At 36.4% G+C, this 288358-nt stretch overlaps 3 protein-coding genes and 4 pseudogenes across 6 annotated transcripts; 6 read left to right on the top strand and 1 right to left on the bottom strand.

Annotated features, from left to right (window-relative positions):
* The first annotated feature begins 32678 nt into the window (after positions 1-32678).
* LOC137242858 (myrosinase 1-like) lies at positions 32679-36517 on the top strand (annotated as a pseudogene).
* A 24986-nt stretch (positions 36518-61503) lies between these two features.
* Positions 61504-67688, top strand: LOC137242857 (myrosinase 1-like). Its single transcript, XM_067770110.1, has 7 exons — positions 61504-61610; positions 61705-61981; positions 63327-63860; positions 63933-64267; positions 64586-64688; positions 67320-67423; positions 67485-67688. The coding sequence occupies exons 1-7, from the start codon at positions 61582-61584 to the stop codon at positions 67612-67614; spliced, it is 1512 nt and encodes a 503-aa protein (XP_067626211.1). The 5' UTR covers positions 61504-61581; the 3' UTR covers positions 67615-67688.
* Positions 67689-70350: 2662 nt separating this feature from the next.
* On the top strand, positions 70351-79355 carry LOC137241895 (myrosinase 1-like; annotated as a pseudogene).
* Positions 79356-83573: 4218 nt separating this feature from the next.
* Positions 83574-89592, top strand: LOC137241894 (myrosinase 1-like; annotated as a pseudogene).
* Positions 89593-95877: 6285 nt separating this feature from the next.
* Positions 95878-247399, top strand: LOC137241207 (myrosinase 1-like). 4 transcript variants are annotated; one of them, XM_067768546.1, is made up of 7 exons: positions 95878-95971; positions 96061-96334; positions 96529-97062; positions 97126-97460; positions 97515-97617; positions 99342-99445; positions 100517-100722. In XM_067768546.1, exons 1-7 carry the CDS (start codon positions 95943-95945, stop codon positions 100707-100709), a joined length of 1572 nt encoding a protein of 523 aa, XP_067624647.1. In that variant the 5' UTR covers positions 95878-95942; the 3' UTR covers positions 100710-100722. The 4 variants fall into 4 exon arrangements, with proteins under 4 accessions (XP_067624647.1, XP_067624648.1, XP_067624646.1 ...); XM_067768545.1 differs by having other exon boundaries at positions 95928-95948; positions 96020-96334; XM_067768547.1 differs by lacking the exons at positions 99342-99445; positions 100517-100722 and adding an exon at positions 133415-133738 and having other exon boundaries at positions 95924-95948; positions 96020-96334.
* LOC137240179 (uncharacterized) lies at positions 176324-177422 on the bottom strand. The gene is made up of 4 exons (XM_067766118.1): positions 177368-177422; positions 177236-177295; positions 176587-176759; positions 176324-176518 (listed from the first exon to the last, which is right to left on the bottom strand). Exons 1-4 carry the CDS (start codon positions 177420-177422, stop codon positions 176324-176326), a joined length of 483 nt encoding a protein of 160 aa, XP_067622219.1.
* LOC137242960 (U6 spliceosomal RNA) lies at positions 227925-228015 on the top strand (annotated as a pseudogene).
* Positions 247400-288358: the final 40959 nt, after the last annotated feature.

The raw sequence follows: 288358 nt of genomic DNA, 5'->3' as shown, positions 1-288358 counted from the left end.
TATGCAAATTTTCTATTGCACGTGTAATGATAATTAGCATATTTAACTCATAATAAATAGATAAACCAATAAGCAGTTGGAAATTCTGGCACACAAACAGTAATACACCATAACAGCAACAAAGAGTAGAGTATGCTTTTAGCGTGCGTACCTTCCTCAAACATTAACCTCACGGTGTCAAAACACAACGGATCTAACGGATCCAAACGCCCCATGTTTCCAATCCAAACACTTTATACTCGTAGCCGCATCAATGGCACCAAATTAGCTTATATTCGGGTGTACAATGACAAAGTTTTACCTTGGCAAGATACGGTGTCGATCACAGCTCCTTACCATTTTAAGGATCCGGTTGCAAGGCAGTTCCATAATCATTATATTCCAAGCACAAATAATTCGCTGTATCTTGTTCTAATCATCAGATACCTGAAACAATTCCGCAATTTGAATACAAGTATTCAGGGACGTGTAAACCACAATATACACTTGTATATATATCAACTTTTAAATAACTATGTTTGTAATTCATGTGAAATATCCTTTTATACTTTTCTTCGATATTCATTTTTGATATATAACAAGTAAGGAAGGCTAATTTCGGGTTTATCCGAACATTACATACTCAGCTTTGCTGCGTTGGTTTCGTATGGTTTCGTAGGGTTTCGTAGATGGTTTATAAGTAGTTTTTAATTCCATATCACATACGTTTGGGAAATATCGACCAACTGTAGACCCACGGTGACGTTTTTTGGAACGATTTTCCTTTCATCCTTTGTCAAAAAAGGGAAAATCACCATGTAGGAAAATGAACCTATGGTAACCCTGGAATGTGTTTGTACGATATGGGTATCAAATGAAAGATGTTAATGAGTATTTTAAAAGGGAGTCGGCCTTAGTTCGTAGTTATCGTGTTAACTGCCGACAGGCTCTGTATAAAAACTGGGCGTGGCTTTAACCGATTTCGCCCATTTTCACAGAAAACAGTTATCGTCATAGAAGCTATGCCCTTACCAATTTCACAAGGATGTGTAAATTTTTGTTCGACTTATGGCATTAAAATTATTTTAGACAAATTAAATGAAAAAGAGCGGAGCCACGCCCATTTTGAAATTTTCTTTTATTTTTGTAGTTTGTTGTACCATATCATTACTGGAGTTGAATGTTGACATAATTTACTTATATACTGTAAAGATATACAATTTTTTGTTAAAATTTTACTTTAAAAATTTTTTTTTAAAAGTAGGCGTGTTCGTCATACGATTTTGCTAATTTTTATTTAGCACACATATAGTAATAGGGGTAAAGTTCCTGCCAAATTCCATCATGATATCTTCAACGACTGCCAAATTACAGCTTGCTAAACTTTTGAATTCCCTTCTTTTAAAAGTGGGCGGTCCACGCCCATTGCCAAAATTTTACTAAATTTCTATTCTGCGTCATAATGTCAACCCACCTACCAAGGTGCATTGCTTTATCCATCTTTGGTAATGCATTATCGCACTTTTTCGGTTTTTCGAAATTTTCGATATCGAAAAAGTGGGCGTGGTTATAATCCGATTTCGTTCATTTTAAATAGCAGTCTGAGACGATTACCCAGGAACTTAAGATACCTCAAAATTTACTCAAGTTATAGTGTTAGCGGACAGACAGACGGACGGGCATGGCTAAATGAATTTCTTTTTTCGCCCAGATCATTTTGATATATAGAAGTCTATATCTATCTCGATTAGTTTATGCCGTTACGGGGTACCGTTATGCGAATAAAATTTATATACTCTGTGAGTTCTGCTCAGCTGAGTATAAAAAAAAAACAAGTAAGGACGGGACCTTTCATGAATGGGGCTGAACAATAATGTTATCCCTTTCGTAATCACCAAATAATCGGATGTACATATAAGATGAGAAATATATAGTTTTTTTTTTTTTTTTTTTTTTTTAAAATAAAAAATGGCAAAAAACCCCCTTATCTGAACGATCGGTTGTATGGGATATATATTATATATAGCTCCGATCGAAACAATTTTTACAAGAAATCTTCTATTGTTTTTGTTTTTATCGGCCTATTGATAAATGATTCAAGGTTCGATTCGAGCTCAACAAAAATCCAGCATTATCAGTGATTTGCAGCAAATGGCGCAACACTGAATAAATATAGTTGGTAAAAGGAATAGAAGTAGCAAATTTGCCAGTCAAACAAACCACCGCTGTATAGCTAAATGGTTAGCGCAGCGTGCCTAAAGCGTATTGATGATGAAGGCTTAGCACCCTTCGAAATGGATCTATCTGCGCAGCTATGGCAGTTTGTCCGAAAAATTTTCTACTTACTATTCCAAAAACAATATACAATTTTTCAAATTTAGAGAAATCTTCTATGATATATTAGAATAAATATCACCAAGTTTAACGTTTTTATATTGGAAATTAAGGGAGAAATTGTCAAAAATCTTTCTATCTGAACGATCGGTTGTATGGAATATATACTATATATAGCTCCGATCAAAGTGATTTTTTCAGAAAATCTATGATATATTAAAATATATATCACCAAGTTTCACGTTTATACTTTCTAAATTGAGTGAGAAATGGCCAAAAATCTTTCTATCTGAAAGATCGGTTGTATGGGATATAACTATATATAACTCCGATCAAAGTGATTTTTTCAGGATATCTTCTACGATATATTAGAATATATATCACCGAGATTCACCTTTATACTTTCTAAATTGCGGCAGGAATGACCAAATCGTCTTATCTGAAGGAGCGGTTGTATGGGAGATATATGTTATAGTGGTCCGATCCTACCGGATCCGACAAATGTCTAATTTATTTATTTCTAAGACTCGTTGGTTGAGCGTAAGACTTATGTCTTTTAAGCCCATCATCATTAATTAATTTACAATATTTTCATATATAATTAATAATAATAATATCTAATAACAGTAATAATTACTGTATATGCATATCATCAAATTGCATTAATTGTAATACAAAAATACATCCTTGTGCCAAATTTCATTGATATATCTCAAAATTTGAAGGTCTAGTTTGCGTTCAAACAGACAGACGGACGGACAGACGAACATGGCTATATCAACTCAGTTCATCGCCCTGATCAAGTCGGTCTACTTAATGGTGAGTCTATCTTCTATATTTCTAAACGTTACAAACATCGGACCAAAGTTAATATACTATTTCATGTTCATGAAAGGTATAAATATATCATTCATTGAAAATAATTATATCAATTGTAATCAACTTTTAATTTTAAAAATAAAATATTGAATAACCAAGCAAGAAACAATTAAGAGTTGTGGTTACAACCTGATATGTCCGTTCGCTATAGCATCTATTTGTTAGTACAGCTACTAATCACATTTACTCTAGATCCGATAACAACCATACATACACACATAGTTTTACGCAGTTTCAAAACATTTCAAAAAGAATAGTGAGCACAAACTCACTCTTGTAAAAAGTTATCCACAAACTTAAGGCATCTGCTTGTAATGATTTACATGCAGGATACACCGAAAAATTTACAGATATTTCCATACTTTTCTTCGACCCTCTTTAATCTTTAAAATATTAATGCTTAGTTAAGAAAAAGTTAAGAGGCAGTTCTACCCTTGCGGGCAGACCAAGAGAAACTTTATTGCCAACTTCGGCGGAGAAGAGACTGCTTAGCTTCGTTAAGTATGTTTTATTGTCAGTTTCTCTTAAACGCAACTCACCTGCATTAAGGAAAATGCCAACGTGCGAGACGAAACCAAGGATGATGAGGAGGCATCATCGAGTCACTTCATGCTTAACTGCCCGAATTTTGGCCGAGCTAGGCGAAAGTATTTCGGTCACTACTTACTTGTATCTCCGGAGGATTTATCCAAAGTTGAGATCGATCTCATTCGCTACTATATCATTGGTATTCAACGACTCTCTAAGTAGCTTTAGTTTACGTCCCTGTTCTTTTATGTGGCGTCGCAACGGATCTTCATGCTGTCCAAGTGAGCTTCCCCTAGCAGGGCTTCTATCACCTAATCAGCCATGCTTATATCTACCGAAGCAACGAAAATTGTAATTTGAAAGAATCTTTTGGAGGCTTGGTACTGGCTTTCCTTGGCTTTTGTGAATAATGATGGTGGTAAGACAAGTGGTTAGATACCTTGGCACTCTGGAGGTATTATAGTTTATCAGTTAAGTTTCGTCTTCGCTTAAACTATCTATTTTAGGGCGTAAATTAGGATTAAACATACTCCCTGGTATAATAAATACCCATATAAACCAACTCAGAAAGTGGTGCTTGTTATTGCTGGTGTGATTGTAACAACAAAAATAGACTAATATACTTCCGTAAGGAACTTGGGTTCGCCAAAGCTTCGTTGCTTAAAATTTGTACATAAATTCATAATTATACCGGAACCCGTAACGTGAAAGTAAGGATGACAACTGGATAATATAAGCTTTTTAGCTATTTGTTTAAACCATGAATAATGATTCATGGCAAAGTAGACAACATTATTTCAATTGCAATCCCCAACAGCCCGTTGCATTTGAAAGTGTTAACAGAAAGCCGTTGACTTGTTTCAGTGTTAAATAATCCGCTTAAAAAGATTTAAGATCAATAGCATAAACAGCCATTCCAGTTTCAAAACTTTCTCCCTTAACAGTTGCATATTTGTTGTAATCCACAGCTGAAGTGATTATTGGCACCCTGCACCTCACAGCTTAGATTAACAAATTGTGGAGTTCTTCACAGTTCAATTTCACAAGTTTACAAATTCAGGTCAACTTTTCGATCGGAGCAGATAAGAACGATTCTTAACTATATTTGATATGCTGAATTCGAATCTGCATTCAGTTTTTTAACATTGATTCTAGTTTCCGAGTTCTCGCATGATAGCACCATTGTACTGTTATATCAGCTTTTAAATAGTGGCACTGCTTGATAAGTCATTTCAACTGTAACTGTAAAATAATATAAGTGATTAGAGCAAATAACAATGCAGAGACAGTGTTGCAAAGTTGATTCAAAGTGTTTTCGTTGTTTTTTATGCTTGTGGGATAGCCGCGCAACTGAACCTCGTTATGTGAGAAAAGTATGGCAAAGTCGTACTCAATATGAGCCTGGACAGCAAAACGTCTCCGCTGAACCACTTGTAAATCCACAAGACATTTTCCTGCCACCTCTTCACATTAAACTAGGCCTTATAAAGAACTTCGTCAAAGCATTAAACCGTGAAGGACCGGCTTTTCAGTACTTAGTCAATTTGTTTCCTAAATTGTCATATGCAAAAAACAAATAAGGATTATTTGTCGGACCTGATATTAGAAAATTAATGGCTGATAAAAAATTTACAAAATGTTTAACGCCCGATGAAGCAGCCGCATGGGCACCTTTTCAAAATATCGTTCACCACTTTCTTGGTAATCAAAAAATCCCCTAATTTGAAGGAAATTATTGGCGAAATGTTGCAAAACTATCGAAAGATTGGAGCTAGAATGTCTCTAAAGATGCCTTTTCTGCATTCACATCTTTATTTTTTCCCCAAAAATTTGGGTGATACGAGCGACGAATAAGGAGAGCGGCTACACCAAGATCTAGCCAACATTGAAAGACGATACCAAGGATTTTGGGATGAAGGCATGATGAGCTACTACTACTACTACTGTTGGACTCTAATACGCGAAACAAATACTAAACAATACAAAAGGCAAAGTTCCACCAATCTTCATTTCTGATTTGTTACTTATAAGTTAATAAAATGAATATTATTTGAAAAAATCTTTAAAAATGAATTTATTGACTGTATTAAAAACTAGAATCAATCTTAAAAAACGGAATGAAGAATCGGATTCAGCGTCATAAATTGTCTTAAAAACCCACTTTTAGTTGCCTAGATCCAAACCGTGTATACTTGTGTTTTTCTCGGACCAATACCTATGTAGTATTCGATATGTGCGCAATGCAACAAAATCTCCGCACTTCGGTTTCAACTTAGAGTTCAAAAAGAAGATATTCTTTGTGTATCGGAGGCACACTAACGTAAGTGCCTATGACTCGTCACATTCAATGATTTAGCTTTAGTTTCGCTTGTAGCCAACTTAGTGCGCTTCAACTGCCATTAAAGCCATTTACGTACGTTAGATACTTCTTTACCCACGTTGGCACCGCGGTTGTACGCCCACATATGCCTTGCTTGTGAGCTGATGCAGCGCAGCTTTGTCAGCCAAACGACGTTCGTGCCGTCCACAATATTTGCAAATCACTTTGCATGACGATGTCAATTGGAAACGTCCAAACGTTACTGCAATTTGCCAAAAGCCACTTCCACCCGTACACCCGTCAGAGCTTGGCTCAAACGCTAAAGTCAATTAACCATTCACAAGCTATAGTCCATGTAATTTGGTTAGATGAGTGTGTGTGTCGGTGTGATTATTTGAACATTTTATTGTATTTGCTTTTGCTTTAAACTTATTTACATTCAACGTGCTTTTTATGTTTTTTCTTTGTCAGCATTTATTTGGTTGGTGTTGTTGTTGTTGTTTTATTGCTGCGGTTGAGTGCGGTAAAAAGTTATTGCATTTTGTATTGACCTTGAACTTGATATTAGATACTGAAAAACTGGTTTTTCGTTTACTCGCTCGTTCGTACAAGCCACATTTACTTAAAACCTACCTGTAATATTTCAGTGGCAACAACAACACCAGCAACAATAATTGCTTTCCAATGCATATCTGGTTCTTGTTGTTGTGCATCTTTTGAGCGCTCAAACAAATGGTGGGTAAGAAAATACCTTCACAAATTAAAGCAAATAAATTTTTTTGAAGAAGTCGCATGCGAATTGGAAAAAAGAAGATGATTAGTCTTTAGGAATAATTAACACAAAAAAGCTCAAAACATCTAGAGGGGAAAGTAGCGTGAAGAGGCAAGAGGTCTTCTAAATGAACGAATCTATTGAGTTCCTTCACTTTAAGCTACTTTTTCCGGAATTCCACCTTTAACAAAGAGATCAGTCGAGTTATTGCGTCACCTTCTTTAACTAAAAAGTTAAACCCGCGAGGCATACTTGAGATCAGATGCAAGTTCTAAAGCCCGCCCAGCTTAAAAAGATCTCACACAACCGCAATATTTAATAAGATCAATAAATTTTAATGTTTTGTGTAGTCCGGGACGTAAAGATGACTGCATTTGAGAGGTATTAGTACCATTAAGTTGAGTACATACAACCAAGCCATGACTTTGCGAGAAAACCTGGAAGGAATAGTAAAAGTAAATGATAGTAAAAGCGATCTTAGTTGCCCGTCTTGGTGTCTTAGTAAGAGAAGTGGTCGTCCTAGAAAAAATTGTGTAGATGTTAACTTACAAACCTCTCGCAGATGACAAAATCACCAAGTTCATAGTAAGAAAATAAGCTGGAGGTTCTGCTGAAGCTGATGGACGGTAGCAAAGCTTCCGTTTCAGTTGAAGTCGATCGGTAACGATAGGGAGCCCGTTTGTGAAAGGCGACGCTATGATAGACGATGTCTAAGAGACATAATAGCCGGCGGTAGTAAGAGAACTGGAGGTATAGGAGCATTGGTTAATGCGTTTACCAGGTAGAAGTCGTCGTCGGCGGTATGCGCTTCTTTCGGCGGTGCAAGAATGGAAGGCGGTGTTGCACAACCAAGACTTTTTGAACTTATCAGTGGGCCAACAATAAGTGGAAAAGGTTGTGTGGACAACCCTCACAGGTGCTTTGTAGTTTCATTCATTGATTCTTTAACCCAATTGTCAACCTCAGCTACCGGTGGCGAATCCTGTCTGTTCAGTAGCTGTGGCTAAGTTTCTCATGGAAGAAGGGGATTAGGTAACCTAGAAATTTATATATTGTCATATCAAACCGGTTATCAGATTATCAGGGTAGTACTTTAGTGGTGTTGTTTTCTGGAACGTAAAAGACCATAAAATGGATATCACTCCAAAAAACCTGCGGGGACTCTCCTTGTCTTTGCCAAAAGAATTAGAAGAGTAAGGGCCCTGAATGCACAACCGTAGCCTCTGCCTATAAGAATGGGACTCGCAGTTGTAAGGACTCTCTCTGAAAACCCTTCGAATAAGCGTAGAGGCTGCTACAAGAATACCAACAAGGTCCTGTCTGTAGAGAAACACACGTATTTGTACGCAAAAAAAGTGGATAAAGCGAGATTATAATGTCAATCCCTCTTTTTATTCGTAAATAAACAAATTGATCTCAGTAAGCATTTTACACCTCAACCAGCTAGATTTCTCTAAGCTAATGTCTGTAATAACTTGAATTAATGCTTACTTACTGCGTCGGGTCGATTTGCATAGACGAAGGTTAACCGATATAGCGCCATCAATTTTTCGATAGGATTTGGGCTCGGGAATAAAAGTTCACTACGCATGGTAGGTAGGTAGGTTGAACTTGCCGGTCCATGAAGACCTCACATAGACTGATTGAGTCCGTAGTGTTACCAGAAGTTTGTTTTAACGACAAAACTGAAAAACCCTATCAAAAACCAGGACCTATGTTATGAAATAACTCCGCCCTCTTGGCAAATACTAGAAGCTTCCTAGGACTTAAGCCACTTTCTGCTTCTAGATCTGACAGCTGTATCACTCCTAATAGCTGGAGTTTTAGCCTGGCAAGTGCAGGGCAAGAGCACAGAACGTGCTCGATCGTTTCCTCTTCCAACCCGCACTTCCTACATCTGCTATCACTGACCAAGCCTAGTTTAAAGGCATGTGACGCCAGAAGGCAGTGTCCAGTCAGAATACCCGTCATGAGTCTACAGTCCTCTCTTTTTAATGATAGAAGCAACTTTGTTAGTCTAAGGTTGTAAGACCTACACATAATCTTCGACGCTTTACATCCCCCCGGGCTTGAACCCACGCCTTTCCCGCTTGGTCGATCATGTGCACCTCTCGACTTCGCTTAATCTCGCCCAATCTAATTGTGACATCAACGGAGCAATCTTCAAGGGATGCGCCCTTTTTAGCTAGTTCGTCCGCTTTTTCATTCCCATCTATTCCCATATGCGCTGGGACCCAATATAGATGTATGCTTCTCCCTGTCCTGATTCTCTCCAGAGACTGCCTACACTCTAACACGCATTTAGATGCTGTGCTATGCGAGATTATTGCCTTAATTGCTGCTTGACTGTCAATATAAAAGTTAACACGGTTGCAGCTTAAGCTATTCTCTTGCAGGGTTTCCACTGCTTTGGTTGCGGCTAATATTTCCGCTTGGAAAACGCTACAGTAATCCGGCAGCCTGTAGGATCTGCTTATCTCCGGATCAGCGCAGTATACCGCAGACCATACTCCTTCCACTACTTTGGAACCATCGGTGTACACATGTATCGCCTCGTCCGCCATTTGCGCACCCTTGCACCAACCGTCCTCCTCTATTGTGGCCTTAAGATCTCCCTCGAAGCGCAGATAGGGAATCATGTAGTCTGTTCGTCTTGTGATTGATGACGCTATACTACTATGGCCATATGGTCGGCGCTCAAGCTGCCCCGAAGCACCGAGCCTGGTTGCGGTCGTTAACGCTTTGTTCTTTGCTACCAGGTCTGCAGGTGGGATGTGCAAAATGGCAAACAGTGCAGCCGTCGGGGTTGTTTTCAGGGCTCCCGTAATGCTAAGCATCGATAATATGCATACACCCTCCAATTTTTTGAGGTATGCTGTTTTTTGTGTGGCTTTCCACCAAACATGAACTCCATAGTACAGAATAGGGCTTACAATCGCTGTAAAAACCCAATGAGAAAGAGAGGGCGATAGGCCCCACGTACACCCCAGCATTCTTTTACATGCATAGAGGCCGTTGATGCCTTCTTGACCCTCTCCTCCACATTGAGCTTCCATGACAGCTTACTGTCTAGGATGATTCCTAAATATTTTGTGCAAGGTTTCTCCTGTAAGGTCACCCCTCCTAACCTAGGCCTGGTCCAATTTGGGACCTCTTTGTAAACAAAACCATATCCGTCCGCATTGATTTCAACCCGACATTAGATGCCCAAGTATGAATTTCGCGAAACGCCCGATCCATCAAAGAACTAATCGTTGGAAGGCACTTTCCACTTATGACAATTGCAACGTCATCTGCGTAAGCCGTAAGTTTTACGGGTCCCTCATCGAATTGCCTGAGCAGTTGGTTGATGACCAGCGTCCACAGCAGAGGTGATAGCAGCCCTCCCTGCGGCGTGCCCCTGTCCACTGATTTCGTGGCCTCGTACAATCCCCATTGTGATGTAATCTTTCTGCAATTTAACATGTAGCCGATCCATCTGATTAAGGCAGGATGTACTTTAATGTAATTAAGACCATCCATAATCGCCCATTTTGCAACATTATTGAAAGCCCCGGCAATGTCCAAGAAGACTCCTAGAGCATACTCCTTATATTCCAGGGATTTCTCTATGCTTATTACCACCCTATGCAATGCGGTGTCTACCGACTTGCCTTTGGTGTACGCATGCTGTGTTGTGGAGAGCAGCTTTTCATCCACGTTGGACTTTATGTACACATCTATCAGCCTCTCAAAGGTTTTGAGCAGAAATGATGTTAAGCTAATGGGTCTATAGTCTTTGGGATACACGTGACCGATCTTCCCCGCCTTTGGTAGAAAAGCTACACGAGCAGTTCTCCATGATTCAGTCGTATGCACCCATCGAATATTATTTTAAGCCATTCCACGACCGTCCTACTTGAGACTTGTAGCATGGCCGGGAATATACCATCTGGGCCCGGCGATTTAAACTTAGAAAACGTCTTCACTGCCCACTCGATCTTGGTATCGGTCACCAAGCCCGGCACTACTAGTTCCGTGATCGAAGTGTGAGTGATGTCTGCTGGCTCCTCTAAACCGTCTCCCGATGGGAAATGTGTATCGAGAAGCACCTCAAGGGATTCCTCACTATTACGTGACCATTCCCCGTTCTCTTTCTTTATTAGTCCCTGGACTATGTTTCCCTTTGCTAGGACTTTTTTCAACCGTGCTGTTTCGCTGCAGCACTCTATGTCCGTACAGAAACTTTTCCATGAGTTTCTCTTCGCCCTGGTAATTTCACGCTTGTAGATCCTCAGTAGATCCCTGTACTCGTCCCGACACGCTTCGCTTTCCGTGGTCTTTGCGAGCTTAAACATTTCTTTTACCTGTCTTCTTAGAAGACTCAGCTCATTGCTCCACCATGGCGGCTTTGCTTTTCCTCTGAATCTTCTTATAGGGCAAGCTTTGTTATACGCAGTCATAAGCGTCCTTGTTAGGAATTCATTCGACTCCTCCAGTTCCTCTACATTAGCAACCTCTTTGGGTTGTCCCAGTTTTATTTCTACATCTTCCTGGAATTTAGTCCAGTTCGTTGACCTAGGGTTTCTAAAGGTTCCTCCCTTCTCTGCCCTCTTTAGGGGGATGTTGAAGCTGATATACGCATGGTCGGAGAACCATCCAATCACACCTAGATATATCACGCTCGGAGCTCAATGTAATATCAAGAACATTGCTGGATGTTGGACCAATGTATGTAGGGACATTTCCCCTGTTGGCTATCTGCAAATTGGTTTGCAGGATGTAACAAAACAGATATTCGCCTCTCTCGTTCGTATCTGCTCTTCCCCACGCATTGTGGTGCGCATTTGCATCTGCGCCTATGACCAACCGCCCTTTGCGCCCTTCCTCCTGTACTAGCCTTTTGCACTCCATCGGTGGAACCTCCGCAGCATGGGCCATGTAGCAGGACGCCAGGATAAATGCCTGCTTATTCTTTTGCTCAGCGGCCACCGCTACGAGATCCTCAGTGGTGTAATTAGGCAGCATATATGAATGCAGCTGTTTCCTTACCATTACTACAGCTCGCACACGTCCTTCCGTTTGCGCGTAGTAAACGCCAAACCCTCGCGCGCTAAGTCCAGAAACCTTTCCTCCCGATGAGAGCCACGGCTCCTGGATCAGCGCCACGTCAAACGAACCCTCCTCAATGGTTAGGAGGAGTTCGCTCGACGCCACTTTACTGCGTTGGAGGTTTATCTGTAGGACTCGCAGCACCATTGAGCTGTTTGTCCCCCTCCAGCACGTTCGTCTTGACGTCGACGTCCTCCCCTTGCCCTTTTGGTTTAGAGTATTCGAGGTCCCCTTCAGCCTGTCGTGACTGTTGTGCAGGGTGTTCCTCTGTGCGAGTCACATCACTATTTAGCGGTTGGTCCTCTTCTAGCACGTTCGTGGTGACGTCGGGGACCTCCACCTGTCTTTTTCCCTTAGGCTTTTGAGGTCCTTTTCGACTTCGCCCACCTCTAGCGTGTTAGGGTTTTTATCCTCGGGACTTCTTTTCCTGAGTCGCATGTAAATTTTGCCAGTGCCAAAGGACATTTTACCAAGCTGCGTGTACAAAATATCCTCCGCCTGCTTGTTTATTTGGAAGATGTAGAACTGACCATCCTCGGTAGGCCGAGATACAGTAAGTACCTTCCAATCCTGTGTCGGTATGTTCGGATTCTGATTCTGCAGAAGTCGCAGTGTATCCTCCGACTTCATCACGCATGGTATCCATACCTTAACTTTTGGTACCGTGGGGATTTGCGCTTTATCCACAACCTCAAACCGCGCGTTCGTGCCTTGCCTTTGGAGGTTTGGAACCACTTCTTCCAGCCACCGCAAGCTCGCGATGTTGTCGCACGCTATCATCTTCACACCATTATACCATCCCCCCGAATCAAAGGTTGGAAGGGGCTTACTTGGTTTTTCCCGCATCATCTTAAGCATTAAGCTAATAAGCTCCCTTTCCACAGATCTCCACCTTTCAGTAGTCATTTGTCCGAAAGGACTGCTACGATCAACCAGCGCCACAGTCAGTGACTGCTTTGCCACATCACTCATCTTCTCGGGAAAAGCAGGAGTCTTAGTGGTATCTCCCTTTGGCACCTCCGAGAAAGCCGGAGTCTTAGCGTTAACTCCCTTTAGCGCCTCCGAGAAAGCCGGAGTCTTAGCGTTATCTCCCTTTGGCTTATCTCCTACTTCCTTAATTGGAACTTCCCTCTGACTCGCAGCTTTCGAACTAGTTGCTACCTCGCTATTGGAGCCCATCTGTCTTACAGCTTTGGGCCTACTTGTCTTGTCTATGCGACTGCCCTGCCTCGCGGCTCTAGGACTGGGTCCTTTCTGCCTCTTGAAAGCAGGCTTGTCGCCTTCCGCCGAACGTTGCCTCTTCATTCTGCCATTGGACGCTTATTCCTCCTCGTACCGATTGCAGAACCGAGGGTTTCTCGCAGCAAACCTTTTGAACTGCCTTCGACCTACTTCTACCGCTTCATGGGCCCATTCCAAGCGCTCGATCTCCACTTCTGTTGGGTCGACCACTGCTCCCAAGCGTTGTACAATTCTTAGTGCTGCACGGTACTGCGAGAGAGCTCTTTTACTTCCTCTGCTCCGTACCCTTCTCCACTCTTCTACTCCGCTTTCATTTGTGTGCTTCTCCAACACGGAGTTCATTGAATCAGCACTACTCTCACTCCCCGAGTCCGACGCATCGCTTAATTCGTATTTGTCGTCCTTGGATTGCGACTCAGTCCTCCTCTTTACATCGTCCTTATTACAGTCAGGTAATGAGTCGTTCATCTTGGTCGTACGACCACCTGCCCGACAAGGCGGGCTCAGCGGTCCAGTATTATATACGGAGAAAGAACTGTACGCCACAGCAGCGCCTCTTACTGTGGTAAGGCCATTAATACTTCCCGAGGTGGCCCGGTATCGGGAAGGCTCCGTTCGAATACAGCCGAATTTATCCCCTGGCTGCAAATCGTCCAATAGGCACGGTCCGCATAACACCCTGGATTAGGGAGTTGGCAGTTCTTGGTCACCGACATCCCGCCGCCCTCGTATGAGGCGAAACGGCGTAGATGTCAGTCCTAAACAGCTCCGCCTCATAGTCGGGCGCTATGGAGTTCGGCTATGCCCTCACACCAACGACAAGGTGCCTACCCTAGTGAGGGTTCACTACGCATACCGAAAAAAATAATTTTCGAGCCTGCGAAAAAAATGGCGAAATGTTATAAAAACGTTGGCGATAACAGTTTTTTGAAAAAAAAAAATATTTTTTTGGTTTTGGGGAATGTTTTGGTCGAAAAATTTACCCTTTCGACATTTTTTTTTCCGCAGGCTCGAAAAAAAATTTTTTTTTTGGGTATGCGTAGTGGAACTTTTTTTCCTGAGCCCAAATCCTATCGAAAACCCGATGGCGCGATATCGGTTAATAAATCGACCCAGTCTAGTACTTACGTTATTGGCGTTTAACCGTTTAAACAGATGTGGCCGCCCAACTAGGCGCACCAATCACTTCTTCGTTCGGCTAACTCGCGCCAGTTGGTCTCGTCTCACCAAGGGAATTTATTCATTTTACCTGGCCCTTTCAGCAATGTTTGGATCGCCTTCTACCTCTGCTTCGGTAAGCGGGTTCCGATAAGCATACGGTGGATCGGGCAATGCTAGTGGATGAAGTATTATTTAATGGGGTATATGGAGAACGCATTGTACTCTCCACATATGACTTTTGCCACAGCTACAGGGATAAAAAAAGAGTCGAGCACCTTCTTGAGCGCTCATGGTCTCGACGATACCGAATCTTCGATAGTCTAACGTACCTTGGCTACACTGTGATTACACTATGCTTTCGATGAAATGTTCTAATCAAACCTAATTATTTTGTTAAATTAAAAATGTTTCCTACCCTCGCGGTTAATTGTCATACACATCGCACCATCTGCAACACCTACACACATACAAATATTTGTTAGAGTGAAACCAAACTCGTGTCAACATGAAATACCAACTTTGTCGCCAACGCATTCACCATTCTTTGCACGTCAAGTGTAATATATTTATAACGTAAACATACAAACAACGAAATAAAAAATTTTCAAATAGTTTATGGTGTCATTCTCGCAAATTTTTGCGCTCAAATTGCATTCCTGGAATATTAAATTGAATCATTCGTTTAATTGTCAGCTTAAAGGTAAGAAATCAATAAACAAATAATAAATAAAATGATTTATGTATACGACAATAACAACAATAAACGGAATTCTTAAACACCGACAAAGCCAATAACAAAAGCCAAGTTGAAAGCCATATTTGTATTAGCCACAGTCCGCCCGCACACCAGAATGCTAAGAATTCGCTAAATAGCACAACAACCCCTTACCCTCTCTCGTCTTACATTTGACAGTGTTACAAAGTGTGCTTTTGTTTTACACTAATGGTTGTTGTTCTTGTTGTTTTTGTTGGGTAGTGCGCGTCTCTGACTCTAGAACTCTAGAATTTCTAAGTCACATAATTCGAACCAATTCTTCAACAATTTTCATTTAATTTGTGAGTAATTCGTTTGTTTGCTATTGTAGTTGTTGAGGGGTCTTCTTATATACATATTAAGCCGGGTCGATTTGTGGGGAGGCAAAAAAATCGCCCATTGCTCTGTGAAAATCATATTCTATAGATCAAAATAAGAAACTTTGCCGAAGGAACCACACCTCTAAAACGAATTCTGATGCCCCCCCCCCCCCTTTGGGTCGTTAGGGCAAATTTTGAAAAATCCCACTTTGAAATGCCTATGTTTTTTCTTTTTGGAGTTTATTTTTCTCTTTAGAAATTTATTTAGTCAGAACATATGTAAAAGAAAAAATGAATTTAACTTAGTAATAGAAAAGAAATTAAAAAAAACTATTAGAAATTAGCGTTTTTACAACCCCCTTTTAAAACCAAGGCATCACTGTGAAGCATTTGCATGTCGTAAACATAGTTGTGTGGATTTTTTATTCAACCTTTTTAAAAAATGAAGGTATCACTGTGACTCAATTGCAGATCGTAAAATTGCTTGTGTTGTTTTTTTTAAGCCACCACAAGACACAGCAGGTAGAATTGAAATTGCCCCTACCCAAAAGTTCGATCCAAAGGGGGGACATCAGAATTCGTTTTAGAGGTATGGTTCCTTCGGCAAAGTTTCTCATTTTGATCCCTTGAATACGATTTTCACAGAGCAATGTATACAGGTATTTTAGGGTAAAACATTACATAGTCAGCTGCCAAATTAGAGCTGGCAAAATTTTTAAATTACCTTCTTTTAAAAGTGGGCGGTGCCACGCCCACTGTCCAAAATTTTACTAGTTTTCCATTCTGCGTCATAAGATCAACCCACCTACCAGGTTTTTCGAAATTTTCGATATCGAAAAAATGGGCGTGGTTATAGTCCGATTTCGTTCATTTTAAATATATTTATATATTTATTTATTTTTTTATTACGACTCTAAGAGCCTAGTTCATAACTTAAAATTATGATTGCATTAATTAACAATGTGTACTTAATCTAAATTTTTAAATTAAATAGCGATCTGAGATGAGTGCCGAAGAACTTACATCCCAAATTTTATTAAAATACCTCAAATTTTATTCAAGTTATCGTGTTTACGGACAGACGGAGGGACGAACGGACATGGCTAAATGAGTTTCTTGTTTCGCCCAGATCAGTTTGATATATAGAAGTCTATATCTATCTCCATTAGTTTATGCCGTTACGGGGTACCGTTATGCGAACTAAATTAATATACTCTGTGAGCTCTACTCAGCTGAGTATAAAAATCCAGAGCGAAATACGGCTCTACGACCAATTTTGAAACAGTGCAATTTTTAAACAGCAGTATTACACAGACAGTCTACCGGCTCGTAACTGAGGCGAAATGTTGGTAAAAATCCTGCCCCATTTCATATGTAAAATATGATCGGACGAGTACATGTCTGCAGGTTGGAACTTAAGTGTGCCCGTATCTACAGTAAAGGCGATCCCAAAAACCTCTCCAATTACCGCGGTATTATATAGCCTACTTCATCCTCTATTTTGTGAATTGTGTGAAAGACTGAAACTCAATGTCGAGGAGCTGGTGGCAACTTATATATACGGATTCCGACCTGGTAAATTTACTCCGAACCAGATTTCCACAATATCCTAAAACCTGAAGGAATAAAAAAACAAAGTGAGAAATGCTTTTTATTTGATATAACTCCAAGTCTATTACGTTTCGATGAAAGGTTTTTGAATATTGTAACGAATTCTGGGAAATTCCTGATAGTTATACACTTTCTGTTAGCGTTCGAATTGCTGAACTGTCGAATAAATAACTCCCATATTCAGTATTGCAAAATGGTCTTTATTTGGACTACTTTGGGAGTAGCACTGATTAGATATTCCTCAGCTTGCACTGTTTTTATACTCTCTGTTACCTCGTTCGCAGGGCTAGACGTTTCACCTTCTAGAACAGCTGTATCTTCTGCTTGGTTTTTTAGTTATATACGTGTGTATGTGTGAGTAACGACTTCTGCTCTTAGCTGATGACTACATGTGCATGTGAGATAATTTCTTTGCTCTAAGCTGCTGGGTATCTGTGTGAAATATTCTTCGCCGGCTTCTATGTATGTCTGTAAATGGCTTACTTTGATGTGTTCATGTACATAAGTGTGGCTGCTTGCTTTATTGGTGTTGTGCATTTATTTAGTAGCAGCATAGTTATGTATAGAACTGCTAATGTTCGCCACAATATACATATTTGTCTCATAGAAGAAGTGGTATTAAATGATGGGCAATGCCACGCCCATTTCTAGAATATTTGGTGTACTGAAACTATATATATATATATATATATATATATATCCACCAATATGATGGGAGCGGAAACGAAGCACAAGCGGACAAAAATATGTAGGTGATAAATGGTTCGAAGAGGAAAGGAAAGAGTAGGAGGGAAAAGAAAAAGGACAGAAAGGTAAGTTATTATGGAATGGATAGTAAAGTTTTCGGAGTAAAAGGCAGGTGAATTGATATAGGAAAAATGGAGGAAGCGGGACATGAAACCTGCGAGCGAAATGGAAGGGGTGCGACAGACAAAGAATAAGACGAACAGAAAGGGAACAAGTAAGGACGGACTGTCTTCGGCTATACCGAAGACTTCATACCTTTCATGAATGGGGCTGAACAATAATCTTATCCCGTTCGTAATCTCCGAATAATCGGATGTATAAGATAAGAAATATCTAGTGAACAGATCTACATACCTAAACGATTTTTAAGATAAATATAAAATAAAAAATAGGTAGGTACTTTGTGTGAGGATGCAAAGTTTCAGGTTTTTGTGGTCTGCGTGTAAAAACTATGACTACGAATCACGTATTTCAACAATATATGACGTAAACGTAACTATTTGATGAAATGTTTTGAATTTTGCAGCTTCTAGCCGTAAAAAAGGCGCAAAAAAATACAGTTTATATGGGGTATATAATATATGTACCACCGATCTCTATGATTTTTTTCAGACAACAATATATACTATACACGTAAGCATTTGGTGAAATTTGAAGCTTCTAGCTGTTAAAATGTGGAAGAAATTGCGCAAAGTTTCTTATCTGAACAATCGGTTGTATGAGATATATACTATATATACCACCGATCTCAATGATTTTTTCAGACAACAATATGTACTATACACGTAAGCATTTGGTGAAATTTGAAGCTTCTAGCTGTTAAAATGGGGAAGAAATTGCGCAAAGTTTCTTATCTGAACAATCGGTTGTATGAGATATATACTATATATACCACCGATCTCAATGATTTTTTCAGACAACAATATATACTATACACGTAAGCATTTGGTGAAATTTGAAGCTTCTAGCTGTTAAAATGGGGAAGAAATTGCGCAAAGTTTCTTATCTGAACAATCGGTTGTATGAGATATATACTATATATACCACCGATCTCAATGATTTTTTCAGACAACAATATATACTATACACGTAAGCATTTGGTGAAATTTGAAGCTTCTAGCTGTTAAAATGGGGAAGAAATTGCGCAAAGTTTCTTATCTGAACAATCGGTTGTATGAGATATATACTATATATACCACCGATCTCAATGATTTTTTCAGACAACAATATATACTATACACGTAAGCATTTGGTGAAATTTGAAGCTTCTAGCTGTTAAAATGGGGAAGAAATTGCGCAAAGTTTCTTATCTGAACAATCGGTTGTATGAGATATATACTATATATACCACCGATCTCAATGATTTTTTCAGACAACAATATATACTATACACGTAAGCATTTGGTGAAATTTGAAGCTTCTAGCTGTTAAAATGGGGAAGAAATTGCGCAAAGTTTCTTATCTGAACAATCGGTTGTATGAGATATATACTATATATACCACCGATCTCAATGATTTTTTCAGACAACAATATATACTATACACGTAAGCATTTGGTGAAATTTGAAGCTTCTAGTTGTTAAAATGGGGAAGAAATTGCGCAAAGTTTCTTATCTGAACAATCGGTTGTATGAGCTATATACTATATATACCACCGATCTCAATGATTTTTTCAGACAACAATATATAGTATACACGTAAGCATTTGGTGAAATTTGAAACTTCTAGCTGTTAAAATGGGAAAGAAATTGCGCAAAGTTTCTTATCTGAACAATCGGTTATATGAGATATATACTATATATACCACCGATCTCAATGATTTTTTCAGACAACAATATATACTATACACGTAAGCATTTGGTGAAATTTGAAGCTTCTAGCTGTTAAAATGGGGAAGAAATTGCGCAAAGTTTCTTATCTGAACAATCGGTTGTATGAGATATATACTATATATACCACCGATCTCAATGATTTTTTCAGACAACAATATATACTATACACGTAAGCATTTGGTGAAATTTGAAGCTTCTAGCTGTTAAAATGGGGAAGAAATTGCGCAAAGTTTCTTATCTGAACAATCGGTTGTATGAGATATATACTATATATACCACCGATCTCAATGATTTTTTCAGACAACAATATATACTATACACGTAAGCATTTGGTGAAATTTGAAGCTTCTAGCTGTTAAAATGGGGAAGAAATTGCGCAAAGTTTCTTATCTGAACAATCGGTTGTATGAGATATATACTATATATACCACCGATCTCAATGATTTTTTCAGACAACAATATATACTATACACGTAAGCATTTGGTGAAATTTGAAGCTTCTAGCTGTTAAAATGGGGAAGAAATTGCGCAAAGTTTCTTATCTGAACAATCGGTTGTATGAGATATATACTATATATACCACCGATCTCAATGATTTTTTCAGACAACAATATATACTATACACGTAAGCATTTGGTGAAATTTGAAGCTTCTAGCTGTTAAAATGGGGAAGAAATTGCGCAAAGTTTCTTATCTGAACAATCGTTTGTATGAGATATATACTATATATACCACCGATCTCAATGATTTTTTCAGACAACAATATATAATATACACGTAAGCATTTGGTGAAATTTGAAGCTTCTAGCTGTTAAAATGGGGAAGAAATTGCGCAAAGTTTCTTATCTGAACAATCGGTTGTATGAGCTATATACTATATATACCACCGATCTCAATGATTTTTTCAGACAACAATATATAGTATACACGTAAGCATTTGGTGAAATTTGAAACTTCTAGCTGTTAAAATGGGGAAGAAATTGCGCAAAGTTTCTTATCTGAACAATCGGTTATATGAGATATATACTATATATACCACCGATCTCAATGATTTTTTCAGACAACAATATATACTATACACGTAAGCATTTGGTGAAATTTGAAGCTTCTAGCTGTTAAAATGGGGAAGAAATTGCGCAAAGTTTCTTATCTGAACAATCGGTTGTATGAGATATATACTACATATACCACCGATCTCAATGATTTTTTCAGACAACAATATATACTATACACGTAAGCATTTGGTGAAATTTGAAGCTTCTAGCTGTTAAAATGGGGAAGAAATTGCGCAAAGTTTCTTATCTGAACAATCGGTTGTATGAGATATATACTATATATACCACCGATCTCAATGATTTTTTCAGACAACAATATGTACTATACACGTAAGCATTTAGTGAAATTTGAAGCTTCTAGCTGTTAAAATGGGGAAGAAATTGCGCAAAGTTTCTTATCTGAACAATCGGTTGTATGAGATATATACTATATATACCACCGATCTCAATGATTTTTTCAGACAACAATATGTACTATACACGTAAGCATTTGCTGAAATTTGAAGCTTCTAGCTGTTAAAATGGGGAAGAAATTGCGCAAATTTTTTATCTGAACAATCGGTTGTATGAGATATATACTATATATACCACCGATCTCAATGATTTTTTCAGACAACAATATATACTATACATGTAAGCATTTGGTGAAATTTGAAGTTTCTAGCTGTTAAAATGGGGAAGAAATTGCGCAAAGTTTCTTATCTGAACAATCGGTTGTATGAGATATATACTATATATACCACCGATCTCAATGATTTTATCAGACAACAATGTATACTATACACGTAAGCATTTGGTGAAATTTGAAGCTTCTAGCTGTTAAAATGGGGAAGAAATTGCGCAAAGTTTCTTATCTGAACAATCGGTTGTATGAGATATATACTATATATTCCACCGATCTCAATGATTTTTTCGAACAACAATATATACTATACACGTAAGCATTTGGTGAAATTTGAAGCTTCTAGCTGTTAAAATGGGGAAGAAATTGCGCAAAGCTTCTTATCTGAACAATCGGTTGTATGAGATATATACTATATATTCCACCGATCTCAATGATTTTTTCGAACAACAATATATACTATACACGTAAGCATTTGGTGAAATTTGAAGCTTCTAGCTGTTAAAATGGGGAAGAAATTGCGCAAAGTTTCTTATCTGAACAATCGGTTGTATGAGATATATACTATATATACCACCGGTCTCTATGATTTTCTCAGACAACAATATATGCTATACACGTAAATATTTGGTGAAATTTGAACATATCTAAACAATTTTTAAGATAAATATAAAATAAAAATAGGTAGGTACTTTGTGTGAGGATGCAAAGCTTCACGTTTTTTGTGGTCTGCATGTAAAAACTACGACTACGAATCACGTATTTCAAAAATATATGAAGTAAACGTAACTATTTGATGAAACTTGATGAATTTTGAAGCTTCTATCCGTAAAAAAGGGGCAAAAATGACAGTTTGTATGAAGTATATAATATATATACCACCGATCTCTATGATTTTTTCAGACAACAATATATGCTATACACGTAAGCATTTGGTGAAATTTGAAGCTTCTAGCTGTTAAAATGGGGCCGAAATCGGAAAAAAATATATATATACTATATATATACTATATATACCATCATATATATTATATATATCATCGATCTCTATGATTTTTTGACACAACAATATATACTATATACGTAAGCAATCGGTGAAATTTGAAGCTTATAGCTGTTAAAATGGGGTAGAAATTGCGAAAAGTTTCTCATCTGAAAAATCGGTTGTATGAGATATATACTATATATACAACCGATCTCTATGATTTTTTCAGACGACAATATATGCCATATACGTAAGCGTTTGGTGAAATTTGAAGCTTCTAGCTGTTAAAATGGGGCTAAAATTGCGAAAATATATATATATACTATATATATATATACTATATATACCACCATATATATACTATATATACCACCGATCTGTATGATTTTTTCAGACAACAATATATGCTATATACGTAAGCGTTTGGTGAAATGTGAAGCCTCTAGCTCTTAAAATAGGGCAGTAATTACGAAAAGTTTCTTATCTGAACACAATCGGTTGTGGGGGATATATACTATATATATGACCGATCTCATCAATTTTTTCAGGCAATAATATGTGCAATATACGAAAGTATATAGTGAAGTTTGAAGCTTCAATCTGTTAAATTGAGTAAGATATTACAAAAATCCTCTTTTTCTGAAAAATCGGTTGTATGCAGGATATATGCTATAGTGGTCCGATCCGGCCGGTTCCGACAAATGTCTAATCGGACACCCAAATACACCTGCTCACCAAATTTTATCAAGATATCTCAAAAATTGAGGGACTAGTTTGCATACAAACAGACAGACGGACAGGCAGACAGACGGACATGGCTAAATCAACTCAGCTCTTCAACCTGATTATTTCAGTATACTTAATGGTGGGTCTATCTATTTTCCTTTAAGGACTTACAATTTTGGGTTTCGTGACGAAATTAATATACCATTTCATTTTCATGAAAGGTATAAAAAGGGTAAAATTAAGGGAGAAGTAGTGGGATGGGTCAGCAAATTAGAAGAAGGAGGTAATACATGGAAAAAAAGTACATGTCTTTTAATTTGCGTCGTATCCCTTTTTAATTTTTCCTACAAATTGGCGGGATAGAACCTGCATATTTTTACCGACTCCGACCGATATCTGCAAGCAAACGAATTTTCGCTGAGAAGCTTTTCATGGCAGAAATACATCCGAAGTGTTTTTTGATTGTAAACACCCTTTTCTAAATATTTTCTATCATGCTACTCTCAAGGACCGGGACCTTGAACACAGGACATTCGGTGTGGTTAGATTAAGATGAGAGAACAATACCACTGCTGCGCTATCTCGGAAGCCAATTTGAAAAAGCCCTGTACAATTTGTTTTGAAAAAAACTTTTTCTCAGAATATTTTACAAAAACTACCTATATCTGCCGTAGGGCCTACCTATTGACGTACGGCGCTTTTTGGAAATATTTATATTGGAGTGCTTGTAATACTTGTATGTGATTTTACCATTAGCGGTCGATGTTGTGCTCTGTGATATAATTCCCATTACGGATTTGGTGCTTAGTTTAACACGAAACTCTGAACCCGGATCTTGCAGACCTTCTGGCTAAAATTTCTGTTCGCAACTCAAAAAACTTTCGATTTTCATAACATTGAGTCATAATGAAAACATTTCATAAGTAGATCCATCCTGATATACCTACACATACTTTTTACATAGGAGATATATTTACATAGTTACATAACCAATTACTTAATTATCATCATCATTATCATTTCAAGCATTATCATTACCACTCAGCTCGTCCACTATTCACCTAAAAGATTCATAGATATTTCGTTGTTGTTCATAGTTATTTTGTTGTTGTTACTATGTATGCAAATAGTTGTTATTGTTTAAACCTTTTTGCGCGCTAAGACGTAATTTGCATTAATTACATTTCCATTCAGCGTCAATCAATAGTTGGAAGTTTTGGTGGCGATGGCGGCCACAAGTGCATTTTTGATGTATCTCATTTTTTTCTTCTCTCTTTAAGGGTGTGGCTTTACTATTTTAGTATTTATTGGAATGCATCACATATCGTTAATTATATCAATGTTTTTCTGTATTCTAATTGTTAGCTTAGTAACTAACTAGTTTTCCCACACCCACTAAACAGGTTTGATGGCGTAAGCGTACAAGTTAAGATTTAGCAACGGAAAACACAACCACTGATCCAGAGCTTACTTGAGCTATGAGCGGAACACATCCTAAGCATTCATATAGCGAGGTTTTTGTGTTGATAAAGTAGAATATTGAGGCATAACAAGCCAAGGGTTTTGTGAAGGGCAAACATTAAACATCATAGGGTTGCCACATTTTGAAACTGAATAAATTAATTGGCAAGTAAAATAAACTGTTACAATAGAACTATTTCAAAGAGGGGTTTCCGCTTAGCGCCCATGGCAGCTATATTTTTAATGCATAAACACCTTGGTGTGATGGTAGCTTGCTCCGCCTACTACACCGTATGCCCTGGGTTCGCACCCCGGGCAAAGCAATATTAAAATTTTAGAAATAAGGTTTTTAAATTAGAAGAAAATTTTTCTAAGCGGGGTCGCCCCTCGGCAGTGTTTGGCAAGCGCTCCAGGTGTATTTCTGCCATGAAAAGCTCTCAGTGAAAACTTATTTGCCTTGCAGATGCCGTTCGGAGTCGGCATAAAACATGTAGGTCCCGTCCGGCCAATTTGTAAGGAAAATCAAGAGGAGCACGACGCAAATTGGAAGAGAAGCTCGGCCTTAGATCTCTTCGGAGGTTATCGCGCCTTACATTTATTTTTTTTTAAAGACCTTTGCTTACTATATCCGGGAATGTAGAATGTAAGCGTAAGTGTAGTCGCTGTAATGTAAGCAGTAGACTTGATATCAGCAAAATAAGACAGCAAATCAATTAATGAAAATTAACAAAGAAACAAAAAAGAAATCGATGATATACACATTACAGAGAAGAAGGTGAAACAACAAGGTGCAAGAAATAAATGTACAGAAGACGAAACAAAAGAGGAGGAAGAAAAACAAAAAGTTCAAGTAAAGTCCAAGGCAAGACAAGGCATGGAAAGGAAAGGTTAGAAGTCAAAACAGAATCCGCAACCGAAACAAGACAGCGTGTTATCGATTCGTTATCAAAGTATCGACAGTTTGTTATCGATGAGTTATCGATTTGTTATATGTGTACTCTCGACGAGGTATACACGCATTATCGATTTGCTATCGATAGCGCAGGTTGAGCTACTGAGTTTTTAGCGACGGGTTGTAATTTCGTTATGGAAAAGCTATCGACTTATTATTAAAAAGTAATCAATTATTTATCGAAAATTATCGCCATGTGACCAAAAAATTATAGAGAGGTTATCGATATATCACCAAAAAGTTATCGACTTGTTATCAAGAAGTTATCGAAAGTTTATCGACTTATTATAGTTCATTTATCGACAAGTTAAAGAAAAATATCGATTTGTTATTGAAAAATTACTAATTTTCTTTCAGCGTGTTGTCGATTTGTTATCGGAAAAGTATCTACTTGTTATCGAAAAGTTAACGATTTGATGTCTATCGAAGTGTTACCAATTTGTTATAACTATGTTACCGATTTGGTATAAACAGCTTATTATCGTGTAAAATAGATGACACATTTGTAACCCGTCAGCCGATAAGAAACCAATAAGAGGGCGATCACACAGCGATAACAAGCCGATAACTTGACTGTGATAATTCGCTATCGACAATATGTTAATAATAGCGCAATAACTTGTCGGCGTCGGTTGTTACTGATAAGAAGCCGGCGAATCTCTTCTTAAAATGCCCGATATTATTTATTGCGGCTGAAGTTACCTCCATTGTGGCCCAAGGGGTAGAGGGCGAGCTACAGTTAAAAACATTATTTTTACATATACAGCTGTATGTTTACATATGGAACTTCCCGAGTGCTTGGTACTCATGCTTTTTTTTTTTTTTGTTTTTTTTTTTCTTTTCTTATTTAAAGAATAGTGAACTGAATCACCACTTACAATGAATGAAATCCACGTGACGTTGATGTTATAAGTAATACATAAATAATAAGTAGATATTTCCTGAAAACGTTTGCATATGTATTTGGGTTTTGTCATGCACGATTACCCCATTTAAAACATTCAATTTCAAGTACTAATTAACAAAAAATAAAAATAGCTGAAATAAAACTCACCCTCGTGGACATCTCATTATCTTAGTCAATTATCGCCCACACTGATTGGTGCAATTGTGACCACAAACACCTTCACTTCAAACAAATCAATTCTGTGAACTCACACATTACCATATCGTGCATTTTGTTGTAATTTATTATAAAAAAAAAAAAAAAAATTTAGTTTTTATCTTTAGTGTGTGGGAATTTCGTTTGAAAAAATTGTCAGCTTAATTAAAATTCTCGCCTTGTCGCATAAATATTTTCAATTTATCATACATATTTCGCTGCTAAGGTTATTCTAATGATTTCATGCAAATTTTAAATTATGAATTGTTTCGTGGACATAGAGTGATTTAAGAATGTTGTTAAGAATATTGTTCATTGCAGCGCAGGTTGGTAATTTATATTAATATTAAAAAAAAATGTTATTAAAATTAGTTTAGTAACATGTGTTATATGGACCTTCATTTCGAAAACGCCCTATCCGAGAGCTTAAATTACTTGTGTAGGAATTTTTTTTTTTTACAAAAACGGCATATCTGAGCTGAAAGTGTTCTGAATTATTCTAGATCGTTTTTGAAACATATTCTGAGATTTTACGTTCTGCAGCTTTAATAGAACGTTAAATTTGGGAGATATATTTCGAAGCTTTAGCCGAGATACTCACAAGTCGATATACATATACTGTTTTTCATGTCAAATATTCCAACTCGAAAAACTTGATATCTCCAATATCCACGAATGTTGGTGGAAATTTCGTTATTTTAAGGTACGTTAACTGTGAAAAAGGAGGATACAAAATATGAACGTGTTACGATGATTCAAGGTGTCGAAATGTCTTTATTTCTTTCTTGAGACTACTATCGCAGGAATCGATTTCTTTTGCTGTAATCAAATATATAATAGTGAACAACGGAAGCAATGTTAATAAAAAAAAGCAATACTATAAAAATCCAATGTTATTAAGCTCTTAAGCGCACCTAAAAATTTTCCACTCAATTGGGATTAAAAAGCATATAGAATTAGTATGTATCTAAATGGTGAATAAGAGGAATAGCAACAAAACGGCAATACTTAGAGACCAATTGCAAAGCGAGAAGCGGGGCATTCATATGACTGAGTATTTAAAGGCATCTGCCTTTACTCAAGTATACAGTATGAATGTTGGATATTTCGAGTTAAATACTCAGCTCCCGAAAAGCTAGCTGATGATGAAGTGAAATTCAAAAACATATTCCAGTATCCATCGCCGTTTGAAAACCTTGTAATTTTTCTCTGGTATCAACAACAGAAATAAAATCTGGTGGTGAAGAAATAGGAATTTTGCCATTACTGATTTTGAAAAGTTGTTAAAGGAAAGCTTCTGCTGAAGTGTCTCCGCCCAAATGCGCTCTCATACTTGTAGAGAGAGTTCATTTTTGTACGTTATGCCATAGATATACATTATTTCTGTATATTCCACTAATATGTTGATATTATTATACGAATATTAAAACATAATTAAATTCATTTAATAAATGATTTTCAAACCAACAAGATATAGTTTTTATATTCCAATAATAAAGCTCGTATTCACTTCATCTGCGCGTGTTTTTTCGGAATAACTGACAGATGTCGGAAATCTCCAGCAAGTAAGAGAGTCCTTAAGGATTCTATCTAAGGCTTCCATCGACTCTTTATGAACTATGGTAGATTTTCCTTTTGCTTACATTGCACATTGGTGTATCAGATGTTTGCAGAGACAGTGGTAATTTCTTTGCTCTTACATCAGCCTTTATCAAATTTAAAAGAAATATTTTTTCGGTTGCTCCAGTTGCATCCAAAATACCCACCTTGAAAATTACTAAACGTCCAATAGGATATATAGCCAAAACCTATTCTGCAGCCAAACTTTAAGTATTAAAATAACCTGAGTTTGCGTGGCCGCCATAGTTCTATCTCCTATCTGTACAGAAGGTGCCACGGCACCTTTCCCCCATTTTCACATTTTACTGGTGCTGTTTTCAATTATTCTACAATTACTACATCCAGAGATGTGCAGTATGAAAAATTCCATTTGTATGGGAGGAGAATATTCACCCTCACGTCGCATTTTCTTGGTGGTGTTAAAGAGATTCACTTCATATTCTTTACACAATTTCAGTGTTCTAGCCTGAATACTACCAGATCTATACAGTATCAAAGATTCCATTAATATATATCGAAATTAGTTTTAGCCGATGACTATACTTGGAAGGTTTCTAGTTGGTGTTTCAAATTTGGTTGTGATCTGTCGATCCGCTTAGTTCACAACCTGATGTATACATAATTATTTTATACATACATAATTTGAATTTTATATATTAAGACTAGAAGACCCGGCAGACGTTGTCCTGCCCTAAATTTGGCCAATCTGCATACATTTTAATAAGCTTTTTCCGTCTGACTCTGCCCTCCCCCTCTTCACTTTTTCCTAATACTTTTATTCACTCCTCCCTCCGTCTTTTTCGCTTCTTCTATCTCCATCTTCATCTCATTCTATCTATTTCGCAATCTCCTTCTCTCTTTTCTCTTCTCTTAATTTATTCTCATTCTTCTGCATCCCTTATTGTCCAGAAGGTGGTATGTATTTTATTCCAGTCCCAGTCCCATTCCGAGTCTCAGTCCCAGTCCTAGTCCTAATCCCAATCCCAGTCCGTCTATGGATAATATATTACTCTGTACTAAAGCACTCATCAACAGCTTTCATTTGATATCCATATTGTATAAACACTGGCTAGGCATTCACTGGCCCACGTTTTGGCCTATATCTCGAGACCCTAGTCACCCAGGGGTATGAAAATTACCCTCTACTAAAGCACCCATCAACAGCTTTCATTTGGTATCCACATTGTATAAACACATTCTAGGGATGCCCGGGTCCACGTTTTGGCCTATAGCTCGAGACCCTAGTCACCCAGGGGTATGAAAATTACCCTCTACTAAAGCACTCATCAAAAGCTTTCATTTGCTATCCATATTCTATACACACATTCTAGGGGTACCCAGGTCTACGTTTTGGCCTATATCTCCAGACCCTATTCACCCAGGGGTATGAAAATTACCCTCTACTAAAGCACTCATCAACAGCTTTCATTTGGTATCCACATTGTATAAACACATTCTAGGGATGCCCGGGTCCACGTTTTGGCCTATAGCTCGAGACCCTAGTCACCCAGGGGTATGAAAATTACCCTCTACTAAATCACTCATCAACAGCTTTCATTTGCTGTCCATATTCTATACACACATTCTAGGGGTACCCAGGTCCACGTTTTGGCCTATATCTCGAGACCCTATTCACCCAGGGGTATGAAAATTACCCTCTACTAAAGCACCCATCAACAGCTTTCATTTGGTATCCATATTGTATAAACACATTCTAGGGATGCCCGGGTCCACGTTTTGGCCTATAGCTCGAGACCCTAGTCACCCAGGGGTATGAAAATAACCCTCTACTAAAGCACTCATCAACAGCTTTCATTTGCTGTCCATATTCTATACACACATTCTAGGGGTACCCAGGTCCACGTTTAGGCCTATATCTCGAGACCCTATTCACCCAGGGGTATGAAAATTACCCTCTACTAAAGCACTCATCAACAGCTTTCATTTGATATCCATATTCTATAAACACACTCTAGGGGTACCCGGGTCCACGTTTTGGCCTATACCTCGAGACCCTAGTCGTCAGTAGGTATGAAAACTACCCTGTACTAAAGCACTCATCAACAGCTTTCATTTGATATCCATATTCTATACACACACTCTAGGGGTACCCGGGTCCACGTTTTGGCCTACATCTCGAGGCCCTAGAGACCCTAGAGACCTATCCTATATTTCAAGTTAGATCAAACTACACACGGGGTGCAAAACAAATTCAAAATCGGTTCAGTAGTTTAGGAGTTCATCGGCCTCAATTGTGTGACTCGTGTTTTTTATATATTAAGATTTACTGCCATGTTGATGATAAGATCGCTGATTATTTTCTTAAGTGTATTAGTATCGAGATTAACTAATCAAGGTACTGATACTGCATTTTAAAGTATATGAGCCGCCGATCTAAAAATACTGGTTTTCTCTTTCTTTTATTTTTCTTTTTAGATAAAAAATAATAGTACACGCTATACACTAACAGATTAGGGCAACCCACAAGCAGATTCTTGAGTGTTATGAAAAGGTGTGCTTGCTTATCTATGATATAATTTCGAATTAATAAATAAAATAATAAATAAATAAAAAATAAGCAATAAACCACCATTTCACTTTGCTGCGTGGTTCCCTTACAGTTTGGAATACCTTCCATATCATGTCGGGATAATTTCGAAACCAAACAAAAATTCAAAAACTTTGGTGAAATATCATATTAATATTCCTCAAATGAACCTACCGCAAAACTACTACTCAGTAAATCAAAATGAACTTGATATGTTCCTTTAATATCTCAAAAAGGGTTGGGAATTTTAAAATTTTCTGATACGGACCGCAACGTGGCCGTGAAACGGTTGCAAAATTTTGCTTGAACAAAAATCTTGAAACGAAATTGTCTTAGCACTTATTCACAAGCCTTCCCGAAAATAATTCCAAAAATACCTCAGAATTAAAGATTCCTTTACATTAATTTCAGTCATCTCAACCCATCCTGAATTGAACTTGTCAGGGGTTGCTAATTTTTTACAAAAAATCTAAATTTACTCTTTATTGGAAATCATAAGTCTTAAACGCATATGCTGACTCGCAGTAATGAACAAATGGTGGTCTAAGGAACTCAATGATTAATATATTACTGTAACGCTCTTCACATCTTTGGTGAGAACAATAATGAAATATATTTCTATAGTCTGTAATCCACGTTAACACACCCACTGCGACAAATAGGCATCGACTCAAAAGCAGTTTCTTGTTTTTGGTGCTGCGGAACTAACCACGGGATCCCTAAGGGTTCTTACTACCTACTGCAGCCGATGGAAACTTATTCAGCTTCCTACGTTACAGACTCATATAGAGATGGTAAGTGTGTTGACTTTAGTAAAATTTATTAGAGAAGAGAAAACTTTGTTCAGTTGGCCAACACGCCGCCTACTGGACACCTACCGCGAGCTTCTTTTCGCGCACTTTACATTGACTCAGTACTGGGCACCTATCCCCAGCTCCAATTATTTGATGGTTAGTTGCCAGTATTTATGCTCTTTTAATGATTAAAAACGAATTATTTTTACAAGAATTAACTAATTAATTATTTTTAATTGCTGATTAACATAAATATTTGATTGTTTTAATTTAATAATTAAAACTATATATGTGACCCAGTCTATGAAAAGGTGGCTTATGACTCCAAAAAAATGTTGCCACTTTTTTTTCTGGTTTCGATAGTTTTTGAGACGCTCTTTCTCGTGGTGGAAACTAGAAAGTCCTTACTTGCTTAGAAGTGTGCCAAAAATGTAGAGAAAGAAGAGCACAAATGAAAGACGATGAAGCCTTTAGTTCCTTCGATGCCACTTTGGTGGCTGGTGAAGCATCCTCAGATTTTTTTGATAGCATTTTTTTCAACGGCAATGGAGCCAAAATATCGATCGGTTTGTGCTTTGTCTTTTGGGCATGACTGTTCATAATGCAAAAGAAAAACTACTAATAAACTGACGAAATGGATTGTTTGTCTTTAACAGCTGTTTCTCGCAATTTCTTTTTTGAGTCAAAAGCCACCTTTTCATAGACCGGGTCGCATATATATAATACAATAAATGATTCTTTTTGATTAATGTTAATTGTTTCTCAGTATTTCCATGCCAAATTTATAAATTAATTTAATGCAATTAATTTAATGCAATAATATATATTTATATTTAATTACTTAATTGTTTTTAATCAAAAACAACGACCTATTTTTCCAATTATTTTTGATTTGATTTCTAGCGGCTAATAATAATGATTACTTTTTTTAATACATAAAAAATTAATAAAGGATTAAAACTTAAAAAAATCAAAGAAATGGATGATTTCTAATGTTAGCAGATGTTTGACAAGTCTGTGATAATTAAATTTTAAGATTTTTAATACGATCTAATATGCACTGCAGAGTAACGTTGATTTGGTTTGTCTTAGCAGCCAATCTTCATTATTGATTAGATTACAAAACATTAACACATTTCACTCATAAAAACGATTTGCCAAAATTATGTACATAAACAGTCAGGCGTTACTTTCTGGTAATAAACTATGTCAAGATGCAAAACTATAAATAAGAAATGAAACGAATCGTTAAGTTTCAAACGATCGCCACTGTTGGATAAAGTTAGTACTTTTTTCTTTAGTTAGCTTAAAATGAAGTTTGACTTCGTGTTTTTACTCAGGTAAATTACATATTTTAAACTTGAATTAGAAAAAAAAACTTTCATTTTGAATTGTACAAAAATTGCAGTATATTACTGATTGGCGCAACATTGGCCGTAAACAAATGTCAGCTGGCGCATAAGGGCGGCAGTACTGAATTTCCAGCTGATTTTTCTTTTGGCGTTTCAACGGCTGCTTATCAAATCGAAGGGGCTTGGAATGTCGATGGTAAAGCACAATCTATTTGGGATAATTACACACATACATATCCTGAAAATATTCTTGATTGGTCGAATGGAAATAACTCAACTGAATCTTACTATCGTTTCGAACAGGATTTAGATGCATTGAAGAAGCTTAAGGTGCATGCAAAGACCCTAACTAAAAATAATAACATATTATTATTACGTTTTGTTAAAAAGTTTTCAAAGAATCTGTGCAACCATGGGCGTCCGTGAATTGGCAAGAGAACAGACTTACTACAAAAAAATGCATGAATATTGTACAAGATTTCTTTTATACTTCAATATTTTTTAGGTAAACTTTTATCGTTTTTCCATCTCATGGGCAAGAGTTCTTCCCCGCGTAACTACGGTATACAAAAACGAGAAAGGCATTGCTTACTACAACAAATTAATAAATTTGTTACTACAAAATAATATCACACCAATGGTGACAATGCTCCATTATGATGTTTTATGATCAAGAGCTTGAGCAATACAATGGAGTTCTGAATAGCAGTTTTATTGATTATTTCACATCTTATGCCGATTTTCTTTTTGAAACTTTTGGTGATCGTGTAAAACTGTGGGTCACACATAACGAACCATTCATATTTTGTAATAGAGGCTATGGTACTGCCTATTTTCCGCCATTAGTACATAGCCCTGGTGTTGGCGAATATAAATGTATGGATCACCTATTAAAATCACATGCCCAAGCTTATCGCTTATACCAACAAAAATATTTCCGCAGTCAATATGGCAAAGTTGGTATAAGTCTAAGTGGTCGATTTTTCTTAAAAAAATATAGTAATACGCCGGATGAAGCCATTGAGCGCGCTATGCAATATGAAGTAAGTAATGGTTAAACAAATTTAAAATGAAAACTAGTTGAGTAGTTATTTTCATTTTGAAGTTAGGTGTGTTGGCCGAACCCATATATGGTAAAACCGGAAATTATCCAGCTGTCATGTTATCTGATATTGGCAACAATAGTTTGAAGGAAGGATTGTCTGAATCACGCTTACCAGCTTTAAGTGAAAAATGGTCGAAAGTGATAAAAGGTTCTGCAGACTTTTTGGGTCTTAATTACTATGAATCAGCTTATGCAGATATGGCTACTAGGCCCCAAGGTAATGTTCCGTCCAAAGACTATGACTGCAATGTAATTTTCTCAAGAGATGAGTATTGGAAGCATTCCAAATCAATCTGGCTTTATTGTGTGCCAGAGGGATTTGAAGGACTATTGAAGTACGTATGAATTTATTGAACCATCTTTTAAGATTGTGTTGTTATTTCAAGCAATATTTTCTTCTTAGATGGATTCGTGATAGATATAACAACGTTGAAGTATTCATAACAGAAAATGGCTGGTCCAACGATGGCCAATTGGATGACTCAGAACGTATTGAGTACCTTAAAGTAAGTAAAATGAATATGGTAAATACCAATGCAGTTACGAAGTTGGTCGCACTTTTATTTAGATATACTGTGCTTGACCTTTCAGCCTCTTACTGTATGCGGAGGCTGTACATGTATCTAAGCACCTATGCAGGCTCTTTACTCCATCCAATGAGGAATTTAAGAGTTACGCCTAGGTGGAAATGTTTCGACTTTGCCAGAACGAGGCATTCTGCGTTTCATCCTCCAGCTCAAAATAGGCGACATTTTTTTTTTATTAAATAGATGTAACTTACATAGGTTATATCGGATCCCATATAGTGCCCACTGTGAGTTCGAAGATCTTAATTAATGTTTAGATTAATGAGTTTGGCTATTACTTTGGTTGCTGTGAGTATACAAAATTTGGGCAGTGCAGCTAGTGTAGTCGGAACTGCTTTGTTCCACAGTTGCATATGGTTTCCCTAGTGTTTGCTTTCGTGAGTCCACAGAAGGGGTCTGGACCATTGAATGCTGCTTGGCTAGGTAATATTACCATTCATTATCTTCATGTCCCTGATGCTCGGGAACTCATCTTTACAAAGCCTTGCTTTTAGCTCCCAGATCTTTTAGGACTTCAATACATTCCTCCATAAGCCTAGAAGTATTTATGTAAGACTGCAAGGTACGCTCGACTGTCTGACATAATGAGGATACTCCGAGGATTACCCTCTCAGTAGAAATTCTCTTCCGTAAACTCCTATTGGTTCAGAGTTTTGACCACAGTGGATACCTCATAGTTCCGTGAGATGCTTAACAAGGTTCTCTCCAGATAGCTCTCTTAGATCTGCTAAGTTCTAAGTATCATGTTAGAGCTATTCTTGCTCCATTAAACTTCCTAACTTTTCATGCCAGCTGTCAAAGCTTTTTGCTCTATCAAGGCACATCAAGTTGCATACGTATCTTTCCTCTGCGGCAACTCCCATTGAAAGTATTTAATATGTGAATGGAACTACTCAGCATCCATTTTAAGCTCCTTTGCCGTGGATATGGGTCGATGTGAGCTAATTTCGGCTTTTTCAATGTTGAAAGAGTTCCCCAAGTGGTGCCAATCCTCTACAGATCCACCATATTCGATCTAAGAAAGCATGGGGCACCTTATACGTGGTATGTTTCTTTGTCACGTATGGTAGATCTTGGGATAAATAATAGAATCTGCTCTATGAGAAATAGATAGAAGCCGAACGAAGAAGGGAAATCATGTTATAGGGGGGAGGGAAAGTGTTGCCTCCCGAATTTCCCGCCAAGCGTTACCGTTGCATGGAGAAACTTAAGCCGCGATGAGGCACCCATAAATTTTAAAACAAAAGGCTAAAATTTTTACAGACTATCGCTCTGGATGTCCTGCACAATATTTTCACAAATGAAAAATAAATAAATACTTCGGAATATTTACCTCCGAAGAGATTTATGCCGAGATTCTCTCTCACAAAACCAAAAGAAAAAAGTCCTTGTGCGTTGACTTTGGTCTATTAAGAGCCAGAATATTCAATGTGCATGACTTTAAATCCTAGTCTCTGCTAATTTCCCTCGTCTGTAGTGAAATCGAAATAGTTCTGGTCTTGTCTGGTTTGCCATGTTGACATTTCCACAAATATTTGATTAAAAAAAAATATTTAGCATATTTAAGTTGGACTAATTTGCACTATTTAATAACGAACACGCATTTTGATTTGTTGGTGTAAAAATAATTAAACATTTTTTTTTGATATTTGCAGGCCCACTTACAAGCAATATTGAATGCAATCAACGATGGCTGTAATGTAACACACTACACATTTTGGAGTTTGACCGATAATTTTGAATGGAATTTGGGATATACGTAAGTGTATTAGAGAAAGGGATACTAAATTTATAATTTAAGATAGTTAAATTTTTTACAGAGAAAAGTTTGGACTCTTTTATGTGAACCTGTCAAGTGTGGACAAAAAACGCGTCATTAAAGATTCTGCTAAGTATTTCACAAAAGTGATTGAAAGTCGGAGGATAATGGTATCGAGTGGAGGACTTTCATGTCTTAAATTAGACGACAGTTACCTCGTTTTAGTCTTAATGAGCCTCTGTATTTTTAAAAAATTTTTATGGCATTAAAAAAATTTCCAGTTTCATATGAATAACAAACGTTTTCTTTTTGTCCTAAGTTACCGCTGGTATACATATTTATACCTTTCATGAAAATGAAATGGTATATTAATTTCGTCACCAAACCGAAAATTGTAAGTCCTTAAAGGAAAATAGATAGACCCACCATTAAGTATACCGAAATAATCAGGTTGAAGAGCTGAGTTGATTTAGCCATGTCCGTCTGTCCGTCTGTCCGTCTGTCTGTTTGTATGCAAACTAGTCCCTCAATTTTTGAGATATCTTGATAAAATTTGGTGAGCGGGTGTATTTGGGTGTCCGATTAGACATCGGAACCGGCCGGATCGGACCTCTATAGCATATATCCTCCATACAACCGATTTTTCAGAAAAAGAGGATTTTTGTAATATCTTACCCAATTTAACAGATTGAAGCTTCAAACTTCACCATATACTTTCGTATATTGCACATATTGTTGCCTGAAAAAATTGATGAGATCTGTCGTATATATAGTATATATCCCCCACAACCGATTGTTCAGATAAGGAAGTTTTCGTAATTACTGCCCCATTTTAAGAGCTATAGGCTTCAAATTTCAACGAATGCTTAGGTATATAGCATATATTGTTGTCTGAAAAAATCATAAAGATCGGTGGTATATATAGTATATATATGGTGGTATATATAGTATATATATATAGTATATATATATATATATTTTCGCAAATTTTAGCCCCATTTTAACAGCTAGAAGCTTCAAATTTCACCGAATATTTACGTATATAGCATATATTGTCGTCTGAAAAAATCATAGAGATCGGTTGTATATATAGTATATATCTCATACAACCGATTGTTCAGATAAGAAACTTTTCGCAATTTCTACCCCATTTTAACAGCTATAAGCTTCAAATTTCACCGATTGCTTACGTATATAGCATATATTGTTGTCTGAAAAAATCATAGAGATCGGTTGTATATATAGTATATATCTCATACAACCGATTGTTCAGATAAGAAACTTTTCGCAATTTCTACCCCATTTTAACAGCTATAAGCTTCAAATTTCACCGATTGCTTACGTATATAGCATATATTGTTGTCTGAAAAAATCATAGAGATCAGTTGTATATATAGTATATATCTCATACAACCGATTGTTCAGATAAGAAACTTTTCGCAATTTCTACCCCATTTTAACAGCTATAAGCTTCAAATTTCACCGATTGCTTACGTATATAGCATATATTGTTGTCTGAAAAAATCATAGAGATCAGTTGTATATATAGTATATATCTCATACAACCGATTGTTCAGATAAGAAACTTTTCGCAATTTCTACCCCATTTTAGCAGCTAGAAGCTTCAAATTTTACAAAATGCTTACGTATATAGCATATATTGTTGTCTGAAAAAATGAAAGAGATCGGTGGTATATATATTATATACTTCATATAAAATTTCATTTTTGCCCCTTTTTTACGGCTAGAAGCTTCAAAATTCATCAAATTTCATCAAATAGTTACGTTTACGTCATATATTTTTGAAATACGTGATTCGTAGTCATAGTTTTTACATGCAGACCACAAAAAACGTGAAGCTTTGCATCCTCACACAGATTACCTACCTATTTTTTATTTTATATTTATCTTAAAAATCGTTTAGATATGTTCAAATTTCACTAAATGCTTACGTGTATAGCATATATTGTTGTCTGAGAAAATCATAGATACCGGTGGTATATATAGTATATATCCGGGATTCAAGGGGTTGTGTAGCGCAATATATAGCTTCTCCAACCCAATTGTCAACCTCACCTTCGAGCGGCGAATCCCGTTTCACTAACAGACGAGGCTCTGGCGACCCCAAGCTCCTCATGGAACTTGGGGGTGGGGAGGGGGGGATGGCCTGAAGGTTCAATGTGGCCATATAAATCGTTCCCGAGATGGTCGCGCCAGCACCTTAATGGTGCTGTGTTACCGGAGCGTATCGGATCTGTATCCGACAAAGGACCATCACATCGATAACACTCCCCAAAGCCTTCGGGGAGTAACCTAATCGCTACAACAACAACAACAACAACAACAACATAGTATATATCCCATACAACCGATTCTTCAGATAAGAAACTTTACGCAATTTCTTCCCCATTTTAACAGCTAGAAGCTTCAACTTTCACCAAATGCTTACGTGTACGTAGCATATATTGTTGTCTGAAAAAATCATTGAGATCGCTGGTATATATAGTATATATCTCATACAACCGATTGTTCAGTTAAGAAACTTTGCGCAATTTCTGTCCCTTTTTAACAGCTAGACGCTTCAAATTTCACCAAATGCTTACGTATATAGCATATATTGTTGTCTGAAAAAATCATAGAGATCGGTGGTATATATATTATATACCCCATATAAACTCAATTTTTGCCCCCTTTTTACGGCTAGAAGCTTCAAAATTCATCAAATTTCATCAAATAGTTACGTATACGTCATATATTGTTGAAATACGTGATTCGTAGTCATAGTTTTAACACCCAGACCACAAAAAACCAGAAACTTTGCATCCTCACACAAAGTACCTACCTGTTTTTTATTTTATATTTATCTTAAAAATCGTTAAGGTATGCAGATCTGTTCACTATATATTTCTTATCTTATACATCCGATTATTCGGAGATTACGAACGGGATAAGATTATTGTTCAGCCCCATTCATGAAAGGTATGAAGTCTTGGGCACAGCCGAAGACAGTCCCGTTCTTACTTGTTTTCCAATAATTTTCGTGATTTAAAAAGTTTGTCGCAGTCCAATGTTTGAACCAAGGCCTCTCTGGGCTACAATCTGTAAATATCCCGAGTGTGTCGGTCCGCTAATTATGGTAATTGTGGTATGAAATCGCTCTCCATGACCGGTAGATATGTAAAATGGCTGCAACCCAGTTTGCCCGAGTAACTGTTGAAAAGCCGTTTTGATGCCCAAAACCAAGTCTCGCTAACTAAATACAGTGGATTAAAAAATAATAAAAAAACAAGTAAGGAAGGCTAAGTTCGGGTGTAACCGAACATTACATACTCAGTTGAGAGCTGTGGAGACAAAGTAAGGGAAAATCACCATGTTGTAAAAAGAACCTAGGGTAACCCTGGAATGTGTTTGTATGACATGTGTATCAAATGGAAGGTATTAATGAGTATTTTAAAAGGGCGTGTGCCTAAGTTTTGTAGATGGACGCCTTTTCGAGATATCGCCATAAAGATGAACAGGGGTGACTCTAGAATTTGTTTGTACGATATGAGTATCAAATGAAAGGTGTTAATGAGTATTTTAAGAGGGCGTGGACTTAGTTCTATAGGTGGACGCCTTTTCGGAATATCGTTATAAAAGTGGACCAGGGTTGACTCTAGAATGCGTTTGTACAATATGGGTATCAAACGAAAGGTTTTAATAAGTGTTTTAAAAGGGAGTGGGCCTTAGTTCTATAGGTGGACGCCTTTTCAAGATATCGCCATAAAGGTGTACCAGGGGTGACTCTAGAATTTTTTGTACTATATGGGTATCAAATGAAAGGTGTTAATGAGTATTTTAAAGGGGAGTGTGCCTTAGTTCTATATGTGGACGCCTTTTCGAGATACCGCCATAAAGGTGGACCAGGGGTGACTCTAGAATTTGTTTGTACTATATGGGTATCAAATGAAAGGTGTTAATGAGTATTTTAAAAGGGAGTGGGACTTACTTCTATAGGTGGACGCTTTTTCGGAATATCGTTATAAAAGTGGACCAGGGTTAACTCTAGTATGCGTTTGTACAATATGGGTATCAAACGAAAGGTGTTAATAAGTGTTTTAAAAGGGAGTGGGCCTTAGTTCTATAGGTGGACGCCTTTCAAGATATCGCCATAAAGGTGGACCAGGGGTGACTCTAGAATGCGTTTGTACAATATGGGTATCAAATGAAAGGTGTTAATGAGTATTTTAAACGGGCGTGGGCCTTAGTTCTATAGGTGGACGCCTTTTCAAGATATCGCCATAAAGGTGGGCCAGGGGTGACTCTCGAATGCGTTTGTACAATATGGGTATCAAATGAAAGGTGTTAATGGGTATTTTAAAAGGATGTGGGCCTTAGTTCTATAGGTGGACGCCTTTTCGAGATATCGCCATAAAGGTGGACCAGGGGTGACTCTAGAATGCGTTTGTACAATATGGGTATCAAATGAAAGGTGTTAATGAGTATTTTAAACGGGTGTGGGCCTTAGTTCTATAGATGGACGCCTTTTCAAGATATCGCCATAAAGGTGGACCAAGGGTGACTCTAGAATGCGTTTGTACAATATGGGTATCAAATGAAAGGTGTTAATGGGTATTTTAAAAGGATGTGGGCCTTAGTTCTATAGGTGGACGCCCTTTCGAGATATCGCCATAAAGGTGGACCAGGGGTGACTCTAGAATGCGTTTGTACAATATGGGTATCAAATGAAAGGTATTAATGAGTATTTTAAACGGGTGTGGGCCTTAGTTCTATAGATGGACGCCTTTTCAAGATATCGCCATAAAGGTGGGTCAGGGGTGACTCTAGAATTTGTTTGTACGATATGGGTATCAAATGAAAGGTGTTAATGAGTATTTTAAACGGGAGTGGGCCTTAGTTCTATAGGTGGACGCCTTTTCAAGATATCGCCATAAAGGTGGACCAGGGGTGACTCTAGAATGCGTTTGTACAATATGGGTATCAAATGAAAGGTATTAATGAGTATTTTAAACGGGTGTGGGCCTTAGTTCTATAGATGGACGCCTTTTCAAGATATCGCCATAAAGGTGGACCAGGGGTGACTCTAGAATGCGTTTGTACAATATGGGTATCAAATGAAAGGTGTTAATGGGTATTTTAAAAGGATGTGGGCCTTAGTTCTATAGGTGGACGCCTTTTCGAGATATCGCCATAAAGGTGGACCAGGGGTGACCCTATAATTTGTTTGTACGATATGGGTATCAAATTAAAGGTATTAATGAGGGTTTTAAAAGGGAGTGGCCCTTAGTTGTATATGTGAAGGCGTTTTCGAGATATCGACCAAAATGTGGACCAGGGTGATCCAGAACATCATATGTCGGGTGCCGCTAATTTATGTATTCCTTCCAAGATTCCAAGGGCTTTTGATTTCGCCCTGCTAAACTTTTTCATTTTCTTCTACTTAATATGGTAGGTGTCACACCCATTTTACCAAGTTTTTTTCTAAAGTTATATTTTGCGTCAATAGCCCAATACAATTACCATGTTTCATCCCTTTTTTCGTATTTGGTATATAATTATGGCATTTTTTTTTCATTTTTCGTAATTTTCGATATCTAAAAAGTGGGCGTGGTCATAGTCGGATTTCGGCCATTTTTTACACCAATACAAAGTGAGTCCAGATAAGTACGTGAACTGCGTTTAGTAGAGATATATCGATTTTTGCTCAAGTTATCGTGTTAACGGCCGAGCGGAAGGACAGACGGTCGACTGTGTATAAAAACTGGGCGTGGCTTCAACCGATTTCGCCCTTTTTCACAGAAAACAATTACCAGCATAGAGGCTATGCCCTTACAATCCTTTCACAAGTATTGGCAAATTTTTGTAGGTATTACATATATAAATAAATTAGCGGTATCCAACAGATGATGTTCTGGGTCACCCTGGTCCACATTTTGGTCGATATCTGGAAAACGCCTTCACATATACAACTACCACCACTCCCTTTTAAAACTCCCATTAATACCTTTAATTTGATACCAATATCGTACAAACACATTCTAGAGTCACCCCTGGTCCGCCTTTATGGCGATATCTTGAAAAGGCGTCCATCTATAGAACTAAGGCCCACTCCCGTTTAAAATACTCATTAACACCTTTCATTTGATACCCATATCGTACAAACAAATTCTAGAGTCACCCCTGACCCACCTTTATGGCGATATCTTGAAAAGGCGTCCATCTATAGAACTAAGGCACACTCCCCTTTAAAATACTCATTAACACCTTTCGTTTGATACCCATATAGTACAAAAAATTCTAGAGTCACCCCTGGTACACCTTTATGGCGATATCTTGAAAAGGCGTCCACCTATAGAACTAAGGCCCACTCCCTTTTAAAACACTTATTAACACCTTTCGTTTGATACCCATATTGTACAAACGCATTCTAGAGTCAACCCTGGTCCACGTTTATGGCGATATCCCGAAAAGGCGTCCACCCATAGAACTAAGGCCCACTCCCTTTTAAAACACTTATTAACACCTTTCGTTTGATACCCATATTGTACAAACGCATTCTAGAGTCAACCCTGGTCCACTTTTATAACGATATTCCGAAAAGGCATCCACCTATAGAACTAAGGCCCACTCCCTTTTAAAATACTCATTAACACCTTTCATTTGATACCCATATCGTACAAACAAATTTTAGAGTCAACCCTGATCCACCTTTATGGCGATTTCCCTAAATGGCATCCATCTATAGAACTATGGCCCACTTCCTCTTAAAATACTCTTTAATACCTTCCATTTGATACACATGTCATACAAACACATTCCAGGGTTACCCTAGGTTCTTTTTACAACATGGTGATTTTCCCTTACTTTGTCTCCACAGCTCTCAACTGAGTATGTAATGTTCGGTTACACCTGAACTTAGCCCTCCTTACTTGTTTTTTTTATTAGAAATTGCTTTATTCGGAAAAAAAATGAAATAATCATTGATAATTAAAATAGGCTTCTAACGATTTGATTACTAATGCTTATTTAAATTTTAAAGGTCTGTTATAAACTATTATATGTAGTAAAAATATATGACCAAATAAAATTTGGTTCAAAAATTTAACTTTTCAGATGTTATGAAACTGATAATGCGAAATTAGGTTTGTCTTATAAAATTCTAGGTTTCAACTTCAAAAATCGAACATGTTTTAAATATAAGCCTGCGTGTATTAATTTTATATATGTATAAGTTTTCAATTAAACAATTTTTTGTTTAAATTTCAATTGAAAAATGTGTATATTTAAATTTGAAATCAAATTTTATTTCAAAATAAAAGCATTTGAAATTCCGTAAAATCGTCTTTTGTTTTACTTATGTACTTGAAAAATTTACAAACGGAATATTCAAATAATATATTTCAATTAGTTTTTCTGGTAAAAAAAAAATATTAAATTTTGTATGAAAAACTATCTAACTAACTCATTATGACTTCGTGTCATTTGGGGCATACTCAAAGTAAACTTAAAGTGTGTCACTAAATACTTAAGTTAGCGCCTGCTTCAATGAAAGGTGTACTTCATACTATTCGCAGTCGAGTTAGTGCCAGAGACCAAATTAAGTTTTAATTTATGTGTACATTCGCAATTTCACATTTTACCTTTGATGTAAAAACAGTGCATTTTGAAAAGAATTTTAATAATAGGGTAAATTCCAAAGAATTTTCTCAAAATCTCATTTGTCAAACAAAAATGTTCGATATGCTAGTTATTCGCCGATATGACAAAGATCAGATGTTTGCAAAAATTTCCAAACTAAGAATCGCAAAACATTATTGAAAGATATTATGTTACGTTTTTTGTCGCTTTTTAGTTAATTAAAAAAAATTAACCGCTCTTTCTTACTTGAAAATCAAATCAGCTTTAGATTTTGAGTTACTGAACTCGAATACTAAAAAGAAGTTGTGATTATAAAAGAAATTCGTTATAGATATCGCCGAAGCTTATTACATAAACTTTCATTACTTCAAAAATGCTTGCAATACACGCAAAACCTGTATGCAATCAGTGGATTTTATGTTATGCTTAAACCTTATTGAATAATAAAGGCAGTTTTCTACATTAAGACGCTTATTGAGCTCAATCTTCCCTACAAAATTCGAATCTATAATTATTTCATTAGTAGCTAATCCAATGCCTAATGAAGTCAAAATCACAATGCAACTCTGTTGGTCGCGTTCCGCTTCTTAGTTTTTGGTGTGTTCAGTGCTTAAAAATGTCATTTGTCAAAGTAAATGTCATTGTCTGCATGGCGGAACGATACAACCTTTTTAATTTGATTTCATACATCAACTACCGGCGCAGTACGATTTTGACATTTGTCCATCGAATTTACAAGTACATGGAATTTTTTTTGTTTGTAGGTATGTCACCATGCTGCCACCTTGTATCGCTCCGCCATGACTGTCTGTCATATAGCATTGTCATTTTATTCGCTTGACATTTCATCCTTCATACTAATCGAGCAGTTACTTCTGTGTGAAAGCAAAAAATTTACGATTTCATTAGAAGGTGAAATGAGATCATTAAGTTTCTGTGTGAAAACAGTATAAATTTCGTGCAATCAATTGAAGAAAATGCAACCCTGCTTCAACTGTATTCCTCCCAATTCTCACCAGTTTTCCACTCAATACACTCACGATAAAATTGAGCAATTACCTGATAACATTCACACATGTTCTTTAAAGGCCATTATTTTCGGCGCGGCTGATCAGCATCTTTGCACCAAATTTCAATCAAATTTGTTTAAAGAAATTATACAAGAACTGTTCATTTAAATTTATAAGCCAACAAAATATTTCATGCACGAGTACAACTGGTTAAAAAAATGTTTATAAATAAACAATGTGCCAAAATCATCGGAGATAATAAAGCACAAACAGTCTCTAAAACAAAAATATTTGCATTTGAAAATAACACTTTTTTGAACAAAAAGTTATACTCAAAAAAAGCTATTATTTCTCGAGCGTAATAAAGAACTCAGAACAAATAAGGGGTATTCGCTTTGTCTTGTAAGGTGCACGGATTGTTTATAGGCAGGTAGGTGAAATGGCTGCGACCCTGGTCGCCCAAGTAGCTATTTAAAGCCGTTTTGATGCCATGTAACTCGTCTAAAACCTACGGAATGTTACGGTGAATGTACTACAACCAGCCAGAGTTGTTGATAAAATTAAGAATATTCGGGATTGTTATCACAGATAAACCTCTGAGGTCTTCTAGAAACGTGTTCCAAGGAAACTTAGTTGGCCTCTAGCTAGAGCCGGGCATTTACACATAAAGTGTTCTACTGTCTCCCTGGCATTTGGACCTTTGCAGCTTCTGCAGTAGTCGTTATACGGAATGCCCATCTTTTCCTCTTGCGTACCTACTGCCCAATGACCGGTGCAGACTGCTATCAGTTTGCGTGTACTGGCCCTGGATTTGTTTAGAAGACTTCTCGTCCTCTTTCCATCATAGTTTGGCCAAATGGATTTTGATATTCCACTTTGTTTGTGCTTTCTTCAAGTAGAATCTGTGGATATTCCCCTTGGCTACTGCTAAGGTTATGCCTACTTCGACACTGGTTGTTTCCTCGCTCATCTCCGATGAGCCCCTGCGTGCCAGCTCGTCGGCCTTCTCGTTACCCTCTATCCCCCTATGACCCGGGACCCAGATAACGCATAGTTCTATATTGGTGGATAACTGGGATATGAGTCGCTTACAAGCCCACACTAATTTTGAGTTAATGTGTAGCGAGGGAAGCGCTTTTATCACTGCTTGGCTATCCGAAAGGATGCAAACTTTACCAGCTACATTCAAGCCCTCCAGTGATTTGCAGGCTTGCCAAATCGCGATGATTTCTGCTTGAAACACGCTGCAGTGCGATGGGAGTCTGAATGATGCAGACACATCTAGGGACTCAGAGTAGACTCCGGTCCCCACTCCAATTCCATCTTATAGCCGTCAGTGTATATTTGGATGTCGTCAACCCCTGGTTAAATTCTACGACAAAATATGTAAGACTACGAGAACATCCCATTGCGGAGTTACAGCATGCATCAGTAAGTAGCGTAAACATATTAGCTGTGTTTGTTTTACATTACAAAATTTTTTCACACAAAAACTAGTGCTCCATACGTAAGCATTCGTTGAAATTTTAAGCTTCTAGCTGTTAAATTGGGGCAGAAATTGCGAAAAGCTTCTAATCTGAACAATCGATTGTGGGGGATATATGCTATATATGCGACCGATCTCATCCATTTTTTCAGACAATAATATGTGCAAGATACGAAAGCATTTGGTGCAGTTTAAAGCTTCAATCTGATAAATTGAGAAAGATATGACAAAAATCCTCTTTTCTGAAAAATCCGTTATATGGGGGATATATGGCTATAGTGGTCCGATCCGGCCGGTTCCAACAAATGTCTAATCGGACACCTAAATATACCCGCTCTACAAATTTTATCAAGATATCTCAAAAAGGGGATGGACTAATTTGCATACAAACAGACAGACGGACATCGCTAAATCAACTCAGCTCTTCATCCTGAAAATTTCGGTGTACTTAATGGTGGGTCTATCTATTTCACGACAAAGTTAATATGCCATTCCATTTTCATGAAATGTATAAAAAGATTGTGTAAATTCTTTTTCTACTTTTTCAATTTTTTGTAATGCGGGCCGGACTGAATTTTTTTTTAGCGCAGCTAAACATTGTGGATAAGATAAGTGCGGTATCTTCAGCATAGACGTTAAGTAGAAAATAGATTGGATTGCGCTATTTTTATACTCAGTTGAGCAGAGCTCACAGAGTATATTAAGTTTGATTGGATAACGGTTGGTTGTACATATATAAAGGAATCGAGATAGATATAGACTTCCATATATCAAAATAATCAGGGTCGAAAAAAAATTTGATTGAGCCATGTCCGTCCGTCCGTCCGTCCGTCCGTCCGTCCGTTAACACGATAACTTGAGTAAATTTTGAGGTATCTTGATGAAATTTGGTATGTAGGTTCCTGAGCACTCATCTCAGATCGCTATTTAAAATGAACGATATCGGACTATAACCACGCCCACTTTTACGATATCGAAAACTTCGAAAAACCGTAAAAGTGCGATAATTCGTTGCAAAAGACCGATAAAGCGACGAAACTTGGTAGATGAGTTGAACTTATGACGCAGAATAGAAAATTAGTAAAATTTTGGACAATGGGTGTGGCACCGCCCACTTTTAAAAGAAGGTAATTTAAAACTTTTGTAAGGTGTAATTTGGCAGTCGTTGAAGATTTCATGATGAAATTTGTCAGGAACGTTACTACTATTACTATATGTACGCTTAATAAAAATTAGCAAAATCGGGGAAGGACCACGCCCACTTTTAAAAAAAATTTTTTTTTTAAGTAAAATTTTTACAAAAAATTTAATATCTTTACAGTATATAAGTAAATTCTGTCAACATTCAACTCCAGTAATGATATGGTGCAACAAAATACAAAAATAAAAGAAAATTTCAAAATGGGCGTGGCTCCGCCCTTTTTCATTTAATTTGTCTAGGATACTTTTAACGCCATAAGTCGAACAAAAATTAACCAATCCTTTTGAAATTTGGTAGGGGAGTAGATTTTACGACGTTAACTGTTTTTTGTGAAAATGGGCGAAATCGGTTGATGCCACGCCCAGTTTTTATACACAGTCGTCCGTCCGTCCGTCCGTCTGTCCGTTAACACGATAACTTGAGTAAATTTTGAGGTATCTTCATGAAATTTGGTATATATATTTCTGGGCACTCATCTCAGATCGCTATTTAAAATGAACGATATCGGACAATAACCACGCCCAATTTTTCGATATCGAAAATTTCGAAAAATCAAAAAAGTGCGATAATTCATTACCAAATACGCATTAAGCGATGAAACTTGGTAGGCGAGTTGAGCTTATGACGCAGAATAGAAAACTAGTAAAATTTTGGCCATTGGGAGTGGCACCGCCCACTTTTAAATGAAGGTAATTTAGAAGTTTTGCAAGCTGTAATTTGGCAGTCGTTAAAGGTATCATGATGAAATTTGGCAGGAACATTACCCTTATTACTTTATGTCTGCTTAATAAAAATTAGCAAAGTCGGAGAACGACCACGCCCACTTTTTAAAAAAATTTTTTTTTTAATTCAAATTTTAAAAGAAGAGTTAATATCTTTACAGCATATAAGTAAATTATGCCAACATTCAACTCCAGTAATGATGTGGTGCAACAAATTACAAAAATAAAAGAAAATTTCAAAATGGGCGTGGCTCCGCCCTTTTTCATTTAATTTGTCTAGGATGCTTTTAATGCCATAAGTCGAACAAAAATTAACCAATCCTTGTGAAATTTGGTAGAGGATTGGCTCCTAGGACGATAACTGTTTTCTGTGAAAAAGGGCGAAATCGGTTGAAGCCACGCCCAGTTTTTATACACAGTCCACCGTCTGTCCTTCCGCTCGGCCGTAACACAACAACTTGAGCAAAAATCGATATATCTTTACTAAACTTAGCACACGTACTCACTTTATCTCGATATAAAAAATGGCCGAAATCCGACCATAACCACGCCCACTTTATCGATATAGAAAATTACGAAAAATAAAAAAATGCCATAATTCTATACCAAATACGAAAAAAGGGATGAAACATTGTAACTGGATTGGTTTATTGACGCAAAATATAACTTTGGAAAAAACTTTGTAAAATGGGTGTGACACCTACCATATTAAGTAGAAGAAAATGAAAAAGTTCTACAAGGCGAAATCAACAGCCCTTGGAATCTTGGCAGGAATACTGTTAGTGGTATTCCATATATAAATAAATTAGCAGTACCCGACAGATGATTTTCTGGATCACCTGGTCCACATTTTGGTCGATATCCCGAGAACGCCTTCACATATACATCTAAGGGCCACTCGCTTTTAAAACCCTCATTAATACCTTTAATTTGATATCCATATCGTACAAACACATTCTAGAGTCACCCCTGGCCCACCCTAATGGTGATATCTCGAAAAGGCGTCCACCTATAGACCTAATGCCCACTCCCTATTAAAATGCTCAGTAACACCTTTCGTTTGATACCCATATCGTACAAACATTCTAGAGTCACCCCTGGCCCACCCTAATAGCGATATCTCGAAAAGGCGTCCACCTATAGACCTAATGCCCACTCCCTATTAAAATGCTCAGTAACACCTTTCGTTTGATACCCATATCGTACAAACATTCTAGAGTCACCCCTGGCCCACCCTAATGGCGGTATCTCGAAAAGGCGTCCACCTATAGACCTAATGTCCACTCCCTCTTAAAATGCTCAGTAACACCTTTCGTTTGATACCCATATCGTACAAACATTCTAGAGTCACCCTTGGCCCACCCTAATGGCGATATCTCGAAAAGGCGTCCACCTATAGACCTAATGTCCACTCCCTCTTAAAATGCTCAGTAACACCTTTCGTTTCTTACCCATATCGTACAAACGTTCTAGAGTCACCCTTGGTCCACTTTTATGGCGATATCTCGAAAAGGCGTCCACCTATTGAACTAAGGATTACTCCCTTTTAAAATACTCATTACCACCTTTCATTTGATACCCATATCGTACAAACACATTCTAGAGTCACCTCTGGCCCACCCTAATGGCGATATCTCGAAAAGGCGTCCACCTATAGACCTAATGCCCACTCCCTCTTAAAATGCTCAGTAACACCTTTCGTTTGATACCCATATCGTACAAACATTCTAGAGTCACCCCTGGCCCACCCTAATGGCGATTTCTCGAAAAGGCGTCCACCTATAGACCTAATGCCCACTCCCTCTTAAAATGCTCAGTAACACCTTTCGTTTGATACCCATATCGTACAAACACATTCTAGAGTCACCCCTGCCCACCCTAATGACGATATCTCGAAAAGGCGTCCACCTATAGACCTCATGCCCACTCCCTCTTAAAATGATCAGTAACACCTTTCGTTTGATATGGCGATATCTCGAAACGGCGTCGACCTATGGAACTAAGGATCACTCCTTTTCAAAATACTCATTAACAGCTTTCATTCGATACCCATATCGTACAAACATATTCTAGAGTCACCCCTGGTCCACCTTTATGGCGATTTCTCGAAAAGGCGTTCACCTATAGAACTAAAGCCCATTCCCTTTTAAAATACTCATTACCACCTTTCATTTGATACCCATATCGTACAAACACATTCTAGAGTCACCCCTAGTCCACCTTAATGGCGATATCTCGAAAAGGCGTCCACCGATAGACCTAAGGCCCACTCCCTCTTAAAATGCTCAGTAACACCTTTCATTTGATACCCATATCGTACAAACAAATTTTAGAGTCAGCCCTGGTCCACCTTTATGGCGATATCCCTAAATGGCGTCCATCAATAGAACTATGGCCTACTCTCTCTTAAAATACTCTTTAATACCTTCCATTTGATACACATATCATACAACCAGGGTTACCCTAGGTCCATTTTCCTACATGGTGATTTCCCTTATTTTGTCTCCATAGCTCTCAACTGAGTATGTAATGTTCGGTTACTCCCGAACTTAGCCTTCCTTACTTGTTAAAGTTACTATCGTGGTCTCATGTTGCATCTCTTTCTAAAACCCGCTAAAAGTAGCCGACGATGCGCACCGCCATATTGAACATCTTGTCAAAACGCAAAAAGGTTGTAGTCTTGAGTATTCATCCTGTCTGGCAATTGACGGATAAGTTTTTTGTAGATACATTTTTTTGTTTTTATCTGATATATGAAAATCAATCCCCGCAAATATTTAGTATAGTTATATAGCATGTGGTAATTGAGTTGGGAGCAGAGGGAATAAGAGTATTTGAGGGAATATGAGAAGGAGTTGGAATGTAAGTGGGAAAAGGACTGGGACTGTGGGGCTTGGACTCGGATTTTGGGTTGAACTTGGACTTGGGCTTAGACTGGAACTTAGACTTGGACTTGTACTTGAGCTGGGACAGAATCTGAGATTGGGAATAAGGGATGGAGAATAAAAAGAACCAGAGGTAACAATAAAAAGGGGAGGAAAAAAGTGTCTGAGAAAGAGATGGAGTTAGACAAATATAGAGAGATAGGGATGTATAGAGTGGGGAGTTAGAGAAGGAGAGGGAGCTAGGGAGAAAAGAAATGAGTGAAAAGACGAAGAGGGAAGAAGAGATGCAGAAAAAGAGAAAGGCGGAGGTAGGAGTGGATAAAAGGAGGAAAAGGTGAAAAGAGGACGAGGGAGATTAAAAGATAAAAACTTTTTAAAAGTAATGCATATAGACCAAACTTAGTGCAGAACGATTTCTGCCGGGTATGCTGCTATCTCTATATTATATGTACTTATTCTCCTATATGATGAATTTCATATCAAATCCAATATGCGTTGAACCCGACCCCCTCAGAATTTGATGAAATTTTGCATGGGGTTACATCTTACCCACCCAAACACAACCTCATTTTTAGAAATTGCATTTTCGAAAAATTGTGGGCGTGGCAAGGTATCGAAATATCCGAAAATATTACAAAAATAACGATAATAGGTACTTTTAAAGGGTGATTACTACGGAATGGCTTTACCGATTTCAAAGATCTTCATACCATTAGAAAGGTATTGAAATAAGCTTTCAAAAAAATACACTGTAAAAATTTTTTAGTACACTGAAAAAAAATATTTTTTTTAAATAAAATTTAAAATTGAAAAAACACTTCAAAGGTCAAGCGATTTTGAAAAATAAAGTTTTATTTTAGAAAGGTCTATTTAATATATATAACATATCTGAAAACTAAAATGGGGTTTTTTTTTTTTTAATTTATTTAAGTAAATGCATCTCTTGGTTACTTTCTCATATTTGGATATCACGCGTAAATTAATCAACCAATTTGAAAAATGTTTATAACGTTAGAAAGGTATTAAAATCACCTTTGAAAACATATACTGTAAAGATTCTATACTACACTGAAAGAAAAAAAATTTTTTAATTTTTTTCTACATTTTTTTTTTTTTCAAACTGGGAAAACACTTCAAAGACCAAGCGATTTAAAAAAAAAATTTTTTAGAAAAGTCGATTTAATATAAAAGCTAGAATGGTGTTTTTTTTTTTCTTTTAAACAAATTTATAAGTAAAACCATCTCTTGTTAACTTTTTTTTATTTTGCTATTATTGTGTTACAAAAAAGGTACCTAGCTATACTTTGGAAGTTATACAGATACAGATACTATGACTAAGTATTCTAATAGATTCGAACAAGAATCGTATTATCAAATTTTTCAGACACGCACAATAAATAGACATACACTTAATAAAGTTAATTTTTTATTTTTATTTATTTAGATTTAATATACAAATTTGCGCAGCTCATACTGCTGACTTTCGGACGTAAGCAACTTCTATGGAGGTGTTATACGTTTGTGAAGCCCAATGATAAAGGTCCTTCGCCGTTTGAATTTGATTTTTATTTGCCATGCTATAATTCCGAGCGCCTCTTTTTAATGTCCCACCTATACCATCACATGCAGATTTTCCATGGCTAGTTGCGTAAAAGTGCCACTCAGCGAATATTTCGAAATCAATTTTATGATGACATAAATTAATTAAGTTGTATTTGTTTTTGTACTGTTCTCCTGCACCATCTGACACGTAGATAATTTTCGTAATTGAATTGTTTATATTAGTCTTAACAAGATTAATCATTTTTGAAATATATAGATGAACAGCTATGCTATCATGGATATTACAATCGGATATTATGGCAAAGGTTCTATGAATTAAATTATCGTTATCTTTGTAATAAATAACGAACGGATGTATGGTGGCTTGATTATTATTCCAATGATATCCTTGAATGGCATCTGGTATAACAAACGCATAGTTTTCAGCGAAATCCGTTTGAATTAGCAGTTCTCCTGGCAGCAGTGTCATTTTTCGTTCACTTACGAAGCGGGACTGGCGCTTAACTGTGAAATGATGTGACACCAGCTTATTGATGTGTTGTACAAAATCGTCAACAAATGTGTTTGTAGTAGAGGAAATGGTTTCGAGATTACACCTGAGTGTTGTGTTCCATTTTTTGTAAATGACTTCTTGAATCGAATTTTTTTCGTAATATTCCAACATCATCGTTCTAAGGTTCGTTAAATTATCGTAGCACCGACCACACATTGATACGCAACACTTGCTGTTTTCTATATATTACCATTACAGACAACGAATTTAATAACATCTTTATAGCTTCTGAAATTATGTTGACCTTCCATCGATTTCAAACCGGATTTTTCGAACATCAGTTTTACATTCTGATGCAATGTGCACACACAAACATTTTGCTGGTTTCCAACCCCAAGTTTGATACAATTCTCTGGTCGCAACATGGTAAATTTTGTAAATCCTAATTGAAGTGAAGGATGTATTTTTCTAAATTCATAGTTAGTTTCACGAAGCGATGACAGCATTAGTCTATTTTGAACTTTCTCGCGTATGTTTCCTTGTCTTACTACAATTGAGTCCTGTGACCCAGGCATGATTCGGCTTATTTCATCATCTTCATAAAACAATTTTACTGTGTTTAAAGTTTGTTCAGGTAAACTACGCCTGTCCATGCTAGAGCGTTTGACGTCCGAAAACTTTATTTTATTTTTTTGTATATCTTTGCTAATTTTTATCAATTCGTAAGATAAACCATGCCCAAAAATGTCTTTAATTTCCTTAGATGTCATGGTGTTTGGTAATAGAGATAATATTTTTTGCTTATCCAAATTATTTGAGCAGTTTTCGATTTGATATTTCATGTTCTCCAAAATTTGTTCGTAGTAAGCTTTGATCTTCTTTAGGTCTTCTGATAAAGTTGACAGTGAATCACCTCCAAGTGAATCCGAAATACTTTGCGCAATTTGCTATGTTTTTTTTTTTTTGCAGTATGAATCCCTTTCTAAATATTTTCGCTTCATTGGCGATGGATGGCTTCCAAGATGAGGAATAACATGCTTATTTATATTGTCCACGAGTTCGTTGCGTTCGAGTGATTTAGTATAGCTGCTGCATGTTGGAACTTCCTTATATTCATGATACAATTCACCGCTAGTCAAGATTTCTTGTGCCTCTTCACTTTCCGTTTCAGTAGAACGCTGATTATCAGCAATCTTGATAGCATCCTTAAGTTTAAAGCGACAACTTTCGCAAATACGGCAACGATGAATGTCGGAGACTGCTGGAAAATGCTCAGATATCAGCGCTGCTTCGAAGTTGAGAGGAACATTTTCTTCATAGCTGCAGACATCTGTATTTATTAGTTGATTCCATATCAATGCCTAGTTTCGTTCTGGTCTGTGTCTATCCGTTGTGTTGTTTTTTATAGTCCATGGGTGCTGTGGCAGGTAATGTCAATCTATGTGTCCGTGGTAGGTAATGTTAATATGCGTGTGTGTGTGCGCGGTATTGATACGTCCGAATTGTTACCTTTTCCAAGGGTTGTTTTTGTAGGTATCTAAGCGGTAGGTTGAGGTAGGTAGAAATCGGTAATTTTTGCCGTTTGGTAAATTTTTCGTGTTTGCTTGTTCATTGTTACGTGTTTGGTTGCTGTACCTTCTGGCTTGTGCTGTTTTTTGTAAACTAGTTTTAAGGGTTCAAATATTTCGTCAGAGATAGTGTTGGTTTGTTCGTTTATTATCCTGCCGTCAAATGTTTTTAACTTGTATATCTCCATGTTCTCAAGTACATTGAGCCGCCGACCTTTTCCTTGTACGTGAAGTATTCGAGCCGTTGTTTTGATGTTAGCTGGGGTGCACCCCACTGGAATAAAAATTTTTTACAGTGTATTTTTTCAAAAGGTGATTTTAATACCTTTCTAACGGTGTAAAAATTTTTGAAATCGGTTGACTAGTTTACGCGTGATATCAAAATATCAGAAAGTAACCAAGAGATGCATTTACTTAAATAAATTAAAAAAAAAAAACCCCCATTTTAGTTTTCAGATATGTTATATATATTAAATAGACCTTTCTAAAATAAAATTTTATTTTTCAAAATCGCTTGATCTTTGAAGTGTTTTTTCAGTTTTAAATTTTATTTAAAAAAATATTTTTTTTGAGTGTACTAAAAAATTTTTACAGTATCATTTTTTGAAAGCTTATTTCAATACCTTTCTAATGGTATGAAGATCTTTGAAATCGGTAAAGCCATTCCATAGTAATCACACTTTAAAAGTACCTATTATCGTCATTTTTCTAATATTTTCGGATATTTCGATACCTTCCCACGCCCACAATTTTTCGAAAATGCAATTTCTAAAAATGAGGTTGTGTTTGGGTGGGTAAGATGTAACCCCATGCAAAATTTCATCATATTCTGAGGGTGTCGGGTTCAAAATGTACGTTTTTTTCAGCCTTTGATATGAAATTCATCATATGTACATAAAGATATAAGAACCCTACAAGAAACGCTGATAGTTTTACTAATACACTCACACTTGTAATTGACAATGCTGATCCTGCGATGACGTAAACATTGATACTCAAATGTATGTATGTTCCTTTGTTCGCACACGCATGTCCGCATGTACCCAACGACAGCCTATAATCATGAAAAAGGACTCAAACTGGGAAAGCTTCGGACACCTGGTACAGAACAAAAGAACATACAGCAGATACCAGTATGCATGTGAGACAGACACATAATTCTCAACGGAATTTTATGTATGCGAGAACAGTTTATCCGATTTAATCATGTTGTCACTACTGACTGTCATATGACAATCAAATGATTATCACGGTTGTTTTGTTATTTTTTAAATTCCGCCATTTTCAACCGACGAAAACCATATAAAAAATAAGTTTAAAAATTGAAAAAGAGAGCATTTCAAAGCTCCATACTAAAAGAAAAAAAAATCGAAAATAATATTAAAAAATACCAAAAGCTGTCGTAATGTGTGGGGCGCACTCAAATTGATACGCGAAAAATAATAGTGTTTAGTGGTGATTCATTTTTAAATGTGTTTCCGCATGAGGAAAGCGCTCTTCTGTTGTTTTGTTATTTTCTGAATTTAAATTGAACATTCTGAACTCGAATTCTTATAAAACTATTTATTTTAAACAAATAAGAAGCACGTATGCTTTTATCACGTACAAAATTAAAAACGTAATGAAATTAAGTAAATAAAAAGCAAAAAGCATTGTTTCATTTTTGGCGGAATATAACAATGGTCATTTGTGATAGCATAACAGTCAAACCTGATATCTACACTAAACTATCATTTGTGACACTTTTTGATAGTTAGAGTGTCAACACTGATCCAGGAAAAGGAATGAGAGTGAGCAGTACGGATAGGAGAACAAAAACTCACACGTACACAGTTGTTTACATCACATTTGCGCAAGTCCCCTTAAGTTTGTGATAGAAAGTTTGTATGAGGCGCTGATCGTTAGGTTGACATTGCTGACAATCAGATGATAGTCATATGATAGTCAGTATTCTTGTAGGGAAGTGTTTATAAAGCTTTTTATAATGACATTACCATACAAATTTTCAATAAAAGCCTTCCTGAAGGGAAATCCCTCGTTCAAAACTGGTGCCGTTTTAGTGCATTCGGAATCACTACTAATTTGCCCTTTATCTCTTTTACATGATTTCAACTGACGATTTTGACATGACGATGTCCTGCAATACCTTTTTTGTTGTTCCGAAGTAGATATGTACAAATTCCCACTTTAGAAGTAGTTCTTTTATTCGCATTACTTCAATAGTTCCGAGCAAGTGTAAAAATGAACAGCTTAGATCTAGCTCTCTTCTTGGTAATTTTTCGTTGGTTCCGACCCAGATCGAAATTCTACATGTTGCTTCTAATACAAGTGTAACCTTTTTCGATATATATAAACCCAAAGTGTACATTTTTGAACTATACAAAATCTAATTATTATGAAACTAGTTGTTTTTGGTACGTTAGGTCTAGATGTGAACCAGAAATTGGTATCAAAAGTTACTGACTTCTCTACAGGGTTACACATTTATTTTATTCTTTATGAATAAGAAACAAAATATTTCTCTTCAAACACGGAAGGATAATGTCTTTCGTTTGTTGTTATATAAAAGAATTCGTAGTGTCAATGCCTAGGTAAAATTCATAGAACAAGATGGTATCAAAGTTCAATCAAATTGGTTGAAAGAAATTTTACAAGAATTGTTCATTTAAATTTATAAGCCCACAAAATATTTCATGCACGAGTACAACTGGGTAAACAAATTTTTATAAATAAAGAATGTAACAAACGAATAATCATCATGATAAAAAGCACAAACCGTCTCTTAAAAAATCATATTTGCATATGAAAATAAAACTTTTTTGAAGAAAAACTTAAACTCAAAAAATAGCTATTATTTCTAGAGCGTAATAAAGAACTCAGAATATATAAGGGGGATTCGCTTTATGTTGTAAGGTGCACGGATTGTTTTTATTCTACGACAAAATATGCAAGACTACGAGAACATCCCATTGCGGAGTAGTCAATACCAAGCGTCAATATATTAACTGTGTTTTTTTATACTCAGCGTGCTTTGCACACAGAGTATATTAACTTTGATTGGATAACGGTTGGTTGTACAGGTATAAAGGAATCGGGATAGATATGGACTTTCATATATTGAAATCATCAGTGTCGAAAAAAAAAAATTGATTGAGACATGTCCGTCCGCCCGTCCGTCTGTCCGTTAACACGATAACTTGAGTAAATATTCTTCGCCAAATTTGGTACACGAGCTTATCTGGACCCAGAATAGATTGGTATTGAAAACAATAGAAATCGGATGATAACCACGCCCACTTTTTGTATATATAACATTTTGAACAACGCAAAAAACCTGATTATTTAGTAAATAATAACCTAGAATGTTGAAATTTGACGTGTGGACTGATATTGAGACTCTTGATACAAATTTGAAAAATGTTTTAAAATGGGCGTGGCACCGCCCGCTTGTGATAAAATCAGTTTTACAAATATTATTAATCATAAACCAAAAATCGTTAAAGCTATCGTAACAAAATGCGGCAAAGAGGTTGCCTATACTATAGGGAATGATTTGAAGAAAATTTTACGAAATCGGTTAAGGACCACGCCCACTTTTAAATGAAAGATTTTTAAAAGGGTCGCGGACGAATAAAATAAGCTATATCTTTGCAAAAAGCAGCTTTATATCAATGGTATTTCATTTCCCAAGTGGATTTATAACACTAAATAGGAAAAACTTCAAATTTTAAAAATGGGCGTGGCACCGCCCCTTTTATGACTAAGCAATTTTATATGTTTCGGGAGCCATAACTCGAAGAAAAATGAACGGATCGTAATGAAATTGGGTACACAGATTTTCCCTATAGCAGGAAATATTACTAGAAAAAATGGACGAGACTGGTTAAAGACCACGCCCACTTTTATATAAAAGATTTTTAAAAGGGTCGCAGAAGAATAAAATAAAATATATCTTAGTGAAAAGAGGTTTGTATCAATAGCATTTTACTTTCTAAATTGAATCATCATTTATATTATTTCTAATTGCTGTTTTTATGTACGTGTCTCTTTTGCGCCCTTATTTGGAATCCAAATCTGTAAATAAAGTTTTGGTTGTAAAGATGGAGAAGATTCGGGCTATTAGCGAGCTTTGGGCAATTTTGGTCGTAGTGCTTTTGTTTGGCTATATTTTATTAAAATACATTGTTAAAAATAAACGATTGTATTAAATTGGAAAACACTAAAAATTTTTAAAATGGGTGCGGCACCCCTCCCCCCTTTTATGCCTAATTTTCTATGTTTCGTGAGCCATAACTCGAAGAAAATTAACATATCTTATTGGAATTGTGTATACATATTTTCCTTATAACAGAAAATATTTGTAGTAAAAATGGATGGGATCGGTTAAAGACCACGGTAACTTAGATATATATACAACAAGTTTAAAAGGGTCGTAGACTAGAATAATAAGCTATAACTTAGCAAGAAATAGTTTTGAATCAATGATATTTCACTTATCAAGTTTTATTGTAAGAGGAAATGGGGAGACATTTTTTTAAACGGGCTGTGTGTGTGTTATGTAGAAAAGTAATTTATCTGAAATGAAATGTACAATTGAAGCTCACGCTGAGTATATTATGTTCGGTTGCACCCGAACTTAGATATCTTTACTTGTTTTTACATGTATATGCATATGCACTAAAACTTTATATGAACTGCCAAGTGCATATCTTAATCTACACTTATGATATGAAAGTATGATAAAATCTTCAATATAAAATAAGCGGGCTTAACCTTCAGCAGCACTATAAAAAAATGCTACATCTTAAAAAGCTGGATAAATTAAATACGAAAATTTATACAATTTAAAACAAAAAACGTATTAATATATACACAATTTGTTTAAACGTATAAATATTATGCTTTCCGGCCCGTTTATATTCCGGTCTATCGTTCTCCAGAATTAATGTACCCTATAATAGCAATATATTCCAGTCTTTCTGTATTTTGAATACACCAAACTTTTTTTAAACTGGGAACACTTGAAATCGAATTTGGTGTCGTATATTTTTTTGTAAATATTTACTAATCCCACAAGACAAATATGTATACTCAATCATCAAATATTTTAGCAAAACTATAATCAATATTCTTTACACCGATAATTTTGAAATTTTTATAATATGGTCGTCCCAACATTTTGTTTACTGTATGCTTTACTGTATGCATATAGAAAAATATAAAATTGTTCACATTTTTTATGGAGGAAAATATAAAACAACCTTTGGATAAAAAAAAAGTTGGAAAAAATATATGCATATTTCCCAAGGCCTAAACTTGACTTTGTAGGACTTAAATTTATCGGGCAACAAAACTGCATAATCAAAAAAAAAAAAAATCAAACTCCAAATAAAAAGTTAAGTTTTTGTCAAATTTTTAGATTTTTCGAATATTTTCGAAACCATTTTTGAGATTGGTCTGCCTAGTTTTAGTTATAATATTCTTGGAAGAGTTTTCTTAAATTGTCGAAAATAAAAAATTTTAAAAAAAATTTTTTTAAATTTAATTAATGAAATTTGATCAAGATTGCCACTGCTATTTTTCTGTTCGTTGCTGTATAACTTTGGTACATATGCTTCATTGAAATTAATGAAAAATGGATGTTCTAAAGGCCGTAGATCCTTCCACGCTATTATCAATCTCTGTGCCAAATTTCTTGTAAATCTGAATTGCAGGTCGATTAAAACGTTATCCAAAAGCAACTGTTTCGAGCGGAGGGGTCCCGGGGCGGTATATTAACTTTCACTAACACTAAAAACTGCATACTGTATACGAACATACTATAAACTGTTTAAAAAAAACAGTATATATGACTTTCCGTTGATTAGATTGCTAAGTCTTTTATGAGCATTATAGGTAATTACGGTTTAAGAACGGCAAATGTTTTGACACCCAGCAGCTTATAATAAACTTTATCTTGAAAGAATATATATTTAGGCTTAAAATAAATTTTAGGAACAACACTAAAGAGCACTAGCTGCGATGGCTATCAGCTCATAAAAAATAAATAAAGATATGCTATACACAAAATTTATTTCAACCACTTTCTAATTTATTTGTCATTCGCAATAAACTAAGTAGATGTATTTCATGTAGACTTGTAATGTAGTTTACTATTAGTCCCGGGTTTTTCAATGCGAGTTTAAACTGCAGTTAAAGTGGCCAAAAATTTAACCCTGCCACTTCGACCGCTTAAACTGAGATTGGCAGCAAAATTTTATGTAATCGACAAAGTGGCAAAGTTAAACTCTAGGGAAGTTTAACTAGAGTTTAAACTCGCACTGAAAACCAGGCATAAATGTTTTATTATATATGACTTACTTTAAAGGTAATTTATAAGATAAAGTCAGAAAGTGTTCTGGCACATAAAAATATGCTTTAAACCAATTTCATTCAACCTGTTTCTTGTTTGATAGTTTAATTTTATTTTATTTAGACAGATTTTAATATTAAATGTTTCGTTTCCAACCGAAATTACTTAGTTTAAAGGTAATTTGTACGTAAACTATGATCAAGCTTAAAATTATGAAAGTCTAAACCCTGCCTAAGAAACAACTAGAAATGCGGTCTAAACAAATATTAATTTATACAATATTTATTCATAAATTTTTTTTCGTGGATTTTCTCATTCACAAACGGAATGTGTATAAATACGATACCCAAAGTAAAATTTCAGCAATCAACAATTACTTGCTGAAGTGTGAATTTCTCTATAGCCTTCTTTACTAGATATCTAAGATGAAGGTTCTCTTCATCACTTTCTACAGGTATATCAAATTTATGGTACAAGTTTGATTTAAATATAAAAAAAAAATAATATAAAAAATTGAAAGCCCAAAAAATTTAAATAAAAACTTTTAGCTTGGCATTATTTTGCACAGCATTGGCCCAAGACAAAGAATGTTATCAAGGACATAAAGGTGGAAGTACAAGCTTTCCAAAAAGTTTTAATTATGGTGTAGCAACTTCCGCTTATCAAATCGAAGGAGGCTGGAATGCAGATGGTAAAGCACAATCCATTTGGGATAATTACACACACACGTATCCCGAAAGAATTGCTGACCGTTCCAATGGAGATGATGCTGCAGAGTCTTATTCCCGCGTTGAACAGGACATTGAAGCATTAAAGAAGTTGAAGGTATGAGCGTAACTAATGAAAATTAGAGGTGTCGAACTAAGGTTGTTTAAAATTTTTCAAGACTAATTGATATTGTTTTTCTTGGACTTCAGAAACTATATGAAGTTTAAGAAAACGTCCAGGCCGATATAGTTCACCGACTATTAGGTGAAACCGATGGGTCAATAAAGACCTCACATGGAGCGAATGTGTTAATACCTTACGAACTATTAAGTTATAGCGAAAAGTATCTTGAAGTGCACAATTTACCGTTAGGATCACGATTTAGTTGAGTTTGATAGTTAGGATTTTTTTTTAATAATTTCAAGACGGCGTTCAAGAGTATGTGGGCTGTTTTAGAACTATTTTCATCAATAATTTCAGCACAATTTCAATATAGTTTTTTAATTGTTTCAAGAAATTATTTGAATTATTTCACGTCTGTTTGTGGTTAATACCAGAACCATTTTCGGAAATATTTTCAGAATCATTTTCGGATTATATTTTACATATTTCAGGATCGTCTTGGAATAATTTTAAAACTGTTTTCAGAAAAGAGCGAGATTATTTCGATATATTTTCGAAACTATTTTCGTAATAATTTTAGGGGATAGTTCTGCACTGTTTTGCGACATTTTGAATATTATTTCGAGAATTATCAAGATCATCTGGGGACTATTTTAGGACTTCGTTAAATATAGCGGTAATTTAGCCTTACATTTTATTTTTGCTATGTTCTTGTTTTTTTTACAACAAACGTATGGATTAATGTCCTGCACTGCTCTTTGAGAAATTGTATCGATGCGTATCTAAATGTTTGTACATAGAATTATTGTTTGTTCGTAAAGGGGGCACGAAAATTTGAAGTTACCTATTTATATAATAGATAATGACTTGCGTATGATATCTGAATGTATTCTTACTTTATTTAAATTTTTTTATTGTTGAGATATAGCTCAGATAAAGGGTTTTCGCACAACGTCTATAAAAAGTGAACGTGGCCAGATGAATTAATGATTTCTTCGAACGACATGTGCTCTGTGTTTATAATTACCTACAACCACGCATAATTAATTGAAATCAATGATCAAGAATATAAGTTATAAATAAAGAACTCAAGTCACTGCTTAATAATGATTTCATAAGTAAAAATTGATTTTTTTATAGATCGAGTTGTAGTTTAAGCGATTTCGAAGGTCAAAGCCCTATTTTTTTTAGTTCAGAGCACAGACAAATGGACTTTTTTTTTCGAAAACTCTCGAAACTTTTGATAATTAGGTCATCAGCAATTTGACAACTCTACAGTAAACATATATATCACATTTAAACAAAATGTTTCATCAACTTATCTTTTTAATTTTTATAGGTGAACTTCTATCGTTTTTCAATTTCATGGTCCAGGGTACTGCCCGAAGTAACAACGAAAAAAAAAAACAGAAAGGGCATTACTTACTATAACAAATTAATCGATTTGCTAATAGCAAATAATATCAAACCAATGGTGACAATGTTCCATTACGACATGCCACAGGAACTTAATCAATACAATGGTTTTATGAATAGCACTATCATAGATTATTTCGTATCATATGCCGATTTTCTATTTAAAACTTTCGGTGATCGTGTCAAACTGTGGATAACACATAATGAGCCTTACGTATTTTGCAGCAAAGGATATGGTGAAGCCGCCTATCCGCCATTGGTGCATAGCCCTGGCGTAGGTCATTATATATGTATGGATCACGTTTTGAAATCGCATGCAATGGCTTATCGCAAATATCAAAAGAAATATTTGAAAGAGCAAAGAGGACGAGTTGGTATTGCCATAGACACTGGATTTTACTACCTAGAAAATCTAACCATCCCATACGAGGCCGTTGAGCGTGGTATTCAATATAATGTATGTTATTATATGCTTTTAGGAACACAAATAATTATATTAAAAAAAAAAATTGAAATCTATTGCTTACAGTTAGGTTGGTTGGCTGAACCAATTTTTGGTAAAACAGGAAACTATCCCGCACTCATGCGTGCAGATATTGAAAGAAATAGTTTGAAAGAAGGATCGTCTGAATCTCGTTTACCTGTTTTAAGTAAAAAATGGCAAAATATTATAAAGGGATCTGCTGACTTTATGGGCATTAATTATTTTGGTGCAACTTATGTTGATATTCCTGCTAGTCCCGTGTTTGAAATTCCATCTTATGGTTATGACTCTAATATCATACAATATCCCGATGCAAGCTGGAGGCGCGCATTATCTAATTGGTTGTACTGTGTGCCGGAGGGATTAGAGGATTTATTGAAGTATATATCGCTCATTTGCTGCAACGTCGTCAGAACTCAAAAAACATGACTTTTGAGTTAATAACATATGAACATACCCAATATCATGATCTATATTTTATAAAAAAATCTTCGTTATCAGTTAAAAATTTTCCACGTGTTATAAAAATGAAAATATGCCTTTATATGCGCAACATATGGCAGTTAAAATCTTTGAATGGCTCTCCTGGAAAATTGTGTTTTTTGAGTTATGACGACGTTGCAGCAAATGAGCGATATATATATTATATTGGGCTATTTAGAATAATGTAGTTCTATACGATAATATTTTCATTGTAGGTGGATTCGTGATAATTATAACAACGTTGAAGTAATGATAACAGAAAATGGTTGGTCAACTGACAATCGATTGAATGACTCGGAACGTATTGACTATATTAAGGTACGTACTAGCATTAGTCTTAATTTTAAATTACATAATGATACCTCCTTTTTGTTAATAAATCGGCTTTGAAAAAAATCAATTAATGTGCTATGTTCGAACATGATATGCGTGTGCCCAAATTAACCCATTTGCTTCGTCACATATTTCGCTGCCGATTTTTCACACCAACTAACATAACCGAACTATGAAGACACTTGATACTTAAATTTACAAATCTTAGCAAACGTGTTAATTTTGATATTGAAAACTTATATAAACTGAAAAAGTACAAGAGACAACGGACACAATTAACGCAGCAACACTTTATAAACCAAAACAGAACAAACCAATAACACACTAAAAGCTGTTACACATCAAAACGATTCCTAATCCATTAATAAAATCCTAATCTAAGTAATAAACTTTTAACAAAAAGCCAAAGAATGTATACCAAAAAGTCTTCGTGGATAAACTTGAAAGCAATCATGAAGAACATAAAATAATAAACAGCAAAGATTTGGACAGGAAAAATTACATAAATTGAAGCATGTAGATCATCGAACGATTTACTACATAAACTAATAATACTACATAAATATAAATATAAACTATACTTTATTTAGGGGGCTTATTTAACACACACAGCTTTCACTCAAACAAATCGTAAGAAATCCTTAAAATTAAAAAGAAATTTGATAAATTTGTGCCGTGGAAACGCTTTCCTTAATCTAGACAAATAAGGTTCTCAAAAACTGGTTTAAGCCATAATTTTCTTAAAATTAAGAAAATTATATTTAAAAAATTGAAGAAATTAATTGTGTAACTGGATGGCAGTGGATTTCTAGTCAAGATTCACAACTTTACAGTCGAATACTCTCATTCACCGAGCTATCTCGCAAATGTAAATACTGGAAAAAATATTCAATCAAGTATTCTGGATGGAAACATAATTGTTTCCTTAAACCAATGAAAATATTTCAAAGAGAAAAATAAACTGAGCCAATTTCAATTTAAAATAAGTGGTGTTCATAAAACTCAATTTAGCTTACACAATATTAATTTGATTGCTGGTTGGCTCATTTCTAAAGCAACAACATACCTTTCTTCAGACTGTCAAAATGTGCGTGTTGATTTAGGCGAATGGAATGGAATGAAAACATAAAATTTTGAAATTTTTGTGTGTTGTAAGAAAATGTGTTCAATATTTTGATTTCATTTTGAGTTTACCATCTTCTTTGCACAATTCCTACTCCAGTGAAATGAAAAAAATAAAATCAGCTGATGGGATGAGCCAACCATATAGTTGACCCATGCGTAACTGACGTTTAAATCTACTCAATAAACACACTTTACAAGGTTGCATTTGCAGTTTGAAACAACTTATTACGCAATTTTTTTTTTAATTGGCAATTTATTATTACAATTTATTATATGATAAATTGCGTAATAAATTACCCAAATGGTATAGGAAAGGAAAGGCGTACTTGTATACATGAAAATATAAAAACCATACGACTTAACAGTAAAATTATAAATGAAAAAGCAAAGACTAACCCTGACAAAATATTTGAACGTTTAAAACTGGTTCACAGAAAGCGAACAAAACGGGAATGTACAACAAACAAACACGTAGCAATAGAGGAGCAAAGTCAACAATTTTCATACACACAAATGGTCATATGTCAAGAAAAAAGGAAGGAGTAAGAAAAAGATAGCTGAATCCAACTTTTCGAATCACATGGTCGAAATTATATATTCCAATAAAACGGGAAGAGTACTTTAAGTGCAAAAATTTAAAAACAGAAACCACTCGATGATAAAATAATAAAAAAAGGAAATATAAAACAAACAAACTTGTATCTGCAAACAAACACGTAACAAAAACGGACAGAAATAAAAAGCACATACAAAAAATGTTCTATAGTGTCTACAAGGCCCTACATTATATTTTTTTACTTCCGAAAAAACAGCATATTTGCTTAACTCCTTGTGAACAAGCAAAGCAGAAAAAGGAAAGGCTAAAACCCACTTACAAATTTTAAGACCTTGCTATTTCGATTTATTGAAAGAGTTAGCTTAAAGCCCATAAGAAATGTCTGATAGTGAGACATTGCCGTTTGTTCTTGCTTAAGGACTGTTCTGTAACTGCTTAAGAAGGGCTGGGCTTGACTATTTTTTTCTAGCTTTTCCTAGCGTATTCTTACAGTCGCATAAATGCAACAAATTTGACAATATACATGTCATTAGCTACAAACTATAGAACTAGAAGACAAGAACGAAAAATTACTGAAGATGGCACAGTTTCGAAACTGTTGCATGCAAACATTATTTTATGGGGGTTGAATATGCATCCAAGCATGTCGAAAATGAACAACACAAAACGTACATTTAATATTTTTCTTGTTGCTGTTGTAATTCTAAACTAACTAAAGTACATGGGAGTATTACCGATTTGGGCCGCCGTTTGCCAAATATGAATCCGATACGCTCCGGTCCTTTCTTTTACTAGCCCGACTGCCACGGAAATGATACAAGTACTCTGTAAAAACACTTTTCATTAAAACCTTAAGATATTCAGTTACTTATCTCATCGGAAAATCCTCCAGACTTTCAACAAGTTACATCATATAATTTTATAAATCCTTTCAGGCTCACTTACAAGCAGTCTTGAATGTAATCAACGAAGGTTGCAACGTCACACATTATACATATTGGACTTTATTTGATAATTTTGAATGGAATATGGGATATACGTAAGATCATATGCATATATATATAACAGTTAAAAAGAAAGTTTATTTAAATTTGTTACAGTGAGAAGTTTGGACTGTTTTCCGTAGACATGGCGGACAAAGACAAAAAGCGTGTCATGAGAGATTCGGCAAAATATTACGCAAAGGCTATTGAAAGTCGCAAGGTACCAGAATTGGAAGTAGATTCGTAAAAATGTATTTTTTGGTGAACAACGTATATAATGCCATTAATAAAGCAGTGAATAATAAATAGTTGCTTAATGTATTTTGATCGAATGAATTTATTAAATATTAAAATCAGGGCCTTAAATAAAAAAACGGTCGTAATGCGTTTAATTTTAGTGCCAACCCGAATCCCATTTCCACTTCCATTGCCATTCATACATAATTAAAAAAAAACACTTACCTAAAGCGCATCCATAATAAAAGCCATCTGTTGTTGGATTTTAGTGGGATTGGAATGCATCGATGATAAGGGATAATATACTGTAACAGTTAAATAAAAAAGTAGTAGGTCAAATTATATTTCGACTAAAATTAGTTGACTACTAGTTGGCTAGAAAGTAGTGCAAAAATAACCTTACTTACTTAATTGGCACTTAACGGTTTAAACGGTTATGGCCGTCCAACAAGGCGCTCCAGGCGCTCCTACTCTCTGCCAACCGGCGCCAATTGGTCACTTCAAGGAAGCTTAAATCGTTTTCCACCTGGTCCTTCCAACGGAGTGGGGCCGCCCTCTACCTCTGCTTTCATAGGCGGGTTCCGATAGAAACACTTTCTTGCCGGATCGTCATCTTTCATTCGCATAACATGGCCTAGCCAGCGCAGCCGCTGCGTTTTAATTCGCTGGACTATGTTGATGTCTGCGTAGAGCTCGTACAGCTCATCGTTAAATCTTCTTCGGTACTCACCATCGCCAACGCGTAGAGGTCCATAAATCTTTCGAAGAACTTTTCTCTCGAACACTCCCAGAGCCGCTTCATCTGCTGTTCTTATGGTCCATGCTTCTGCACCATATAGCAGGACGGGTACGATAAGTGACTTGTAGAGAATGATTTTCGTTAATAAAATAACCACGTCTGACATTTTTTCGGTCATTGCCGTACAAAAGTAATTAGCTTTTTTCAAAGAAAATAAACAGATGCTAGTACTCGTTAGTTTATTGAGAAGTAATTAATAGCTGGCTTCTCGTTAGCCCCATTTCCTGCTGGGTAATGTTTTTGACTGGATGCCCCGCGTACTACTATATTTGGAGCCTTTTGAGCTATTTATCTACCTTCTAATTTTTTACAACATGTATAATGTTTTTTTTTTTTAACTGCAAGATATTAGGAAAGTACCTACCTTTCTTGAGAAGATCGTTCACAGCCTGCCCAGCAGTCATGTTCGTAAGGAAAACAGGTTTTCTTATCGGCCAGATTTTGCTTACTTAGATTAATGCGTATATCCGGCAGTTTGGTGTGCGATTTTTACGTTCGAAAGTGATCACCAGACAAATATGCTGCGTTCTTTTGACTATTTGTGTTGTCATGCAAATTAAAAGAGGCCATAGGTATACTTACCAGACCATAAACGACTGATACTGAAGATAGGAGGCATCATATTGCAAAATCTGCTATATTCAAAGATCAACTTTGTGTTATCGATACATGTGTCACCACCTTAACTAACCCTTAGGGATCACTGACCCCGAAACCCTAATCCCGCAACTAAATAAAGTGACAACACTAATGGGTGACAATAGAAACACACAAAAGTAGCCGGCTAACACAGTGAAGACGGTGGGGTTATCAACTGCCCCTAAAGAAACGAGTTTGGGGAGGGTATACTTTCTACCAAAACCAAAAGGTTACGAACCCACTCGCACAATCCCTGAGCTGTCAGGGACAACTTTAACCCGCCAAGTGACTGGGCTCTGGGTGCGGGACGCTAAAAGGATGGGATGACACGTCGCGATTATATATTCGAGCGAGGGAGGGCTGATTGAGAAAATAAAACGTTGCTCATTTTTAGACGCATGCACCATATGATGAATTAATCACAGGAAATAACTTTATATTCCCACAAGTTCCGAAATTATGTCGAAATTATCCTTCAACTTTTCGGAATCTAGTTTCAATTTATCCTAAAATAATCCGCAAATAGTTTCAATCATAGTTAAAACAGTCTTTAATTGTTGCAAAAAAAATACTAAAAATATTCCTTAAATGATTTCGAAGTGATCCCACACAACTATGAAACTTTCCGAAAAGTTCCAAAAGTAATAACGCAATAGTGCCGCAATGATCCCAAAACGGTTACAACATGTTTTCGAAATTATAACGAGCCTCCAAATTTGCACTGACATGATCCCGAAAAGAATAATGAAATGATCCAAGCATAGTCCGATATGATCCCGAAATGATCCCAAAGTTTTCCTTGATTATCTGGAGATAGCCCCGGTATAGTCTCCAATTGGCTCGTACATAGCTGCGAAACGATAACGAAAATGACACCAAAACGGTCCGAAATAGTCCGAACTGATCCCTAATGACTCTGAAATATCCCCAAAAACGGTTTTCAAATTATGAGGAAATGTTATTTGGCACTGCTCAGTTTATTGAAATTGCTGTACCTCAATTTATGTATGGGTCACATACTGAATACCTCACACATAGATCCAAACAGCGGTCAACTTAAAAATCAAAATGTTTACGAAAGGCAAGAAACTGATCGAATGCCCCATATTCACCAACCCCTCTAAAGGCGAGTTGTAGATCTTATATTTAATCGAAATTTCAGATCGGAAGGTATTTAATTGGGGAATTCAATAGTATGCGTCACTTCAGAAATTAAATATTTGACTTAGCTCCCTATTAATCTAGGTGAGCGTTTTTAAGTATTTATGTTTAGTTTTACTATATCGAAAATACCGAAAGCCACAGAATATGAGGTAACTTATTAAAGGAACTTAAAATTGCTAAATCAAGTTATGAGCCCGTGAATGTTGCAGATTTTTGCCACATGCGCGCGACACAGCCCAAATTCAGTTAAAAAATATCAAAATTTCTAATATTGTTTACGACAGAAGTTTTTTACAAGTAGTCAAAATTCAAGCTACCCTTAAAATCTCCAATGGAGACCAAAATTGAATTGTATCTATTATTCTCCATTTTAGCATTAGGATAAAATGAAATATTTTAATTTCTTAAGTTTTCATATTTACATATATTTGTCAGTTGTTTTAGCTTGGTTGTTATTGTGCCCTTAAAAGTTAAAAAAACAGTTGTATTTGATTTGCTGTTCCTCTTTTGGGGCCATTTTCACCATCTTTGGTTAAGTTAAAACGTATTTTCAACAAGTAAGGAAGGCTAAGTTTGGGTGTAACCGAAAATTACATACTCAGTTGAGAGCAGGGATGCACCTTAACGTTAAGCTAATCGTTTATCAAAAAATTTCCACCGTTTCCGTTGAAACACTTCGAAATATTATCGATAAAGAAATTATCAAGATAAATTGTATCACGTTTTTAACCGAAACGAAAAGCTTTCGTTAACGTTAAAAACGTTAACAAAAACGTGATACTTTATATTTGAATTGTGCTGGCAATGCTATAGCCATGGTGAAGCCGTAAGGTGGCAACAACGAGCGCACATACACACACAAACTCTATGTAATTTGTTTGTGTAATTCGTTGGCGGTAATGTCAAAAATACTCTGAGAAATGTTTGTACTGTCAAAATTCATGAGAAAAGTTGCAATCAGCTTGGCTAATGCTTTCACCTTTAATGACTCCGCCATCAATCAGCTTTGCCAGCATAGTTTGAAATTAATAATCAACATAAACGATTTGATTTCGTTTGGATATGGCAGAAAACGAAACGAAATCATTTCGTTAATTTGACGATCTTAACGTTAATAAACGAAACGAAATGACTTCGTTTCGTTTATTAACGTTGATTATCGTAACGAAATGATATCGTTTCGTTGGTTAAGCATGCCTGGTTGAGAGCTGTGGAGACAAAGTAAGGGAAAATCACCATGTTGTAAAAGAACCTAGGGTAACCCTGGAATGTGTTTGTATGACATGTGTATCAAATGGAAGGTATTAAAAAGTATTTTAAGAGGAAGTGGGCCATAGTTCTATAGATGGACGCCATTTAGGGGTATCGCCATAAAGGTGGACCAGGCCTGACTCTAGAATTTGTTTGTACGATATAAGTATCAAATAAAAGGTGTTAATGAGTATTTTAAGCGGGCGTGGGCCTTAGTTCTATATGTGGACGCCTTTTCGAGATATCGCCATAAAGGTGGACCAGGGGTGACTCTAGAATTTGTTTGTACGATATGAATATCAAATGAAATGTGTTAATGATAATTTTAAAAAGGAGTGGGCCTAAGTTCTATAGGTGGACGCCTTTTCGAGATATCGCCATAAACGTGGACCAGGGATGACTCTAGAATTTATTTTGTACGATATGGGTATCAAATGAAAGGTATTAATGAGTATTTTAAAAGAGCGTGGGCCTAAGTTCTATAGATGGACGCCTTTTCGAGATATCGCCATAAAGATGGACCAGGGGTGACTCTAGAATTTGTTGGTACGATATGAGTATCAAATGAAAGGTGTTAATGAGTATTTTAAGAGGGTGTGGGCCTTAGTTCTATATGTGGACGCCTTTTCGAGATATCGCCATAAAGGTGGACCAGGGGTGACTCTAGAATTTGTTTGTACTATATGGGTATCAAATGAAAGGTGTTAATGAGTATTTAAAAAGGGAGTGGGCCTTAGTTCTATAGGTGGCGCCTTTTCGGAATATCGTTATAAAAGTGGACCAGGGTTGACTCTAGAATGCGTTTGTACAATATGGGTATCAAATGAAAGGTGCTAATGAGTATTTTAAAAGGGCGGGGGCCTTAGTTCTATAGGTGTACGCCTTTTCGAGATATCGCCATAAAGGTGGACCAGGGGTGACTCTAGAATTTGTTTGTACGATATTGGTATCAAATGAAAGGTATTAATGAGTATTTTAAAAGGGCGTGGGCCTTAGTTCTTTAGGTGGACGCTTTTTCAAGATATCGCCATAAAGGTGGACCAGGGGTGACTCTAGAATTTTTTTGTATGATATGGGTATCAAATGAATGGTGTTAATGGGTATTTTAAAAGGGAGTGGGCCTTAGTTCTATAGGTGGATGCCTTTTCGAGATATCGCCATAAAGGTGGGCCAGAGGTGACTCTAGAATTTTTTTGTACGATATGGGTATCAAATGAAAGGTGTTAATGGGTATTTTAAAAAGGAGTGGGCCTTAGTTCTATATGTGGACGCCTTTTCGAGATATCGCCATAAACGTGGACCAAGGGTGACTCTAGAATTTGTTTGCACAATATGGGCATCAAACGAAAGGTGTTAATGAGTATTTTAAAAGGGAGTGGACCTTAGTTCTATAGGTGGACGCCGTTTCGAAATATCGCCATAAAGGTGGACCAGGGGTGACTCTAGAATGTGTTTGTACGATATGGGTATCAAATTAAAGGTATTAGTGAGGGTTTAAAAGGGAGTGGGTATTATTTATATACATATGTAATACCACGAACAGTATTCCTTCCAAGATTCCAAGGGCTTTTGATTTCGCCCTGCAAAACTTTTTCATTTTCTTCTACTTAATATGGTAGGTGTCACACCCATTTTACCAATTTTTTTTTAAAGTTATATTTTGCGTCAATAGACCAATACAATTACCATGTTTCATCCCTTTTTTCGTATTAGGTATAGAATTATGGCATTTTTTTCTTTTTTCGTAATTTTCGATATCGAAAAAGTGGGCGTAGTCATAGTCGGATTTCGGCCATTTTTTACACCAATACAAAGTGAGCTCAGATAAGTACGTGAACTGAGTTTAGTAAAGATACATCGATTTTTGCTCAAGTTATCGTGTTAACGGCCGAGCGGAAGGACAGACGGTCGACTGTGTATAAAAACTGGGCGTGGCTTCAACCGATTTCGCCCTTTTTCACAGAAAACAGTTATCGTCCTAGAATCTAAGCATCTACCAAATTTCACAAGGATTGGTAAATTTTTGTTCGACTTATGGCATTAAAAGTTTCCTAGACAAATTAAATGAAAAAGGGCGGAGCCACGCCCATTTTGAAATTTTATTTTATTTTTGTATTTTGTTGCAACATATCATTACTGGAGTTGAATGTTGACATAATTTACTTATATACTGTAAAGATATTAACTTTTATTTTAAAATTTGAATTTAAAAAAAATTTTTTTAAAAAGTGGGCGTGGTCGTTCTCCGATTTTGCTAATTTTTATTAAGCAGACATATAGTAATAAGAGTAACGTTCCTGCCAAATTTTATCAAGATATCTTCAACGACTGCCAAATTGCAGCTTGCAAAAGTTCTAAATTACCTTCTTTTAAAAGTGGGAGGTGCCATGCACATTGTCCAAAATTTTACTAGTTTTCTATTCTGCGTCATAAGTTCAACTCACCTACCAAGTTTCATCTCTTAATCCGTATTTGGTAATGAATTATCGCACTTTTTCGATTTTTCGAAATTTTCGATATCGAAAAAGTGGGCGTGGTTATTGTCCGATATCGTTCATTTTAAATAGCGATCTGAGATAAGTGCCCAGGAACCTACATACCAAATTTCATCAAGATACTCAAAATTTACTCAAGTTATCGTGTTAACGGACAGACGGACAGACGGACGGACGGACATGGCTCAATCGATTTTTTTTTTCGAAACTGATGATTTTGATATATAGAAGTCTATATCTATCTCGATTCCTTTATACCTGTACCACCAACCGTTATCCAATCAAAGTTAATATACTCTGTGAGCTCTGCTCAACTGAGTATAAAAATTTATTGAGAATACACGATGCTTCAGTTAGCATGCAGAAAACGAGATTCCCTTTAATTTATATATATAAAAATAAGTGACTAACTGAAGACGGTGAAACGGTAATTAGTTGGGTTTGTTTCTTGAAATGATTCGCTCTCCGCCAAAGAATAATATTGAACCTTAAATAAACCTTACAATTATATTATTATAAATGAGTTGAGAATAAATGGATTACTAAAAATTAAAGTTGATAAAAGGATAATAATCCAATTTAGGAGACTTGGAATTTAGCTTAGAAAAAAAAAACCTGGTAAGTATCTTTTGCATTAAAGTTAATACTAGCTATAAATACTGTTCATAAATATAGTACGCAATTAAATTATATGATAAACTAGTGGAAACGTTTATATAAAAAGCCATACCATCTAAAACTGTGTATTTAAAAGTTTAAGTAAATTGAATTGGATTAAATGGAATATTGAAACTACCTTTACGCATGCCTGAACACCCTACAACAAAAAATATATCCCCTTACTGGTGTGGTTAATTCAGACCTGTTAAATAATGATTTAAAATTCTAATGGTTATTAATTATATTGGATGATCTTCAGGTAATCGTTTAGTGATTTATTGCCAGTTATTTTGCCTTTTTATACTCAGCTGAGCAGAGCTCACAGAGCTCACAGAGAATATTAACTTTGTTCGCATAACGGTAATCCGTAACGCCATAAACTGATCGAGATAGATATAGACGTCTATATATCAAAATGATCTGGGCGAAAAAAGAAATTAATTTAGACATGTCCGTCCGTCCGCCCGTAAACACGATAACTTGAGTAAATTTTGAGGTATCTTGATGAAATTTGGCATGTAGGTTCCTGGGTGCTCATCTCAGATCACTGTTTAAAATGAACGAAATCGGACTACAACCACGCCCACTTTTTCGATATCGAAAATTTCGAAAAACGGAAAAAGTGCGATAATTCATTACCAAAAACGGATAAAGCGATGAAACTTGGTAGGTGGGGTGACCTTATGACGCAGAATAGAAAATTTGTAAAATTTTGGACAGTGGGCGTGGCACCGCCCACTTTTAAAAGAAGGCAATTTAAAAGTTTTGGAAGCTGCAATTTGGCAGTCGTTGAAGATATCATGATGAAATTTGGCAGGAACGTTACTACTATTACTTTATATGTGCTAGATAAAAATTAGCAAAATCGGATGAAGAACACGCCCACTTTTTAAAAAAAAATGTTTAAAAGTCCAATTTTAACAAAAAATTAAATATTTTTACAGTATATAAGTAAATTATATCAGCATTCAACTCCAGTAATGATATGGTGCAACAAAATACAAAAATAAAATAAAATTTCAAAAAGGGCGTGGCTCCGCCCTTTTTCATCTAGTTTGTCTAGAATACTTTTAATGCCATAAGTTGAACAAAAATTTACCAATCCTTGTGAAATTTGGTAGAGGCATAGATTTTATGACGGTAACTGTTTTCTGTGAAAATGGTCGAAATCGGTTGAAGCCACGCGCCGTTTTTATACACAGTCGACCGTCTGTCCTTCCGCTCGGCCGTTAACACGAAAACTTCAGCAAAAATCGATATATCTTTACTAAACAATTTGGTCGATATCTCGAAAACGCCTTCACATATACAACTAAGGGCCACTCCCTTTTAAAACCCTCATTAACACCTTTCATTTGATACCCATAACGTACAAACACATGCTAGAGTCTCCCCTGGTCTACCTTTATGGCAATATCCCACAATGGCGTCCACCTATAGAGCTATGGCCCACTCCCTTTTAAAATACTCTTTAATACCATCCATTTAAAAACCATGTCATACAAACACATTCCAGGGTTACCCTAGGTTAATTTTTATACATGGTGATTTTCCCTTATTTTGTCTCCAAAGCTCTCAGCTGAGTATGTAAGGTTCGGTTTCACCCGAACTTAGCCTTCCTTACTTGTTAATGATTAAAAACGAATTATTTTCACAAGAATTAATTTTAATTATTTATTTTAAATTGCTGAGGCATAAAAATATTTTACTGTTTTAATTTAATAATTAAAACGTTATAAATTAATTTAATGCAGTAATTGTTTGATTATGATTAATAATTTGATTAATTTGCATTGTTTGATTGAATTTAAATATTTAATTAGTTTTAATTATTTAATTGTTTTTAATCAAAAACAAGGACCTATGTTTCGAATTATTTTTATTTTATTTCTAACGGCGAATAATAATGACTATTATAATTTTTTTTTTTTTTAATTTATAAAACTTAAGCAAAAATCAAAGAAATGAATGATTAAAATGTTAGCAGATGTTTAACAAGTCTGTGCTAATTAAATTTGAAGATTTTTAATACGATCTAATATGCACTGCAGAGTAACGTTGATTTGGTTTGTCTTAGCAGCCAATCTTCATTATTGATTAGATTACAACCCATTAAAAATACTGCACTCATCAAACTTATTTTCTTAGATTAGATACGATAAAAAGTCAGGTGTTACTTTTTGGTATGAAATGTTTTTCAATAACAAGGGATGAAACGAATCGTTATGTTTTAAATGACCGCCACTGTTGGATAAAGTTAGTGCTTTTTTCTTTAGTTAGCTTAAAATGAAGTTTTACTTCGTTTTTTTTACTCAGGTAAATTACATGTTTTAAACTTGAAATCAAAAAAAAAATTCATTTTGAATTGTACAAAAATTGCAGTATATTACTGATTGGCGCAACATGGGCCGTAAACAAATGTGAGCTGGAACATAAGGGCGGCATTACTGAATTTCCAGCTGATTTTTCTTTTGGTGTTTCAACTGCTGCTTATTAAATCGAAGGCGCTTGGAATGCAGATGGTAAAGCACAATCTATTTGGGATAATTTCACACACACATATCCTGAAAAGATTCTTGATTGGTCGAATGGAGATAACTCAGCCGAATCTTACTATCGTTTCGAACAGGATTTGGAAGCATTGAAGAAGCTTAAGGTGCATGCAAATACCTTAATTTAAAATAATAAAATATTATTGTTACGTTTTGCTAACAAGTTTTAAAAAATGTTGGGCAACAACAGGCGCCCGTGAATTGGCAAGAGAACAGACTTACTACACAAAAATGCATGAATATTGTACAAGATTTCTTTTATACTTCAATATTTTTTAGGTAAACTTTTATCGTTTTTCCATCTCTTGGGCAAGAGTACTTCCCCATGTAACTACGGTATACAAAAGCATTGCTTACTACAACAAAGTAATCAATTTGATACTACAAAATAATATCACACCAATGGTGACATTGCTGCATTATGATGTACCTCAAGAGCTTGAACAGTACAATGGAGTTCTGAATAGCAATTTTATTGATTATTTCACATCTTACACCGATTTTCTTTTTGAAACTTTTGGTGATCGTGTAAAACTGTGGGTCACACATAACGAACCTTTCATATTTCGTCTTAAAGGCTATGGTGTTGCCACCTTTCCGCCATTAGTGCGTAGCCCTGGTGTTGGCGAATATAAATGTATGGATCATCTATTAAAATCACATGCCCAAGCTTATCGCTTATACCAACAAAAATATTTCCGCAGCCAATATGGCAAAATTGGTATAAGCCTTAGTAGTAGATTTTTCTTAAAAAAATATAGTAATACGCCAGATGAAGCCATTGAGCGCGCTATGCAATATGAAGTAATGGTTAAACAAATTTAAAATGAAAACTAGTTTTGAACTCAAGTTAATTTCATTTTCAATTTAAGTTGGTTGGCCGAACCCATATATGGTAAAACCGGAAATTATCCAGCTGTCATGTTATCTGATATTGGCAACAATAGTTTGAAGGAAGGATTGTCTGAATCACGCTTGCCCGCTTTAAGTGAAGATTGGTCGATAGTGATAAAAGGTACTGCAGACTTTTTGGGTCTTAATTACTATGAATCAGCCCATGCGGATATGGCTGCCGCAAGGTGAAGTGCCGTCCAAAGACTATGACCGCAATGTAATTTTATCAAGAGATGAATATTGGAAGCACTCCAAATCACAATGGCTTTATTGTGTGCCAGAGGGATTTGAAGGAATATTGAAGTACGTATGAACTTATTGAACCATCTTTTAAGATTGTGATGTTACTTCAAGCAATATTTTCATCATAGATGGATTCGTAATAGATATAACAACATTGAGGTATTCATAACAGAAAATGGCTGGTCCGACAATAGCCAATTGGATGACTCAGGACGTATTGAGTACCTCAAGGTTAAGGAAAAATAGTATCGTAAATACCAATTTACGAAGTTGGTTTCACGTTTGTTTAGATCTATTGTGCTTGACCTTTCACCCTATTACTGTATGCGGGGCTGTTCATGTATCTTAGACCTCTGCAGGCTTTTTACTCCATCTAACGAGGGAATTAAGAGTCACGCCACCTAGGTGGAAATGTTTCTACTTTGCCCGAACGACGCATTCGGCGTTTCATCCCCCAGCTTACAAAAGCGACATTTTTGTTTGTTGGATAGATGTAACTTATTTAGGTTATATCGGATCGGAGAGTCCGAAGGTCTTAATTAATGCTTAGATTAATGAAAAAATTTTTTAACATATTTAAGCTGGACTAATTTGCACTATTTAACAACGAACACGCATTTTGATTTTTTGGTGTAAAAATTAAATTAAAACCAATTATTTTCTATTTGCAGGCCCACTTACAAGCAATATTGAATGCATTCAACGATGGCTGTAATGTTACGCACTACACATTTTGGAGTTTAATAGATAATTTTTAATGGAATTGGGGATATACGTAAGTGTATTAGAAAGGGACACTAAATTGAATTTTTAATTTGAGACAGTTAAATTTTTTACAGAGAAAAGTTTGGACTCTTTTATGTGAACATGTCAAGTGTGGACAAAAAGCGCGTCATTAAAGATTCCGCTAAGTATTACACAAAAGTAATTGAAAGTCGGAGGATAATGGTGTCGAGTGGAGGACTTCCAAGTCTTAAACTAATCGGCAGTTACTTCGTTTTATTCTTAATGAGCCTCTGTATTTTCACAAATGTATGGCATTAAAAAAATGTAAAGCTTGATATGTATAACAAACGTTTTCTTTTTGGTCCTAAGTTACCACAGGTATATCTTCCAAATTTGTCCAATAATTTTTGTGTGAACCAGGGCTTCTCTGGGCTACAATCTTTACATATCCCGATTTCAAAAGATATTTGTGTCTGTCTGCTAATTATGGTAGGTGTGGTATGAAATCGCTCTCCATGGGCTGTAGATATGTAAAATGGCTGCAACACAGGTTGCCCGAGTAGCTATTGAAAAAACAGTTTTGATGCCAAAAATCTCGTGGAACTTTATGAATGCTAGTCAGATATATATTACGACCAACACGAGTTGTCGATGGCCTTTATTATATTGTTAACAAAAATTAAAATAATTATTATCAATGATTGCGAATAACTGTTATCAGTCAAAGAGCGGGAGCATATGGCTAAAAGTATTTTTTTTTTTGCCACCAGTGTAAGTACATGCGCGCCTATGCTTAAATTTTGTGTGCCACGGTTTCGAGAGAAGTAGATTGTAAAAGAGTGAGTAATTGATTAGATTAGCTAATAAATATCGAAATAACTCGATCATTCCATGGAAAATCGTAAATTTTGGCGGATTTTCACATTGTTCTTATTATTAATTTTCAATTCCGATATACATATGTATTTGAAATAAATTTTTCAAATATATTTGTACAGTACGGATATCAGATTAAAGCTGCTGATGAGAAATTTAACAAATTTTTCAAATTTGTGCGATATCTCAAGCCGTTAACGAGATACAAGCCAAAATGTGTGTTCACTACTACAAATGAGGTCATGACTACCTCAGAAGCATTTACATGGCTTTCGTATTTATCGGTTACGTTTGAGGAATGACTAGGAGTGTATTTTAATAATACAGTTAAAATATCTTTGCCGTAACACATTTTGGATTATTAAAATCTAGATCATGAGGCTAACTCGAACTTTTCTTTACAAAGACCGTCATACACTCAGAGAAAAAAAAACGTTCAAAACGAACGAAACAAGTTCAAAATTAAGAATATTCGTTGACAAAAGTATATTAAGCGCCAAATACACGACACGAACATTTCCGCGAACATTCCCGTTATGTCATGTTTCTGCGACCTTTTCTGTCGTGTATGGTGGTGTTTGCCAGTTCGCGCAAATGTTCGCCAAAATTCAAAATATTTTAATTTTTGGCGAACATTTGCGCGAACTGTTCGCGCGTGTATGGCGAAATAGCTCATAATCGTAGTAATTTCTGAACGGAACAGACGTGCGCGGAAAAGTAAAATGGACAATAAAAAATTTTAAGCCTTCAAAGCTATTGCCACTAGCTAGAAAGCGCAAAGTTAAAGCAAGGCGGTGATGAGGGGGAATCGCTTCTCTCATTATTGTATCCCGTTTCGTTATGGGTGGCAACATTTTTTGTAAAAGTTGGTCAAATGTTGCCTTGCTCATACGAACGTAATTTTAAAATCATTTTGTGACGTGAATTCCAGTTCTTTAATAAGCTCACTTTGTCCAAGAACTGCTCGTTTTTTAAACCATTCTTTGCACCAAATTCTTTTTTTGCGATCTTCTCTCTTTTTTTTACGCTTAATTGCCACAGCGAGCAATATTGCTGCAGCACAATTGTTATCCGTATTCATCGCTATCTGAAAGAGAAGTAATGTTCGGCTAAAAGTTCGTATGGTGTATGGCCAAAGCTGCGAACAAGATTGCGAAATGTTCACGGAAATGTTCGTGTCGTGTATTTGGAGCTTTAAGTACGTTTTTTCTTAACTCGTGACCGATGGGCTTGTTTGAAGAAGAGTTTTTCCAAACACACCGTTCGCATTTTATGACCAGTTTGGTATTGATGTGTGAAACTTTTGTTCTGATTTCAAGCACTACTTGGGCTTGATTTAAGATTTTTCGTTTTTACGCTTCGAGAACGATTTGGGGTCGATTTCACATTTTTCGATCTCCATTCAAGAACGGTGCGTGATTGATCTTTGGTGGGAGGGGAAATTATTTTTTTCCATAGGTACCCATTTATTTTTTATTAATAATAATTTGTTTGTCATAAATAAAAAACATATATAACAAAAAAAATTTTGATTAAAATTCAGAAGTTTAAGAAAAAACGCATAATATGCATTTTTTCATACATTTCTCTTATTGAGAAATTATTCTTATTTGAAGACGTAATCTGCATATATACTTAAACATTTCATAACTAGTTTGAGAAAGAAAATAAGAGTTAAAAAAAATAGAACATGAAAATATTGTTTTAAAAAAATTCAGAGTTTGACGGTGATCGAACTCGCGCCACACGGTCGCAACCGCAACATCATAGCCGTTGGGCCATTACAACTGCTTGATAACTCGTGCCAAATGTTGTACTTAACATTGTAGTGCACACGAATTGTACCGTTTCTTTTTCCTTGAACTTAATTTAAGAACATTGCACTTAATTTAAGAACATTCGTTCTCATTAATAGAACATTTGTTCATAATATAAGACCAGCCGTTCTCTTTTCAAGAAAATGGTGTCAGTTCAAGAACAAGGTTGTTGTTTTAAGAACAGGTCATTCGGTTTTGAAGAACAAAAAAGTAAGAACATGAAGAGCATGAACTTAGTCCGGTGATGCTGGATTTTAGAACGGCGTTTTTCTCTTAGTGTATATACTCCATAAGCAGCGCACAATTTCTAGATGTAGATTGTGTGTGAGAAGGAAGGAAGTTCTGCCTAGCGTCCCTCAGGGTTTTAGATCCCAATTGTAACATGTTAGTAAATTACCATATAGTCAATATTGAACTATTCACTCAGTGCAACAATTCGTTTCTTCCTTTTATACAACAAATCTTGGTTGTGTCAGTAGTGCTTTAGAAAAACTTAATAGAAGGGCGGTAGTTTATGTTATGGAACACAACTTAAATGGTTATAGCTTCGAAGTACTGTCATAGAAGCATACGTTTTTATAAGTCGTGGAGTCTTGATACCAAGCAGAACCATACTCCCAAGCAAAGATCCTATTTATAGTACATGTAAAAAGTTTTCCGTGATTGTATGCACGAACAACAACTGTATGTTACTTGCCAAATGGTAACTAGATTCGAGAATTTCCTTTTTGCAGTTTTGAATGTATAAGGTCCACTTGCAGAATGGCAAGTTTAATTTTTAACTCAGCATTGATAAATTTTGAAAATTAACTTTGGGCCAAATGGTCTTAGGCAACCCAATATATAAAAGTAAAGTTCCACGCAAACAAAGTAACGGGCGATAGCTAATGAATAATAATAATAGAAATCCTTAATGTCCGATACTAATTTTCGTATGTGCTTTCGATTTTTTTATTGATGGGCAATCAGAACTACCACCGGATGTCTCCTTATGACCCACGAACACCACCTACATAGTGAGGCCAAACTGCTCAACATTAAAGAGGACAGCGAAATGCTGAACAGGCAGTTTTTGCTAAATTGACACAAACCAGGACATCCTAGCAAGCAACTGCTTGATCTAGAACCGCCTCCACGGAGATTAAGGGAACATCTCTATAAGCACTTCGATGATATCCAACTCCTGCCAACACAGCCGTTACACAGAATCGGTAAACGCCTTTGCCAGGAGGCGCCCGGCGAACGCCGTTCTTAATGTACAATATCCCGCCCTTGCAGAAGAAGAAAGCGCACTACCAAGGGAGACACGAGTCACGCTGACACAGGGTAAACTCTTACTTGTCCAGAATCAACCCCGACATATGTACGTAATGTATGTCCTGCAATTCGATGTGCCTCCACATGACACCAACCATCTTTTCAATTCTAATATAGATCCTACGCCTCTAATTCTAATGTAGATCCTACGCCTCTAACACGTTTCTCCTTATGATCCGCCCCTGTTGAAACAGCCAGTTTCCTTGGACTCCCGTTAGAGGACTTTGATGACAATTTGTGAGTTGTCGTGCCCTCTGAATGGGGCGAATCATTTTTAATACAACAACAACGCTTTTTTATTGATACAACTTTTTGAGGCAAAAATTTAAATGGGTAACGCAGATCCCCTACTATAGAAAAGCCAAAAAGTTGCTCAAAAACCTGTAAATATGCGCGCAAAGTTTTTTGGAACTTTCCTATTATTATTATTTTTTTTTTTATCAAAGAAACAAAAGTTTCGTGGACTCCCCCATATATGCGATGCAAATCTCTATAAATACGATAACAATCGTTCCTTTCCGAACAAACGTCAATTGCTTTCCCAAGTCTTCACAACTTCAAATATTTATTATAGCCATATTGTTTATATAGTTAGATGCATTTATGCCACAATATGAAAGTCCATTGCATTATTTTATGCAGGTATGTAATTTACTTTCTTAATAGCATAGCCACTCAATAACCAACTCAGTTAGAAATATTTCAGTTTATCATTTATAGCTACAATATTGGCTGATAAAAAATGTGTGCAACAACATAAAGGTGGAAGTACTGAATTTCCGGAAAATTTTTATTTTGGTGCAACAACCGCTGCTTATCAAATCGAAGGAGGTTGGAATGCAGATGGCAAAACACAACCCGTTTGGGATACTCGATCGTACGAATGGTGATGACGCTGCAGAGTCATACTATCATTTTGAAGAAGATTTAGCAGCACTGTTAGTTAGTTGTTAAAACATACATTTGTCATGTTCTTTTGCAAAGATACTCGAGCGCTGACAAAACCGTAGCTGTGTTTTTTTACATATATATACATATACACTTAAACTTTATATGGACTGCTAAGCGTTAAACTCTCTCTACACTTCTGAAATTGCTGCGCAGAAAATTAGTACTCCTAAATTTCAATAAGCTTTATACTCCGATGCAACTGAAATATGTGTTTATGTTTTACCTTTACACCATCTCTATGTATGTATTACCTCTACAAATGGTGTGTGTCTACTATTCACAGCAACCAATTCAACTATAGATTACACATTCTGGCCAACCGAGGTGTGTGTCTCCGCTTTTCGGTACAACCCGCTCTGTAGCTAGTTATTTAACCACTCCTGCTAGATGGGTCTGCCAAACATTATCTACGTGAGGATAAGCGTTTTTTTTTACCCGCAAATGTAGATGTATATACGTGTAACACGGCTAGTGTTGCGTTTGTGTTCCTTTGCACACAAACAAAAATGTTGGGCAGCCATGGGTAAACGTGGGTTGGCAAAAGAACATACCCTTTGTACAAAAAAATATGCATTGAACATCAAATTGATCATTAATATACTCACGTCTATTATAGGTCAACTTTTATCGTTTTTCAATTTCAGGTTCTACCCAGAGTAACCCCGAATTCAAAAATGACAAAGGTATTGCTTACTATAACAAAGTAATCGATCAGCTGCTAGCAAATAATATCAAAACGATGTTGACAATGTTTCATTATGATATGCCACAAGAACTTCATGAGTACAATGGTTTTATGAATAGCAGTATCATCGAACATTTCGTATCATATGCTGATTTTCTTTTTAAAACTTTCTGTGATCGTGTTAAACTCTGGTTAACACATAACGAGCCGTACGTATGTTGTGGCAAGGGATATGGTGAAGCCGCCTATCCGCCATTGGTGCATAGCCCTGGCGTAGGCCATTATATTTGTATGGATTACGCATTAAAATCACATGCGTTGGCTTATTGCTCATACAAAGAGAAATATTTCAGCACACAACAGGGTCGAGTTGGTATAGGCCCTAAATACTGAATTTTTTTACAAAGCAAATAATCAAATTCCTGATGAAACCGTTGAGCGTGTATTGCAGTATAATGTAAGTGAATATAACCCATTTTTCATAATTTACTTTTGTGTTGATTTATAAATGTGTCCATTGAAGTTAGGTTGGTTGGCTGAACCCACTTTTGGCAATAGCGGAAACTATCCAGCTCTCATGATAACAGATATTTCCAATAATAGTTTAAAGGAAGGATTGTCAGCAACCCGTTTACTTACTTACGTACTTACTTAATTGGCGCTTAACCGTCTAAACGGTTATGGTCGCCCAACAAGGCGCGCCAGTCGCTCCTTCGCTCCGCCAACCGGCGTCAATTGGTCACACTAAGGGAGTTTAAATCGTTTTCCACTTGGTCCTTCCAACGGAGTGGGGGCCGCCCTCTACCTCTGCTTCCAGAGGCGGGTTCCGATAGAAACACTTTCTTGGCCGGAGCATCATCTTTCATTCGCATAACATGGCCTAGCCAGCGCAGCCGTTGCGTTTTAATTCGCTGGACTATGTTGATGTCTGCGTATAGCTCGTACAGCTCATCATTAAATCTTCTTCGGTACTCGCCATCGCCAATGCGTAGAGGTCCATAAATCTTTCGAAGAACTTTTCTCTCGAACACTCCCAAAGCCGCTTCATCTGCTGTTGTCATGGTCCATGCTTCTGCCCCATATAGCAAGACGGGTACGATAAGTGACTTGTAGAGTATGATTTTCGTTCGCCGAGAGAGGACTTTACTTTTCAATTGCCTACCTAGTCCAAAGTAGCATTTATTGGCAAGATTGATTCTTCGCTGGATTTCAGTGCTGATGTTGTTGCTAGTGTTGATGCTGGTTCCCAAATAAACGAAGTCTTTTACTATTTCGAAATTATGGCTGCCAACAGTAGCGTGGTTGCCAAGGCGCATATGCGCTGACTCTTTGCTCGATGACAGCAGGTACTTCGTTTTGTCCTCATTCACCATCAAACCCATCTTTACCGCTTCTTTTTCCAGTTTGGAGTAAGCAGCAACCCGTTTACCTATTTTAAATGCAGAATGGTCAAAAATTATTAAGGGATCTGCTGATTTTATGGGCCTTAATACCTACGGCTCAACTTATGTGGGTATTCCTGCTAGTCGTGTGGATGAAATGCCGTCACTGGAATATGACGCTAATATAATACAATATCCCGATGAAAACTGGAGGCGAGCAAAATCGACTTGGCTCTTTTGTGTACCAGAAGGAATAGAAGATTTATTAAAGTATATATAAATTTATTTAATAGGATTTTAAGATTCCAAAACTCCATAAAATTATATTTCCATTTTAGATGGATTCGTGACAGATATAATAATGTTGAAGTGATTATAATACAAAATGTTTGGTTAGATGATGGACAATTGGACGACACGGAACGAGGTGTGTAGGAAAGTATTTTTATTTATTTATTTTTATTTTATTTATTTTGACTACATTTCTTATCTTTCCTCTCAGATAGTTGCCAACAGAATGATTGTAACATTCAATATCAAGCACCCCACGCTTTTTACTGTGAATTAAATTATTCTGTTAATAACTTAAATTTTATTATAATTTTATTTTGAGGTGATTAACTATAAACGATTGTTTGACCTTCTACTACTCTTATATAAACCCTTTTTAATTGAAATTATTTTCTATTTTGTTTTCTATTTTTTAGTTCGGTTTGCTATAAAAGCGTTTTTTTATTTAGTTTTTTTAAACTATTATTTATTTTTAATTTTTTAGTTCAAGTAATTTTAAAAGTTTTAGTCGAGAGTGGTGAAACCTCGAAACGCCAGCAGTCCATGGATGAATCCAACCCCACGGCACCGAAAAGGGCCAAGACGCAGGGAGGCTGGACGCGGTCTTTCACCGAAATTGCCAAGAGTCGGCAGATCATTGGCATTATAGACAAGAGCAGCGAAGATGGCAGGATCCCGAAACAACAGTGGAAGTGGATCGAGGCCGCGCTCGCTACGGTGCATTCAAAGTGCTAATAAGGCCAATTGACTTTATGGTCGTTGACCTTATGTCACCACACCATCACATTAATGCATTGTCAACGAGCCTTGATACGTGTGCAAAGTTTCAATCAAACTTATGGCCATTCAAAGTGGTAATAAGGCCAATTGACTTTATGGCCGTTAACCTTATGTCCCCACACCATCACAATAATGCATTGTCATCGAGCCGTGATATGTGTGCAAAGTTCCAATCAAACTTGTGACCATTCAAAGTGGTAATAAAGCCAATTAACCTTATCGCCGTTGACCTTATGTCACCACACCATCACATTATGGCATTGTCATCGGTCCTTGATATGTATGCAAAGTTTCAAATTAATCAAACTTCTAGAAGATTCCGTTACATACAGGCCAAGCTAATAAAAGCGTGTTAAAAACTGACAGACCAGGCAGACGTTGTTCTGCCCTAACTTGGGCCTGTTTGCATAAGTGTTTACCTCTTACACTCCCTCCCCCTTTTTCTTGTCATTTTATTCTCTCCCTCCTCTGCCTGCCTCTTTCTACCTATCCGCTTTTGCTGGCTTTTTTCACTTCTCCACATAATTCAACATGTATGTACATATATAATGTATAATGTGATCTGAATATCCCACTCAAAGCAAGTCTACTCGTACAGATCACAGCGAACAAACACACACACTTTTTAGAAAATTTACACTGTACCACCCTACGCTGTAAAATATTCTTTGTATGTATTTTTATAGAGCAATTCACACCTAACGGTAGCAGCGCTGCGTGAAGCGGCAATGTTTATCAAATAGGCAAAATATATGAACCGCCGCTGCCGCTAAAATTTATAATGTTATCCATAAATATAAAATATTCCTGCTCAAATACGACGAAAGTAATTTCCTTTGATATCCGTACTTGCGTTTAAAAAAAAAATAAATAAAAAAATGCCAGTATAAATATCAATATCTCAGTAATAGAGCTTAGAGCCGTTTTCTCATGAAAACTTTGAGGTTTAGCTGTCGAATAAAAACTAATTTTCTGAGTAAAACTTCTGTTTATAGGTAAATAATTTAAAAGGTCGCATAAGAAAAAGGGCCCTTAAAATATAAATTGTTATCTTCTTGAAAGTATTTTTCTTTTAATGGAAAATGTCTTTGGTTTGATTTCATTTTGCGTTTTAAAAAAAATTTCAATGTCATCAATATCCTCCATCAATAGTCTCATCAACTGTTTTAAAAATTGTCAATACGTGGCAACATTTAACAAATTATTCTACGTGACAACACCTGTTTAAAAATCTTAGAAATCAGTACTCTTTCTATATATCAAATTTCATTCAAATCGGTGGAGCCGTTTCCGAGATAGTGGTGGAGGTTTTATACGATGTGTATTCTTTAAGAAGTAAGCCCATATCACGAACTCATTAAGATTCACATCATTTAAGTATGAAAGTACTGCTAGAAGCAAAACACATTCACAGTTCAGTTCACCCGGTTTGCGTATAGGACATATTAGTTTACGTTACAATGTTGGCAGAGACTATAGTGTTCTTTATAGAGCCCATTGAGAGTTCGCAAGTGAATCTGCTCAAATTTGTTGTGACTGATATTTTTTTCTATCGGGCCATCCCAAAAAATCTTGCTGTTTGATTTGAAGACTTCAAACCACCTGCCAGAACTACTGCATGAGCATATATCTCATCAAAGACATTCTCTAACTCAAACTTATATAGAAGACATTCTGTCTGAAGGATGTTGATTGGTATGTTGTTTTTTTTTTTTTTTTTTTTGAATATTGATACCAGCTCCCGTTCTTCCTTCTTTCAATTTTCATCCCTCCCTGCGCGATGTCGGACAACAATTTACCCATCCTAATGTAAATGCATTAATACCAATACCAATAAATTTTATATCTTTGTAGGCCCACTTACAAGCACTATTGAATGCAATCAACGATGGATGTAATGTCACACACTACACCTATTGGAGTTTAATTGATAATTTTGAATGGAATATGGGTTATACTTAAGTAGTGTGTGAGTATTGATTTTTAAGGAAAGTCATTTTTAAAATCTCAATCTTTTGCAGTGAAAAATTTGGACTCTTTTATGTGAACATGTCTAGTGCGTGTGAGGAGAGTGTGATTAAAGATTCCGCCAAATATTACACAAAAGTGATTGAAAGTCGTAGAGTATCGGCGTCAAGTGGTGGATTATCCCTTAATCAAATTTATGCCAGTTCTATTATTTTAGCTTTATTAAGTATTAATAAAATTTACAAAAAAAAGTTAAGAGTGCCTGGAACTCGGGAATATCTATACGTATATAAATCAAATTCTGTGTGTGTGCTCGCTATGGAAACGTATTTCCCATACTTCAATCATCACCAAATTTTGGCTATAGGTTCCTTCTATCAACGGGAAGGTTTTAGGCTAAAAATAATTTCGATACCCATACAAATGGAATCCTTGGTACTGCATAACTGTGAAGGTATACATGGCAGAACATTGAAATTCAGTAAGGAGTTATATTAGTTCTATAGGTGGACGCCTTTTCGAGATATCGCCATAAAGGTGGACCAGGGGTGACTCCAGAATGTGTTTGTACGATATGGGTATCAAATGAAAGATGTTAATGAGTATTTTAAAAGGGAGTGGGCTTAGTTTTATAGGTGGACGCCTTTTCGAGATATCGCCATAAAGGTGGGCCAGAGGTGACTCTAGAATGTGTTTGTACGATATGGGTATCAAATGAAAGGCGTTAATGAGTATTTTAAAAGGGGTGGGCCTTAGTTCTATAGGTGGACGCCTTTTCGAGATATCGCCATAAAGGTGGACCAGGGGTGACTCCAGAATGTGTTTGTACGATATGGGTATCAAATGAAAGGTGTTAATGATTATTTAAAACGTAGTGAACCTTAGTTCTATAAGTGGACGCCTTTTCGAGATATCGCCATAAAGGTGGACCAGGGGTGACTCCAGAATGTGTTTGTACGATATGGGTATCAAATGAAAGGCGTTAATGAGTATTTTAAAAGGGGTGGGCCTTAGTTCTATAGGTGGACGCCTTTTCGATATATCGCCAAAAGGTGGACCAGGGGTGACTCTAGAATGTGTTTGTACGATATGGGTATCAAATGAAAGGTGTTAATGATTATTTAAAACGTAGTGAACCTTAGTTCTATAAGTGGACGCCTTTTCGAGATATCGCCATAAAGGTGGACCAGGGGTGACTCCAGAATGTGTTTGTACGATATGGGTATCAAATGAAAGGCGTTAATGAGTATTTTAAAAGGGGTGGGCCTTAGTTCTATAGGTGGACGCCTTTTCGAGATATCGCCATAAAGGTGGACCAGGGGTGACTCCAGAATGTGTTTGTACGATATGGGTATCAAATGAAAGATGTTAATGAGTATTTTAAAAGGGAGTGGGCTTAGTTTTATAGGTGGACGCCTTTTCGAGATATCGCCATAAAGGTGGGCCAGAGGTGACTCTAGAATGTGTTTGTACGATATGGGTATCAAATGAAAGGTGTTAATGAGCATTTTAAAAGGGAGTGGGCCTTAGTTCTATAGGTGGATGCCTTTTCGAGATATCGCCATAGAGGTGGACTAGGGGTGACTTTAGAATGTGTTTGTACGATATGGGTATCAAATTAAAGGTATTAATGAGGGTTTTAAAACGGAGTGGCCCTTAGTTGAATATGCGAAAGGGTTTTCGAGACATCGACCAAAATGTGGACCAGGGTGACCCAGAACAATATCTGTCGGGTATCGCTAATTTATTTATATATGTAATACCACGAACAGTATTCCTGCCAAGATTCCAAGGGCTTTTGATTTCGCCCTGCGGAACTTTTTCATTTTCTTCTACTTAATATGGTAGGTGTCACACCATTTTACAAAGTTTTTTCTAAAGTTATATTTTGCGTCAATAAACCAATCCAATTACCATGTTTCATCTCTTTTTTTCATATTTGGTATAGAATTACAACATTTTTTTCATTTTTGGTAATTTTCGATATCGAAAAAGTGGGCGTGTCATAGTCGGATTTCTGCCATTTTTCATACCAAGATAAAGTGAGTTCAGATAAGTACGTGAAATAAGTTTAGTAAAGATATATCAATTTTTGCTCAAGTTATCGTGTTAACGGCCGAGCGGAAGGACAGACGGTGGACTGTGTATAAAAACTAAGCGCGGCTTCAACCGATTTCGCCCATTTTCACAGAAAACAGTTATTGTCATAGAATCTATGCCCATACCAAATTTCACAAGGATTGGTGAATTTTTGTTCGACTTATGGCATTAAAAGTATTCTAGACGAATTAAATGAAAAAGGGCGTAGCCACGCCCATTTTGAAATTGCCTTTTATTTTTGTATTTTGTTGCACCATATCATTACAGGAGTTGAATGTTGACATAATTTATTTATATACTGTAAAGATATTAAATTTTTGTTAAAATTTGACTTTAAAAAATTTTTTTTTAAAGTGGGCGTGTTCGTCATCCAATTTTGCTAGTTTTTATTTAGCACACATATAGTAATAGGAGTAACATTCCTGCCAAATTTCATCACGATAACTTCAGCGACTGCCAAATTACAGTTTGCAAAATTTTTAAATAACCTTCTTTTAAAAGTGGGCGGAGCCACGCCCATTGTCCAAAATTTTACTAATTTTCTATTTTGCGTCATAAGGTTAACGCAAGTTTCATCGCTTTATCCGTCTTTGGTAATGAATTATCGCACTTTTTCGGTTTTTTTAAATTTTCGATATCGAAAAAGTGGGCGTGGTTGTAGTCCGATTTCGTTCATTTTAAATAGCGATCTGAGATGAGCGCCTAGGAACCCACATACCATATTGCATCAAGATACCTCAAAATTTACTCAAGTTATCATGTTTACGGACGGACGGACGGACATGGCTAAATGAATTTCTTTTTTCGCCCAGATCATTTTGATATATAGAAGTAAATATCTATCTCGATTAGTTTATGCCGTTACGGATTACCGTTATGCGAACAAAGTTAATATACTCTGTGAGCTCTGCTCAGCTGAGTATAAAAATAACGCAAAATTCATTCGATCTCGGGCGTTACAACGTACACCGGGTAAAGCTAGTTGATATATAAAAAGGATTTTATTTAGGGTAGCAAAAGCAAAATCATGACTAAAACCATGGCCGCAACCGTGAACATAACAGCATACATAACTGTAATCATGACTGCTACCTTAGCTTTAATCAGAACCATCAGAAAAGCCGTAAATGCCACCATAATCATAGTTCCGGACATGTTCGACAACTTAAAAGTGCTGGATCCGTAACCTTAACCGTAACGCTAGGAACCGTTGCAGTAACTGTAAGCCATAGCATCCACGTTTCGTAGTAATCGCAACCTGCAACTTCAGTTATAAACGTAGATATACTTAACTTAAGACATCATCTTCATCAATGTCATTGTCTCTGGCTTCTTCTCTCCATTGTTGTTCTCTCTCCATGTGTCCGTGAGTTGTTGAGGTCGATATACTCTTTGAGGTTTACGTTCAGATATTTGGTGTTGGTGATATGCCCGCCGTTGATCAGGATGTGCTTAAGGATTTGGGAAATTCTTGGTTCGAATTCGAAAACAAGGCCTATAACAATAGTTTTTTGGATAATTATTGTTTTTTATTTTTTTATTTTTCTTTTATTGAAAAGTTTGTTTTTAATTTGGAATAGATCCATTTCGAATATTGCTAAATAATTTCGCCGGTACGCCTTAGGACTGTTAGAAAAATAGAAAAAAATTAAAAATTCACAAAAGTTATTGTTATAGCTGTTGAGCTGGTACGCAGAACAAGAATCCTTAATGAAAAGGCAGATAAAAACAAAAAGAACTATTGATTATAAAAATTTTGTCCTTGGCAAATTTCGATATTCCACTCAGAAATGACAACGCTGATTTGCTGAAGCAGTCTTTTTTAAACGAACGGCAAATTATCGCTTAAAAATGTTGCAATCTCACGGCTGATCACATATTGACGGTATCCTGTTATCAGTTTACACACAGCATCAATGGATTATGGTAAAACGAGCAACGACCTCACAGCATTCCTCGACGACTAATCCACTAAAACGATTGCATTCACTTTGCAATCAGTGTAATTTCAGTGTTTTTTGCTGAAATTATTCGCGTCGAAAGTTTGTACAAAAATATTACATAGAAAAACTTTTCTTTAAATTTTAATTATTTAACCAAATTGAACTTTCAACCCACTGTAAATAAAACTTTATATTGGTAAAGCAATAATTAAGCTATTGATATTAGTTTTATCACTTACCCAATTATAATTATGCACCTCTCAAGAAGTGAAGATTGTGCACTGTCATATCAATGCATAGATTAAATATTGTATAACCATGATTAGATTGTTAATTATTTTATCATGTTGAGTATAATTCAGAAATGCAATGAAACCGATAAAGCCTTAAATGCTTAAGTCTCGAGATGTTCTCATCAACAGTCCCGAAATTAGTATTCCAGAAAAGTTTCCGAAAATAATGACACATTATCCGGAGATAGTCCCAAAATATTTTAAAAAATCTTGAAATTATATCGGAACACGTCGATATGATCTTTAACTGATTTCTGGAATGGTTACGAGCACAATTCTGAATTTTTCCGGAACTGTCCGAAGGTAGTCCCGAAATTACCAAAACCCCATAATAGTCAAGAAGTTATCCGGGAAACGTCTCCGAAATTGTTTTGAAACGATACTCGAAAGAATACCAAAATTATACAAAAAGAATCGCGAAATAGTCCGGAAACATTCCGGAAATAATCTACAAATAATCCCAAATTAACAGAAATATACCCGTAGTAACTTCTAAATAGTCCCGAAGGAATCACGGAAATATTATATAACTGTTTCTAAGTAATCCCGAGTATATCTTTCAAACAACCTCAAATAAATTCTGAACTAGTTCCTAACAAGCACCGAAAGTATTGTTTAAACAATCTCGAATATGTGCAGAACAACATAGTTCCGAACCATTGCGAGTATTACGTGATACCGCAAAACCATATTTATCATCTATACTATAAGCCAAATCTAGACCTTCGGGCCCATTGTACCGTCTTATCGATACAAAAGCAGCTCAAAACTTTTTTTATTTTTTTATTTTTTGCAAACAGTCATATATGTTTGTGATAAGATTAAGAACAATTTGAACAATTGTTATCTCTATTAAATAGCGCCAAATTTAGGACGAGGCGATGCACGTGTTACGTATATCAGGGACCCAAACGAACCATTTTTTTTTTAATTTTATCAAAAAGTTGTCCAAAATTTTTATAATTTAAAATTAAAAGAAAAGTCCCTTAGTAAAACCTATATTCAAACTTTTATTTTCTAAGTCAGAGAATAAAAGTGAAATCTGAACTTTTATATTTTCGGGGAGAATAAAGGCCCTGCCCCACATGCCGCTTCGAAAATGCTCTATCTCAGTAGATTTGGTTTAAAAAACGCCTATCCTCTCTCAAAATTTTTTGCAAAAAAGCCCTATTACGGCTTCCAATATAACTTCAACTGAGATACTTTGTGAAAATAAATTGAGGTAGCGCATTTTTCAATCAATCCCAAAAGAAGACACTTTTGAAAAACGTTCTGAGAAAAGGTTTTCCTTAAACAAGTTTTGAGATGGGATGACAGCCGTGCATTGACTGAGGTGTCGATTTCAGTAACATTGGCCCTAAATGGGACATTCTCTGTCTTGTCAAAGCGACGTGTTCGCAGAGAATGTAAACCTGTAACGAATTTGTTTATAGGATAGATTTAACTTACTTAGGTGTATCACAGACTACCACTGAGAGCTCATGGGCCCACTTTACTTACATATATGAGTTTGGCTGATACTCGTGGCACGGAGTATAAACTATTTGGCCTGTATTTGCCTTGGACAGTCAATCCAATGTTGTCTGAACTGCTTTGTTGCCCAGCTAGTTTACGTGTGCGTTTCTGAGGACACAGACAGGTTCTGGACCATAGAATGCTGCTATAGCACTCTAATTGTCTGGGTATCTTCATGACCCTATTGACCGGAGCTCATCCTAACAAACCTTGTTTTTGGCTTCCAGATCATTTATGACTTCAATGTATTCATTCACTAGCTTAGAACTAGTTGTGTAAGACAGCAAAGCAAGCATAGCTGCCTGCATGTGTGACATTATGAGAATACTCCCCACTGATAAGCCTCTCCGTAGACAACCGCAAACGTCAATAACATGGATTTTTACCTGAAAAATAATGGAGTGGCATCCCATTGGTATCGTTTTCTTGAAGTTCAGCTCATAGATACCGGCTCTCGCTTATAGACCTCTGAGTCAGAGTTAACAGGTACCAAAAAGTAGCCGATAACAAAAACAAACCGATAAAACAGCGTGATTCGAGAAAGAAGGTAGCCTTAGCCTAGAAGTAACTGCTATCAAAATATATTGGTATTGAGAAAGAAACCTGTCAATGAAAACACCCGTATCAAGAAACTAATCAGTGTCAAGAAAGCAACCGTTGTCAACAATAACCGGTTCCGAAAAAGTAACCGATTGCAAGAAAGAAACTTAGCCGACTCCCACAGAGTAACTGGTATTAAAAAAGGAACCGGTTCCGAAAGAGTATCTGGTATTGAAAAATTAACCACATCCGCAAAAAATAATCGGTTTGGAAGTTTAAACAAACTAACAGTTATTCTAGGAATGCTATTTTCAAATTTATAACTGTTTGGGCCCCTTAATTACATATATATGGCAACAACAATATATAAATATGACAGCAGTTATGCAATTGCACATAATCGCCAAAATTCGCTTTTCAAAAATATATTCGCTTATTATTAAAGTAGAAGAGTAAGATGAAGGTGTGTTTCGTTATTTTTGTCTGGTATGTTTAACAAAGCATTCAAATTTGCGTTTATATTATGATTTTTAGTACATAATTTATACAAAATACAATAATTACATATTCAAAAGTGTGTTAATATTTCACACAACTGTTGCTGAAAACAAATGTGAACTAACTCATAAGGGTGGAATTACGAGATTTCCGGATGGATTTGCTTTTGGTGTAGGAACCTCTGCCTATCAAATTGAGGGCGGATGGAATGCTGATGATAAAGCGCCTTCCGCTTGGGATAACTACACACACAGACATCGCGAAGCTTTTCTTGATTGGTCGACTGGCGATAATGCGGCAGAATCTTATTACCGTTTCGAACAGGACTTGGAAGCATTGAAGAAGTTAAAGGTAAATCCGTTATACCACATAACTGACATGTTATTTTACGTAAAGCATACGAGCTCGAATGTTTTTGTGTTCTTTTCGAAATAAAGAAACGCTATTGGACAAGGTTGGGTAAACTCGGGTTTGGCAAAAGAACAGAGCTATTATGTATAATATATGATTTTTCAGTGTTATGCTCATGCTTTTTTGTTACATAGGTAAACTTTTATCGTTTCTCCATCTCATGGACCAGAGTTCTACCACAACTAACTACGGAGTTCAAGAATGCTAAAGGGATTGCTTACTATAACAAAGTCATTGATCAGCTTTTAGCAAATAATATCACGCCGCTGGTTACAATGTTCCATTTCGATATGCCAGATGAGCTTTATAAGTACAATGCCTTTCTGAATAGCAGTATTATTGATTATTTTGTTATGTATGCCGACTTTCTTTATGCCACCTTTGGTGATCGTGTCAAATTGTGGATAACACATAATGAACCTTTACAATTTTGTACCAAAGGATATGTTGAAGCCAATTTTCCACCATTAGTACATAGCCCTGGCGTAGGTCATTACATTTGTATGGATAATATGTTACGTTCACATGCGCGGGCCTATCGCAGATACAAAGAGAAATATTTCAGCAAGCAAAAAGGCAAAGTTGGTATTACGTTTGATGTAAGATTTTTCTTCAAAAAATATCGTGAAACTCCAGATGAGGCCGTTGAACGGGCATTGCAATACGAAGTATTTCCATACATAATAAGCATATTATGAATTTTTTTAACATCAAACATTCTTATACAAAAGCTAGGTTGGCTGGCTGAACCCATTTATGGCAAAACTGGAAATTATCCCTCTATTATGAAATCAGATATTGACAATAATAGTTGGAAGGAGGGATTGTCAGGATCTCGTCTACCTATTATCAATAACGAATGGTCCCAAATAATTAAAGGATCTGCAGATTTTATGGGTCTTAACTATTACCAATCAGCTTATGTGGATATGGCTACTAATCGACCGCATGAAGTGCCCTCTATAGAGTATGATTCGAAAATAATATTTTCAAGAGACGAATACTGGAGACGCGCAAAATCTGGTTTTCTCTATTGTGTGCCAGAAGGATTGGAAAATTTACTTAAGTATAGTTTTTGACAGATAATAAAATGATATATATACTAACATATTCATTTTAGGTGGGTTCGCGATAGATATGACAACGTTGAAGTGATCATAACAGAAAATGGTTGGTCGGACGATGGCCAGCTGGACGATTCAGGTCGGATTGACTACCTAAAGGTACTTATGTGAACATACGTTAATTCATAAGAACTACCAAACCCGTCAGATGTTGTCCTGCTTCTCACTTTAATTTCCCCGCGTAATATTATGAGCGCGTGACAGAAGCTTAACACCGGAGGTCCTGATTTAAAGGCCCGAAAAAAAACATAAAAATGATTGGAACAATGTATTTTTTGTAAGGTTTATTTTAAACGGGGTCGCCCCGTTCAGTGGTCTGACAAATATTACGGTGGTGTTTATACGATGAAAAGCTTGCCAGCGAAAATGCGTTAGGAGGAGGACGACCCAACCCAAAAGGGATGCTCGGTCAAACCCTCGTCGGAGGTATATCACGGCTTGTATTTATTAATTTTTTTGTATAACATATATACCTTATAACATATACACTACGCTGTATACCTTATACCATATACCTTATACCAACAATATAGTGCCAACAAAGGGGTTACTTATATCTTAACTGTATATTTTTCCACTAGTTCGTAACTATAGGAAGTTCATGCCAGCTTAAAGCATCTGAAAGAAATCGAGTGCGAACTAGCAATGGTTCTGAATAGACTGTAGGTGCACCAGTTCAGAACCAAACATTTTCAATACAGGGTACTAACTTAAACCTAGAAGGCAACCAAGCTATTAACGAATATCGCCACATTCGTGTTTCAGACATGCTTTAGGTTAGGTTGAACTTCCCTGTCCATGAGGACCTCACATAGACTGAATAAGTCCGTAGTGTTACCAGAAGTTTGTTTTAACGGCCAAACTGAAAAACCTATCAAAAACCAGGATCTATGTTATAAAATAACTCCGTCCTCTTGGCAAATACTAGAAGCTTCCTAGGATTTAAGCCGCTTGCTGCTTCTAGATCTGACAGTTGTATCACTCCTAATAGCTGGAATCTTAGCCTGGCAAGCGCAGTGTACTAGCACAAAACGTGCTCGATCGTTTCCTCCTCCAACCCGCTCTTCCTACATCTGCTATCACTGACCAAGCCTAATTTAAAGGCATGTGACGCCAGAAGGCGTCTTTTTAAGACCTACACATAATTTTCGACACTTTACAGACAGATAAACTTTACTGGCCTGAAACAATTTCGCTGCCCTCTATGGCATAGACATCTGCCTGGAGGTCAGACTTAAGACGTCGATGCGATTTATTGAGCTGCACATGCTTCGAGTACATCTCAGCCAAGCTCCGGTTTCCTTTTCCGTTTTTGAACCATATGCATATACTATAGTCTCCCTACTACTGATTAAGCTCTCATCCAATTCCTCCCTCGAAGTATACTTTATGTTCCCTGTATCTGGAGGGCTGTAATAAACGGCTGTAATATAGTCTGTATCGGAAGTCAAGGCAGTTCAATAGACGACTTGCAATGAATTTTATTAGCGTTGCGTGCCCCTTACAGACTGATTTCCAAACGCCTGGAATTATCTCTTACATGCAACTCTATATCTATCTCTACCTCCAATATTTGTTTGATAATGAAGTGGTCAGAATGAATTTTTGCTGGGATGTATTAAAATCGGTACCTCCTTTTGTTATCTCCTTATACAAAGATTAAGATTTTGAGTATTAAAAGTCCAATAGCTTCTTTTCTGAAAATTCACAAAAATAGGGGTAGTTTTCGCACACATTACTGATGCCTGACTTTGTTGCGAAAATGGCGAACTCGTCTTATGAGTTAAGTTTCAACTAATGAATGACTTCAACAATTTTCACAGGCTCATTTACAAGCAGTCTTGAATGCAATCAACGATGGGTGTAATGTTACACACTACACCTATTGGAGCTTCCTCGACAATTTTGAATGGATTATGGGATATACGTAAGTGTGTGTTTAGCACTCTAGAAGAAAAAAGCTGGTAAAATCAACCCAAGTTCGGGTCAGTTCAAACGAAATTTTTATCAATTTTGAAACACCGCAAATTGCTGTTGAATTAACTTCGCACAAATTATTGATTCTGAATTTACCACTTCAACAGTCAAAAAAAAAAAAAAAATGTATTATACTTAACTTACTATACTTTTAACTTACCAGTTATTATTGTCACGCTAATACATAATACCAATGAACACTGAATTAAATAATAGGTTTTCGTCAGCATTAGAATAACAGTGAAGGCTGTTGATATGACAGAGATTTCTGCGCCACCACAATCATAAGAACAAAGTAGTGAGAGCCCTGAGCAGAAGTTTCTCTTTAAAATGAGCAGATGTACTTGCTTAATATTGACAGTTGTTCGCTGTTGAAATTACCGGATGCAATAAGTTCTTTTAAAAGAAAATCAGTGATTGAGAATCTGTAATTTTTTTGCGAATGTTGTTAACTGCAGATCAACTACTTCTTCTTTGTTGAAATAACTGAAAAATTGTTTTCACTTTTACTGACTATGGCGGCCACCGTGGTGTGATGGTAGGGTGCTCCGCCTACCACACCGTATGCCCTGGGTTCACACCCCGGGCAAACCAGCATCAAAATTTTAGAAATAAGGTTTTTCAATTAGAAGAAAATTTTTCTAAGCGGGGTCGCCACTCGGCAGTGTTTGGCAAGCACTCCGAGTGTATTTCTGCCATGAAAAGCTCTCAGTGAAAACTCATCTGCCTTGCAGATGCCGTTCGGAATCGGCATAAAACATGTAGGTCCCGTCCGGCGAATTTGTAGGGAAAATCAAGAGGAGCACGACGCAAATTGGAAGAGAAGCTCGGCCTTGGATCTTTTCGGAGGTTATCGCGCCTTAAATTTATTTTTTTTATTTTACTGACTATACTGCGCTTAATTTTATCGAATGTCTGTAAATTCAAAAACAACAAACCCGATATGTTGATTATGCTAGCGTCATTTCTTCCGGTGCAGTTCTTAAGGGAAGCAGGTAACTTTAAAATAAATTTATTTCAGTGAAAAGTTTGGTCTCTTTTATGTGAATATGTCAAGTGTAAACAAGGAGCGCGTGATTAAAGATTCTGCCAAATATTACACAAAAGTGATTAAGAATCGAAGGATTGTGGCGTCGAATGGTGGACAGCAATACTGCAGTAATTTTGTTTCAGTTCTACTAAGCGTATTTGTTATATTAAACTTTTATCTGTAACAAATTAAAAAACAAACAAAAAACGTGTTTTAATTCTAGAAATTGATATTCATGAGCAGGAACTTCAAACGAGCAATTTGTTTATATATTGCAGTGACAACATTTATCAATTTTTGTTAATAAAATTCTAATGCCCTTTTACCGTTTACAACTCAACTCTCTATCAGTTGTAATTTTACAATTTTGTTTTACAGATTACAACTCAACCTGTCTAAAAAATTTCGGTTGAAGTTGCCAAGTCTAGCAACTTTTTGCGGCATTGCCATTTACAACCTTGTGTTGCTGTAGTTGTCAAAGACATCAAAATCTGACAACTGATTACTAGCTGTTTCTCAGAAAATTATGGAGATGTTTTGAAAAAAGGTAACGTTATACAATTTTCAAAGGTGGTATTAAAAGACGCGTTTAGACCTCCGTTTTTAGAATCCGAAAGCGCAAATTAAAAATTTTAATTCTGTCAAAAGATATGAGCAAAAAATCTGTTCAAATTTTCATGTGGTTGTATTTTGCACATACACAGAAAGAAAAAGACTAGTAAAATCAACCGAAATACCGGTAAATCCAACCGAAATATCTGTCAACTTTTATCCATCGCAACAAGATGATGAATCAACTGCGCACAAATCGTTGATTCGCAATTGACCGTTTTAGTAGTCAAATGAACAAAAAAAAGTTGTTGAGACAGCTTTGTACGAAAGTACCTATGTTGCCATATACATACATACGTAAATATGTGAATACATAAATACGCATGATTTCTAAATATACATACATTTGTACGCACTTACTAAAAAAAAAAATAAATGTAAGGCGCGATAACCTCCGAAGAGATCTAAGGCCGAGCTTCTCTTCCAGTTTGCGTCGTGCTCCTTTTTAATTTTTCCTACAAATTGGCGGGAAGGAATCTACTTGTTTTATGCCGACTCCGAACGGCATCTGCGAGGCAGATGAGTTTTCACTGAGAGCTTTTCATGGCAGAAATACACTCGGAGTGCTTGCCAAAGACTGCCGAGGGGCGACTCCGCTTAGAAAATTTGTTCTGCTAATTGAAAAACCTTATTTCTAAAATTTTGATGTTGCTTTGCCCGGGGTGTGAACCCAGGCCATTCGGTGTGGTAGGCGGAGCACGCTACCATCACACCTCGGTGCCACTTTCTAACCGAACTTCAATTGGGCGCACATCAAATATGCTGGCACACATTAAACATTATACACTTTATTATTTTGTTTTATTAAACACACTTTCACCAAATTTTAAATTTTATAAAAAAAATTTGATTGAGCCATGTCCGTCCGTCTGCCCGTTAACACGATAACTTGAGTAAATTTTGAGGTATCTTGATGAAATTTGGTACGTAGATTCCTGGGCGCTCATTTCAGATCGCTATTTAAAATGAACGATATCGGACTATAACCACGCCCTTTTTTTCGATATCGAAAATTTCGAAAAACCGAAAAAATTCGATAATTCATTGCCAAAGGCGGATAAAGCGATGAAACTTGGTAGATAGATTGACGTTATGACGCAGAATAGAAAATTAGTAAGATTTTGGACAATGGGCGTGGCACCGCCCACTTTTAAAAGAAGGTAATTTAAAAGTTTTGCAAGCTGTACTTTGGCAGTCGTTGAAGATATCATAATGAAATTTGGCAGGAACATTACTACTATTACTATATATGTCCTAAATAAAAATTAGCAAAATCGGAAGAAGAACACGCCCACTTTTTAAAAAAAAATTTTTTAAAGTCAAATTTTAACAAAAAATTTAATATCTTTACTGTATATAAGTAAATTAAGTCAAAATTCAACTCCAGTAATGATATGATACAACCAAATACAAAAATAAAAGAAAATTTGTAAAATGGGTGTGACACCTACCATATTAAGTAGAAGAAAATGAAAAAGTTCTACAAGGTGAAATCAACAGCCCTTGGAATCTTGGCAGGAATACTGTTCGTGGTATTGCATATATAAATAAATTAGCAGTACCCGACAGATGATTTTCTGGATCACCCTCGTCCACATTTTGGTCGATATCGCGAAAACGCCTTCACATATACATCTAAGGATCACTCGCTTTTAAAACCCTCACTAATACCTTTAATTTGATATCCATATCGTACAAACACATTCTAGAGTCACCCCTGGCCCACCCTAATGGCGATATCTCGAAAAGGCGGCCACCTATAGACCTATTGCTCACTCCCTCTTAAAATGCTCAGTAATACCTTTCGTTTGATACCCATATCGTACAAACATTCTAGAGTCAGCCCTGGTCCACCTTTATGGCGATATCCCTAAATGGCTTCCATCCATAGAACTATGGCCTAATCTCTCTTAAAATTCTCTTTAATACCTTCCATTTGATACAAATGTCATACAACCACATTCCAGGGTTACCCTAGGTTCATTTTCCTACATGGTGATTTTCCTTATTTTGTCTCCATAGCTCTCAACTGAGTATGTAATGTTCGGTTACACCCGAACTTAGCCTTCCTTACTTGTTTAATTTATAGTTTTGAACTTCGCTTTGCAAATAGAAATAAAAATAGTAGTCACAAAACTGTTGCTCAATTCTTTCAGTTGCAGCTCAACTCATTCCCAATTTCTTCTCTCGCATGTAGTTGACACACTTGATTGTTTCGAACAAAACTTTTAGTATAAATGTTTGACATAACATTTTAAATAGAGAACTTGTAAGTTATAGAAAATTAAAAAATCAAATCGCAGGAAGGTTCACCACTGGAGCAACTTTACATGTAATTCGGCAAGTTTAATTTTCCTAACGCTTTAAGTTGAAACGATTCAAAAACAACTCAAACTTTTATGTTGTCGGAAACATCAACATTAAAAAAGGATGTTTTTTATTATCTTATTAGATATGTACGTTCGCGTGAGTGAAAATTCGTAAATACTTGAACAAAATGTTACTAACTTCTGAAAAATCCTGTTCGTTCAAACAAAACTTTTGCAACAAGAGGGCGCAATTTTGAATTTCGCTTGGAGGAGAAGTTGCAAAATTGTACCCGATAAATAGGTGTCCCGGTATCTCATAATTTGCTGCACAGTAAATTCAAAAAAGGGTTTTTCGTTTTGTATTGATAATTGAAAAACCAGCTTTTGTTGTTTTCCCATTTTGTGTGTTTTTTCGATTTGGTGGTTTTCTTATTTTGATGTTTTTTTTTTAACAAGTGGCACCATCGTCATAAGTACAAAGTAGAGAGCGCAGTGAGCGTAAAATTCTCTTTGAAATTTGCTCACGTATTGACTATTGATCGCTGTTGAAATGACCAGTGAGATCAGTTGTGTTAACAAAAAAATCAGTTAGATTGATTAGGAATCTGTCAATTTTACAGAATTTTGTTAACTTAAGAGCGACAGTTTCTCTTCTGTTGAAATGACTAAACTAATTTGTTCGCTTGACTAAGAACTCGGTCGAGTTAACCGTAATTCGACCAATTTCACCGAATCTCCGTTAAGTCAAGCAGATCAGATTTGTTGATTTTACTAGCACAATTTCTTTCAGTGTACACTAATGCAGAAAGGTACTTGGCCCACCCAAGGTTATTTTCAGAAATTGCGGCCGAAGGCCGGCTACGCAGAAAGGTTTTCTCTGCAAAAAAGAACTGTGGATCGGGCTCCATATTTCGGACCCTCTCGTGGCCGTTTTGTGGTTTTTTGTAAATATTATTCGACAGAACTAAAATTTTTAATTTCCGCTTTCGGATCCCAAAATCGGAGGTCGAAACGCGTCTTTTGATACCAAATTTGATAAAAGTTAGATGGTCCAAGTGAGCTATCCTTAACAGGACAGCTACCACCTAACCTAGATGGTGCACCGTCTCATAAAATGTTATCGAAAAAAAAAAAACAAGTAAGGAAGGTTAAGTTCGGGTGTAACCGAACATTACATACTCAGTTGAGAACTATGGTGACAACATAAGGGAAAATAACCATGTAGGAAAATGAACCGAGGAAACCCTGGAATGTGTTTGTATGACATGTGTATCAAATGAAAGGCATTAAAGAGTATTTTATGAGGGAGTGGGCCATAGTTCTATAGGTGGACGCCATTTAGGGATATCGCCATAAAGATTGATCAGGGTTGACTCTAGAATTTGTTTGTACGATATGGGTATCAAACGAAAGGTGTTAATGAATATTTTAAAAGGGAGTGGGCCTTAGTTCTATAAGTGGATACCTTTTCGAGGTATCGCAATAAAGGTGGAACAGGGGTGACTCTAGACTTTGTTTGTACGATATGGGTATCAAATGAAAGGTGTTAATGAGTATTTTTAAAAGGGCGTGGGGCTTAGTTCTATAGGTGTAAGCCTTTTCGAGATATCGCCATAAAGGTGGACCAGGTGACTCTAGAATGTGTTTGTACGATATTGGTATCAAATTAAAGGTACTAATGTGAGTTTTAAAAGAGGGTGGTGGTAGTTGTATATGTGAAGGCGTTTTCCAGATATCGACCAAAATGTGGACCAGAGTGACCCAGAACATCATCTGTTGGATACCGCTAATTTATTTATATATATAATACCTGCCAAGATTTCAAGGGTTTTTTATTTCGCCCTGCAGAACTTTTTCATTTTCTTCTACTTAATATGATAGGTGTCACAACCATTTTGCAAAGTTTTTTCTAAAGTTATATTTCGCGTCAATAAACCAATCCAATTACCATGTTTCATCCCTTTTTTCGTATTTGGTATCAAATTAAAGGTATTAATGAGGGTTTTAAAACGGAGTGGTGGTAGTTGTATAGGAGGTCGCCTTTTCGAGATATCGCCATAAAGGTGGACCAGGGGTGACTCTAGAATACGTTTGTACAATATGGGTATCAAACGAAAGGTGTTAATGAGTATTTTTAAAAGGGCGTGGGGCTTAGTTCCATAGGTGTACGCCTTTTCGAGATATCGCCATAAAGGTGGACCAGGGGTGACTCTAGAATGTGTTTGTACGATATTGGTATCAAATTAAAGGTACTAATGTTAGTTTTAAAAGAGGGTGGTGGTAGTTGTATATGTGAAGGCGTTTTCCAGATATCGACCAAAATGTGGACCAGAGTGACCCAGAACATCATCTGTTGGATACCGCTAATTTATTTATATATATAATACCTGCCAAGATTTCAAGGGTTTTTTATTTCGCCCTGCAGAACTTTTTCATTTTCTTGTACTTAATATGATAGGTGTCACAACCATTTTGCAAAGTTTTTTCTAAAGTTATATTTCGCGTCAATAAACCAATCCAATTACCATGTTTCATCCCTTTTTTCGTATTTGGTATAGAATTATGGCATTTTTTTCATTTTTCGTAATTTTCGATATCGAAAAAGTGGGCGTGGTCATAGTCGGATTTCGTTCATTTTTTATACCAAGATAAAGAGAGTTCAGATAAGTACGTGAACTAAGTTCAGTAAAGATATGTCGATTTCTGCTCAAGTTATCGTGTTAACGGCCATGCGGGAGGACAGATGGATAGCTGTGTATAAAAACTGGGCGTGGCTTCAATCGATTTCGCCCATTTTTACAGAAAACAGTTAACGTCGTAAAATCTATGCCCCTACCAAATTTCAAAAGGATTGGTAAATTTTTGTTCGACTTATGGCATTAAAAGTATCCTAGACAAATTAAATGAAAAAGGGCGGAGCCACGCCCATTTTGAAATGTTCTTTTATTTTTGTATTTTGTTGCACCATATCATTACTGGAGTTGAATGTTGACATAATTTACTTATATACTGTAAAGATATTAAATTTTTTGTTAAAATTTTACTTTAAAAAAAATTTTTTTTTAAAGTGGGCGTGGTCCTTCTCCGATTTTGCTAATTTTTATTAAGCGTACATATAGTAATAGGATTAACGTTCCTGCCAAATTTCATCATGATATCTTCAACGACTTCCAAATTACAGCTTGCAAAATTGTAAATTACCTTCTTTTAAAAGTGGGCGGTGCCATGCCCATTGTCCAAAATTTTATTAATTTTCTATTCTGCGGCACGAGTTCAACTCACCTACTTAGTTTCATCGCTTTATCTGTCTTTGGTAATGAATTATTGCACTTTTTCGGTTTTTCGAAATTTTCGATATCGAAAAAGTGGGCGTGGTTATAGTCCGATATCGCTCATTTTAAATAGCGATCTGAGATGAGTGCTCAGGAACCTACATACCAAATTTCATCAAAATTTACTTAAGTTATCGTGTTAACGGACGGACGGACGGACATGGCTCAATTAATTTTTTTTTTTCGATCCTGATGATTTTGATATATGGAAGTCTATATCTATCTCCATTCCTTTATACCTGTACTACCAACCGTTATCCAATCAAACTTAATATACTCTGTGAGCTCTGCTCAACTGAGTATAAAACTTTAAAGCCGGTAGTTAAACCTTTTTTAATCAAACAATAATGAGCAATTTTGTACACATTTATAGAAAAACAACGTTTTAACGAAGGATTACATTGAACAACATTTTGACTTTATGGAGCGACATCCCGAAGTTGGCCGAAGCTGGCCGCAGTTCATATGCAGCCAAAATAGGTGAAATTATGCGACCGTTAGTCCAATCGATACTACCCACTACTCCTTGGAATCCTGTTTTAGAGTAAAATACAATTTTTGCACTTCGCAAAAATATGCTCCTCAATAATATCTAAAACCCGTCCAACACCAAAATCATTTCCACAGCATTTTTGATAGCTACCGTCAGCAATGAATCGGAGTGTGGCGCAAAATTTTAAAATAGGGGTACAGCCTTCCCTCGAACGCGCTTGCGGAAATGGTCCTTAACTTTGTTTAGTAATGAGCGAAATGCTTCCTTTCAAATCTGCAAAATAACTTCATTAGAAGCTCATCATTTGTCACTTAAACATTTTCTTACTTGGTGCTTGGTAGTTCCAAGAGATTGGAATGATCACGCGAATGTTTTCCGTATTCGCGACATGTCAATCACCAACATTTTCGCCATTATAAAATAGATTTCATATAATATCCGTTTTGCTTTCAATAACAAAATAATTTTTGCAAATGCTTAAATTTCCGCCACAGATTGATCAGCTGTTCATTTATCTGTCAAATCATCACTTTCTTAGGTTGGCAACATGAATTCAACTTCAACTGAAATAAGTTGTAATTCGTAATGCCAAACAGTAGTTGAGTTGTCTTAAAGTTGAGTTGTTTTAATTATAACCCAACTAAGTAGAGTTGCAAACCGTAATAGGGGCATAAATTTCGATAAAAACTTCTACGAATTATGTAACTAAAAGTAAGCAAATCAATCACAAACACATTTTCGTAAATTGTTATTACGAGTAGTAATAGAATGCAGAAGACTCTAAAGGAACTAGCATCGCGGTGCGAGACAGCTGTTGTATTTCTCCCCAGGTCACAGCGGTGTACCCGGGAACTGTGCTACCGATGAACTAGGGAGGAAGGCTACTGAACAGACAGAGCTAAGCCAGCTGGCTAGCATAATTTTTCGCCAAGATGGCAAATTCCAGATGGACGCTGGAACCCACATGCGAGGTGTCCAGACAAAATTGGCCTCGCATAAATGAGAATCGAACTAGGTTCCTCATAAACCTAAACCGTATCTCCTTTGGTCCACTGCTCGGAATACTAACGGGCCACTGCTAATGGGAATACACGGCGAACGCATGGGAATTCCAACCAACGATTTTTGTCGGAGCTGCAGGGATGAAGAGGAAATAGAAAGCGTCGAGCATGTCTGGATACGTATTTCATCGACTGCTTAGGAGAACTTGGCTCAGCAGAAATCGAAAATATTCCACGCTATATCAGAAGGACAAATTGGTTCAAATTCTTACACAACTAAAGGAGAAAGGGCTATAGCCCACACAGTGGTATCAAAATGGGCCAGCCGGCCTAAGTGTGTCCCTCACATTGCTGGGGGCAGCCACTTTAACCTAACCTAATCTACTGCAAGTTCTCTGAATTTTTTTGAGAATGCACTTTTGTATCCCAATCAATTTTAGTCTAACAGAGTATAATTTTAGTTCTCTCAAACATGGTGCAGATTTTTGGCAATTTTTTTTTTCTTGTACATTGTTAGACTAAAATTGATTGGGTTAATGTCGGCCTAGCGATCCACTGACAAAACACTCTTCCCTATAAGTGCGACTTTGAGCAAAGTAGGCAATTGAAAAGTAGAATCCTTTACCAAACCTCCTTAGGTTGGGAGAAAAATTTAAAGGAAGAAAGAATCTCTCTTGGTGCTTTCAATTGGCGTCAATTAGTACTGATTATTAAATTTATTTGCCGTTTTCAAGACCGGGTTTGTTAAATTATTAAGGTTAGAAAATGAGTGAATAGTCGGCTATACAGTCTGTGTATTTTGCTTTTTTTTCTAAATTACTTACACAAAAAATATGTAGGTTACCTGTGCAAATTCATGCTTTTTTTGCTTTTCAATTAAGTGTTTGTTGTTTCCCTGCAAAAAATGCGATTGGTCTAGAATGAATCCGGAATGAGTCGCAAAGATATATGCGCCTATAGCCAGTTCTGATTTCTTTATATGGTTTGAAGTAATCCCTATGGAGAGACCAATTGTACTTATTTCTGCAGGAATAGGTAGTATTGAATGGGTCCTGTTTGTACCCCTACATGTAGTGTCGGCCAGGTCCTTTTTGTATCGCAACGGAAACCGTCGGAGAGGTCCTCTTTGTTTCGATACTGGTACTGTCGGACAAGTCCTCTTTTTACCTCTTTTTTCTTACGGATTTTATAATTTTGTAAACTCTCATAAAATATGTTTTAGTTTTTTTTTGTATTGGTGTTGTAGAAAAATAAAAAATATAACAAATACTACGATAATGGAAGGCATGGTCCTAGTATTATAGGTTCGGTATAGAGCTCCGCATTTTTCTTAAATAACATGATTCAAACATATTTCATCTTTTTTTATTTTACTCATTCTTTTTTAAAATTGGTTACATAAATTTCAAACTGACTAACCCCAACTATACCCAAAAGAGGCTAGAGAGGATCAACTATACTCCACTGTAGACAAAAGAGTTCAATCGCATACCACTCCCTTTAGGGATAAATAGCACGGTTTTTTGCAGGGTTATGTGTGAAAATAAAAGTTAAAACATTTGTTAAATTAATAATATAATTTTTTGCAACAGCTGTACAAAGTATATATCAAATATGAAAGGAGAAATTGAGCATGAGGGAGAAATAATTAAATGCCCAACTTAACACTAAATTGTAGTCACTACGTCAGTTAAGTGGATAGAGGCGAGTCGTATTCTTCACTACTTATTCGGATGAAGCCTGCGGTGTTTCTCAGGGTCAGTTAAAACTGTCTTCTTAGCAGAAAACTATGAAAAGGTTAATGACATAGAGCTGAATTATTAATATGAAATGTCAAGTTTTGTAAGGGGAGCAATGATTTTTGGGACACAAAAGCTCTAACTCTTCCAGATTTTTTACAACTTGACAAATAACCCCTTTTCACCCCCTAATCTGTACGTGGAAATAAAAAATAACTCAGGCGTGCTAAGCATGTTAAGCGAAAATGTACTATAACTTTTGAAAAAATACCATGGCTAATTTTTTGGGCTGTGTCATTCAACCAACTAGGTGTGTACTTTTAATTTTTTTTCTACCAATTAAATATGTTTGTTCCACTGCCATCTTCCATCAGTCACAAACTTGATACAAGCACTTTACCAATTCTGAAGCGCTCACCATTGGGGCGTCTGGTTCGTCACGCAGCTTTCGGTATTTAACAAAAGTGTCTCAAAATGATCAACTAAATTAAGGCAAAGAACAAATAAAGTTAAATATTTTCAAAAAACCCACAGATGTTTAACGATAGTTAATTATATTAATAGATGGATAGCGCTCGTTACAGTGTCAATTGCAAAAATTGTTTCTTGTAAGGTATTTTCCCTTTTGTTATGTTTATACTACTTTATTGACTTCTTTCAACATATGTATATGTATGTATGTATGTACGTTAGATTGAACATATTTTGTATGAACAAATTTAAAAGTTTAAGAAAACGCCGTACCGCCTCCTCAAATTCCAAGCTCTTGGGCAGATAACTTCAGTTAAACCGTGGCACATTTTCATTGAAATTGCCCATAATTGGGTTTTTTGTAATTTTCGAAAGCCATGTCCGACAAAACCTTGTAAAAAGTTGTTAATATGCTATTTGTCTTCTAAAGTGTATTTATAACAATTAAAAGAATGTAAAAAGTTTTTGAAAGGGGCGTGGCACCGCCTCTTATTTGACATTCATTAGGTACCGTTTCTGAAGCAGTAACTCGAAGACCGTTTGACGTGACTTAAACATTTTTAAATGGGTGTGGTAACCTCTTTTGACCAATGAAGAAGAATTGACCTACTATGAAGAATCTTTGACACCCATTTCATGTACAAAGAGGAATACTTTTATAAAAGACACCCAAAATCATTAAATAAACACCTCTCCATTGTCTAAGGCAGTGGTCGTCAGCTAGTGAAATAATGATCCGCGCTCACTTCACATATATTAGCCATTATGCAGTGAGTTTTCTAGCTCCGTATTCCTCTCAATTCTCACGGAATGCTTTGGATTATTGGGAGACGGGAGAAACAGAGGTCGTGATATGTACAAATAAGTTAATAAAATAAGGTAGATATCGCCGTTGTGTTTCATTTAAAACATGCGGCTAAAGGCCAAGCAGCGCATCTATTTTTGAAAAAGGATATTTATTAAAGGCAGCGTTGCCAAACTAAAGACAATAAATTTACAAGTTGTTGGGTTGATGGCAAATAAGGACAAACGAAGTACCTGCTGTCATCGAGCAAAGAGTCAGCCATAATTTCGAAATAGTAAAAGACTTCGTTTATTTGGGAACCAGCATTAACACAAGCAACAACATCAGTTCTTAAATCCAGCGAAGAATCCCTCTTGCCAATAAATGCTACTTAGGACTAGGTAGGCAATTGAAAAAGGAAGTCGTCTCTCGGTAAAGAAAATCATAATCTACAAGTCACTTATCGTACCTGCTATATGGTGCAGAAGCATGGACCATGACAATATCAGATGAAGCGGCTCTAGGAGTGTTCGAGAGAAAAGTTCTTCGAAAGGTTTACGAACCCCGACGCGTTGGCGATGGCCAGTACCGAAGAAGATTTAATTATGAGCTGTACGAGCTTTACGCAGACATCGACATAGTCCAGCGAACTATAATGCAGTGGCTACGCTGGGCAGACCATGTTATGCGAATTAAAGATGACGCTCCGGCCAAGTAAATATTTTTATCGGAACCCACATATGGAAGCAGAGTAAGAGGGCGGGCCCCACTACGATGGAAAGACCAGGTGGGAAAAACTTTTTAAATTCCCTTGGTATGACTAATTGGCGCCAGTTGACTGAGCGAAGAAGCGATTGGCGCGCCTTGTTGGACCGCCATAACCGTTTAAAAGGTTAAACACTGTCATACAGTTGTCAAAAGCGGGGTATTTATTAAATGATTTTGGACGAATTTATTAGAAATATTAATATTTATAAAAAAGAATGATATATAATTTCTTCACAATAGTTCTACTAATTCTTCTTCCAGTAATGGCTATCGAAACGCAGAATAATGAATGGTCGAAAAAGGAGTGGTGAAACACCTATTTCAAATATTTTAGTTTCTTAAATTTCTTGTTATAATGGTATTTTGAAAGTAAAATACGATTGATATGCAAATTTTTTTCGCAAAATAATACCTTTTACATTGGTCTATGATTCTTTATTAAAAAAAAGAAAATGTTTATAAAATAGGCGTGATCCTTAACCAATGTGGGAGAAATTCGTGTAAGGGATTTTGACTTGATACGTCAATTGGTCTTGCTAAACGTTGGAAAATGCTTGATTGAAAAGTGGAAAGTGCCACGAAATGTCCAAAAATTGTTTTCCTTTTTCATATTCTTGTTATAAATACTCTATAAGTAAAACAGCATATTTACAACTTTTTATAAGATTTTTTCGGGCGTTATTCTCGAAAATTAAAAGAAAATGGGTTTGAACATTTTCAGTTGAAATGTGCCATGCCTTAAGCTGGTGTAATCTGCCCATGATATTTATTACTTACATACAAAGGAATAAATTTGGTGGCGGTACAGTCTATTACGGAAAACAGTCACGCATGTGGGTATCTTATGGGGCTGACTTTCGCTAACTGACTATTTTCACATAAACGAAATTTTTAAAATTAAGATTTTTATGCAGTTTGCTTACTTTAAGATGTTTTCACCCCTATTTTCAATGATTATCACCTTGCATGTAAGCTCAGAGCTACTTAAACTAGAGTGGGGCATAATTGCACTGAAAAATATAGTATACGAGATTTTAGCTTTAGAACGAAAATCGACACTGATGATGGCACAACGCCGAAACCGGTTTGTCTCAAAACCAAATTTGACAAGGGATGACGGAAAATCGTTCCAATATACATCATTTTAGCTTCCCACAAAGTCAGGGGAGAGGCCTCAACCATTTACTGCAGAGAAATTAAAAAACATCCCAGCTTAAGCCGTAGGCTGCAAAAATAGCCTGTGAGGCCTTGCTAGATATGTTTAATGCTTAGTACCGGTTTATTGGCCGACATGTGGCAAAAGCCACAGCTTGTGTGAAAAGGAGACCCAAAGTCACCATCACCATACCCGCCATTAAGCATATTCGATACATCGAGCTAAGAGCTACTTAAACTAGAGTCGGGCATAATTGCACTGAAAAATATAGTATACGAGCTTTTAGCTTCCCACGAAGTCAGGGGAGAGGCCTCAACCATTTACTGCAGAGAAATTTAAAAACATCCCAGCTTAAGCCGTATGCTGCAAAAATAGCCTGTGAGGCCTTGCTAGATATGTTTAATGCTTAGTACCGGTTTATTGGCCACCATGTGGCAAAAGCAACAGCTTGTGTGAAAAGGAGACCCAAAGTCACCATCACCATACCCGCCATTAAGCATATTCGATACATCGAAATACTTTTTGAAAGCCCCTTAAGGCCTCGTACTACTGTGTCCATCATAGATTAGCCAGGAGAACAATCACCCACCCGACATACTGCCAACCTAGAAAACCCACACATCGATACTTATCTTAGCTGTTAAAATACGAAGTTCTAGAAGCTTTGGTGGCTTAAACTACTATGCGACACATATGCTTACAACACACAGAGCTGCGACGGCATAAATTAAGGTGAAGCAAAAAAAAACTAGCTTTCCATTTCATATTGCGCTTACTCTATTCTGGGAAATTCCCTTTAATCTACTTATCTTGTTTGGTTGATTTTCCGACAGGGTGGATAAATGATGTATATTGGAACGATTTTCCGTCATCCCTTGTCAAATTTGGTTTTGAGACAAACCGGTTTCGGCGTTGTGCCATCGTCAGTGTCGATTTTCATTCTGATCTGTTGTTGTCGTTTGTCCTGTATTTATAGTTCGTAGGTATATGAGCAGGTATTGTCAAATTGATGCTTGTGTATATTTAGTTATTTGTATGTGATGTGTGTTCATTTAGAACCGAGGGTGGTTTACTAATCGATTTGTGTGGCTGACTGGGGTAGGTAGAAATCTGTGATTTTAGTCGTTTGACCTTCTTTGTCGATTTTTTGTTTTGGTGTGTCAATTGTTTTGTGTTTATTTGTTGTTGTGTGTTTGTCTGCTGTACCTGTGTGATTAAGTTGTTTCCTGTAAACAAGTTTTAAAGGCTCAAATATTGTGTCAGAAATTGTGTTTATCTGTTCGTTTATTATTCTACCGTCGAATGTTTTCTGTTTGTAGATTTCCATGTTTTCGAGTACGTTGAGACGTCGGCCCTTTTCCTGTATGTGAAGAACCCTAACTGTTTTATTGATGTTTGCTGGGGAACATTCATTCTCGACCATGTGATTCGCGAAGTTAGACTCGGGTATAATGTTTGGATTCCGTATTTTTTTGTTGTAATCTCTAATATGTTCTCTGAACCTTGTTCTTATTTGCCGTCCTGTTTGTCCTATGTAACTATGCTGGCATCCGCAGGTGAGCTTGTATACGCCGTGGCTGCTAAACCGATCCTCTGAGTTAATGTTAGTTCTTAGTTTTCGCCCTAGATTGTTCGATGTTTTGAATGCTGTGTTAATGTTGTATTTTTTGAAGAAGTTTGCCAATTTATATGTTGCTTTTCCAGTATATGTCATAGTCGTCCAGCTATTATTTTCCTTTTCATTATTTCTTTTTGGTTCTCCATTTGTCCTTCTGAGCTTATCTACTAGTGCTTTTTTATATCCGTTGTTCGCAGCGATATTATATATGACCTCAAGTTCTCTCTTATATGCCTCTTGTGTAAGCGGTGTTCTTTCAAGTCTATGTACCAAGTGCCTTAATGCTGCATTTTTATGCTGTTGAGGGTGATTTAAGGTATTGTGTATTATTGTATCGGTGGCCGTTGACTTTCTATATATGTCATAGTTAAACCTTTTGGCTTCTTTATCAATATTTATCGTGAGGTCTAGATAGTTGATTCCTCCGTCTTTTTCGGTTTCCATTGTAAATTTTATATTTCCGTGCTGCTTGTTGAGGTACTCCAGTACAAGCTCTTCGTTATTAGTAGTTAAAACGCATATTATGTCATCCACGTATCTAGCATAAAATGACACGCCTAATTTGGACTTCAGCTCCTGTATGTACTTTCCTTCCAGATTTTGCATGAAAACTTCCATAAGAATTGCTGATGTGGGGCTTCCCATTCCAAGACCGTTTGTTTGTCTATATATTTTATTGTTGAATTGAAAATAGTTTTGACGTAAAGTGGTTCTTAGCGTATTTGTGATTTGCATACTTTTCACTTTGTTTTTTGTGTTATGAACTATTGTTGAGCTAACTATGTCCAAAATCTCCGATAGTGGTATAGATGGGTATAAATCTTTTATGTCAAAAGATACCAATTTGCTGTTTCTTGTTAGCTCTACGGTCTCGAGTCTCTCTATTAGTTCTGTTGTGTTAGCTATTGCATATTCGTTCCTTAGCTCCAGAGTATCTATCAATATCGTTTTTAAATATTTGGACAGTTTGTAACATGGTGCCGATTTGAAATTAATGATGGGCCTCATTGGCGTGTCCGGCTTGTGGATTTTTGGTAGCGCAACCAGTGGAGGAGCCGAAGGGTTCATTTGGACCAATCTATGTGCCATGTTAGAATCTACTATATTGGTTGCATTCTTTATAGCAACTTTGATTTGTTTTTGGTATTCATCTGTGGGATCCTCTCTCATTCTACGACATTTCATTTCCTCTATGAGATCCTCGGTTTTGGATATATATTTCTCTTTTTCGATTAGCACAGTGGTGTTTCCTTTGTCCGCTTTCGTTGTGACAATATTGTTTTTCCTTAGTTTATGCCGTAGATTCTTTATTGTTTTCTCCTCTGTATTCGATTTTTGTCCTTCCTGTGCTTTCACCTCCTTTTTTATGATTTCCCTGCACATGTGTCTTGCGTGCTCCTGTTCTTCCTGTGGTATCAATGATATTGCGATCTCCGCATCTACAATCGCTTGCTCCGTTTTTCTTACTGTATTCTGGTCCATGATATTGTGCTTCAGGCCCTTTTCGAGAAGAAAAGAAATAATGAAAAGGAAAATAATAGCTGGACGACTATGACATATACTGGAAAAGCAACATATAAATTGGCAAACTCTTTTAAAAAATACAACATTAACACAGCATTCAAAACATCGAACAATCTAGGGCGAAAACTAAGAACTAACATTAACTCAGAGGATCGGTTTAGCAGCCACGGCGTATACAAGCTCACCTGCGGATGCCAGCATAGTTACATAGGACAAACAGGACGGCAAATAAGAACAAGGTTCAGAGAACATATTAGAGATTACAACAAAAAAATACGGAATCCAAACATTATACCCGAGTCTAACTTCGCGAATCACATGGTCGAGAATGAATGTTCCCCAGCAAACATCAATAAAACAGTTAGGGTTCTTCACATACAGGAAAAGGGCCGACGTCTCAACGTACTCGAAAACATGGAAATCTACAAACAGAAAACATTCGACGGTAGAATAATAAACGAACAGATAAACACAATTTCTGACACAATATTTGAGCCTTTAAAACTTGTTTACAGGAAACAACTTAATCACACAGGTACAGCAGACAAACACACAACAACAAATAAACACAAAACAATTGACACACCAAAACAAAAAATCGACAAAGAAGGTCAAACGACTAAAATCACAGATTTCTACCTACCCCAGTCAGCCACACAAATCGATTAGTAAACCACCCTCGGTTCTAAATGAACACACAGCACATACAAATAACTAAATATACACAAGCATCAATTTGACAATACCTGCTCATATACCTACGAACTATAAATACAGGACAAACGACAACAACAGATCAGAATGAAAATCGACACTGACGATGGCACAACCCCTTTAATCTACTTTATGGGTCACTGAAAATCCCCACGCAAAACTACCCGCAGAATTAGAGTTCCAAAAAAAGGAAATTAGTTTGTTCGAAGGAAAACCAGGTTAATATTGTGGCGAATATTAGCATGGTGTTAGTAAATAATCACACAAACAAAAAAGCAAGCAGCCACACGTAGTACATGTACAAATTAAAGCAAGCCGCCACACTTATATACAAGGCAACGAACAATATTCCACACACATAACCAGCAGCTTGAAGCAAAGAGATTATTTAACATACACATATGTAATTATCAGCTGGAGCAGAAGTAGTTTCTCTCACACATACATACGCATATAGCTTATTGAGCCGTACTTTGGACTTTGGGAATTTATAGCGAAATTTGATTGCATAGTTATTAGTGCTTTTAAGTGCGTCACAGCAACACTGATTAAAATGTTTGTATATAACCCACGTCAAAATTTCCAAGAAGTAGCTAATCCATGGGATTGTTAACATTTAAGCGTAATAGAAAGAGATACGGAACCAAATGTTACATAAATAAAAAGAGTAGTAATTCATTAAATTAAATGGCAAAAAAATAAATTGGTTTTTAAAATTCTAAAGAAATTGGAAATATGACTGCGTAAATAGAAAGTTTTATATACTTTACTCGGAATTCCCTAATAAATGGTAAATATCAAATAATCAATATCAACTATGTGGATCTGGAACGAAGAGGTTTCAATTCATTTGAAGCAGAGTTAGGAAAGAATTCACTACTTGTGGTTTTGTCACAGCGACTAAAGGATCACGCTAAGTCGAAGCGATAACATCAAAGAAATCGCGGTAACCGAATGACTGTGACGAAGTCTGCGTCTCGTTTGAAGTCACACTTAACAAATATGGCAATCATATAATCGTGTGATCAGATCTCCAATCGATGCATTTTTGATTTGTGCTGCTAGCGAATTCCAGATATCGCAGTATGAGCGAGGGTTCTTAAATAGCTTACCTAGCGGTTTACTGTGACATGCAGCAATAAATAGCAGCAAAAATCATGGAGTCCTTGATCAATATTGCCGCAGCTAATTATGCTGCCATCAAGAGGCCTGTGAATGGGTCTATGATTACTATTACTGATAAGCATAAATGTGAACTGCGATTTAGATCTAAATGTTCTGCTTCCAATATATAGCTTTTTAGTCACCCCTATGGAAACATATCACTGGGTCTGAAAATACGTATTCAAATATCGCGTTTTATGTCGAAAATCACGGTATCTGTCAACCTTAATTTCAAGATAGCTCATATCGAAAAATTGCACTAAGTCATCGAATCCCAAAGCTTTTTTGTAATCCTGGGGTTTCAGGACTTTAAAATGACAATCCCAACATCCCGGAATTTTTCGGTATCATCCAGAAACTGTTCCTTCCCATTTTTTGTTTCGTTTCACACACAAATAAAAAATTTCTATTGTACATACTTGTTACATGTGAAAGTTCAGCCAATTCAAAATACTTCTTTAGAACACGTTTACACATACACTAATCTACCATAAATTCTCAATAGATAATCTACTCGTTAACATATGTTTCATTTCTAGGAACTGGATTATAATCTGTCAAGTTTTCACGTTTCTCTTATATTTCGTGCTTTTAATTAGAGATTACACTCTAAAGGCGGTATTTTTCTATGAAAAACAAGTAAGGAAGGCTAAGTTCGAGTGTAATTGAACATTACATACTCAGTTGAGAGATATGGAGACAAAATAAGGGAAAATCACCATGAAGGAAAATGAACCTAGGGCAACCCTGGAATGTGTTTGTATGACATGTGTATCAAATGGAAGGTATTAAAGAGTATTTTAAGAGGGAGTGGGTCATAGTTCTATAGGTGGACGCCATTTAGGGATATCGCCATAAAGGTGGACCACGGCTGACACTAGAATTTGTTTGTACGATATGGGTATCAAATGAAAGGTGTTAAAGAGTATTTTAAAAGGGCGTGGGCTTAGTTCTATAGGTGTACGCCTTTTCGAGATATCGCCATAAAGGTGGACCAGGGGTGACTCTAGAATTTGTTTGTACGATATGGGTATCAAATGAAAATATAATTACTGGAGTTGAATGTTGACATAATTTACTTAAATACTTTAAAGATATTAACTTTTGTTTTAAATTTGAATTTAAAAAAAATGTTCTTAAAAGTGGCGTGGTCGTTCTCCGATTTTGCTTATTTTTATTAGGCATACATATAGTAATAGGAGTAACGTTCCTGCCAAATTTCATCACGATATCTTCAACGACTGCCAAATTACAGCTTGCAAAACTTCTAAATTACTTTCTTTTAAAAGTGGGCGGTGCCACGCCCATTGTCCAAAATTTTACTAATTTTCTATTCTGCGTCATAAGTTCAACTCACCTACCAAGTTTCATCGCTTTATCCGTCTTTGGTAATGAATTATCGCACTTTTTCGCTTTTCGAAATTCTCGATATCGAAAAAGTGGGCGTGGTTATAGTCCAATATCGTTTATTTTAAATAGCGATCTGAGATGAGTGCCCAGGAACCTACACACCAAATTTCATCAAGATACCCCAAATTTACTCAAGTTTTCGTGTTAACGGACAGACGGACGGACGGACGGACATGGCTCAATCGAATTTTTTTTAGATACTGATGATTTTGATATATGGAAGTCTATATCTATCTCGATTCCTTTATACCTGTACAACCAACCGCTATCCAATCAAAGTTAATATACTCTGTGATCTCTGCTCAACTGAGTATAAAAAATAGGAATCTCTAAAATTTGTTCATTATAACCGATTATCGAAGGAAAATATATAAATGGAAAATGTAGTTATCTAATTAACGATTAAGAGTTAAGTACGAATAAAAAATAAAAAAATTTTAAGCAATTTAATGGACAAAAATCAGCAAAAACGTCTCCTTATATAAAGACATATTCTTGCTAAACTTTTTTTTTTTAATTTTGACATAGAAATTGCAAAAATATTTAAGAGAAGTAAAAATATAAAAGTGGAGCGCACATTACTTGGATTGGAAAGTTGGTAGGAGGAGATATTATTAGTCAATCAATTGCGCTTCACCTTTATATTTTTACTTCTCATAAATATTTTTGCAATTTCTATGTCAAAATTTAAAAATCAAAATTTAACAAAAATATGTCTTTATATAAGGAGGTATTTTTCGCTGATTTTTGTCCATTTATATAAATGAAGTTTTTTATTTTTATTTTCTTCTTTTCTTACATTTTCTCGGTGTCTTAACCTATCTCTTAAGTTTTACGCTTGTAGCTCAATGAGAACTTACATAAAAAACAATCCCAAAATTCCCTCCGTTTCGTTTGATTTTTCTAAATATCTCATCCCGGGCGCCCCCTAGCAAATATTTTTGTATCGTGTCATCGGCTGTCATCGACCTCTGAATTAAGTTTGAAATTTCAAGTCTCTAGCTCATCGAGAAGTTACTTAAAAGCTGGTTTGAAAAGTTTCAAATTCTTATCTAATTATTTCGATCCGTGCGTCACCTAACGGATTTTTTTCCTTTTGTTGCATTGTCGCGGTGTTCTAACCTATGTGTAAATTTCACGTTTGTAGCTCAATGAGAAGTTACTTAAAAATCGATTGCAAGATTTGTATGAAAAGCGGACAAACATTCAACCGACCTAATATAAAGGAAGTAATAATAAAAATAATCTCTTTATATGTAAACTAGGTCTTGTTCTAAAAAAAAGCATCTAAATTAACGTCTGAAAGGGCTGATGTTGTTGCTGCTGCAGAGATTAAGATATTCCCCGAAGATTTTTGGGTGTGTTATCGATGTTCATGGTCCTTTCCCGGATATAGATCTGGTACGTTTCGGTAACAAGCACCATAAAAGTACAAGCCCGATCAATTCGGGAACGATTTAATATTACCACATTGAACTTTCTAGGCCATTCCGGCGCCAGAGGCTCGGATGCTAAAGAAACATTAGCCATGGGCAGATGAGCCACGGGTAGGTGAGGTTTATAATTGGGATGGAAAAGCTATAAATTGTGCTGGCATCTGGGTGTTTTAGTCGCCTCTTACGAAAGGCATACCTGCCACGGGTATATTCTGAGGCCTTGATCTTAACTTGTTACACAAGTAGGGGAAATTGTAATTATACTCAATTTCTAAATCACCACGAAGTCCATGGGATAGAAAATTTTCTGTTTCCTTTGATCTCGAATCATTGAATATTTCAACGTTGAAAGCATGTACTTTACCAGGAAAAGAGAATTTCCTGTCGTTGAAATTGAAACTTTGGAAAATATGAGCTAGTTAAAGACATTTAAATTCGCAATAAGAGATGCCAAAGAAATCCTGAAGACCCGAGATTTTATTAAGTGATCCCCTGGATTTGCAAAATGTCTAGGGATGCTCGGGATTCGGAATCGGGACGCCCGGGACGCGATGCTTTAATGAGCACATATGCTTGACAATAATTATTCAATTATGCATGACACTGACATTTTGTAAAAGAATGCGCAATTCAATTGTACACTTGGCAACCATAAAACACTTAACGATTGCACGATTGCTATAAAATCACATTAAATATGAAATATGACTAACAGTCATATGCTAATGATACTCCAATAACTTGGAAGTTGGCCGGTAGGCGTAAATGTTCAGTTAAGAGTTGAGGAATTGCGTTAAAATAAAACAAAATTATGATTATGGTAATGAAATGTTTTTATTGTTTCTTTAAAAGACACTTTGCTTACCTTAATAATGCATTATTGGTTTTTATTGTCTTAACATTAAGACAACGTAAATGCTGCAGTAGCAAATGGGGTTTGTTGTTGAGCATTTTACATTTAGCATTTTAATGACAGAAATTTGTTTATGAATGTTTCATTGATTGATGCAAATTGCTATGACGAGACATGGATAATAATTTAAGAGCCTAAAGCACCACTAATTGTGTAAATGAGTAAAACATAAAATATTTGCATGGCATGTCAGTACTTAGGTGGGTAAGTAAAAGAGGGTGCGCAAGACATTTGAAGCAAAAAATTTTCATAGCAAAAGAATTTGACGCTGACGCGAGATTCATGCCAACACGACTTGAGAGTGAAGTCACACACTCTTGAGATAATCACTTTATCAGCTTGGCTTTGTCCAAATTTGAATGTCGATCTCGAAATCTTATTAGATAGTATTATAAATGTGAAAGTGTGGATGTTTCGATGTCCAGATGTTTGCTTTTGTGACTTAATCAGGTCAGAACAGCTCAACATACTTACATGAAATTTTGCACGCACATAGCCAATAGTCTGGAAGGATCATCCGAACTTTTGAAACATTTTGTAACGGTTTTGTTATTCAATCACACCAGAGCGGCTGAACAAATTTGTGTAACGATCTAATAGTTGTATTATATATTGAAAATGCGGTGGTGGGGTTATATACTCTTTGGAAACTGTAACCTTTAATTTATTTTTAGCTGCTATAACTTTAAGTATTTTGACTTTGAACAGTGAAATTAAGTCTATGGGCTTTTTAGAGGTATTAACATTTTGTAAAAGTTTTTATATCCCTCTTTGAAACAGTACCCTTAAACTGCTCTAATGCTACCTGTAATTGTCCTATGCCAATAAAATTTACTATCTAACGAACAGTGAGCAATGGCGCATCCCATTCCCTTCAATTGTTTTTATTAATCGTGACAACTCTACGATTATTTGTCCTTTCCAGTAATATTTGGTACATGGCTCAAAACAACCCATCCCATTGATATAACTCTGAATGTATTTACCTCAGAAAAATAATTTTTGGTGAATGGGTCACATTCATCGTGGTCTACCTATTTATGGGATCTGTGTCAGATTGAGGTCGGGACAATTTTAGTATTATTTGGGGACTATTTTGGGATCATTGCGCGATTGTTTGTATCATCGGAACTTTCTATATGACTGTAATTTTTCAAGTTTTATTTCGGGATAACTTTGGAACTATTCTACGAATTATTTTAAAAATATTTTCGGGATCAATTCCGAAGTTTTGCGGGATTGTTTAAAGATCTTCTTGCGCACAAATTTCAGAGTAACTTCGGGATTGTTTTTGTCATCATATCGGATTGTATTCTGAATGAACTTAGGACTACTTCAATATGGTTTCAATCATTTCGAGACTATTTTCGAATCATTATGGGATTGTTTTCGAGGATAATTTAGAGACTCTCCTGCCCTTAAAACAAATATACTCAGTTGATCCTTATTGAGTATTACCTAGTTTTTAGTAAATTAGTTCAGCCGTTGTGGGGTGATTGAGTCACACAACATCAGATCATCCCGGTATCGAAGCATCCAGATATACGAACTTTCACATTATGATATATGTAGATTTAAATCTAAAGTATTTTTGAAAAGTGGCGAACTTTCGGCATAGATAGTGGGTAATTTGGGGATTCCGGTAGCATTTCCAAACTATTTTGCGGTTATTCAAAGAGCTTTTCTGCGGGTTGTTTCAGCGTTGTTTTCGGGTATTTTTGGATCACAACTGATCATTTTTGGACTATTTTCGGAAAATTTTAAGATTGTTTTTGGAATCTAACCCAAACTATTTCGGGTTAATTTCAGGACTATTTAGGACCGTTTCGATATTGTGCTCGGAATCATTTCTGGACTAATTTCAGATTATTTCAATATTACTTCAGGCCATTTAGGAGCTGTATTCGGAATCGTTTTGTGGTTATTTAGAGATTGTTTCAGTACAATTTGGGGATCTTTTCGAAGTAATTTCAAAGCTTGTTTAGAACTGTTTCAGTAACTTATAGAGAATTTTATTTTGATTCCTTCGGAACTGTTTCGGATCAGTTTCTTAGCTTATTTTGTTGTAATCGAGACTATTTCGTGGTTAATTCAGAGCTATCGCTGTATAACTTTCGAGATAATTACAGGACTTTTTCGGAGCTGAAAAAACTGTTTCCGGGCCCATTTCGTGGCTGTTTTGTGAATCATATATGAATTTTTGCTTCGAGTTATTTTTTAACGAGCGCCACATCATTTCAAATTGTTGTCGAAACTATTTTTAGACTATTTCATAAAAATTTTTCTCAGGGGCAAATAGGGCCTCACATCTACAAGAAATGTATCCCATATATCCTTTCAGACTTTTAATTATCTGCATATTACATACCAATTGGGTCACAAAAGCAATAAGCCAGACATTCAAACATCCCTACTTTCACATTAATAGTATATAATTCAGGCTTTTTAATAGATTTGCGTCTAAACTGTTTTGGAAAGAAGCCAGTTTTAGGATTAGTTATAGGAACATTTTTGGGACTATCTTCGGATCAATTTAGGGCTTTTTTGGATTGCGTAGTGCAGTAGCATTTCGAAAATATTATAATTTCGGGTTCCTTTCCCAATTATTTATGATGTTTTTGTTACTATCTCCGGATGATTTATTGATTACCTTCGATTGCAAAACCTAACTTAACTTTGCTCAACATAACCTACTACAACCAACATTGAACATATAAAGCCATTGCAGTAAACCGCTAATCCTTAACCTACAAAGCGAACTAACTTATCTTAACCGTACCTGGCCACCAACCAACTCAGCCTTGACCAAAACACCTAGTCTAACACATTTCACCATGTCGTTGGATATATAAATTTCTACATTTATGCCCCATAGGCTAGACCTGTAAAACGACGGAAACCAACTAAGCCTAGCCTTGCTTAATTAACTTTAGTAGTTTTCGCGTTGGTCTTCTTGTGAACATTACATGTTTCTTTTGCTATCGCTTTGCGCGATCCGTGAGTGTAGGTTAACCTTTGAGAATCAAAATGATCGCCAGGAGTGATGTCGAAGATCCGTGAGCATTCTTACTGAATGATATAAGGTAAGTTCCGAAATGATGGTGAAAACAAGCCAAACCCGAATATTTTAGCTGATATTCAATAATCTCCGAAGTCTCTAACTATTTCTTGCATATTTTGACAGACGTATTCGTAAAAAAATTTTTTAGGGATTTTAAACCAATAAAACATAAACTTAAATCCAGCCCCCGAAAAATAGAGCTAGAGATAACACTGAGGCCTGGGTAAGGAAGCAAAATAGTTACAAATAACAAAACTGTAAAAAATTCAAAAAGTACAAATAGCAGCAACAACGAAACCATTGTCTACGTTAACGCATAATCATCGCCAGATCAAGCAAACAACAGAAGACTCAGCCATCCAAAGCTTTTTATGTACAGACGTCTTATCGTTAAATGTGCGAAGTCTTCATTGACACTATCTATGCGCCACAAAAACTTTAACAAAATCCCAAGACCAAAGTAGTAGTAAAATTAAAATTAAACCAATGAATACAAAACAGGAAGACTAGAAAAAAAAAATGGAAATTCTACTAATAGAGGCGTCGTATAACAGAACTTACGGGCAATCACTTCAAGCACAACCAAAGAAACTTAAGACCTTCGTACAGACCATACAACTTTGCGTTGGACTCAGTCACAATAACACATACATACACACATTTATGCCTATTTGGTATAATTAACCTTCCAACTTTGATGTCTGAAGACATTGAACGGATCAAAGCATGGACAAACTGATAGTCTTTAGTAAGTCTAAATAAAGCAATAAATAAAATTGGAAATGAGCTGCTGAAGAAATTGGAACGCGCAGTATTTAGTAGTTTTTATTTAGTTGGTGACAATCAGAGTCCACGCAATAGTAAATCTAGCGATTATGAATATAACAAAAATAGTTTTTTTTCTATTCCTGCGTACAAAGATGTCACGGGGTTACATAATATTCATATTGAACAAGATAGGGAAATGATAAGCTCTATGAAGAGTGGTCGATGTTTACGGAATGCTGTGAGCTTTTGGATCATTATAAGAGTTGTTGGACAAATTATGTGGAATAATACCACGGTGGTGTAGTGGTAGCGTGCTCCGCCTACCACACCGATGATCCTGGATTCACACCCTGGGAAATGCAACATTAAAATTTTAGAAACAAGTTTTTTTAATTAGAAGAAAGTTTCTCCAAGCGTGGTCGCCCCTCGGCAGTGATTTGCCAAACACTCCGAGTGTATTTCTGCCATGAAAAGCTTCTCAGTAAAAATTCATCTGCCTTGCAGATGCCGTTTGGAGTCGCCATAAAACAACCCCTAACGCCAATTTGTAGGAAAAACAAGTAAGGAAGGCTAAGTTCGGGTGTAACCGAACATTACTTACTCAGTCGAGAGCTATGGAGACAAAATAAGGGAAAATCACCATGTAGGAAAATGAACCTAGGGTAACCCTGGAATGTGTTTGTATGACATGTGTATCAACTGGAAGGTATTAAAGAGTATTTTAAGAGGGAGTGGGCCATAGTTCTCTAGGTGGACGCCATTTAGGGATATCGCCATAAAGGTGGACCAGGGTGACCCAGAACATCTTCTGTCGAGTACCGCTAATTTATTTATATATGTAATACCACGAACAGTATTCCTGCCAAGATTCCAAGGGCTTTTGATTTCGCCCTGCAGAACTTTTTCATTTTCTTCTACTGAATATGGTAGGTGTCACACCCATTTTACAAAGTTTTTTCTAAAGTTATATTTTTTTTTTTTATAAACCAATCCAATTACCATGTTTCATCTCTTTTTTCATGTTTGGTACAGAATTATGGCATTTTTATCATTTTTCGTAATTTTCGATATCGCAACAGTGGGCGTGGTCATAGTCGGCCATTTTGTATACCAATACAAAGTGAGTTTAGATAAGTACGTGAACTGAGTTTAGTAAAGATATATCGATTTTTGCTAAAGTTATCGTGTTAACGGCCGAGTGGAAGGACAGGCGGTCGACTGTGTATAAAAACTGGGCGTGGCTTCAACCGATTTCGCCCATACCCAGAAAACAATTACCAAATTTCCCTTACCAAATTTCACAAGGATTGGCAAATTTTTGTTCGACTTATGGCATTAAAAGTATCCTAGACAAATTAAATGAAAAAGGGCGGAGCCACGCCTATTTTGAAATTTTCTTTTATTTTTGTATTTTGTTGCACCATATCGTTACTGGAGTTGAATGTTGACATAATTTACTTACATACTGTAAAGATATTAAACTTTTTAAATTTGACTTTAAAAAAAATTTTTTTTTAAAGTGGGCGTGGTTGTTCTCCGATTTTCCAAATTTTTATAAGCATACATATAGTAATAGAAGTAACGTTCCTGCTAAATTTCATCATGATATCTTCAACGACTGCCAAATTACAGCTTGCAAAAGTTTTAAATTACCTTCTTTTAAAAGTGGGCGGTGCCACGCCCATTGTCCAAAATTTTACTAAATTTCTATTCTGCGTCATAAGTTTAACTCACCTACCAAGTTTCATCGCTTTATCCGTCTTTGGTAATGAATTATCGCACTTTTTCGATTTTACGAAATTTTCGATATCGAAAAAGTGGGCGTGGTTATAGTCCGATATCGTTCATTTTAAATAGCTATCCGAGATAAGTAGCCAGGAACCTACATACCAAATTTCATGAAGATGCCTCAAAATTTACTCAAGTTATCGTGTTAACGGACGGACGGACATGGCTCAAACAAATTTTTTTTCGATACCTGTACAACCAACCGTTATCCAATCAAAGTTAATATACTCTGTCAGCTCTGCTCAACGGAGTATAATTAAACGGAACACGACGCAAATTATAAGAGAGGTCCGGCCTAAAATGTCTTCAGAAGTTATTTATTTAATACCAAGACTAATTTTTTAAGGAAATATAATTTTACGTATCAGATTAAAGGTAATTTTTTTTTTTTTCTTTTTTGTCTGAATTTTGGGTAAAACCTAATAAGCCCCATCTATAGAAAGCGAGCATTTGCTTGCATTCGATTTTTGAGTAAAAGGTAGGTTTTTCTGCTTTTATGAAAAAACATTGCTTTTTTTATGTAGTATGAGTGACTTATGGTTTGGTAGTAGTAAATTTCTAGCCCTTCTTGTTTTTCTAATTAAAAGCTGCCTCACCGGGCCAGCTGAAATAGGACCTATTCAACTAAATGTCTAATCAATCCTGCAAAAGTTTTTCGATTTTGTGGTGATCTTAAATTTGATGATCTTTTCCCCGAAATGCTCATAAGGTCATTTTTTGAATGACCACAAAGTAACATTGAGGAAGATCATAGAATCATTTGACCTTATAGCCATTTTAAGAGGTTATAAGGCCAACTGATATTCCGGCCCTTTGAAGTGGTCATAAAGTCAATTGACCCTTTGACCGCTGACCTTATGTCACCACACCGGTCACAACTTAAATTTACTTTGTGGCTATTTGAAGTGTTCATAAGGCTAATTGGTGTTATGCCCGTTGAACTTATGTCACCCCCTTTAACGTTCACTCTCAGATCAAGAGATTCGTTGATAAAATCTAATAAATCCTGCAAAAGTTTTTCGATTTCGTGCAGATCTTAAATTATTGTATGTATATGGTTATGGCCTTTTCCCCGAAATGGTCATAAGTTCTTTTTTTTAATGGCCACAAAGTTAAATTGAGAAAGATCATCTAATCTGTTAACCTTATAGACATTTTAAGAGTTTATAAGGCCAACTGATATTCCGTCCTTTTGAAGTGGTCATAAAATTAATTGGCCTTTCATCTGCTGACCTTATGTCACCACACCGGTCACAACTTCAATTTACCTTGTGGCCATTTGAAGTGTTCATAAGGCAAATTGATGTTATGTCCGTTGACCTTATGACACCCCCTTTAACTTTCAATATAAGATCAAGAGATTCGCTGATAATGTCTAATCAATCCTGCAAAAGTTTTTCGATTTTCTGCTGATATTAAATTGTTGTTTATGGTTATTAAACTGGGTCGATTTATTAAATGATATCGCGCCATTGATTTTTCGATTGGATTTGGGCTAAGGGAAAAAAGTTCCACTACGCATACCCAAAAAAATAATTTTCGAGCCTGCAAAAAAAATGACGAAAGGGTAAATTTTTATTATATTTGTTTAAAAAACCGTTATCGCTAACGTTTTTACAACAGTTTTTTGAAGAAAAAAAATATTTTTTTTTGGGTTTTGGAACCTTTCGTCATTTTTTTTTGCAGGCTCGAAAATAATTTTTTTGGGTATGCGTAGTGGAACTTTTTTTTCTGAGCCCAAATCCTATCGAAAAATCGATGGCGCGATAACGGTTAACTTTCGTCCATACAAATCGACCCAAGTTAATGGTTATGGTTTTCCCCGAAATGATCATAAGGTCATTTTTGGAATGGCCACAAAGCCACATTGAGGGAGATCATCGAATCAGTTGACCTTATAGCCATTTTAAGAGGCTATAAGGCCAACTGATATTCCGGCAATTTGAAGTGGTCATAAAGTCAATTGACCTATTGGCCGCTGACCTTACATCACCTTATGTGGCCATTTGAAGTGGTCAGAAGACCAATTGGTGTTATGCCAGTTGACCTTATGTCGCCCTTTATATATTTATGTATTTTCAAACTCGTTTCTACAAAATGTCCTATTATTTTTTACTTAAACTCATTTCCACATTTATGCCCAATAGTTTTAAAAAGAGCTAAAATCCCACTTTACCACAAATTAAATAAAATACCTCCTATGCTTAGGTAATAAATTAAAATTCCGTCAAATAAAATTTGTCAAAGTATAAAAAAGGAACATTAATAGAAAAAACAGCAAAACAATGCGGGTGGCTGACCTCTGCACCAGCCGGGCACCTAAAAGTCAGCTGTCACACTTCTTACGCTACTTTAGCTCTACCCACCTCACCTGCTGTTATGAACTTGCATTTTTTTCTTTTTTTACCGCACTTGACTTCTCTCAACTGTCACAATAAATTACGGCAAATGCTTAATAAAGCTTCGGTTGTCACATTCCTGCGGTGGTCAATATAACTTTTCTTGTTTTATATCATACCTACATAAACAGAAACAATTTTATATATTCGAATATGCAGTATGTGCTTTACAGCAAATCTCTTTTCTTTTTACTTTTGAATTTTCATTAACGAAAAGATTAATTTTTTGTCACACGCTCATTTTCTGTGTCTTTTATTTTTTATTCAATGGGCGCCCATCTGGTCAACCAACCATCCGGCCTAGACATTCATCCTGCGATTTTTTCACATAAATTTTCATAAAATTAAGCGCACAGATTGAAAATTGTCATTGAAAAATGGCGAAATGGAGATGAAATTTTAAATATTTGTATATGTATATGCAGGTGCTTATATTAGTGTGAAGCCATTAGCTTGGTTCCTAAGCGTATAGAAACGCACAAATTTAAGAAAACATTTAATTGGAGCTTCAATCAGAAACTGTCAATATAATGTCATTATGGCACCATAAAATCTATGCAGTTGCTTAACATTTCTCTTTTAAAAAACTTCCCAAATTTTTATAATACATTTTTTAGAACTTGACCCATACTAATGTGTTGTGTTTGGGAGTTTGGAAGGATCTAAATTTTGGAGAGCATGCAACCGCAATTGTACCTAAAATCCAGAGCCGTAATAAAATCCTCAAATCTCTTCAAAGGCTAGTGGTGTATCTTGTAATGCGTATACTTTAACTGTATATACACACATATGCAGACCACACAAGTAGTCAAATTTAACTGACCCAAATATTTATGCTTCATATAATTTTTGAGCATCATAGCTATTGTAATAATCAATAGAGTTGCTACCCAAACATCTGGAATATTTGGAACATTTTTCGTATCTACTTCTACTGGTGGCTCATATTTGACTATCCCGTTCTCTGATGTTTCAGAGTTTCATTTTCCTACTTCATATCCGGCTATCGCTATCATGATGCCGTTTGCTATCTTTGTCCACCAAGACACTTTGAAATTCTCCTATAATTATTTTCCTAGTAATTTGGAAAAATAAGTGTTTTTGCTTTTTATTTATTTCTTATTTAAAGTCTATTTGGAAGGTATTTCTCCATCATTAATGCAGTTTCTTTCTCTCTAATGCTAGGATTTACAATGTCTTTTATTTTTGGTTCCCTATCGATGCCTATCTTTTTCCAAAATGCTTTTAACCATTTTAATTCATTTTCGCAATTTGTGGTTTCTAACTTTAAAGTTGCCTTGTCATCCCAGTTGATAGGGTTTTTCCAATATTTTTTAGGCATTCCAAATTTACTCAATATTTTTATTTTACAATAAAAATTCCCCTAAAATCTTTATAAACTGTTTTTTTTTTTTAAATTATAATCAATTAAGTATAGTTTATTTTTCTTCTTATTTACAAAATACTTTCTTGAAAGATTAGTTTTTATGCCAATTTAAAACGTTTAATTTATCCTTTTGAAAATTTATATAAAATAAAAATATTCCGAAGCAGAAATTGGAAGTTTCTGCTGTTGGTTGAGCAGCTTTCGGGTTGCCAAATTTATTCTAAATCTTAGAGATACTTATATAACATGCCGCCAGTCATGCTGTCAGTCTCAAATGGTATGCCGCCAGTCGGAAAAATATCTTATCTTATTCCACTCGAGTATGCCCGCTCTGTAAAGTGAATGCTAGCCACGGTTACGTCCGCATTTGGGAGATAAGCTGATCATTCAATTCGACGCAAACTTCTAAAAGGTCTCGTTAGATTTGAAGCAAAAAAGCACAAGCCGATCCTCAGGTCCGGCGAATCCATTTCTTAAAGAAAAATACCCAGAACTCGCAAAAGAGGAACGCACTCTCCCTAGGGAAACACGCGTCACTCTATCTCAACTTCGATCTGGGTACTGTAACAGAGAGTAAGACTTTAACTTATCCAGAATCAACACCGACATACAAAATGTATGTCCTGCTAGCAATGTGTCCCCACAGAACACCTACCATCTCTTCAAATGTAATGTTAAACCAACGCCTCTAACACCCCTCTCACTATGGTTCACCCCTGTTGAAACTGCAAGTTTCCTTGGATTCTCGTTAGATAATGTTGATGATAATTTGTGATCGGTCGCGCCTATTGGATGGGGCGTAACACTGCTACAACAACAACAACAACACTGGGTTTGGAGGTTTAGAAGTCAAACAGTAATGAGGATGGAACACCGCCTTGCGGCAGAGCCCTTCATTCGAAACTCATCATTCAAAGAGTTGGCGGCCAACTTTCTCAGGCATGGGTAGACAAATTATTACTGTTAAGTTTGGAGTATGGTGCCATGGTTGTCCGTTTCAAAACTTTTGTCAGGTCGCGCGCCACAAATACTTGTCCGGTGGTGTGGTTTTTAATTAGTCTGTTTGTAATCTGGGTATTAAAAATATTTAGTAGTAGATTTTTGTTGTTGTTGTTGTTTTTGTTGTTGCATAAGATGTTTGTGCTATACAGATAAAGACTCTCTTACCACTGGTTTCTCAGGTTTAGTTGCGGTACCATCCTGCCTCTTACCCACTTTCGACAATAGCAAAGTTGGTGAGAGACAAGTTAAATATCCTTCTCTCTTTCCAATCGCCTAGATGTTTGAACAATAGTGCGACAATGTCGTCTGGGCCTTTTGATGTTTAAGGGCTTCGCATTTTTGAAGGCTTTTTGAGCACCGTCATCTATCTTAGCCTACTTATTATTTAAGAATTCATGAGCTTAACACGGGCTTATAATAATTGAATATTAAATTATTATGTTTTTCTAAGAGAAACTGAAAAGAAAGAAAGAAACATTTACTGACATATTGCGATGGTACCATTTCGAAAACCGCCACGTAATCATCGTCAGGCAATTTCGTAATATTATCAAAGGTTTCAGCGAGATTCGAACCCCGAATCACACAGTGAATCTGCAGTTGCCTTAACCACTAGGCTATCCTGCTTGTATTTTTTTCCTTGCTTAATTCAGTTTATCTCATTTCTACACTAACAACACTATTGAAACATTCTGTCTCTTTATTAATTTGTGTGTTATGTAGATTTGTTTTTTTACATTGTTCTGAGTCTGCATAAAGTATGTAGTCAGGAACAAAGCTCTATTTCGTTAAAAACGACATTAAATTGCTTTAAAGAGCATTGTTGTATTTTAATAACTGTTTATTAAAATATTTATTTTATTCTTTTTGTTCCATTGTTTTGCTTTTTTTCCAGCGCAATTAAACATATTTATTTCGCTAAATACTGTCTTTCTATTCCTTAACCACCAATTAAGCACTTATGCGAAATATCTGATATTAATTCCTAAGATTCCGTGCATAGTTACATAATTTTTTATTTTTTTAATGTTTACCCGCAGTTACAAAAGCAAACACTTGGGTGCCTTCGCCATGCCAATGTAAATATTCTTCAAGCAATCAAACCCAGAGCTACGGTGGAAGATTGTATGGACGCACAGCGTCACGTTGTTTCGCTCATCAATAAATTCATTTTCAATTCAACTCGCTAATTCATTTGACCATGAAATTTATTAAAAATTCCATATATCATGCGAGCAAACTAGCCAAGAGAGTTCTTGTAAGCGCAAGTAAATTGCTCAAGCACAGGAAAACAAGCAAAACATACAGACACTAAACTTATTCTCACATTTAAAGACTCATTGTATGAAATGCTAAATAAAAGAATAATAAACAACAATTTTTTCTATTATACATAAATATGTACATATGTGTGTATGTGTGTAATACGTGCCATCCACAAACACCTCAACCAACACCTACAGCCTTTTAAAAAGTTCTATCGATGTTCAAGTCCAAGCGTAAGTAATATCCACCTAATGAATATGGAAAATATAAAATGCGCTAATAAACTTAACACAATTCTATCCGATTCAATTCAAGCAGCAGCGTCGTATGATTTTAGTAAGTTAATTTTATTTATGCTTGGCTATTTGGTTGACTGGCAGTGACTTCCTCATTTCACACAGACAAATTAAGTATTTACAAACTGAAGTAGATATTCGGACGCGTTCTTTTGTAAGCGAGTTGCAAAAATATAAATAAAAAGCATATGTATAACACTCTACGGAGATAGCTACTAGTCTAAAAAAGTGAGGAGAAATGTTCTGTTGTTACGGCTAACTACAAGCTAACTATAAGTTGGTTTCCAATAAACCAAGATGCACTATTTCTGCATATTTTCTTTAAATTGCACCTTCCACGCACCTAACCTAAGTCAATGTGTCGAAACACAGATTTAGTCCAACTTAGATCAACGACAAGAAAACTATTCAGCAAAGCAAATATAGAGCGCCCTTCACGAAGTAGTCAGCGTCAGCAATACATCACTGAGCTGCAAGGAGTACACCCTAACTGGCCGACTCGACATTGAGGGTGCCTTCAAGGGGGGCCAGCGGAAGGCACTTATACGATATGGAAAACAAGATTCAATAGTTGCATGGATCAATTCTATGCTCAGGAGTGAGGTCATCAACACAATTTTAGGAGCTGGCTCATAATGTAAAATTACTACCAAAGGCACGCCTATTAACACTGGAAGCTAATGAATTCTAGAAATCCTCAGGACAAAAGGAAGTAGGTTAATCGCATACGCCGATGACTGAGTGATACTGATCCTGCCAACGATTAGTGAGCTTATAGTTACGACACTTTGCGCTATTTCTTGATTGGCGGGGAAAAACGCAAACTTGTACTGTTCGAAGAAAAACAAAAAATCACTTCTTCAGCTTAACGCGGCTAAACGGCACAACGATAAATCTTGGCATAATTTTCGACTCAATATTAAGCTGGTAAAGAAGTTTCGAACGGGGGAGTGTCATCGCATATCAGCCGACCAATACTTATCTGCTGCAAGACACTAAACAAATCAATTAATAGATGGTTGAAAAGGTGCAAAGGTTAGCATGCTTGGAAATATCAGGCCGCTGTGAAGTGGAGTTGGAACGTAATGGCCCAGAAGGTTCAAGATAGTCCGGCTTGTACCATAATGATGCTTGTTACTAGAACGAATCGGATCTATATCTGGCAAAGGACCATCAGCATAAATAACACTCCCCAAAACCTTCTTTATCGCTACAACAACAACAATATGATCGTTTTACTAATCTGTTTTGCAACTGCTTAACAAAAGATTATAGCGCCCGTAGAATTTATAATATTTAGATAATATATGAGAAGAAGCGTGCGCTGAATGACGGCTGTTGAGTTCACATTTACACAAGTATTATAAAATCCAAATTCCAATTTTGTGCTTTCGATTTGGGTGGCTTAACTACAAAGACATACTTCACAAATTAGGTGCGCAATTTTAAGTCTAAAGCAGTTTTGCTTAGAATTTTGACTTATAATTTTTAAATATTCTATCTGAATATCAATAATGCTGGATAGGAAAAAGCTACCTCTTGGGCATTGAGATAAGGGAAGAAATAGCTGCATATGTTTTGACATTAAGGCGGGAGCGCCAAGTGCCCGTATAGCGTAAACGTCATTTTAACAATATGATCCTAACTATAACCATAACTCTAGCGTAAAGGTCATTATGGTCATAATCTCCAACTATACCCTAACCGTAAAAAAAAAACTATTACGTAACCGTGTCCATAGCTATGACGCAACCCTTAGCATAAATATAATCCTAATATCACTGAAACATTACTCATCGTAGACCTAACCCTAAGGCTGACGGCAGAGTGCTCGCGATAAGCTATGCTAGGTGAGAGGCAATTTTTATTTTCATATATTTTACAAGCTTGAAACGTTTCCGGCACTGTAACACCTTTTGCAATTTCCCTTAAGAAAACATTTTCATAGTTTTCTATCTTTATATTATAGCAACGCTTCTCGCTTCCACTCTGTCGTCAGCCTAAGCCTGTTGGTAACTATAATGCATCTGTTTATCTGATACAAGAACCCTAATCTTTACCGTAGCAACAAGCGAAACCACAATCTTAGCCATAACCAATACCATATCCTGTAGCCATAACTGTAAACGTAAGCATAACTGATACCGTGACCACAATAATTGTAATGGTTATCAAAATCTTTACCGTATCCATGACATCAAGCGACGTCGTAAAGATAACTATAACCATAACCATAGTCATAACCCTAACCATAACCATAGCTATAAACTTAACCATAGCCATAACCAAAGCTACAACACTAACCATAACCATAACAATAACCATAACCATAACCATAACCATAACTATAACCATAACCATAACCGTAACCATAACCATAACCATAGCCATGACCCTGACCATAACAATAATAATAGCCAACCAACCGTTATCATATTTGACACCGTACCTAGGATAGAGAATTAAAAATAAATACGCAACGGCAACTGAAACCGTACCTAGAAAGGCAAAGATACTGTACCTGAAAAGGTAGCAGAAAGCTTACCTCAAACCATTATTGAAGGGGTAACGTAAATCTTACCTAAACAGAAATTATATCTAGAAAGATAACTGAGACCATAAATAAATAGGAAACTGAAGTATTCCGGTAAAGGGACTGAAACAGATTCTGGAAAGTCAACCGCAACCGTAATAGATACAACAACGTGTGAGTGAAATATTACGCTTTCTCGCCGGCCAATTCCGAAAGGCTAGGGTTTAGAACTCGTTTCAAGAAAATATTATCCCCTCCATCTAAGCCAAAATCTATTGAATTTATGCTGGGATATGGAATTTTGGGATACGAATTCTGAGAATTTTCGAAAGTGTTTACTGGGATTATTATGGCACACTATTGTTGATTATTCTTTTAGTTTATAACTTAGTTCACACCGCTTTACTGCTCATTTCATTTATTTATTGGTACTTAATATTCTTTTAGTTTCTTTTCTTATTTAACTAATTTCTTACTACGGCATTTCTACTTTCCATTTTTTTATACTCAGCTGAGCAAAGCTCACAGAGTACATTAATGTTGTTCGCATAACGGTACCCCGTAATGGCATAAACTTATCGGGATAGATATAGGCTTCTATATACCAAAATGATCTGGGCGAAAAAAGAAATTCGTTTAGCCATGCCCGTCCGTCCGTCCGTCTGTACGTAAACACGATAACTTGAGTAAATTTTGAGGTATCTTAATGAAATTTGGTCCGTAAGTTCCTGGGTACTCATCTCAGATCGCTATTTAAAATGAACGATATCGGACTATAACCACGCCCACTTTTTCGATATAGAAAATTTCGATAAACGGAAAAAGTGCGATAATTCATTACCAACGACGGAAAACCCGATGAAACTTGGTAGGTGGGTTGACCTTATGCCGCAGAATAGAAAATTAGTAATATTTTGGACAATGGGCGTGGCACCGCCCACTTTTAAAAGAAGGTAATTTAAAAGTTTTGCAAGCTGTAATTTGGCAGCCGTTGAAGATATCATGATGAAATTTGGCAGGAACGTTACTCCTATTAATGTATGTGTGCTAAATAAAAATTAGCAAATTCGAATGACGAAGACGCCCACTTAAAAAAAATGTTAAGTCAAATTTTAACAAAAAATTTAATATCTTTACAGTATATAAGTAAATTATGTCAACACTCAACTCCAGTAATGATATGGTGCAACAAAATACAAAAATAAAATAAAATTTCAAAAAGGGCGTGGCTGCGCCCTTTTTCATTTAATTTGTCTAGACTACTTTTAATGCCATAAGTCGATCAAAAATCTACCAATCCCCGTGAAATTTGGTAAGGCTATGACGATAACTGTTTTCTGTGAAAATGGGCGAAATAGGTTGAAGCCACGCCCAGTTTTTATACACAGTCGATCGTGTGTCCTTGCGCTCGGCCGTTAACACGATAACTTGAGTCAAAATCGGTATATCTTTACTAAACTTATTTCACGTACTTATCTGAACTCACTTTATCTTGGTACTAAAAATGGATGGTCCGACTATGACCACACCCACTTTTTCGATATCGAAAATTTCGAAAAATGAAAAAAATACCATAATTCTATACCAAATACGAAAAAAGGGTTGAAACATGACGATTGGATTGGTTTATTGGCGTAAAATATAACTTTAGAAAAAAACTTTGTAAAATGGGTGTGACACCTATCATATTAAGTAGAAGAAAAGGAAAGCCCTTAGAATCATGGCAGGAATACTCTTCTTGGTATTACATACATAAGTAAATTAGCGGTACCCGACAGATGATGTTCTAGGTCACCCTGGTCCACATTTTGGTCGATATCTCAAAAACGCCTTCACATATACAACTAAGGGCCACTCCCGTTTAAAACCCTCATTAATACCTTCAATTTGATACCCATATCGTACAAACACAATCTAGAGACACCCCTGGTCCACCTTTATGTCGATATCTCTAAAAGGTGTCCATCTATAGAACTAAGGCCACTCCCTTTTAAAATACTCATTAACACCTTTCATTTGATGCCCATGTCATACAAACACATTCCAGGGTTACCCTAGCTTTATTTTCCTTCAAGTTGATTTTCCTTTATTTATTTTATGAAGGAAAATCTTTCCAAAAAACGTCACCCTTGGTATACAATTTTGTCGATATTTCCCAAACGTATGTGATATGGAATTAAAAACCACTTATAAACCATCTATGAAATCCTGCGAAACCAACGCAGATAAGCACTCAGCTGAGTATGTAATGTTCGGTTACACCCGAACTTAGCCTTCCTTACTGTTTTTTCATTCAATTGGTCATTGTGTTTTTGATTTCTTTTCTTAGTTCTTTTATTTAATGGTGGCGCTTTCATTTATTCAAATTCATTATTATTCTATTCCGATGCATTTATGTGATGGTCAGAATTTATTTTACTTATTTTTTGTCACTTTTCTTTTCGTTTACGTTCGTTTTAGTAAATTATATTAGCTTTGACGCAAATATGAGTGGAACTATAAAAATTTACCAGAAAGGTAAATTCGGTTTCAACTTTCTTTGTAATATAATATGCATAACAAAAACAATTGTTTATTATTTATTAAGTTTCCCCAATGGTAGTCAAGTAACAGAGTTGAATATTGGAGCTCTAAATGAATGAGTATACGGGAACTCGGTAGTATGAACAACTTATCTGTTATGGTCGACTTGTTCTTCAAATTCTTTAAATATTACGTAAAATATTTTAAAAACGCCCTCGGTAAAGAAATAAAAAAAAATATTGAATGTACCGTACTCTGGAAATGTTAGCGGAAATAAAAGAAAAATATGTGGTAAATTATCAAATAGAAAACCGGTTTCCGGACCAAACCAAAGGCAATCCACAGGAAATCAGTAACGGCATAACATCCATCAATGGTTATACATTGTAAACAAATGAGAAAAGAATACTATTGTAGGCGGATAAGCTTGCTTAACATAAACCTAAGAATATACAAAACGGCTGGTGGCGTAAAGAAGCGCAAAATAGAAAAAAACCCAAAAGAAACTTTAAAAAACAATCTAAAGTATCTCTTGATGGCGCCCTGTTATATTGAAAGACGAAATAAACATAATAAGAATAAAATCAAATATTTTGGCAACAAAGTGGAAGTGACGAGTGGAGAGCGAAAGAATATTTGCCTAATACAATCTTAAAATAAAACAAGTAATGACGGGACTGTCTTCGGATGTGCCGAAGACTTCATACCTTTCATGAATGGGGCTGAACAATATCTTATCCCATTCGTAATCTCCAAATAATCGGCTGTATAAGATAAAAAATATATAGTGAACAGATGTACATACCTAAACGATTTTTAAGATAAATATAAAATAAACAAGTAAAGAAGGCTAAGTTCGGGTGTAACCGAACATTACATACTCAGCTAAGAGCTATGGAGACAAAATAAGGGAAAATCACCAAGTAGGAAAGTGAACCTAGGGTAACCCTGGAATATGTTTATACGATATGGGTATCAAATGAAAGGTGATAATGAGTATTTTAAAAGGGAGTGGGCCTAGTTCTATAGGTGGACGCCTTTTCGGGATATCGCCATAAAGGTGGACCAGGGGTAACTAGAATGCGTTTGTACGATACGGGTATCAAATTAAAGGTATTAATGAGGGTTTTAAAAGGGAGTGACCCTTAGTTGTGTATTGAAGGGGTTTTCGAGATATCGATGAAAATGTGGACCAGGGTGACCCCGAACATCTTCTGTCGGTTACCGCTAATTTATTTATATATGTCATACCACGAACAGTATTCCTGCCAAGATTCCAAGGGCTTTTGATTTCGCCCTGCAGAAATTTTTCATTTTCTTCTACTTAATATGGTAGGTGTCACACCCATTTTACAAAGTTTTTTCTAAAGTTATATTTCGCTTCAATAAACCAATCCAATATGGCGGCCACCGTGGTGTGATGGTAGCGTGCTCCGCCTATCACACCGTATGCCCTGGGTTCAACTCCCGGGAAAAACAACATCAAAATTTTAGAAATAAGGTTTTTCAATTAGAACACAATTTTTCTAAGCGGGGTCGCCCCTCGGCAGTGTTTGGCAAGCGCTCCGGGTGTATTTCTGCCATGAAAAGCTCTCAGTGAAAACTCATCTGCCTTGCAGATGCCGTTCGGAGTCGGCATAAAACATGTAGGTCCCGTCCGGCCAATTTGTAGGGAAAATCAAGAGGAGCACGACGCAAATTGGAAGAGAAGCTCGGCCTTAGATCTCTTCGGAGGTTATCGCGCCTTACATTTATTTTTTTTATTTAAACCAATCCAATTACCATGATTCATCCCTTTTTTCGTATTTGGTATAGAATTATGGCATTTTTTTTTTAATTTTTCATAATTTTCGAAATCGAAAAAGTGGGCGTGGTCATAGTCGGATTTCGGCCATTTTTTGTACCAATACAAAATGAGTTCAGATAAGTACGTGTACTGAGCTTAGTAAAGATATATCGATTTTTGCTCAAGTTATCGTGTTACCGGCCGAGCGGAAGGACAGACGGCCGACTGTGTATAAAAACTGGGCGTGGCTTAAACCGATTTCGCCCTTTTTCACAGAAAACAGTTATCGTCCTAGAATCTAAGCCCCTACCAAATTTCACAAGGATTGGTACATTTTTGTTCGACTTATGGCATTAAAAGTATCCTAGAAAAATTTTATGAAAAAGGGCGGAGCCACGCCCATTTTAAAATTTTCTTTTATTTTTGTATTTTGTTGCACCATATCATTACTGGAGTTGAATGATGACATAATATACTGTAAAGATATTAAATTTTTTGTTAAAATTTGACTTAAAAAAAATTTTGTTTTAAAGTGGGCGTGGTCGTTCCCCGATTTTGCTAATTTTTATTTAGCACACATATAGCAATAGGAGTAACGTTTCTGCCAAATTTCATCATGATATCTTCAACGACTTCCAAATTGCAGCTTGAAAAACTTTTAAATTACTTTCTTTTAAAAGTGGGCGGTGCCACGTCCATTGTCCAAAATTTTACTAATTTTCTAGTTTGTGTCATAAGTTCAACTTATCTACCAAGTTTCATCGCTTTATCCGTCTTTGGTAATGAATTATCGCGCTTTTTTTAAATAGCGATCTGAGATGAGTGCCCAGGACCAAATTTCATCAAGATACCTCAAAATGTACTCAGGTTATCGTGTTAACGGACGGACGGACGCACGGACGGACATGTCTCAATCAAATTTGTTTTCGATACTGGTGATTTTGATATATGAAAGTCTATATCTATCTCGATTATTTTATACCTGTATTACCAACCGTTATCCAATCAAAGTTATTATACTCTGTGAGCGCTGCTCAACTGAGTATAAAAATGGCAAAGAACCCCCTTATCTGAACGATCGGTTATATAGGATATATATGTTATAGTGGTCCGATCTTACCGGATCCGACAAATGTCTAATATAATACAAAAATACATCCTTGTGCCAAATTTCATTGAGATATCTCAAAATTTGAGGGACAAGTTTGCGTTCAAACAGACAGACGGACGGACAGACGGACATGGCTATATCAACTCAGTTCGTCGCCCTGATCAATTCGGTATACTTAACGGTGAGTCTATCTTCTATATTTCTTAACGTTACAAACATCGGACCAAAGTTAATATACCATTTCATGTTCATGAAAGGTATAAAAATAGGTAGGTACTTTGTGTGAGGATGCAAAGTTTCACGTTTTTTGTGGTCTGCGTGTAAAAACTATGTGAACGAATCATGTATTTCAACAATGTATGACGTAAACTTAAGTTTTTGATGAAATTTTGAGCTTCTAGCCGTAAAAAAGGGGCCGTAAAAAAGGGGCAAAAATTACAGTTTATATGGGGTATATAACATATATACCACCGATTTCTATGATTTTTTCAGACAACAATATATGCTATATACGTAAGCATTTGGTGAAATTTGAGGCTTCTAGCTGTTAAAAACAGACAGACGGACATGGCTAAATCAACTCAGCTCTTTATCCTGATTATTTCAGTATAATTAATGGTGGGTCTATCTATTTTCCTTTAACTTACAATTTTGGGATTCGTGACGAAATTAATATACCATTTTCATGAAAGGTATAAAATATAAACAACTTTAAAGCACTTCCTTTATATAAATGGACCAAAAGAAACAAAAAATTTGTATTTAAGTAAAGTGATAATCTTGTTGAGCTTTAGTATTCAAATTGTAACATAACCACTGTAAAAAATTGTATGAAGAGCAAATATACAAAGGTGGAGAGCACATTGCCGGACTTAGGTAAAGACTGTATCGAAAGCCTATTAAGTTCGCTCCACCTTCATATTTTAGTTCCTCATACAAATTTTTACAGTGGTTATGTTAAAATCTAATATACAAAATTCTTCTGTCACTGTTTTAGAGGCTTAACTCCTCCGAAACGGCTGAACCGATTCTGATGAAATTTTGTGAGCATATTGGGTAGGTCTGAGAATCGGCCAGCGACTACCTTTTTTTCGCTACGTGCCTAGGGTCTTTAAATCAAGACGTGGACCCGGGTACCCCTAGAATGTGTTTATACAATATGGATAACAAATGAAAGCTGTTGATGAGTGCTATAGTACAGGATAATTTTCATACAACTGGGAGGCTAGGGTCTCGAGATATAGGCCAAAACGTGGAACCGAGTACCCCTAGAATGTGTTTATACAATATGGATAACAAATGAAAGGTGTTGATGAGTGCTATAGTACAGGATAATTTTCATACAACTGGGAGGCTAGGGTCTCGAGAGATAGGCCAAAACGTGGACCCGAGTACCCCTAGAATTTGTTTATACAATATGGATAACAAATGAAAGCTGTTGATGAGTGATTTAGTACAGGATAATTTTCATACGACTGGGAGGCTAGGGTCTCGAGATATAGCCCAAAACGTGGACCCGGGTATCCCTAGAATCTGTTTATACAATATGGATATCAAATGAAAGCTGTTGATGAGTGCTATAGTACAGGATAATTTTCATACCCGTGTTTGACTAGGGTCTCGAGATATAGGCCAAAACGTGGACCCGGGTACCCCTAGAATGTGTTTATACAATATGAATATCAAATTAAAGCTATTGACGGGTGCTATAGTACAGGATAATTTTCGTACAACTGGGAGGCTAGGGTCTCGAGATATAGCCCAAAACGTGGACCCGGGTACCCCTAGAATGTTCTTATACAATATGGATATCAAATGAAAACTGTTGATGAGTGCTATAGTACAGGATAATTTTCATACAACTGGGAGGCTAGGGTCTCGAGAGATAGGCCAAAACGTGGACCCGAGTACCCCTAGAATGTGTTTATACAATATGGATAACAAATGAAAGCTGTTGATGAGTTCTATACTACAGGATAATTTTCATATAACTGGGAGGCTAGGGTCTCGAGATATAGGCCAAAACGTGGACCCGAGTACCCCTAGAATGTGTTTATACAATATGGATAACAAATGAAAGGTGTTGATGAGTGCTATAGTACAGGATAATTTTCATACAACTGGGAGGCTAGGGTCTCCAGATATAGGCCAAAACGTGGACCCGAGTACCCCTATAATCTGTTTATACAATATGGATATCAAATGAAAGCTGTTGATGAGTACTATAGTACAGGATAATTTTCATACCCGTGGGTGACTAGGGTCTCGAGATATAGGCCAAAACGTGGAGCCGGGTACCCCAGAATGTGTTTATACAATATGAATATCAAATTAAAGCTATTGACGAGTGCTATAGTACAGGATAATTTTCGTACAACTGGGAGGCTAGGGTCTCGAGATATAGGCCAAAACGTGGACCCGAGTACCCCTAGAATGTGTTTATACAATATGGATATCAAATGAAAACTGTTGATGAGTGCTATAGTACAGGATAATTTTCATACAACTGGGAGGCTAGGGTCTCGAGAGATAGGCCAAAACGTGGACCAGAGTACCCCCTAGAATTTGTTTATACAATATGGATAACAAATGAAAGCTGTTGATGAGTGATTTAGTACAGGATAATTTTCATACAACTGGGAGGCTAGGGTCTCGAGATATAGCCCAAAACGTGGACCCGGGTACCCCTAGAATGTGTTAATACAATATGAATATCAAATTAAAGCTATTGACGAGTGCTATAGTACAGGATAATTTTCGTACAACTGGGAGGCTAGGGTCTCCAGATATAGCCCAAGTGGACCCGGGTACCCCTAGAATGTGTTTATACAATATGGATATCAAATGAAAGCTGTTGATGAGTGATTTAGTGCAGGATAATTTTCATACAACTGGGAGGTTAGGGTCTCGAGATATAGCCCAAAACGTGGACCCGGGTACCCCTAGAATATTCTTATACAATATGGATATCAAATGAAAGATGTTGATGAGCGATTTAGTAGAGCATAATTTTCACACCCCTGGGTGACTAGGGTCTGGAGATATAGGCCAAACGTGGACCCGTGAACGCCTAGACAACGTTTTTACATTGTGGGTATCAAATTGAGGCTGTTGATGAGTGCTTTAGTACAGGGTAGTTTTCATACCTATTGGTGACTAGGGTCTCGAGATATAGGCCAAAACGTTGATCAGGGTAACACTAGGATGTGTTTTTACATTATGGATATCAAATTGAAGCTGTTGATATGTGCTTTAACACAGAGTAAGTTTTACACCGCTGAGTGACTAGGGTCTCGAGATATAGGCCAAAACATGGACCCGGATACCCCTAGAATGTGTGTGTATTATGGATATCAAGCTTTAAGTTCATTGTGATATTCGATTTAGTCGCATCAACCTGTCAAAACTGATAAATATGCATGCGAAGCCGAAATAAAGACAAGAATTAATTATACCCACATACCTATTTACATACGTCCTATTCGATTTGCCTGAAATTTCGTATATAAATTTGCATATATTAGTATATACGATGCTTTTTTCCGGGAAGTATACCAGAGACGGACTGGGACTGGGATTAGGACTAAGGCTGGGACTGAGACTGAGACTCGGAGTGGGACTGAGACTCGGAATGGGACTGGAACAAAATACATACCACTCTCTGGGACTGGCAATAAGAGACGAAGAAGAAGATGGAGATGGAGCGAAAAAGACGGAAGGAGGAGTTAATAAAAGGATTAAGGAAAAGTGAAGAGCGGAAGGGCAGAGTTAGACGGAAAAAGCTTATTAAAATGTATGCAGATAGGCCAAATTCAGGCAGAACAACGTCTGCCGGGTCTGCTAGTTCTAATATAAAGTTCAACAAGATTAAGTTTTTATTTAAAGAGACATTTTTCGTTCCTTTTGGCCCATTTATATAAAGGAAATGCTTAACAGTTGTTTATCTACTTATTTTCTCCTTTTTTTGCTTTGTCAAGTTGACCTGCACTATGTGTAAGGATTTATGTTTGTAGCTCAGTGATTAGTTACTTGAAAATCGATTGCAAGATTCCAGGATTACAAATGGCCTTTTTAATAAATCCAAACATCTCGATCTCTGTCTAAAAAACTCTTTAATCGTTAATATTACAACCATATAAAGCCAAAAGTTTCGTTCAAAATTTCATGTCTCCTGGTTATTGGGAAATTCCTTAAAACTCGGAAGTAAAAATTTCCAAGCTCGTACGACTTTTTTTAATTTTCACGTTCCTTAGACCAACTAACGAAAATGTTTGCGCCGGATGTTGCATATTCATGGGGTTCTGAAATATGTTCTTAGTTTCAAGAATCTAGCTCTACGGAAAGTTATTCAAATAGTGGTCGCAAGATTGTTTTAGATGGATTTTGTAAATATCTCAAGATATCTCGACCCCTGTCCTATGTAGAAGTTTCTTTGGCCTCAAATATTACTACCTTATAGAACCCAAAATTTACTTCGAAGTTTTAGGGCTCTGGGTTATCGGGAGGCTCCTTAAAAATCGAAAGCAAAATTTCCAAGCTCCGATTTTTTTAATTCTCATGATCCCTGGACCACCTAGCGAATATTTTTTTCCTATGTTGCATTGGGGTTCATGGTTGTAAATTATGTTCTTAGTTTCAAAAATCTAGCTCTATGGGAAGTTACATAAATGGCGGTCGCAATATTCCACATGTTTTAGATGGACTTTGTAAATATCTCGGTCCCAATCCAATATAGAAAACCCTTTCGTCCTAATATTTATAACCTAAAAAAGCCCAAAACTGCGTTCAAAGTTTCAAGTCTCAGGGTTATCGGGAAGTTCATTAAAACTGGCTAGACAAATTTTGAAGCTCGGACGAAGTTTTGAATTTTCACGATCCCTGGACCACCTAGCAAAGTTTTTGCCCTCACATTAAATTGTCACCGAGTTCCGATGTGTGTTCCGAGCTTCAATAGTCTAGGTATCCGGGAAGTTACTCTAAAATGGATTGTAAGAGTATCCAATTTTGTATGTAAATTGGCGGTAAAACATCAAACGAAACTAATATAAAGGAAGTAAATAGGGAAATACCCACATACCACCATATGTGCGCATACGTCATTTATAGTAGCTGCTCAGTTACACATACATCAAATAAATATGTTAATTGAAATTTATGATGTATGCTACAATAACAACAACAATAATTATGTATCTGCTAGAAGCAAGAGAACAAGAATTCTTGAATTGGTGCTGATGCTGCTTTTGTTATGCGCCGTCAACGCAATATGAATGAAACGCACACACGAATTTACACACACACATAAACACTCATATATATATACTGTTAATTTTAACGTTCAAACCCACAATCTGATTAAAACTAATTCAAGTTTTGCTCGTCACGACGACCTGCACGACACGGCGAATACGTAACTGTTTATATAATTTGTTGGCTTTTTTCTTCGTACTTTCTTCGTTTTTTTATACTCAGCTGAGCAGAGCTCACAGAGTATATTAACTTTGTTCGCATAACGGTAATACGTAACGGCATAAACTAATCGAGATAGATATAGCCTTCTCTATATCAAAATGATCTGGGCGAAAAAACAAATTCATTTAGCCCGTCCGTCCGTAAACACGATAACTTGAGTAAATTTTGAGGTATCTCAATGAAATTTGGTATGTAAGTTCCTGGGCACTCATCTCAGATCGCTATTTAAAATAAACGAGATATGCAATTAAAAATCGTAACAAGCTTTACTCCAAGTGGAAAAGGAGCAAAACCGAGTATGCCTGGTCGCAGTTTAAAACCGCCCGGAATAAAGCCACTGATATTACCAGAAAAGCGAAACAGATGTACTGCGATTATAAGCTAAACCCGTCACTACCTTCAAAAGATTTATGGCGCAATTTGAAAAATCTAAATATACATGGTAAGCAGCAATCTGAGTGTCAGGTTGATCCGGATACACTTAATGACTATTTTGTTAGCTCAGGCAACCGCCGGGTCAATCCTGTAACTTATCATATAACCAGAAAACTTTCACCGGAGAATAACTTTGAGTTTAGGGCAGTGTCAGAGGAAGAGGTTCTAAAATCACTTATGGCCATTAAGTCCAATGCAATTGGTGAAGATGGAATATGTTTGAAGTTCGTGAAACTAGTGCTGCCATATGTTTTAGGAACTCTCACACATATAATTAACCACTGCTTCACAACGTCATGTTTTCCAAAGGAATGGAAAAAGGCGTTGATTATTCCCGTCGCCAAAATAAATAATGCAGTCGAGCTTAGTAATTATAGGCCTATTATGATCTTATCTGCTTTTGCAAAAGTGTGTGAGTCCTTTATGGCTGCTCAAATTTCAAAATATGTCCTAGATCACCATCTTTTAAGCCCATTCCAATCAGGGTTTAGATCCAAGCATAGTTGCTCTACCGCAATAATAAAAATACTTGACGATATAAGAATAAAATTTGATAATAGTGACCTTACTCTCCTGTGTCTCCTTGATTTCTCTAAGGCATTTGACTCAGTCAGCCATAGTCTTCTATGCAAAAAGCTTGAGTCCTATTTTGGGTTCTCTGACAGTTCTGTAAAGCTTATGGCTAGTTATTTGGCGAGAAGGACCCAGAGAGTGTTATGCAAAGGCTCTGCATCAAAACCATGTACTGTTTCCTCGTGTGTACCACAAGGCTCTGTACTAGGCCCTCTCCTGTTTAGTCTTTTTGTCAATTATGTGTTCTCTGTTTGCCAGTACGTAAATGTCCATGCTTATGCCGATGACATTCAATTATATTTGTCTAGCCGTTTTGGTCTTGTCGAGGATTTGTGTTTTAAAATTAATAGTGATTTGTCTGCAATTTCGAAATGGGCGTTTGAAAACTGTCTCTGTTTAAATGCTCAAAAGTCCTATGTGTTGCCCATTAGTAACAGTGTTGTGCACGTTGAAGATATTCCTAAATTGTTAGTTGGAAATAGTGATCTTCCGTTTACTGACAAAATTAGGAATTTAGGTTTTGTGATGAATTCTAAATTGAACTGTGTTGACCACGTTAATAAAGTCGTGAGTAGTGTTTATTCGGTTTTACGCAGATTGAGAATGTCTGCCTCGTTTACTCCCTTAGAGACAAGAAAAAAGCTAGCTGTTCAGCTTATAGTCCCACATATAACGTACTCAGAGCTAGTTTATAGTCAGTTTGATTCTGCCTCGTACCACAAAATTGATGTTGCGTTCAACAATATCACGCGTTATGTCTACGGCCTAAGGAAATATGATCACATCTCTCTATTTAAGCGCGAAATACTAGGATGCAGTATTTTTGAGTACATTGAGGCGCGAAACTGTATTTATATGTTCAAGCTCATCGAGTTCAAAACCCCTCAATATCTTTACGAAAAGCTTAAATTCCCAAAGTCTTGTAGGCACCGCAATCTGATAATCCCCAAACATTACTATCTGGCCTCATCGAGGCTATTTTTTGTAAATGCTGTAAGGCTTTGGAACTCTATACCTGATTTTCTCAAGAGTGCTTTGAGTAGGAGCAATTACAATAAGGTGATCCATGATTACTTCAGCTCAGCGTGAATATTGTGATTTCAACATAACTGCATGACTACATCTCTTTCACTTCCTATCTCTGTTTTTTCTTTCCTACCATATTTAAATGGCTCTACTCTTTAGTCTTAAGTGTGTATTTAAGGTTTAACATTAAATTTAGTTTTAACATTAATCTGAATTATAAGAAAATCGTTTTATTGTTAATTTTAAACTCGAATTTAGTTTTATGGTAATTATATTGTATTTATAAAACAGACGATGAGCTATAAAAGACTCCGTCTTACTGTCACAACCACTTTGTTCAACTAATAAATTTGAATTTCAATTTGAATTTGAAAATCGGACTATAACCACGCCCACTTTTTCGATATCGAAAATTTAGAAAAACCGAAAAAGTGCGATAACTCATTACCAAAGCCGGATAAAGCGATGAAACGTGGTAAGTGGGTTGACCTTATGACGCAGAATAGAAAATTTGTTGAAATGTTGGACAATGGGCGTGGCACGTGCGTGATGAAATTTGGTAGGCACGTTACTCCTATTATTATATGTGTGCTAAATAAAAATTAGCGAAATCGGATGACGAACCCGCCCACTTTTAAAAAAAAAATTTTTTTTAAGTCAAATTTTAACAAAAAATTTAATATCCATCAGTATAAAAGTAAATTATGTCAACATTCGACTCCAGTAATGATATGGTGCAACAAAATACAAAGATAAAAGAAAATTTCAAAATGGGCGTAACTCCGTCCTTTTTCATTTAATTCGTCTAGAATACTTTTAATGTTATAAGTCGAACAAAAATTTACCAATCCTTGTGAAATTTGGTAGGGACATAGATTTTATGACGATAACTGTTTTCTGTGAAAATGGGCGAAATCGGTTGAAGCCACGCCCAATTTTTATACACAGTCGACCGCCTGTCCTTCCGCTCGGCCGTTAACACGATAACTTGCGTAAAAAACGATATATCTTAACTGAACTTAGTTCACGTACTTGTCTGAAGTCACTTCATCTTGGTATAAAATATGGCCGAAATCCGAGTATGACCACGCCCACTTTTCCGATATCGAAAATTACGAAAAATGAAAAAAATGCCATAATTCTGTACCAAATATGAAAAAAGAGATGAAACATGGTAATTGGATTGGTTTATTGACGCAAAATATAACTTTAGAAAAAACTTTGTAAAATGGGTGTGACGCCTACCATATTAAGTAGAAGGAAATGAAAAAGTTCTGCAGGGCGAAATCAAAAGCCTTTGGAATCTTGGCAGGAATACTGTTCGTGGTATGACATATATAAATAAATTAGCGGTACCCGACAGAAGATGTTCTGGGTCACCCTGGTCCACATTTTGGTCGATATCTCGAAAACGCCTTCACATATACAACTAAGGGCTACTCCCTTTTAAAACCTCATTAATGCTTTTAATTTGATACCCATTTCATACAAACACATTCTAGAGTCACCCCTGATCCACCCTTATTGCGATATCTCGAAAAGGCGTCCACCTATAGAACTAAGGCCCACTACGTTTTAAATAATCATTAACACCTTGTCACGTACACATATGCGAAGGCCTCTGTGTACCCACCCGTGGTTGGCTCTCAAGACGGTTGCCCTGGCTAGCTCAGAACTTCGGGTCGCGATTCTTAACCCTGCCGCCTTGAGAAGGGTGCATATTATGGGTCATTCTTGACGGTTGTTGACATGAGTTCCTCCCACAGGATGCCCTCCCTTCCTTGAACCGCTCCTTTCCCGGTTATACTTACGTGCAGTTCCCTTTTGCTCCAGCTCCAATCATCCTAATACCTACGTTCCTCTTATCATCTTCCCCTCCCCCGTATTAAAAACTTAGCTCAAGGTGTGCATTTTGGATTTTTACATAATAATATATAATTATAAAGTTTATTTAGAAACATAAGCTTGGGGTTACATTCATACAAACATATATATCCTTAAAACGATTTTAAATGCGATGTACCACCGCCAAAAGGGGTAAATAACGGGATTTTTCCTGAGGCAATTCGCCCGAAAAGAACCTGACTTCCTGCCTAAAAGAGCTCTCTTAAGAAGGCCTACAGTTTCTATAAGCTGATAATATATATGTATTTTTTTTTTTTTTTCAGCTCACCGGTCTTTACTAACCCTCGCCATTAACAAATTTTGGAGGAGTTACACCACCGTGCAATAATACAAAATTTTTACAATCTCACAAATTAACTAAATTTGACAGCACTAATGCTACATTACATGGAATCCAAAACGTTCAATATTTTAAATAAATCAGTCTATATCAGTGCCTGACTGCCAACTATTCCCAATGCGGCCCTTATAATTTTTTTCTTTACACCTTCGGAGTGTGATGGCCGTGATTGTCGGGATTGTAGTGTCCGACTAAGCTGTGGCAAATTGGAAACTCCTAATACGGTGAGCTTTTATAGATGGTACAGGTATACCCCGTTCTCGTGTACGCAAAAAAAACTGGTCTATCTTTGGGGTTAGACAAACTTACATATCCGATTCTTAGGGTGTGTATGCGTGCGGACTCGCTTATGTCAATTACTTTTGGTTATGCTCGCCAGCAAACTTTTGAAATGTATTTTTGTTACCGTATATGTTGAGCCTTCAGGATATTCCACTTCCCTTACGCTCGCCTCCTCACTTATTGGTTGTTGCTCCTCTGCCGGGAGTTGATCACTGATGGTTAAGTTACGTATATAATTTTCTTTTTTTATTTGATGGCCGTTTACCGTGACCGCGTTTCTTTGTTACGCGTATCTCTCGTGCTCGAGCATATCTTTATTATTTTGCTTGAGTAATAAGTTATCGGAATTGCAAAGAAAAATGATTTTTTTATTTTTTTCTTTTTGCTATCTAATTAGCGCGCGCACTTTTGGCTATTTCTTCGCCACACACCATTCGGACCTTTTTTTATCAAAATTTCACGTCCGCCACAAACCGAATCTTCATTCCAATCCCCCGCTATTTCTCTTGTCTGCCCCTTTTATAGATTTTTTTTTCTTTGTCATAGCCGAACGTTTCACCTAACGTTTCTTATTATATTCTTTCCGACCAATCACATAAGCGCGCATAGCGTGATACATCTGTCACCCTTCTCCCATCGAACTCTCCAAACACAACCTTTCAATATGGTAACACCCTTTTGGATCGAAAGCTCTATTTGTCATTTTGTTTTATTTTGACATTTTAACAACTGCGTGAAGTTAGCTGCGTTCGGGTAAGTAGAATTTGTTTTGATTTTGCCATTCTAAAAAAAATAATTTAATACATTTCTTTTTCTTTTAGGTTCCAGATCGGGACAAGGAGTCCTATTTAACAAAAATCTACAATATTTTGTAGCGCCGCTCAACGCGGGGAACACCCACCCTGACACAGTCTCCTGCTTAAAGAGCTAGACCGGGCCTTCACTGCAAATTGCACCTTCTTCATTTACATGTACGAATTGTGAAGCTTGGTATTGTCCTCATGCGCGAAAAAGGTTTACACTAGCCCAAACACTATTCTACCTCATCTTCTTAATACGTGAAGTACACCAAAGGTTTCTCGTATAGTGTTATTTCCCTATAGAAGGGTTTTTCCCAGTCATGACATCAAGTGATTTGGAATCGAGATTGCACTTGCATCACCCTTCACGCGTGATGAAGACAATACCCAGCTTAAACGTGAACTTTATATTTACTCTCCTTTTACATAAAAAAAAATCTTTAACTTCTGTTTGTTTTTTTCCAGGTCGATCATCATGTTAAGGTGCGAATACCACAGCTAACTTAATGCATCCAGATCCGAAAATGCCGAGGATGCTCCGGGCATGAAATACACTTGTCGAAAGGTGCTTCTACGCGTGCGATGATCCATTGCTTATAGCTAGTGATACGGAATAACTTACTTTCGACATGTTTACGGGACGTAACAAAAAAACTATTTTTGTGTTGTAAAGAATTCCTTACTTTATGGTTACTTCTTACAGGTAAAGGTGAAATCTTTGGATCTCAATTGGCACGTACATATTTTGAAGAGCCTATCCTACCCGTCTCGTATGCTGTTTTTGGGCCTGGCCCTTATAGTCGCCCTAATTCCTGGATAAATGTTCATGCAAGTGTAAAACTTAATTTCGGTGGATTGCGAACAGTGGGGACCTTACAATCACGGTCGGTATGGTATGCGTATATAAAGCTCTCAGTTATGTAGAAAAAGTTAAAACTGTGCTTACTGCAAAAAAAAAAATATGGAATTAAAGCTGGTCATTTAGCCAAAAATGTTGCGTGTATTACACACGCACAAAGATACGTATGGTCTTTTAATTGGCTTTTATACGATATGGAGTGGTGCTAATTAGAAAAAGTTCGTGGGTACTAATGTTTACTTAACGAAGTTTATAACACACCATCGATCCTTCCCTGGTCGACTTGACCCTCATCGCCAGGGAAGTTCGTACGGACTCTATTGTTTTAGGTCCTTCGCGTGCCATGCCCCAAGACTTTTGCCGGTGAGAGATTCCAGCATGTACATATTGTTGCCGAGAGCTTTCGTGATACGGCACCGGGTGAATTTCTTACAAAATTTCGAGTTGATACTGTTTTTGAAATTACTAAGCACAAAGTTTCTTTTATAAACCTCTTGACCTGGCTTGAACCGAACCTCACGAACTCTTTTATTATACCGCTTTGCATTAGTTTCGTAGGCTTTATGCATATTGGCTTTAATCTTTTCACCCATAAGTCGCAGTTTGTCGTTCTTATCTAGCAAAAGTAGCTCGTGGTCCTCAAGCGAATTTAGTTTCCGCGCCAGTGCGTAGTCAGCGCCGTTTGTGAACATGTTTACGCCAAATAACGCAAAATAGGGTGAAACTCCTGTTGCTGAATGAACTGCGCTGCGTAAGGCGCATTCAATTTCTGATAAGTACATGTCCCAGTCTCGATGATCCTTATCGAGATATGCTCTTATTGCAGCTAGGACGGATTGATTCACGCGTTCGGCTGCGTTTGATTGTGGGGAATAATGGGCAGTTTTCATGTGCTTTACCTTATATGCTTCTAACATCTCAGCGAATTTCTTTGACGTAAATTGTTTTCCATTGTCGCTGTGTATTATTTCGGGGACACCGAATTTATGAAAAATTTCTTCTGTGATAAATTTGATTACATTGCCTGTTGACGCTTCGCGCATTGCCTTAAGGAAAGTAAATTTGGAAAAGTGATCTACGACAATCAGTATATAACTATTTCCACGCTTTGATCGCGGATATTTTCCTAAGAAATCCACATAGATTTTCTGAAAGGGTCGTACCGTGATCACCTCGTTTCCTATGCCGGGATTAGTTAACGCGTTGTTAGGTTTGCTTTCTTTGCATATTTGACAATTTCGTACATAGTTTCGCACTTGTACTATCATGTTAGGCCAGTAGTAGAGACGACGCAGTCGGTGTAGGGTTTTCGTCATCCCTCCATGTGCCGACGTTTCATCACAATGCGCGCTTTCAATCAGGGTAGAAGTTAATGCTTCCGGCACCCACAATTTCCACGTATTTTCTTCCATTTCCATGTCCTTTGGCAGTGATTTCTTAAACAGGAGTCCATCCTCCACCTTCAGATCCGGTACCCGGTCGGCGTTGGTCTCCACTGTATTTATTAACTCTTTATATTCTGGCGAATCAAATTCTATTGTATCTAAATTGGATATGGGCGAACTAGCAACTTCTTCGATGCATCGTGAAAGAGCATCGGCGACTACATTTTGAGTCCCTTTGCGGTGTTGTATTTCGAAGTCAAATGCCTGTAACTGCAAAGACCATCTGGCCAGCCTTCCGCTCAGATCCTTCAATGACATAAGCCATTTTAAGCTAGCATGGTCTGTCACTACCGTAAAAGGCATTAGCTCGATATACGGCCTGAACTTCTTTACGGCTAACACCGCCGCCAGACACTCGTTTTCAGTGGTACTATACTTTCGTTGACACTCATTCAATTTCTGGGAAAAGTATGCTATGGGTTTCTCTCCTCCGTCTTTTTCTTGTTGAAACAATACGGCGCCTATACCAAAATTCGATGCGTCGCATTGTACCCAAAAGCGCTTGGTGAAATCCGGGTGTTTGAGCACTGGGGCACTGGTAAGAGCCCTTTTCAGGTTGCTGAAAGCCTCCAGAGCTTGGTCATTCATTTCAAATTTCTTGCTTTTCTTTAATATATCTGTCAATGGAGTGGCTAATGCGGCGAAGTCCTTAATAAACCGCCTATACCACCCCGCGACTCCTAAGAAACTTCTTACTTGTTTTACGTTTTTTGGAATAGGGATATTTTGTATGGCCATTACCTTCTCCGGGTCAGCCTTCAACATACCGCCGCCTACGATAAACCCCAGATAAGGAAGCTCCTTAAAAACAAAATGAGATTTTTGCAGGCCTATTGTTAGGTTGGCTTCATTTAAACATTTGGCAACTTCGGTCAGATATTTGAGATGCGATTTAAAGTCTGGTGCTATAATCAGCAAATCATCAAGATAGGTAAATACATTGGCTTTAAGCCTTTGAGGGATCACGCGATCCATTAGGCGGCACAACCTCTGCGCAGCATTGCATAGTCCAAATGGCATGGTCACGAACTGGTACAGAGGTCGTCCCGGTACCGTGAACGCTGTATATTGTTTGCTATTCTCTTCCAGCTCGATTTGCCAAAATGCGTGTTTCAAATCAACGCTGCTGATAAAATATGTGTCATCAATCCTGCTAAGTATACCTTCAATGTTCTGCAGTGGATAGGCGTCCTTGACGGTCACAGAGTTGAGCTTCCTGGCATCTAAGCAAAAACGATTTTTACCAGGTTTACGGACTACGGTTATGCGGTTGCTCCATGGGCTTTCACTCCCTTCAATAACGCCTAATGCCAACATCTTGTCGATTTCATCGTATACAATGTTTTGCATGGCTGGTGATAATGGATAATGCCGGTCCTTAATAGGAACTGTATTTTCCACTAATTTTATAGAGTGCTTTTCCAGGTGAGTTCGTCCTAGCCCATGCTGCTCGAAGGTTCTGAATTTGCTCGTAACTTCATCCAGACGTTGTCGTTGCTCAGCAGATAGGTCATGTAATACGCGTCGCTCTCTTCTGCCCTCATCCGAGACCATGTCTTTTTCCAATTTGACTAGGTCAATCTCACTCACGGATATGATTTCGGGCGCTAATTGGAATGCGCGCCAGAAGTCCACCCCTAGATACATCTCCTGCTCTAAATAAGGACAGATAAAAAAAGTTATATTTTGCTTCAAATCTCTAAATTTTATGGGCAATGAAACTTTGCCTAACACATTGAGTGCGCGGCCACTTGCTGTTCGCACAGTCGACACATAACGCTCGGTTTTAATATTGTTTTCTTCTAGGAACTCACGGCAACCTCGTCCGAGAAGACTCACTGATGCGCCCGTATCTAATAACCCACGTTTTGGGACTTTATATATTTCGACCTCAGCGAAAACTCGCGGATCCGACCGGCCCGCATTCTTCACAGAAGCTGTGACCTGTTGTCTCAAGGATTTGCGCTTAAGAAATCTATCCCGAGCTTTTTGCACTTTCCGAGATATAGTTCGACGTCCCATAAGTGCGCTTTCAGCGAAGATACGCCGCCGAACTTCTAAGTACCTCCTCCAGCGTTCGCCATACGTTGGACTCTTCTCTTTCGTAACTTTATTATGTTTATTGCTCATTACTGTGTAACAATTATTAATATTCTCTATATTTTCAGGTTCATCAGTTTCTACCGTAGTTTCCCCGGCAACAGGGGTGTTTGTTCCTACGTCTACTCGTGCGGGGTTTTCGTGGAGCGCGATTCCCCCGAAATAATCGCGCTCCTCCTTACGTTTCCCGCTGCGTTGCAAATAGAGCATCTTGGCGTTATAACGTCGGGTTTACCGCACTTAAAACAAAAAATTTTTCGTTGAAGCGACATACAATCGGTGAAGAAATGTCCTTCAGCTCCACAGTTCCAACATATAACTGTTTTTTGTTTGCCTCTTCGTTGATGTATTTCCTCCACGGTGACTTGACCCTCATCAACGGGAGGCAATACTTCATCGTCGTCGATCGCGACCACTTCATTCACATGGTGGCCCTTTGTCGCAAAGCTACTAGCCATTGTGCGCTCTCGTCGCGGAAAGCACCGTTCAACCTCATTGCATTCCAGCCTCAGTTGCTCTAACGAGTGTGTTATGATAGGGTATACTATTTTAGCTACCGACTCACGCAGATTTCCCTTTACCAGGCGGATTATTTCGTACTCCGGAATGGGGTTCCTAAGACGGGAGCGCAATGTACCCACTACGTGAAAATATTCATCTATAGTTTCACCCGGTCGTTGTTTTCTTTCGGTTAACTCTCTTAAAATTTCAAAATCGGTGCGATGAGATTCAAGTTGGCGACGAAGTGCAAATTGCAACGTCGGCCAATCGACATTTCCATTGGTACGGATATATAACCAATACCATTCACGCGCTTCGCCACTTAGCAATCTATGGAAATCACGTAGTATGTCGGCCCACGAACAACGGTACTGACCCTGTAAATATTCTAACCGGAATAGAAAGTCCTCGATTGGCATGGAGTCGCGATGACCTTGGAAGTTTATCCCCCACTTTTCAATATTTAAGTCCGATCTAATAGTATCATTATAAGGCCTTGCAATTTCTGGGTGTGAATTCCCTATCCCAGCAGGGGGTCTCTGAAAACTAGCAGTTGGGTGGTGTCGAGTAGCCGGCGGCTCGTGATATGCTAAAGTATAGGAGGTAGCTTGAGCCGTTGGCATTGGGTTGTTAGTAACGATGTTTCGGTTAATATTACCTACGGGCTGCCCTCTTTCCTTAGCCCTAGCTTCTATAGAATCTGTACTCGAATCATGCTTTCGTTTTTTGTTATTTCTATCTCGCGCCCCATCCCCGGGTCCTGAAGCTCCCTGTTCCATAGCTAAATACTGTGTTGCATTCCTAATTTCTTTTACCCTTCGCGCATCTCTGCCAACAGGGTCTGCTGTGTTTCAGCTACCATCTCCTTTAATATTGGCATAACTTCATTTCGTAGTTGCCATGAATTAACCTGATCAAGCCTTGCATTCCAATTAGGGTTGTTGTTATTGTTAGGTGGTGGATGTGGAAAGTTCAGGGTAGGTGGCTGTACTAGTACCGACTGTGTGATTTGGGCACCATTCGTTTGTTTGGGCATCGTACCCGTGTTCTTTGCCATGTTTTCCGATGTGGCGCTAGCAACATTTTGGTTTGGTAGCCCATGCAACTCCCTATTGGGGTTGTTGTTGCTGCCTTTGGTTTTAATCCTATCAGATAGGTCGATGAATGTTGTATCCTTGGCACTTTGGCCATCTTGGTTCGGGGCGTTAGCGTTCGGCATATTCGCAAATCTTAATTGGTAACGCGTGTTGTAATATACTACAGGTAACTCCTTCATATAGGATTTCCAAAAGCAAAATTCAAGATTTCGGATTTCGCACAAAAAAAATTTTTTTTTTTTTTTTCCGTGATGTTGGGGGGGGGGGGGGGGGGGGGGGGGGGGGTTCAGATGACTTGAGTTGGGACCAGGCAAACCCAATGATCGGAGCACAGCCTATCGCTCCTGTGAGAAAACTCATGCAACTTTGTCTTCAAAAAAAAAATAAAAAGGTTTGGGGTTTTATAGATCATGTTTCATGCTTCGCAGTTCACACAAAGAATATTTCCTATCGGTCATGATTGATCTTTACTATCGAAGCTACTTAATTACATTTCAAAAATAAGGTCTTCGAATTCTAACACAGAAACTACTTAAAAAAACTTATTCAAAAGCACATAGTTTGTGGGGTTTACGGCGATGCATATAGCCGACTAAAAAAAATATCGTGCTACGCCATCGATGGATTATTGTAGCCGTCAGGTGATACGGTTACTCTGCTGTACTGGTGCAATTAGATCTTGTGAAGATCACCTTTCCAAGCCACCTAGCCAGCGAGGGGATCGCATCCTCCATGACTTCTTAAGAACGAACACCAACAAAAAACATATTTTTAAGATTGAAATTTATTTTTAGTTTCAAAATGAGAGGAGCTGTTATCAAATGAAGTATTTTTCACCGCCTGGTATGACGATTTGGAACCTTCTCATTCGCGGGCGCCATCTTCAATCTTCGGCGCAACACAAAAAAAATTTTGATCACTCGCCATTTCCAAACATGGCGCTTATTTGGTTTTTAAAATTTCGCGCCATTTTATCATAAGGCACTATTATATTGTCGATATATGTATCTATATATGCAAATAATTTTTTTAAAAAAAATCTTTTTTTTTTTTTTTTTGGTTTCATTTGGGCGCCATTTATATATGTCACGTACACATATGCGAAGGCCTCTGTGTACCCACCCGTGGTTGGCTCTCAAGACGGTTGCCCTGGCTAGCTCAGAACTTCGGGTCGCGATTCTTAACCCTGCCGCCTTGAGAAGGGTGCATATTATGGGTCGTTCTTGACGGTTGTTGACATGAGTTCCTCCCACAGGATGCCCTCCCTTCCTTGAACCGCTCCTTTCCCGGTTATACTTACGTGCAGTTCCCTTTTGCTCCAGCTCCAATCATCCTAATACCTACGTTCCTCTTATCATCTTCCCCTCCCCCGTATTAAAAACTTAGCTCAAGGTGTGCATTTTGGATTTTTACATAATAATATATAATTATAAAGTTTATTTAGAAACATAAGCTTGGGGTTACATTCATACAAACATATATATCCTTAAAACGATTTTAAATGCGATGTACCACCGCCAAAAGGGGTAAATAACGGGATTTTTCCTGAGGCAATTCGCCCGAAAAGAACCTGACTTCCTGCCTAAAAGAGCTCTCTTAAGAAGGCCTACAGTTTCTATAAGCTGATAATATATATGTATTTTTTTTTTTTTTTTTCAGCTCACCGGTCTTTACTAACCCTCGCCATTAACAAATTTTGGAGGAGTTACACCACCGTGCAATAATACAAAATTTTTACAATCTCACAAATTAACTAAATTTGACAGCACTAATGCTACATTACATGGAATCCAAAACGTTCAATATTTTAAATAAATCAGTCTATATCAGTGCCTGACTGCCAACTATTCCCAATGCGGCCCTTATAATTTTTTTCTTTACACCTTCGGAGTGTGATGGCCGTGATTGTCGGGATTGTAGTGTCCGACTAAGCTGTGGCAAATTGGAAACTCCTAATACGGTGAGCTTTTATAGATGGTACAGGTATACCCCGTTCTCGTGGACGCAAAAAAAACTGGTCTATCTTTGGGGTTAGACAAACTTACATATCCGATTCTTAGGGTGTGTATGCGTGCGGACTCGCTTATGTCAATTACTTTTGGTTATGCTCGCCAGCAAACTTTTGAAATGTATTTTTGTTACCGTATATGTTGAGCCTTCAGGATATTCCACTTCCCTTACGCTCGCCTCCTCACTTGTTGGTTGTTGCTCCTCTGCCGGGAGTTGATCACTGATGGTTAAGTTACGTATATAATTTTCTTTTTTTATTTGATGGCCGTTTACCGTGACCGCGTTTCTTTGTTACGCGTATCTCTCGTGCTCGAGCATATCTTTATTATTTTGCTTGAGTAATAAGTTATCGGAATTGCAAAGAAAAATGATTTTTTTATTTTTTTCTTTTTGCTATCTAATTAGCGCGCGCACTTTTGGCTATTTCTTCGCCACACACCATTCGGACCTTTTTTTATCAAAATTTCACGTCCGCCACAAACTGAATCTTCATTCCAATCCCCCGCTATTTCTCTTGTCTGCCCCTTTTATAGATTTTTTTTTTCTTTGTCATAGCCGAACGTTTCACCTAACGTTTCTTATTATATTCTTTCCGACCAATCACATAAGCGCGCATAGCGTGATACATCTGTCACCCTTCTCCCATCGAACTCTCCAAACACAACCTTTCAATATGGTAACACCCTTTTGGATCGAAAGCTCTATTTGTCATTTTGTTTTATTTTGACATTTTAACAACTGCGTGAAGTTAGCTGCGTTCGGGTAAGTAGAATTTGTTTTGATTTTGCCATTCTAAAAAAAATAATTTAATACATTTCTTTTTCTTTTAGGTTCCAGATCGGGACAAGGAGTCCTATTTAACAAAAATCTACAATATTTTGTAGCGCCGCTCAACGCGGGGAACACCCACCCTGACAACCTTTCATTTGATACACATGTCATACAAACATATTCCAGGGTTACCCTAGGTTCATTTTGCTATATGGTTATTTTCCCTTATTTTTTCTCCAAAGCTCTCAGCTGAGTATGTGATGTTCGGTTACACCCGAACTAAGCCTTCCTTACTTGTTTTTTTTTTTCAAAATCTTTTCTACGATTTTCTTTTGTTATTTCTGTTACTCTTTGTTATTAATTTGGAAGACGCCTAGAGAAGCATGCTACTATGCTACTTTGGACTGAGTAGGCAATTGAAAATAACGCTTTACAAGTTGCTAGATCATATTATGCGTTTGGATGAAGGCGCTCCGGCCAATAAAGCTTTTCAATCAGCACCGCCATTTAGAATCATAGGAAGGGGGAGACGTCCACTGAGTTGGGATATCTTGGGATAGAATTAGAAATGTCCAAAATCACTCGAGCAGTTAGCAAATGCCTTCTAAAATAGCAGAATCTGTCTACGGGGGGCGCCTTTAGTGGTGCGACGCCATTTTGCTAAATTTCGATATAAGAGCTTAATATTTCCTGATTATTAGTAATCGGTTCGTCTCACTGTATTTTTAAATGAATTAATTTGAAATTTCACTTAAAAAAGTTTTTGTCTATTTTAATTTTATTATACACTAAGCACAAGTACAGTGGGGTATAAAAGTTTAAAACTTATGCGCATATGTATGTATTTTCATGCACACACATACGAGTTGTTCTTTTCATTATTATTATTCAATATATTTGTTTGTGTTTGTTGGTGGCGTCACCTGATTTGATTCGATTTTTCGTTTAAAATTTCGGTGCAGTGACCCTCTTTAACTAGGCGTAACAAAGCTTGATGGGCTTTGATTGCCATTTGTCAAACATTTCTGCACCGCCTCATTGCCCAATGCTCGTTAGATATTATTCATATAAATGTTACGGAGTGACCATTGTGAAAGTAATTTCGAAAAACATGAGAGATTCTAAGGGCATTTGAGGAGTTTACGGCGGCCGCCGTGGTATGATGGCAGCGTCCTCCACCTAACACACCAAAGATCGTGGGTTCAGACCATAGGCAAAGCAGCATCAAAACTTTAGAAACTAGTTTTTTTAAATTAGAAGACAATTTTTTTAAGCCGGGTCAACCCTCAGCAGTGTTTGGCAAGCATTCCGAATGTATTTCTGCCATGAAAAGCTCTCAGTGAAAACTAACCTGCCTGCAGATGCCGTTCTGAGTCGGCATAAAACAAGTAGGTCCCGTTGCTGTTGTAGCAAAAAGGGCACTCCCCGAAAGTCTTGGGGAGTGTTATCGATGTTGATGGTGCCTTGCCGGATGCAGATGTAGTATGTTGCGATAACAAGCACCGTAAAGGTACTAGCACGACCATCTCGGGAACGATTGACCACATGCAACCTTCGAGGCCATACCACCCTCCCACCCCCTAGATACATAAGGAGTTCGGGGTCGCCAGAGCCTCGGCTGTTAAAGAAACAGGATTCGTCACGGGTAGGTGAGGTTGACAATTGGAGAAGCAGTATATTGCGCTGGGAACCCCTTGAGAGTACTGCGCTACACAACCTCTTGAATCCGTTTGGTACTTTAGTCGCCTCTTACGACAGGAACACCTACCGCGGATATATTCTAAGCCCACTAACCCGCTGTGGCAAGGTCAGGGCCCACCAATTTGTAGGAAAAATTTAAAGGGAGCGCGACGCAAATTGGCATAGAAGCTCGGCATAAAATCTCTTCGGAGGTTATCGCGCGTTATGTTTATTTATTTTGTATTATGTTTTATTTTGGAGTAGACTTTCCTTACTGTCCTTATAAACAGGACTGAATATTTTTTAAAAATACCCGTGGCACAAACAAAAAGTTTTGAAAATTTATAAAAAAAAGCCACTCCAGTAATTAAGTTCAAATTAAAAGTATTCCTGGATATTAAGACATATTTCGATGGTAACCCTCAAATATACTTCTAATATGCAAGTGTCAACTCTTACGCTTTTGTTTGTTTGTATTTCTCTGTCGTATGCGACTACCCTGACGGTCATTGCCATGAATGAGAATCGCAATGATTTCCCGCCCGCCCCTAATTCAAATAATATACAAAATAAGATATTTTTGTGGTTCGTAATTGTCGTTGCAGATATTATTTTACTCTGCTTTCTGGCTGTTTTATGGTCTTTGTTGTGCTCTAATTCCCTTATCAGCTGAAACATTGCTTTTTTTGTGTAATCATATACAATTAAGTAGTAATTGGAGGTATACTTGAGTATATTCTCTAGCATTAATTATAATCAAGTATTCCACAGCCGTGATGTGGTGGTTGCTTGCGCGCCTACCACACCAAAGTTACATTGTTAAAGGTCCGGAAAACCAGCATCAAAATTCATTAGAAAGAGCTTTTATCTGTGGAATCGCGAGTCTATCTCTGCCATGATAAACGTCTCATTAAAAATACCGTACGGAGTCGCCATAAAACGTATAGGTCCCGCCGTCCCGCCTATTTGTAGGAAAAAATTAAAAAGGAGCATGACAAAAAATGGAAAGAGAAGCTTGGCCTAAATGTCTACCGAGGTAAAACCTGTTTTGTATTTATTTTTATGAATTTTAATCTCTGAGTTTTAATCTTTCTTGGGAATTGGGATTAAGACGTGATTGGTAAAGATTATAAAATACATTCCAGAAAGAACATATTCAATGTTCTAGGCTGGCAAGAATATAATTTTTGACGTGAATGCTTTTTATCTCTATGTTTGAGCTAAATTTGTACGAATTAAAATAGAAATAACGTCACATTGGAGTGAGTTGATTCAAAACTAGAGTACCTCAGCTAAGGCTGTTACTCTCGCGGTTCGTATACATTAAGGTGGGTCAAATTAATTGCTGAAAAGGCACATCCAGTTTCTGAATCTACTTTACTTTTCCATATTGAAAATTCAATTTTAAAATAGCCCAAAATATTTTCTAACAAAATTAGGGAGGCTCTAAATTCATTTCAGACCTATGTTGCCATGGACAATATTACTCAGTATGACCCATAGATTCAGAAACTGGATGTGCACCTGAAGTTTTTTTCCCCCATAAAATTTTACCTCCCCTTTTATACATCCATCACGCCAACACTGCAATAATTACAGAATTTTAATTATTGAAGTCCGCCGAATGCCTGACAAGGATAATCGGCCAATAGCATCAGGAAATTCTTGCTTAGCTGACCATAAGCTCGCCTCTCCATAGCAATCTGCAAGAGGACGGTAGAGTTCCATAGTCACTATCTGATGGATAACATTCATACAACTTTTAATAGCGATGATCCTCGCTTGTAAGACGCTGCAATAAGGCAGCTTATACTTTCAAAGCCGTCCTCTCCCTAATATTCCCATGGCAGCTAAAATACATCATTAAATAAGCTTACGAGGCCCTTACCCCAAGTGATTTTCCCACCCTGCTTCTTCATGCATGGTATATGAATTATGAACCTAACGAATAAAGTCAAAACCAGTATGAGCATTGGGGTGCTCCTTGTTCATATGTTTCTATCTCGAAGCCCTCAACGTTTGCCAATAACCTCACGACAGCAGTATCCGGTGGCCAAGGCTTTTCCAGCTCTATATTCTTAAATAAGTTTCCATGACAGCTTTCTGTCATATGCAATGTCAAGGTACTTCATGATTATTTTTACAAGCCGATTTTATAGGGGTTTACAATTTGTAAACAGAATTCAGGCCGCCTATTTACCGTACCATGATATCGCTGACGAAGATTTCCAGGTCGTCAATATAGGTCACTAATTGCAGTGTATTCGGGGTTTGGACGTAGTTCGTTTACGATCACGACCCAGAGGAGTGAAAATAAAACACCTTCCCCCCAATACCTTCTCCTCAGAGACGATTTGAGTCCTAGCCTTTGCGAGTTTTTCTACGGCAGTCGGCCAGAAATTATTGAAAGGCCCTACGAAGTCGAATAAAGAACCCATAACGAAGTACGTGCGTTGGAGAAACTCTTCTATCGTATTGATTTATGATATATGGAGCAGGAGACTAAAAGGGCTGTGAAAAATTAAAAGCCCGTTAGCGCACAGCAGACAATCTAGTGCCAGCAATCGCTGGTAGTGAGGGAACGAATTCCTGTGCCACCGGTAAATCGGGAAAATGAGCGTGTATGAGAAATTTAAGGAAATACTTATCTCGCACCGCCTTTGCACCACTCTCGCATATCTCAAGGAAGCAGGATTTCCTGAGAGACCTTTCTGAGCCCCGCGTACTCTTCCATCATATGCCTATGAGCCAGACAAACTTTTTTTGAGTCTTCTTAAACTCTTGGTCTGGAAAACTTCATTACAACGAGTTCTTAATTGTAGCTCAAGTAACTGGAGCTTAGCTTCAGATAAAAGACTTTGAAAGGTTAACATAGCTGAACCAAGTAAACAAGCAACAAAAAAATCAGCGCGTTTTCAAATTAATTGAGTACCATACTTCAACCTCAATTAGGTGCCCATGTCCAAATGTACTAAATACCAAACGCAACATAAAACAACAAATTTCACTTAAAGCGAAACGCAACAATGTCACAAATGTCAGCAACAACTTTGCATTTCAAAAGCGATAAGAAATATTTTTTAGAAATAACGAAAAACAATAAAAAATAAATTGAACAAACCAAGCCCAAGCCCAACTGTTGCGTTAAGCAATTGGTCCCAAGACACATGACGTAAATGCCCAGCAAAACACGCAGCGCAACAACAAACAAACAACACTATAACCACAAACCAAGAAATTGTTCGAAATAACCAAACGATAACGTAATTGGACGGATGAGTTCCTCAGTATTTTGTAAAGTTTGACATGGCGCATAAGAATAACAAAAACAAGAAATATCAAAACAACAAAACAAAAAAATCAACCAACAGTGACATCACGTACAGCAAAACGTAAATATGTATGTATATGAAAATTCAGGAATCCGTATTTGGCAAATGTAATGCTAGAGTGGTTTGCCTTCAACGTCAGCAGAAAAAGATACAAAAACAACAAAAACAATATATCAGACGGTGCAAATGACGACATTGAAAGCAAGACAAGAGTGGAGTTTGGACTAGGCATAGCGCATGGACGGTGGATTCACTGGTTGAATGGCGGTTATGTCGCTTGTAGATATGTCAAATGTTTGTTTGTAAAAAAATTGCGGTATATTTGAAGATTGAAAAACTTTTTAAGGAATCCCATGCGACTCAAAGCGCCACACCCTAAAGTACAAAAATAGAAACAGCAAAATAAAAAAAAAGACGTGAGTTCGATGTGTAAACATACTTTTTAGAGCTCTCACAGTGGTTGAAGTCAAACCACAACACTTCACTTTACCAACTTCGTCGACCTCTTATCGGCTCATTATCGATAGCGAATTATTATCGTCGAGTTACCGGACGATCAAATAGTCATCAGCTTCATATTGATTTCTTATGGGCTTGTTATCGACGGGTTCTGATGTGTCAACGAATTTACTTTGAATCTTCATCAGAACCTGTTTTATAACCAACCGATTAGTTGTTGATGACAAATGGATAACAGGCCGCTTACAAATTGGTAGCACTCTTACATTAATTTGATTACTTTTCGATATTCGATATCGAATCGATAACACGCTGTTGGTAAAACTCCGATGAAAAATCAATAGCTTTTCGTTAACAAATTTAATATTAAGACCGAAAACTTTTTGATAATACATCGATAACTTTACGACAACAAATCCTTCTTATTTCGATAATAAATCGATTATTCAATAATTAGTCGATAACTTTTCGAAATTAAACCGATATTTTCTAAAAAAAAACCCGATAAATCGATGACCCGTCTACACCTCGTCCATAACGCACATATAACAAATCGATGGATAAGCACACCAAAAGCTGGTCGATAAGACACCGATTACAAAAAAAAATAACACTTCGACAACAAATTGATAAATCGCCGTCCAGTTTCGGTTTCGACTTAATTTTTGGCTATGGTTCTCACTTCTATATTCTTAATATAGTGCGTGACGTGAACTCCTTCTATATGATGGCCTCACCAATTCAATCAATCAAACTCTGCGAAGCCGTAGCAAGATAAAGTAAGAATGTTGGTGCGGTGATAGGTGTATAATGGCAATGCCTCCCATCGAATATGAAGCGCAACCAGCCTCTTCAGACATTTCAGCAAGGTTAATATAATACTGGCAGAGCTAAAGCTTTTATGGCTAGTCTAGTCATCTTAACCTACCTTGAGAATAAATACAGCATCAACTAGGTGACATGGGTATGGAAAATAAGTTAAAGCAAAGGAAAATTCCCCGACTTAGGACAATTTGCCCAACACCTTCTTTTAGTGCAGTTAGTGGTAAGCATCCGGACCGTAATATTTGAAGCTCTCTATGGATCCAAAGTATTCAATGGCATCTTCATTTGCCACAGTTCCGGCAGCAATGTCGTTGTTCCTTGAATTTGTGAATGAATTTTGCATACGCCGTCTATTATTGCGTGAGTTTAATTTATCACTTGATATATCTGCTTCCTTGAAAGAGCTGTGAGGCATCCTTAGGTTATAGCTTTGCTGTTTGGTAATTTTTTATATATTTTGCGTTGTTTATCTCGCATGCATGTTTTCCTTAGTATTTTTTTCTTCCTTGTCTTGCATGATAAGCTTTCAGTTTGTTTACTGTTTTTATATATTATATTCTATATTTATTGACTCTTTTTTCTGCATTTGCTTTATTACTATATAAATACACTTATGTGTGCATTTTCAATGCAAAAGTTCGCAAAGTGTAGAGTAAACAAATAAAAATTTGAGATTACTATATAACTATGTATTTACATACATATATATTCAATTTACTACTCAATAAACAAAAAATGCAGCATGAGAATATTTACTTTCGGAAGGCGTTATTAAAGATTCGGTATCGTACATGGGTTTCTTCTATACAACCGCTATAAATAAATCCATGACTACTGGAATAGTGCCAGACATGTGGAAAATTTCGACAATAGTACCAATTAAGAAAGTAAAAGATATAATGGCAAAAGAACTAAGGCCGATAAATACATTGCCAAACATAGAAAAAATTCTGGAAACTTTAATAAAAAATTAACTGGTTAATTACTTAGAAAATAATAAAATCCTTATAAAGGAACAATCCGGTTTCGGAGAAAGGCACTCTTGCGACACGGCGTTAAATTACGCCATATCTAGCCGGAAGGAAGAGCTGAGCCTAAAAAAAACATATAGTAGCAGTTTTCATTGACCTGAAAAGAGCATACGAAACAATTGAAAGGAATATAATGCTCGATAAACTACAAAAAATTGGTATTAAGGAAAACGAATTGCAGTGGTTTAGAAGTTTCTTATCAGACCGGAAACAAAGAAAACCATTGAGCTATTAGTCCCATCCGAGGCACAAGTGGACACAGGCTTACCACAAGGGTCGATATTAGCTCCAATCCTGTTCAACATTTACATAAACGATATATCACCAGCACTGAAATATAGTAAAAGCAGGTTGTTTGCAGATGATGCGCTACTTGAAGTAAATGAAACGGACATTTCAATAGCAAGGAGCAAAATGCAAGAAGATTTGGACTCATTGTATAGATGGCTTTGCATTAATAAACTCAAGCTTAACGTTAACAAAACTAAGTTCATGGTTTTATGTAGGACGATCTAAAAATAATTGTTTAAGCGACTTAAACTATGAACATTTTTCGTTCGTTTGTTTCAGTAGCCATTGAGTGTGCTTGTAATTCTCAACTGGTTAGTGAAATATTCTAAAGACATAGTTTGAGTTTTTTAATTAAAATGGAGGTTCTTCGGATGGTGTGCTAATACATCAGAGCCCAGTGCTCGCCTCCATATCACACTTTGAAGGGGTTCTTCAAATAGAAGATGAGGTGGCTCATTAGAGCGAAACCTCAGAATGCCCAACGCTCGCCCCAAATTAAATAAATGGAGGTTCTTCGGATGGTGTGCTAATACATCAGAGCCCAGTGCTCGCCTCCATATCACACTTTGAAGGGGTTCTTCAAATAGAAGATGAGGTGGCTCATTAGAGCGAAACCTTAGAGTGCCCAACTCTCGCCCCAAATTAAATAAATAGAGGTTTTTCTTGTAGAAAATGGGGTGCCAATACCTCAGAGCCGTCCCGTGCTCGCCTCCATATCACATTTTAAAGGGTTCTTCAAATAGAGGATGAGGTGGCTCAGTAGAGCGAAGCCTCAGAGCCCCCCAGTGCTCGCCCCCAAATTAAATAAATAAAGGTGTACTGATGCTATGCATCCTCCCATGACTTAAATACACCAATAACACTAAAACTACCCAACTCAATAAATGGAATACATTAAATCAAAAACCCCATAAACTCAATACAGTCCATTAATAATAATAATTTATAAATTTAAAAAAAGGAATGCTTGGTGGGAGTTGAACCCGCAACCCCGGGCGTTTGGTCGGGTACGTCAGCCACTGTGCCACGACTCATACGCTTACAAGCACATAAAATTACTCATTTATAACTCTTATTAAACTGCTCGCCCTCAATTGCCCAAAGCTTAGACATGGTCCTTCGAGCCGGATACTGGCTCGTATGGAAGTTTCATTAGACGACTAAGCCGTCTAAGGGGGGAGTATGTTTAAGCGACTTAAACTATGAACATTTTTCGTTCGTTTGTTTCAGTAGGCATTGAGTGTGCTTGTAATTCTCAACTGGTTAGTGAAATATTCTAAAGACATAGTTTGAGTTTTTTAATTAAAATGGAGGTTCTTCGGATGGTGTGCTAATACATCAGAGCCCAGTGCTCGCCTCCATATCACAATTTGAAGGGGTTCTTCAAATAGAAGATGAGGTGGCTCATTAGAGCGAAACCTCAGAGTGCCCAACGCTCGCCCCAAATTAAATAAATGGAGGTTCTTCGGATGGTGTGCTAATACATCAGAGCCCAGTGCTCGCCTCCATATCACACTTTGAAGGGGTTCTTCAAATAGAAGATGAGGTGGCTCATTAGAGCGAAACCTCAGAGTGCCCAACTCTCGCCCCAAATTAAATAAATAGAGGTTTTTCTTGTAGAAAATGGGGTGCCAATACCTCAGAGCCGTCCCGTGCTCGCCTCCATATCACATTTTAAAGGGTTCTTCAAATAGAGGATGAGGTGGCTCAGTAGAGCGAAGCCTCAGAGCCCCCCAGTGCTCGCCCCCAAATTAAATAAATAAAGGTGTACTGATGCTATGCATCCTCCCATGACTTAAATACACCAATAACACTAAAACTACCCAACTCAATAAATGGAATACATTAAATCAAAAACCCCATAAACTCAATACAGTCCATTAATAATAATAATTTATAAATTTAAAAAAAGGAATGCTTGGTGGGAGTTGAACCCGCAACCCCGGGCGTTTGGTCGGGTACGTCAGCCACTGTGCCACGACTCATACGCTTACAAGCACATAAAATTACTCATTTATAACTCTTATTAAACTGCTCGCCCTCAATTGCCCAAAGCTTAGACAATAATGAATACGAGCATTGAGGATGTTAAAATATTTAAGTACTTAGGGATCCTGATTGACAATAAACTGAGGTTTACGGATTATATTGATTATATTGTTGCCAAAATGCAAAAAAAAATGGATTTTGGAAGAGATCATGTAAACTTATTAGGAAGAAATATAAGGTGAAAGTTTATAGATCCATCATAGAACCGCACTTCTTATATTGCACTACAATACTCTTTATTGCCAATGAAACACAAGTAGACAGATTACAAATTATGCGAAACAAAGCTATGAGATTGATATTGAAAGTGAGGTACGACACTTCCATAAAGAGTATGCTTGATGCACTAAACTGGCTGAGTGTGAAACATTTGATATTTTACCATAGAATGAAATTTGTATTTTATATGAAGCATGGTAAATTACCAGCCTACCTAAGTGAAAAACTTGTTTATGTGAATGAAACCCACTCTTACATAATCAGGGAAAATAATAATTTTATATTACCTCTTTTCAAAACAGAAATGGACAAGCAAAATATATATTACAAAGGCCTGAAATGTTTTAATGAACTACCCAATCATGTTAAAAATTGTGAAAACTTAAACACCTTCAACAAAAGTTTATTAGAATATTGCAAAACCCTTCCAATAAGATAAAATATTTTGTGTCTGTATTTCATGTTATCGATCCTTGAGCGTACATGTCAATCCAAACAGACACAGAGGAACCTTATGCATCAGGTTAAATACATATATCGTTCGCAATCAAACTGGGAAAGAGTTCCTGAAAATATCGACCCAGACAAACAGTTGGAGTGTTCGTGAAAATCACGTATATTCCTACAAAAATAATAAAACAATAATATATTATAATTAATTATGTTTACATATAAGCTGGTACAGGGAGGATTGGAAACACGTCCTTTCCAACCGTCCGATAAGAGTGGCTTATTCTGCGGAGCTGCTAGCTTTTGGGTTGATCAGAATCAAATGCATTCCGACAGCATAAATATTAAAACTGTGTAATTATACGTTCCTTCCAAACTCCCAATGAGATGAGTCCAAGACTCGCCCGTTGGGACCACCAGTTCCCGTGCTGATCGGAATCTCATGCATTCCGACACCCCAAATTCTAAAAATCCTATTATTATTAAAATGTATTTATAATTTGTAATAATCTAAATTTTAGGCTTAAAACGCCGTAATAATAAATAAATAATAATATTTGAGAGGCAAATTTGTATAAAATGAGATTATAAAATATTGTTGAAAAGAAATATTTTGCGTTGGAAACAACAGCTAAGGGGAACATTTTTTTTAATGTTTGTTTGTATTTGAAATGAAGAATACTAAAAAAGCGCAGAAAACAATACCAAAAAAACAGTTTTTTCTAATTTTTTTATTTTTAATTTTTTTTAATTTCATTTTTAGAACAGAAAATAATAAGGAAAATAAGCAAAAAAATTTAAAATTTACTAAAAAAATTTTTATGTATCGAAAAACTTAAATTATCATGAAAATGAAACATTTCTGCTAAATGAACGTTTGTACATATGTACATACATATATACATATGTACCGCTTTATCGAATATTGCCATTCTAAATCGTTTTCTAACACGAAAAAAATATTTCAGTGTTTCTAAAGACGAGAAGAAAATTTACAATCAGATTTTTGTGTCTAAAAATATCACAAGCCAAATTTAATTTTTTCTTATCTTCTCGGTGCTTGGTATATTTGGAACAAGCATCCACCGGCTGTTAGATACACATATACATTTGCATATACATAAATATGTACACATGTTTATGCTTGGCCCCAACGTTGCCCATCAATAAGCAGCGCGGTACAGCATCTACAGCGTCGCTGCTGTTAAAATTAACTTTGAACAAGTACCCCTCCCCCTTTATCAAACACGAACACCAACACGTGTACAGTGATATCAGACATGAAATAAACACAAAAATTTGCTGAGAGACCACCGTCATTTGCTCAACAAATTCAACGCAACACCAAAATATTGATAACAACAGAGATGAAATTACAAAAGCAAATAAATAAATAAAACACGAAGCAGAGTCGTTGACGTCGGCAAAGAGCAAACATAGTGAGTAGAAAGAGTAAATGTACAAAGAGTGACTAGAAAAGAGTAGAAGTGAAAATAGTAATTGAAGTAAGAGCAAAGAGTTAACTAAGAGTTTGTGATAACAGTTGGTGTACAGCAATTTTAATATTAGACTGTTAAGATATCAGCGCTGTTCACTTTTTCTGTAGATAACAGTTGGCTGTAATGAAATATAAATAGTTTGCAGGAAATCTGCTGTAGAAACGCTGTCGTAGCAAAATTGAGAGAAAAATTATTTCGTTCCAAGTAAAAAATAAAAGAATAACTCGTAAAAACGAAAAATGCTTAAGATTGAGCAGGAAAATAAAGTAGAAAAATGTAGACTTGAATTTGTAGAGATATAACAGGTAAGAAAACAGATAATTTATAGTTACATTATAATCTTTTATTATCTTAAACAGATTGATAATAGATAATAGATAATAAATAATATATAATAGATAATAGATAATAGATGATAGATAATAGATAATCGATAATATATAATGGATAATAGATGATAGATAATAGATAATAGGTAATAGATAATAGATAACATATAATAGATAGTAGATAGTAGATAATAGATAATAGTTAAAAGATAATAGATAATAGTTAATAGATGATAGATAATAGATAATCGATAATATATAATGGATAATAGATAACAGATAATAGATAACAGATAATAGATAATAGATGATAGATAATAGATAATAAATAATAGATAATAGATAGTAGATAATAGATAACATATAATAGATAATAGATAGTAGATAATAGATAATAGTTAAAAGATAATAGATAATAGTTAATAGATGATAGATAAAAGATAAAAGATATTAAACAAAAAAATAATAAAAGATAACAGGTTATAGATAACAGATAATTAACATATAATAGGTAGTTGTGTGGTCGCAACGTGCACCGAAGGTCCTGAGTTCAAGGCCCTCGAACAGCAGCATTAAAATCTTAAGATACAATTTTTTCAATAAGGGAACAATTTTCTAGCCAGGGTCGCCCGTCGGCAGTGGTTTTCTAATTTTCTGCCACGAAAAGCTTCTCAGCGAACATTTATCTTATTGAAGATGACGTTCAGAGTCGGCATAAAACATGTAGTTCGGGTGCTGCAATTTCTAGGAAGAATTAATTAGATATAAGCGTAAATCGGCTAAGAACTTTGGCCCTAATTTTCTCGGAGATATATCGTGCCTTGTATCTATTGTTTATTTCTTCAACATTTTCATAACCCGTTATTACGCTCTCAACAAGTATTTCCAGGAACTCCTACTCGCCTTCCAATATGTATAACATTTGTGTTATTTGTTACCCTCATCTAGTATCCCACATTATCAGCGTCATCTAATCCCGTCAATACTAGTTTCTGTTTGCGTCAGCGCTAGCCCTTTCTTTAGCATAGAGCTTACATATGTCTATTGCTATCTCTAATGCATTCTTCTATTCGTGCTTTCAATATATATTTTTTTCTAACACGCTTACCTTCAGCGCAGCGCATCATTCCTTTCTTAAGATTTGAGATGCATTTTTCGTAATCTTCGTTCGTTCGTTTTGTAATTTCGTACGAAATGCATTCGAATAGTTCTTTTCTCTTTTGTTCCTTTTCTAGCTGTGGCTGATATGTTTATTTTTTTGTTTTTTTTTTTTGTAACGAGTGGTTGGTTTTTCGCTTCTCCAATTGCGATCATCTTGGCATCACGTGTTCGTTCAACAAATACCTTATAATGACTCTTACACATGTCGGCTTACCATACGAACATATGTATATGTACATATTAGTATTCGCATTAGGGTGTCTCAAGAAAATAAGTAAGATTCAAAGGGTTGTTGGGTCAAATGCGTACCTTTACAGATTCTCTATTTTCAATTTCACTCTCATGCCAGAAGCTTCTCACAAATATGATTGTAGACATCGAATAAGTACCCAATAAATATTTTGGTCAATTCTCAGTTTGAGATACATTTGAGAATCAATCCATTTCTCACATTTCAAACGTTAGTTTTCAAATGAATTAAAAATAACCGTTGATAGCATTCTCAAGCTAAAAGGCTCATTTTTAATATGGAATTTTTCTTTATTTTCAAATTGAGAATTTTTGGATTCTCAACTTTTTCTCAAACGATAATAAAGAGGAACGAAATGGAATCCAATCACTCTAATTTAATTGTTTCTTCAGTGTTACCTACGCTCTAAAAGAAATACGCAGTTTTAATAATAAGAGTTCTTTTTTATTTTCTTTATTCAGTTTATTCAAAAAAGTATATCAATGCAAAAAATGGTTACATACCAGTTTTTTAACCATCTTTCTCTTTTATTAAAATATACTGTAACAAATATGTATATATTTTATATTTTTTAATGTTGATAGATACGTGAATAAAAAAATTAAAATTATATTATAAAAAAATTTTTATTTCATGAAAATCAAAAAACTAAGCATTTAAATTCAATGTTACAAAAAAGCATAGGATGTAGAGAAACTCCCGCTAGTAATATATACATGGTGAATACATTAAAATATTATTTCATGTTGATTAAGTACACATATAAGTAAACAAAAAACTTAGGCACAAAAATTTAAGGTTGCAAAGAAAAGTGCAGATGAGGTACAAAGTTCCCATTAGTGACATGTATGTATATTAGGTGTGTTCATCTACAAAAAAATTATTACTGGAAGTTACGAATTTCTGTCATTGCTCATACAAAACATCAACAATTAGTAAATTCTTGTAACAATTTTTTTGTAAATGAACAGGCTTATTATTTCACATAAATAAAAAAAAATTACATAAAAGGTTACAAAAAATGCATATCAGCTAGAAAAACTCCTACTGCATCTAATAATTATTATATATAGATTATAAACTATTGCAAGCTGGTATTCTTCTGTTTTTCGTATTCAACCTTTTTATTTAGCCTAGTACTAGCGTGTTGGAAGAAGTTCATTGTCGCCCGTTCAAACTCACTGTCGTTGGCCACATTAGGAAATTTGACACAAAAGGCTTCTAAATATATTCAACAAAATAACTAAAGCCACAACATATGATCATACGTGTAATTACGTTTCAGTGCTCCTGTTACACTTAGCGCCCTAGCTGGTGTCTTTGTTTTAGTTCCTTGCCAGGAATACGATTGCGCAACATTGTCAGTTACTATTTTGCGCCAAGCCATTTTTATGAATTTAGTTGTACTTGCACAGATGATGGTCTGCAGTTCGGCCACCTGGAAAAAATAAACATGTATAAAATAGCTGCATTTTAATTGAATAGCTAAATTGTTAGGATATTCACCATATCGTTATATTTATTCTCAGAGCTTTGAATTTTTGCTTGAAATTCGGAAAATGCATGCACTTCTGAAAGAGGTTTTTGCGGTATAAACTTCTTCCTTTTTACAGTTGCAGAACTAGCGCCTAATTTAACTTCTTCCAATACCCTCTTTAACAACTTTTGTGTTGATTGATTGTATGAATATTAGAAAAATATTTGCATAAAATTATTATATATATGGAAAGTACGCCTCGTTTCAAGATTTTCTACTGGGGTGTTGCCACCAATGTGATTTTTTTTAAGTATTAAGCAAGATATGCCAATAGGGGTATCAAATGAAAGATATTTTAAGTCGTATACCAACTAATGTACTTTCAAGAAGGATTATCATTATATATACACGGTTTGACTGATTTTGAGTAAGGACAGTATTCTTCATTCCAAAATTTTTTTAACTGTTCAATCAAATTTTTCACAATATTTTCGAGTATTCCATTTTTTCCATACAACGTAAGGACAAAATTTAAATTTTGTATACTAAAGTTATTCTACTCGAAATGTTATGAAAAACCGGACTAAAAATATAAAAGGTATTCAAGTTGAACATATCGCACACTAATTCAAAAAAATTTAATAAATAAATAAACAAATATTACCCTTTGATAAATTTGTTCTCCATTCGCTATTTTCTTGTCTAAGGCATCAATATTTCTATTCAAATTATCCAAATCTGAAAAATGAACGGTAATAGACTATTAGTATAAACAATTTCAAATAAACAATGAATAGTCAAAAACCTTACCTTGTTTGGTAACTTGGTTATCTCCAGTAGACAAAAATGTGCTGTTAAAATCCATCTATGAGTGAACAAGTGGTAAAAATACGAATTCGGTATTTTCAAAGTTATGAAAGAAAATTACTTTTTTTGATATTTCACCTACAGAATGCTCAAATCGATCACTGGAAAAGTCTAAAGTGGCGCAACAATAAATATTAAAGTTTGATGACTTTATTGGTGTAACAAAAAGATCATTTAAATTTTTTACCTCCAAAGATATTACTTTTGGAACAAAATTTTCATAAATAATACTCATTATCTTAAATATTTTTTTTATTTACGCTATGAAAGTTGTCAGGATTTTTTATGGATAAATAAAATAAATTTGTATTAATTGAGTTTACTGGCCCATTTCGTAATTTTTCCTTTTCAATTTTTTCCGTAACACTTTCATTACAGAACAAGCTTTCTTCTACTAAACGATTATAAATCTGTGCAGCAATATGTTTTTTTTCTACATTTTCGTTTTAATTTAGACAAAAAGTTTTCAAATTTAAATGCGCTTACAGATTCTAATCGCCAAAGTTTAATGCATCACTGTGTAAATGAGTAAGGCAATGAAAATTAAATGTTAAAAAAGAATCATCATAAAGCTTAGAGACATTTTTAACGAATTCATTTAAAAGAATTTTTGTACATTCATTATTTTCCGAACATGATTTTTTATCAAGTAAAATTCGAATACCCAAACTAAGTAACATGAAATGGTGGTACCGTTCGGCGTCTAAGATATCGGCAAGTAAAAAAACTGCAGTATATAATAGAAATTGCCTCAATTCTGTGGCCTTAAATCTTTCAATTTCCTTTAAGATACATGGACGTCGGGCGAACTCCCTAGGTACCTTATTACTCAAAACTAATATTTTAGAATTTAATGCATCAATCTGTACAGATTTTAATGAATACGGCTCATTTTTTTGTGTAACCCAACCTACAAGCAAAGTTTTCATCACACCAAGTCATACTACATGCATGTAGTCATATGGGAAGGATTTTACAATATCAATTGGCAATTTCTCAATGGCGGTTTGTTCTATTATTCTGTGATGATTTATATCAGACCTTAGGCGGAAATCTGAGTCTGTTCTAATACTATTCATTTCATGATGAAAGATCATTCTATGGCCTTTACTATCCCCTTTCTGCATACACTTTACGCAACAAAAATAACCGGTATGTCCCTTAACACCCAATATATACGATCTCGCTGGAGCATCACAAACAAAAGAGCGACAGTGAATTGAATAATGCTTGCCATTGAAATCTAAACCTTGGTCCATTAAGTGCAACATTTCATCTACAAAACGTTGCAAGTATATATTTGGGCACAGTGCCTTGCTATTTCCGCAATAAGCACCTACGACCATAACAACCGGGTCCCCATTCACGTTTATTAAAATGGGCCATGCCTGCAAATTGGAACTTTTTGCTAGTGGAAGACCGTCAATATTTATGTTGAGGTGGATTTCAGAAGATATGAACGATTTTCTCATTAAAAAATCTGTAAGGGAATCTTCAACACCGTAGTGGAAATATTCACCTGATCCCATTTTTTCCACTGGCGGTATCTTGGGAGTACATTTCAATGTCCTGCCATCTTTAGGAATGCCAGTAATATATTTCCGAAGAATTCCTAACAAACCATTAGTTGCATCAGTGGAAATATTAAAATGGACGGCCCATCCAGCAAGCTCTTCTCGTAAAACACTTTCCATTTCACTTTCTGCATCAATGTCAGATTCCGAATAGTCGCAATCCACACTTTCTGAATCACTTCGATCATAAATAACACTATTGGAAATAGAAGGGCCTTCGCCTAAGGTGGCGCCTACTCCTGAACTTTCTATTATTCCTGGTGCTACTGTCACTTTCGGTAAGCAAATTTATTATTTGCTTCACTTCACTTTTAACTCGTTTAGATTTATGCATAATGTAGTACAATATCACTTAATATTATTAAAATATATACTTCCTTATTTTTTCGCTTTATGTCCAACTTCACTCAATAAAATCGCTTGTTTACATTTCCAGCTAAACTATGCAAATTAGAGATCGACGAATATCCACCGATTCGATAGATTTCGATATCTTTGCTATGTTGACATTTCAGGAATAGAACGAAATGCAAGCATATCTCAAACCATTCTCAAGTTGAAAAACAACGTTTGAGAAAAAGTTGAGAGAGCATTTAGTTTCGAATGATTAATAATGCTGAATATCAAACTGAGAATTAATGTTTTCTCAAACGGTTGAGAGAAAAAAAATGTTCAAGTATGTCTCAAATTATTCTCAAGTTGAAGACCGACGTTTGAGAAAAAGTCGAGAAAACATTTTGTTTCAAATGATAAAAAATGTTGAATATCAAACTGAGAATCAATGTTTTTCTCAAACATTTGAGATTTTTGTTTTCAGTGTTTGTTGGGTAGCAAATGAGACTCTGGCCCATACACATTCCAGATGACGATGGTGTGGTGATCGAAAACCAATTTTATAAGTAATGCTGACCGAAATATATGTACTATACCTAAGAAAGGATATTTGTTGGTTACATTTCAAATTGTTGCAAGGCGAATCCATACCAAGTGGTGGCAAAGCGAATTCAACCAATTCGCAGTGCAGAAGAATGTCCAATCAAAAGAAAATTTTAATTGATTTCGATTAACTGACATATTAAAGTACAAGGCGCTGTATAGAAAATAATCAAGAAGAAGCAATCAGCTGTTGAGATAACAATTGATTATTTGCATTTTATAATTTTTTTTATTATTTTTTTTTTATGTATTTAAAGTCTAATAGAGAGTGAAACTAGTATATGCAGTCTAATATACATATGTATATAGTTGCTAACTAACAAAAACAATATCTCAGTATAGAAAACCAAGATCCCTCTTAAAGCGGAAATTCAGAATTATTCATGCACATATTAGTTGTAAATAAAAAAAAATTAAAGCCAATGCAATAACAAGAAAGGAAATTATAGTTGAGGTTAAACTTATATACAAGGATTTATAGAACACATCCAAGATAACCCAATGGTACTCGGGGACGAATTTATGAAATTTTATAGATGAAAAATCTGAGGGACATCGACGAACATTATATAACAGAGAAACATTATAAGTTCTATCGGGTGCCATATCCCTAAGAAGCTAATCTCATTTCCTATTAATCTTAATGTTAAATGGTCGCCGAGGGAACGCTCCATAAGAGATAGCAATTGAATACAGTCAGTCCCAATCAAACTTGGTCCCGCACTCTTAATCTTAATCGTCTCCAATTAAGTACAATAATTGTGGTTTCAACAAATCGGTATTAGAAGAGACTACATGATAAGCGCATGGGAGTACACCAAATAACTTGTAACAAATTTTGGGGATTTCTGATTACTATGCACCTTTTGCTAACCTTCGAATCGCTGAAATGTAGAATAAATAACTCCATATTCAGTATTGCAAAATTGTCTTTATTTAGACTACTTTGGGGGTAGTACTTCACAACTATACTTCACTACTAGCATGTTTAAAATCAAACTTATTATTATTCCTCAGCTTGCGCTGCTTTTATACTCTTTGTAACCTCGTTCTCCTAAGGTCTAAACGTTTCACAACCATCCCTTCTAGAACAGTTGTATCTCATGCTTGGTTATTTAACTATATACATGTATATCTGTGGTTTGTGTTTTCCTTCTAGCCTTATGCGTGTGTATGTGTGAGTAACAACTTATGCTCTTACCTGCCGGTTACATATATATATGTGAAATAATCTCTCTGCATCAAGCTGCTGTTTATGTGTATGGAATATTCTTCGTTGCCTTGTACATAAGTGTGGCTACTTGCTTTAATGTGTACATGTACATAAGTGTGGCTGCTTGCTGTTTTTGTTGTTTTGAGTATTTACTAACAGCATAGTGATGCTAACATTCGCCACAATATATTTTTCAGCTTTAGGGTTGACGAATAGATGGTAATCGTCAATACTTTACTTTCATTGGGGTTGCCGTGCCGTAGACAAGCGAGGTATGGAATGCTTGAGCAAGCACTTTCTCGGCTTTTTAGCGAAAGTATGCTAAAGGCATTTCCATCTATTTTTAATGATCTGATCTGTAGTTACTTCGTATTTGTAGTAGCGCTATCTCCAAGCCGCCATAGCTAGCTATCTTTATGGCTGAGGGTAATCCTACCTCATCTAAAATTTCCCATTTGCAATACAAGGCAACTCTGTGGTTAATTGATCAATTAATTCACTAATTTTATTGCTACTGGTTTTGTTCTACAACACTCTAAGGCGACAAAGTCGCGACGTTATATGCTAATCGCAACTAAGTATAAGAAACGCTTAATTACTCTAGTACTACAACAACACTACAGCTAAATACCGTATAATAGTATGGATATCAAATGAAAGCTGTTGATTAGTGCTATAGTACAGGATAATTTTCATACCCCTGGGTGACTAGGGTCTCGAGATATAGGCCAAAACGTGTACCCGGGTACCCCTAGAATGTGTTTATGCAATATGGATATCAAATGAAAGCTGTTGATGAGTGCTATAGTACAGGATAATTTTCATACAACTGGGAGGCTAGGGTCTCGAGATATGGCCCAAAACGTGGACCCGGGTACCCCTAGAATGTGTTTATACAATATGGATATCAAATGAAAGCTGTTGATGAGTGCTATAGTACAGGATAATTTTCATACAACTGGGAGACTAGGCTCTCGAGATATAGCCCAAAACGTGGACCTGGGTACCGCTAGAATGTGTTTATACAATATGGATATCAAATGAAAGCTGTTGATGAGTGCTATAGTACAGGATAATTTACATACAACTGGGAGGCTAGGGTCTCGATATATAGCCCAAAACGAGGACCCGGGTACCCCTAGAATGTGTTTATACAATATGGATATCAAATAAAAACTGTTGGTGACTGCTATAGTACAGGATAATTTTCATACAACTGGGAGGCTAGGGTCTCGAGATATAGCCCAAAACGTAGACCCGGGTACCCCTAGAATTGTTTATACAATATGGTTATCAAGTGAAAGCTGTTGCTGAGAGCTCTAAAGTTCATTGTGATATTCGATTTAGTCGCATCAACCTGGCAAAACGGATAAATATGCATGCGAAGCCGAAATAAAGACAAGAATTAATAATACCCACATACCTATTTGCATACGTCCTATTCGATTTGCCTGAAATTTCGTATATAAATTTGTCTATAATAGTATTTACGATGCTTTTTTCCGGGAAGTATACCAGAGACACACTGGGACTGGGATTAGGACTAGGACTGGGACTGAGACTGAGACTCGGAGTGGAACTTAGACTGAGACTCGGAATGGGACTGGAACAAAATTCATACCACCCTCTGGGACTGGCAATAAGAGATGAAGAAGAAGGAGAAAAACTTGAGAGAAGAGAAAAGAGAGAAGGATACTGAGAAAGAGATAGAATGAGATGAAGATGGAGATGAAGCGAAAAAGACGGAGGGAGGAGTGAATAAAAAGATTAGGAAAAAGTATAGAGGGGTAGGGCAGAACTAGACGGAAAAGCTTATTAAAATATATGCAGATAAGCCAAATTTAGGGCAGAACAACGTCTGCCGGGTCTGATAGTATATAGATAAATATTTTGGACTGCTTTGAATGTGATCTTTCCAATTATGCAAAAAAAAGGTTAAAATTTGAATGCTTTATATACTAATTTGTGGTCTTTGTAAAAGATTTATATTCGCAAATAATGCAGATACCCGACTCTTTATTAGAACGACAATATATTGATATACTATAGGAGATTTAAAAAACAGCTAATTTATTTTTTTAGTCTCAATAGGAAAATCGTAACTCTGACTCTGGGCCGACACCCTTAAACTGTCTCCAATCGCAGCCAAAATATATATTTTTTCAACTGGTTTTACCACGTCAATTGGTGAGGCAAAATAAAATTGTTTATTTGATTTGTTCTGGTGGTTCTCCTCTATACACATTTTGGGCTGAATATACAAAACGATAGTGTAAGATACTATCGATAGTTATTTTTTTATTTTCAAACTATCGAAAATATAGAATGGCGCCACTACCGATAGCTTGACAGTTCTACTATTTTCATTTTGTTGATTACAAAAATCATCGTTGAAATCCACTCCATACAAGGTTATCAAGACGAATTCATACAAGGTGGTAGCAAAGCGAGTTCAAGTATGTCAAGTCAAAAGACAATTTTAATTGATTTCGATTAACTGATATATGAAAGTACAAGGCGCTGTATGGAAAATAATCAAGAAGAAGCAATCAGCTGTTAGGATAACATCACCTGGTACTGAATTCGCCTTGAATCGCCATTTTTATAATAGGTACGTCATTAATTTGTGCTTGAATAGCTATACAATTCCCTCCTATCCTCGTTTTCACATAGTCGTTTCATAGCAAACCAAGAAGCATACTTTAAGGCGCTATAACTGGTTTAGGAGATAAAACTACATGAAAACGACTTCAGAGTGCAAAAGGACATTAGAAAGAATTATGGAACTTCTCAAAACCATAATTATTGCACACCAATTTGAAAAATCGGATGTCAAGTAACTAACAATACAATAGAAAAAACAATTTCAACTGTATTTATAAAGATCAAATAATAAAATAAAAAGCAATAAACAATTTTTAAACATTTTCTTTATATAAATGGACAAAACTCGGCGCAAAATGTGCCGTTATATAAAAACATATTCTTGCTGAACTTATTTTTCTTTCTTTAATTTTGACATAGAAGTTGTGAAAATATTGATGAGAAATAAAAACATAAAAGTGGAGCGCACATAACTTAGATTGGAAACTTGACAGAAAAGGAGTTAACTTATCAATACATGTATCATGATGAAATTAATATTCAGGTGTTCTCATCCCATTGATGTTTTCACTTATTCTGACAAGTTCGGCATGCATAATTTAGAGGGTTGTTATCATACAGAACTGCCTTTGAGTTCTATTACGATCGTAGTAGATTTTACAATACGTTTAGAAATAATATAACTATATACGCCGTTACTAAAATAATTAAGCTAAAAAGAGTAGCGTAACTTTGTATTCCCTAACAGAACATAGACAAAACTTTGCAGAAAACTAATTTATTTGAAGAATTTGTACGAAAAATTAAGCAATCCAAATTTATTACTTTTGAAACACACGTAAATACTGGCATTTAGCATCAAAACGGCTTTAAATAGCTACTTGGGCGACCAGGGTCGCAGCCATTTCACCTACTGGCATTTAGAGCTGCCGAAAAAGTGAGGTTATGTTGTTGACATCACCTATATTATTACATCATGATATGTATAGTCAATTGTTTGCGCTCCTCTTTCATATTTTTATTTCTCATAAATAGTTTTACAATTTCTATGTCAAAATTTTAAAATCAAAGTTCAGCAAAAATATGTCTTTATATAAGGACACTACTAAAGCATATATGACACTACTTTATTTTTGCTTGGATTCCAAGCTAAAAAAACTGACGAAACTTTATCGGAACTTCAAAATACAAAAACAATTTCTATCATGAAAAAGCGAAAAATAGTGAGTTTGACATGTTTTTGTTTATGTTTTACATTTTACTTTTACATTAACACTTTTAACAATAAAAACAATGCAAACAACACGCGAAAATTATTTCGGTCTCTAATGGTTCACTTTTTTCACAAGACAGTTGATTTTAATTGTATTTTTAAGCGCCAAATTTTCAAACAAAAAACAAAATTTTCATGTTTCAGAAAAAAATAAAGAAAAAACGGCCGAATGTCAAAAAAACCTATCGAAATACAAACCGACTCGTTTGTTTTAAATGAACTAGATTGTATTTGCCTTGTATTTCGTTAGTTTTTTGAAATATAGTTTACACACTTATACCAGTACTGAAGCCGTTTTAGGAGGGAGTGCGAAAAAAAATTTAAGATAAAATGCAAGAAAAAATATACGAAAATAAAGTAGGGTCATATAGTTAAAGTTTTTTTATTTTCTTCTTTTTAGTTCTAGGTGAAAAAAATTTTGCCTTATTTTTTACAAGCTACTTGAAAATTGTTCATATATGCCAAGCTTGGATTGCTACAAGTGAGTATGTGACCTGCTTACTCCTAATATTATTGCTTTCAACTCATACTTATTATTACATTAGTTTAAACATACGTAAACGCCCATATTTGAAATTCTACACATACACCCTTACGAAAGCATTTCGAAACTTGAAAAATTTCAAAGCAGTAAGACATAAATATGGTAAGCAATTATTCGCTATTATTGTATGGTTTACAACTTGTTCGTTTCCTCGCCAAAACCTTTTTGGGTTGCTTCAAATCAGGAGCTTGGATTTGCCTATTTAACGAATTGTGAATCATACTTGAGCTTATATTTTATTACGCCGCTTCAAAATGCAAATGGCATATAGGTCGGCTAGGCTATGTTGTTGTGGTAGTAGCAAAACCTTCATTCGGTCAGATGCTACATTCTTCGTTTACTTTAAAGCGGGGACTTTAATTTACTTTTTAAAGAAATGCGAACAATACTTGTATATTATCAAATTAATCAGCTTGTGCAGAATACATATGTATATATGTATGTTAACGTAAATGAAGGAGGATTCACTATGTCTGCATAATAGCTTTCAGAACATGTTATTTTCTCGTGGATAATCGAGTTCATTTCATGCATAGACTTCTTGTTACATAATATTTTCCCCATTAGTTTGGTACAATCGAGCTCTTTTATATGAAGACCATTCAAAGATTTTACTCGGCTTAATGCTACGTAGGCCGAACCGTGCGCCACCTAACGGATCTTTCTTTTACTTTTTGTTGCATTGTCTCGGTGTCTTAACCTATGTTTGAAATTTCACGTTTGTAGCTCAATGAGAATTTCCTTAAAAATTGATTGGAAAATGTGTATTGAAAATGTGGACAAACATTGGACCCTCCTAATATAAATGAAATGAAAGCATTTCTCAGCCTCTCTCAACATAAGCTTCAAAGTTAGTCGCGGTTTTTTATAACCTTTTTTCATCCTAGCACAGAAAACATATAACGTTGAGACTTCCAATCGATATCGCGAGCATTTTTTTGTTTTATTTCCGTGCACTTGCTCAAACAAAAAGGAAAGCGTCAATATTGTGACGAATACCCACCCAGTATTTTTTGAAATTATTAGTCATATTAGAGTATTTTTTTCGAGTCTCCAGCATTATCAAAATAAGCATATATGCGCTCATTTTCTGATCAGGAAAGGCTCCCTCGTCGGGAGAAAATGGTACCCTACGCGCGCGCGACACTTGGTGAGCCTCTTTTAACCCATATTTCTAATCAGTATTTAGTCTTTTTCTAGTCATATTTACCGTCATTTATGAGTCTTGTGAGAATAATTTTTAAGTGTGTTTTAAAGCTTTTGCGATTCTTTCTCGAGATATTTAAGAGTCTATTAAAAGCAATGAAAGTAGACAAAAATTGTTTACTCAAACATATTTCGATCACTAATGTGATCAATTTGTGATCGCTTTACATTTTGTTGTTGCCTTTTCAATATATCATATTTCACTCATAAAAGGAAGTCGATTTCGAGTCTTCTTTTAATCGCAGAATTGATTAAACAGTTTTTAGCCGTCAAAAGAAGTCGAAAATGTCTCATTGTGGTGATTTATACTTTAATCAATCTTCCATATACTATGTGGGTATTAGCAACACTAAGGCATACTATCATCTCTAAGCCGATACTAAGTAGTCACTTGTATCTACATAAACAAATCAATCATTATGTCTACACATATGTACATACAGCAGCGGAGAGATACGCACAAACACAGGCATATGTCTAAGATACTCACACAAGTATGCAATCATTATTACTCACATATACACGCGCATATGGCTATGCGAGAAGCTGTAAACGTGCACCTGTAGTTTATGGCTGGTGAGTTTATAGCTGGTAAACCAGTAGTAAATTCTAGAAGAAGAAACGTCTAGAAATATGCGAACGACACAGCAGAAAGTAAAAAGGAGCAAAAGTAAGCTGGATCAGTTTGATTTAAGCATGCTATTGGTTGCAAAGTATAAGTGTTATTGTGAAGTACTTTAATAAAGACCATTTTGCATTTTTGAATATTGGAGTGTTTTATTCAACAGTTTAGCTATACGAACTTTAATAGAGGGTGTAAAATAAGCGGAGTTTCCCTAAATTCGTTACAATATCAAAAAGTTCATTACGTTCATATAAATTTTTGAAAAAATAGAATGTTCACCTTTCAAAAAAAAAACAAAAAAAAAAATACACACCAATGATCAACAACAATCGATTGGTGTAAAGAGTATATTAACCCGCAAGCAATGCTTTCACAAAAACCCGTCAAAATACGCAACCAACTCATCAATGCAGTCAATAATTTTAAAAGAAGCCAAACAGAGAATCAGTGAAAAAAATTTCAATGTTTTATACCAAAAATATGCAGCAACAGAAAAAAAATTGTATTTAAATATTGACAAATACGCAAAGAAGTGTAGCAACGTCATTAAACAAAGCTGAATCAAGAGAAAAAATGCTGGAGATATACTTATTAAAAAAAAAAAAAAAAAAGCAGAAAGAGCAACTGCGTTTAGTTACATACATACAAATGTCAAGCTAATTATTGTATGAAGTTCAGCAAAGTGGCTGCATTAAAATCAGAGCCGGAGGTTTAGCCTTGAACTTCGTACAAAAGCAAAGTTCGCATGCAGCAAAATATACAAAGCTCGTAAAGCGTGTAGAGCAACAACAAAAACAACAACATCAAATGTAGTAGTAATAAATTATAATAATAACGAGCGATTTGTTGTTGTTGTTGATTTTTTTCCATTTTGTAAGCTTGTTTTTAACGCTGTTCATTGCTACTACTGCCGCGACTTCATTACAGCAGCAGCCCAGCTCAGCTGCTCATGAATTCGCCCAACCACTTCTTTTTTGCATCCAAACTGGACAACTCATTGTGTAAGTGCATATATATATATGTGTGTGTGTGTATGTTCGTTTATGTTCATATAAATGCATTTGGCAGAGAATAATAATAATAAACAAAATTTATTCTGAAATGCACAAAAGCTCGCATTGACATTCACGTTTCAAATGAAATACTTACATTTACTTATATAACACAATTCTGCAACGCTCAAAATGCTGTGAAGCGCAATTAAGGCCACGTGGGCGTATGAGTTACCAATACTAACGTATGAGTCATGCGCAGGTAGGTGAACATCAATTTCGTATACGTCAATACTCAAAATAAATCGATTAAATCGAATCGAAAAAATAGAAATATAAAACACTCTTAGGAAAAAAATTTCAAAAAATCAATACGAATTTAGAGAGACATATAACTGCATATTCATAAATTTCGAAAATTCTATAAAAAATTTAAAATTTTAGTAAAATTTTTAAAATCAGTATAGGAACTATGGGGCGGTCTCAATCTTACATACCTAGGTTTGGAGTACCAGCGAGAGGAGAGCCTGTGGCTGTCTGGTGAGTACGAGCCGACATGACCCTACCATGCTTTGGCTGGGCTAGCACACAGATTCGCCTCTAGCGATCTGGGCATAGCACTTATCCAAGAACCTTGGGTGCATAAGGTTCAGGTAAGAGGCTGTAGAGATAGCAACAATAATTATAATAATTTGGGACCTTTCTCATAAAAGACCAAAAGCGTGTGTAGTGCTTAATAACACCATTGGCTACTTTTGCACTATAGACTTTATAAATCCGAATCTTGTTGCAATTCTGGCGATAATGGAATACAGAGGGAGTCTGCTTAAGCGCATCTTCATCGCTGAATTCTTCTTTTTGTATTTTCGAGATTTTAAGAATAAACGTTGATGAATTTTTAACTAAAACTATGCAAACTAAATTCAGAGACATTTTCGAAAAAATTCAAAAATTCCAAAAAAAATTTATAAACATTTAGAAAAAAAAATTGTCATAAATCAATACGAATTTTGAAACACCTTTAACTTTGTTAGACAAATATTGAACAGGCTTTAAAACGGCATATTCAAATAAATTTCGAAATTTCTAAAAAAAAATGGGAAATTTTAGTAAAATTTTCTCGGTTTTTCGAATTTTTTCGGAAACATTTGTTAAATTCGTTAACATAGTTTCAATTAAAAAGTTCATCAAGTTTTTTTCTTAAAATATCAAAAACAAATTTCGAAAAGAATTTAAGTAACGAAATTTGAAAAACGTTACTTTTTCTGTTTTGGTGTTCGATGCTGCACATGCATACAAGTTCAACTGATGAAAAATGGTTAATAGGAAGATGTACAGTGCCTACAAATTTATTTAGATTTAACTTAAACAGAAAACCCTCCCACACCGCTACAATATTCCGTTGACTTAATTTTGTTGAATCGTTTTTACTTGAAAAAAATAATAAAAGATGAAAATCTTTCTAGAAAAACAATGAACAGGAAATTATGGCAAATTTTCTTCACCTCAACTTTTTTCAAGCGCAGCTATAACAAACAATGCAATTCTTAGTTGGCACTAATTACACGTTTTAAACAAGAAAAACAACAACAAAAGCAATAGCCAAATGCTTGTAGTTCAAAGTCTTGGTTAAGTTAATGTAAAACTTATAGAATAGTCAAATAAGTTGCAAAAAAAACTAACAAACGCCCGCCCCCATAGTAACGCCCCACAACAACATCAACAGCAACAACAGTCATAGGAATCATCGCAGCTGCTGCTGTTTGTATGTATATCGTAATGTCAGCCACTTAATTGCCATGCATTTACTCATCACTTAAAATGCAGCGCTAATATTGTGGTTGTTGCTTTTATTTAAATTTTTTTTGCTCATATACATTGTTATTATTTATTTTGCCTAGGTACTGTCAAATGTAGTTTTTCACGTTTTTTCTTGTTGTTGTTGTTGCACATCTATGCGTTTAGCATTTACCCGCCCACATTAAGGCAACAACAAAGCTACCACAAAAAAACAACTTAATTATACAACACAAAAATCGCGTGTAAACCATGATATTTAATATATTTTTTAACTTTTTGTGTAAGTACATATATACATGTGTCTGTGTGTGTATGTGATTTTCATCTACATATATGTAAATATTAGTATTTGTATTTGCGAACGTTTGCTTCACGCTTCATTGCCAAGGTCATCATGATCATCAACAACACAATATCGCCATCATCGCCGTCATCATCATCATCATCAACATCATCACTGCATTCAGCGACAATGTAAATCGGCAAACGTCAAAGTCCCAACTAAACAAACCAATAAAGTAGCTACTAAATTGCTGCAAAACTTCATTAGCGTGTTCCTCATTATATATACATCTTTGGATGTATGTAAGTATGACTGTGTAAATGCATATTGTCTATCATTCGATGGCATTTGGTTTGGAATACCTCGGCATGAAAAAATTCTCAGCGTATATTTATTCATTGAACGGGTATTTAGTTGGAGCTGCGGCGGCAGAAATAGCACAGGCGACAGCGTTCCAGTCAAGCCAGTAGGTAACCAACATCCTCACACATACACATGTAGGTATATGTCATAGAAAGGCACTCTGCGTGAAAATTCGACTAATAAAGCCGATACTTCGACTGCGAATCTTGAAGTTCCGAAAGAAGTCTGACGTAGCCCTTAAAGACTTCTGGTCATACTATAACCATTCAAAGTAGGCAATGTGTTCTGGCTAGTTCTTCCAAATAAAGTGAGGCCCTACGCGCCCGGAAACAATTAATCTTAAAATTTTTTATATTCTTTGAGAGATTACATAAGTTTATGGGTCATATAGATAGAGGTATAACAATTTTGGAAAAGTGGGCAGATCTACCCCATACTCCTCGGCCCCTCTAGAATTGTATCTTTCAATCGTTTTAAATCTAAGTTTGATAATTATATATCTAGATCAAGGTCTAATTTTATACAACTAAGTCTTAGTTGGGGTGCAAGTGTACACTGTAATAAATGGTGCTAGTAAAATCAACAAATCGGTTCTGTTGTTCTTGACTTAACGGAGATTCGGTGAAATTGATCGAATTATGGTTAATTCTACCGAGTTCTTTGTCAAGCGAACAAATTAGTTTAGTCATTTCAACAGAAGAGAAATTATCGCTCTTAAGTTAACAAAATTTTGTAAAATTAACAGATTCCTAATCAATCTGATTTTTCTGTTAACACAACTGGTCTTACAGGTCATTTCAACGGCGATCAACTGCAAAACATGAGCAAATTTCAAAGAGAAGTCTACGCTCACTGCGCTCTCTAGTTTGTACTTATGACGACGGTGCCACTTGTTAAAAAAAAAACACCGAAATAAGAAAACCATCAAATCAAAAAACACACAAAATGGGAAAACAATAAAAAACTAGTTTTTCAGTTATCAATACAAAACGAAAAACCCCTTTTTTGAATTTACTGAATTATGAAATACCGGAACACGAATTTATTGGGTACAATTTTGCAACGTCTCGTCCAAGCGAAATGCAAAATTACTCGCTCTTGTTGCAAAAGTTTTGCTTGGACGAACAGGATTTTTCCAAAGTTAGTAACATTTTGTTCAAGCTTTTATGAATTTTCACTCATGCGAACGAATCTAATAAGATAATAAAAAAACATCCTTTTTTAATGTTGATGTTTCCGACAAAATAAAAGTTTGAGTTGTTTTGGAATCGTTTCAACTTAAAGTGTTACGAAAATTAAACTTGCCGAATTACATGTAAAGTTACTCCAGTGGTAATTTCGGAATCACTCCGGTAAAGTTTCGGAATGAATTTGGATTTGTTTACGAAATCGTCCTGGGATATGTTGGATACATTTTTATTAACGATTTAGGAATGTTTCGGAATCACTTCAGGACTATATTAAGATCAGATTGGAAACATTTCTTAAAAATCGAAACAGGAATAATTTTAAGGAGCGAAACCAAAGGCAAAGTGACTTATTTACTGGATAAATGATGTAAAGACAAAGTTATCACAGAGGTACAACAGACAAACACACAACAACAAATAAACACAAAACAATTAACGTACCAAAACAACAAACCCACAAAGAAGGTCAAACAACTAAAGTTACGGACTTTTACCTGCCTCAGTCAACCACACAAATCGATCCGTAAAAACCACCCTCGGTTCTGAATGAACACACAGCAGATACACATAACTAAATATACACCAGCATCAATTTTGACAATACCTGCTCATTTACCTACCAACTATAAACACAGGACAAACGACAACAACAAATCAGAACGAACATCGCCACTGATGATGGCACAACGCCGAAACCGTTTTGTCGCGGAACCAAATTTGACAAGGGATGACAGAAAATCGTTCCAATATACACCAAAGGCAAAGCTTTCGAAAATAAAGATCGAAACTTTTTGAAACCCCGAAACCGAAGCAAACACAAAATAGTTTTGAAGAATGAAATTAAAATTGAAAATATTCGAAAATAAACTAGCACCGAATTTTTCAAATACAGATATTGAAACTCCATGAAAATCCAAAACGTTTCGAAAAACCGAGTCCATAAAAAAACCGTTTCCTAGAAAAAAATAAATACCGATACATTACGAACAACCGAAATCTAAACTTTTTGAAAAACGAAATCTAAATAATTTTTAAAAACGAACCTAAACCGGAGCAGAATAAGAGAACGGAACTCAAAACCAAACTATTTAAGAAACCAACATGAGGAACAAAACAAAACCGTAATAATTTAAAAATACGAAACCAATATTGAAACGTTTTCAAAAAACCGAAACTGAAATTTTTTGAGTAACCAAAACTTTTCAAAAAACCGAAAACGAAACAAACCCCAAATAGCTTCGTAGAACGAACCCAATACCGATACCTTTCTAGAAGTGAAACTTTTTTAAAAAGTAAACACAAATGATTTTTTGCAGCGAACGAAAATTGTACTAAAAACGGAATAATTTTGATGAAAGAGTCAAATCCGAAACTATTTGAAAAAGATAAATGGAACCAAAAACAAAACGAAATCATTTTGAAGAACTAATCCAAACGTTTTGTAAGTGCTATGGTGAAATCATAACAACACGGAGATAATTTTGAAAAATGAAACCAAAAACGTTCGAGGAACGGAACTAGAACTAAGACTCTTTGAAAAATCGCCACCGAAACCGGAACGGAACCAAAATTTTTTTTTATGAATGATGAAACAAACTACTCTAAAACTCGAAATTTAAGTATTTTGAAAAATTGGTACCACCACAAGCCTAGAATAATTCGAGGAATGACCGCAAAGCCGAAAATCTGAAAACCCGAAATCGTAACAAAACCAAAAATTTTATTCCCCAAAAATGAAACAAAAGTTGAGACAAACTACTTGAAATTAAAACATATTGAAAAACCTATACCAAAACAATATCGAGACCGAAACTTTTTGAAAACCTGTAATGAAACCGAAATTCAGTATTCGAAAAAATATATAAAAAATAAAAGAAACTACTTAAAAATTCGAAATGAAATAATTATTAAAAACCGATATCAGAACAAACGCGGTATAATTTCAAGGGACGACCGCACAGCCGAAACTCTTTGAAAACCCGAAGTCGTAACGAAACCGAATCTCTTCAATAACCGGAACACAAAAAGTGACACAAATAGAAACAAAACGAAACCGTTTTGAAGAACGACGATAATGTTGATATTTTTAAGAAAAAAACGAAGCCGGTAAAAAGGAAAATAATTTTGAAGAATGAAATTAAAGCCAAGTTTCTGATATTTCTTGTCTTTGCTTTTTAGTCAGTATGCAGCAGAAGCTTTCTATATCATTTCAAGATAGATTTTAGAAAATGTCAACTTTATTTTAGAAGAGTTAATTGGTTTTTAGGATATTCATTTAGATTTTCGAAAGCGTCAATAGAATTTAAGAGCTGTCAGTCGAACTCTCGAACGCGTCAGTTGCAATTAAGAATTGTCAATTGGAATTTTGAAAGCGTCGTTTGGATTTTAAAATTGTCAACTGGATTTTGGTAAAATATAAATGGATTTTAGAAAAAGCCAATTGAAATTTCTAAAATGTAGAAATTATTATATTTCCGCTGCCTAAAATCGTTCTCAAATCTATGTGGAAATAAATAATAGATAACATATTTCAGTTTTACTAGGTATTTGTTTTAACTGCATTTTTACTGCAAAGTGCCCATACCTGGTGTATAAACAATCACTCAGAAAACCACTGAGTGAGTGTTTGTGTCAATATACAGCAGAAATATGCATTTATATTAGAGAGCTATTGCAATTACAACAATACAAAAAGTTGGTATTAGAGAATAGAATACAACAAAAAAAAACCGTAATTGAAAGCTACCTTCATATTGGCCTCCACTGACTACTCGAATGCCTTCATCTCATCCAGAGTCAATGTAATTGCATCGCTAACTACACATTTATTTATTAAATGTGCTATTTCATCTTTACAGCTGCACTTGTTGACATACAGACATGCTAACATAAAATCGTCGAAAGCTAATATTTATTCAACTGAGAATTGCAAAAGCAAAGAAAAATGTTCTAAGAGCAAAGTTTAGATAATTTAAAATATGAAACATTTTGCAGATCTCGTAATGGGGATTCAGAAATATAAGTATTTTTTTTTTTTATTTATGACCACGTTGATACTGAGAAAACATTCATCTGAGTTTTCAAGGACCACAGTAAAGTATATAATTTGACAAAAAACTTAAAAAAACGATAAGAAGTCATCATGACTCAATTACTAGAGAATTCAAAAATCAGTTCGGGTTACTCTTGCGAAGTATGGGAAAAGCCGAAAAGTGTAGTAAAGTAGTACCTTAAGTAGTATGTTAGTAGTGTTAGTAATTTTGTAAATGACAGGAGGCTTAATGAAAATTATGAAATTTTAACTAAATATTTCGTGAAATAAGAAAGTGTTATATTGTTATTGCCTTTTGAAAATAAATAATCCGTACAAAAAAGGGTAAAAATGAACGAGTTAAGTCTCTGGCCAACTTACCATATCTATTGAAAACAACTCATTCAACTTACTTTACGGTGCCTTACCTTAAGCCGGAGTCATAGGTGCCGTATGTCGTATCGCTGTATCCGTATCCCTAACGTAATCAGCTGTTTATCGTTACGACGGTAAACCAAAACCCAATTGGTTGGCTACGATACGGTTACGACCTTAGCGGCACCAATAATCGATTGCATTGATTCTCATAAGGTTGGTCGAATCAGCTGTTAAAAGGTTACCGATACGGTTACCGATAAAGCACCAATGTCTCCAGCTTCAACGTCCTAGCCATAACGATACCACAGCCATAGCCATATTCATAACCTATAAATGCTTGAATTGGTGGATTTTCTAACTTTTTGGGTATTTTATTTTTTATTTTGGATACGTTTTGACCAACTATGTAATTCATTATATGTTCATTTTGCTAGTAAATTATAACATTTTTTAGGTAAAGCCACCATTAACCAATGTCAATAGGTATCATGACTAATACTGTTTTCACACAGAAACTTAATGATCTCATTTCACCTGCTAATGAAATCGTAAATTTTTTGCTTTCACACAGAAGTAACTGCTCGATTAGTATGAAGGATGAGACAGACAATCATGGCGGAACGATACAAGGTGGGAGCAAAAAAAATTCCATGTACTTGTAAATTCGATGGACAAATGTCAAAATCGTACTGCGCCGGTAGTTGATGTATCAAATCAAATAAAAAAGGTTATAATCAGCTGTTCGACGCGGCCACCTTGAATCGTTCCGCCATGCAGACAATGACATTTGCTTTGACAAATGACATTTTTAAGCACTGAACACACCAAAAACTAAGGAGCGGAAACGGAAGCGGAACGCTGCCAACAGAGTTGCATTGTGCTTTTGACTTCATTAGGCATTCGATTAGCTACTAATGAAATAATAATAGATTCGAATTTTGTAGGGAAGATTGAGCTCAATAAGCGTCTTAATGTAGAAAATTACCTTTATTATTAAATAAGTCGTCTGTGTGAAAATAGTATAAGGCATTTTGACTAGGGCAACTTTGCCAGTGAAGTCAAACAAATTCTGGTAACACTATGGACATACTTAGTCTATGTAAGGTCTTTATTAACCGACCAGTTCAACCTAACCTAACCTATTCTTAGCAGATGACGCACTTATCTTTCAAATTTAATCTTTTAGTAATAGCCGGTACGTTAACGCCAAATATTAAAGGTTACTAACAAAACTATTGAGAATAATCGTACAACCAAGAGACATGACATGGCAAACATTTTGTCTACCCGTCAAACTTTTTATGATTGAATCATGGACAAATATTATTTTTATTTCTCCGCTTTCAAATGAATTTAAGATATGTGCGTTTAATGCTTAAGCTTTACTCTGTCAAGTAATCGATCAAAATCTGTACATTCTTTTCACTTTTTTCTTCAGAACCTTTGCATTTGAAATCCTTGTTTGATCGTATGCTCCCAAATACATACATACGTATGCCTTGTACTTATTTACCGCAATGGCATATTAACGTTGTGCCATCATCATTCAAATATGTATGGTTCTGAATTTTTTAACTCCCAAACCAAACAACTTAAACCATTTTGTCCATCTTGGTGTTATGTTAACAAATTGCATCGAAATAATCATTTATCATTGTTTGCTAGAATTGTGGTTTCATATACAGTACCTGGGCGACCAAGCTTTGCTCGGCAATCTTCGAGTATGCCGCATAACATACTTTGTTCTACATGTCATCATTAATCAAACTCTACTTTTTTTATATGTACATACATACTTATATTGTATATTTTTACTTACCAATATTTTATTTCCTTAAAAATAGAATTATTAATTTCCAACATTTTTTTAGTTATACACTATTAAAGTCACACAACTTTATTACATTCCAAAAACTTATAAATTTCACGAATGACAACTATCAGTTAGTTTAATTAAATGTCAACTTACTTCCCTAAGCGCCATCTGTTGGTAATTAGTTAAATGGTTAGATGTTTTCAAATTGAACATATGCCTCTAGTGTTCAACGGTAGCAACAAATTACCATGGTGAGATATCTTTTTGGCTATGGTAAGAAATCTTTCTAATAGTAATCTGTGAGAAATTGCAATTATTCATTTCATATTTGCCAAAAATATGCATTTAAATATATTTTGCTAGAATTTGCCACGGTGCCTTGATATTGCATTTCAATTTTATTAGCGTGTGTGAAATTAAGAAAATTAAGTCGAATCATGTGTAAGATTTTTTTACGAAGATTTTTAACTTTAATCTTCTCCTTTAAAACTTTATTAGAATATGAGTAAGTAGAGTACTATTTCGTCTAACTACCCCAACCCTAAATGGCAACCCTACTCAAAAATGTTCCTATTGTAATGCGGAGTGAAATACCTTTTGTCTGATACCCATATCGGCATATCTCAAACAATTTATTTTTTTTTATTTCGAATAGGTGGCAACCTTGTGAAACATTCTGAGTGGCAGCACCTAAGTAGAAAGTCTTAGAAGGTGATACGTTATCTCTGCGCCAAATCTTTCAATTTAAGGCAAACCATGTACTTGGGATTAACTAATTGATTATTTAAAATTTAAACACGCGCTCTACCTTTGTAATTTTAAATCCCAAAATTCTTTTACAAGAGCTATTGTTAAATTTTTTTAGTCAAAAGTCAACAAGACTATGTCTGTATTAAAGGAAAAATTGCCTTCTATTTTTTGGTCCATTTATATAAAGGTAGTCCTTAAAAATTTTTTATCATCCTTTTTTTAAATTTTTTAGTACAGCCTACAAAACGGCAATTGCAACTTTGATTAGTAATTTAAGTAATTCCTAAGTGAAAATTCTTATCTTTATTTATTTGTTCAAAATAGCAAAAATGAATTATTGGAATTTTCGCTGACAACACTGGCGAAAACAACAGAATTTCACCTCGTTTGTCACCTACTTAATTTGCACAGCTGAAAACAATGGTGAAATTCGCATACGCCTGAAAGTCTAAAAGAATCGTGGTGAAAGTCGCGTCTGCTTAAAAGTATGCAAGTACGTGCATTGAGTTGGGCCCTAAACGAGGTGGAATTCTACAACGCCTGCAACACTCAGGAGCTAGCCATGAAGGTATGGCCTAATCTTCTAAATAGTTCGACTTGTCCGTTACATAGCACAAATTTTTTGATCAAACATTGCACTGTCACTGAGTTTTAAACAATATTTCAAGTTTCAAGTCTCTAGATATCCACGAAGTTAGTTAAAAATCGATTGCAAGATTCCCAATTTCAAACTAGTTTGTATTGTCACCGGGTCTCGATCTATGTGATAAGTTATAAGTCTCTAGGTAACCGGAAAGCTAGTTAAAAATGGATTGAAAAATTCCCAATTAAAAATTAATTTTCCTAATATCTCGATCCATGCGCCACCTAGCGGAATTTTTTTGATAAAATATTACATTGTCACCGGGTTCTGACCCACGGCTCAAGTCTCTAGCTCACTGTCAAGTTACTTAAAAATCGATCGCAACATTCCCCTCGTTTTTCAGGAATTTGTAGTTATCTCCATTAGCGCGCCACCCAACGGAATTTTGTTTTCTGTAAATTGTATTGTCACCAAGCTTCGAACCACGTGCCAAGCTTCAAGTTTCTAGGCCACCGGGAAGTTAGTTAAAAATGGATTGAAATATTCCCAATTTAAAATTAATTTCCCTAATATCTCGATCCATGCGCCACGTAGCGAATTTTTTTGATAAAATATTGCATTGTCACCGGGTTCTGACTCACGGCTCAAGTTTCATATCTCCAGCTCACCGGGAAGTTACTCAAAAATCGATTGGAAGATTCCCCTCGTTTTTCAAGAATTTGTAGTTATCTCACTTAGCGTGCCACCTAGCATAATTCTGTTTTCTGTAAATTGTATTGTCACCAGGTCTCGAACTATGTGATAAGTTAGAAGTCTCTAGGTAACCGGAAAGTTAGTTAAAAGTGGATTGAAAAATTCCCAATTAAAAATTAATTTTCCTAATACCTCGATCCATGCGCCACCTAGCGGAATTTGTTTGATAAAATATTGCATTGTCACCGGGTTCTGACCCACGGCTCAAGTCTCAAGTCTCTAGCTCACCGGAAAGTTACTTAAAAATCGATCGCAAGATTCCCCTCGTTTTTCAGGGATTTGTAGTTATCTCACTTAGCACGCCACCCAATGGAATTTTGTTTTCTGTAAATTGTATTGTCACCAAGCCTCGAACCATATGCCAAGCTTCAAGTTTCTAGGTCACCGGGAAGTTAGTTAAAAATGGATTGAAAGATTCCCAAATCAAAATTTATTTTCTTAATATCTCGACCCATGCGCCACCTAGCGATTTTTTTTTAATCAAATATTGCACTGTCGCCGGGTTCTGACTCACGGCCCAAGTTTCAAGTCTCTAGCTCACCGGGAAGTTACTTAAAAATCAATCGCAAGATTCATTGCGTTTTTTCAGGGATTTTCGTTTATCGCGATTCGTCTGCAACTTGGCAGCATTTTGTTTTCCACGAATTATAGTGCCATCGACTCGCAAACTAGGTGCTAAGTTTCAAGTCTCTGGATCACCGAGAAGTTAGTTAAAAGTGGATCGCAAAATTTTCATTTTAAAATAAATTTTCTGTATATCGATCCGAACGCTACCTAGCGGATTTTTTTCACTTGCATTGTAATGTCTCCCTTATCTGAACTATGTTCTAAGTACCAAGTGCCTAGCTGAACGGGAAGTTACCAAAAAGGACTTTTCCGTGGGTCAAAAATTCGTATGGAAATGAAGGGACAAACATGAAAGCGACTTAATATAAAGGTAGAAAATAATAAAATACTTGGCTCTATTTGCCTGCTAGGAGATGTGGGCCGAGCTTATCTTCCAAATTGCGTTGTGCTTCTTATTTTTTTAATTTTCCCTACAAATTTTTGGGTTGGGGCCTACATATCTACTTTATGCCAACTACAAACGGCATCTGCAAGGCAGATTAATTTTCGCTGAGAAGCTTTGCCGAGGGGTGATCGCGCTTAGAAAAACTTTTTTTCTAATTGAAAAAGAAATACCTTTTCTAAATTTTTTGATGTTACTTTGCCCGGGACTTGAACCCAAAGCTCTCTGTATGGTAGATGAAGCATGCTACCACCACACATGGAGGCTTTCTATAATAACACAGCATCCCAAAATATATAACTACTTGTGTAGTTATATAAGTATATTAAGGCCGGGTCGATTTGTGGGGAGGCAAAACAAAATCGCCCATTGCTCTGTGAAAATCGTATTCTAGGGATCAAAATAAGAAACTTTTCCGAAGGAACCATACCTCTAAAACGAATTCTGATGCCCCCCCTTTGGGTCGTAAGGGAAAATTTTGAAAAATCCCACTTTGAGGTGCCTATGTTTTTCCTTTTTGGAGTTTATTTTTCTCTTTAGAAATTTATTTAGTCAGAACATATGTAAATGAAAAAATGAATTTAACTTAGTAATAGAAAAGAAATTAAAAAAAAATTATTAGAAATTAGCGTTTTTACAACCCCCTTTTAAAACCAAGGCATCACTGTGATGCATTTGCATGTCGTAAACATAGTTGTGTGGGTTTTTTATTCAACCGTTTTAAAAAATGATGGTATCACTGCGACACAATTGCAGATCGTAAAATTGCTTGTGTTGTTTTTCTTAAGACACAGCAGGTAGAATTGAAATTGCCCCTACCCAAAAGTTCGACCCAATGGGGGGGACATCAGAATTCGTTTTAGAGGTATGGTTCCTTCAGCAAAGTTTCTTATTTTGATCCCTAGAATACGATTTTCACAGAGCAATGAGCGATTTTTAAATCGACCCGCCCTAAAGTATATGCATTTGTAGTAGAATATAAATAATAAAAATTATTAAGTTTCACAATGACATTTGCAAATTAAGAATTTCGCAAACAAAAAACAACAAAAAAATTTGTAAAAACCAACCAGAAGATGAGAAGATCATAAAAAGAAATTACTTAAACCTTTTTAGATACATGTCATAAATACAATACTTGAATTATTTGCGTTGGTTAAAAATCAACAAGAATAAATGATGTTTACACAAAACGAGCCAAAAATTAAGCACAACAATAACAAAAAAAAGAAATCAAAAAAAGGAGCAAACAATAAAAGATTTGACAGCGATGAAGCTAAAGAATTAACACCATCTCATAATAAAGAATTTCAACAAAAAAAATCAAGGTTAACTTGATCGCGCGGGAGTTTTGGCACTGAAGCAAAGCAAATAAAACGCCGACCACTGGATGAATATTCAAGGTTAAAATGCAACAACAAAAAAAGTTACTAAAGTGAAAAGTCGAGAAGAATTCTGAATACGAGTGCGATTCAAAAAATACTTAATAACAGAAGCAACAACAGTAGCGACACACGAGACGTTACATAGACAAAGTACATAAACAGCATCATCATCAACAACAACAACAACAACAAAATCATAAACTCCAACGTCATCCTCATCGTAATCGTAATTGTCGGCGTTGATACTACAATTTATTGCCAAAAATTCATAAAACTCAAATTAACATTGAAATGAGAAGAATAACAAATGATTCTGCAAAGTAAGCAAATAATTAAACAGAAGTTAGCAAAAAACTGGCAGAGGCATTTGGATGTGTAAGCCCGCAGGTGAAGTGACGGTGAAATATGTAAGTTGATTATAAAAAGGCATACGAGTTGGAGGGTACGGCTTTAGCTGTTGCAGCAAATTAAGAATAACAAAAAAAGAAAATTATTCAAATTTAACGAAAGTGAACAGAGATTAAAAAATCACTGTGTGAAGTAATTAAAGCAGCCCCAGCATCGAGAACAACCAGACTGCATTACTTGAGTAAACAATGGTTCATCCTCTTTTATAGTATTTTATCTTGTGTTTTTGGTTGCTCTTCAACCAACAACCCGAAAATTACTTTGATCTTCGTAAATGATTTGATTATAAGCACAACGCCAAAATATTTGATAATATAAGTTAAGCAGCTTAAAATGGAACGTGGTGATAAAGGAGGAGAAGGACGGCAAATAAGGATGAAGAATGTATGATGGAGGATAGAGAATGGTGGATGAAGGATGCAGGTTACAGGATGAAGATGGAGGATGGGAGAAGGGAGATGAAAAATGTAGGATTGTGGATTGAAGAGGTAAAATGGTGGATGGGGGATGAAGGATATCTAATTGATCATTGATGATGGAGGACGTAGAATCCGCAGGGGGGATGGGATGTAAGATGGGGAATGGAAAGATGGAGGATGGCGGTTGAATAATGGAAGATGGTGTATGGGTTGTAGATGGGGAATGGCTGACATCAGAAAGAGGATGGAGAATGAAGCATAGAAGATCTAGGATAGCGGATAGAGGAAGATGGAAGACGGAGAAGGCGGAGGGAGGATAACAGATTTAGAATGGTGGATGGTGATGGAAGATTGCAGATGAAGGGTGTAGGATGGTTGAAAGACGTAGAATTATAAATGCAGAATGGCGGATGATGGATGAGGATGGATGAAGTAAAATAAAGCATGGCAGATGAAGGATGGATAATATGAATGGGTGATGGAGGAGAGGGCGGCGGAAGGTAGCGGAGGAAGAAGAGGAGATGGTGAATGGCGAATGGGGATGGAGGATTAGAGATGATGGATATAGGATAGGGATGGAGGTCGGAAAGCGTAGAATGATAGATAAAATTTGGCACAGGAAGGGTGGAAGATGGATGCAGAATGGGGGATGGATAAGGAATGATGATGGATCCGGGATTGAGGATAAAGGATGAAGAATGGCAGATGGAGGATGAATAATGCGAGATGATGGGGGATGAAGGGTGGATGATGGTGGATAAGGATTAGGAAAATAGGATGGAGGATGGAAAATAGAGGATGGAGAATGGAGAATGGAGGATAGAGTATGGAGCATGGGAGAGGAAGGATGGAAAATAAAATGATTAGGTTGAAGGTCCTATGTTTTACCGCTTCCTCAAAGCTTTTTTTTGCTCCGTCTGTTACTCTTCGTCTTACTACTAGGCTTTTTCTTTAGTTTTGTTAGTTTAGGTTGAACTGGCCGGTCTGTGGGCACCTCACATGGACCGATAGTCCATAGTGTTAACCTAAGCTTACTCAACTAAAAAACCCTATCAGAAACGAGGACGCTTTTTAATAAAATAACTCCGTCCTATTGGCAAACGCAAGAAGCTTTTTACGACCTACGCTACTTTCTGCTTCTAGATTTGATAACAGTGTCACTCAGTAGGCTGGAGTTTTAGCCTAATAAGCGCAGGGCAAGAGCACAAAACGAGATCGATCGTTTCTTCCTCCAACCCGCACCTCCTACATCTAATATCCCTGGCACAGCCTCAAAAACTCAAAAGGCAATGTTCAGTCGGAATACTCACCATTATCATACAGTCCACTCTTTTCAATGATAAGATTAACTTTGTTAGTCGAAGGTTGTAAAACCTACACTTGATCTTCGATACTTTGCATCCCCGCGCTTGTTTCCACGCCATGTGCAACTCTCGCCTTCTTTTAATCTCACCCAATCTGAATGGGTCGTCTAAGGTACAACTTAAGGAGATGCACCCTGTTTAGCTAGATCATTCACTTTTTCATTACTTATTCTCATTCGTGGTACATTTGTAACATTATTTTATTCAGCCATTGGTGGCTACTGTTTTTAAACGGTTTTATTTAGCTTGACTTGACAGGCTGGCTGGCTGGATGGCCGGCACGAACTTTGTAATTGAAATTTAAATAATTTCCCGATAAGCTACAACTTGGAATATAGTTCAGAACCCGATGACAATGCAATAATAAGAAAAAAATCCGATAGGTGGCGCATGGATCAAAATATTTCAAAAGATCGTATTTGTTTGTCCGATTTGGTTCATATTTGGAGGACATAATACATATAAGAATAGAAAGATACCTATGAAGAAAAATCGCCGCTAGGTGGCGCAAGGATCTAGATATTCAAAAAATCCTGCTTGGGGTCCGATTTGGCCAGGGGCGGATACAGGTCTCCAGATGAGGGGGGACGATCATGGCCGAAAGCTCAAAATCCATTTTTGCCATGGAAGTCAGTAATATAAATTAATGATTAACTTCAGAACACCATTTTGACATAATTACAAATAAACGTATCGAATTTATCTTTAAGCACTCAAATTAGCTCAACTAATTGAAAGAATTCGAACAAAAAACAATCAAGAAATGATTTTATACAGCTCAAAGGTAGAAGCTAGTTCTTTCTGATAAGAGAGTTTCACTTGTGGCTTTAACTAAGTGGAGTTATTTTGAATCTATATCTATTGCAGCAATCAAAAAAGGAAAAAAAGAGATGAATAATTTGACTTCAGACCCCATTCTTGGAAACGAATGAACTTTTGTTTACAACGAATGAACTTTTGTTTACAATTGAATGAACAGACAGCTGATTTCGAGCCCCATTCCTGGAAACGAATTGAGAGAGAATAAAAGTTTCGTATCAGGTCATCAGTGGCTCTGATATTGCATAAATGAAACGACATATTAGGTGTGTACCGGAACTTTTATAAAAAAAAAATGAAGTTGGTTGGTGACATGAAGAATTTTTGTTTACAATTGAATGAACAGACAGCTGATTTCGAACGCCATTCCTGGAAACGAATTGAGAGAGAATACAAGTTTCGTATCAGGTCATCAGTGGCTCTGATATTGCATAAATGAAACGACATATTAGGTGTGTTCCGGAACTTTTATAAAAAAAAATGAAGTTGGTTGGTGATATGAAGAATTTTTGTTTACAATTGAATGAACAGACAGCTGATTTCGAGCCCCATTCCTGGAAACGAATTGAGAGAGAATACAAGTTTCGTATCAGGTCATCAGTGGCTCTGATATTGCATAAATGAAACGACATATTAGGTGTGTTCCGGAACTTTTATAAAAAAAAATGAAGTTGGTTGGTGATATGAAGAATTTTTGTTTACAATTGAATGAACAGACAGCTGATTTCGAACCCCATTCCTGGAAACGAATTGAGAGAGAATACAAGTTTCGTATCAGGTCATCAGTGGCTCTGATATTGCATAAATGAAACGACATATTAGGTGTATTCCGGAACTTTTATAAAAAAAAATGAAGTTGGTTGGTGATATGAAGAATTTTTTTATGTTTTGCATGGTCACCATGTTTCAACTATTTTATTCACAAACCATGGCATATCTGCGGCAATAAGCGGAAAAAGCAAAACTCACTTATTTATTATTTACCTTTTTTCGCTAGACAAGCAGACAAAAGAAGATAAGAAATATTTCATTCAATCTCAATTTTACGGAAATCTAAAAAATGCATTTAACTTTCTGGCAAATTAAGCACGCCCAATATTTATGCAGGTAGGTCTGGGGGGGAGGGCATCGCCCCATCGCCCTCCCCCCCCCCCCCCCCCCCCCGGTATCCGCCATTGGATTTGGCTCATATTTGGAACACAAAATACATACATGAATAGAAAACGGCCTGTGAAAAAAATTGCCGCTAGGTGGCGCAAGGATCGAGATAATCGATCAAAAAAATCGTATTTGTAATCCGATTTGGTCCATATTTGGAACAAATATTACATACAGCCCGGTAAAAGTGACATCAAAATATTTTGGAGTTCGACGAGGGACAAGCATACGTGGCGCAGAGTCGAGTAAAGCCTTTGGAAGGATTATGTATTTAGGACTTAGATTGTAACAAATTGTCAGGAAAGAGTCCGTATAATAATGAGCCACTAAATGAACTAAATAGAATGAGAAATAATGGGCAATTAAATAAAGACTAAATAAAAGCTTGAAAATAAAATAATTAAAAAAATGTTTAGTTAAACGGTTTTATTGAAAACAATATTTACATGAAGTAATAATAATACTAAGAGCTAGAAAATAATTAGGTAGGTCCTATGTACTAGTCATCACACTCCTATCAATATAGGGCATTGATCAGAAATTTTGTTCTTGTTCTTTTGTTTGGTTGGCGTCCCCGATATGGTCGTCAAGCCGAAAGTTTTCTCACTGGAAGAAGATACAGGCCTACCAAAACCCTGCCCTCAGAGCCGCTACGGGCTGTCTTCTTATGTCCCCAGAACACCACCTAAACAATGATGCGAGAGTACTCCACATCAGGGAGAGAAATGAAATGCGGAACAAACAGTTTATGTTGAATACCCAGAAACCTAGGCATCCCAACAGATATCCTATTGATAAAGTCAAGCCTCCCAGGGACTTCAGGTGTCATTTATTTGTTTATTTGACAACAAACAGCGGTTTTGCATATAAGACAACAGCCATTTAAGAGTAAATCAACTAAAATTAATTAATATAATAAAATTAAATTAAATTAAATTAAATGCACAAGCAGGTCCTCAGTGATATCCACAAACAGGCGGAATTGTCAAGAAAATCCCGGCTAATTCAGTTCTTAAAGAACAAGTAAGGAAGGCTAAGTTCGGGTGTAACCGAACATTACATACTCAGTTGAGAGCAATGGTGACAACATAAGGGAAAATAACCATGTAGGAAAATGAACCGAGGGAAACCCTGGAATGTGTTTGTATGACATGTGTATCAACTGAAAGGCACTAAAGAGTATTTTATGAGGGAGTGGGCCATAGTTCTATAGGTGGACACCATTTCAGAGATATCGCCATAAAAGTGGACCAAGGGTGACTCTAGAATGCGTTTGTACAATGTGGGTATCCAACGAAAGGTGTTAATGAGTATTTTAAAAGGGAGTGGGCCTTAGTTCTATAGATGGACGCCTTTTCGAGGTATCGCTATAAAGGTGGACCAGGGGTGAATCTAGACTTTGATTGTACGATATGGGTATCAAATGAAAGGTGTTAATGAGTATTTTTAAAAGGGAGTTGGCCTTCGTTCTATGTGGTCGCCTTTTCGAGATATCGCCATAAAGGTGGACCAGGGGTGACTCTAGAATATGTTTGTACGATATTGGTATCAAATTAAAGGTTTTAATGAGAGTTTTAAAAGGGAGTAGTGGGTAAAGGTATTAATGAGAGTTTTAAAAGGGAGTGGTGGTAGTTGTATATGTGAAGGCGTTTTCCAGATATCGACCAAAATGTGGACCAGGGTGACCCAGAACATCATCTGTTGGATACATGTAATACCTGCCAAGATTTCAAGGGTTTTTTATTTCACCCTGCAGAACTTTTGCATTTTCTTCTACTTAATATGGTAGGTGTCACAACCATTTTACAAAGTTTTTTCTAAACTTATATTTCGCGTCAATAAACCAATCCAATTACCTTACCATGTTTCATCCCTTTTTTCGTATTTGGTATAGAATTATGGAATTTTTTTCATTTTTCGTAATTTTCGCTATCGAAAAAGTGGGCGTGGTCATAGTCGGATTTCATTCATCTTTTATACCAAGATAAAGTGAGCTCATATAAGTACGTGAACTAAGTTCAGTAAAGATATGTCGATTTTTGCTCAAGTTATCGTGTTAACGGCCATGCGGAAGGACAGACGAAAGACTGTGTATAAAAACTGGGCGTGGCATCAACCGATTTGGCCCATTTTCACAGAAAACAGTTAACGTCATAAAATCTATACCTCTACCAAATTTCAAAAGGATTGGTAAATTTTTGTTCGACTTATGGCATTAAAAGTATCCTAGACAAATTAAATGAAAAAGGGCGGAGCCACGCCCATTTTGAAATTTTCTTTTATTTTTGTATTTTGTTGCACCATACTGGAGTTGAATGTTGATATAATTTACTTATATACTGTAAACATATTAAATTTTTTGTTAAAATTTCTCCGATTTTCTAATTTTTACTAAGCGTACATATGGTAATAGGAGTAACGTTCCTGCCAAATTTCATCATGATATCTTCAACGACTGCCAAATTACCGCTTGCAAAAGTTTTAAATTACCTTCTTTCAAAAGTGGGCGGTGCCACGCCCATTGTCCAAAATTTTACTGATTTTCTATTCTGCGTCATAAGTTCAACTCACCTACCAAGTTTCATCACTTTATCTGTCTTTGGTAATGAATTATCGCACTTTTTCGGTTTTTCGAAATTTTCGATATCGAAAAAGTGGGCGTGGTTATAGTCCCATATCGTTCATTTTAAATAGCGATCTGAGATGAGTGCTCAGGAACCTACATACCAAATTTCATCAAGATACCTCAAAATTTACTCAAGTTATCGTGTTAACGGACGGACGGACGGACGGACATAGCTCAATCAATTTTTTTTTCGATCCTGATGATTTTAATATATGGAAGTCTATATCTATCTCGATTCCTTTATACCTGTACAACCAACCTTTATCCAATCAAACTTAATATACTCTGTGAGCTCTGCTCAACTGAGTATAAAAATACCCCGAACTCGCAGAAGAGGAGCTCACTCTCCCTAGGGAAACCCGCGTCACTCTAGCTCAACTTCGATCTAGGTACTGTATCAGGTTAAAGTCTTACCTATCCATAATCAACAACTCCAACATACAAAATGTACTATTTACTGCTTGCAATGTGTCCCCACATGACACTAAACATAAATTCAATTATAATGTGGAACCAACACTTCTACCACCTCTCTCACTATGGTCCATCCTGTTGAAACTGCAAGTTTCCTTGGATTCACGTTAGAGGATATTGATGACAATTTGTGATCGATCGCGCCTATTGGATGGGCCGAAGTATTGCTATAACAACAACAGCCTTGATGGGCTTTCTAGCTCGCGCCACCACATCCTACTTTTGTAAGGAAAATGGGGTCGTTGTTATAATTTTCAGAAGAAATTTTTTAAATAAATACCAAAAAACATACCATTCAAGCAGTTGTTACAAAATTCCCCTTTATGCAAATATTTATTTACAAATGAGTTCAATTAAATTTTATTGTGTCTGTTCGAAACGAAAGTTAATATAGTACCCACAAAAAAAAGACACAAATTAAAAGTAGAAATAAAAAATTTGATTAACACTCACGTGTATTTAGCGGTTACGTAGGTAAATATTTTTATAGATTTACTTAAATGTGTGTATGTATGTATGTACGTTTAAACATGTATATAAATATTTTCTATGCAGTTCAACGACCGATAACTTTGTATTGTTTAGAAATTGTTTTTGTTATTTCATTTCACTGTTTGCATTGTTTATTATTTATATTTTGTTCATTTAAAAGCTAAAAGTGAATTTTGAACTTGATTCCTAGGTACACACATACATACATACAAGCACAGTAATAAATATGTCATTCGCCTTTCACGCTACTAAAAATATGTAGGTGAACTCAAAAATTTAGTTGCTTATGCAGTTTTGATTTGCATTAATCATGATTTATTGCTATTTTTTATAGCACAATTTGGATACGAGTCCTAATCGTATTTGATTTTAATACAACTTGAAATACAAATGCAGTGAGTTAGTAATGTCTACGCACACATACATACATACGTATGTATACATTATACGCCAAAGTTTATGAGAATGGTGAATATAATGGTAATAGGAATACTAATGGCTAATGGTAATGGTAATTATAATGGTAACGGTAACGGTAATGGTAGTGTTAGTGATGGTAATAATGGCAGTACTGTTTGTAATGCTAATGAAATGGTGACGAAAGAAAAAACACTTTTCGTTAGGCCAAATGACTGTTTCATAATGAAATTCGATACCTACCACATCGAGGTGAGCCATATCTCAACTTATTTCATTACAACGCAGCGGTTCGCTAATTAACTCCTAAATTCACATAAGATCTGTGAATTTTATTAACAACTTTCGTGTGTAGACTGCAGTAATTAGAGCCGAATAATGGCCTGTCTCGAGGAACCCGGCTTACTCTGGCCTACCTGCACATCTAAATGCTATAATAGTAACAAACCAAAACAGATGCTTGACTGTCCCGGTTTTTGTGGGAAACGGCGGAAGTTTCTCGAACTTGACTCTCTCGAATCACTGGGAGGCGCATCAATTCTTAAAGAAATTAAAGCTGACGCCACAGTCATGTATTTACGCTGTCTAAACGAACTAACCCTCGGCTCGGCCTTCTGCATTACTTTATATATATATTTATTTGTGTCCACAGTTTATAAAGTACATTTACACGCAGCTCAGTCCGCACTAAAACAGTAAAAGAAAATAATACCGATATAGCCTCGATATGATACTCAATACAGTCCTGAAATAGTAAAGCAAATAAATTTGAAACAACTCCTAAACGATTCCAAAATAGTTCGTTGTGTACGCAAGCAACTCCGAAATAATTCATAGATGAACCCAAATGGTCTCAAAATAGCCCGAATGATCGCGAAAACAAACCCAAAATATTCCAGAGAAAGTAATGAATCCATACCGAAATAATACGAAAATGATATATAAAATATTTTCAAAATAGGCACGAAACAAGCCGTATAAAGTCTTGAAATGGTCACAAAACGATATCCAGATGATCACGTAACCAATTTAAAAAAGATTCCGCAGTTGTTCCGAGAACAGTATGGGGACTGTTCAGAAACAGTCTCGAAAAGTTGCTGAACACAATCCCCAAATATTCCACAAATACCCCAAAATATATAAAAAGAGTTCCGGAGTGGTCACGAAATAGTACCCAAACAATTCCGAAGTTGTTTCGAAGTTAGTCCGGAAATTATTCTAGAATATTCCCGAATACTATCACCATATGATCCGTATACATATATTATTATTATTTTACTGTTACTATATGTGGATGTTTCTTATGTATGTAAGTCCTCCTCAGCCTTTTTACTCCATATCACGAAGAGACTAAGAGTCAAACCACCTAGATGGGAGAGTCTCTGCCTTGTCAGAGTGACGTATTTGCAGCGAATGTACACCAGCTTTTCATCCTGCGGAACACAAATCCGTAAATAGTATCGAAATCAATACCAAAAGGTCCCAAAATATCCCGGATATGACGTCGTAATTACTCGGGAAAATTTGATCCCGAAAATTTATCCTAATCAACCCGAAATTATCTGGAAGAATATTTTGAAGTTTTCACGATATAATCCCGAAAACAGGTAATACTGCTCATTTTAGCAATAGTTTATGGACCGAGATTTATAGGACTCATATTAGTGTTGGCCTATGTCAAATAGAGACATAATTATGCTGATTAAAAAATAACTTGTAAAGTTACTTGGCAACCCTTTTAGCACAGGAGATGAGTACGATCGAATGACAAGGCAAGAGGGGAGTAGTAAAGCATCAGCAATTATTCACTTTTCTCTATTACAATTAAATCTTTAATGTTTTTATTATTTATTATCATTCAATAAATGAACTTGATTTACACTTAATCGTGTGTGAAAGAATTGCTCATTCTATCAAACGGCCATCCCGATAAACTGTTCCCGAAACTTAAAAAATAACTGTGCCCAGGCGCGTGCCAAATTTCATCCAAAGCCGTCCAGATGTTCTGGAATTTGAATGCTTTCATATTTTAAATATTTAATTAAGCTCCAGGCTTTGCCAATAATTTTTTAAAAGAACTGACATAGCTCGTTGTATAGATTCATTTCGGGAGGTGCTAAACTCATTCATCAGCAAAATCTTGGGCCCGCTGTTCTAACCATTCAGCTCTTAAGCAGTAATCCGTTTGTCCTAATTTTTTTGATAAGGCCATGAACTCGATCTCATAAGTCAATACGCCGATAAAGTAGTCGCCCCAAATTTGTAGCAGCCATTTTTATCATAAGAACCCGTCATACGAAGTTTTTGGAATAATAAGTCATATCCCAGGTCCGTAAGTCGCTTGCGTAGGAGGTAACGGAGCAAAAAACTTTTAGGCTGCAGTTAAGACAATCACAAACCCGAACTATATAAAAAATCTCGACCTAAACTCATAAAAATCTCAAGTCAAACGCTTAACTTTCAAAGCGTTAATTTAGTTATCACATAAAGTTTTATTGCATCAATTCAATTAACTACGATAGATTCATTACTAAGGATTTTATGAGCTATCTACAACGTAATAATTTAATTATCCTCCAAAGCAGTTGAGCTTCTGCTGTAAATCTTGGCTGTAAAAAATGATTTTATATGCAAAATGATTTTTATTTTCACTTTTATTAGCATTTAAAAACGTATAAGCTTTACATAAATGAATACATGCGTACATACACACATACATAATGGAAATCAACAAAAGCCACTCAAAGGAAAGCCAAACAAAAATTGTATTTGTAAATGTGGCTGTTTGTATGTTAAATGGCAAATAATAATCGATAAAAGGGAAAACCTCAGCTCAGCAAACAAAAATCATCTGTAAGTGGCTACTGTATGTTTGTTTGTTTACCTATTAAATGCAACAGCTATAATGACCAAAAAAGTAAAGAATAAAACGTAAACGAGAAACTGCAATGCATTTGCGTAAGACATAAACGTAATAAAAAACAAGTAAGGAAGTCTAAGTTCGGGTGAAACCTAACATTACATACCCAGCTGTGCACTTGAAATGCTGTTGTTGTTTGTTTTGTGTGCTTAATAGTGTTACAAGGCTGCGCAATAATACATATATTATTTCTAATTGCTGTTTTTATGTACGGGTCCCTTTTTCGCTCTTATTTGGAATCCAAATCTATAAATAGGGTTTTGGTTGTAAAGATGGAAATTCGGGCTATTAGCGAGCTTTGGCCAATTTTGGTCGCAGTGCTTTTGTTTAGCTATATTTTATTAAAATAATTTGTTAAAAAGAAACAATTGTGAGCACACAAAGAAATCTATTTGTACTATGGCACTATTGTGACGATTTGCACTGCATTACCGGCAGTTGATACATACGGTCAGATGGCAGCGCAAGCCTGTAAGCGTTAATGATTGATAAAACAGCTGACTTCTGTTATTTGATAAGAGCCTTTTATATTGGTTGCGCAAGATACGCACGGGTCCGGCTCGTAAGACATACATATACATATGGTTCTATTCTGAACTAATTTTTCTTCGAGTTATGGCTCCCGAAACATAGAAAATTCCTTAGTCATAAAAAGGGCGGTGCCACGCCCATTTTTTAAATTTGAAGTTTTTCCTATTTATTGTTATAAATCCACTTGGGAAATGAAATACCATTGATATAAAGCTCTTTTTTGCAAAGATATAGCTTATTTTGTTCGTCCACGACCCTTTTAAAAATCTTTTACATAAAAGTGGGCGTGGTCCTTAACCGATTTCGTAAATTTTTCTTCAAAGCATTCCTTATAGTAAAGGCAATCTGCCGAACTTTGTGACGGTAGGTTTAACGATTTTTGATTTATGATTAATAATATTTGTAAAATTGATTTTATCACAAGTGGGCGTTGCCACGCCCGTTTAAAAATTTTTTTCAATTATTTATCAAAAGTCTCCATATCAGTACACACGTAAAATTTCAACATTCTAGATGTATTATTTACTAAATAATCAGGTTTTTTGTGTTTTCCAAAATGTTATATATATAAAAAGTGGGCGTGGTTATCATCCGATTTCGCTCATTTTCAATACCAGTCTATTCTGGGTCCAGATAAGCTCGTATACCAAATTTGGTGATGATATCTCAATATTTACTCAAGTTATCGTGTTAACGGACAGACGGACGGAAGGACGGACATGGCTCAATAAAATTTTTTTTCGATACTGATGATTTTGATATATGGAAGTCTATATCTATCTCGATTCCTTTATACCTGTACAACCAACCGTTATTCTATCAAAGTTATAATACCCTGTGTATAAGTACAGCTGGGTACAATAACAATAACAACAGCAACGTTGCAGCCCAGGGATTAAAAATAAGTTTCTGTGGTAAACATTTAAACTGAAGAGATTATACTGACGGGATAATACCACCGTACGTTCCTTATTTCCCGGACATTTGAGTTTCTTGAATTTTTACATAAAACTCTACAATTGGCGTTCGTTTTCCTACCCAAATCAAAAGCTCGATAAAAAAAACTCTAAATGTAAAGGTTATTATTAGCCAAGTAAAAAAAAGCTCAAAAACCGGTTACTTTCCGAGCTTCATAAAAACTCAAATATTATGGTTATTTAAACTATTATTTTCCGAGCTAAATAAAAACTTCGAAATATAACTGTTAATTTCCAAGTTCAACACAAACTGAAAAAAAAATTGTTATTTTCCGAGTACAATTAAAAAACTCGAAATTGATTGCTTTGCTTACAAAAAGGGTTGAGAAACAGACGTACGTCTAGGAAAGTAATATTTTTAAGTTAACTAGACCTCGTTCACGGGCTGAAAATAAACCACATCAGAGGTAACTTTACCATAAACAAATTATTCCGGGCTTTAAGAAAAGACTGTCATCGGCTTCTTACAAACGACGATGACAAGTTATTGTTTTATTATCGGTTTATTTGCGATATCAAATGTTATCATCGAGTAATGAGCTTCGAGTCATCTTCGGCTTAATTATTTAGTTTCTTGTCTGTTTTTCACGCTCCGGCTGAGAAATTATTTTTAGAGGAAACCCGCCTTTGGAAGCAGAGAAAGAGGGCGGCCGCACTGCGTGGAAGACGATCTCAATTCCCTTGGTGTCACCAATTGGCGCCAGTTAGCAAGGCGAGGAAGTGAGTGGGCGCCTTCTACGACGGCAATAACCGCTTAAACGGTTAAGGGCCAATTAAGTAAGTAAGTATCAACGTGTTATCGGGGGCTTACAGATGTTTCATCGATTGTATATTACAATGTTATTAATATCTGTTTCACAAACACCTGATAAGTCGTCGTTAAAAAGCGATAATCGATAACAAATCGACAACACTTCCATAAGAAATCAATAACTTTTAGTTAACGAATTTCGATCACTATGATAACGGATCGATAACTTTTCGATAGTAAAATGATAACTTTTCGATAATCGGTAAGTTTTCGATAACAAATCAATAATTTTTTTATATCAAATAGTTAACTCTTTGATAACAAATCAATAGCTTTTTGATAGTATATCGATACCATTTCGATATCAAATCTACAACTTGTCGGTAACAAATTGGTGGCGCTCCGATATCAAATCGTTAACAATTCGATAGCCTTTCGATAAAAAGTGAATATCTTTTCGGTATCATATCGATAATTTTTTGATAGAAAATCGATAATTTTGACAGCAAATCCATAGTGTTCAATAAAAAACGATAACTTTTTAACCACAAGTATATAACTTTTCGCAGAAAAGCCGGTAACTGTTTGATAACAAGTTGATAGTTTTTTAATAATTTATCGATAACAAATATATAACTTATCGGCAAAAATTGGTAGCATTTCGATAATAAACCGTTATTTGTTCGAAAGCTGTTCGGTAATAATGTGGATATCTTTTCGGACTCTATAATTTATAGCCGATATTTGTTTGACAATAAATCGATAACTTTCAATAAAAACAAAAACGAGAAAACAAATCGTTCACTTTTTGGTAACAAGTCGATAGTTTTTTACTATTTTATCAACAACAAATATATAATTTGTCAGTAACAAATTTGTAGCACTCCCATAACAAATCGGTTCGATACCATTCCGATTGTAAGTAGATAATCTATCGATATAAAATCGATAAATTTTTGACAACTCGATAACGTTTTGATAACAAATCGATAACTTTCGATGGATAATAAACTCGTCGATAAAAAAGCGAAAACGCATCGATAAATCTTGCAAAGCAAATTCATAACACTTCGATAACAAATCGAAAAACCGTCTATTCGTCGTCGACAACTTATCTTTGTATAACAAACTTTACTTACCTTTTCTATTCCCCTATACCGTGCTCAAAGATGTTTACACCTCAAAAACGATTCATGTATGTATATATAAAAAACTTCTACGATCCCTGTTAAAAACCACTTGTTGCATGCACTGCCTGCACTAATGACCATGGTTAAGGTAATAATTGCATATTGACCCATTTTTATGATCGCACAAAAAGGGCGAGGAAATAACGACTGACTGCGCTTAAGCAAATAAAAGACTTACAGAACGGCATTCATAAACGCAAAAGCGTGGAAAAAAGGAAGGAAAAACTAGGTAGGTGCAGTTAACAAAAAAATAGCCGTGAAGGTGTTAATCATCAACGTCGACGCCTCCGTTGCTTCGGGTTGTAAAATGCGTTTTGTCGACACTAAAATTAAGCGATGATGAATTGCCGTCTCCATTGAGTGGTCGCCGTGCCAACAACGTTGCTAAATTTTGGTTGAGCGCAGTTGAGTTGAATTGATTTTAGTGTTGCGCATGCGCAGTAGTTAAACGTATTTACATATGAATGATTGGTGGGGCTTTTACTTTTATTGTTTTAGTTGTTTTTTTTTATTTTTTGCATGCGCAAATTTTAACTTTATTTTTAAAATTATTACATTGCACAATGCGGGTGCTTAAATTCAGCAACGAGTTGCGATTTCTTTTCGCGCAACTTCTCCATCAGTCAGCCTTATCAATTTATCAAATTGGAATGAGCTTTCAACACATCGGTGGCGATAATTTTATTGACTTTGATTTACTAGCAAACGTAATGTGTAAAATGCTAAAGTTTATGAAATATTAAATGACTAACTTCAGGGTTGCCACTTCGATGTATTTGAATAAAACTTTTATTTATGTTAAGCCTAAACTAATTTTTGCTGATTTATTTATGAGAATGTGATATCACGTTTCTGTTGTTGTTGCTGTATTAAGAACCTCACTGGGTTGGTGACAAATAACTACTGAACTACCTACTTAATTGCGGGTGTTATGTGGACCATGCATATTGGATGATTCACAGCCAGGTGAGTTTTTGGACTGTATTCACGATACTGGGCCGCCTCGCGAAATAACGGTGGCGTACGATTATTTGCAATATTTAATGCTGGACCGCTGAGCACTCTGAGCACCTCAATGTCGCGCAGGTGCAGGAAAGGCTAAAGTAATATGTATACTCAAAGATTAAGTTATGTGATGGAGAGGATGGCTTTGCAATCCCGCATAGAAGAAGCGCTATATGCTATGATTCGGGTCTGGATAGAGAGGAAGGCGTCGAGACAGAGAGGTAGATGATGTAGTAGTTTGTAAGCACGGAAAAAGTAAGAGAGTTAAATATTGAGCTATATAGCACGCTGCCAAGAGTTTTGCTGCTAGAAATCCTCGATACTAAAACCAGACCTATAAGGGTAGAAGCTCCAGCTGGGAAGAAGAGGCAACAATCTGCTGAAAGCGAAAAGCGTACTTTTAAGATGCGGAAGAATAACAAACGTTAGAGCTCCAGATTTTAACGAAAATATTAACAAAGTAAGGAAAAAGTAACCGTCTCATGAAAGGGAGCTGCTTACTCTCATGATCTGAATGAGACGGAACGTATGAAAAGTTTTCAATAAAAAAGGCCAACGTGTTGATTCCTTTCGTGGTGAAGTTGGTGGAGACGTGAAATTTGTTTCTGAGCCTGCCGATAGAGAATTTGAAGGCACTTGGAGTGTCTCAACCCATGGAGGAAGGTCGGCATGAGATCTTTTAAATAAACACGACGTCAGGACATGTTGAACTCAGAGCTTGGAAAAATGTTATGGGCAGTATTTATCATAACAGCAGGAGTAGAATTCCTAAGGACAACAACCATAATACGCTAGATGCAGAGAAGGAAGAAAAGGGACTTCAAGAATCTGAAAACAGCGTCATAAGCTGAAGGCGTAGGAATAATTACCGAAATGTTGGAGGCTTAAATTAAATTTAAATATACAACACAGTCAATTTGTGTCAAGCGAAGGTCTCCTAAGTAAATTTGTATCAAGCCAACTCTTGCTATTTTTTTTTTTTTGTTTTTTTTTTTTTTTTTGAATCTCTAAAGAATATGGGAGTAAGATCATGGAAGTGTTTGACTAAGTTCTGTGTTCGCATCCCTGCGCGAGGTAAGAGCTTCGCCTACCAAAGCCGGCAATTCTCGAGAAAGCAATAAAGTTGGGACCTAGAATGCTTCCAGTGTATGTCAATAAGATAGAATTTTTTATAACATAAATGTTTCTTTTATAACATACATATGTCTTGTTTGGGGTTTTTCACGTTTAATCATCGCTACCGACAGACCAGCTCAAACTAATCCTTCTCTTGCATGGTTACCCCACCTAGCTTATGCCTAGTCCAGTTCAGAACTTTATAAGTCGTAATAACCGAATCTACATTCGTTTTTTCCGTATTGGGAGTCTACGCAAAATAAACCTTTACGTGGCGCAAACCCCCCCCCCCCCCCCCCCCCCCCACCAGGAAAGTTCGGGAGCATGCTCAGGAAGAGAGGTCTCCGAGACATGTCTGTGATTATTCCAAGTGCATCAAGGAAATGATTACCAACTCCAATGAGGCATTGCACGCAGGGTGCTGTTTCAGCTTTAGTACACGATTATACCATTGCAATGTGGAAGTGTTGAAATTCAATTTTGCGTGAAAACCGCAGCCACAAACCATTGCACACTCGCCCTTTTATGTGCATCACACCTGCATCCACCAACATAAACATTTTCTTGTTAACTTGGTTGATGGCGGTGTGTCGTCAATGCGAAACGTTTAGTTCTTTTTTTTGCTTTTTTTCTTGCTGCTGCACAGGTCCGGATTAACAAGTAGGCAGAATAGGTAGTTGAAAAAGACTTCTAAAATTTTCTTACAAACATAAAATTCTAGTGAGTGAAAGAAAAATATAATCAGAACTGAAAATATATTTTACTAAAATAAATAAAACTCAATTGACCGCATTCAAAAGGCGACGACCGACAAACTAGACAAGGTTCCTAAAAAGGACATTTCCGACTCATTTGTCAAATTTTGTGAGCATGCAAAGAAGTGTATCCAAGTAAAAGGAGAGTATATTGAATAATAAAAAATGTTTATAACTTTTCTTCATTTGGAAGGTCATACTGGTGAAAGTCTAGCGAATCGAACTTTAAAGTTTCTTACTAAAGACTGTGGTTTACATATTCAAAATTGTAGAGGACAATAATATGACAACGCATTAAACATATCCGGGAAGTATAAAGGTATGCAATCAAGAATATTGAGTTTGAATGAGAATGCCATCTATTTTCCCTGTTCCGCGCATTCCCTTAATTTGGTTGGAGAGCATCCTGTGAAGTAGAGATATACGCCGCCGATAAACGCCGCTGCCGCCGCCGATTTTAGTCGTTTTTCGCACGCCGCTGCCGAATGTCAAAAATATCGGCGCGGCGGCGGCGGCGGCGTACGGCGCGGTACTATATTTTCTACTCATTTAAGACTGTTTGGGCCATTTATTGTTCATGTCAAAAATTGGTCGGATATGGTCGAAAGTGGTATCAACGGATGCGCATCACTGCCAGTTATAAGAAACTAATTGCGAAATTTAACTCTTTCTAACTGTTCATAAGTTATTAAAAAAAAACAGGCGCTTTCGATGTCACCTTAACACGGACTTTGCATCACCCAATTCACCAAGTTATTAAAACAAAACACTAAAAGAAAAGTTTTATAATAAATTTATATGCCCACTTTGCTTATTTTTTCAAAAAATTGATAATGAACAATTCAAATAAAATGGCCCAAGGCGAACATGTTTTCAAAGTGACCTCAAGTTGTTAAAAAAGCAAATTACCAAAAAAAGGTGCCTATTTAAAAAAAAAATTTTACATTGCGATTGGCTGAAGGAATAAGCGAAATCAGTTGCAAAATCCTTTAGTAGGTTCTAGGGGCATAAACACTCCTTTTAAATGATTCTTACCTCATACTTAAGTTGGGGATATATGTACGTATGAGAAGGGTGTAAAAGATCACTTGGGCTTACATTTAAACACCTGTTGTTTATTTTCGAAACTATACAATAGCGTCTGTAATGTTAATTTTCACTTCATCTTTCAATACCCAAGTCTCCCGGTTTAACATTTCCTAAAGTTGGCGGCCCTTATGCAAAACTAGTCCCTTGGAGTGAATAACATTGTTTATAGCCTATCAACCAAGTTTAAATATAACCTACGCGTTACGGCTCCTTTTGCAAATGTGAATATGTAGGCACATATATTTACCAGGTGAGGATTTGTCCTTCGCAAGAACACTCAAAGTGGTGAGGCAAAAGCTTTCCCAAGACAGTCGAACTAAAGACCGTGTGTGCTACTACCCTAACGTGGTGGACAGTCGAACTAGTCTGAAAACTGAAGATACGCGGTCATCCATTCTAAAATATCGTTTTCATTTAACGAATGCTATTGAAATCAATGTTGTGAAAACAGACGTCTGCAAAATTTGATCTACATTTTAAAAATTGTATCCAGGGTCCTTGTAAAATTTTAATTATGTAGATGCGCCGACGATTATACGATTTTCACCCATGAGTTACGCAATTACATTAGACTGCTTATGATTTCGAGGGCGGCATCCTTGGCTGAATAGTTACTCCCTAACGTTTCAAGGAGTTTCTCTGGTGTAGCTCGGCAGCATAGCGCAACAAAAACATCCGTTAGAAAGCCTTCGGAACTACACCTAGAGCTTCTAGGAAAGTGACGTCGGCGAAGGTACATATGTGTTCGAAGTCGCAGTCCTATAGCTTCTGTGCTGGCATATGGTGTGAGGGCCAGGAGGCGTGGTAGCGACTGGTGTTCGGGATTGCTACTGTTCGCACATCGGGAATTGTAGCTCGGAAAAACTGGATGCGCCCTGTACCACGAGAGGCATGAGTATTAATAGACCATGAATAGCAACCGTAAGTCGCATTTGTGCGTGACCGCCAAGGAGCCACAAATGATTTAAAGAAATTGTGCTCGCGACGATTATTAGGAGTTAACCCCAGGTGAAACTACGCTTTGCACGAGATATACAGGCAAAAGTGTGACCATTTTACGTATCTCTATTTCTTTTCAGCAGACGCAGCAGTACCAATTCCAAAGGCCGGGGTTAGGTTCGAAGCCTCCCTGGAGTAAGTGAACGAGGGACAATCCCTCCGCAAAGAGCTACTACTGAGAATTTTTGAACTATCTGCGAGTTTTTGAGGCAAAACTTTGATTTCCGTAAATACATCCAAATAAAACCTTTCCTCAATACCCCGCCACCGGTATATAATAGAGCCTACGCCGCCGCCGCCGATAAAGTGATCGGCGTAAACCTCTACTGTGAAGTGCTGTTTTTATGCAGTAGATTTTTTCGCCATTATGCAGACATTATATAATTTTTCTCCGCTCCCACCTATCGTTGGGGCGTATTAAAAAATAAAATAAACAATGAGAAAACTTTGAAGACATTGTCAACTACACGCTGCGAAGCACATTCGAATGCGACGAATGCAGTTTACGATTCATTTGATATCATATTAGAGGCTCTAGAAATCATTGCTGATAATGAATCACAAAATACTGATACTCGTTATGACGCGACGTTTATCGCGAATAAAATGCAAATATTCGAATTTGGTTTCATGTTGATTTTATGGAACTCTATTTTGACTGCTATGCATTCCGTGAGTAAGTCATTGCAAAGTGAAAAGGCAGATTTGCAAACGTATGGTTTTTTGTACGGATTGTTAGAAGAGAGTTTAGTTTCATTCCGTGAAAAGTTCAATGATTTCGAGGAAAAAACAAAACAATTATTACCTGGTGTAGGTTATACAGAAATCGTAAAACGTACTCGTCGTAGAAAAAACCAACCTAATGACGAAATGCTCCAGAAGTCCAGAAGTAGAATTTTCGCTTCGCGATGATTTTAGGACAAAAGGTTTCCTCGAAATCATCGACAATCTTCACAGTGAAATCAAACGAAGTGCGAAATGTATATGAAAGTTTCAGAGAGATTTGCATTTCTCAGCAACTTTTCTCTAAGTGATGGAGACCTTCACAAAGCTATAAATAACATAGTTCATTTTTATTCTAAAGATTTGGAAAATTTTTTCATTGAAATGAAACAATTCCAAAGGTACGTGAACTCCAGATACACTGATGCACAAAAAACTCATAGTCATTTGTATAAGATTCTAATGGAAGATCAGTTAGCCGATGTATTTCCTAGCACAGAAATAGCTCTTCAGATTTTATTAACATTAATGATCACAGATTGTTCTGCCGAAAGATCCTTCTCGCAATTAAAAAGAATCAAAGCTGCTGAAAGAGCTACAACGCGACAAAAGCGACTCGAGATGTTAGGTATACTTTGCATTGAGTCAGATTCATTGAACAAAATCGATATTGATGATATAATTGATGAATTTGCCGAAAACAAATGTAGAAAACGAAATGTTTAAATTTTTATATAAAATTTTTATCAAAGATATAAGTTTGTATTTTTAATCGAAAAAAGAAGGGAACGGACGTGAAAAAGGGCCCCAAATTGTTGGTTGCCTAGGGCCCCGTTGAGGGTTAATACGGCCCTGCTGCTGCAGTTGTTTTTGCATTGGTCGCCTATTTGCGTAGCCCAGTTTCTCCAGCGACATTACAAATACCCCTTTTTTTTGCTTTTTTGTTGCTGTTGTCGTTGTTGTTGTTGCTGCTCATGTCAACATTGACTGCCTTGACGCCTCAATAGTTTTCTTAGCAAGTGCGATTGTGGTAATGTTGTTGTTTATTTGTTGTTAGTCTTTTTATACTCAGTTGAGCAGAGCTCACAGAGTATATTAAGTTTGATTGGATAACGGTTGGTTGTACATATATAAAGGAATCGAGATAGATATAGACTTCCATATATCAAAATAATCAGGATCGAAAAAAAATTTGATTGAGCCATGTCCGTCCGTCCGTCCGTCCGTCCGTCCGTCCGTTAACACGATAACTTGAGTAAATTTTGAGGTATCTTGATGAAATTTGGTATGTAGGTTCCTGAGCGCTCATCTCAGATCGCTATTTAAAATGAACGATATCGGACTATAACCACGCCCACTTTTTCGATATCGAAAATTTCGAAAAACCGAAAAAGTGCGATAATTCATTACAAAAGACAGATAAAGCGACGAAACTTGGTAGATGGGTTGAGGTTATGACGCAGAATAAAAAATTAGTAAGATTTTGGACAATGGGCGTGGCACCGCCCACTTTAACAAGAAGGTAATTTAAAAGTTTTGCAAGCTGTAATTTGGCAGTCGTTGAAGATATCATGATGAAATTTGGCAGGAACGTTACTACTATTACTATATTTGTGTTAAATAAAAATTAGCAAAATTGGATGAAGAACACGCCCACTTTTTAAAAAAAAATTTTTTTTAATTCAAATTTTAACAAAAAATTTAATATCTTTACTGTATATAAGTAAATTAAGTCAAAATTCAACTCCAGTAATGATATGATGCAACAAAATATAAAAATAAAAGAAAATTTCAAAATGGGCGTGGCTACGCCCATTTTCATTTAGTTTGTCTAGAATACTTTTATTGCCATAAGTCGAACAAAAATTTACCAATCCTTCTCAAATTTGGTGGGAGCATAGATTCTATGACGGTAACTGTTCTCTGTGAAAATGGGCGAAATCGGTAGAAGCCACGCCCAGTTTTTATACACAGTCCACCGTCTGTCCTTCCGCTCGACCCTTAACACAATAACTTGAGCAAAATCCGATATATCTTTACTAAACTTAGCCCACGTACTTATCTGAACTCACTTTATCTTGGTATAAAAAATGGCCGAAATCCGACCATAACCACGCCCACTTTATCGATATCGAAAATTACGAAAAATGAAAAAAATGCCATAATTCTATACCAAATACGAAAAAAGGGATGAAACATGGTAACTGGATTGGTTTATTGACGCAAAATATAACTTTGGAAAAACTTTGTAAAATGGGTGTGACACCTACCATATTAAGTAGAAGAAAATGAAAAAGTTCTACAAGGCGAAATCAACAGCCCTTGGACCCTTGGCAGGAATACTGTTAGTGGTATTGCATATATAAATAAATTAACAGTACCCGACAGATGTATTTCTGGATCACCTGGTCAAAATTTGGTCGATATCGCGAGAACACCTTCACATATACATCTAAGGGCCACTCGCTTTTAAAACCCTCACTAATACCTTTAATTTGATATCCATATCGTACAAACACATACTAGAGTCACCCCTGTCCCACCCTATTAGCGATATCTCGAAAAGGCGTCCACCTATAGACCTAATGCCCACTCCCTCTTAAAATGCTCAGTAACACCTTTCGTTTGATACCCATATCGTACAAACATTCTAGAGTCACCCCTGGCCCACCCTAATGGCGATATCTCGAAAAGGCGTCCACCTATAGACCTAATGTCCACTCCCTCTTAAAATGCTCAGTAACACCTTTCGTTTGATACCCATATCGTACAAACATTCTAGAGTCACCCCTGGCCCACCCTAATGGCGATATCTCGAAAAGGCGTCCACCTATAGACCTAATGCCCACTCCCTCTTAAAATGCTCAGTAACACCTTTCGTTTGATACCCATATCGTACAAACATTCTAGAGTCACCCTTGGTCCACCTTTATGGCGATATCTCGAAAAGGCGTCCACCTATAGAACTAAGGATTACTCCCTTTTAAAATACTCATTACCACCTTTCATTTGATACCCATATCGTACAAACACATTCTAGAGTCACCCTGGCCCACCCTAATGGCGATATCTCGAAAAGGCGTCCACCTATACACCTAATGCCCACTCCCTCTTAAAATGCTCAGTAACACCTTTCGTTTGATACCCATATCGTACAAACATTCTAGAGTCACCCTTGGTCCACCTTTATGGCGATATCTCGAAAAGGCGTCCACCTATAGAACTAAGGATTACTCCCTTTTAAAATACTCCTTACCACCTTTCATTTGATACCCATATCGTACAAACACATTCTAGAGTCACCCCTGGCCCACCCTAATGGCGATATCTCGAAAAGGCGTCCACCTATAGACCTAATGCCCACTCCCTCTTAAAATGCTCAGTAACACCTTTCGTTTGATACCCATATCGTACAAACATTCTAGAGTCACCCCTGGCCCACCCTAATGGCGATATCTCGAAAGGGCGTCCACCTATAGACCTAATGCCCACTCCCTCTTAAAATGCTCAGTAACACCTTTCGTTTGATGCCCATATCCTACAAACACATTCTAGAGTCACCCCTGGCCCACCCTAATGACGATATCTCGAAAAGGCGTCCACCTATAGACCTCATGCCCACTCCCTCTTAAAATGCTCAGTAACACCCTTCGTTTGATACCCATATCGTACAAACATTCTAGAGTGTCCCTTGGTCCACCTTTATGGCGATATCTCGAAAAGCGTCCACCTATAGAACTAAAGATTACTCCCTTTTAAAATACTCATTACCATCTTTCATTTGATACCCATATCATACAAACACATTCTAGAGTCAACCCTGGCCCACCCTAATGGCGACATTTCGAAAAGGCGTCCACCTATAGACCTAATGCCCACTCCCTCTTAAAATGCTCAGTAACACTTTTCGTTTGATACCCATATCGTACAAACATTCCAGAGTCACCCCTGGCCCACCCTAATGGCGATATCTCGAAAAGGCGTGCACCTATAGACCTAATGCCCACTCTAAAATGCTCAGCAACACCTCTCATTTGATTCCCATATCGTACAAACACATTCTAGAAACACCCCTGGTCCACCTTTATGGCGATATCTCGAAACGGCGTCCACCTATGGAGCTAAGGATCACTCCTTTTCAAAATACTCATTAACAGCTTTCATTTGATACCCATATCTTACAAACATATTCTAGAGTCACCCCTGGTCCACCTTTATGGCGATTTCTCGAAAAGGCGTTCACCTATAGAACTAAAGCCCATTCCCTTTTAAAATACTCATTACCACCTTTCATTTGATACCCATATCGTACAAACACATTATAGAGTCACCCCTGGTCCACCTTAATGGGGACATCTCGAAAAGGCGTCCACCGATAGACCTAAGGCCCACTCCCTCTTAAAATGCTCAGTAGCACCTTTCATTTGATACCCATATCGTACAAACAAATTATAGAGTCAGCCCTGGTCCACCTTTATGGCGATATCCCTAAATGGCGTCCATACATAGAACTATGGCCAACTCTCTCTTAAAATACTCTTTAATACCTTTCATTTGATACACATGTCATACAACCACATTCCAGGGTTACCCCAGGTTCATTTTCCTTATTTTGTCTCCATAGCTCTCAACTGAGTATGTAATGTTCGGTTACACCCGAACTTAGCCTTCCTTACTTGTTGTTAGTGTTTTTAACAAAACTATGTACGTATGTACATATGTACGTAGGTGTGTATGTATGTATGTTTGTAAGCGTGTGTGTGACTTGGAGGCATGCAACACTTTAATTAAGCGGCTGTAGTCAAGTGGTTTTCTGATGAACGAAATTCAATATTGCACTCTCGTCATTTATATATATTTTTACTTATTTAGTACCTTGTTGGAAAATCAATATCTAATAGCTACCTGCCTTGTTCTAAGCTGGACCGATATACAAAATAAAAATTGTTTTCGGTATTTAATTTGCGAGACATGCTCATATTACTTTATACAATTGTTTTTGTTATTGATATTGGAGAAAATTGCAAATTTTACAAACGGCGGTGGTTACTAGGACATGTTTCTGAATTTCACTTCTTCATCAGCTAGCTTCTCGGGAGCTAATATCAAGAATTGTTTTCTTTATTTAATAATTTGGAAAAAATGTAGCCAACGTGACATCAGGACGAACAAGGCGACAGCTCTTTCGATTATACCTTGTAAATAAATCTCTTCGAAGCCTTTTCTCCCAGGAATGTGATTTGAACCCGCACTCCTAGGATGGTTGAACTGTTACAAACGCATTCAGCAATTTTTTTTTTTTTTTTTTTTCAGAAAAGAAAACGTCATTAAACATCTACAACAGCATAGGAGAATTTAATGCGCAAACAATCCAGACAAGTGTAGAATCAATAAAGTAAGTAAACTTTTGCAAGCTGGCAAGGTATATAAGTTGGGTTAAATCAACGAATTCTTGCTTCGGCAGAACATATACTAAAAGCCCCGTCACATAATCAGTTCTACATATAGTTGCGTTATACTCAATCTTATACATTATGAATAGATTGCACGTATTTTTATGGGAAACGGTAGATTGAGCGGCCCTGACGCCATCTGACATGAAAAAGTAGCCAACTTGCAAACTTTTGTTGCAAGCAAAGCATAAGAAGAAGAATTTGACATTTGCTTTGGCTAAGGCTGCCTTTACACTTTGCAAGTAAAATTAGTTCCCCCACTCGTTGGTAACTTTTCTAACATTTTCTAACAAACTATGTTAGCAAGTATTTTTGCTGTATAGGGAGAGTGTTTATAACAGTGCTTCGCGAAATTTTTTGTGTGAATAGGCAAGGCGAAATAAACTTCAATTGCCAAGTCTGAAGTTCCTTCATATTTATAAACTCAAAATCTTGGGCTGATTGTGGCGATGTTACTGGAATGCACAAGCTTGTGTTAAACGCATCTATATGAAAAATTTCATTGTGCCGCGGCCTTAAATTTTGAGCGATACAGAGAAGATAAGCATGGCCCTAGCGCAAGGATGACACGCAAATCGTGAAGTGTTCCAAAATTGTTTAGTTTTAGAAGATGCTGGATTCAACTTCCGAGCAGGGCAACATCAAAAATTTCACAACAAGTTTTTTCAATTAGAATAAAGTTTTTTCTAAGCGTGGTCACCCCTCGGCAATGATTTGGCACAGATGTATCTCTGCCATAAAAAGCTTCTGAGTGAAAACTCATCTGCCTTGCAGATCTCGTTCGGAGTCGGTGTAAAACACTTCAGAGGTATATCACGCTTTGAATTTATAAATCAACGCATAACGATTATTGATTATTTTAACTCGGTGCAAGTGAAGTACGACAAAATACAGAAACGATTTTTTTTTTTAGCAACACTGAGGCCTGCTAAACTCACGCTTTAAATTGTTAACCCATTTAACGGTAGCCCCAGAATACATGCTTTTTCTACCTGGTCAAACCAGAGTAATGGCAGACTATATTATCTCTGTGAAATATGTGCTATATGGACTAATACTGTTTTCACACAGAAACTTAATGATCTCATTTCACCTTCTAATGAAATCGTAAATTTTTTGCTTTCACACATAAGTAGCTGCTCGATTAGTATGAAGGATGAAATGTCAAGCGAATAAAATGACAATGCTATATGACAGACAATGACATTTACTTTGACAAATGACATTTTTAAGCACTGAACACACCAAAAACTAAGAAACTGGACGCTCCCAAGAGAGTCGCATTTGGGCTTTTTATTTCATTAAGCATTCGATTAATCACTAATGAAATAATTATAGATTCGAATCTTGTATGGAAGATTGAGCTCAATAAGCGTCTTAATGTATAAAACTGCCTTTATTATTCAATAAGCCGTGTGTGTGAAAATAGTATAAAACTACGCCAATAACAGAACGGCAGCGTATGAGAGAACCGACAGGTTCGTTGATAATCTGTCTGCGCACCGTCGCATCACACGCTTGATTATCTTTTCATTGCGTCCTTCAACGTTGGGCTTTGTGGAGTTAATGCTCCGGTTTGATAGAGAGACAACCTAATGGAGTTCTGAATTCAATCTTATAGCCAGCTGAAATCTGTGAATATCTCATGTAGTCCAATCGCATCTGCTTTCAACGGCGGCTATGAATTCAAGCCATACATTCATTCAAATTTCAGTTTAGTTTAGTCCTGCGTGCAAAATTTTCATCGCAGCATCATGTTAACTAAATTGCATGAAAATGAAATATCTTAACTGAAGCCTTGTTGAGTGTCTGTTAGCTTGGAGAGTTCCTTTCGAATTTTTTGCAGCTGATAATGTTGCTCAGAGTAATTTGGCATAACCATGTAAACATTGTAGGGAAAGCAGTCAAAACTACACACAGCCAGTCTAAAATTGTGCTGTCAAAAGCTGCTTTGAAGTCGACAAAAAAATGATGGACGTCGATTCTTTTGTCAAAGGTCTACTATAGCTGATTCCACGGCATTTGCATTAAATTTGGCAGAGTGCGCTTGAATTTCCAGCTAGTGGACATAGCCATTCTCAATTCGTCATATCCCCGTGACGATGCACATATTTCGTCTTCAAGGATTGCGGTATCGTGTTCGTCGTCCTTAACGCAATTTAATAAGAGTAGGAGTTTCTGCCGCAATTTTCAAGCAGTATTCTGATCAGCCAGCGTCTGGAGCTGTCTTTCTTCCAACTAGACTTATTTTTACCATCCATCGCGATAACCTTACATGCACGATATCAGTCGTACCCAAAGGAGCTGGTTCGCTTGAAGAAAACTACGCAAAAGACAGACGCGTTAACTTTTACATTGACAGCCGGGAGGAAAATAGAGCAATAATCGCCCATAGTTCTGCAACTAGGAGCGTGTTAGACTACAGACAACCGCGCGTATACCCGCACAGTACACCGCAGAATCTACTCTTTTCACTACTTTAGAACTCTCAGTGTATGCATGTATCACCTCTTCCTCCATTTTGGGCACCTTTGAGCCAACCATTCACCTCTATTGTGGTTCTAAGAGCCTTTCGGAATGCATATACGGAATCAGGAAGTCTGTTAGCTCTGTAATAGATGATGCTATACTACTACATTGATAGTCTGCATACCCCATCCAATTTTTTGAAGTAGGTTGTTTTTTGTGTGGCTGTCCACCAAACAAGGAATCTACTATAGATAGGCTTGGTTTCTTGTTGGTAACAAAAGATGGAGGAAGTTTTTCTAGTTTGTGTTCAGTCCGGTGACACAATAGATTGTTCAGCCGATGTGTGGTCCTTACGTTCCGGCCAGTTCATCTTGTTTTGCCCTTAACCATACACATTCCGAGATTTTTTTTATTTTCAGTAAAAACCTTACCCTAAACTTACTACATATTTATGTTTCTTTACCGCGCCCTCCTCTTCAAAATGCGCATTACCTTTTGTAAATACTTCAAATACAAATTAGTCTCGCTCTCTGGGCGGTGCTTTTGTGGTTTGAAAAGCGGTGCTAATTAAAGTGACTTCTGTGCAGCGCTACCGTCGCACCATCATCTGACTTCTGAAACCATTGCATTAGAGCATTCATTTAGTTGAGCATTGGTGTGGTGTGTCTTAATGATGTTAAAGGCAATTTGTGACTTTGTTGATTACCGCCATAAAGATGGAATTTGGTAAATATACAAATTTAGCGCTTTAGTAAAAAATGCATTTTATTTACTTTATTTGGCTACCTGAAAAACTAATGAATTGGCTGAAAAAGAAAAAAAAATTTAAAGAAGTCTGTCGCCGGCCGCATGTGAATAAATATTTAGATACATAACGACATACTCACGCGGGGCCTGATTTCAAAACATTGTTACATATGCAAAATTAGCAGTAAGCTTTTTCAATGGAGTACATATTTTTCGAGCTTTTTATGAAATTAATATTTACAGACGTTATTCGATCTAACTTCAGTACCTCTAGCTGACTTTTAAGAGGTTTTAAAATATTAACTCCTTTCCCTCTCTTCTCGCCCCTTCGCTTCCGTTCACCTCTCCCTCCTCCTTTTCTCGCTCCCTTCTCTCTCTCTGTGTCTTCGTCACTTCTCCCCTCGGTCTTCTTATCACCCCTTTCTCTGTCTTCGCCACTCTCGCTAGCTCCCTCTTCTTCTTCTACCTCTATCTCTGTTTGTTCGTCTAACTCGATTTCTTTCCGCTTTTCACATTCTCCGTACCCAAATTTCCAGCAGTACATTTTCTGAAAAAAATTATTCAAAGTATGTACTAAAGTAGGCGAGTCAAAAAAAAATCGCACCATAAATTAAATTTGCTTCTCATCGATCGGTCCCTGTTTCACTACTTAACAGGGAGACTCTCTGGATACTATCTTGGAAGTTTTAGCAAATCGTCTGAGTTTAGCCAGAGGACATAGAAGCTATTAATGTACGCAGTCGCATTTTAAATATGATGTTTAGAATTGACCGGTCTCTGGTCCACAGGAACACTCTCTGGATGTCTATGGGGCTGTCTGGAAATTTTAGCCAAATCAGCATACAATTTCGCATACTATATATAAGTGCATTCAATCTTCCCTAGTAGCTAGTAGCCAACTATATGTACATTAGGGTGGTTACAAGGTATATGGTGAATTTTAATTTTTGTTGTATCTTTCAGGGCACCCTCCTAATATGCCAATAGATGAGAAAATTATTATTGCAAAGTTTTAGGCCAATCCGATAATGTTAATACGTACCTCATTGAGGTCAAAATTAGGAAAAACAGCGATTTTTCAGAAAAAATTTTAGTGTTTCGTCAGTAAAAGCGAAACCATTTATGCCAGGAACTTCACTCGTATATCATTCGATAGGTAATTTTATTTGAACTAATTTTGATCTGAATAATATTTTTATAAAACGGTTATTTTTAGCAGTATTTGGCATTTATCGGATCATCTTAGTCTTAATGCGGCCACCCTGATCGGATAAATGCCAATTATTGCTAAAAATAACCGTTATAAAAAAATATTATTCAGATCAAGATTAATTCAAATAAAATTACCTATCGAATGATATACGAGTGAAGTTCCTGGCATAAATGGTTTCGCTTTTACTGACGAAACATTTCAATTTTTTCTGAAAAATCGCTATTTTTCCTAATTTTGACCTCAATGAGGCACGTGTTAACATTATCGAATTAGCCTGAAACTTTGCAATAATCATTTTCTGATCTATTGGCATATTAGGAGGGTGCCCTGAAAGATAGAACAAAAATTAAAATTCACCATATACCTTGTAACCACCCTAATATACATACACAAACAATCATACCAAAAGCTACCACTTTGTTCGGAGGATTTAACAGAAAAGAAACGCGAAGTAAATTGTGGGGCTCGAAAGAGGCAAAGAGACTTCGCCGCAAAGCACTGTCATTCTTAACTATGAAAGAGCTTCTCGTTCCGATCCGCATCAAAACGAGATTATTCGATAAAATGTTTATCTGTAGCTAGGCGCCTACACTTTAGGCTGAAAAGCGGGATAAAACTGCTTTTAAGATAAACACATAGAATCATGTTTGGCGACTTTCACGCCAGAGTGAGAAACGAGGTATCTGTTGATCCTATATTTGGAAATTTCAACGGGTTGATCTTGATCGATTTCGCCATGTCTCGAAATACAACCATATGCAATATCAATTTTCAGCATAAAAAGATGCACCAGCTGTCTTCAGATCAAATAATGCGAGACCAAATTGATCATGTTGTGATCAACAGCAGTATAGTAGAGCTTGTTGTTATTGTTGTAGCGATAAAGATACTCCCTGAAGGTTTCTGGGAGTGTTCCCGACGTTGATGGTTATTTACACCCCCCTAGCACCTCACACTTCTGCTAAATTTGTGCGTTATACATTCATATTTGTAATAGGACTCCCCTCAGGTATGTGAGCTTGACAATTGGGTTGCGTAAGCTGTGTAGCTATAAAATTTTTTATAGCACTTATTAACACAACGGTCAATTTCGCCAACGTTGGGAGAATTCTGGTACAAACATAACTGTACGCGTACGAGACTCTGGCGACCAAAAGTAGTAGGGATAATACCTTAAGGGGCTATATTCGCGGAAGACCATTAGCATAAAGCTCCCTAAAAGCTGCTGCACGAGATTTTCGGTACTTGAACAACAATAATTACAACCGCAGGTATATCTTCTGTGCCCTGATTGTGTACTCTCTACGAGGTCCTGATACCGATTCGAACCATTACCCTATCGCAGTCAGTCGCACACAGAGAGTTTATGGTCGATAAGCTGTTCATGGATCAGACAGCTGATGATTATCCCTAACCTACTTGCTGAGGGCTATCCTCGATCAATTATGTAAAAAATCTGTGGCAGCTCAAAGGGTAACTGCGTGTCTAGAAAAACAGCTGGTAAGATGAAAAATGTTGGGATACCTGGGAAAAGAAGAACGCTGCTTAGAGAGGCACGCTTCGAATGGTTACTTCTACCTGAAACACAATACCTTGTAGCTTGTATCATCAACTTATTGTCTTGCTGTGATTCCACATGCAGCCGATCTAACTGGTCAAGGCGGGATGTACTTCAATGGCATTATCAGCATATTTACCCTACGGGGAGTGATTTAACAACAACTGCGAACTATCAATCAGGCAATCTTCTTTTCGGATAGTACTATTTCGCTCTCAGCAGCTGCAGGGACCGTCCAAAGTGAACAAGTTCGCTTGACTCAGCCCTTGCCTCATTATTGAAACTTTTTAAAGGTCATAAATATTTTTTCCCGAAATTAATACGGTCATTAATTAATTTATATGGCATTTTTTTTTCTTATAAAACAAGGAATCCTCATTTATCCAGAGGATGAAAGTGAAAAATGTGCAGGCGCATGCGCAGTCCCACAGCGCTAAAACAAATTTTGGCTCTTTCATTTTGAACTTTATGAGCACTTAAATATCTTAAAAAACATGCGTTAATAAACTTTTTACATTGTCCATTCAAACAAAACAACTTTCAGAGTTAGCAACCTGAGTTCACACTTAGCCGTTCCAAGAGCAATGCAACCGATTTTTTAATGGTACAAATGACAAATCGGCAAATCAAAGTATCAGACTGGCAATGACCTTAGCGTTGGGCAATTGGAAACCGAATTCGAATATTAGTATAAATTTGCATTTGGACGTTTCGTTTGCTCAAAGCAAATAATGATGAGCAAAAGAAAATGCAATAATCACCCGCACTGCGCATGCTCCCGCTCTAAGGTGCGGTTTTTCGGTACGAGTTTAAACTCAAGTCAAACTTGACTAGAGTTTAACCCTGCCACTTCGTCTTAAGCAGCCGGTTGAGATGAGCAGCAAAATTTGATGCTATCGAACAAAATGGCAAGGTTAAACTCTGGTCAACTTTAACTGAAGTTTAAATTCGCACTGAGAAACGGGGCATAAGTGCAAATAAAACAAAGCGCATGCGTTTTGACACGGACTGGTGTGAATGTCGCTGACTTGGTTTCTGACCTTGAAACGAAATTTTAGCATTTCTTTATTAATTAAAAAAACCCATTATTCTTTATCTTCTTCTTATATTAATGTCTTCACCTTTCTTGTGATCTTTTCGCTTTCGTTATATTCAAATATTTGCTTTTCATGAATCTTTACCTGATTTTTGTTTGTTGGCAAATATGAATCATCATCAACATCATTAATTGCGCTGAACAATCTAGTCGACTTTGCTGCCTGACACTTATTATTAATTTTAAAGGACGCCAATTGGGATGACCAAGGGAGATAAGGTCTTCCTCTAAGTTGCTTCCCAAATCAGTGGACGTTTTCCGGTTCCTTTGTCGGCAAGTATGCCTATCGATAGAAATACCTACTTCCATCTGGTTAGAAAAATCACACGAAGAAGAGCGACATGTCTGAAGCCTCGCTTGGTTTGGATTTCATCAGACACATCCTTACAATCCTGGCATAGCTGTTGTTTTTGCTTACTTACAAGTATTTCAGGTTAGCTTAAACTCTTTTTCGTGGTATTAAAATTTTCAACTGATAAAGTCCAATGAATTTCTTGATAGTAATTGCTGTCGATTACCGTGTTAGAATTCTCATCTCCTTTGCAATATAGCGTTGATAAGTAACATTCCCACAGATAGTCTAGATCTCGACCACCAGGTTTCCATTATTAAGTCTACTATTATTTGCTTCACATCGTGGATTTATAGGTAGCATTTTTTTCTGCGACATTGTGCAGAGTTCCTCATCACACAATATGCTCTTTCAAGCTCTCTTAAACCCTATGATATCCTCAGCGTCATGACCTTTTCGTCTTAACTATTCTACCGATGGATCATGGGATTGAGGCTTCGCCATAACAGATCCTTTTTCGCTCGGTACTGATCTTACTTAGCAGAGGATTTGCATGTGCTGTGTTTCCTACTCAATGTATTCCCGAGATAGATACGAGACACTTTCGTAAGCACTATGATTAAAATTCACCATTTTAGAACCAAGCTGTTCAATATAAAGAAGTAGGAGGAGGCAGAGTTGATAAATTCGTTTTGTGCGGCATGCCCGCTGGACCTCATTATCAGAGTCAAATAACACATGGTTAGGGAAAAAGGAAGTGTAATTCCCAGGAAGACGGGGCGTCACTCTCGCTGAACTTCAATCTGCATACAATATGTGCAACAATGTAAAGTGGAACCAGCACCACTAAGACTTACATCTCTGATACTATCGATCCCACTCCCGATTTCGGCGCGCTCCGGGGCCATTTTTCAGTTTTTTGAAATTTCTTTTGACATAAATAAAATTTTTAATTTCCGCTTTCGAATTCGTCGTCCTGGGTGCAAAACGCGTCTTTTGACACCCCTCCCGGTAGTTTTAGTCGAGTTTAAGCAGTTGTGAGCTAAAGTAAAGTATTACCTAAATTCTTATATTACAGTCTTATAAGCTGCTGGAAGATGTGTGTCTACCAACCATCCGAATAGCAGCTGTTGCTTTGCATGACAGTCTACCATTTTTTCTGCGGGGGTACCACTTTTTTAGAAAACTCATGATTTTTAGAAAAAAATAATAATTTACGACTTCTTAAAAATATAAACACAAACAATATTTTTTTATTTATCTTTAAAAAAATTTTAAATAAATTATTTTGAAAAAAAAATAAAGCAAGGTTTCGTAAAAATTAAAAAAAAGAATGATTATTTCTAAATTTAAAAATATTAAATTAAAAAAAATGCATGAATTCCCTTAAAAAAATACAAAAAAAAAACAATAGCACATTTGTCCAATCGATCCATCCATCAGTCCGTCTGTCAGTTAATCGCAAAATTGCGCTGCATTAGTAATGAATCCATCAAGGAACCCGAACATGATTTCACATGGCGCGACGCTCAATTTGCTCCATTCAGCCAACAGTTACTGCGCATGCGCAAACGTCACTCATTCGCTGTGCTGCATTTAAGGTAAGCAAACAAAAAAAAATTACATAGAAACATTAACCCTCAATAGCTGGCGCAGTAAAAATTCATCAAAATCGTTTTGGTTTTGCGCATATTCTCGTTTTACAAATGACAAAACTGCTGCTATTGTTTTGACGGTAAAACAAAGAAGTTGTTGTTGTACTTTGGTAATTTGCTACATTCGGTTAGAACAACTGGCATTTTTTTTAAACAACGCCAAAATCAAGAACTATTCAATTGTCACGGTCGTGCACTTGAGTTTTTAAACAAAAATAAATTAAATTAGCACAACAACAATAAGAACAAAAGCTTTATATATCCCCAAATCAAGTAGGTATTACAAACATATGAACGAATATGCAAAACGGTGAGTGAATATGTGAAGTTTTGTAATTGATTTAAAATTTATATTCAAATTGGCATTAAGAATTGTCTTGCAGTGATTTTTTATGTTCACTTTTTTTCTTCTTTAGCTCAGTAATGCCAGATAAGCTCTGCGAAATCTACAGAAATTGAAAAAAATTCCCTTGTCGCATGAAATTCCCACAGAGCTAAAAGTTCTTATTTCTGCCCTCAAATGGCCCAATGAAACCAGGATTCGTTTTTTAATGTATTTTTTTTTTTTTTGCCGTGTTTCTGATGGGCAGCGCTTTTTCAGTTATCGAGTTCTGAAAATGCTGGAGTTGTTGTTATTGTATTAACGATATACACCCTCCCCAAAGGTTTTGGTAACAAGCACCACTAAGGCACTAGCCCGACCATCTCGGGAACGATTTATATGACCACATTAAACCTACAAGGAATTACCGCCCCGCCCATGAAGAAATTAGGGTCGCTAGATCCTTGCCTGTTAAACATATGTATGATACACTCCGATTTGTAGCAAGAGTCCCCTGGCGTAGGTGAGGTTGACAATTGGGTTGTGGAAGCTCTGAAGCTATTAAGCTTTGTACTGAGCCCCTTGAATCCCAACTAAAGCTGCTCAGCTACAGAATGTATCGTTCTGCACAAATTCCAACAAGCCTTTGTACTCTTCCTACTCCGGACAACTTCTTTGGAAAGGTTTTTTTCTTATTCCAAATTATGTCTTCTTCTCCGCCTTACAATACACTCAAGGAAGTCGCAAAATTCGTAGGGTGCTAAATGAGAGTATGCTATTGTGAAATGTGCAAAATACGAACGACAGGCCAAATAAAACCAATACTGGCAATTGTTTCTTGAGTTGCCAGAAATACACTGAAAGAAATGATGCTAGCAAAATCAACAAATCGGTTATGTTGTTCTTGACTTAACGGAGATTCGGTGAAATTGATCGAATTATGGTTAATTCGACCGAGTTCTTTTTCAAGCGAACAAATTAGTTTAGTCATTTCAACAGAAGGGAAATTGTCGCTCCTAAGTTAACAAAATTCTGTAAAATTGACAGATTTCTAATCAATCTAACTGATTTTTTTGTTAACACAACTGATCTCACTGGTAATTTCAACAGCGATCAACAGTCAATTTATGAGCAAATTTTAAAGAGATTTTTACGCTCACTGCGCTCTCTACTTTGTACTTATGTATGCTGTGTGCTATGTGTATGCACATATTTACGTATGTATATGGCGACCGCCGTGGTGTGATGGTAGCGTGCTCCGCCTACCACACCGAAGACCCTGGGTTCACACCCCGGGCAAAGCAACATAAAAATTTTAGAAATAAGGTTTTTCAATTAGAAGAAAATTTTCCTAAGCGGAGTTGCCCCTCGGCACTGTTCGGCAAGCACTGCGAGTATATTTCTGCCATGAAAAGATCTCAGTGAAAACTCATCTGCCTTGCAAATGCCGCAACATATGTACTTTCGTACAAAGCTGTCGCAACAACGTTTTTTTGTTCATTTGACTACTAAAACGGTCAATTACGAATCAACGATTTGTGCGCGGTTGATTCAACATCTTGATGCGATGGATGAAAATTGACAGAAATTTCGGTTGAATTGACCCGCATTTCGCTTGATTTTACCAGTCTTTTTCTTTCAGTGTACAAATGTTTTATCTAGTGAAATTATGACAGCGTACAGAACGAATAAAAATTAACGAATGACTTTACTATTTTATTAAGTAAGAGTTCTTATGATTTTCAGTTATATTATGATCAGATTTTTATACATAGGTGCTTTTGCTACAAAGAAAGTCCCTTTTACCCCTTTTACTAATTTTTATAGCGAAATATCCCTCAAAAAGGGTAATTTCCCACAATATGGCATCACTGCTTCAGCTTAAAAACATTTAAATATAATTTATTGATTCTCGTTATGTTTTAATCCGTTTTAATGGCGTCACGTTGTTGATTTTAAAATGTAAATTTGTGCTGCTTCATTATAGTCTTAATGTGAGTTGAGTATGGAATATGGTCTGCTTGACGTCGGTCATTGGAGTTCTTATTTAAATAAAAAGCGAATGGTACAAACTGCATTATTTATATTTACATATGGATATCGGGTATATATTTAAGTTGAATTGTTTGGACACTTTAGATATATATTTCATTTATAAAATATACGTAAAATTTGTATGTATATTCCCGTTTCCATCCCGGTTTCATATTCGGTATGGTTTCGATTCCGATACTGGTTCAGGTTTTGGTCGCAGTTTTGGCTCTAGATTCGGATGCAGATCCGGTACCGTCTGGTTTCGGTTTTATTCCAAGACTCAGCTCCTGCTCCAGTCTGGTTTTGGTGCGTTTCCGTTTTCGGTTCTTGTTTTAGTTTAGCATTAAGGTCCGATTCTATTTTAGGTTTCAGTTTCCTTTTTTTTACTTTTCTGCGCTTACCTTTCCTTTCCTTTCCATTCCTTACCTTTTCTTACCATTCTTTCGACTGGAAAAGATGAAAGTTAGGATCCTTTTCTCTTTTATTTAATCTTCTTTTTGGTTTTTCTAATTATGTACATTCCCCTCAACTCTTTTTGTGTCTGATTGCGCTCATATCAAAGCCATAAGCCTCAACATAACGGTTCCAGGTCCATAACGATAATGTTAATATTAGCTTTAAAGTAACTGTAACCCTTGACTAAAACGTAAGTTTAGGCGTCACCGTAAACCTTTTATGTAACCGATCTAATCGTAGTCATAAGTGTTACAGTAGATTTGACCGTTGTCGTAATGGTAAATAGTAACTACAGTCTGCAACTAGCTGTAAAGGTACTTAATGGTAAACTTCTACATGACTTTTGAAGTAGTATGGGTTAGGCAATCACTCAGGGGTCAAGGCCGGATGTTTATGCCTTAATGGTAGGAGGCTAGGTCGCGTGTGCTATTGAGAACCTGTGATTTGGAATGCTGCTCTGCCCGAGTATGGAGCGGGGGGATCTGGCGCAGTTGTCTACGGGGGCTACTTCTAGGTTTAGTTTCTGTTCCAACTACGACAATTATAGTGAGGCGAATTTAGTGGCGCAACATGAAGCGAGCAGCTAGAGTTTGTACCGTCAAAATAAAGGGGTTGTTCATACGTGAAGGTCAACTATTATACATTAAGGTCAACTTTACCGTCCGCTTAGCTGCCGCATAATTAAATTAAAAGCTTTTTAAATTTAATCTTTATATTAAAAGACTTTAATTGAAGTTAAGGCGAGAAATTCTTTTTTTAGGTCCTGCATTATGTGACTTCCAGGTGCGTGTAGCGCGCTCCGCCTACAACACCGAGGTCCTGGTTTCAACTTCCGGACAAAGTAACACCAAAAATTTAGAAAAACTTTTTTTCAATTCAGAAAATGTTGCTAATTGGGTCGCCCCTTGGAAGTGATTTGGCAAACACTCCGAGTGTATTTCTGCTATAGCTTCTCAGTGAAAATGCATCTGCAGTGCAGATGCCGTTCAAAGTCGGCATAAGACATGTCCTAGGTCCCCTCTTGCCAATTTGTAGGGAATATTAAAAGGAACACGACGCAAATTGGAAGAGAAGCTTGGCCCAAATCCCCTCGGAGATAAATCGCGCCAAGTATTTACCTTTTATTACTTATATACAGTAACGCTGTACAGTTAATAGAATTTCTGACTAATTTTCGCTTTGTGCCAAATACGTGCATGGTTCATAAAAATGCACTCACACACATGCACCGCACACAAACAGTTACTATCGAAAACAATACTTTTGACGCGGTTGAGTAATTCTAAACTTTTCTTTTCACAAGCCCATTTCAAAATGTTTCGTATTTTTTTATGAATCTCTCTGTTTTAGTTGTTTTGTTGAACTGTACTAATTAGTTGTTGTTCTGGTCTATGTTGTTCAGAGATTCATCACGTTGCCATATTACTTTTTAACTTTTAGGAAGGCATATTTTTGTCAAAACCACCAAACGCTATATATGAGGCTATACCTATTTGAATTTCTTCTTAGTACAACTCGAAACACATACACACATGCATATGTAGGAAGCGTGAGCCCTCCCCCCTCCCCCTCCTGACGTATCAGTAACACTCTTACATATACTCATACATATGCATACATTTACTGTGGCTTAGTAAATTCGTTTGATTTATTATATTTATTATATTGTTTCTTCTTCTCCTCCTTTTTGCACTTGCACACGATTAATCGCATCAAATTAATTACATTCACACTTTGACCTTTTGTTACTATTTTAGTTCAATTTTCTTAGCATTCCAAAGATATAAGCTACATTTGGGTGTTGTTGTTGCTTTGTTGGTTGCAGTCTTAAATTGCATTTAAGTACTTACAAGTTTATTGTGTTGTTGCTACTAGCAATGTAGCTTGTTTGTTTTAATTAGTAATTTATAAAAGAAAATATGTGCAGCTAAAACCTCCAGAGAGAGAGCGAGAGGGATTAAACGAAGGAGAGTAGACGCTTATTCCATAACAAGTAAGGAAGGCTAAGTTCGGGTGTAACCGAGAGAGCTTTGGAGACAAAATAAGGGGCGGAGCCACGCCCATTTTGAAATTTTCTTTTAGTTTTGTATTTTGTTACACCATATCATTACTGGCGTTGAATTTTGACATAATTTACTTATAGACTGTAAAGATATTCAATTTTTGTTCAACTTTGACTTTAAATATTTTTTTTAAGGAGTGGGCGTGTTCATCATCCGATTTTGCTAATCCTTATTTAGAACACATATGGTAAAAGGAATAACGTTCCTGCCAAATTTCATCATGGTATCTTCAACGACTGCCAAATTACAGCTTGCAAAACTTTTAAATAACCTTCATTTAAAAGTAGGCGTTGCCACGACCATTGTCCAAAATTTTGCTAATTTTTTATTCTGCGTCATAAGTTCAACCCACCTACCAAGTTTCATCGCTTTATCCGTCTTTGGTAATGAATTATCGCACTTTTTCGGGATTTCGAAATTTTCGATATCGAAAAAGTGGGCGTGGTAATAGCCCGATTTAGTTCATTTTAAATAGCGATCTGAGATGAGTTCTCAGGAACTTACATACCAAATTTCATCAAGATACCTCAAAATTTACTCAAGTTATCGTGTTTACGGACGGACGGACCTGGCTAAATGAATTTCTTTCGCCCAGATCATTTTGATATATAGAAGTCTATATCTATCTCGATTAGTTTATGCCGTTACAGGGTACCGGTATGCGACCAAAATTAATATACTCTGTGAGCTCTGCTCAGCTGAGTATAGAAATGGCAACAACTTGAAAAAAGTATTGACTCGTTTTTAATAATTGAATATATTTCAAGTTAAAGGGAATGGGATTTTGTCAGCTTAATATCGGGATGGGGTAGGTAGAGAGAAGAAGTAGAGAAAAGAAGGGATTCAAGCTTTATAGCTGCAAAGCTTCCGAAACTCAATTGTCAACCTCACCTACGCGAGGGTGGAGCTCTGGTGACCCCAAGTTCCTCATGGAACTCGGAGGTGGGGAGGGCGGGTTGAGCTAGGAGGTTTAATGTGGTGATATTAATCGTTCCCGAGATGGTCCGGCTAGTACCTTGATGGTGCGTTGTTACCGGAACGTACCGGATCTACATATATGCGACAAAGGACCATCGACATCGATAACACTCCCCAAGGCCTTCGGGGAGTGTCTTTTCGTTAATACAACAACAACAATAACAGTAGAGGTAGAGGTAGAGCGATTGTGATTACTTTCAACCGCCTTTGTGAACGAGACCAGGTACTGTCACTCTCCGTCTGTCGTGGCCATTTCTTCTAAGCTGTCGCTGTGCTTTACTATGACCTTTCAGTCGCTGTAACAAAATCACAGACGAACGAATGTTTTCCTACCTCAATCTTGTTGCGTTTGCAACAATCATATATATTATTTATAACCGCTGTTTTTATGTACGGGTCCCCTTTTCGCTCTTATTTGATATCCAAATCTATAAATAAAGTCTTGTTTTAAAGATGGAGATTCGGGCTATTAGAAACTAAACGGTTGTGAGCACACAAAGAAATCTATTTGTACTATGGCAGTCTTGTGAATATTTGCACTGCATTACCGGCATTTGCTCCCATACGCAAGATGGCAGCGCAAGCTGTAAATTTTAATTGATTGAGAGAACAACTGATTTCTGTTGATATTTGATAAGAGACTTTTAGATTAGTTGCGCAAGATGCGCACGGGTCCGGCTCGTGTACGTATAAAAGAAGAAAACCCGTTCTCCTACCACGTCGTTATCTTCATTGTGACTCCTTCACTTCACTGAAATGCTATTTATTTTCCATGCTGTTTCATTTTTCTCGAGGATGAACTGCTGACATATTCTTCAATTACTCAATTTAGCGGCATTGCGTTTTGCAGATGTTGCATAAACAAAAAAAATTTACAAAAACAATAACAAACACATCAATGGAACCAACAACTGTCACAGCAATAACAATAAATGCAGTGATATCTGCACAATTAACTGGGTCAATTTATGTTTGTTCTTTACATTTTTTATCTTTGTACGACACGATCGCCCTTTTTCAACACGAGTGCTTTGCAAAAATTCAAAACAAATAAATTTATTTTGAAATAAGAGAAAAAAATTAAATTCAAGTTGCAAGAAACACTTGAAATTGTTGTCGCATGTTACACATTACAAACAGTGGGTCAAGCAAGTTATGGCACTCACTGTTGAAAAATTGCACAATGAGGGCGAGCGAAGAGCCGAGAACAAGAAGCAGAGAAGGAGAAAACAAGAGATAATGGAAAGGAAGGATGAGAGGAAAATAAATGGAAGAAGGATGAAAAGACAGAGGGGGATGAGAAGCGAGAAGTAGGAGGGTTCTGAGAAACAACAGAGGGAAAGGTCAAATACAGAGAGCAAAAAGAAGAGCAGAAGAAGGCACTCTTTAATACCTTTCATTTGATACCCATGTCATACAAACGCATTCCAGGGTTACCCTAGGTTCATTTTCCTACATGATGATTTTCCCTTATTTTGTCTGCAAAGCTCTCACATGAGTATGTAATGTTCGGTTACACCCGAACTCAGCCTTCCTTACTTGTTTCTGGTCAATTTGAATAGCACTGGAATATTCGGCTGTAATGTGTTCTAATCGTTTTATAAGCACTGTATAGATTACATTGAAAAAGTTTTATAGTGTGGGCCAGTGCGAAATCCCGAAAGATAAAGTCAAAAAACCAACAAGAAAGTAACAACTTATTGGATTGTTCCAGTTGCTGTACGGTAGCAACCTCTCAAGAACTCAAATGATATGAAGCTACGTTTGTCTACGTTTTGACTCACAGTTTATATCGTCCCCTCGCCGCACTTTGTATCTTCATTCGCAGGCGCGACGGCCGACCTTTGCACCTCTCTTGATTCACCACCCTTTTGCACTCAAATGGTGGAGCTGCGACACTCTGAGCTATGTATCAAGATGTCACGATAAGGGACTACTCTTTTTACTGTTCGATTGCTACCACCACATGCTCTAGTTCACACACCTTTCTACTGTATCCCTTTTTATCTAACCTGCTGTTGACGTAATATGGTCGTTGTCTATAGGGCCTCTCTGAAGCACAAATGAATACTGCTCGTGCCCAAGACATGCTCTTAAGCACAGCATATCGAGTGATATGTGGGGTTTATTTAGTTCGTTCCTAATCATGTCACTAATCAGCTTCCTTGCCACAGACCCTCACATTTCGGTAGACTTCTTCCCATGGGGGTTGCTTCAATGCGTTAGGGTAGGGCTACCAGGTTCCATGGGACAAAACCGGGACACTTTGAAAATTCAAGAAATATACCCCCCCCCCCCCCCCCCAACAAAAAAAAACATTAAAATGTTTTTTTATTTACGCACATAAGTATTATTTTTTATTTACACAGCACAAAAATAAAACCATAAACAAATGATATACCTTCCTGGTACTCTAAAACAGCTAATCACAACTACTATTCAAAATAAATACTTCTAAGTTAAAAAAATAATTAAATGTTAGACGCGATAACCTCCGAAGAGATTTGAGGCCGAGCTTCTCTCCCAATTTGCGTCGTGCTCCTTTTAATTTATCCTACAAATTGGCGGGACGGGACCTACTTGTTTTATGCCGACTCCGAACGGCATCAGCAAGGCAGATGAGTTTTCACTTAGAGCTTGCCATGGCAGAAATACACTAGGGTTCACACCCCGGGCAAAGCAACATCAAAATTTTAGAAATAAGGTTTTTCAATTAGAAGAAAATTTTTCTAAACGGGGTCGTCCCTCGGCAGTGTTTGGCAAGCACTCCGAGTGTATTTCTGCCATGACAAGCTCTAAGTGAAAACTCATCTGTCTTGGAGATGCCGTTCGGAGTCGGCATAAAACATGTAAATCCCGTCCGGCCAATTTGTAGGGAAAATCAAGAGGAGCACGACGAAAATTGGAAGAGAAAACAAGAGATAATGGAAAGGAAGGATGAGAGGAAAATAAATGGAAGAAGGATGAAAAGACAGAGGGGGATGAGAAGCGAGAAGTAGGAGGGTTGTGAGAAACAACAGAGTGAGAGGTCAAATACAGAGAGCAAAAAGAAGAGCAGAAGAAGGCACTCTTTAATACCTTTCATTTGATACCCATGTCATACAAACGCATTCCAGGGTTACCCTAGGTTCATTTTCCTACATGATGATTTTCCCTTATTTTTTCTGCAAAGCTCTCACATGAGTATGTAATGTTCGGTTACACCCGAACTCAGCCTTCCTTACTTGTTTCTGGTCAATTTGAATAGCACTGGAATATCCGGCTGTAATGTGTTCTAATCGTTTTATAAGTACTGTATAGATTACATTGAAAAAGTTTTATAGTGTGGGCCAGTGCGAAATCCCGAAAGATAAAGTCAAAAAACCAACAAGAAAGTAACAACTTATTGGATTGTTCCAGTTGCTGTACGGTGGCAACCTCTCAAGAACTCAAATGATATGAAGCTACGTTTGTCTACGTTTTGACTCACAGTTTATATCGTCCCCTCGCCGCACTTTGTATCTTCATTCGCAGGCGCGACGGCCGACCTTTGCACCTCTCTTGATTCACCACCCTTTTGCACTCAAATGGTGGAGCTGCGACACTCTGAGCTATGTATCAAGATGTCACGATAAGGGACTACTCTTTTTACTTTCGATTGCTACCACCACATGCTCTAGTTCACACACCTTTCTACTGTATCCCTTTTTATCTAACCTGCTGTTGACGTAATATGGTCGTTGTCTATAGGGCCTCTCTTGCTGAAGCATAAATGAATACTGCTCGTGCCCAAGACATTCTCTTAAGCACAGCATATCGAATGATACGTGGGGTTTATTTAGTTCGTTCCTAATCATGTCACTAATCAGCTTCCTTGCCACAGACCCTCACATTTCGGTAGACTTCTTCCCATGGGGGTTGCTTCAATGCGTTCGGGTAGGGCTACCAGGTTCCCATGGGACAAAACCGGGACACTTTGAAAATTCAAGAAATATACCCCCCCCCCCCCCCCCAACAAAAAAAAAAACATTAAAATGTTTTTTTATTTACGCACATAAGTATTATTTTTTATTTACACAGCACAAAAATAAAACCATAAACAAATGATATACCTTCCTGGTACTCTAAAACAGCTAAACACAACTACTATTCAAAATAAGGTAAAAAAATAATTAAATGTTAGACGCGATAACCTCCGAAGAGATTTGAGGCCGAGCTTCTCTCCCAATTTGCGTCGTGCTCCTTTTAATTTATCCTACAAATTGGCGGGACGGGACAGTTTGTGCTGTCATCTTGCGTATGAGAGCAACTGCCGGTAATGCAGTGCAAATGTTCACAATAGTGCCATACTACAAATAGATTTCTTTGTGTGCTCACAATCATTTATTTTTAATAAATTATTTTAATAAAATATAGCTAAACAAAAGCACTACGACCAAAATTGCCCAAAGCTCGCTAATAGCCCGAATCTCCATCTTTACAACCATAACTTTATTGTATTTACGGGTCAAATTTGAACCGAAAATTTTCAAAATAATTTATAACGCAGTGATAACAGCTGAACAACGAGTTCTCTTTTGATGTAAGCCATATGAATATGAACGAAACATGCATTCTATGTCGGTAAACACAGCGTGGCTTTACTTTGGTGACTAACTGTGTATATATTACAGTGAATTGCAATAGCAATCCTGAGAAGCAAATTTGTCCCGGTGTGGTTTTGAATATAGTTCAGTAGGTGTGTCACATTCATAAACAAATATTGCTTGTGGTATATGTATTATATATATAATATACATTTGTACATTTGTTTGCAATTTCCTCGATGAGCACTTTATTTTTTTGCAGACAGCTGTAGACGAAGAATTACTTGATCAACAGCAAAAGCAGCAGACACACATTTGCTCGCCAACGAGGCATACAAAAAAGTGCAAAATTTCTTAAAGAAAAAACAACAACAAGCATTTTTATACAATAAATTGCTGCAATGATATCATGACATATGAAATGAAATGAAATCCATATTTAACAAGCCAATTTAGTCTGTCACATTTGTGTAGAGTCCAACGCGTGAAAGCACAGACCAAGAAGAACAAACAGCAAAAACAAAAACAGCATGATTAATGTTTGTTAAAAAAATGGAATAAGAAGATAAATAATAATAAAAATCGCGCACAATTTACTTGCATTTATTATTTTGTGTTTAGCATATTTGGTTTACTTTATTTAATTTTTTTTTTTTTTTTTTTTGCAAAAATTTAAAATGTTTTTTTATTTAAAAGAAAACAAAACAAGAGAGAATTCATCAAAAAAATGTATTGCTACCTAAAATAACTATTTGCAAATGGGGCATTCCATGCCAATCCATTGTAACGATTTTGGGTCTTTGAATTCAGATTAGGTTTCCAACATGTTTTTCCGGGAGTAGTATTTTTGCGAATTTTTACTTTTTACATTGTCCATTCAAACAAAACAACTTTCAGAGTTAGCAACCTGAGTTCACACTTAGCCGTTCCAAGAGCAATGCAAACGATTTTTTAATGGTACAAATGACAAATCGGCAAATCAAAGTATCAGACTGGCAATGACCTTAGCGTTGGGCAATTGGAAACCGAATTCGAATATTAGTATAAATTTGCATTTGGACGTTTCGTTTGCTCAAAGCAAATAATGATGAGCAAAAGAAAATGCAATAATCACCCGCACTGCGCATGCTCCCGCTCTAAGGTGCGGTTTTTCGGTACGAGTTTAAACTCAAGTCAAACTTGACTAGAGTTTAACCCTGCCACTTCGTCTTAAGCAGCCGGTTGAGATGAGCAGCAAAATTTGATGCTATCGAACAAAATGGCAAGGTTAAACTCTGGTCAACTTTAACTGAAGTTTAAATTCGCACTGAGAAACGGGGCATAAGTGCAAATAAAACAAAGCGCATGCGTTTTGACACGGACTGGTGTGAATGTCGCTGACTTGGTTTCTGACCTTGAAACGAAATTTTAGCATTTCTTTATTAATTAAAAAAACCCATTATTCTTTATCTTCTTCTTATATTAATGTCTTCACCTTTCTTGTGATCTTTTCGCTTTCGTTATATTCAAATATTTGCTTTTCATGAATCTTTACCTGATTTTTGTTTGTTGGCAAATATGAATCATCATCAACATCATTAATTGCGCTGAACAATCTAGTCGACTTTGCTGCCTGACACTTATTTTTAATTTTAAAGGACGCCAATTGGGATGACCAAGGGAGATAAGGTCTTCCTCTAAGTTGCTTCCCAAATCAGTGGACGTTTTCCGGTTCCTTTGTCGGCAAGTATGCCTATCGATAGAAAAATCACACGAAGAAGAGCGACATGTCTGAAGCCTCGCTTGGTTTGGATTTCATCAGACACATCCTTTACAATCCTGGCATAGCTGTTGTTGTTGCTTACTTACAAGTATTTCAGGTTAACTTAAACTCTTTTCCGTGGTATTAAAATTTTCAACTGATAAAGTCCAATGAATTTCTTGATAGTAATTGCTGTCGATTACCGTGTTAGAATTCTCATCTCCTTTGCTATATAGCGTTGATAAGTAACATTCCCACAGATAGTCTAGATCTCGAGCACCAGGTCTCCATTATTAAGTCTACTATTTTTTGCTTCACATCGTGAATTTATAGGTAGCATTTTTTTTTCTGCGACATTGTGCAGAGTTACTCATCACACAATATGCTCTTCCAAGCTCTCTAAAACCCTATGATATCCTCAGCGTCATGACCTTTTCGTCTTAACTATTCCGCCGATGGATCATGGGATTGAGGCTTCAGCATAACAGATCCTTTTTCGCTCGGTACTGATCTTGCTTAGCAGAGTATTTGCATGTGCTGTGTTTCCTACTCGATGTATTCCCGAGATAGATACGAGACACTTTCGTAAGCACTATGATTGAAATTCACCATTTTAGAACCAAGCTGTTCAATATAAAGAAGTAGGAGGAGGCAGAGTTGATAAACTCGTTTTGTGCGGCATGCCCGCTGGACCTCATTATCAGAGTCAAATAACAAATGTTTAGGGAAAAAGAAAGTGTAATTCCCAGGAAGACGAGCGTCACTCTCGCTGAACTTCAATCTGCATACAATATGTGCAACAATGTAAAGTGGAACCAGCACCACTAAGACTTACATCTCTGATACTATCGATCCCACTCCCGGTTTCGGCGCGCTTCGGGGCCATTTTTCAGTTTTTTGAAATTTCTTTTGACATAAATAAAATTTTTAATTTCCGCTTTCGAATTCATCGTCCTGGGTGCAAAACGCGTCTTTTGACACCCCTCCCGGTAGTTTTAGTCGAGTTTAGGCAGTTGTGAGCTAAAGTAAAGTATTACCTAAATTCTTATATTACAGTCTTATAAGCTGCTGGAAGATGTGTGTCTACCAACCATCCGAATAGCAGCTGTTGCTTTGCATGACAGCCTACCATTTTTTTTGCGGGGGTACCACTTTTTTAGAAAACTCATGATTTTTAGAAAAAAATAATAATTTACGACTTCTTAAAAATATAAACACAAACAATATTTTTTTATTTATCTTTAAAAAAAGTTTAAATAAATTATTTTGAAAAAAAATAAAGCAAGGTTTCGTAAAAATTAAAAAAAAGAATGAGTATTTCTAAATTTAAAAATATTAAATTTAAAAAAATGCATGAATTCCCTTAAAAAAATACAAAAAAAAAAACAATAGCACATTTGTCCAATCGATCCATCCATCAGTCCGTCTGTCAGTTAATCGCAAAATTGCGCTACATTAGTAATGAATCCATCAAGGAACCCGAACATGATTTCACATGGCGCGACGCTCAATTTGCTCCATTCAGCCAACAGTTACTGCGCATGCGCAAACGTCACTCATTCGCTGTGCTGCATTTAAGGTAAGCAAACAAAAAAAATTACATAGAAACATTAACCCTCAATAGCTGGCGCAGTAAAAATTCATCAAAATCGTTTTGGTTTTGCGCATATTCTCGTTTTACAAATGACAAAACTGCTGCTATTGTTTTGACGGTAAAACAAAGAAGTTGTTGTTGTACTTTGGTAATTTGCTACATTCGGTTAGAACAACTGGCATTTTTTTTAAACAACGCCAAAATCAAGAACTGTTCAATTGTCACGGTCGTGCACTTGAGTTTTTAAACAAAAATAAATTAAATTAGCACAACAACAATAAGAACAAAAGCTTTATATATCCCCAAATCAAGTAGGTATTACAAACATATGAACGAATATGCAAAACGGTGAGTGAATATGTGAAGTTTTGTAATTGATTTAAAATTTATATTCAAATTGGCATTAAGAATTGTCTTGCAGTGATTTTTTATGTTCACTTTTTTTCTTCTTTAGCTCAGTAATGCCAGATAAGCTCTGCGAAATCTACAGAAATTGAAAAAAATTCCCTTGTCGCATGAAATTCCCACAGAGCTAAAAGTTCTTATTTCTGCCCTCAAATGGCCCAATGAAACCAGGATTCGTTTTTTAATGTATTTTTTTTTTTTTTGCCGTGTTTCTGATGGGCAGCGCTTTTTCAGTTATCGAGTTCTGAAAATGCTGGAGTTGTTGTTATTGTATTAACGATATACACCCTCCCCAAAGGTTTTGGTAACAAGCACCACTAAGGCACTAGCCCGACCATCTCGGGAACGATTTATATGACCACATTAAACCTACAAGGAATTACCGCCCCGCCCATGAAGAAATTAGGGTCGCTAGATCCTTGCCTGTTAAACATATGTATGATACACTCCGATTTGTAGCAAGAGTCCCCTGGCGTAGGTGAGGTTGACAATTGGGTTGTGGAAGCTCTGAAGCTATTAAGCTTTGTACTGAGCCCCTTGAATCCCAACTAAAGCTGCTCAGCTACAGAATGTATCGTTCTGCACAAATTCCAACAAGCCTTTGTACTCTTCCTACTCCGGACAACTTCTTTGGAAAGGTTTTTTTCTTATTCCAAATTATGTCTTCTTCTCCGCCTTACAATACACTCAAGGAAGTCGCAAAATTCGTAGGGTGCTAAATGAGAGTATGCTATTGTGAAATGTGCAAAATACGAACGACAGGCCAAATAAAACCAATGCTGGCAATTGTTTCTTGAGTTGCCAGAAATACACTGAAAGAAATGATGCTAGCAAAATCAACAAATCGGTTATGTTGTTCTTGACTTAACGGAGATTCGGTGAAATTGATCGAATTATGGTTAATTCGACCGAGTTCTTTTTCAAGCGAACAAATTAGTTTAGTCATTTCAACAGAAGGGAAATTGTCGCTCCTAAGTTAACAAAATTCTGTAAAATTGACAGATTTCTAATCAATCTAACTGATTTTTTTGTTAACACAACTGATCTCACTGGTAATTTCAACAGCGATCAACAGTCAATTTATGAGCAAATTTTAAAGAGATTTTTACGCTCACTGCGCTCTCTACTTTGTACTTATGTATGCTGTGTGCTATGTGTATGCACATATTTACGTATGTATATGGCGACCGCCGTGGTGTGATGGTAGCGTGCTCCGCCTACCACACCGAAGACCCTGGGTTCACACCCCGGGCAAAGCAACATAAAAATTTTAGAAATAAGGTTTTTCAATTAGAAGAAAATTTTCCTAAGCGGAGTTGCCCCTCGGCACTGTTCGGCAAGCACTGCGAGTGTATTTCTGCCATGAAAAGATCTCAGTGAAAACTCATCTGCCTTGCAAATGCCGCAACATATGTACTTTCGTACAAAGCTGTCGCAACAACGTTTTTTTGTTCATTTGACTACTAAAACGGTCAATTACGAATCAACGATTTGTGCGCGGTTGATTCAACATCTTGATGCGATGGATGAAAATTGACAGAAATTTCGGTTGAATTGACCCGCATTTCGCTTGATTTTACCAGTCTTTTTCTTTCAGTGTACAAATGTTTTATCTAGTGAAATTATGACAGCGTACAGAACGAATAAAAATTAACGAATGACTTTACTATTTTATTAAGTAAGAGTTCTTATGATTTTCAGTTATATTATGATCAGATTTTTATACATAGGTGCTTTTGCTACAAAGAAAGTCCCTTTTACCCCTTTTACTAATTTTTATAGTGAAATATCCCTCAAAAAGGGTAATTTCCCACAATATGGCATCACTGCTTCAGCTTAAAAACATTTAAATATAATTTATTGATTCTCGTTATGTTTTAATCCGTTTTAATGGCGTCACGTTGTTGATTTTAAAATGTAAATTTGTGCTGCTTCATTATAGTCTTAATGTGAGTTGAGTATGGAATATGGTCTGCTTGACGTCGGTCATTGGAGTTCTTATTTAAATAAAAAGCGAATGGTAAAAACTGCATTATTTATATTTACATATGGATATCGGGTATATATTTAAGTTGAATTGTTTGGACACTTTAGATATATATTTCATTTATAAAATATACGTAAAATTTGTATGTATATTCCCGTTTCCATCCCGGTTTCATATTCGGTATGGTTTCGATTCCGATACTGGTTCAGGTTTTGGTCGCAGTTTTGGCTCTAGATTCGGATGCAGATCCGGTACCGTCTGGTTTCGGTTTTATTCCAAGACTCAACTCCTGCTCCAGTCTGGTTTTGGTGCGTTTCCGTTTTCGGTTCTCGTTTTAGTTTAGCATTAAGGTCCGATTCTATTTTAGGTTTCAGTTTCCTTTTTTTTACTTTTCTGCGCTTACCTTTCCTTTCCTTTCCATTCCTTACCTTTTCTTACCATTCTTTCGACTGGAAAAGATGAAAGTTAGGATCCTTTTCTCTTTTATTTAATCTTCTTTTTGGTTTTTCTAATTATGTACATTCCCCTCAACTCTTTTTGTGTCTGATTGCGCTCATATCAAAGCCATAAGCCTCAACATAACGGTTCCAGGTCCATAACGATAATGTTAATATTAGCTTTAAAGTAACTGTAACCCTTGACTAAAACGTAAGTTTAGGCGTCACCGTAAACCTTATATGTAACCGATCTAATCGTAGTCATAAGTGTTACAGTAGATTTGACCGTTGTCGTAATGGTAAATAGTAACTACAGTCTGCAACTAGCTGTAAAGGTACTTAATGGTAAACTTCTACATGACTTTTGAAGTAGTATGGGTTAGGCAATCACTCAGGGGTCAAGGCCGGATGTTTATGCCTTAATGGTAGGAGGCTAGGTCGCGTGTGCTATTGAGAACCTGTGATTTGGAATGCAGCTCTGCCCGAGTATGGAGCGGGGGGATCTGGCGCAGTTGTCTACGGGGGCTACTTCTAGGTTTAGTTTCTGTTCCAACTACGACAATTATAGTGAGGCGAATTTAGTGGCGCAACATGAAGCGAGCAGCTAGAGTTTGTACCGTCAAAATAAAGGGGTTGTTCATACGTGAAGGTCAACTATTATACATTAAGGTCAACTTTGCCGTCCGCTTAGCTGCCGCATAATTAAATTAAAAGCTTTTTAAATTTAATCTTTATATTAAAAGACCTTAATTGAAGTTAAGGCGAGAAATTCTCTTTTTAGGTCCTGCATTATGTGACTTCCAGGTGCGTGTAGCGCGCTCCGCCTACAACACCGAGGTCCTGGGTTCAACTTCCGGACAAAGTAACACCAAAAATTTAGAAAAACTTTTTTTCAATTCAGAAAATGTTGCTAATTGGGTCGCCCCTTGGAAGTGATTTGGCAAACACTCCGAGTGTATTTCTGCTATAGCTTCTCAGTGAAAATGCATCTGCAGTGCAGATGCCGTTCAAAGTCGGCATAAAACATGTCCTAGGTCCCCTCTTGCCAATTTGTAGGGAATATTAAAAGGAACACGACGCAAATTGGAAGAGAAGCTTGGCCCAAATCCCCTCGGAGATAAATCGCGCCAAGTATTTACCTTTTATTACTTATATACAGTAACGCTGTACAGTTAATAGAATTTCTGACTAATTTTCGCTTTGTGCCAAATACGTGCATGGTTCATAAAAATGCACTCGCACACATGCACCACACACAAACAGTTACTATCGAAAACAATACTTTTGACGCGGTTGAGTAATTCTAAACTTTTCTTTTCACAAGCCCATTTCAAAATGTTTCGTATTTTTTTATGAATCTCTCTGTTTTAGTTGTTTTGTTGAACTGTACTAATTAGTTGTTGTTCTGGTCTATGTTGTTCAGAGATTCATCACGTTGCCATATTACTTTTTAACTTTTAGGAAGGCATATTTTTGTCAAAACCACCAAACGCTATATATGAGGCTATACCTATTTGAATTTCTTCTTAGTACAACTCGAAACACATACACACATGCATATGTAGGGAGCGTGAGCCCTCCCCCCTCCCCCTCCTGACGTATCAGTAACACTCTTACATATACTCATACATATGCATACATTTACTGTGGCTTAGTAAATTCGTTTGATTTATTATATTTATTATATTGTTTCTTCTTCTCCTCCTTTTTGCACTTGCACACGATTAATCGCATCAAATTAATTACATTCACACTTTGACCTTTTGTTACTATTTTAGTTCAATTTTCTTAGCATTCCAAAGATATAAGCTACATTTGGGTGTTGTTGTTGCTTTGTTCGTTGCAGTCTTAAATTGCATTTAAGTACTTACAAGTTTATGGTGTTGTTGCTACTAGCAATGTAACTTGTTTGTTTTAATTAGTAATTTATAAAAGAAAATATGTGCAGCTAAAACCTCCAGAGAGAGAGCGAGAGGGATTAAACGAAGGAGAGTAGACGCTTATTCCATAACAAGTAAGGAAGGCTAAGTTCGGGTGTAACCGAGAGAGCTTTGGAGACAAAATAAGGGAAAGTCGCCATTTAGGAAAATGAACCTAGGATAACCCTGGAATGTGTTTGTACGACATGGGTATCAAATGGAAGGTACTAAAGAGTATTTTAAAAGGGAATGGGCCATAGTTCTATAGGTGGACGCTTTTTCGAGAAATCGCCATAAAGGTGGACCAGGGGTGGCTCTAGAATGTGTTTGTACGATATGGGTATCAAATTAAAGGTATTATTCAGAGTTTTAAAAGGGAGTGGCCCTGAGTAGTATATGTCAAGACGTTTTCGAGATATCGACCAAAATGTGGACCAAGGTAACCCAGAACATCATCTGCCGGGTATCGCTAATTTATTTATATATGTAATACCACGAACAGTATTCCTGCCATGATTCCAAGGGCTTTAGATTTCGCCCTGCAGAACTTTTTCATTTTCTTCTACTTAATATGGTAGGTGTCATACCCATTTTACAAATTTTTTTCTAAAGTTATATTTTGCGTCAAAAAACCAATCCAATCACCATGTTTCATTACTTTTTTTCGTATTTGGTATAGAATTATGGCATTTTTTCCATTTTTCGAAATTTTCGATATCGAAAAAGTGGGCGTGGTCATAGTCGGATTTCGCCCATTTTCACAGAAAACAGTTAGCGTCATAGAAGCTATGCTCTTATCAAATTTCACAAGGACTGGTAAATTTTTGTTCGACTTATGGCATTAAAAGTATTCTAGACAAATTAAATAAAAAAGGGCGGAGCCACGCCCATTTTGAAATTTTCTTTTAGTTTTGTATTTTGTTACACCATATCATTACTGGCGTTGAATTTTGACATAATTTACTTATAGACTGTAAAGATATTCAATTTTTGTTCAACTTTGACTTTAAATATTTTTTTTAAGGAGTGGGCGTGTTCATCATCCGATTTTGCTAATCCTTATTTAGAACACATATGGTAAAAGGAATAACGTTCCTGCCAAATTTCATCATGGTATCTTCAACGACTGCCAAATTACAGCTTGCAAAACTTTTAAATAACCTTCATTTAAAAGTAGGCGTTGCCACGACCATTGTCCAAAATTTTGCTAATTTTTTATTCTGCGTCATAAGTTCAACCCACCTACCAAGTTTCATCGCTTTATCCGTCTTTGGTAATGAATTATCGCACTTTTTCGGGATTTCGAAATTTTCGATATCGAAAAAGTGGGCGTGGTAATAGCCCGATTTAGTTCATTTTAAATAGCGATCTGAGATGAGTTCTCAGGAACTTACATACCAAATTTCATCAAGATACCTCAAAATTTACTCAAGTTATCGTGTTTACGGACGGACGGACCTGGCTAAATGAATTTCTTTCGCCCAGATCATTTTGATATATAGAAGTCTATATCTATCTCGATTAGTTTATGCCGTTACAGGGTACCGGTATGCGACCAAAATTAATATACTCTGTGAGCTCTGCTCAGCTGAGTATAGAAATGGCAACAACTTGAAAAAAGTATTGACTCGTTTTTAATAATTGAATATATTTCAAGTTAAAGGGAATGGGATTTTGTCAGCTTAATATCGGGATGGGGTAGGTAGAGAGAAGAAGTAGAGAAAAGAAGGGATTCAAGCTTTATAGCTGCAAAGCTTCCGAAACTCAATTGTCAACCTCACCTACGCGAGGGTGGAGCTCTGGTGACCCCAAGTTCCTCATGGAACTCGGAGGTGGGGAGGGCGGGTTGAGCTAGGAGGTTTAATGTGGTGATATTAATCGTTCCCGAGATGGTCCGGCTAGTACCTTGATGGTGCGTTGTTACCGGAACGTACCGGATCTACATATATGCGACAAAGGACCATCGACATCGATAACACTCCCCAAGGCCTTCGGGGAGTGTCTTTTCGTTAATACAACAACAACAATAACAGTAGAGGTAGAGGTAGAGCGATTGTGATTACTTTCAACCGCCTTTGTGAACGAGACCAGGTACTGTCACTCTCCGTCTGTCGTGGCCATTTCTTCTAAGCTGTCGCTGTGCTTTACTATGACCTTTCAGTCGCTGTAACAAAATCACAGACGAACGAATGTTTTCCTACCTCAATCTTGTTGCGTTTGCAACAATCATATATATTATTTATAACCGCTGTTTTTATGTACGGGTCCCCTTTTCGCTCTTATTTGATATCCAAATCTATAAATAAAGTCTTGTTTTAAAGATGGAGATTCGGGCTATTAGAAACTAAACGGTTGTGAGCACACAAAGAAATCTATTTGTACTATGGCAGTCTTGTGAATATTTGCACTGCATTACCGGCATTTGCTCCCATACGCAAGATGGCAGCGCAAGCTGTAAATTTTAATTGATTGAGAGAACAACTGATTTCTGTTGATATTTGATAAGAGACTTTTAGATTAGTTGCGCAAGATGCGCACGGGTCCGGCTCGTGTACGTATAAAAGAAGAAAACCCGTTCTCCTACCACGTCGTTATCTTCATGTCATTGTGACTCCTTCACTTCACTGAAATGCTATTTATTTTCCATGCTGTTTCATTTTTCTCGACGATGAACTGCTGACATATTCTTCAATTACTCAATTTAGCGGCATTGCGTTTTGCAGATGTTGCATAAACAAAAAAAATTTACAAAAACAATAACAAACACATCAATGGAACCAACAACTGTCACAGCAATAACAATAAATGCAGTGATATCTGCACAATTAACTGGGTCAATTTATGTTTGTTCTTTACATTTTTTATCTTTGTACGACACGATCGCCCTTTTTCAACACGAGTGCTTTGCAAAAATTCAAAACAAATAAATTTATTTTGAAATAAGAGAAAAAAATTAAATTCAAGTTGCAAGAAACACTTGAAATTGTTGTCGCATGCTACACATTACAAACAGTGGGTCAAGCAAGTTATGGCACTCACTGTTGAAAAATTGCACAATGAGGGCGAGCGAAGAGCCGAGAACAAGAAGCAGAGAAGGAGAAAACAAGAGATAATGGAAAGGAAGGATGAGAGGAAAATAAATGGAAGAAGGATGAAAAGACAGAGGGGGATGAGAAGCGAGAAGTAGGAGGGTTCTGAGAAACAACAGAGGGAAAGGTCAAATACAGAGAGCAAAAAGAAGAGCAGAAGAAGGCACTCTTTAATACCTTTCATTTGATACCCATGTCATACAAACGCATTCCAGGGTTACCCTAGGTTCATTTTCCTACATGATGATTTTCCCTTATTTTGTCTGCAAAGCTCTCACATGAGTATGTAATGTTCGGTTACACCCGAACTCAGCCTTCCTTACTTGTTTCTGGTCAATTTGAATAGCACTGGAATATTCGGCTGTAATGTGTTCTAATCGTTTTATAAGCACTGTATAGATTACATTGAAAAAGTTTTATAGTGTGGGCCAGTGCGAAATCCCGAAAGATAAAGTCAAAAAACCAACAAGAAAGTAACAACTTATTGGATTGTTCCAGTTGCTGTACGGTAGCAACCTCTCAAGAACTCAAATGATATGAAGCTACGTTTGTCTACGTTTTGACTCACAGTTTATATCGTCCCCTCGCCGCACTTTGTATCTTCATTCGCAGGCGCGACGGCCGACCTTTGCACCTCTCTTGATTCACCACCCTTTTGCACTCAAATGGTGGAGCTGCGACACTCTGAGCTATGTATCAAGATGTCACGATAAGGGACTACTCTTTTTACTGTTCGATTGCTACCACCACATGCTCTAGTTCACACACCTTTCTACTGTATCCCTTTTTATCTAACCTGCTGTTGACGTAATATGGTCGTTGTCTATAGGGCCTCTCTGAAGCACAAATGAATACTGCTCGTGCCCAAGACATGCTCTTAAGCACAGCATATCGAGTGATATGTGGGGTTTATTTAGTTCGTTCCTAATCATGTCACTAATCAGCTTCCTTGCCACAGACCCTCACATTTCGGTAGACTTCTTCCCATGGGGGTTGCTTCAATGCGTTAGGGTAGGGCTACCAGGTTCCATGGGACAAAACCGGGACACTTTGAAAATTCAAGAAATATACCCCCCCCCCCCCCAACAAAAAAAAACATTAAAATGTTTTTTTATTTACGCACATAAGTATTATTTTTTATTTACACAGCACAAAAATAAAACCATAAACAAATGATATACCTTCCTGGTACTCTAAAACAGCTAATCACAACTACTATTCAAAATAAATACTTCTAAGTTAAAAAAATAATTAAATGTTAGACGCGATAACCTCCGAAGAGATTTGAGGCCGAGCTTCTCTCCCAATTTGCGTCGTGCTCCTTTTAATTTATCCTACAAATTGGCGGGACGGGACCTACTTGTTTTATGCCGACTCCGAACGGCATCAGCAAGGCAGATGAGTTTTCACTTAGAGCTTGCCATGGCAGAAATACACTAGGGTTCACACCCCGGGCAAAGCAACATCAAAATTTTAGAAATAAGGTTTTTCAATTAGAAGAAAATTTTTCTAAACGGGGTCGTCCCTCGGCAGTGTTTGGCAAGCACTCCGAGTGTATTTCTGCCATGACAAGCTCTAAGTGAAAACTCATCTGCCTTGGAGATGCCGTTCGGAGTCGGCATAAAACATGTAAATCCCGTCCGGCCAATTTGTAGGGAAAATCAAGAGGAGCACGACGAAAATTGGAAGAGAAAACAAGAGATAATGGAAAGGAAGGATGAGAGGAAAATAAATGGAAGAAGGATGAAAAGACAGAGGGGGATGAGAAGCGAGAAGTAGGAGGGTTGTGAGAAACAACAGAGGGAGAGGTCAAATACAGAGAGCAAAAAGAAGAGCAGAAGAAGGCACTCTTTAATACCTTTCATTTGATACCCATGTCATACAAACGCATTCCAGGGTTACCCTAGGTTCATTTTCCTACATGATGATTTTCCCTTATTTTTTCTGCAAAGCTCTCACATGAGTATGTAATGTTCGGTTACACCCGAACTCAGCCTTCCTTACTTGTTTCTGGTCAATTTGAATAGCACTGGAATATCCGGCTGTAATGTGTTCTAATCGTTTTATAAGTACTGTATAGATTACATTGAAAAAGTTTTATAGTGTGGGCCAGTGCGAAATCCCGAAAGATAAAGTCAAAAAACCAACAAGAAAGTAACAACTTATTGGATTGTTCCAGTTGCTGTACGGTGGCAACCTCTCAAGAACTCAAATGATATGAAGCTACGTTTGTCTACGTTTTGACTCACAGTTTATATCGTCCCCTCGCCGCACTTTGTATCTTCATTCGCAGGCGCGACGGCCGACCTTTGCACCTCTCTTGATTCACCACCCTTTTGCACTCAAATGGTGGAGCTGCGACACTCTGAGCTATGTATCAAGATGTCACGATAAGGGACTACTCTTTTTACTTTCGATTGCTACCACCACATGCTCTAGTTCACACACCTTTCTACTGTATCCCTTTTTATCTAACCTGCTGTTGACGTAATATGGTCGTTGTCTATAGGGCCTCTCTTGCTGAAGCATAAATGAATACTGCTCGTGCCCAAGACATTCTCTTAAGCACAGCATATCGAATGATACGTGGGGTTTATTTAGTTCGTTCCTAATCATGTCACTAATCAGCTTCCTTGCCACAGACCCTCACATTTCGGTAGACTTCTTCCCATGGGGGTTGCTTCAATGCGTTCGGGTAGGGCTACCAGGTTCCCATGGGACAAAACCGGGACACTTTGAAAATTCAAGAAATATACCCCCCCCCCCCCCAACAAAAAAAAAAACATTAAAATGTTTTTTTATTTACGCACATAAGTATTATTTTTTATTTACACAGCACAAAAATAAAACCATAAACAAATGATATACCTTCCTGGTACTCTAAAACAGCTAAACACAACTACTATTCAAAATAAGGTAAAAAAATAATTAAATGTTAGACACGATAACCTCCGAAGAGATTTGAGGCCGAGCTTCTCTCCCAATTTGCGTCGTGCTCCTTTTAATTTATCCTACAAATTGGCGGGACGGGACCTACTTGTTTTATGCCGACTCCGAACGGCATCTGCAAGGCAGATGAGTTTTCACTTAGAGCTTGCCATGGCAGAAATACACTAGGGTTCACACCACGGGCAAAGCAACATCAAAATTTTAGAAATAAGGTTTTTCAATTAGAAGACAATTTTTCTAAGCGGGGTCGTCCCTCGGCAGTATTTGGCAAGCACTCCGAGTGTATTTCTGCCATGACAAGCTCTAAGTGAAAACTCATCTGCCTTGCAGATGCCGTTCGGAGTCGGCATAAAATATGTAAATCCCGTCCGGCAAATTTGTAGGGAAAATCAAGAGGAGCATGACGAAAATTGGAAGAGAAGCTCGGCCTAAAATCTCTTCGGAGGTTATCGCGCCTTACATTTATTTTTTTTTTTTTTTTATAAAAGGATAAAATTAAACACTCATATATTTTCGTTGCACAGAATTTGTTCCAAAACTTCTGGCTTATTTTTAATATAATTGTAAAATCCTGTGCAAGTCAGTCCTAACTTGAATTTGCATTGAATAATACGGTCCAATGTGCTGATATTCAACGAATTTCTTTCCTTTGTCCATTGAGATGAAACAAGAGAAAAAATTCGATCCGCATTAGAATTATAACCAAGTATCGCATATGGATATTGAACTATTTTAAGTAAATTGTTTTTCTCTCATTTTCTTTAGTTATGTTAGCTAATTAGGAAGAATACTTTACATCTATATATGTGTAATACGCAATGCGCAACTATCTAGCGACGCTAGAATTTTACAATTAAAGTCGGTCGTTGGTACTTGTATTCAGACTAGCGCACATTATAAGCAAACCGCATAGTTGGTAGATTTCATGAATATTTATTTAGATTTAAAAACCGGGACACCTAAACGAAAACCGGGACATTTTAGGGTTGGACCGGGACACCGGGACAAATGGCCTAAAACAGGGACATGTCCCGGAAAACCTGGACGTCTGGCAGCCCTACGTTAGGGTCAAAGTCAATGATCGCTTTTCCATTTCGTTTATCTTCTCGGAGGCACCATGAGTTATGGCGTGCACTCACTTTAGCCCTCTTGAGGAAGCCGGAATCTTGCTGTACTATAGTGTATGCTGCCAATATTTTCCGCCATGCAGCTTTCGAGGTGCATAGTTATTCATTCTTGAGACATCCTTCTTCGCTTTGTCTTGCAGTATTAATATCACAATAATTACCAATCTTTAATATTTAAGCAGTTTAACCGAAATTAGCAATTTTACGAGGGATTACAATACTAACCCTGGAAATAGGTGAGAGGAAATAGCTCTGAAATTAAGCGTTTTGTAAAAGTTATCAATAATATATTACGAGCCGTACCTGTGCGCATCTTGCGCAACCAATCTAAAAGTCTCTTGTCAAATATCGACAGAAATCAGCTGTTCTATCAATCAATTAAAACTTCTTACAGTTTGTGCTGTCATCTTGCGTATGAGAGCAACTGCCGGTAATGCAGTGCAAATGTTCACAATAGTGCCATACTACAAATAGATTTCTTTGTGTGCTCACAATCATTTATTTTTAATAAATTATTTTAATAAAATATAGCTAAACAAAAGCACTACGACCAAAATTGCCCAAAGCTCGCTAATAGCCCGAATCTCCATCTTTACAACCATAACTTTATTGTATTTACGGGTCAAATTTGAACCGAAAATTTTCAAAATAATTTATAACGCAGTGATAACAGCTGAACAACGAGTTCTCTTTTGATGTAAGCCATATGAATATGAACGAAACATGCATTCTATGTCGGTAAACACAGCGTGGCTTTACTTTGGTGACTAACTGTGTATATATTACAGTGAATTGCAATAGCAATCCTGAGAAGCAAATTTGTCCCGGTGTGGTTTTGAATATAGTTCAGTAGGTGTGTCACATTCATAAACAAATATTGCTTGTGGTATATGTATTATATATATAATATACATTTGTACATTTGTTTGCAATTTCCTCGATGAGCACTTTATTTTTTTGCAGACAGCTGTAGACGAAGAATTACTTGATCAACAGCAAAAGCAGCAGACACACATTTGCTCGCCAACGAGGCATACAAAAAAGTGCAAAATTTCTTAAAGAAAAAACAACAACAAGCATTTTTATACAATAAATTGCTGCAATGATATCATGACATATGAAATGAAATGAAATCCATATTTAACAAGCCAATTTAGTCTGTCACATTTGTGTAGAGTCCAACGCGTGAAAGCACAGACCAAGAAGAACAAACAGCAAAAACAAAAACAGCATGATTAATGTTTGTTAAAAAAATGGAATAAGAAGATAAATAATAATAAAAATCGCGCACAATTTACTTGCATTTATTATTTTGTGTTTAGCATATTTGGTTTACTTTATTTAATTTTTTTTTTTTTTTTTTTTGCAAAAATTTAAAATGTTTTTTTATTTAAAAGAAAACAAAACAAGAGAGAATTCATCAAAAAAATGTATTGCTACCTAAAATAACTATTTGCAAATGGGGCATTCCATGCCAATCCATTGTAACGATTTTGGGTCTTTGAATTCAGATTAGGTTTCCAACATGTTTTTCCGGGAGTAGTATTTTTGCGAATTTTTTTAAAAAAGCACATTGTTTAAAATTAAAAACTAGCCAATTACACCCAAACATATTCTTACACCTGAAAATACGGTTACCGGCTCTTACACGTAAATTGTCTCTTTTTTATTATTTGTAGTAAAAGAGAGTTACATAAATACCAACTTACAAGTTTAGCTAATATATGTACATAAGCGTCTTAAATATCGAAGAGTACAATCGTAAAAAGAAATGGAATAAAAAAATCAAACCCAATTAAATTATTTTTCATAACGGGTGTTCAGGATTTTGTGCAAAAGGTCCAGCATCATTGCATGGCAAATTTGTGTAGTATATTTCTTACAATACACTAACAAAATAAGGGAGTTCATTATTTTGTCAAATGGTCTAGCAGCATTGCATTTGCAAACTGGTATAGTATTTTTGCAACAAAAATATACGGCTATGCATTTGCTACGTCATGGCAAAAACGCAACATCAAAAACCGTAGTTTATTTCTTCAATATTGAATAGCAAATCATCAACTGTCAAAACAGAACAAAAAAGGGAAAGAAAAATTTAAAATGAGTATAAAACAAAATATGAAAAAAAAAAAAAGTTGCGCACGATCCGTAGCTTTTATTTGCTATGGAATACGTTTCCTATACAAATGCACACAACCCTCAACTCCTTTTAGAATATTTTCTGAGATATCAGCAAAGTGCACTGATTTAAAAAAAAAACCTAATCGAACAAAATTTCACATAATATTAGAAAAAAATCTATTTTAAAATGTTCAAAAATTCATATATCCCGGCTTGGATGAGAGAAAACATTTTAAAAAAATCAAAGAACCTTTTTAGGTGTACATAAAGATTTTTCACTTATTTTAACTTAATAAAAATAAAAGAAAAAATACAAATAAGTTCATAACTAGTTATTTCTTGAATAATCTTCTCAATAAAAATCTTTTCACAAAATTTTTGCAAGAATAAAATCATAGAAACCTCTTAAAGGCAAATTTGTCACCCATTTGCAATTTATAAATAACCAAAAAAACCAGAAGATGCATTAAAATACCTTAAATAAAAAATAACATACCCAAGTTGGACAATTTTTAGTTACAAAATTTTTGAAAACTAGAATATCCCGATTAGCTACAGGAAAAAATTTTAAATAAAATTTAACTTCTTTTAATTTACAAAAAAAAAAAAATAATTAATATAATTTTCTGTATAATTTTCTGAGAAAATTCATCAAATACAAACGAGAACATTTTTCATCACGTTATTAAAAGAAATTTTAATATTTTTAGTTTTTGAGAAAATGCATCAAAATAGAGCAAAATTAAAAAAAATACCAAGTTTTTAACTACAAAATTTTAGAAAATCCATACCTCCCGACTAGCTTGAGGAAAAAAATAAAAAATCATGGACAATTGTTTCTTTGTTTGAATCATAAAAAATCATGGACACCTTTTTTAAAGATACATGAAGTTTTATTAACCTCCTTTAATTTTGAAAAAGTTTGAAAAAAAAATAAAGCATAATGAATTATTTTTTCATTATTTATGGAGAAAACTCATCAAAACTAAATTTAAAAAAATTACCCAGACGGGAGTATTTCTAACAAAATTTATTTTTATTTCAAAATTTAAAAAAAAAAATCATATGTTTCGATTGCTGTAGGAAAATAAAGGGCTTTTTTTTTTTAAAGCTTCACCTTTTTTCTGCTCACTTTGTAATAAATTTTAATTGAAAAGCAAACACAAAATTTTTTTTTATTCCAAAATTTAAAAAAAAATCATATATTTCGATTGCTGTAGGAAAATAAAGGGTGTTTTTTTAAAGCTTAACCTTTTTTTCTGCTCACTTAGAAAAAAATTTAATTGAAAAGCAAACACAAAATAAGCAACGTAGCTGTGCTCGCTTAATTTGTTTTTGTTTTCCCATTGAAATTTTTTCTTAGCGAGCAGAAAATATTTTGTAGGTTTGGGCCAATAAAAAAAAAATTGAGAGACCTTTATGAGGGAGTTACAGCGATTTATTACTTAACCATTTCAAGTTTTGAATTAAATAAAAAGAAATGTATAAAGAACTATTTTTTCCATCATTTCTTCATATTACTCAAAAAAAATACAATAAATTTGGACATACATACATGTATGCCGATATGCTGAAGGAAAACATTTGAAAAAAACTCATAGAAACCTTTTTTAGGACTACATGAAAATGTCCCAATTTCATCGAAATCGGTGATGCGGAATTCGTGGCTCATTCATCATTGAGTAGACTTGGAATGCACCATATACCCACATACAGTACCTATAGTCGCTTTATGCGCTCGAAACGCAGTAGCCATTTTAAGTAATTAATTAATCAGCCGCTCATACATACCACACAAATTGCAAGTCATAATTATCATCGTTTCAGTCAGCCATTGAGCCATCCAAGTAGCCAGCAAACTCAGACAACGTTTCATCCCAACAACTAACGCACAAACCACAGCCATCAACAGACAATAGCAAGTTAGCATGCAAAAAGTGTCGGTTCGTATGTTGAATGCGTCAGCTGATGAGGAGTCACAAAACAATGCCAAAATACTCAACAGTCATGTTCCTTTTTTTCGAATATACCACACAGGAATGAATATTCATTTAGCAAATATTTGCACTCCATATTTGTGTGTGGGAGTTGTCATTATTTTCTGATTTTTTTTTTTTTTTGTTTTTTTTTTCGATTATATTTCTGCACACAACAAAACCAATGCATTATTGTCATTTCCAAAATCTAATCGATGTATTGTCGACTCAAAATGCTAAGAACTGCTAAAAATAGAACAAAACTCTACCCCGAAATGGTACGGTTTCGAATACCGAAATCCCCGAAAACTATCCCTAAATAGTTCTAAAAATATCCTTCAAATAATGCCATAATGGTCCCGAAACCATCCTTGAAACAGTCTCTAAATGAATCTGAAGTGGCTCCGCGATACTCCTTAAAGCAATTCCGAAGTAATAGCGATCCCTTAAATCAATCAATAGCATGTTGTGATGAGTAAAGCGCCATCACTGGCGTCTTTTTGAATGCATACTCAAGATCATCTTGAACTTATTTTGAGATCGACGTGTCAATTTGGCCACAATTTCTTCAGGTATTTTTATTGTTTAAGATGTATATTATTTTTCATTACCTTTGTTTCAACTTTTGCATTTAACAAGTCTCTTTCCTCATTTTCCAGTTTCTTGTCTTTTCCTTTCCTTTCCCTTTTTCTATTTTATTTCCTCATCCTAAATTTCATATACTTTTCCATTTTTTACCTTCTTTTTCGTCTTTTCCTCTTTGTTTCTCATTTTCATGTGCTTATTTTACTTTGTTCTTTTTTGGGCTTTTTCTTTTAATTTGTTTTTTACTTTTTCCTATTCTCTCCATTGTGAACACAAAAAATCATTTGACGTCACATCACATATGTATATGATGTCATGCGTCGCATTATGATCGCATATCATTCTATTTCATAGCTCGAAAACGAAAGTTAGTACATTGCGATATTAGTTGACATATTATTAAGAAATAGTTAACCAAAAGAAAATTTGCTTATTTAAAAACAGCAAGAAAGTAAACTCTTTCCAACATATCACAATACAGTGCTAAGGTACAAAAATGCAGATCACATTACTTCATATCATATTACATTATTATAAATATAATATCTTTGTGAAAGTTTAGAGAGAATTAAATCAAATCACATTCTCAGGCGCATTCAAAGCGAACAAAGATCGTTTTCACTTAAAAATTTTGATTTGTTGTTTTAAAAATGTTAATGATTACTTGAAACAAGACTTTAAATAATAGAGCATCACATGATGTCCTTCCATGTCATACGACATTACATCATACTGCTTTACTTTATTATTTATAGCATATTTATTATTTATTTTACCTATCTACGTCCTTTTACCATTGTTAACCGAAAATGTTAGCCTCTGGATTTATCCCTAAGACGCCTGAATAGCGGATCTTTATTGTCACCACAAAAAATATTTACGAGTGATTGGAAGTCAGCGAATTTCGCAATATCAAATGCTTATAATTTAAGTTAGTGTGAGAGGTGATAATAAATAATAGAACACATTTTATTAACAGATAAAATCTGGGATGATTCCTTAATGCTTGCGATATCAAAAAAACAAAAAACACTGGTTGCTTAGATTGTATTTCTATTTTTTGATGATGTGTGCGACATCAAGAGCAAGCAAACAGTGTTCCAAAGACCTTGCTTTTTCTTGTAACAGGCTCCTAATCAATCTGTTATTACCAACCCCCCAGCGGGTTAAGGGGTTGGAATATTCCCGCGATAGGTATGCCTGTCGTAAGAGGCGACTAAAATACCAAATAGATTCAAGGGATTGTGTAGCGCAACCCTTTCAGGTTGCCAGGGCAATATATAGCTTCTCCAACCGCAATTGTCAACCTCACCTATCCGTGGCGAATCCAGTTTCATTAACAACCGAGACTCTAGCGACCCCTAACTCCTCATGTTTTTTTGGGGAGGGAGGGCGGAATGGCCTATAAGGTCGTATGTGGTCATAACAAATCGTTCCCGAGATGGTCGGGCTTGGTACCGGAACGTACCGGATCTGCATCCGGCAAAGGACCATCAGCCTCGATAACACTCCCGAAGGCCTTCGGAAATTGTCCTTATCTCCGCAACAACAACAACAGGGGGCACTCACATGGTTGAAAAATTATCGTGTTCCAAACTGACTAATCAAACTGCTCTCATATCCAGAAAATCAATCGACCTATTATTTTTAATATGCAATTAGATGACCTTGAATTATTAAAAAATATAGAATGGAAAGGAAACTAATTGCGCTAATTAATATTGTTAGCACATCGCAGAGATAACTAAATCCAGAAAAAGTATTTTTTTATTCAAAGCAATGACTCAATGCTTTTGCCAATTAGAATATTATTATCATGTGGAGAGCAAATCGCAACAACTTTCATATGTGCTAAATCGCTCTAATTAATTGCTGTTTAAGTGTCGAAGATTAACCAAATTAATAATAAAGCTGCGCTTCGAAAGGAAAACAGTTTTTGTTTCAGGGCAAAAGTTAGCCAGATTAAAATAAAAATAAGTTTAAGGGTAAAATGCAAAAAAAAAATCAACAAATCGCTATGTAAAAAATTAAAGATAGAGTAAGTGGATTAAAAAAATATAAAAAAACATTAAACTTAAAACATAAAATATAAAATATAAAATATAAAACATAAAATATAAAACATAAAACATCGAACATAAAACATAAAACATTAAACATAAAACATAAAACGTAAAAGATGACATAGAAAACATTAAACATAGGAAAAAAACAAAAAACTAAAATACAAAACACAACACAAAAAACATAATACATATAACGAAGGCCAAAAATTTTCGATTGCATACTTTCTGATTCACTAATTGAATAAATATCGGTGTTGCTCCTAAAACTAAAACTTAAAGGTGAAATCTATTGAAAGCACTCAGTTCCTTTCTTTCCCCCACATAAATGTAGTTACTAATTAAGGTAGAAAAAACTAAATAAAAAAAGGAAACTTAATTAAGTCAAAGTTACCTCATTATTATATCCATATATTATATGCATACATACGCCCGCTCGTTGAACTGTTGATACTATTGCATTGCTGACATCATATATGTTTTTTTTTTTTTCATACATACATACATACATACTAGAGATGCCCATTTTCGAGTATCTACAGAACCGATTCTGTCGAGTATTTTTCCAATTTCGTTCATATATTTCAGCGACCTACTTTTAAGTTGCCCGGAGGTATAAATTCACTGGATCTCCCATAGTAGTTTTCTTTCCAGGACAATATTCCGTAAAATTCCTGGTGGAATAACCAATCTAGTGCCTACTAAAGTACTCGCATTTCTTATTGCTCAAGGTACTGGGGAAGCTAACGCTGGCCACCTTAATGAAACTACATAGAAACTCCTGGTTGCCAAGTCATCACGTTCCCGGACGACAACTTTAGGCGAGCTGCTGCAGAATTATTTGGATTTTGTAAAGACCCAAAGTCAATCCTTCGAACTCTGAAATAATTCTATTAACCTTACTTACTTACTTACTTAATTAGCGCTTAACCGCTTAAACGATTATGGCCGTCCAACAAGGTGCGCCAGTCGCTCCTTCTCTCTGCCAACCGGCGCCAATTGGTCACACCAAGGGAGTTTAAATCGTTTTCCACCTGGTCCTTCCATTCTATTAACCAGTCACTATAAAATACCATATTTCAGATATATATACCGAAATCTCGGAACATGGCCAAAGTGGCCTTCATCCCAAAGAGTGGTAAAAATTCCCACGTATATCCTTAGAAATTCAGACCGAATCTTCTATCGTCGTTTCTCCCATAAACTTTGGAGCGCATGATTGGATACCATTCGCGATGTTTTTCAGGGTTTTCGGAACATGGGTTGAATCATGTGGACAGGCTGTCATCCGTTTCTTTTATAAGGAAGTATAATTTCCCCGCCTTCAGGATTCCATCGATTTGGACAGAAAACTGACCAAAAAACTCAACTTAGCGGATAGGACTAAGGACTTAAATTCAGCTGGGGCAGAGGAATGGTTACTTGATACACGGATAAGTTGAAGGCGCACGAAATTGTTGGGGGGACGATTTGCTGCCAGGAGCTAAATTTAAGCCGCAAGCTTAAGTTTCCCGATTAGGGCCCATATTACGTGTTACGATCCGTGATCGAAGCTCATTTTTTAATTCACAATTCAGAGCTGAAATGGTGGATATGCAAAAAAGAGACAAATAGTAATCGTTAGATCCATAACTTATTACAATTTTTAGAAATAGTTTGAAAATTGCATAGTTATCGCTTGAGTGTAATTGGTTTTCAGCCAGTGATCGTAACACATTACACGGGGCCAGTCTAACGTCTGTTTTAAGATGATTAATAAAGGTTGTTCAGCGGTTCCGAATCTTGAATTCTATACATCACTGATCATTTTGTCTTTACTTCGTTCTTTTTTACTTAGCGCATTTTATTTTTCTTACTTTGTTTTTGTGATTATAGCTGTAATTAAATTTAATCGTGCAGAAGGTGCAAAAATCACAATATTCCGCAACGGAAAATACAGCAGCCACAGCGACAAATAACCAGCACCAGTAACAGAACCGCTAATAACAAATATCTTAACTTCATTTGCGATGTCTCAGTCCACAACATTCAGGGTTAAGGTACGCTTACTTAAGTTCAAGGTTAAAATTAGCTAAGCTAATTGCGCTTTTTAGTAGTAGTTGTTGTTGTTGTCCGAGTTGCTTTTGCCATTTGGCTCTGGTTCGTTTGCTAACGTTCACCTTCCCCACCTTCTAAACACCCTTGCCAAGCCAGCAGCCCATGTCAGCTGTAGAAATTACGCTGTAAAATTATTTTAGATAATTCGTTTGGTTTTTCAGCTTTTGTGAATGTTGATGGAAGATTTATGACAGCGCATTATGAACGTCATACATTGTTTCGTTGGTACAAGTACTCATACTTAATTTGTAGGTTAGGTGTGGATACCACATAAAATAACAGTGATGTGAGGTAAAGCTACTTAGAAAGCCATCCATCAGCAGTGATATAGTTTCGAATAATAAATCCTCGCGAGATCGAAGTGAGGCGAGACTGAAATATGCTAACAAAGCTGAAGTAGGAAGAATTTTCTAAAGTATTAGACGTAGCATGGAGATGAGGATGCCACATAACATAACAATGACGTGAGGTAAAGCTACTTAGAAAGTCATTCATCAGTAATGATATAGTTTCGAATAAGACCGATCTCAACCCTTGATAAATCCTCGCGAGATCGAAGTGAAGCGAGACCGAAATATGCTAACAAAGCTGAATTAGGAAGAATTTCCTAAAGTATTAGACATAGTATGGACTCTTGTTAAACAGAGGACCGTCAGGGGCCTAATAAGCATGCAACGCCCGAGGAATGTTGTGCCAAACAAAAAGGACGTTCCATTACTTCTAGGAGAAACGAAAGAATACTGATTGGACTGAAATTCTTAGGAGATACATGAGAGCCATTTCCGGTCTTTGCAATGAAGTTGACTTTCTTTTTGTTCCAAGATTTTGTGATATAGGCCAGTTTTAGACAATTGATGTAACTGATGGAAAGCCAGCGGCAGCAATTCCCCAAAGCACTTTAGAGATGCGCAGGAATAAAGTCATCCGACCTGGATATTTCTAGAATTCAGAGAATTAATAGTACACAAAAGTTGGCTTTCCGAAGTTGGAGAATGCGTGCAGTTCCTTCAGAGCCAACTATTTCAGCCATCAGAAATTTCAGTGATTTAGACAGGGTTTACCGCAGGTATATTCTAAGACCTTTTCTTTCTCCTTTTTGTAGCGGTAAGGATACTCCCCGAAGGTTTTGGGGCGTTTTCTCGATGTTAACGGTGCTTTGCGGGATATTCATCCGGCGCGTTCAGGGAAATCGCCTGTCTCAATATTCGCCATTAGGCCAAAGAGTTCCACATCAGTGCAGAGAACAACGAATTTTCTTTAGAAGCGTAAAACCACATGTGCACGCGAATACAAAACAACAACACCGATTGTAGTGAAAAATGAGGCTGCTAGATGCCGTTGCTTTAACAAAAATAACAATTTAAAAACAACAAATACAAGTACAACAATAACAAGAATTGGTTGAAAATAAAAACCGCATATTCAAAGTAAGTGGCAGCAGCGAACAACAAAAAATAACAATTAAAAAATTATAATTTTAGAAAAAAAATTTGCATTAATTTACAAAGTGGCAAACGAAAACAGAAATGGAAAATAAAATGTATGCAGCAAAAAAATATTTAAAAAAAATAAATGCAAGCACTAAAAAACCTAAAACAACAAATGGTCTAAAAAAGTGGAAAGAAGGAAAAAGGCTAAAGTGTCTGAAAAAAAAAACGCGCAGTACGAAACAAATTCTATGAAAACACATGCGCAGATATATGAACAATTGGATATAGCATGAAACTTACATACAGACACTGTTTTATACCTTTTGAAATGGGCTGAGGGAGACTGGGTTGTGGTGAGCCGCATCGTTTTCTGGTACACTAAAGCAGTGGATTGAAAAAATTTAAAAACAAACAAAATGTGTTTGAAATCTAATGGAACTGATTTTGATAATTTAATTTTATACCCTGCCGCATGAATGAGAAATGTTTTCTCTGCTTTTATGCAGGTGAACGAGGCTAACTGAGAGCCTCGTTCACCTACTTCTCCTAAGGTCTAGACTTTTTGCGAACATGCCTTCTAGAACAGCTTTTTCTCATACTTGGTTATTTAGCTATATGCGTATGTATGTGTGAGTAACACCTTCTGCTCTTAGCTGATGATAACCTGATGTGTATGTGAAATAATCTCTTTGCCTCAAGCTGCTGGTTATGTGTATGTGTGACTGATTGCTTTAATGTGTACGTGTACATAAGTGGGACTGCTTGCTTTATTGTTGTTGTTCCTTTATTTAGTAGCAGCATAGTGATGTATAAAACTGCTAATAATCGCCACAATATATGCTCCTGGGTTTTAGAAGCTTGAATAAGATTAACTCAGCAGACTTAATTCTATGTTTTGACTCGCAAACAATACCGGAAGCATGACAGTTGCTTAATTTAGATTAGATTGAACTGGCCGGTCAGGAGGACCTCACATAGACTGAATGAGTCCATAGTGTTACTAGAAGTTTGTTTAATGACCAAAATGAAAATCCTTATCCAAACCAGGATCTATGTTGTAAAACAACTTCATCCCCTTGGCAAATTCTAGGAGCTTTTGAGGAGCTTTGCTACCTGCTACTTCTAGATCTGATCGCTGTGTCACTCTCAATAGGCGAGCAGAAAACGTTTTAACCATCGCTAGTTTAGTTAGAATTTAACTGGAGGTTAACAATCCTTCAGATAGCTTCACTCGACGTTTTCGTTTTCGCCAACACAGGGTGATCAGCTCCCAGTTAAATCGTTAATTGTGAATATTTTGTAGAAGAAATTTAAAAAAATCCATTGTAAATACACGAAAACCACTTGCACTTTACTGACAGTCGATGATCAGGTTGCACTTCAGAAATCGAGAATTTCGATAACTTATAGAAAATTGACTAACTGAAGATGGTGAAAGCGGTCCAAAGCACACAATTTTTACAATCTTCATGTCTAACAACTGGGTATAAAAGTTATCCTATTAATACACCACCAACGCAACAAATAAATTGCACAACAGTCGATCAGACCAAATTGGCGGGCCAGAAAGAGAAGCACATTTTTACTTATTTAAACAAGGGAAAACAAAAATAGGTACAAAACTTACAACAACACAAATGGTTTGTGCATAATCCAAAAAAAAACATGATACATAAGAAAGAAAAACATTAGCAAAAAATATGATATGAACTGAAAAATTCTAGTAACCTAATTGGAGCGGATGTACCCTGCAATGTACTATACAGATTGGTATTCATTGAGCTGGTGTGTCTTTTTCATTTAACGTTTTAGTTGTAGTGCATCATACGAATTTCGGTTTTTTTTTTTTGTTGGTTTTCAATTTCCAAAGTGCTTGGAATCTATTAAAAAAATGTGTGCGTCCAAAGATTACCATCAACTGAGATAAAGAGAAATGCCGCTCCCATCTGGTTCACAGAATTTAACCAGGGACTATATACGGTGAGTTTAGTAGTCGAGGGACTCGGGTTGAATCCATTAACAAACTTCTGTACAACAGAATTGTCGCACCGGAGTGCAATGGCGCCAAAATCGAGAGCTTTCGTGGAGCTTTACTATCTTTTGTTTCTAGATCTGATAGCTATGTCTCTCCAAATAGGCGGAGTAATAGCCTGGCAGCATGTAGCATGTCCTGGACATACTGCGCTATAATCTTCTGAGCTATCTGAACACGGTGGTAGAAAGGGCTTAGTATTGTGGGCTGGGCTGGCAGTCAACTCTGGGAAAACAGAGCTAGCTATTTTTATCAGATATAATGCGCTGAGTATGTCCTAAGCTTTGTGATAGGGTTAAAATTTAGGGATTATCTTAAGCAATAAACTGTCCTTGACGGCCAGTTCTGAGGATAAGGCTAGGAAAGTTCGATTGTTTTGTACTGTTGCAGTGAGCTGGGGACATAGCTGGGGACTCTCGCCAAATGTAGTAACGGACTTTATGAAATCGTTGTCGAGGCGTTTCCGCTATATGGTGTGCCGTTCTGATGGGACGCACTGGTGAACATCACCAAATACTTACGTAGCTCATGTTGGGTCTGAGTTGAACGATAAGATTGGTGCGAGTTTTTTCTGTCAAAAGTTCGATATAAGCCGTAAATTTAAGCTGCTCGATCACTGCAGCGTCTTCCAAGAGAAAGCGAATGCTATAGTCGTTGTTAAAGAATTTACCATCAATTTTTTTAAGACTTATGTATATTTGAACGATTTCCCGTCCTCGCTTGTCAAATTTGGTCTGGAGACTAACCCATATCGGCGTTATGTCATCTTCAGTGACATTTTTTATTCGAAAACCGAAACTGGTTTGTTTCCGCACCAAATTTAACAAGGGACGACAAAAATTTTTTACATTATACATCAATTATCTATCCTTGTCGGAAAATCAACAAAACAAAATAAATCGAGCTTCACTTTCGATTTGCATTGCCCTACTCATTGAAAAGATTTCACTCTTAGTGTTTGCCAAACCACTGCCGCGGGGCGATACCGCTTAGAAGACCTTTTCTAAAGTATTTTGATATTTCGGCTGTCTTACGCTCACTTCGAACTATTTTAAGATTAAGTTAAACTAGGTCCCAAGCAGCTTTTGACAGAGCTAGGCGAAAGTATTGCGATCTCTGTTCACATGAATTTCCTCAGAATTTATCGAAGATGGATGGCGCTCTTTTTTGAAACTTGATAATTTCTGTACAATTCGCTCTTCCTCCTCATTCCGGCAGCTTCAGCGAAGGGGACTAGTTGATAAACGACATCATGGGCGCATCAGTGAGCATACACGAAACCTTTTTGAATATATATGTCTATAGCATGCTCAAGAAGTTTGTGGGCTTAACATAGCTCTCAAATTTTTTGGATTCTAGTGCTTTTAAAGTATCTGGAGTGTCGACAAAAATCTTTATGCTTTGCTAATCATAATCCTCCACTTGGAAGATACTGCATGACCCCGAGCAATGCTCTCATATTCTCTACTATATTCAAACTTCTGTCCTGCTTTAGTTTCCATGTCTAGAAGTCAAGAATTCATCCGACATTGCCTGTGTCGGCTGTCAGGATTCCTTCAGACTTACCCAAATACGGTGCAACTTTTAATCTCTTATCTTTACGCAAGCGCATTGACACTATTCTGGAATGGAGTGATCAAAAAGGATGCTTGCTGCAATCAGGGCATCTTCCCCGTGTACCACCGATGGGTATGTACAACCAAGTTGTTCAGGACTACGGACAAGGAACTCCCATATCCAGGGCACGTGGGAGGGAGAAGTTGATATTTTAGCCCCAATGAAAAGCTCGATTGAAAAATTAAGTAGTTCAATAAGGTTAAAGAGGAAATAATTAGTTGAGCGAACTTAAAATGTTCACAATGAACATAATTCTTCAAGCAGAAAAGTGGGAGTTCCCTTGTATGCCTTCTCGACATACCCTACCCTAGGCTACCCTCTTGGCACCAAATAAGAAAACTTCATTACACTGTAAAAAAAAACTGGGAAACTGTTCTGCCCATTCGGCTTCGCCAGCTGTGGAAAATTCTCTCCATACAACCTTACTTCACAAACCCTCTAGGAAAATTTTAGTGCACTGCCAATAATTATAAACTGAAGGAATTTAACCGCAACTGCCATAACACTACAAAAACGTATTTACACTGAAAAAAATTGGTAGTAATTTAAAGCACACTGCCCAATAGATTATGGAAGATTCGTGATCGGTAACAGTTTTTTCGATTACGTCTGCCGACTTTTTCCCGTGTACATTAACAAATAAAAGTATGTGAAGAAATAAAAAATTTAAATATTGTTCTGAAAATAGTGACAAATGACGATTTCTTTAGCCTCCAGTTATTCTCTGAAGCTCATTTCATTCATTGTATTTGTCAGTTGCTTAATTTGATTTTCCTTTATTGTGCCAAATATTTTAGATTTACGGCGCACGCGCAACATTTTTGTTAAGGCATTTACTCATTAGCACCCTCCTGTCATCACAATCATCACAACGATCGTCATTCGCAGGTAGGCAAGTATTTTGACGATTATAAATTTTAAAAATGTTGTACTTTGTTTTTCGATATTTTTTTTCAATAAATATTGCGACATATTTGAATGACAATATCTTGACACGCAATCGTCAACCTGAAACAACACGAGTGGTACTTTTGTTGAAATTGAATTCACGATGACTGATGTTCATAACGATTAATTTGAGGGGTGCAGCAATTTAAATCATAACTCTTTGATTTGATTTTTTTCTTTTTTGCATTTGTGCTTTTTATTTTTATACTCAGCTGAGCAGAGCTCACAGAGTATATTAACTTTGTTCGCATAACGGTAATCCGTAACGGCATAAACTAATCGAGATATATATAGCCTTCTCTATATAAAAATGATCTGGGCGAAAAAAGAAATTCATTTAGCCATGTCCGTCCGTCCGTAAACACGATCACTTGAGTAAATTTTGAGGTATCTTGATGGAATTTGGTATGTAGGTTCCTGGGCACTCATCTCAGATCGCTATTTAAAATGAACGAAATCGGCGTGGTTGTAACGCCCGCTTTTTCGATATCGAAAATTTCGAAAAACCGAAAAAGTGCGATAATTCATTACCAAAGACGGATAAAGCGATGAAACTCGGTAGTTGCGTTGATCTTATGACACAAAATTGAAAATTAGTAAAATTTGGGACAAGTTTTGCAAGCTGTAATTTAGCAGTCGTTGAAGAAATCATGATGAAATTTGGCAGGCACGTTACTCCTATTACTATATGTGTGCTAAATAAAAATTAGCAAAATCGGATGACGAACACGCCCACTTTTTAAAAAAAATTTGTTTTAAGTGAAATTATAACAAAAAATTTAATATCTTTACAGTATATAAGTAAATTATGTCAACATTCAACTCCAGTAATGATATGGTGCAACAAAATACAAAAATAAAAGAAAATTTCAAAATGGGTGTGGCTCCGCCCTTTTTCATTTAATTTGTCTATAATACTTTTAATGCCATAAGTCGAACAAAAATTAACCAATCCTTGTGAAATTTGGTAGGGGCATAGATTCTATGACGACGACTGTTTTCTGTGAAAATGGGCGAAATCGGTGGAAGCCACGCCCAGTTTTTATACACAGTCAACCGTCTGTCCATCCACTCGGCCCTTAACACGATAACTTGAGCAAAAATCGATATATCTTTACTAAACTTAGTTCACGTACTTATCTGAACCCACTTTATCTTGGTATGAAAAATGGCCGAAATCTGACTATGACCACGCCCAGTTTTTCGACATCGAAACTTTCGAAAAATGAAAAAAGCCATAATTCTATACCAAATACGAAAAACGGGATGAAGCATGGTGATTGGATTGGTTTTTGACGCAAAATATAACTTTAGAAAAAACTTTGTAAAATTGGTGTGACACCATCCATATTAAGTAGAATAAAATGAAAAAGTTCTGCAGGGTGAAATCAAAAGCCCTTGGAATCTTGGCAGGAATACTGTTCGTGGTATTATCTCGAAAACGCCTTCACATATACAACTAAGGGCCACTCCCTTTTAAACCCTCATAAATACCTTTAATTTTATACCCATATCGTACAAACACATTCTAGAGTCACCCCTGTTCCACCTTTATGCCGATATCCCGAAAAGGCGTCCACCTATAGAACTAAGGCCCACTCCCTTTAAAAATACTCATTAACACCTTTCATTTGATTCCCATATCGTACAAACAAATTCTAGAGTCACACCTGGTTCACCTTTATGGAGATATCTCGAAAAGGCGTCCACCTATAGAACTAAGGCCCACTCCCTTTTAAAATACTCATTAACACCTTTCATTTGATTCCCATATCGTACAAACAAATTCTAGGGGCACCCCTGGTCCAGCGTCGACCTATAGAACTAAGGCCCACTACCTTTTAAAATGCTCATTAACGCCTTTCATTTGATTCCCATATCGTACAAGCACATTCTAGAGTCATCCATGGTCCACCTTTATGGCGATATCCCGAAATGGCGTCCACCTATAGAACTATGGCCCACTCCCTTTTAAAATACTCTTTAATACCTTCCATTTGATACCCATGTCATACAAACACATTCCAGGGTTACCCTAGGTTCATTTTCCTACATGGTGATGTTTCCTTATTTTGTCTCCAAAGCTCTCAGCTGAGTATGTAATGTTCGGTTACACCCGAACTTTGCCTTCCTTACTTGTTTTAATTTTTTTTTGTTTTTTTTTGTTTGAAACAAATATCTGTCTTATTGCACGTTTTATGACGTCGCTGTCACTGAATGACTTCTTATTGAACACGCGACAATCAATAGTGAGTCATAGGTCACACATTTCAGTTGCATCTGAGTATAATGCGTATTGAAATTTAGGAGTACTAATTTTCTGCGCAGCAATTTCAGAAGTGTAGATAGAGTTATGCACTTGACAGTCCATATAAAGTTTAAGTGCATATGTATATAGATGTAAAAAAACACAGCTGATATGTGCGGAGTTTTGCAATTAAAGGGCCAATTAAACTTCCTTAACCCTAACGCCATAGTCGCAACCATACCCATATCCATAACCATCTCCAACGTGATCGATTAATGGTGCCTTAACCTAAAAATCGTGAAAATTTCATAAAAATGAAGAAAACGCGAAAAATTACAAACACAATCCACAAAAAACAAGTCTCTTAGTCATAACGTATCCAAAACAAAGAATAAAATCTGCAAAAAGTTATTAAATTCACCAACTCAAATATTTTAAGGTTATGGATATGGCGAGAAACCAAAAACCAGTTGATTGGCTATGGTATGGTTATGGCCTTAGCGTTATGGTATGGCACTATTAATCGATTACATTGATTTCCATAAGGTAGGTTCGATCAGCTGTTATCTGGTTACGGTTTTATGGTTATAAGTCAGCATTAATATCAAATCAATTAAAAAAAGTGTATAGTCAGCTGTCCAGTGCTGCCACCTTTTATAGTTGCGCCATGCCTGTGCCTATAACTCTCAACCGGCTTATGAGATATTCTTAAGACAAAGCTTTTGTGTCAAAAATAAGCGTTTTCTTATCAAATTTGGTTAGCTGCAACGAAGCCAAAAATCTAAGTTAGATACCGCAAAGCTAAAACGCAAATTAGAATCTTCAATTTTCTGAGCCTTTCCAATGAAATGTCCCCAAGTTTAGGACCATTACTTTCACTGTACTATCTATGTTTCACTTTGAGGGCGGAACTTCTTGAGCTACATGCATACATTGCATCTAAGACTGCATTTAAGCGACCGAAGTTGGGTTGGGGGGCGTCTATGTGGACCTTAAAGGCATTCAATATCGAGCTTCCCTTATGTCCGTAGGTCATCTTGCTGATTTTCTCGCGGTATTGGCGCGCTAGGTTGGACGACGGATATTCATACTAAAATAATGGCACAAATGAATAAAGGCGTCCGAAGCAAAAGAAGGCTTACAGGAATCAACGTCATAAAGTTTTATACCAATTTCACAAAAATTTTAATGGAGTCACAATATTTTATAATTAAATAAATAAATGAATTGCTTAAAAGCCCTGACTAATTATTTTATTAATTAATAATTCCCTCTGAGAAAAAGTATTAAGATGCTTTTAAAAAACACTGATTATGTGTCAGAAAATTTACAAAATTACCTAATCGAATCGAAGCCTTCTCTACTCACAACTCTATTCCGAATTCATAGCTCCCACCCGATCATTTTCGCAGAAGACCATCACTCCTGGACTGCACCAAGTCCTGTGGCCGTCTTTTTCCGAACTCAATGGAGACGGTGAAAACGGCTCTTAATGTTTTTACTCAACGTAACCGATCTTCATGGTACCAGGCATTTTTTCTTGGTCCTCGGTATTCACGTTTTGCTGAGAGGTAGCAGATGTGAGAGCAGTTGTGAAGGCCGTTACAGTTTTCCGACGTCTGGGTTTCCTTTTGTTAAGGTCTCCATTTAGAGGGGATCACGTATCTTAGCTGCGAATCCTAAAATCGTATGAACATCTAAAACCCTGAGGAACTGAATCAACCTGCTTCACCCATCCTTACGTTGAATTCGCCAAGTACAACATAGCGGGCTTGTATATGCGTTCAAGGCACCCTTCCCCCCGAAGGCTTTGGGGAGTGTTATCGATGTTGATGGTCCTTTGCCGGATGCAGATCCGGTACATTCCGGTCACAAGCACCATTAAAGTACTAACCCGACCATTTCGGGAACGATTTGGTACGACCACATGAAACCTTCTAGGCCATCCATAAGAAACTTGGGGTCGCCAGAGCCTCGGCTGTTAAACAAACAGGATTCGCCACGGATATGTGAGGTTGGCAATTGGGTTGGAGAAGCTATATATTGCGATGACAACCCCATGAAAGAGTTGCGCTACACAACCGCTCGAATGAATTTGGTATTTTAGTCACCTCTTACGACAGGCATACCTGCCGGGGGTATATTCTAAGCCCCCTAACAAGTTGGTGCATGGGCACATATTAATGAGACGGTACTTTGCATCGAAGCTCTTGCTCTTGCTCAACGAATCTGATACCAAAACTGCGCTTATCTGCATGACCGCCACAGTAAATGTTCGCTGGCTACCCAGAGGATATTTGGGTGAAGATCCCGAGTGTAGTTAGCTACTTTTACCGCCTGCAAAATAATCATACCGACAACTCGCGACGAAGCTCTTGCTCTTGCACAACGAATCTGATACCGAAACTGCACTTATCTGCATGACCGCTCCAGTAAATGTTCGCTGGCTACCCAGAGGATATTTCGGTGAAGATTCCGAGTGTAGTTAGCTACTTTTACCGCCTGCAAAATAAACATACCGACCACTCGCGATAACTGCCGCCAATTGCAAGCAACATAGTTTAAGCGGCCAACCTGTCCCCCAACGATTGGGGCTTTCCCACGATAACATGTTCATGTTATTAAACTTTCTTGGATACACACCGTTTTCAGCGCGGGCAGGGCCATAAATAACACTATTCTCGTACACCGTCTAACCATGAATCGGGACAGGATGATAAGAGAGAGGGCTCTACTTTTCAATGGGCTACTCAGTCCATAGTGGGACTTGTGGGCACAAGTAATTCGAAATATCGATTTTTTATCGAAAAGAATATAGATTGTTCACCGATCGTAAAATATCGATTACTCGATACCTTTTCAATATACTGACAAGCCCCGAAATAGTTCCGTAAAATTCCCGAAATAATTGTGCAAATAATGCCGAAAGTTCCCTAACACATTCCCAAATTGATTTTGAAATAGTACCTAAAACAACCCGAAGTGATCTCAAAATAGTCCCAGAATAATCCCAATATTACCACATAAAAGTTTTGAAATTATCCCCGAACAGTCCAGCCAGCATGAATACCAGACGTGTAAAGCACTGAGTACATACTTGTACTAGTACCAAATAAGTACAAGTACTCAAGTACTTCAAATCTAAGTACAAAGTATAAGTACTACAGTACTTGTACTTCGAATCCGAAAGTACAAGTCGATATACTTACGAAATACTTGCAAGTACACGAAAATACTTTTTCTGATAAAATATGTCAGTTTGATTCATAAATGGAAAATCAAAATACGAGTAAAATTCATATTAGAAAGCAACAAGAAGTGCAACAACATATTAAAGAAGTATAAATTGTACAGCAGCTAGCAATATTAAAGTAATTTTGTGTTTGCCTTCATTAGTACTAGCTTTTCAAACGAAAAGTCCGTCATTGATTGCTTTCTAGGACTATAAACAAAGCCTGCTAAGGAAAATAAACGCTCTACTGGGTCGGAGGAAGCTGACGGCGTATTCATTTTGAGTGATAGGTCATCATTAAAATACCTGTAAAACTCTTCTTCAACCATTTTGTCAAAGTTAGGTGATCGTAAGGGTGCTGGTTGATCCACTCGGGATCTTCACTACTTCGAAAGTACTTACAAGTCCTTTACTTGTACTTCAACAATTCAAGTACAAGTACATCGATACTTATACTTCTACTCATTTTTCGAAGTACTGAGGTACTGATACTTGTACTTATACTGGTACTTTTTCTTTACAGGTCTGATGAATACTGTGACGAATATTAGTGACACTAAGTGATACTCACATCACTAGTCGGATGCTAAGTAAATGAAGCCACAACAACAATAAAGCAGGCAGTCACTTGTATCTACATAAACGAATCAATCATTATGTCTACACATATGTACGTACACGCAGCGGAGAAGAGACGCACAAACACATGCATATATCTTATCTGAGATGCTCCCAAAAGTAGGCAATTATCTGTGGAAGTATCACTCACATATACACGCGCATATGAGAAGCTATACACGTGCATCTGTAGTTATAATTTTATAGCAGTAACTAAGTTAATTCTGGAAACGCCTAGAAGTATGGAACGAGGCAATCGAAGAGTATAAAAGCGGCAACAGTAGTGGAACGACAATCAGTTTGATTTAAGCAAGCTATCAGTTGCGAAGTATAAGTGTTATTGTGAAGTACTTTAATAAAGGTAATTTTGCAGTATTGAATAGTGGATTTATTTATTCAACAGTTTAGTGATTCGAACGTTAGTAGAAGGTTGCAGATAAGAGGAATTGTAGTAAATTCGTTACAATACACTATCGGAAAATAATAAGCGTAAGCCCACAAATAATAATAATAATAATAACAATTATGCGCACGTTCGGATAAGAGGCACTAATGCAAGCATGGATCTGATTGGTGCTGACCGATGCAAATCGCTTCATCTGTCCTCCTTTTCGGCATCCGTCTCTGATATCAAAGATTACGTGGCTAAGCAAATCGTTTTGGATAGAACTTCATTATCATGCACTAAGCTGGTAAAAATAGATGCCGGTAGATAGGTAGATAGGTTTAATTTCAAGTTGGGAGCCCCTGAGTCCTCCTTTGAAAAATTATTACGCTCGGAAATCTGGCCAACAAACGTTACAATGAAGCCTTTTCAGAATTTTCGAAAGTCTCTGCGAAAATTATCGCGGACGTAGCAAATACCAAGCACCCGCTCATTAATAATGATAATGGCACTAGTGCTATAAATAATAAGTTGTTAAGTATTTATTTTCAAAACATCTCAGGAATGCGTACAAAAGCTAGTGGCGTATTTTTAACTTCGTCTCGCTGTGAGTTTGATGTTTATGTTATTGTAGGAATTTTTTCGATCCTAATATCTATAACACATATCGAAAAGATAGAGACGCAAATAAAACAAATTGCTTAAGTGGTGGACGCGTTTTAATTGCGGTGAATCGGATCTTCCGTTCTTTTTCAGTCCATTTAGAAAATGATGATTCTCTCCTCGACCAGTTGTGTGTATGCATCTTTGGAAGTATTGGCAAATTATTCGTTTGTACTTCTTACATTCCACCTTCCAGCACCGATTCTTTGTATGCTGCTCATTAGGGTGACCACCAGAAATCAATTTTAGATTTTCCGCTGGGGCACCCCCATAAAATGCCAATAGATTAGAAAATGATGCATAGAAAGTTTCAGACCAATGCGATAATGTTAACACGTGCCTCATTGAGGTCAAAGTTAGGAAAAAGAGCGATTTTTCAGAAAAAATTGTTTGTGTTTCGTCAGTAAAAGTGAAACCATTTATGCCAGGAACCTGACTCGTACACCATTCGAATTTTATTTGTATTGATTTTGATCTTAATAATATTTTTATAAAACGGTTATTTTTAGCAGTATTTAGCATTTATCAGATCAGGTCATAGTGGATATCCCTAATTTTTAATTTCCATGCAAACGTCTATGAACATTACAATATTCAATGGTATACGAGTCAAGTTCCTGGCATAAATGGTTTCACTTTTACTGACGAAGCACAAAAATTTTTTCTGAAAAATCTCTGTTTTTCCTAACTTTGACCTCAATGAGGCACGTGTTAACATTATCGGATTGGCCTGAAACTTTGCAATAATCATTTTCTGATCTATTGGCCTATTTTATGAGGGTCCCCAAAATATAGAACAAAAACTTAAATTCACCATATACCTTGTAACCACCCTACTGCTCATATAAGCAATATTGTGAATCTTTATGAGAACAACGAAGACTGTAATTTTGGTATTTTGGGTGATTTTAACCGCAATAAATTTGTATGGTCAAATTTAATTGATAACGGTATCTTAACACCAACAAGGGTGAATATCTCGCACGAAATAAATTTTATAGATAGCTTTCAGTATTAACTTAACCCAAATTAATTCATTTTACAATGAGATTAATAATATTTTAGATCTTATCTTTGTAGATGAAAACTTGATTTTTAATGTTTCGGAGGCCACTTTCCCTATATGCATGTGCGATATGCACCATGTCCCACTCTCCTTAACTCTAGAATTTTTTAATTTTGTTTCAGGTCCGAGTATAATCTCCAATGCAAAGTTTGATTTTCGTTCCGCCGATTTTAATGCTTTAAATGAAAATTTTTTGGATTTCAATTGGAATTCAATTTTCACCTCTAAAAGCGTAGTGGAATTTTATGATGCCTTTCTTCTTAATATACTCGAAATTTTCTCTGATAATCAAATTTTTCTAATTTTCTCTGATAAAAACCCCTTCCACGAAAACTGCGAGATCTTCGTAAACATTTTTTTTCCAACATTAGCTTTTTCGGTAATGGTTTCGGAAGTTTTTTTCTGAACTTTTAATGAAATTTTGTTTTGAACATGTTCGAACTTTTAACGTAAAACATGTTAGATTTTTGAAATAGCACCATTTAAAATATACATAAATGTATGTACATGCAAAATCGTAGAAAGGGAAGTACATAAAATTATATGAACTGCATTTAATCTTTTTTCACATAAAATGTATTCTTCCTACACTACGTACGTATATGACGCCTAGGGCATGTTCATTTAAATATACTTAGATTATAAGGAAGCGGACTTTTGAAAGGCGAAAACTATTGCGTTGACGGCCAATAGGCATTGAACTTTTTGCACCATCTACTCATGATTATCGAAACGTTAATGTTTACGGCAACCCCAAATTGGAAAACTAAATTTAAGATCATTATTAAATTTAAAATTAAATGAAAAAACAAATTATTAAGGATTTGATATCAAATGCATAATCATGATAAATGCATTGACTATATATGTATATTTATCCTTAAGAGACTATACGGGCCAATCTGTATGTTATATACACATATTAATTAAGTGTCCATCCATTGTCAATTGCCCTTATCGAAAATTAGTACATTTATACGTACATAGATATATAAGAGTTTTCTTTGATTTCCAACTTCGCAAGCAACCATACTATATATTTTAGACAATTAATTTAGAAAAGTTTAGTCTGTACCTTCCCGATGGTATGAGGCCCATTCTGAACTGCATACAAGCTTTTAATATAGTTTTTATTATATAACTTTCTTAGCTGGTATACATAATGCGTAAAAAGAATTAAATGAAATAATTGAACTTTTCCCTCTTACAAAAAATTGTATATGTAGAAACATAATACTATGTACAAACACACACCGAATTGGCAATTTATACCATTTGGGCAATTTAGTACGCAATTTATCATATAATAAAATGCCAATTTAAAACAAGTAAGGAAGGCTAAGTTCGGGTGTAACCGAACATTACATACTCAGTTGAGAGCTATGGAGACAAAATAAGGGAAAATCACCATGTAGTAAAATTAACCTTGGGTAACCCTGGATTGTGTTTGTATGACATGTGTGTCAAATGGAAGGTATTAAAGAGTATTTTAAGAGGGAGTGGGCCATAGTTCTATAGGTGGACGCCATTTGGGGATATCGCCATAAAGGTGGATCAGGGGTGACTCTAGAATTTGTTTGTACGATATGGGTATCAAACGAAAGGTGTTGATGAGTATTTTAAAAGGGAGTGGGCCTTAGTTCTATGGGTGGACGCCTTTTCGAGATATCGCCATAAAGGTGGACCAGGGGTGACTCTAGAATTTGTTTGTACGATATGGGTATCAAATGAAAGGTGTTAATGAGTATTTTAAAAAGGAGTGGGCCTTAGTTCTATAGGTGGATGCCTTTTCGAGATATCGCCATAAAGGTGGACCAGGGGTAACTCTAGAATTTGTTCGTACTATATGGTTATCAAAGAAAAGGTGTTAATGAGTATTTTAAAAGGGAGTGGGTCTTAGTTCTATAGGTGGACGCCTTTGGGATTGACTCTAGAATGCGTATGTAAATTATGGGTATCAAACGAAAGGTGTTGATAGGTATTTTAAAAGGGAGTAGGCCTTAGTTCTATAGGTGGACGCCTTTTCGAGATATCGCCATAAAGGTGGACCAGGGGTGACTCTAGAATTTGTTTGTACGATATGGGTATCAAATGAAAGGTGTTAATTAGTATTTTAAAAGGGCGTGGGCCTTAGTTCTATAGGTGGATGCCTTTTCGAGATATGGCCATAAAGGTGGACCAGGGGTGACTCTAGAATTTGTTTGTACGATATGGGTATCAAATGATGAAAGGTGTTAATGAGTATTTTAAAAGGGCGTGGGCCTTAGTTCTATAGGTGGACGCCTTTTCGAGATATCGCCATAAAGGTGGACCAGGGGTGACTCTAGAATTTGTTTGTACGATATGGGTATAAAATGAAAGGTGTTAATGAGTATTTTAAAAGGGCGTGGGCCTTAGTTCTATAGGTGGATGCCTTTTCGAGATATCGCCATAAAGGTGGACCAGGGGTGACTCTGTAATATGTTTGTACGATCGGGTATCAAATTAAAGGTATTAATGAGGGTTTTAAAAGAGAGTGGTGGTGCTTTTGATTTCGCCCTGCAGAACTTTTTCATTTTCTTCTACTTAATATGGTAGGTGTCACACCCATTTTACAAAGTTTTAATCTAAAGTTACATTTTGCGTCAATAGACCAATCCAATTACCATTTTTTATCCCTTTTTTCGTATTTCGTATATAATTATGGCATTTTTTTCATTTTTCGTAATTTTCGACATCGAAAAAGTAGGCGTGGTCATAGTCGGATTTCGGCCATTTTTTTACACCAATACAAAGTGAGTTCAGATAAGTACGTGAACTGAGTTTAGTAAAGATATATCGCTTTTTGCTCAATTTATCGTGTTAAAGGCCGAGCGGAAGGACAGACGGTCGACTGTGTATAAAAACTGGGCGTGGCTTCAACCGATTTCGTCCTTTTTCACAGAAAACAGTTACTGTCCTAGAATCTAAGCCTCTACCAAATTTCACAAAGATTGGTAAATTTTTGTTCGACTTATGGCATTAAAAGTATCCTAGACAAATTAAATTAAAAAGGGCGGAGCCACGCCCATTTTGAAATTTTCTTTTATTTTTGTATTTTATTGCACCATATCATTACGGAGGTTGAATGTTGACATAATTTACTTATATACTGTAAAGATATTAACTTTGCTTTTAAAAT

Source organism: Eurosta solidaginis, chromosome 2 (assembly GCF_040869045.1).
Source record: "Eurosta solidaginis isolate ZX-2024a chromosome 2, ASM4086904v1, whole genome shotgun sequence".
Taxonomy (NCBI): domain Eukaryota; kingdom Metazoa; phylum Arthropoda; class Insecta; order Diptera; family Tephritidae; genus Eurosta; species Eurosta solidaginis.
This window is presented reverse-complemented; position numbering and strand designations above follow the sequence as displayed.

Excerpts from the sequence above, each read along its gene's own strand:
- LOC137241207 (XM_067768545.1), top strand. Across the intron at positions 96,335-96,528 it reads AAGCATTGAAGAAGTTAAAG|GTAAACTTTTATCGTTTCTC; the intron begins GTAAATCCGTTA and ends TTTGTTACATAG. Across the intron at positions 97,063-97,125 it reads AACGGGCATTGCAATACGAA|CTAGGTTGGCTGGCTGAACC; the intron begins GTATTTCCATAC and ends CTTATACAAAAG.
- LOC137242857 (XM_067770110.1), top strand. The coding sequence starts at position 61,582 with ATGAAGGTTCTCTTCATCACTTTCTACAG. Across the intron at positions 64,268-64,585 it reads GGATTAGAGGATTTATTGAA|GTGGATTCGTGATAATTATA; the intron begins GTATATATCGCT and ends TTTTCATTGTAG. Across the intron at positions 64,689-67,319 it reads AACGTATTGACTATATTAAG|GCTCACTTACAAGCAGTCTT; the intron begins GTACGTACTAGC and ends AAATCCTTTCAG.
- LOC137240179 (XM_067766118.1), bottom strand. The coding sequence starts at position 177,422 with ATGGATTTTAACAGCACATTTTTGTCTACTGGAGATAACCAAGTTACC. Across the intron at positions 177,296-177,367 it reads TAACCAAGTTACCAAACAAG|ATTTGGATAATTTGAATAGA; the intron begins GTAAGGTTTTTG and ends TTCATTTTTCAG. Across the intron at positions 176,760-177,235 it reads GAAAATAGCGAATGGAGAAC|ATCAATCAACACAAAAGTTG; the intron begins AAATTTATCAAA and ends AATATTCATACA.